This window comes from Mastacembelus armatus, chromosome 5 (assembly GCF_900324485.2).
Source record: "Mastacembelus armatus chromosome 5, fMasArm1.2, whole genome shotgun sequence".
NCBI classification, from domain to species: Eukaryota; Metazoa; Chordata; class Actinopteri; order Synbranchiformes; family Mastacembelidae; genus Mastacembelus; species Mastacembelus armatus.
The window spans coordinates 10,414,837-10,699,717 of record NC_046637.1 but is presented as its reverse complement, the minus strand read 5'-3'; the positions used below and the strand labels follow the sequence as shown (position 1 = coordinate 10,699,717).

The 284,881-nt window shown below is 39.6% G+C and overlaps 9 protein-coding genes across 18 annotated transcripts; 5 read left to right on the top strand and 4 right to left on the bottom strand.

Moving 5' to 3' along the window:
- Window positions 1–3,385: 3,385 nt before the first annotated feature.
- pax7a (paired box 7a) lies at window positions 3,386–48,110 on the top strand. 2 transcript variants are annotated; one of them, XM_026307844.1, is made up of 9 exons: window positions 3,386–3,694; window positions 4,894–5,129; window positions 5,827–5,956; window positions 6,388–6,516; window positions 24,513–24,712; window positions 32,124–32,289; window positions 32,697–32,893; window positions 44,030–44,279; window positions 45,488–48,110. In XM_026307844.1, exons 1-9 carry the CDS (start codon window positions 3,610–3,612, stop codon window positions 45,601–45,603), a joined length of 1,509 nt encoding a protein of 502 aa, XP_026163629.1. In that variant the 5' UTR covers window positions 3,386–3,609; the 3' UTR covers window positions 45,604–48,110. The 2 variants fall into 2 exon arrangements, with proteins under 2 accessions (XP_026163629.1, XP_026163628.1); XM_026307843.1 differs by having other exon boundaries at window positions 5,827–5,971.
- Window positions 48,111–73,998: 25,888 nt separating this feature from the next.
- park7 (parkinson protein 7) lies at window positions 73,999–79,382 on the top strand. Its single transcript, XM_026305822.2, has 6 exons — window positions 73,999–74,192; window positions 74,698–74,799; window positions 75,683–75,742; window positions 76,578–76,647; window positions 78,385–78,471; window positions 78,854–79,382. The coding sequence occupies exons 1-6, from the start codon at window positions 74,103–74,105 to the stop codon at window positions 79,012–79,014; spliced, it is 570 nt and encodes a 189-aa protein (XP_026161607.1). The 5' UTR covers window positions 73,999–74,102; the 3' UTR covers window positions 79,015–79,382.
- Window positions 79,383–79,621: 239 nt separating this feature from the next.
- Window positions 79,622–153,870, top strand: kcnab2a (potassium voltage-gated channel subfamily A regulatory beta subunit 2a). Of its 5 annotated transcripts, none has more exons than XM_026305836.2 (16): window positions 79,622–79,718; window positions 107,302–107,472; window positions 109,024–109,065; window positions 138,512–138,555; window positions 138,840–138,877; window positions 139,156–139,235; window positions 142,305–142,349; window positions 142,866–142,910; window positions 143,137–143,180; window positions 143,466–143,552; window positions 144,709–144,794; window positions 145,063–145,183; window positions 145,534–145,628; window positions 146,919–147,039; window positions 148,890–148,978; window positions 150,339–153,870. In XM_026305836.2, the coding sequence occupies exons 2-16, from the start codon at window positions 107,396–107,398 to the stop codon at window positions 150,426–150,428; spliced, it is 1,104 nt and encodes a 367-aa protein (XP_026161621.1). In that variant the 5' UTR covers window positions 79,622–79,718; window positions 107,302–107,395; the 3' UTR covers window positions 150,429–153,870. The 5 variants fall into 5 exon arrangements, with proteins under 5 accessions (XP_026161621.1, XP_026161624.1, XP_026161622.1 ...); XM_026305837.2 differs by lacking the exon at window positions 79,622–79,718 and adding an exon at window positions 89,457–89,727; XM_026305838.2 differs by lacking the exon at window positions 79,622–79,718 and adding an exon at window positions 106,832–106,854.
- Window positions 153,871–153,895: 25 nt separating this feature from the next.
- On the bottom strand, window positions 153,896–203,739 carry megf6b (multiple EGF-like-domains 6b). 2 transcript variants are annotated; one of them, XM_026305832.2, is made up of 38 exons: window positions 203,561–203,739; window positions 202,042–202,176; window positions 200,984–201,093; window positions 195,257–195,361; window positions 178,466–178,588; window positions 172,095–172,217; window positions 170,076–170,201; window positions 169,183–169,305; window positions 168,702–168,824; window positions 168,460–168,597; window positions 167,878–168,000; window positions 167,627–167,749; window positions 167,044–167,214; window positions 165,490–165,621; window positions 165,251–165,379; window positions 165,019–165,147; window positions 164,162–164,296; window positions 163,615–163,749; window positions 163,383–163,508; window positions 163,156–163,287; window positions 162,755–162,883; window positions 162,505–162,636; window positions 161,789–161,917; window positions 161,542–161,670; window positions 161,014–161,142; window positions 160,800–160,928; window positions 159,205–159,333; window positions 158,920–159,048; window positions 158,066–158,194; window positions 157,740–157,871; window positions 157,496–157,624; window positions 157,279–157,407; window positions 156,844–156,972; window positions 156,578–156,706; window positions 155,765–155,893; window positions 155,526–155,654; window positions 155,130–155,258; window positions 153,896–154,826 (listed from the first exon to the last, which is right to left on the bottom strand). In XM_026305832.2, exons 1-38 carry the CDS (start codon window positions 203,650–203,652, stop codon window positions 154,762–154,764), a joined length of 4,797 nt encoding a protein of 1,598 aa, XP_026161617.1. In that variant the 5' UTR covers window positions 203,653–203,739; the 3' UTR covers window positions 153,896–154,761. The 2 variants fall into 2 exon arrangements, with proteins under 2 accessions (XP_026161617.1, XP_026161619.1); XM_026305834.2 differs by lacking the exons at window positions 178,466–178,588; window positions 195,257–195,361; window positions 200,984–201,093; window positions 202,042–202,176; window positions 203,561–203,739 and adding an exon at window positions 174,961–175,273.
- A 2,162-nt stretch (window positions 203,740–205,901) lies between these two features.
- akr7a3 (aldo-keto reductase family 7, member A3 (aflatoxin aldehyde reductase)) lies at window positions 205,902–209,391 on the top strand. The gene is made up of 7 exons (XM_026307764.2): window positions 205,902–206,277; window positions 206,963–207,150; window positions 207,338–207,442; window positions 207,745–207,841; window positions 208,309–208,408; window positions 208,539–208,668; window positions 209,045–209,391. The coding sequence occupies exons 1-7, from the start codon at window positions 205,983–205,985 to the stop codon at window positions 209,204–209,206; spliced, it is 1,077 nt and encodes a 358-aa protein (XP_026163549.1). The 5' UTR covers window positions 205,902–205,982; the 3' UTR covers window positions 209,207–209,391.
- Window positions 209,392–209,504: 113 nt separating this feature from the next.
- Window positions 209,505–211,908, bottom strand: mrto4 (MRT4 homolog, ribosome maturation factor). The gene is made up of 8 exons (XM_026307765.1): window positions 211,790–211,908; window positions 211,332–211,390; window positions 211,109–211,212; window positions 210,657–210,738; window positions 210,500–210,567; window positions 210,262–210,413; window positions 210,073–210,149; window positions 209,505–209,976 (listed from the first exon to the last, which is right to left on the bottom strand). Exons 1-8 carry the CDS (start codon window positions 211,815–211,817, stop codon window positions 209,827–209,829), a joined length of 720 nt encoding a protein of 239 aa, XP_026163550.1. The 5' UTR covers window positions 211,818–211,908; the 3' UTR covers window positions 209,505–209,826.
- Window positions 211,909–212,997: 1,089 nt separating this feature from the next.
- Window positions 212,998–235,214, top strand: iffo2b (intermediate filament family orphan 2b). Of its 2 annotated transcripts, none has more exons than XM_026307762.2 (8): window positions 212,998–214,056; window positions 226,124–226,184; window positions 227,946–228,041; window positions 229,767–229,937; window positions 230,484–230,632; window positions 231,329–231,530; window positions 231,676–231,774; window positions 231,897–235,214. In XM_026307762.2, exons 1-8 carry the CDS (start codon window positions 213,572–213,574, stop codon window positions 232,122–232,124), a joined length of 1,491 nt encoding a protein of 496 aa, XP_026163547.1. In that variant the 5' UTR covers window positions 212,998–213,571; the 3' UTR covers window positions 232,125–235,214. The 2 variants fall into 2 exon arrangements, with proteins under 2 accessions (XP_026163547.1, XP_026163548.1); XM_026307763.2 differs by having other exon boundaries at window positions 213,001–214,056; window positions 231,359–231,530.
- LOC113130834 (telomeric repeat binding factor 2, interacting protein) lies at window positions 217,341–243,677 on the bottom strand. Of its 2 annotated transcripts, XR_003295734.2 has the most exons (14): window positions 243,589–243,677; window positions 242,560–242,797; window positions 242,168–242,310; window positions 241,763–241,977; window positions 240,927–241,049; window positions 239,557–240,181; window positions 239,344–239,447; window positions 238,663–239,268; window positions 236,727–236,898; window positions 228,292–228,480; window positions 227,903–228,029; window positions 226,104–226,175; window positions 217,634–217,793; window positions 217,341–217,417 (listed from the first exon to the last, which is right to left on the bottom strand). XR_003295734.2 is itself a non-coding variant. In XM_026307761.2 (9 exons), exons 1-9 carry the CDS (start codon window positions 243,605–243,607, stop codon window positions 236,677–236,679), a joined length of 2,295 nt encoding a protein of 764 aa, XP_026163546.2. In that variant the 5' UTR covers window positions 243,608–243,677; the 3' UTR covers window positions 236,334–236,676. The 2 variants fall into 2 exon arrangements, 1 of the variants encoding a protein (XP_026163546.2); XM_026307761.2 differs by lacking the exons at window positions 217,341–217,417; window positions 217,634–217,793; window positions 226,104–226,175; window positions 227,903–228,029; window positions 228,292–228,480 and having other exon boundaries at window positions 236,334–236,898.
- A 6,246-nt stretch (window positions 243,678–249,923) lies between these two features.
- On the bottom strand, window positions 249,924–279,659 carry pparg (peroxisome proliferator-activated receptor gamma). 2 transcript variants are annotated; one of them, XM_026305844.1, is made up of 9 exons: window positions 279,539–279,659; window positions 263,782–264,078; window positions 263,322–263,491; window positions 260,479–260,617; window positions 255,761–255,960; window positions 252,979–253,096; window positions 252,669–252,862; window positions 252,271–252,514; window positions 249,924–251,339 (listed from the first exon to the last, which is right to left on the bottom strand). In XM_026305844.1, exons 1-9 carry the CDS (start codon window positions 279,588–279,590, stop codon window positions 251,092–251,094), a joined length of 1,662 nt encoding a protein of 553 aa, XP_026161629.1. In that variant the 5' UTR covers window positions 279,591–279,659; the 3' UTR covers window positions 249,924–251,091. The 2 variants fall into 2 exon arrangements, with proteins under 2 accessions (XP_026161629.1, XP_026161630.1); XM_026305845.1 differs by having other exon boundaries at window positions 251,092–251,339; window positions 263,322–263,488.
- Window positions 279,660–284,881: the final 5,222 nt, after the last annotated feature.

The following is a 284,881-nucleotide window of genomic DNA, read 5'->3' as shown; positions in this document are numbered from 1 at the left end:
CAATCAAATTAAATTTACGAATTTCTTTTTACAGTTCATGCCAGTATAGGTCGGAAAACTGCAGGAGTATTTGTCTGAACATTTACTGTGTTACTCTGTGTGTTTAGGGTCTAAACTGTGTAATAGACATGTATAATGATTTTAACTCTTGTATGTATCTTGATATCCCTCCTTTTCATTCAGGACCAAAAAAAAAATGCCAGGTATTCCTGTTTTATTTTGCAGTTTGACAGACATCGTTCGAACAGCGAAGTGACTGTTGGAGAATCTACTGTACTGCAAAAATTAAAAACAACACCATCTAAATATGTTTTGAGCACTATTTATGAAAGACAATCAGTGTTGTTTGGTTGAATTCAACACCCCATCCTCACCTTGTGGAAGATAAAACAACTCCTCAAATTTATATAAAAATAATGTTTTTATGCGCTTAATGCTTGTACTTCTCGCCTTTGTTCAGCTCCGAGAAAGATAAAGCCTAAATTGGCGATGCCTCTCATCAAAGGTGTTTTCTCTCTTATGCTCCTTTATGTGAATAGCTAAACATTGTGTATAGTGAAAATACATGTAGATAGGACAAGGAAAAAAAGTGTGCACCTACCAGCAAGAAAGAAACTTTGGTAATTTCCGTAACACAAATAATGAGAGGCTATGTAGGAAAGTGTTTGAAGAGCAGCCCTGATCAAGATAAGATTGGAGACAATATCATGGGAGAGAGGATGTGTTTTTCTGTCTGCTGCAGCTGAGAGGAAACTTAAGTGACAGGGTTACTTATACGAATATATGAGCTGGGTACTAAGCCTGAACCCTGCAGAAATAAGCAGAATAAATGGAGTTTAAGGTGTGACGAGGGTGATTGTGATTCAGGTGCCAGGTGTGGTCAGTGCAAACCCAATATGAATTCATGATTCATTCATGATTAGGTCTTCAAAACTGTTGTGTGTGGCACCATGAAGTGCACAGATAGGTGACCAGTGGGGATTTTGTGCCCTTTCAAACATATATCTACTCATAGAAAAAGTGGCACTATAGTCGCCCACTAGTGGACATGGTGCCACCATCTTTACAGCAGCTTCTTCCCCCAACAAAAACCTTAAAAAACAGACTAACTACAAGCTCTTCAGTGTTATATTCATTCTTTGTTACCAGCTGTCTAATTTTACCTTATAAACTGAGTAATAAATGATGAAAACTTTTGTATGGTGGCTGAACAGCCTTTTTTCTTACAGTTTCTTACTATAAATTTAACAGGACATTGTAGTTTTAAATTATTCCAGACTGTCTGGCCTCAAATATGTCATTTACAACAAGAAAAAAATGCTGCCATTGTTGAGGTTTTAGTTTTGTTGTTTTTTCTACTGTTTGTATTCATTCAGCCCTAAAGTTTTTATTTGGTTGTTGTAAAACAGTTCCAATTGTTTTCTCATCCTGGATGCCTGTTTGAGAAAGTTTTATATTTGAGGAATGTATAGAACTTTTTATTATATAACAAATGTAGAATTAGAAATCACTAAAACCAAACAAAAACAAATCAGTAGAGGTATAAATTTCAGGTCACCTACTTGTGAGAAAACACCTGTATTTTTATGTTTGTTAATTTTACAAACTAAACATCTCACTTAAATTCAATATAACATGTTAATGATGCAAATCCCCCTTCACACTCTAAACTATTTTCTTTTGGGTATAATTGTCAGCAGCTGCATAGCAAATCAACGCCAGGCTAATGATGATTAGAATAACAGAGGCCAGACCTGGTGCTGGTGAACCAGTGATATTTGCAGGGATACGGGATTATTAGCTTTATTTGCGTGTCTGTGTGAATTCAAAAAACATACCTGTTGTATCTTCAGAGTGAAAGAGAGAAGCAGAAAGGTGGAATATTTATAAAAGAATCTGTTTTCCACAAGAATCATTTGCTATTGTTTGGATTTCACATGATTGATGCTTGACTTAATCCAGTGCTCTTTGCGCCTTCCCAGGAGGGTGAGGCGGTCTCTTTGTGCTTTTCTGTCCCATGTGAAGCAAACCAAAGCGGGAGAGTGAGGGTCATAGCTATTCGGCAGGGTACCAGATCCTTCCCACCGGCACATCTGCATGTGAAATCGCCATTTCACCCCTCCACACTCCCTAATTGTTGCTAAAATTATTTGTGAAATTGCCTTCCACCAGGAGTGTTTTCCACGGCAATTGTCACACAATTTTATATGCACGGTGGGCCCACAGAGTTGACACATGCACCTCTTCTTTTCTGCCATATGTGCTCTTTTTATTGGAGTTTAACAGTTGCGCATTATTTTTCAGCAATTACCTTTAAGCAATTACTCTTGTGCGTACTTTAGGGCAAGCCAACCTGTTGTCATCAATAGCGGGTCGATGCGAGTGTTGTAATTACCACAAAAGCTATAGGAGCGATTTAGATGTTCATGCTGCGCGCATTTACTTAATTAAAAGGTTAACAAGCCAGAAGCATCTTATAGTCTAACCTCCGCTAAGCACGGCTGCTTTAGCGCACTGTTGTCCACCCATCACACATTTCTCACACTGCACTGAGTACTGAGTTTTGTTTTTTGTTTTTTTGTTGTTTTTTTTTTGGTGATGGGGGGGGCCGAATTTTTTAATTTTTTGTATTTATTTATTCATTCATTTTTGTTGCTTTAGACTGGTTTTAGTTAATAAATTCTGATATTTTGCCAAATATAATATTTAAATCGGAATAAAGTAATAAATATGTTTTATGTTTCCAATTAATATTATAACAAAATTATTTCAGTTTAAACTTGTAGCTTTTCTGTCATTATATATAGCCTGAATATGTATATATATATGTGTGTGTGTGTGTGTGTATATATATATATATATATATATAGCTTTTTTTATTTCTCGAGTTTTCTTATCGAAAGAAAGAAGGCAAGAATGGCAGCATCATTTTAAAGGCATTAATACTCCACAGGTTTAAACAGATGACTGTCACTGAAGCAGACACATTTTGAAAAGACGGGATTTAAAATAACATTTAGCGATAATAACATTTTGAACTGGTTTTGGTGTATGGGGTCTCATGAAGGAGGCAGCCGTGAATTAAAAGTGGAATGTGTTGATCTGATTGGTCGCTCGGCTCCTGGCTAAACCCACTCTCTTTCATCCATAAAAGAAAGGCCAGGGAGCCTATGGGAGCGCTCGGCTGTCTCCTCCTACGACATGCACGAAAGTTGGCCACTTAAACTACTTCCAACCAGCCAGTAGACATTATACTGAACCCAAACTACACCAAGGGGAAAGAATAACAGCGATTTTTCCCCAACTCAGACACGCAACTTCAAGTGCAGCTTCACCATTTTGCAGATTTCCCTGTTTTAAGGGATTTTTTTGTCGTTGCTGTCGCTATATGTTTTATTTTGGCACATTGATCGAACCAGAGGAGAGCATCACTTTTATTTTTCCCCTGAGGAAGAAGGGCTTGTCCGGTTTCTTCCTGGGATTGGGATTTGACAGCAATAGAGCATCGTCTTTGAGCATTTTGAAAACATTCCGGGTTTTGACTTGGACTTCGTGAGAGTAGCAGGTTCGTGCAGAGTCCGGTTTGGTGTTTGTCTCGGTAGCTGTGGGATGGCTACTTTACCAGGAACAGTGCCTCGGATGGTGCGCCCTGCGCCAGGCCAGAACTACCCCCGTACCGGCTTCCCTCTGGAAGGTAAGAAAAATGACAACATGTGTTCGGTCCGGTCCTGTGACAAAACTCATCAGGACTCCACTCTTGATAGAGCACAGTTTGTTACCGGCGACACGGTGGGTGGACAAATAGCCAGGACCTCCAGTCAACGGTGATTAAAGTTTACAGCCTGAATCAAAACTGAATTCTAGTTTTAGAAAAGCGACAGTTCGTGATTTGAAAATCAGTCCCTGGTATTTTAAGAACAATACCTTACTCTCGTTTTTTGTCTTTCATCGCGATGCTATGATTGTTTTCTATAAATTTACATCTTCACTCTGCAGGCGTTTGTAATTGGGCATAGTTTATACAGATTCTGTCCCAGTAAATTCTGTTTATTATGGAGTGTCTGCAGAACATTAAATATGTGCCTGTTTTATATTTGAATGCATTAATCTCCAAGGTGTTAATAATAATAATAGTAGACCTATAAATGTCTGTATTTAAATGTATCCTTATTGCTACATAGACAATCGAGCAGCAATTTTTCTTCCTAACAATTAAAATGGCAAACAAATAAAATGGTTTCAGTAAAAAACAAAAAATTACCGGTCCACCTTCTATTATTACCCAAAAATCAATCTAATTGGTAATTTTTTTTTTTTTCGTTCATGCCCACCACTCAAATCTCACGAACATATGGGCGGAAAAAAGGATCACTATTTGCATGCATTTATGGAAACAGTTTTCCCATTACACCCAGTTCGTGCTCAAGTACTCTGGACTGAAATGTACAAAAACCACGTAGCTCGCAAGTAACTCCAGCTCTGGGATTTGTTCAAGTGTCCTGCTGCTGGAAATGGCAATAATACACACAGCAAAGAGATGGCTCAAAGGATCACATCAATATTTGTACAGCATGACTAGGAATAATCAAGGTGGGACGTGTCACCCTCTTTAGTGTCTCTTGAATGTGAAATTGGATCCTAAAGTGGCCTCGGATACATCCTGTCAGCCAGACTCGCGCTGGATGAATTTGGCACGATGCTCTCTTGAAAATGTATAATATGATGATGTGCGTAAACTGCGTCCCATTAAAAGCCCATAACACAACAAACATGCCATTATTTGACTTCACGTATGGCTAAATTGTGGTTACATCGACCTTGATGAGCATTTTAAACCTGTAGAGACCAGGATGTTGTGTTGTTTATGTTAGTTTTTTGTTTGTTGTGGTGCAGTATCCACCCCTCTGGGCCAGGGGAGAGTGAACCAGCTTGGCGGAGTGTTCATCAATGGGAGGCCACTGCCAAATCACATCCGACACAAGATTGTGGAGATGGCCCACCACGGCATCCGACCCTGCGTAATCTCGCGACAACTGCGTGTTTCTCATGGTTGTGTCTCCAAGATCCTGTGCCGGTACCAAGAAACCGGATCGATCCGTCCGGGGGCCATAGGAGGCAGCAAGCCCAGGGTGAGTGGGGGCCCATGAAGGACAAGCGTCACGAGGCGCACGACACCTGAATGAGCCCACATGTAGTGTTGTGATCATAACAGCTCTATGGAGTGTAGTGATCAAGAAAAAAATAGGCCTCCTCAGTTTGGAGGTCTTTGCGTGTCTATATAATAATAATAATGCCAATAACAACAATAATAATAATGTGACTCTTCCAATAAATGTGGTCTAATTACGTAAACTTTAAATTACATTCCAACCGAGCTGTAACATCCTCTCTAGAGTCCCAAACTTTATACCTGATTTTTTTTTATTTTTCTTACATTTTGCATAAATATTTATATAAGCGATTAAAAATAATTCTGAAAATGTTTCAAGCTAAAATGATCATTTATAGGATCTTAGTGCGTTGGGGAATAACTGGTTGTACATAATATAATACCAAATATTGGGCAGATGTCTGTTTTTTATCTTTTACAGTAAATTTATCACATTGTGTTATTTTATTGCACAGTTTAAGACTAGTGTTAAATATTCCGTTTAGACAGCTCATCAAATTTTTTATTTATTGTCTCTAAAGTCACAAGTCATTCCCATAAAAGTCATACCAATTATATATATATACTGTTCGTATTTGTATCTTACATCTTTTTTCTCTTAATTAAAACTGTCTGAAATTTCTTCTCTCTTCACGTTCACACTTTCAAACTTAAAGCAGGTGGCAACTCCTGACGTGGAGAAGCGGATCGAGGAGTACAAGAGAGAAAACCCGGGTATGTTCAGCTGGGAGATCCGGGATAAGCTGCTGAAGGACGGGGTGTGCGACAGAAGCACAGTTCCTTCAGGTGAGGCTTCATCTGGTAAGCTGCACTTTTTTTTCTTATTACGAGCGAACACTGCAGCATCACTTCTGAATGAACTACACTCTGAATCCAACATGTTTTAAGCCCCTGTTACTGATAACAAAATAAGTGTTTCAGTGTGGCAGGAAGCACAACTACAACTGTTTAACACAGAAAAAAAAATCACCGTTGGCAAAATGTCCCTTTAGTGCTCAGCAGTGAATTCATATTACTGTATTTCTAGTGCAACTTTTTCTCCTTTAATATATAGTTTGATTTTAAAAATTTTCTCAACGCAGCTGCTTCATGGAAAAAACTTTTCCTCTGCCATTTTTGTATGGTATCCTTCTAAAAAAAAACTGCATGATAGGATTATTATGGTTCTTTTATGGGTTTTAGGGCTAATCACCCATTTACCTTTTTGTTGCCATTAGTGAGCTCCATCAGCCGCGTTTTGAGGGCCCGATTTGGCAAAAAAGATGACGAGGATGACTGTGATAAGAAGGATGAAGATGGAGAAAAGAAAACAAAGCATAGCATCGATGGCATCCTCGGTGATAAATGTAAGTTAACAGCAGAAAGTAAATGGCCCATTTGCATATGTCTGAAATAACTTATTATTATTGTAGAGTAAATGCAGGAAGCAAATGTTTTAAATACATCACTACTTCACGTCCTCTTGGGAAATTGTCCCACATCCGAGCTGCAGCTAAACGCAGAGAATTTATTCCTGCTTTTAAGTCCGAGCCAGCAGTTGTTCATTCACTCAATTATTTATGAGAGTCTTGGCAGAAGGTATTTAACTGCAGAAAATTAATTTGTGTAGCGAATTCCTCCTCGTCCATTCACTCATTTAACGACCTCTAAACGACAGCTGACAGTTGACCCATTTCACAATCGATGTCAGTTCACTGACATTTCACCACTTGTCAGTTAAAGTGGAAATCAATGTTCAGATTATTATTTGCTCTGTTAGAGGAGGGGGAACTAAAAGACTAATGCAGGAATTTGCCGTAAGGGTCTATCAATGTTACTTTTTAATGACGTAAAATTGTATTGGTGTGTCACGTGTTTTTCTTGTTTGACATATTAAAATATTTCAATATGAGTAGACTAATATTAGGCGTGAAAAATTATAAACAAAATAACATCACCAGTAATTAGACTCAAAATTAAGAATTTTTTATTATTTTAAATGTCTTATAGAAGTAAAATTTGGTAGGCTATTTTAACACAAAACAAATTTTAGTGTCATATTTTAGTCATTTATAGTGTCACTGTTTGTGGTGGTCATGGGGAGTGAGAAATGCACAGACTTCAAACGATTTAAAGGATGGTCCTTTTGATGATTAAACGTGTGAATGAGGTTCAGATAAGAGTCCAAAGAGCCCTTTTTTCGTCAAAAAAAAAAACAGAAAAAAAAATTCAAACTTGAAGATGAACTTCACGTGCAAAATCTCCCCTCCCTCCATTGACGCTTTTCTAAAGTGAGGAGTCTGAGGTACAAAAGCAAATCCTGGAAAGCTGGGCAGCTAAAAGGAGAATATGGGCTCGTCCATTCTCATTCAAAAACCGGGTAAAAGAGAGAGAAAAACTTTGGACAAAGGGCAAGAGGGGACATAAAAGGAGATGAATTATTCAGTACGCCCCGCTGGTAGATAGTTTTGTAATTTTATATAATGGCCCGTTGGAGAAGAATCAGTTGATAGCGTGAAAACGGTCTTTTTTTCTGTCACACCACGCATTAATGTTACGAGAAAAAATGGCACCGTTTTGTTGCAAATATCAGCAGTGTCCATATAGATGGTTTGTAAACCTTGCTGCATATAAATGTCGAGCATTTTCACGGAGAGTCTTCTCGTTACGCACAACACAGGCGCGTAAAACCGAGGACACGTTTGCTGGATGATTTGACAGCTTGACACCTTAAGTGCTAACTATATAAGCATTGAATTATTATTTATTTTGTATACTGTTGGTTCAAAATATCCATATAATGTTCCTGCTGCTGTTTTCTTTCTTAGCGCTTGCTTGTGTTTAAAATTGGGGCTGAATCACGCTGCTATAAAAAGAGACGCACCCTCTGCGTAATGCAGTTTAGACTACCGGCATCCGGATGGCATTTAATAATGTTAATACTTATTAGAGTAAGCGCTGGAAACGACGGTTGCTGAATAGGTGGCTGTGTTCGTGCCGGGTGTAATAGCTCGCAGGCATGGTAAGAAATGTATTTATCCCCAATCAGCCCCTCACTCTCCGAGTTTGAAGCACAGCCCTTATGTGGAGAGGGGTTTTAAAGCAGATTAAATAGAGCCTTTTATTTCTTTTCACTTTCATCTCAGAGCGAAGCTCACAGTGGCTCGCCCTGGGCACAAAATTCATGAGATTTTTTTTTTTCGTTTACTTATCCAGATTTGAAGACGTTATTTATTTATCTATTTGTTTATTAAGTCTGTGTATTTGATTTTCTCAGAGGTTACATCACGGATTTATCCAAGCTCTAATCTATCTTTATTAAACGTGTATTTAAACTGCTAACCATATTACAGGCTTGTACATTTTATTTTGCTCTATGTTATTTCTCAGAAGGATGCAGTGGAAAGTAAACCAACCAAATCTCAATGTATGCCATGAAAGCAGCTCCACCTTTTCACGCTGCTATATTGGTCTTTCTATAAATAATTTCTAATTGGCTGTATGGTGATCACCGACCGGGGAGCCTGTTTTGTGCAGAAACAAGTTTCAAATCTAAAATGCGCAGTTTAGTGGTGATGTACAAATGTTAAATTCTTCGGGAACATTTAATAACGTGCAAGAAATGGGGGGTGGTGGAGGGGGTGCACTACAACTGTGCAAACTTGGCAAAGCTTTTGTTTTGCGCCACACCGGTCAGAGAGGGAAGGTGAATCAGCTGTCCAGCGTCCATCTGCCACACTGATCCATCCGACCTGACCGTCAGATGAGATGGAGACAGGCGATGGACACTCCAGCAAATCGCAGGATTACCTGAGCTCCTCAGTGTAATTAAACAGATGCCAGATGGGATTCTTTCTGAACATCGCGGAGGGAAAGTGACAGAGTAGCGGAGAGGTGTGAGGAAGTCAGGCAACCTCAACATCCAGATTAAGGCTGTGTAGGGGGGTGGGGGGCTGCTGCTATCTTCAGTGAAATGTCATTGGTAATGCAACGATTATAAGGTGCAAATTGTGACCCACTTTCAAACATATTTAGAGAAAATTATTGTATCTAGATTTTTTTTTTATCCTTGTTTAATTTTGACCTGTAAGGTACCTATAAAGGTTTGACATTTTACGTCATAATGTCAATCATTACGCCAAAATGAGCCTTTCAGGTTTCATACAGCCTACAGAAACAAAGAAACACGTTATTAACGATAAACTGGGCCTACAGTGGGGAAAAGTGTGAAAAGATGCCCCCTCCGTGCTTTTTTCCGCGAGACAAACACAGATGCGCGCGCACTCACGCACGGACACACACACACACACTCTCACACACATTTCCGCACAGTCTCTAAGTGTATGGTAATATAATGTAGCTATATTTCGGGTCTAAAGCCGTGCTGAATGAGAAGGACAGGGGAATGAAGTGAGAGACCACTTCAAACAAATCCATCTGGAACAGTGTGTGAGAGAGATTCAGTGAAAGTATGGGGAAGTTATTTAGCTATTAATAACGTTTTTTCCTCAGGCATTGAGAGTGACTCCATCTGCACTTTCTCGCAGCTATTTGGCTGGGTGGAAATTGAGGGAGACCCAAATGTTGGGCAGAGATAACATACCCATCATAGCCCAGACCCTGCGCTGTGCTTCACTGCATTAAACTCGGATTAACCTCCCCTGTCCCCGCAGCCACTCAAGCCACTTTTCACTGGAATTTACATCGGTAGGCCTATATTTCTTATAAAGGGGGCAGGAGCTGAAAGACAGGACATGATCGATAATAATAACAACAACAACAACAACAGCCATAATAATAATAATAATAATAACATAATTAGTAAAGTTAGTAATAGCCCTCGCCCATTTTTCAGATTTAGGGCTCTACCTTTAACTCAACTGTCAGCTACTAAACCAAAAAAAAAAAAAAAAAAAAAAAAAAAAAAACAGAATTGCAATAACAGCCTACAGAGACAGTAAATAGTATCACCTTAAATGGCTAATAGACATTTACACATTCAAATAATAATTCAAATATGGCTAGTTTATTTACGGTTTAGCAAAACAGTTTTGTTTACATTAGACCTCATGTTTATTTGCTACAGGTGAGAGCTGCCTATCTGTCATTTTTCGCTTATGGTTATAATGAACATTTAAGGGACGATTTATGCTGATCTTATAGCCCACTCGGTGACATTAAATGTTAATAATAACACGTAGCTAAATCCAGCTAGCTTAAATTGCAGCTAGCTTAGTTCTTCCGTACAGTAATGCCGTTGCTTAGTAACGACAAGCTGCAGCGGGGCTAAAATGATGTGAAAATTTTCATCTGTAGTTCGGTTAATGGGATAAAACTGTACTTTTTGTTCACACTTACCTCTGAATTGAAGGTTTTCTCTTTTCTTCTGTTTTTTTTCAAATAGTAATAATAATCTCCACCAAAATACTTTGGTGATCATTTTTATTCATTTTATTTTTGTATTTTTTAACAAATTCGGAGTAGCCTACATTAACATCATGTAAAGCTAGCTAGTTTAAACTGCAGTTACCTTAGCAACATACATCGGCTGTGCATGTGTTGCTTAGTAACGACTAGCAGCCTAAAATGGTGTGACGAATTTTCATCTTAATTTAAGAAATGGGCTAAAACCTCTGGATTGTGTTCAGTTAAGAATACTGTTTTTTCTGTTTGTTTGTTTTTTTTTTTTAATTAGTTTTGTTAATTAATAACTGGCTTAAGATGCAAAATATTTCCAAAACTGTACTTTCTCTGAATGTAAGGATTTCCATTAGATAATTTTAAAAATTCAACCTGTATTTTTGAAATTCAAAAATTATGTTGTGATTTGCTGTGACCACGATATTTGACAGCAAGGGCTATAACCAGTGTAACAAATTAGCCTGTTGGTTCCAGCAAGGTAACATGAGAAACCATGCAACATAATAATATGAAAGCCATTGCTTATAAGTAATGAGTAATGCATCAATTTTAAGGAGAGCAGTTTAAGCTTGTAGGCCTACCAAACTGTAGAGACATTTCAGTGTGAGGAGCTTTAAGTGTCAACAGTATTAGGCTAAATAAAAAAAAAAATGGCGTAGGGTTAAATTCATTCTGTGCTGGCATTTGACTTTGATCACATCAGAAATATTCATGGAAGCACAAACACAGGCTCTTCCACCATTATCCAGGCTGACAGTGATACCTCTCAAGGCTGTCTATTAATTAAAGTGGCGCTTACCATGTGGGACGACTCCCTATCTGAGCACAAAAATGGTTTTTCCATCTCTTGTGGGGCTCTTGAAAAGGGGCAATCTTTCCTCTCCAGCTTCTTGTGGGAAATTTAAAAGTGTACAGAGGAAGACATGGGGATTTCTAGCTCATTTATAAAGACGAGTTTATAATCCTTTCCTGCTTAATAACTTAAAAGGATTCAATTTCTCCCCTCATTTATGGGGTTATGATCAAACATTGTTAGGCGCTGATAGTAGCATTTCAAGGTTAACATTTCCTGCTCGAAAATATCAGAATATAAGCTGTAAACCCATAGGTGCCCTTTGTTTAGTCTGCAAATTTCCCCACAAATGCTGATAGGCCCATTTTAGATGTTGTTACTAATAATGTGATAGAATGAAGAAACTGAGGAAGACCAAGTTGATAAGATTCCTCTATGCCACTGAGCATTTTAAAATGATATGATATTTAATTATAGCATATAATTTCACCATCGAGAATTAAATTCAGTAGGCTTATGCAGACTCTGAGGATTGAATGTCTAGTTGGGGGTCTTAACCATACGGGACAAATTAAAGAGGAAGCGTTGCCCTCCAGGTATCCTGTCACAACAGTAGGGTGCTTCAATGTGTCTCTCATTTCTGTCTGTGTTTTATTCTGCCAATTTTCACTACGGGGCCCTGGGATCCTGCGCTGTGCCTGCAGGGCTGTGGTCCAAAATAAATAGAAAATCTCAATTTTTCATCTTCCTTCTTTCCTCAAGTTTGACTTCCCCAGTCTCTGTCATTCTTTCTCTCTCACACAAACATAATATTTTCACATGTGCATCACACATTCATGACAACAGGTGGGGGTATTAGAAACAAAACCTCATAGTGTTAGGTAGCTGAATTATGTGTGACTTTAGTTTTATTTGTAATACAGTTTCTTCTTGGTGCAATTGATCTTAAAAGGCTGTAGGTTTTAAGTTAGAATAACAAAAAAAAAAAAATTATTTCCACAGATTTTATAGCCTAATCATAAAAGAAATTAATTCTGTGGTATTTCAGGTTATTTTGAAGTAGCTACATTTTGTTGAAATATAGGTTCATATTTTAAAAATGCAATTTTTAGTGCTGAGAGATATTTCAAGGAACATTACTTATTTTATTTGAAAATCAATTCCTAAATTTTTTTTTGTATATAATTTAATCTTAATGCTCATGTATTCTTATTCTTACTCTTATTCTTATGTTAGAGTTATCAGCCGAATGACATGGCCTCAAACATTTACATTTCCACTTTAGGCGTCTAATATATTGCCCAAATTGCCTGCGCTTTGTCAGCAGTTATGTTTAATTGGCTGGAAGAAGATGAATGAGGCTGACAGGAATCAGCTGTCCAGAGATTCCCCTGTGAGTCTGACTCGGAAATCATAACCTGACCAGCTTTTCCTCCTCTGAAACCAGCTCGTTGAACTTGTCACATCTAATTAGGGTGTTAAAACGCACCAAGAGCATCGGTGGGAAACAGTAGGTGGTTGGTCCGGGGCAGCCAATAAAGCCTTTTTGGGTCAGATGGTAGAGGGGTGCAGTGGGGTGAGGGGATGCGCCGCCTGGTTGGATGGTGATGTTGCTGAATTGGACCGCTGCGGGCTTTTATTTCTAAGCAGGCTTTTTTCCGCTATTACTTCAATTATGGCCATCCAGCAGGCTAAACAGGCCAGCCTGCATGGACTGTAGCCTTGTTTTAATTAGGTATGAAATTAATTAGAGCAGACATCTATTAAAGACTTTTAAGTTTGGCTCATTTTTTTTTTCAGAGTTTAAAGGTATAACAGTGGATTAATGGCTTACAGCCAAAATTATATTTTATTGCATCCCGTCATTTCCTTGCTCCCTGTTTAACAGGTGTCAGGCAACCTTTGACCGAATAGGAAACTAATATTTTCATATTAATTTTGTTCTAATTTTCCAGCTGTATTTTAATTGAAAATATGCAAACATTTTAAATATAAATCTAAACATTTTTGTCATACAGAGTATAAATGTCATTTTACTGTAATAAGGGTTTCAGTAATTTAAAAATACTCTCTCTCTCCATCTCTTTCTCCCTATATATACGAAAGAAATTTTATAACTCACTGTGCTGCTTGAGTTAGCCTGTAACCAATGTGAAAAAACAATTGTCTTCAATTCACTTTTTAAGAGGCCACATTTTTTTTTATTGAAAACTTTTCTTGTATTAGTACAAAAAAGCCCTGTGATGTCTGACAGCCTACTCTCACCATTGTTAGATCAACAGCCACTAGAAAAGGACGAGAGAAAAAGGAGGGAGGAGAAAAGGTCTTTCTGTTATTTTCTGTCTTGAGACTTGCTGCATAGACTATTCAGGCAAGTTGATGAACTCCTCCAAAAAGTTTATTAAGGGGCTGAAAACAATAAGAACTAAAGCCTTTGGGTGCCTGGGCAGACAGTTTATAAACTAGCTGCTATTGTGCCTCAAAGGCAGATGCATGAATACTTTTGAATAGGGGCCTTCAAACTGACACGATCAGGCTGGACAGCAGCAGTTTTAAAGGGAGAGATCTCTGGCTTTTTTGCATTAATGTACATCTGCAAAAGAAGGGGGGCCTGAGCTGGGCACTGTTATGGCTTGCTGCTTTTCCCTTGGGTTTTATGTGCATATACAAAAATGTTAAAGGACATATCTATATATATATATCTATATCTATATATATTTATTATATAAAGACAGCATATACAATTGGAATTTTTTATGTTTCATGTATTCTCAAAGAACATAGGTCGCTTTCAAGAAAACTCTAGAAAGTCTGTTCTGTGAATCATCTTAAAAGCATATGGTCTAATGCGCTTCATCATATTTTTTCTTGCTACTAATTCTATATTTTGAGTGTGGAAATTGAACAAGCTGTTATGTGGAGCCCTAGTGCACGGTGTGAAAATTGGTCATTCCTATTTATGTTGTATTTCAAATTGTATTTCAAAAAAGATTTCAAATATTCCTGATCATTTATGCATGCAGAGCAAAGCAGAAATCTGTTGTTTGCTTTGCCAACGTGGGTTCACTGTTGATATATTTTTTTTGAATGGGCACAGTGGTTACGCACACTCAAGAAGATACATTATTCCCCTCCTTTTCAGTAAACAATAGACTGTCACTCTTTATCCCTCTTCCTCTGTCCCTCCCTCTCTAGCTTTCTCTTTTAGCCCTCTCAGTCTCTGGCTCTGTGCCTCACAACATCAGAGGGAGTCCAGTGATTTGTGACCCCAGCAACCCACACTTAATCTCGCTAAAGAGGGGGAGCATCCAGTTTGCAGCTTGGCGGGCCCCAAATAGACCAAGGCTGCTCTGGCAGGTGTCAACATTAGCAAACAATTGGTCCCCAGTCCCATGCCCCATACCCCAGTGTGACACTGAACCTAAACTATTTGAGGCGCTCTGAAAGGAGCCACATAATAGGGAATGTGGAGGGGTGGAGAAGTGGGGGAGGACAAGGGAGAGATTACACTCTCAGACAGCTATTAGCAGGGATGAGGCTTTTCTAAACAAACAAACAAAAAAAAGGACGATCAATATTGTTTTAGTTTACCAAGTGGAGCCATCATTGTGGCTTTGGAGTATTTATTTTCTGCTCCATTGTTTTTCTCGACTTCTCAAATGTCTGTGGGCCGTATTGGCAATCCAATTTAGTTTGGAGGGGGTCCCTGGGAGGCCTATTTCTTCCCGGGCAGTTGTGTGTTTGCACTTACGCTGGCCAGTTCATTCATAGATTTAGTGTTGTAATGAATCCTGATTGGTGAGTATTACCTTAGATAGGGAACAATGACTGGGCTGTCCAGAGGGAAAACTACACTCAGGGATGACAGAGCTCTGCTTAGCCTTGTGGGATTGCAGTCCCTCTCCTTTATTAGACAGGAGTGTGTTAGCAAAGAGAGCAGAGGGAAAAGGAAGAGAATGAGTTGACATGTGGACTGCTCTCGAGTGGGTATATGTCTTGACAAGAGGGCAAATGTTTTTTAAAGGCCATTTATTTATCTCTCACTGCTGATTCCTAGCCATGCCACAAGGAACGACAAGTGTTCTCAGCAGGGGAGATTAGTTTTAAAGGTTTTAATGGAAAAACCTATAGTATTTGGTATTGAACGGAAATCTCCTTTAATTGCTTTGAGATGTCCTTTTGGGGTCTTTTCTCCTTGCCTGGCCCCCTGAAAAAAAAAAAACAACAGCAAAAAAAAAAAAAAACAGCTCAATTCATGTAACACTCACTAAAACAAACTTGCTGCTGCAGTCCTGCTCCATACATCATTAAAGAAGCTGCCGTCATTTCGGGCAATAAATGTAAGTGTAACTGACTTCATGACCTCTACAGACAATGGCACCTGTTGTCAGAAAGCAGCAATAAAATGTAAACAAGCAATAAAATGATTCTATGAGGACATCACACAACATAGAAAACAAGTCCCAAACATAGACTGATCCGGTTGTTTATTTCTCCTACAGTTATCCACATAAAGACTGGAAAAACGTGGGCAAAAGGTTTACAGATTTTAATTTAAATTTAATGGGTTTTTTTCAGCTATCTTAATTATGATGGTGATTGGTTATAATTTAATCAGTTGAAAATGTCATCTTAAAGTTAGTAACCAAATTCAGTCTTTCAGTGCTTCCATTACAAAAGTCTCTTTGAGATAAATTGCATTTTGTTATAGATTATTCTCCGTAGTTTACATTAGAATACACTATATTGTGTATTTGAGTCACCTGCCCGTCTAAAATAATCTTAAGAAAATTTTAAGATGAGCAGTGATAATAGGCAGACATTTGTCTTGGTGATTAAGCTATTGTTATTCTGCCGAACAATAAAATTGAAGGATGACAAAAAGCAGTATACAGTGCATCAGGACATCTCAAGCTTTATTATGTCCATGTTAAATTGAGCAATGGATGAGCGGGTCAGAGCCACATAATTTATTGAAAGAAATGTAGTTTCCTCCAATTCGCTTTGCCAGCTAGGGTTGTCAAACTCTGACAGCTGGCACAGATCGGGACAGTGTGTTGCATTATGACCATCCACTGGTTACCATGGAGCTGCATTAGAAAAGACAAAAAGCATTTCTGGCTAATTTTATTACAATGCAGGAATAGCCCACATAATGTGCAACAGTAATTACTTTTAGCACAGTGCACCCGTGCTCTCCCTCAGTGATGAATGAGAAACATTGACCATGGTCTGCTAGTTTAAAAATCGCCATTAGCCTATGCTACTTAAGGCCAGAACATTTCACATTTTATGCTCTTGATCTGCTTCACCATTGAAATATTCATTTGTTTTAATTGTGCGTGTTTTTTCATAGACACAAAGACAATAAACATGTTCCCTAAGTGTTGCAAATCAGAAATGTGTTTTTTCCCACCAAGTTAAAATGTGAAAGCAGTTGTCCAAACAGTGGGGTGGAGCTCCTGTCCTAGCCGACAAAATAACAACTTCAAATGTTGTCCCCTATTTTCAACTAATGGGCTTATTTCTGCATCGTCAGTCATTCTCTCCTTGGGGAATATGTAGTCTCAGTATAAAAAGCTTTGCTACTGTGCCATATTACAACCCCTCAATATGGAGGGATCTCAGAAATGAATGCCAAGCACTATAATGATGTGCCCAGAAAAAAAAGAAGTTTTAACAGAAATTATATATTACATTTTTGAATACAAAAAGACTATCTGGTGACAGTTTACTTACAATCCACTAAATGCCAGTGGACCACAATAGAGTATTATACAATAACATTTTCAAAAATTCCTGATTGATATTATTTCACACAGCACATGGAGATTATGGATGCATTTTTCTGACGTTGAAAAAATGACTATAATCTTTGTATTTTTTCCAGTTACAGAGATTAATCGAATCTGCAGCAATAAAGTAATATTCAAATGTATAAATCAGCAGCGACAATGCCATTATAGCACAAAAAACTGTCAATTGTGAATATAGTATATATATATATATATATATATATATATATATATATATATAATTATACCCACCTTACTTTTACCGCCCATTAATTGAAAAATTCTATATTTTTTTTTTTTTTAGCTTTGATCACATCCTGAGTTTTTATTAAAGTTTCCACCATTCTTCACAACTCTTCTTTCCTTCCTAGTGTCCTCTATATCACTCAAACTTTTCCACAATATTTGCTGCAAAGCCTTGTCCAGAAAATTAGGAAACTTCCCTTGGGCACAAAAAAATGTCCGCTGTGCATTCCTATAGTGTGCCCAGTAATCTCTCTTTGGCTTTGTTGAGAAAATGATTTGTTCCTCCAGGAGACCTCGGCTCACAGCCCTGAGACGTTACTGTTTGATTTCCTGCATAGGTTTTTAGAGCTTTTTGCTGGGGGACCATGGCTCTGACTCCAGTGCCATTTGGCAGAGAACCCCACGGGCTCCTTTTTACTTTCTTGTGCTCTCTGTTAATTTCATTACTTTCACTATGACCTCAATTATCAAAGACCCGAGTTCAGGCGGTGACATTCTGCCTGACAGAAAGAAACCTGGTGTAAAGCTCAGTCTTAGTGGGGAAGTGAGAATTGGCAGCAGCCTTCCTAACAAGGTTCAGATTTTTTATCTTCTGTTTATGGGTCTGTGTAGCTCCTCTGTAATCTTGCTTTGTTCAAGAAACCGCCATAGTAGAAAAGGATATGATAATTTAGCAAGTAAATTCATGTATGTTTGTAAAAAGTTAGATTTTGCATTAGGTAAACGATGTTTGTTGACATTGTTGCACTTGTTGAAACTTCAAAAAAGTCTTTAAAACAAAAATCTATCAAAACACTGTAAAATGACAGTATTTGCAGTATGTGAAATAGACTTTATCTTAGGGTCAAAAGCAAACAGTCACATTGTCCCAATATCCTAGTTTTAGTCAGTAGTATATTAAAGGAAAAGAATCCCTCCCTTTGAGCCCTTTACACTTTCACACTCAGGCAGCGCACAGGCATGGGGAGTCAATATGTCAGCGTTTATGGATGCCCTGTGGAGCTGCACAGGGCTGTCAGGCCCCTATTCATGCTCTAATGGCCCCCTGAGGAGCTCGTCTCTCTGGGCTGAAAAGGCTGGGAGGCCCAGTGGACGCCCTGTTGTTGAAGGTGAGCGTGCGCTCTCATGGACGCGCCGCGCCTTCATCCATATGACAAGAGCCATAAAAGAGCATCGTTCTTGCTGCTTCTCCCTCTCTGTGTTCTGTGCTTTCTGTTGTGTCCCTCCCCCTCCTGTCTCTCCCAGTTTCTCCCCACCTCAAACAGAGAAAAGGGGGCTAATTGTTTGTTGTGAGAGCCAAAGATTATATAGCCTCCCATCTTTCTTTTTCCCTTGCCTTTTTCTCCTCTTTTCCAAGCTCCCTACTCCTTTTCTAAAGAAAGTGATTCTGTCTAAGAGACAAGGGAAGAAAAGTTTTGGAATTTATCTGAGGAATGTTGATGTAAAAGAGCCTAAAACTCTTGACTGCCACGCTGAGAGGTTGTGTTTGGTAGCAAAAGCAAGGCGACCTTTTCTTCTTTCATCAAGTAGCAGCTGATTTTGTTTCAAGTTTTTAAGGGTATTCCTTTTGTTGAAAAGTGTCTTTTAAAACTGTAATTGCTGCACAAATTGTGCAAAGCTTTAGAGCTTTTTTCTCATTTGTTCTATCTCAGCGGATGCATTCTGGGATAAGTGCCCTCAGCCACCAACTATAACCCAGTAATTGACATGATAGGCATGAGACAAAGCTGAATCAAATGACATCTGTCCATAAAGGTGAGCTGAGAATGATTTTATTATAGATAGGTGGATTTTTAATATCCTTATGTATAGTTACACATTTCATTCAGATTCAATTTCAGCTAAATGTCAAATTATGGCCCATAGAAGGTCACTGACAACCATAGGAAAATGATTATGCATTTTTGGATGTTATCAAAATGGGTTAACTTAAGAGTTAATAGTTACCTTGATTTTGCTGCATATATATTCTTTTTATAAATAGTTTGGTATGTTTGTCTGGGTATTTTAATCTAAAATATACAGATAAATTGCAACCATGCTGAGACTACTCACTTTCAAAGTTTTGTTTTTGTTTGTCACTAGTAGGGAGATAACTACAGGAAAAGATTATTCATAGAGAATTTGTCTTTAAACCATTCTGGTTATCACCGTCGTCTATCGTGTATTCACATAAGGTTCCTATCTCAGATACATCCTTTGGTAAAAGCCTTGAATCACATGGCTCCTTTAACTTGGCAACCCCTTTGGGATGAACAGGCAAGTGCATTAAGAAGAGATGCCGCACCATTCTCAGAAAAATGCAAATTGGGAAGTTGTTAGTTATTTGATGTTGCTGCACGATCCCCCCCGCCCCCGAAACATCCCTCCACTCCAGTGTTGGTGGTTGAATCACATGCAGTCCTGGGGACAGGCAGGGCTGTTTATATGCAGGCCTGGAGCAGCAAAGACAGCACAGAGACAGATGCATGTCAGAGATAGCAGATCCCATCTCAGGCAGATGCCTCTTATCACAGGCCTGTTTGCATAATTAGGCCTTTTGATATTCACCCCCTCTGACTGACAAAAAGTATAATTGCAGTATCAACTACGACAAAAGGTAGGCACAAAATAAACAAGTCAACATAAATAGGGTGAAAAGATGCGGTGTTATTTTTGTCCTGTGGGAAAAAAAAGAGGGAGGAAAAAACACCATTTTTAACTAAATCTGCTGTCAGTCACAGTCAACTGGTGTGACTCGGTGCTCAGAGGCTGGTCCTGTGAATGCCTGCAAAACACAGAGCGTGAGGCCTGATTGTAATTATGCTGGAACTAATATGCTTTTCAAAATGAGCCATTATGAGCTAATGCTGCACTGCCAAAGCCCTGTCTGTTTTTGTCCCTCTGTCTTGGATAGTTTGCAAAGGTATGGCTGATATTGAGGCCATGGGTTATGATATCACAGAGCCTGAGCAGGATGAGCACGACTTTATTCAAGCTAATACTGCTCGCAGGTGAGTTAGAGATGAGGGATGGAGCACCTAGTACCTGCACCACTGCAAAGGTATGATATTTCTAATAGGGAAGTTTTGGATTTCTGGTTATTATTAAAGTCATTTAATTAGTTTCATATACAAAAAGGGAATAATTCCTTTTTACGTAATCATTTGGTCTGGGTGTATATTTTATATCATTTTATATTCTGTTAATATACTAAGCAAAATATGCGATGGTCTATACCTTTTATGATTTATTTACCCACTTTTGTGTTTACTTTTATTTGAGGCTGATACAGCCTTTTATTAGTATGTATTTTTGTTATAATTCGTATAAAGATATGAACATGAAAGGGGATAAAAGTTTTACAGAACACAACAGATTTTTCTTTATGCCAGTGATAGTGATGTCTTATGATTGCTTACTTTAGGGCCCTTGTTGTTGTTCTTTATCATTTCAAACTCCCTCAGTATTTGATGTCCTGACTTTGTGTTTTCAACAACATGGTAGACATGAAATTTATTGATATCGGTTGTATCATAAAGCTATAACCTTACAAATCACTTGGTTAATTGCCAGTATTAAATGCACAGCTGTCGGTTCAGTCAGCATTACCTTATCATCTCCGGGGTAAAGGTGGAGGAACTGAGAAGTCCGAGGGGTTGGAAGGAGAAGAGAAGGAGAGCTGGATGAGTCAATGGGGAGGGGGGTCAGTATGAGGATGGGTTATAGGAAACAGCATGATGAGGATCCCATCTGCTTGTAGTCTGAGGAGTCTGTCTGCAAGGTCAGCTATAGAGCATCAGGGGACAGAACAGGCTTTAAACCTCACAGTAACTATTAACTGGCAGCTCAAGTCCATCAAGAGCAAGAATTCTGCTTTATCTTAAAGATCTTGTCAGAATTAGAGTGTCATTAAACCAGGAGAGGCAGTTTACATTTGCAATTTAGGGGATTGTTTTTTAGCATGAGTTCGCACTCATTCATTTAATAATAGTAAATTATTTTTTATTTTGTGCAAACATATTAATAGCATTGCATGGTAAAGGTTTGTAAGTTTAACAACAAAAAGACCAATCAAAGCATGATGTCACTTTGTGATCTTAACAGTATTTAGTATTTGATACTAAATGATAGGATGAGTAATAAATAATAAGATGAAATGGCAAAATAACCACTTAGACTATTTGAAAATTATTTTGAACTAATTGTGAATTATGATAAAAAAAAACACACACACATCAAGAACAAAACAAAAAATATATTGTCTCTTCAAGTTTGAGAAGGGAATTTTAAAGTTGTAACTTCATGGATATCCGACTGCATAATTGTTGTATAATTGTTAATATAAAAAAATATGTATGTTGATTTTTCCTACACTAACTGTAAATCTGTAGTACAAGGATTAGTGTGGATATTTAGTGTGTACTAACTATCACTGTGTGAATTAGTGTCAGCCATCTTTATGGTTATCACATTTGGATTAAAGATTGATGATTGATCCTGTGTTGAAACCATTTAGGTTAAGGTAGCTTTTGTTTAAACAATAACCAGTGTTATTTTTAGTCTTCATCAAGCACTTACCTAGACAAAACAACATATAAACCTCATTAATTCCTATTTATAATGAGTGCAATTTTAAATCAATATTGCAGCAAAACCTCAGAGGCCCCCTGGAGGAGAGTACATGGCAGTAATCATGCCCACTGGATGGCACATAATTAGAGTCTAATTGGAGGATAAGTAATGAGACAAGGCATGAGTGGTTTATCAATATCCCCTGAACCTTTGAATGGAAATTACAGCAGTCATATTATACTAAGGTCTAATCAGAGTGTACCTTTTTACGAGGAGCAAACCATTAAGTAATGACCTCAACAGCCCTGCAGGGATTTTGTTTGCTCAGTCTTATTTTGTCTGCAATTGTTAATGCTGGCAGATGTGTGACAGAAAAAAAAAGAGACATGAAATTTAGATTTTAAAGTTTTTTTGTTTGTTTTAGGCTGAACATTTGTTGCTTTCTATCTTCGTACCAGGTTGTGCGTACTAATACATTCAGACTGTCTTCTAAATCATTTTCTACTCCTTGGAAATAATCTTCATTTATTTTAACACCACTGTGTATAAATCAGAAATCAGTGCCTGGTTCTCTTATATTAACATAGAGAGTAGTCATGTGTTTTTTGATGTTTTCTTCAACTCACCAAATGTAGTCAGCATATAGATGAGTTTTACATCCAACCCCAATCTCAGTTGGCCCCCATGCAGCGTGTGCCATTTCCAATTTTCCCTTACTCAGTACAGGCAAGGATGTTGACCTTGTGTTTCTGGTTCATGTACAAGAGCAGATGCATTGGCTCTGTAGGACTTAGGCAATAGAACTGTCTAGGTGTATCAGTCATTAGCTTGATTGCATGATGAACGTGGCACAGATTGCCACAATGGTTTCCTCGCAAAAGAGTCTGCAAAGACATCTCAAACAAAGGGGGGGAAAGAAAATTATTTGAAGAGGAGAAGACTTTGGTGTCTTTCTCCAAGCCCCATGAGCATGAGTCCACCATGGCCCCCACGTCTCCCGGTAGGACACAAAGGTGACTTTGGAAAGTGATCTGCACACTGCTGGGCTGGTCTTAAGTGTCGTCATGGCAAGTTACTGGGCAAATGGATATACGCATCCTCATGAAAACCAACAAAGGGATATGTGGTGTATGTACATATTCAACTTTGTATGTTCAAGGGTGTTCTGCAGCAGAGTGAGCCTGTGCTTCAAGAATCAATCTTTATTAAAAAGGATAAGACTGAAGAATTGATTTAATGAATGCGGCCTCATGTCCTGCAGCCACATGTAATCCGCAGAGAATCATTGAGCATGAGCTCAGGGGGACAAAAAATCTTCGTAGAAGACTCATGGAGTGGCCTGTAATGATAGTCTCCATATAATCCCATAATTCCTTGTTTAATTAAACTCTGGCGCTGGCCTTGAGACTCCGCCAGCTCTGTTGCTCTTTTGTTCTCACAGTTGTTATTTAGAGGCTAGGTTTGAGTATTCTTTTGTCCACTTCAAAGATTTGACTGGAGTGAAATATAAACCATGACCAGAGGTATAAAATGTCTCCTATAAGATGGCAGGAACTCACTCAGGTGAGCATTATAGTTTTCATTTGAGTCGAATGGCAAAGGGCCTCTGTCAGAAGCAGCAATCTCTTCATACCCCCTCTTCTTCAATATCTCCCTTTATTTTCCCTCTCCCACACTTTCTGGACTGGGCATGATGCAATCCAACTAGGCCTGGAGCAACACTGGCACATCATGCTGCCTTGTCAGTGTCTCAATGAGGAAATTATGAAAATATGAATTTTATGACATGAAATGAAAAGGGCCATGTAGTTTGAATAGACATGCAGAGGAGGTGAAAATGATGCAATTTTCTAAATTCAGTTATAATGGTAATGTGCAATGGTAATGCGTATTTGCTGTCAAAAATTTCCCTGTCGGCCTGGATTGTACAGCTTTGTGCTGTATCTATATTCCTCGAGCAAAAATTCAGCTTAGTTGAATGCTTAAAAAGTAATGTAAAATATGTTCTAATTCATTTAATGACAGCAGATGGAAACACATGGGACTGAATGGTTTTGGTGTGATATTGTGTTCTATTTTATACACTCTGGCTGTGCTGTGGATGAGCAGTGTGCCCTGGGCCAATGAGAGAGAAAAGCAGGGTGAGGAGCAGCAAGGTGGCCTGTGCAGATTAACCCCTCTCCCCACCAACACCCCCGCTCCCCTTTTACCCTCTGCCTTCAGAGCCTCTGGGGCCCCTCTCAGAGGCAGGATTGTGTATCAGGGCCTCTTCTATATTAAATAAATATCCACAGATTAAGATAATATTCTCACAGTTGTATATTGAGAGAGGAGTAGCTGTCATATGAATCCTCAGTGTTGCCAGGCCTCCTCTCTTGAGCAAAGCTCCAAAAAAACAGTTAACGCTGTTAGAGTTATTTTATTATCAGTTTTCATTCACATAGGATGCTATTTTCAACAACACCCCTCAGTTAATTATCACAAAGACTCCTTAAATAGTTTTCGTTTCACAATCACACATAGATGGCCCACTGTCTCTTTCTTCTCACCTCAGGTAACCGCACAGATGATGGTTCAGATGTAGATTCGGAGCCTGACTTGCCCTTGAAGAGGAAGCAGAGGCGCAGTCGCACCACTTTCACCGCGGAGCAACTGGAAGAGCTGGAGAAGGCTTTTGAAAGGACACATTACCCAGACATCTACACCAGAGAGGAGTTGGCTCAGAGGACAAAACTCACAGAGGCGAGAGTACAGGTCAGTCATATCGAGTACCGTACCAGTCCACACATTGTTCTGTAGTAAGACTGCATGAAAACATGTTTCCTCACTTATCTCTCATGGTATGTTGCCACAGAGAAAGTTTTTTGCTTAGTGTGTTTATGTTTTAAGAAAATCCATGCCTAATAAATCTGAAGGACAATGACAGGATTTCACGTTTAAAAAATTAAACAGCTACGTGTTTTTCCAGAGGCGATGAGCCCATTATTCTAGATAACTGGCAGAACACGCTCTCAACTGTTTTTATTTGGATTATGTTTTGGTGGAAAGGAGCTCCAATCAAAGCGGTTCTCAGTGAGATAGAGTAACCAGGAAATCTCATGACGGAATATCTCAAATTTTACATCTGCTTGACTAGATACCACTACAAGAAACTGGGAGAAAATATTAATTTGTTAATAGTTTCTTTATTTGGATGCACCAATCCTTAAACCACATTAATGTGCTGCAGTTGCTCAGTCCTGAGAATTATGGAGACAAATATCTAATGCAATGTACAGTCTTTCTTGGAGGCTCACACTCTGTTACACTTTGTGCAGGCCTCACAGTGCTCTGCATGAACAACAAACATCATGATTCCCCAAACACTTCTTATTAGGTTCAACACCTGACCAGATTCATGCAAACATATTAAAGGTGTTCCTTGTGAAGATTATAATATTGCTCTTCATTCACCCATGGAAATTATGTATTCATATGTCAAGAAGATTTTGCCCTTTACATTGTATTACATGGTGCATGTAACAGGGTTTGCTACTTGCTGTTAGCCTTCATGTTCGAGTGTTTTGACAGTGATACTCCCCATTTTCACACCTCAGACCCTGGAACCTGTCGAAGAGTCTGGGTGCCCTACGGATGTATGCACACTTGAAGGAAGATATGTACAGTAGAGTTATAGCAGCAGCTGTTCTTCCAAAGACTGAGAAAGGGAAGAAAAAAAAGAGAAAAAAGAAAGAGAATGCATTCCTGATGGATTTCTCATTTCGGCCTTTGGCCAGGATCTCATCCCATCACTTTCAACCTCGCCGCTGCTTGTAAAACTCTCCACATATCACACAGGGTTCCTCATCCTCTCTGGGGACCCTGTGCCCCGACAACAACATTAATCAATCAACCAGTAGTAAAAAAGAAAGAAAAGGTCTGGGGCACCCCTCTCTTCTTACCAGAGTCATTCACACTCTCTCTGAACCCCCCTAACTCCTCACCGCATGCTAACTGTTCATCACACTACAAACATGCAGTTGGGGTAACTGATTCCACACATGTCTTTGTCCATCTTGAAACCCCCCAACACGCACGGATGTCCTATATGTCTGAGTGTTTAATGCTTCACTCAAGGGAGAAGAAATTTATCTCATGGCTGTTATAAGGCAATATATTAGTTTTTTTGTGTATGTAAGAGGTGAAAAAATTTAAAGCTACATGAATAATTTTGATGGAAAGGCTATCACATTCTGATAATATTAGTTTAGAAAGTAATCAAAATTTTGCATTTTGTAGACTGGGTTCCAAAAGTCCCAATATTGTTGATTTTAGCCCCACAGCACAAACTTTTTTTCTTTTTTTTTTTTTTTTGCTTAAATTTTAGCTTGTAGTAAATGCCATGTACTAATGCATCATTTCAATGCAAATCAGAGTTATCATCCAGAACAGTAACACCTCAGGTTTGAAAGAAAAATCCATGCCAGTATTACCACATGTGTATTTATGGAGACTGACAAAAATATCCAAACATGAAAGCAAGAGAAGACTGAAAACAGAGTGACTTCAGTCGCGTTGCTGTAAGATAATAGACTTAAATATGTCATGTGAAAACTTGAGGAATGGCTATAATTTGTTAATGCTGTTTTCCCCGTAATCTAATTCTTAAAGGCTTTGAACATCTCAAAAGGTCAACTCAGACTTAATTTTGTTTACAGCAAAAGGGGCTCTCTTAGCCAAAGTAAATAATGCTCAAGGTTGTGCTGCATTTTGGTGGGCATGTATGGAGGACAATATGGGTCTTTTTAATGATTCTTATAGTTTTGTGATAGCATTTCCCCAAATTCATGTTTTTCAAGTGGTTAAACAGACGCTTAATGACCGCTGAAAAAAAAAAACCAAACAGTTCAATACCTTTTCGTGAACATCAGGACCGTAAAGACAAATTTAATGTGGAATAATTTTCTTTAAATGTGAATTTGCTGGTGTGAGCATGTGTTTGTGTTGTTTGTATCACAGTGTTGTGTAAATGTCCACCAGCTGGGCTTTCACATACTGTAGGTGTCCAAATGGCCCATCACAGGGCAGGAGAGAGGAGACCCTTTGGCCTGAGAGCAAAGCTTCTCCAGCACAGCTGCAATGACGCATCTTCCAGATGTTGTTCAGAGACTAACTGGGGTGCTAGAGAGGTCTCACAGACCCATATTTTAACTCGAACTTCTGTCTGTGGTCATGGTTCAGTGTTATCCATTTGTCATTAAACATGGTGATAATGTGGAGAGCGGTTTCTCAGGTCGGGTGTGAAGGTAAACTATGTGTGCTGTGTAAACATGGCTGGACTGGCACTCCACCTGCCCAAAGCCATGTTGTAAATTAAACTGCATGATTCTTGTGAAAGTGACAAGTGTTTGGCTTAGCACTGACTCACAGCCTAAACTCATAAACAGAGCTAACTCCCTTGCGTCTGCCCTCGCCTGCCATTTTAAGACCCTTTCACCATCCATCTTTATCAGCCCCACTGCCCCTTTCAGCAGAGCTACCAGCGCTCCTTCACCACCACGAGCCTCACAATGGTTTTATCACCCCAACTGACAAACTGTGGGATATGATCCATATCTCTCAGCAATTAGTTCCAGACTGTCTCTGTGGGAGTGGATACTGCCAAGTCTACCTTCAGTATGCGCTCCGCTCGTGCAGTGTGCGCTGCCACTTTCTATCTGATAACCCCTCAGTTCTAACAGGAGTAGGCGGCAAAGCCATTCCATGAGCTATTAGAGAAGAGACCATCATTTGTGTCCTTCCCTCTGAGGAGCTGACCAGGTGGGGTTAGCACAGAGGAGGGTGTGTGCAGGCAATGGGCTGCAGGCTGCTGTAAATCAGCACTCACAGATGAAGCAAATTACATTCTCCCCTATTTAGACTGAAGTTTTTAAGAGACTGACTCCTGAGTTTTGGCTGAGGCTCATCATCCCAGCATGCTGCCTCTGGCTCGCTTTACCAAATCTGTCACATAGATCCTCTTTCATTACCAATAAACATTCTGCATGTAGCTATTATAGTTAGCAGAATCTAATAAGCTATAAGCATCGCTTTTTTTACGAAGCGTGCAAATCAATTTGGTAAAAAGTTTCTCTATTTATCTGTGGCTCGCACTGGCCTGTTAATGCAGGGAATGAACACAGAAAGAAGACTAGTACAGCCGAATTCCAGCTCCTGCTGATGCTTTTAAACAAGATTTCAACATAGCAAGTGAAAATATAATCCCAGAGGGAGGTATCAAGAGGTAATATACAGTTTCCTGATTGTTGTAGTATCAGTTGAGTACAGTGGCAAGAGAGAAAATCACAATGGAGCTGAGTGGTAACAACCAAACCCAACAGGCAACTGTATTCCCGCCAGTATGGGTTTATGTTTCATAAAGGAATAAATAGGATTTGTGTAGATTGCAGGGGAGAAATTGTTGCAATGCATCAGTGTGAATGTTCTAACACTTTTCTTATTATTAGAATTTAAATGACTTTGGTACAGTGCTTCTGTACTCCTGATACTTATCAAGCTAATCCTACTCTCCTCTCAAATTCACACTCCTAGCTACTTTAATTAGCATAGTGCCAGTCTGGAAGGCAAGCAGGGAGGGAATCAGAGAGAGAGGGGAAAGAAGAGGGGAAGGAGAGAGGAGGAGGAGGTGAGCGGGTATTGCGTGGTATGAGACAGAAGAGGATTTGTATGTTGAGGCTGGTTGCATCACCCCTCTGTGTTTTTGTGGATATGAAGTCAGCAGCACATTTTGTTTTGTCATTATCTCGGCTCTTGGTATTCATCTACCAAATGTTGCAAATTGGCTCCTGAAAGGCATCACATATTCAGTACTTGTCTTTGACAAAATAATTCATGGAGGATTGTCTGAAATATGAGTGATCCTATTTAAGAGAAATAACACAGGGAGGTTTTTACTGCAGTGCAGTGTCACACGTTCACAATATTTGGAGTGGGTATTATCACCGATCAGCAATAAGAAATTGCAAAATGCCTCTAGATCACTGGGAATCGTTGCTTTTGGCTGAGGCCAAATTTAAAGGCAGTGAAGCCAAACTTGAACTTGAGACTGAATGTTGTAGTTGCAGGTTTGTTATCCAATTGCAGGTTTGAAGTTTGCATGTAAATCTTCTCCTGGTCGTGCTTTTGAACAGACTTTAACGTTTGTTCTCCTCCAACTATGTCTTGCTCCAAGCTTTTGCTTCACAAACAGAGCTAAGCCGGACTTCAGCAAGACGGGTTACTACATTTCTTTTCGCTCCCAAAACTTTCTACAATGATTCAAAAATGCGGTGCAGACTTGCCCAAGCACACTGGATACAGGAAAATCTTTTAGTCCATGAAAACAAAAGTGTAGTGAGCCGCATGAATTCAGCTGCACACTTGTAGGTAGATAGAGGAGACGTGGAGGAGCACTGCAGCTCTCTGTACTGCAGAGAATTAAACCGGATTGGGGAAGAGCAGAGGAGAATCTGTGGTCCAAGGTGACTTTGTGATCAGGTTCCAGAGCGCAGCCTCAAATCCTCAGCTTCAGGCTGTGTGTTAGTCTGTGTCAGAGCAGACGTGTGTATGTATAACTGTATGTTTGTAATGTATGCATGTGTGTGATAGCATATATGGGCTCTTGTGCACGTTTATCCCAGTCTGTGCTGAGAACCTGATGATTGCTGAAGAAAGTCATTCTGTTGTGTGATGCGTGCGTCTCTCTTGTTGCTTGTGTTAGCGTGGACGCAGCACATCCACTGTTTGGGCACAAATAAATTTGCAACCTGTTCAATGCCAGCTCTGCCAATTCCTACAAATTATGAGAATAGATCTGAGTTTTCGTGGCAGCTGAAATGATTGTGATCAGACAACCATGTGTCTTAGAAATTGTTTAAATACTAATAATTTAAAACAGTAATACTGGCGGAATTATTTTTTTGGTATAAATGTAAAAAGCAAACATTGTTTACCACATCTGTCAAGCCACAAAATGACTCGAATCCATATCAGCCAAATGTTTACTAACATTTTATTCAATCTGTCTTCCCCACAGTATCTTGGTTTATAGTGAAAAAACAGTGGCCTGAAGCACAAAACACTATATATTTGCCTAATTTAATCAAAACCAGTTTTCCTGGGCTTCATTTGCATCGATGGATTTCAAGATGTAGTCCCGGGTTTTAAGTTTCAAAGTCGTGTCCAAGTCTCTTGTTAACAACTTTTATGTAGGAAAGTGTAATGACGCTGAACATGATTCACATTTCCTCACAAAAAGTAATATTATTTTTGTTATAAAAAAATATGTTTGCTAAATGAATATCTAACATTGCAGAGTAGCTACAGATGTGCATATGCAGTGGCCATATTTAATAAAGTGAGAAGTTGGATATTTCAGAAAAGTAAGCTGAAAATGCACTGCTAAAAAAAGGAAAATGGTTCAAAAAAAAAAAAAAAGTAACTTCAGCGTTTAAATGTTTTGTGTCTGCCATGATGAAATACCTCCTTCCTAAGCTTGGATAACAAAAGGGGAAGGAAGTCAAAGTGAACATAAAAGAAGGGCTGGGTGAGTGGATGAGGTCGGAGGTGAAGTGGCACTGTGGGGTGGGGTGACGGGGAGTGTGTGGAAGGAAGGGGTGTACCCGCAGTGCCCCCTCCCCTGAACCAGGCAGCTGTTTGTCTGGCCCAGTAGGAGCTTAGTTCAGACCTTGGCCCACGCTCCACTACATCCCAATAGCAGAAATTTCACTGGAGCCACACACCACATTTGTTTTGGAATAGCTGATTAAGGGATTCAAACTGAGTCTGTAGAGGGGATCGGACTTGAAATTAAGATTTCCTGTTGGTTTTCCAGTTGCATAATTGAGGTTTACCTAAGACAGTCATTGCCTGTTGCATCCCATTTTCTTTCTAGTTATCACTCATGTCGACACTGAGCTACAAGCGAAAAAAGAAATCACTGGAGGCAGTGACTGTGTGAGAAAGGAACCTCATTCAAATTAAGATCTCCGTTGGGCTGAGATCCCTTGTAGGCCTATAGGAGTTTATATGTATGTTTGTGTGTACAAAAAGAGGTAGCACCCAAAAAGCTGTGAGTATATTGCTAAGTCTCCTTGAAAGTGTCCCTCTTTAAGACCTGTTTAAAAGGGACGCCCCCTCTTTGTGTCCACTGTTCTCTGTGGCGTATGGAGGGGCCTTTGTCCCCCTCTTTCATGTGCTCTCACAATGGCCTGGACCGTTTGAAACACAACAGTAGATGAACTGCGCTGACAGTGTATTAAACTCTGATGAATTGCCTGTGCGAGGCATAGATCAATGTCCTTCAACCCCTAGCACACAGTGAGGCCTGGGCCTTGTCTTGGTTAAATGGAACAGGTTGCTGGCTCTTTTCAAAAGGGACTGATTATATTCATGTTTTGTTGAAGCAGGAGTCTTTTTAAAATGTGTAAATCTTTGCTGTTCAAAAGAGTCCTATTTTTTCCCCCCTCTTTCATTCAGGGAATTGACATTGTGTGCTTTGGTGCTGCGCGTTTTGTGAGCATTTTGCTATTCGCTGCCTTAGAACACTGTGTCTTGACTCTAAAGTTAAAACTCCTTTTTTCTTATTTGCAAAGCTTTAAAGACAACCCCACTGAAAAAGCACAGTAGTAGGATACTAGTTTCTCTGCATGTCCAGAGAAGTGGCGATCTCACTCAAAGCATCTAATAGCTTCACAAACATACTTGAAGTGTGTGATGTGGAGACTCCAGGTCTACCTCTGACCTTTAAATGACTTCTTCCCTTTAAAGGGGGCTTAGGGCAGCCTGTTTACACAGATCACAGCTTCAGCCACTTAAGAACAACAGGGACAGACCACTGAGCCTCTGTGGCAGCTCCCACAGGGACTGCTGACTCTCAGCTACCACCAGCACCAACACTCACACTAACAGGCAGATTAATCACAGTTGGCAGGAGCCAGCACACTCTGCAGAAAGTCTATATCAAGTGCTCACCGCACAAGCAGAAATTGCATTTTAGTGAATGCAAGATAAAACAAAAGCCACCTGTAGCCTGCAGGAGTTGAAAATTCAACAGTGAAAATGATTAAATACAGAGTTTGAACTGTGCTTTTTTTTTTTTTTTTTTTTTGACATTGTGTGTTTTATAAGACTTTTATTTCTTCTGTAGGTGTGGTTCAGCAACAGACGAGCCCGGTGGCGTAAACAGGCCGGGGCCAATCAGCTTGCGGCCTTCAACCACCTGCTTCCTGGAGGATTCCCACCCACGGGGATGCCAACCTTACCAACATATCAGCTGCCAGAGTCGAGCTACCCCAGCACCACTCTTTCACAGGGTAAGATTGACACTTCTGCTCCAAAAATATTTCCATCCAAAACCTACACTGTGCAGTCGACATTTAATCTAATTTTGGTAAAGATTGCATTAGTGCTCTTTATTTGTGGTATGCAGTCCATATTTTATGTTCATGATAATCACATTATAAATAACATATGAACCATGTGCTGCATATAAGAACCATGCAGCAAGTAGTTATCTTAACAATCACATCTTTGTCACAGTGGGCAGAAACAGGCCTTTTCTTGTTTGTTAATGTTGTCTGAAGATGTGTATATTAGGTAAAGAATTTGCAGCAAAGATCTTTAATGTATGACTTATGACTTACTGAGTTTACAATTTGAGGATTTTACTTGAGGATTTCTGTTAAGGAATATTCTCTTTTCTCTTTTTTTTTTCTGTCAGATGGCAGCAGTACATTGCACAGACCCCAGCCATTGCCTCCATCCTCCATGCACCAGGGAGGTCTGAGTGCTGACAGCAGCTCTGCCTATGGCCTCTCATCCAATCGCCACAGCTTCTCCAGCTACTCTGATACTTTCATGAGCCCTTCAGCATCCAGCAACCACATGAACCCCGTTGGCAATGGGCTGTCCCCGCAGGTCAGTCCAGCAAGATTTACCTCAATATGCCACATATGCAAGTGTACATAGTGTTCCCAATATAGGTTGTATTAACTCTATTCCATTTTCCTTCTGTTCTCTTCCTCTCACTGTTCAGAATATGTAATTTGACTGAAATTAAAATTCAGAAACAGCATGTTCAGCAAAATAACTGCCAGTGTGGGCTTTTATGTTCATCTTCCAAAGCCCTGGATTTATTTTAGCTACTCTAAATTGCTACATTTGTAAAACAATTGGATTAACATCAACAAATTAAAATTCATCTTGATAGTACCACAAGTACTCAAGCTGCTCCAAACAGCTTTTTTTTTTTTTTTCGACTTTCCTGGGACATCTAAATCCTGCACAGCACACTGAGAACACATGCAGATGAAATAATTAGCTAAAGCTTATAAATGTAGACTCATAATCTTCTTCACGTAATTGTCTGCAGCTGGAAGGCTCCAGTGCTATGTGTGATATTCTTCTTCTTCTCTGCTGCATGTTTTTACAGCAGCTCAATTTGCAGAGTGACAGGGGCACTGTGCTCTCCACATTTGAGGCTTTGGAGTCGATTTATCCTGCTGGCCACTTCACCTGCTCTCGCACACTCATTCTTAGGTTTCTAGGTTTACAAATTACACTTTAAATCTATGCAAAGTACAAAATGTCTACACCTCGCTGGCATGAAAAACAGAATTTCTTCATGTAGAGTACTGTACATGTCATCTGGTTTGTTTCCTTTTCTGAAAACACCTCCATTAATGAGCGTTTAAATGGGTTGAGCTTAAAGGAGCACAGAATGAAAAATGATTTGTATTGATGCAAATCGTGTGTACGGAGTGAATTATGCACAATTACCCATCAATACTGGCCAGTCTTGCCCACCCTCACCAACAAGATGTGGTTAACAGGCAGAAAATAAGATTGAGATGGTGTGTAAAGAGTTGAAAATGAATTTCAATGCTGCATTTGTCCACAATTACCCCGTCGTTCACACATGTTTTATTGGGAGTTTTTTTTTTTTTTTTCTTCAAATATTTCTCAAAGCAGATTGGAAACATTCTTGGTATTACTCTCTTTCTTCAGAGAAGAAAGAATTAAGGATTTTGTGACAAAAAAGAGATTTTCTCTCCTGCTGGAGCGACGGAGGATAACATGGAGGCTCACAGCATGTTTGATTGTTAATCGTGGCACAGGGGCTTTAACTGCTAATGCTCTCACTGCAAACCTGCAGAAAAACACCAGGAACATGGAGTCATTTTTTCATTAATGGCTCTCTCTAATACTGGCATGGGGTACACTGTCGCTTTCTCTCCCTCTCTTCACAGGCATTGAAGAATGTGCTGGGATATTAAACATTTCCTGTCATAGTGAGGATTAGGACAGAAGCCTTTGGGCAACTGTACAGCATGGATTCTCAATATTCAATTACTCTATCAAGTGGGTTTGATGAAAGTCTTTGTAAAAAACCCACTGAATTGGAACTGAATTGCAGTTTATTTGTTTTTTCTATTCATTTATGTATTTTGAAGTTTTGTTTTTTGGGGGGGGGGGGGCATATGTGCATACGGTGTGGACGTTTTGGTATGTCACACCATGTTTGCACTGCACAGAATTGAAATGTATTGAATGCATGCAGAATGCTGTGTGGCATTCCTATCAGTCTCTCAGCATGGAGATGAATGTCCCCACTGACAGCAGAATCAGAGTTCCCTCTGTGGTGCAGCGTCCTGCTGGGCTGGTCAGACACTATCTCTCTCTCCTTCTCTCTCTCTCCCTCTCTTACCTCACAAACACAGAGCACAACACAGAAAACCCACACAATAAACATTAAGTTTACCTTTGCCTATCAGAGCTTGTTCTGTTTTTGCTTGGTGTTCAATAAATTAAATAAGCAAATTTTCCTCAAATCAACACACATTCAACACCTCACAGTTTATTTTTCATGATGTACAGCATGTTTTCCCTCACCTCTTTTCCCTTTCCTGTAATGGAAAAAAGCAGCACAAAGAGACTCTCTATCGAAATGGAAATGAGAATTTGATATTGTAAGTTACAGACAGCATCTGTTTGCTGGAGATATGCTTGTGCATTGGTATATGTGAGCTATTTCTTCAAGTGTCTGGCATTGATGGCCTAGCGGTTGCTGTAAAGATTGACAAAAATTCTCTGATTCCCAGTAAATGGGCTGCGGTGGCGAGGTGCCAAGACTGTAATGGAATCCTGCAGCGTTCAGCAGTCCCGACAGGAGCTTGCGTCCATCCCAATCCCATAACCTATCCCGACAGCACACATTTTCCCATTACAGGCAGTGGAAAAGCCATCCACACTCAAACTGGTTGCTGTCATTGTGGGATATACGATGTGTTTGGCTGGTTGAGGGAGGCAGTATATTAGAGGTGGTGAGAGTGAAGCTGTGCATGGCTGGACAAAGGGTATGAAACCAGAAGTGTGTTTTGTTGTTGGTCTTGTTTCATTTAGTGGCACAGCAGGTGTTGGAAGGAAGGAAAGGCAAGGGCACGGAGGAAGGGCATGTCAGTATTTTTCAGCCATCTTTACCTGACGATTTAAGCTTATGGCTGCCTTGGTGTTTGTCATTTTTTTATGCATGTATTTCAGTTCAAAAAGGCATTTGTCCTGACTTATTAAATGGTCATCATGATGCTTCAAAATTGAATTTTGCCTACTAGACAACAAATAAACAATATTTGCTTTGGTCAGACAGCTTTCTTTTAACTGAGGAGGTCATGCCAACACACCGTCTTCTTTTAAGAATTTCATATATTTTCAACAAAACTCAATAATATGAAATTCAAAAGAGCCTTTTAGATACTTTTCAAATGTTTCTTTGAAGCAGTGTTTATGGGCATTGCGTTTGTGGGGAGACATTTGGGCTGAAGTCCTCACTATTGCATGACAGGGACACCTGCTGGGAGAGGAAAGAAAACAACTGCACTGCACTGGAGTGCCAAAGCCATGCAAGAGGAGCTCAGTGGCAGAGCTTGGATTTCACTCTTCAGAGAAATATAGGCATCAGGGAATAAAAAAAAAAAAAAAAGAAAACATTTCTCTCGCATGGCAAAAGTGGGAAATGCACCATTGAATGCATCCAGTGATGTAGATGATGGGGACAGTTGGAAGTCAGTGAACTCTGGTGGCTTGGCGGCTACAGATTTTATTGCTGTTTTGATGAAGGAAGTTTGCAAAGTTTTGTAAGGAACTTTTTTTTCTGTTTTGCAGTTTTGTGAAGAGTGTTGTGTGTTTTGGAATGACAAGGATGTGTGTGTGTATCTGAGGAGGGCCTTTGGGCTGTGTGAGTGGGCCGGGCCTCCACATACACACACATACACACATGTACACGGGATCAGAGGCAGAGCGGCTCTCACCCCTGCCTCCCTTTGATCTGTGTCCCCAGGCCTGCCTGCCCGCGCGGCGCTGCACCGTACCACGCACGCTGACACCATGCTCACCAGCGACTCCCCACAACTGTCTGAGAGAGATAAGCCAGGGGAGACTCCAAACTGTGCTGCTGCTCTTCCATTAGCTAGCGCAGACGCTTCTTTTAAAAACGGGATGAATTATTTTTAAGAAGCAAGCTATGCTGTTGCCAAAAAAAAAAAAAAAAAAAAAAAAAAATGGAGGGGAAAATGTACGGAACAATCTGGAGCTCTGGCTTCATTCCGCCTTCCTCCCTGACTTCTAACAAGCCATTCTGCACCTGAATACCAATGAGAGGGGGAGATTCATGTAGTCCCCCACATTATTAAAACTTGGGCATTAAGCCTCTCACCGGGCACTGTGTCAGCTGGCAGGCTCCACTGACAACAAATCAAAGGGGATGAGCACATAGCCTGCATTCATAGCTCAGCCACTCGCAGAGCAAGAGGGGGAATACATACTGGTTAATTAGAACTCCCATTAAAACAAATAGTGTTTCAATTTGGCAAGTATAAAAAAAGATGCAAGAGGCTTTCAGAAAAAAAAAGACCTGCAGTTGGCAGCTGCCAAGAAAATCCAGGGACTGTAAATCATATCCACTGGCTATACTGTTTCTGCACAGATTATTAGTGTTTGCTGTTGTTTTGCAACACTTTTGAACTCTGAGCAAATATTCTTTGCCTGTGACACCAGAAATGTACCTCTGCTGCACATGGTGAGTGTTGTGTTGCTCTGACCTCGTCTGCTGTATGATCATGCGTATTGAGTTGTGTCTGTACATTACTGTTATATCTGCATGGAGTACCCAAGTATTTATGAGCCTTTATGACACTATGCAGAACCAGAGTGTCTCACGTGGTCATTGCACACGAGGCCTATTTGCAAGTAGCTGAGACAGTTCACTAGTCATCTTTATATCTGAGCCATTTGTTGCTCACTCCATCTTTTAGGTCTCTCAAGCACCCAAGTGAAGCCATTTTCCTTGTCATTCCAAAATATTTTTGGTTGGGGCTTTGTGCATTCATAGTCTATTTTTCACCTACCAACCTTCCTTCACTCAATTTGGCTTTTTGTCATCCCATGATGCCTTGCCAATAGTGCTTTGCTCTCTCTCTCTCTTTTTTCAGTCTCTGTCTCTCTCTCTCCCCACCTTACTCTCTTGCTCCAACACTCTCCCCTGGAGAGGCAGCTCTTCTCCCTACGCCCAGATGAAAGGCTATGGCGGACAATAAAAATGCTATTTAAATGCAAGGGTGTTTGTGTGCGGGTGAGAGATATTTCCTGCTGAAAGTGAGCTGCTGCATCCTGATAAATAGTAAATATAAGGGAATGTGATTTACATTTATCTTGCAGAGGCAGCCAATATGAATTTCAGTAAATCCTAGAAGATGGGGATTTAAGGAGGAAAATGACTGAGACTGATTCACATGCTGTGTGTCCCACGCAGTTGAAATGCCTATAAGGTGTAGAGTGGTACTGCTTTTATTAAAGTATAGGCACAGACATCGATCCTATCTAAAATGCCTATTACACACAGGCATACACTGTGTCACATGCTCATCTACAGAGATTTCCTTCCTCATGGATGCACAATTTGAAGGTGACTTGAAATAGTAGTAGTAATAATACAACTAATAATAAATAATTAATATCAACCTCCTGGGATAGCAGGCTGCTGGGCAGGTGAACTGTTCCTCTGGCTTTGTGGGGTATGCTCTGGGTGACCTTTGTCTTCAGGGTCAAGTGTCAGGGTGCAGAGGGTGAAGGGATGGGCTATGGCAGAAGTAGGGCTGGTTTGGTGTGGACCTGCCCTGGTTCAGTATTTGGTCTAGCCGCATGTGGTTCCTGTTAGTTCCAGATGCCACTCTGACAGGTGCACAGCTGTGATTAATACTCTCTCTGACTTTTTCTCTCACCCACGTTTGTCTCATTGTGTAACTACTTCCTTGTGTCTCTTCCTGCATGTCCCTCATTAGTTTTTTTACTCTCTCTATGTAACGTTTCATTCATTGTGGACTCCCTGCCTGTGTACTGTTTGCAAAGTTGATCTAACGCTCACAGTTTTTTTTAGCCTTTTTTTTTTAAACAGGAGTATATTTGACAGCATGCTTCAATGCATGTGTCTCTTTTCCTTCTGTGTCTTCTTCCTCTTGACAATAAGATGAGAATATGGGATGTGGTTGGGTCCTCAGCTGGTTGTCTCATGCAGCAGCTCTCCCCACTCAGTCTCCAGCTGAGAGCTATTTCACTATTTATTTACATGTAATTATGGCTATGAGGTGCCGATATTAACACTGTCAAGAACAATTTGACCTGACATTTTTCACTAGACCTTGCCCCTGCTGTTTTTAGCAAACAACCCCCACCTCACCCCTCCTCCTCCTCCTTGTCCTCCTCTTATTGCTCCTTTTTTTTCTCCTTCACTCCCTCAATCCGCCTCGCTTTCCTCCTGGAGCTGCTCCCTCTCTCACACACACACACACACAGGCTCTGTCTTGCTAAAACCATTCTCCTGGAATCAGAAAATCTGCCGTTTAATTTAGAAGAGGCGTTGGTGCAAGGTGCGGAGAGTTGAATCTGTGTGTGTGTGTGTGTGTGTGTGTGTGTGTGTGTGTGTGTGTGTGTGTGTGTGTGTGTGTGTGTGTGTGTGTGTGAGTGCGCGTGTGTGCATGTGTGCGTGTGTGTACGCTTTGAAGGGGCCTCTCTTGTTCCCAATGGCTGAATCCATCCCATTGTTACTCAAGCATATCACTAGCAGAGAATAGAGCATTGCTCCCCACACGTTCTCCAATTGCAGCCCAATAGACGACATATTAACCTCTGCTTAGTGCAGAGCCAAGTTTATAGCTTATGCTGTGGGATGTTTAGGAGGGAGGGGAGCCTTCCTCCAGTTTGAACAGCTGTTCTTTCCAAGCTAAGGCTCACATGAGTGAAATTGGGCTGGTGTGCTTTTAGCTTGGTGAAAATGAGTAAAGGGGGAGAGGAGAGATGGGGCAGCCCTCAAATAAAAATGAATTTTATTCCAGTTCCACTTGTTTTAACTTCCTTTGTATGCACGAACAACTTCATGGAGCACAGGGAGAAGGCACAGGATGGCTAACATGTTGTGAGGAGTGACAGCTTGTTCCAGTGCCCGCTAATCGTCCTCATCTGTGCCTGACTTGTCAATGCCCAGATCCTGTCAGTGCCAATCAGCCACTTAATTGAACACAATTAGTACCCCACCCCAACCCCCTGTACGCACACATTCTTCAAAGGCCCATTTCGCTCCCTCCAGCATTAACCCCCCCCCCATCCTTCCTCCCATTCTACCTCTCATTCTGTTTCTGTCTCTTCATCCTATGGTGCTGGTGGAAGACACTTTTCAGTTTTTATTAATGTGCCGCAGCCAATTAACACAGTGGCATGCAGGCCAGAGCCCATCATCTGCTGCCTGCCACCATCCCGGCTGTCTGCTGAGGCCCCTCGCCACCCCTCACGCAACCTCCACCGTGACCAAAACGCTTTAATTCAATTTATGCAATCACTGTTATTTTTAAATAGTCATTTTGTCTGCTCAGATGAGGGGCCTTACTGCCCGCTGGGCTGGCCCTCTCATGTGAAGCATGGGGGAAGGGTGGGAGCAGGAGTCAACTGACTTTGGGGTTGGTGGGGGGGATCCCTGATATTTTCATTTGTTAAATGCTTCCTTCATTTTTGTTTTGTTTCAGGTGATTAGGCGTTTGATACTGATGTTCTGAGGCAATCAAAATGTTTTTATTTAATAAGTTCTTTAGTTATCTAAGAAAATTTGCTCTTCATACACACGATTTTAGGAGTCTGTATCAAACATTTTAGCTGTTCTCAAAGTCAGACTGTTTTGAGTCACTGGATCTGTGCGACTCCTGGGTCACAGAATGAAACACTATTCTCTTCCTGTAATCGTGCCCTCAGGACTGGCCTTCAAATATTGATCTGAAATTCAGTGTCATCACTGTGGATCTTTAATCATTCTTTGCTGAAGCGAGTATCAGCCAGGCAGATCTGCTAAGGTGCAAGATGCTATTCTGCACCACTCAGATAACTTACAGACATTTGGAGTGCTCATTTTTCCCTGTCTGCCCTGGTGACCTCTGCCAAACTTAAAGGTACATCTTGGGGGCATTTTGATTCGGGCAGAACGGGGAGCTATCGGTGACAGAGGAACTAATCCAGTCTTGCGCAGATTAAGAGTATTTGTGGAGTGGGGTGTGTTGGCGCTGGCGCTGGGAATGGAACAGAAGGGGTTCCTATCAGCTCTCCAGGCAGGCTAGCCCTCAGGCCAGTGCAGTCCTACAGGAGTCTTTGTATTTCCCAAAGCCTCCACTTTCCTCTTACTCACCCTGTATCACTTTCTCTTCTCTCTTCTGTCCCCGTTGCCCCTTATTCTATAGCCTATCATATTTACACAGCGCCGTTTCCTCTCTTTATACTTGTGAGTTTGTGTTGGTTTAATTGAATGCACAACTGCCCTGTCACTGTATTGTCATGAGGTGCTTGAACTTGGACTAAAAGTTGCAACACAATTTTCATCAGTATTGCAGTCAGAGATTTGAGACACAGTAAGTCCATATTGCTAAATATAAAACAACAAGCAAATTTCAATATTGTACAGCATATTAGAATCAAATGGTTAAAGTGCAATAACACAAAACTTTCAATATAAAGGAGTTGTTTTGCAGGAGTGCTACATTCTTTTTCTTAACTGACTTTTTCCCCTTTTGTTTTTATTTTACCCACAGTATTTCTGTCAGCTCTATCTCTGTCACATTGTTTTATTTTGGAAAGAAATCCAACAAAGAACAACTCGTCAAACATTCACACAGACAAAAAAAAAAAAATGTAATTTGTCTGTTGAAGAAATTAGGGAGGTATGAAAGAGCCTCTTTTTGTGTCTCAAGTGCACTATTTATTTATCTGAAAGGATGCACATTGTATCAATTTACACTTCCCCATTCACTTCGCCACACCCTGGAGGGCTCAGAAGTTGAGAGAATTAATTACTTTTTTATTATTATTTATAAAGTAATCTATCTGAAGGGAGGGAGCAGAAAAAGGAGAAGGAGAGAGTGAGAGAGGGGGGGGGGGGGGTTGAGAGAGGCAGGGAACGCCCTGGAGCATTGTCCTTTAAACTAGGTCCTGGCTCGCATTATCTCCCAAACCAGCACTCACACAACGTCAAACAACAAACGAACTCTGCGCTGCTGAGGACTCTGTATGCAGGGAAACGAGAGGGAGGTGGGGGGGTGGTAGGAGAGGGAGGGATGCAGTGAGGGATGGAGAAAAAAGTCTTCTTTGCAAGAATATGTTAGAAAAATAATGTGGTTACGATTTCTTTTCTCTGCTCTAAACATACCTATATGTAATGTCATTTGTGTGTATATTGAGATATAATGTCAAATTTGACCCAAGTCAGTCCAAAAACAAATCTTCATAATGTCAGATCATGTATATTTTACTTTTTAAAAAAACATTTTTTTTTGCCTTTTCTGAGAGTAAACATGCTGGCTAGGAGTTTAAAAAGGATTTTGAATCAAAGCCACCTGCAGGAATATTATACTTTATGCCAGTAATTAATATCTATAACCTTTTGTTTTACATAGTGTATAGAAACAGATCCAGCTACAAATGTTTTTTACAAACTTTTGTGACAAAATATTATTTAACACTTGAATGTGAACTGAAAGAACTTTATGGGGACATGAAAGTACCAAAGCCCTGTAATGAAAACATGATATATATGGTTGAAGAATTCATAAGACACTTTCGAGTTGTGTTGAGAGGCTGAATTGACTCTGACGGCTCACCTCTAGCTGCACCTTTATCAAATTGGGTGAATGGTTTGGATGAGGCCACATTGATTTTTAGTGAGCGGTGTGGACACCAAGTACAGCTGACGCACAGCTAACAAAAACCTTATTACTCTAGAAAAGCTTACCTTTTCCCCTCTAGAAAAACTTAAATCATTAAAACAGAATGCTCTTTTTTTGGGGAAGGATGGCTGAAGGATAAATACATCCTCACAGATGACGTTTGTCAGACTCTTTAAGTATTTGACCCATCTTAATTCTCTAAAATAGCAAAACTGCGCAATGTCAATGATAAGAAGTCATTTTCTTTTTAAGAACTTTTATGACCATGAATAATAATCCAGCCAATTGTTAGCTATTCCACTTCATAAGGAAGCGATGCAATCAAGCTTCAATTAATCAATGACTAAAATGGACTTATGCCCTCCAGCTGTCTCTCTCCGGACACTTAATAGGCTCCCCCCTTCACTTTCAGCCATCACAAACCATCAGAACATATACTCCTCTCATCTTCCTCAGTGTGTGCAGCTCAGTTCCATATGGGAGGGAGCATCACATGTGTCTAGCATGAAGAGGGCCATGAATCTCCCTCTTATGGATACATGTCACATGCTTTGTTCACAGATGTGGAGGGGACGATGGAGGATTCCATACTGATAGAATTAACATGTGGAAATGACTAACCAGCCATTATGCTTCTGTTGTGCTTCGTGTTTCCTGGGAGGCCTTTTTTAAAAAATATGATTAATTTGCAGAATATGGTGAATTTTCCCTCTGTGGGATATTCCTGGCTTTGTGCATTATTTGTGGACTGCTTGGCTAGACCCCGCATTGCCTCTATGGTTGTGCCGTATGTGTGTGTGCATGCATGCAAATATATGTCTGCGTGCGTATCACCCTGGTGTAACCACCTCCACGATGGGCTAATTGGTTTAGCAGCAGCTGGGGCCAAAGGCCAGTGCAGCATAGCAAAACTCAACATGAACCTGATGTTGAAAGGAAGACTTCCCTGCTATAGGAGGGACAGTTTCCTTTTTACCAGCCCGTCCTGCTCTCTCTCTCACACACATACACTCTACTTTCCCTTTTTCATTTAAAGAAACCAGCAGCATAAGAAAACAAAATTCTTCACAGTGTTCTGGGCCTCTGTGCTTCCGACCGGAGTAGCAGTAGAGGTAATCTCTTCCATTTTAACATATTTTGAGACCTTCTTCTGACGAATGTCACATGCTATTACATTAATCTGGAATATTGAATTGGAAGCTTTTATGCACTATGAATAATATACACACTGTAATGTTCAGACGAGTCCCAACCTGCAGTATCAGCAGGCCCCTCTGTAAGGTTTGTGGAGCCTACTTTGTGTGGGGATCTGAGGGGATCATTTACCAGTTCCAACACCATTACTATTCATGAGATGGGTAGGCTAGGGGCGAGGGATTAGGGACTCCCTTGGTGCTTGTTGTGCTGTAGGCTCTGGCTCAGGCCTCAGGGTCCAGGACAGGAGCTGTCTGGCACAAATGGTGGGTTTATTATCACCCTGGGACCCTTCTGTCCCACAGCAGAACACTTACTGGCAGTGTCAGCTAATGGAAACAGTGTCTCTTGTTCCCTTTCTCCTTTTTTTAACCTCATCACCCTCCTTGTATCCTTTCCCCTCCTTTTTTTAAAAAAATTGGGAGGAAGTTTTTCCCTGTCCCTATTTCAAAGTTGAAATGGTGTATTTCTATTGGCATCTTTACCGTGACATGCTAGGATGGCACTATATTTTCAGGAAAAAAGTACTTTCCCTCAACTCTGTCAATCCTTTGATCCTCAATTTTCCAAATTTCTAACATCCTCCATTTCCCCCTCCCCCCTCCCCCAGGTGATGAGCATCCTGAGTAACCCCAGCGCTGTACCCTCCCAGCCCCAGCACGACTTTTCCATTTCCCCCCTGCACAGCAGCCTGGAGAGCTCTAACCCCATCTCAGCCAGCTGCAGCCAGCGCTCTGACACCATCAAGAGTGTGGACAGCCTGGCTTCCTCCCAGTCATACTGTCCCCCCACCTACAGCGCCACCAGCTACAGCGTGGACCCAGTCACCGCAGGCTACCAGTACAGCCAGTACAGCCAGAGTAAGTAAAACCTGCACATTTATATAAAGTGTGTGTATATTTGGTTTTTGCTGAATATTTTTTCTTGTTGCGTGTCCAGTGAGAGTGGGTCATATGATTGTATCCTCCTCTTAAGCTAACAAAATTTAAAAAGCCTATGAAGTGATGCCCAACTCCCAAGCAAGAGAACCTCCTGACCTTTGCACCTTGGTTGGTGGAGGCAGACACGTGCTCTTGATAAAGGAGCCCCCCCCCCCCACACCCTCCGACCCACCCAAAAACACACACACACTACCACAAACACCACCACCACCAACATCCTCCCAGAGAGCTGCCTTAGTCACACCCCACTCCACTTGGATGGGAAAGAGGAGAGGGCCACTTCAAAGAACGGCACACCCTGAGGGGCCACAGTGTCCTTTTGCCCACCTCTCTCTCTCCCTCTTTCTTTCGTTTCCTTCACACACACACATACACACACCCTCAGGCCAGGAAAGAGTTTGCTTTATTAGATTAGCATAATTGACTGATGCTGTCACAGCCATTCATAAGAGGTAAAATGAAGCACACTTCCCCAACAGGCGAGCCAGCGCCAGCTAGCCGACATTTGTTTGTGTTTATATGCAGGTTCTAGTAGTGATCTCCTATATTGTGAATCTGCTGGTTTTTGTTTTTGTGTTGTGGCGCGTGGATGCATATGAGCGCTTGCCGATCTGTCAGGTTTTGTGTGTGCGCACCAGTGTTTTGTCAGCAGCAAGAAACTGATGGCAGTGCGGATGTGAGCTGATGTGAGGTTAATTAAGATGGTGATTGAGCACAGTAGATGGGTAATGAATGGAGGAGAGAGGAGAGAGCTGCTGTCTGAGGATGAAAATGATCGGCCATGTGGAGTGTGGAGGGCATGAAATCAGAGATGCCAAGTGTAATGAAGACTGGCACATAGAACACACATGGGGACCCGTCTGAGTGACAGCATGGAGACTTTTACCAGGATGCACATGCTCCGTGCCAACAGCGTGCCAACCTCAGACAAGGGACAGGGGAGGGGTTTTTTTTATCTTTCTTTCTCTATGAATTGTTTTTCATTTGAGTCACTCGCTTCTGCCACAACTTATTTCAGCCTTAATCAGAAAAATAAAATGAGAGTGAATAGGACATATGTCTCAGGAATCTACCACCTGTCTGATGTGTGTGTGTTTTTTTTTTTCTGTGTTTCTGTTTCTGTGTAGCTGCAGTAGATTACCTGGCTAAGAACGTGAGCTTGTCCACCCAGAGGAGGATGAAACTTGGAGACCACTCTGCCGTGCTGGGACTGCTGCAAGTGGAGACGGGACAGGCCTACTAACGCCCTGTGGACGCACCCTGGACTTCTCTTCTCACCCTCTGCCACCTTCTTCCATGCTTCATCAAGTCTGGACTCCAACTCCAGCTCGCCTCTCTGCTGCTCACTCTGCAGCCCGGCCATGACATCAGCGCACAGACACGCTGCCTCGCTGTGTACCACAGAATGTGACGCTTGCAGGTGTGACAATGCTCTTCTGGGAATGGATCTGAGCTTTTCACACCAATATTAACCACCAGGCGGCTCTGTAGCCTTCTTTCACAATCACTGGGCCTCTCTTTTTGCTCCTTGTACTCCTACCCCTTGTCCAAACTTTGGTTTGTTTGGCTTAGAGGGCCAAACAGAAGCCCAGGCAACCTAAGAACGGTTGGACACCTTGGCCCAGGTTTCTCTTTGTCGTGGCTGCAGTCCAGCACATTTAGAGCCATCAACACGATGTACTTTGACCTTGCTGTTCATAGTAGTTAAAAAGCCACTATCATTAGAGTGACTCTTATTCTTGTTCTTTTTTGATATTGTTAAGATTATTGTTGCTGTTTTATGATTATGGTTAATGTGATTTATGTTGTTCTATGATTCCATTCATATCTCTTTTCTCTGTTAGCTGTAAGTGTGTAAAACACAGCGGATGACTGAGACACTTCGGGAGTGAGTGCCTGTTGCGTGTGCATGTTTGCGTGTCGGCAGTCACACAAGAGAGGATGATTGTTTTTCAAGCTGCTGCTCCTCTGCCTGTTCCCTGAGCTCTAATGTTCGTGAGCGGTTTGACCTTCCCACTTTCATATTCATCTTGACATTCCTAAAGAACTTGGCCACTCTGTGGGAAGTCTGGCTGGATGGATTCTGCAGGGAATTTAAGCAGCATTTTGGCGGCCAATAGCTTTCCACTTCTAACCTCCATCCCATCCTTAGCCACAGTCCACTGGGAGATGGGCATTGTTTTCAAAAACAGGATTGGGGAAATTAATGTATTTTGTTCAGAAATATGGACCTTGCCAAGGAGGGCTAACTCAATTCCCCTGTCTGCTCCTCCCAAATCTCATCTGCCAGGGAATCCTGTGTGACTTAAACAGTGTAATGGAGATTAAATCACACTAATATAATGTCAAAGCTAATTCACAGTGACCCTTCCCATTACTAGGTAATGATTCTGTTTTTTATCGAGTAATTAGCAGATTTTGTAAATGCACCTTCAGCCGGTCTCCATTTTCAGACTAAATAAGCATTCCTTCAAAACATTCCTCAGTCTCCATTTACAACTATACCATAGGCATTCCAGCGCTTTCTGTTATGAGATTAAAAAGTACACAAGCTGTGCCATTCACATGCTCTGGAAAATCATATAATCCAGTCAGTCGTGAAAGAGCACAGGTAACACCACTGATTGGCCCCCTCTCTGTTTTGGACTGGAACGCTCTCTAATCCTCCGCTTTGACATACTCACTGAAATGTACAAAATGAAGAAAAAAAGTTTAAAGAATAGTGAATATGAGACATTTGTATAGCACTCATAGTTTGATACGATCCAGGACCAGCTGTTCCATTGAGATGTGTGTGATTTTTTTCTTCTTCTTCATTGGCATCAGTGTGATATTGATAATGTACACGGAATCGTTAACTTTATCTCAAGACAGAATTTGGTCCTTAGTTACCTTTAAAAACTGAAAACTGTACAGTACAGTAGCACGAGCAGACTGTGTATTGTTTGTTTATAAAGAGTATGTTTTATACTAAAACAAAACTATGTTGAGTGGTAGGGAAGCAAGGGATCTGTGGAAGTAAATGTTTGATTTGAGTTTCCTTTATTTGTTGGTTTTGTTTTAATTGTATTTAATTGGTTTACCCGTTTGACCAAAAGTTTTATTTCTGTTTTGGGCCCAGGTAAGAATGAATTTGTATAAATTAGTAAAATATAAATTCCATTAAAATGTTACCATTAAGATTGTAAAAAAAAGAGGACTGAGCTCAATGGAAAGTGAAAGCTTGATGACAGACTATGTGGACCACAGGGCCACTGTATATTTAAAAAAGGTGGCTGGATGAAGCATCTTTACAAGTCAGAGCATTTGGGGGGTATTTAACCTGATCTTACAGACTGATTATTAACACAGACTAGACTGGACCATGGACCCTACACACCCGAACTCCTGAGCCTTCGGTGTGGGATTCTGCCAATGGTTCAGTGTGATGTTAACGAAGCTGGTGAAGACAAGTCTCTCTGCTCTGGGAACCTGAATTGAGTCATGTTTGATTTGTGGACCAATAAACCTTCAGGAGAAGAAGTAAACGCTGACTCCGCACTGAATCTCAGCAGCTCTGACTGCTCTGCTTAGATGCCTCACCCGTGTATATTTTAAAAAGGAAGAATTTTAGAATCGTCTTTAGTGTATCAAAACCATTTCTAACACTTGCGTCAATAAACATTTGGATATTTAAGGCATACAACTCTTTATCCCCCACCCGTCTGTTTGACCCTTAACCTGTTTAGTTGCTTTCTGACATCTGTGCTTTGCTTTACTCCTTTTTCCGTTCCGCATGTGTGTATATTATCATGGTATAATTTATTCTGCTGTATGAAGTATTAGAGTAGTGGGAAACTTGTATTGGTATTTACTACCTTCAGCCTGTTGGTGTGTTTACTGTAACACTGGCGTAACTGTTATCAATTAAAGATCCAAAACTGATTTCTCTCATTTGTCTCGTTTTTACTGTGTTGGCTTTTTTTGCATGTTTTTAGCACATTTCGCCGAGATCTTTACCGTGCTACTATGTATGTGTGTAAGGTAAGGTTCATAAATAACTGTCTTAATTGATTGTTCATTTCATTCGCTGAGCAAAAATGCCTGATATTCTTTCTTTACAATTTCTCAGATGTGAGAATTTACTGGTTTTCATTGTTTTAAATCAATCTGATCACACATCACCTTAGGATGTGGAAAACTGTGATGGGCATTTTTTTAAAATTAATAGAGTAAAGATTTATTTAATGATCCAAACAAACAGAAGATGGATTAATAATGAAAATAATCTGTGCATATATTTTGTGCACTAGCATGTGCATGCACTAAGTAAATGCACATTATCTGTGAATGTGTGTGTCCTCTAGGTATGGTCAAGTGCATCAGTGGAAACGGAGAGCCACTAGTGACCGTTCAGTGCTGGTGTTGTGATTGATGACTGGGAGCTCAGACATACCAGACTCAGAGAGCGTGTCCCCTTGCAGCTGTGGGAAGTCATTCATTCTGCATGTTGACCAGCAGCGCTCTCCTCTCGCGCTACCGGTGGAAGAATGTTGTCTGCAAACCTCTGTGGTATGGTATGAATGCAAGCGAAATAACCAGTGTGGTCGAAAAGTTTTGTATTACATGTGAGATTACTAGAGCTCATTCAGTTTTTTTTTTTTTTACCATCAGCACTGCTGGAGGTATGTCAAACATGCTCATTCAGTCCTGACTGATTTTAAACACACTTTAAACATGTTGGATATGTCTTCAGTCACTACAGCTATAAAACCTCCAAACATAAATATGTGTAAACTAGTAAAGATAGCAAATTATGCTATCTTAGCAAATCAACCAGGTTGTGCTGTAAGATGTATTTACATTTTATATACAACAAAATAATAACCAACACTTTACTGTTCATTTGCAATTTAATGGAAGAAATTAAAGGCATCACTAATCACAATTACCAACATCGCTGACAACAAATTGTATTTGGAGATGAATTTGATGCTGGATAGAGTAGGTACTGATCTGAATAAACTTCTATTTAGGCTGTGATATCATGAGGTGACTATTTATATTTCATACTTTATTAAATATTTGAGAGATTTGAACGGCTCAGTGAGTATAAATAGATGCAGAATATTTAGTATTCCCTTTAGATTTGCAGATTCATATCATCTACAAACTGCAGTGTTATCACTACATTATATCATCAAGGCTCAGTTCAAATAGATGCAAATGGGAATTTGAATTCTAAGTGTCTAATTAAGAAACACACAGAGAAAGCAGTGTTTATGGGTTCTGGAGAAGCATGTCAATGAGACAGGAATAGGGTCAATTACTAAATCAATTCCAAGGTATATTTTCTATATGAGTTCACCCTGAGAAGATCTTCTCAGCATATTTAATATGTATTGTTAGGTGGCTCTTTGCCTGCTCTGTGTCATCCCTCATATATTCCCCTAAAAGTTTATGTTCTGGTTGTCCAGATTAGACCTTGGCATGTGCTACGGTTGTCCCCTTTTCTCCAGCTTGTCTCCTGAGGTGCCGGCCCTGGAGTTTTGTCTCTCTACGGTCTGCTGTCACTCACACTGGACGAGGTAGCAGCTCAGGCAGTGGTGTGTGGGAGAGCTATGTGACACTTCGCTCATCTCCTCCTTTGATCCCCTAATTGATTGACTACAGGAGCAGGGGATAAACAGAGCCCACAAGAGCCGATTCCGCTCGCCTCTCTGGAGTGGTTTAGATAAAGTGCAGAGGCCCAAGCTCTCCGTTCCTCCTCTCCCCTCTCTATATGGACATGTGGCCATTGAAGGTGTGGCTGTGCCACGGTAGCTTAGCTGTGGGCTGTGTCCTCAGGCCTGGGGCTTGCGTACTGCTCCTGTGCATAAATGTCTGGCTGTAATGGGTTTGTTTAGATCACAGGGATGGAAATGAAACTCCTGAGCCTTGCTGTAGAGACCAGGAGGCCCTATCGCTCAGGAGGCAGCGATAGAGAAGTCACAGCCTCAGCCTGGTCATACTTACTTTCAGACTGAGCCATGGAATGGAGACTCTGATTCAGATCTAATTTACGACCAGGCTCCTCAACCTGACCAGGCTGTGATAGAAAAAAAAAAACTGCTGCTGAAGAGTCAGGAAAGCCATGAAGAAGAAAGTAGAGGGCCTTCAGTTGTTGAAAAATAGGCCAAACTGTCTCCTTTTTAAATAAAACATATGTTTGAAAACATGACTTTATGATGATTTATACCAGATATGATAATTATATTCTAATTTTACAAATCTGTCCAGAGAAAGAGAGTTCAGAGCCGTGTGCAGGTATGCTAAGAAATGATTAAGAGATGCTCTGGGGGTCTTGGTTTTATTCTTCGAGCTTATGTGTCACAGGAAGTAAAAAGCTCCCAGCTGTCGCCATGAAAGCACTTACAGTATAATAATCCTCCAAATCCTGTAATTATGCCAGCATACGCCGTGTACCTGAGCCTCAGCTTTGTGCTCGTCACCTCAAGGATCCCACTGACACAGACACACAGCTTGGTGTGCATATATCTTCTTCCCAACTATGTATTTTGCATAGGGAGAAAATCTTATTTTCGGAACATTTTAGGTGTTTTTAATTTCACGCCTTCCCCTCTCAGGTATTATAGACAGATAATCTGTCATGTATAAGTAAAAAGCAGGAGATCAAATTGGGTATGTATTGTCGTAGCTGATTTCCCAGAAACTATGTTCCAGTTGTTAACTCTTTTGACTATATTGTATTAGTTTGTTTAGGTTATAAGTCATAACTGTCTAATATTGCAAATACATGCGCTCATATATATGCAGAAATACACATACAAACTAATGCACTAAAACTAAAGCAGTTTTAAAAAAAAAAAAAAAAAACCTGAGAAGAAAATAGTCCAAGTAAAGTTGTAAATCTAAGAAATCGGAGTGAGATAAAAATCACTGTGAAGCCAAGCTTGATTTACATTTAAAATCTGAGCTGTGCTCTCAAACTAATTAATATTAATAACAAAAATGGAAATGAGTGCAGTGGCGGCCCTCAGTGAAGAACAAGCTGGGTGCATTCAGTCAGGAGATTCATATATAAGCTCTTTCTCAGGAGAAGTGGGCTCTAAACAGGCGTGACGGCAGGGCATAGACCGCCATACACAGAGACAATTTTTCTAGATAATAGCCTATCACGCAGGATACAATTTAAATTAAAAAATGCAATTTTCACCTTGAAATGAACAAATGATTACAATTTCTATACAAATTAAGGCATCCAGGCTGTGCCTCAGTACTGTGCCAAGGCCATGAAACCTGACATAATTACCATGAAATACATTTTCAAATATTTGTATTTTGTCCATCGCTTTAAAACATGCCACTCTGCCTTCTGTGGGTTTGTGATCTCACCTTCTGGGGGAAATACATAAAAAAGAGCGAAAATCATCAGAGATGAAAAAGCTCTTCAACAGGAGAGATAAAAATGTGGAAAAAAAACAACCTCCCATACACACAGTAAATCAGCGCAGCTCAGCACAGCAGCCCCCCGAGCTATCTCTAAAAGCCAAATTACTGCTCCTTATCTACAGAATCATATCTACTAGTTATCTGCTCCTGAGATAGACTCCTCTCTCTCTCTTGTGCCTTGTGCTCATCGCCAGAAATGCTATTTATTTGTGATTACAGACACCCTTTGAATAAAAGATGTTTGCGTTTGAGATCCAAAGTTTTGGCAGATTCTGAACTCCTCAGATTCTTCAGAGAGAAGAGTATTGAAGGCAGAACACCTTATTTGGGCAGGGTTGCTAGGGGTGGTCTGCTGCAGAGACAGGGATGAAAGTGTAGCCGATGGGAAATATGAGACAAGACCTCAAACTTCTCTGACGTTTCATATCACATATGCTTTCGGAGGGGATTCATACTGAGATGAAGTGTCAAATTGACTTTAAATGCAGAACCTTATGTTTGAAACACACAGAGACAGGAGTTCCCGCATGTATTTAGAAAGCTGCAAAGTTTGGAGTTTTGGAGTTTCTATACTCAGACATATAAATGCCCTTAGCTGAAAGGCAAAATATGTACATAGCACATAATGTTGCAAGTAATTAATGTATTTTTAAATTGTCAGCTAGCAATATGATTAGGAAGGCAATGGTGTGTAAACAAATAAATATCTCCAAATATTGAATGTGACCTGGATTAATTAAATGGTGACAAATCTTCCTTGTAATATTAAAATTCATGTGCATCAATAATTTCTCTTTACACTTCACTTTTGCCCATCCATCTGATATGCCCACTTATCCCTAAGGATCCGGTAGCTGGATACTGTACCAGCTGGCAGTGCGTAATAGGTGGGGTGCACTCTGGACAGATCCCCAGTCTATCACTGCACTTTAGAGACAGCCAACCATTCATACTCACATTAACACTTAGCAATTTAGAGGAATCAGTTATCCTAACCAGCATGTCCTTGGACTGTGGGAGGAACTGAGAGTACCCAGAGTAAACCCACAAAGGCACGCAGAGGTCATGCGTCTTCTTGTGAGGCAATGCTTAAATCTTAACACTCTTATGTTTTGCTTTAAAATTTCTTTCCAAAGGAATGTCACTATCTTTAATAACTTCCAGTGTCAAGAAAACGGCTCTTAATCAAAATACTGAAAACCAACACCCATCTGACAGATCCTTTAACACAATTTGTGGGAAACAGCTTTTTAGGAGTCAGTGTTCTAATGGATGACTTGTTAAATGCCCTCTTTCTTCTTCCATTTCTAATCGTCGCTGTATTTCCCCCCCATCTGTTGAAGTCCCTCAGCCAGAGAGGCACACATCAGATTTCAATAGTTGACCTCTTAATGCTGAGGTCAGTGCTGCACCGGCAGCGATTTCACACTCAAGATGAAAGGGAAATGAACACTGAGGATGCTGGGGGGTGACATGGGGCCCTGACCACACCAGCTATTGCCGCACTAACCGCTTCACTGCACTAGGCTGGGATCTGAGATGAGCTAAGGAGGAGGTGGTAGGATTGAAGTTTGCCACCTGTATAACAACGCTTAAAGTCACCACTGTAAGCGACGCACTATGATATGTACTGATTGGGTTTTCAGTTATGTTGAAACCCATTAGTGACATACAACTTTGCAATCAGCTACTACAATCTGCTTCTGTTGCACTAATGATTTATGTTGCAGCAGCTTTGTCAGGTAACTCTACCAGGCAGGTCTGAAAGCGCTGAGCTCCCATGTGACTCCACCAAGGCTCCTGCTGTCACTGCCAGTACAAGCTACTGAACCCTGACAGATTTTTCTTCTCCACCAATGAGCCTGGACCATCTTTAAAAGTCTCCTGATGCTTACTGTCAGACTCCTGGCCTGCCTGCCCAGTTACAACAGCTCGTTACTGGTGCATTTCTCAGAGGCCATTATTGAATGAACACTGAGACAAGGCTAGCAGTGAATGGACAGTTTGGTTACACCGCCGAGAGGCTTGAGCTCCTCAGAGTAATGTACCGCTTAAGTACCTGTCAGCTTTATAAAGGAGGGAGTAGACTGTGTAAATGTGTGTGTAAATAGAGTGTCAGATCAGGACCCCAGGGAGCGGAGGTGGGGAGTGTGAACGTGTGCGTGTGTGTATGCTCTTTTGTTCACTGATGCATATGTGAGTGCATGTGTGTATGTGTGTGTGTGTGTGTGTGTTAGTGTCTGTGCATGTGAGTGTCACAATAATGATCATTTAACCCTCCTCAGCATTCCCCAGGGTTTCACATTCCTCTCTGGACTTCATGAGGCTCCAGGCTCTCTCTCTCTCTCTCTCTCTCTATCTTGCGCACTTGCTCTCTCTCTCTCTCTCTCTGCACCTCCTCTGTCTGCTCCTCACGGCTGGGCACAGTTGGGAAGCAGCTCCTTATTCATTCATGAGAGAAGCACCGGATAAATAAAAAGGTTCATTATGGTGGTAAAGTGTTACTAATGACATGTACCTGCCACTGAGCACCTCCGAAAATCTAATGTGACACACTAGAATGGAAAATCTATTCTCCCGCATCAAGGCCTCCAATGGTGCTAGCACATACTCTATGGAAATTTCTCTCCGCTTGCCCTCCAATTGTGTCTCTCTAAAACCAATATTTACAATCCCATAGCCATTATGTCCTACTACGCCCTCTGCGCCTGCTGTTGCGACCTCCATATTAGCTGAAAATTGGACTTTGCAAACTTAGCAGGGGAGAAGAGACTCTTCTCAGAGATGAGAGGGGGCAGCACCAGGGAACTCAGCGTGAGGCCTTCAGTGCCTCTCAACTCCCTGCTGCCCCAACCTTATAAACTCACAACGCCGACCAAACGCCAAACAAAAATACAGAAAATTTCACAGTAGAGCGTTCCATCATTCAGTCTCTCCAATACAGTCAAATGCATAGTCTTTTATTACCTAATGCAAAATAAACTGACTATTTAAGGTGTTTGAGATACGACTCTTTTACCACTAAAGTGTCACTTGCGCAGGTACCTTCTGCCACTGGATGTAGGATATGCAAATAAGCATATATATATGCAATTGGCTGATAAATATGGCCAAACACACGCAAAACTTTTTAAACAGGGACTTGATGAAGAAACTTCTGTAAATCCCACAGTAATGGTGCTTAATGTGTTTAATCAAATATTTTAGACACTACATAAAAAGTACCCAAAATAACATTATCTCATAATTTTCATGGTTGACTAGACATGCAAAGTAAACTAGGTTTCTGCTGACCAACCTACAACTACCCTAATACAAATTTATTGTAGCTGATTGGATGTCAGTTATTTTGTTTGAAAATTTGATTTTGATTTGATCTGATGTTTTGTTCTTACAAATTTAATGTTTTTGATGTTATATAAAAGGATCTCCAAAATGTTTCATGTGAAATGTAAAATGATTCACGTACAGGAAAAAACAAGATAAAACCATTAGTGATGCAGTTTCAGACAACAAAGGCTATTTTTTACTCATGTGAACAAAATGACAAAGATCCTCAAAGCTTCCTCCTCCTGAGACCTCTATGTGATAAAAACAGTAGTGATGAACAGTAATGACAATAATGTTGAACAATATTAATTTTAATTTAAAAAGAAAAAAAAGAATGATCTGACCACAACTTCTCATAAATCAGAAAATATAACCAGTCCTCAGGAAGTGTCGGAGAGCTGTGGGTTTCTCCTGAAGCCAGCTGTGGTTGTTGTCCTCCCTCCCGAAGTAAAAGACTCACTGCATCTTTAAGAGCTCAGTATCTAATTGAATCATGGCTTCCATCAGTATCTCAGCAGAGTCTTAAATGACTGTTTGCTCGACATGTCTGCCCATTTCCACTGATTAATTCATATGAAGCCAAACGAAATGTTCTGCCTTGTTTGTCATGTTACGTCCAAGCCCTGTAGAATGTTTATAGTCTGCAGAAAATAAGACTGCAATGTAAAAAAAAAACACAACTCAGTCCTTAATATCCTTTGAGAATTATATTTAGATTGCAGGTAAATTAGCAGAGTAATACATTTTCTTTCCTAAAAATAATGATCAGTTTTTATGTTTTTCCAAAAGAAAGAAGGTAAAATCTAAGACCAAACGTTTTCCAAAGCAGGACATATTTAACAAATTCACAAATTTGGCTGTGTTGGCACATCCACAACTGGATGTGAAAGCAATACAACAACAAGCAGAGTAAAACAAAAATTCTGACAGTGTGTGGCTAGGCCATGATCATTTTTACCACAGATTTACCACAGATTCAATAGGCTGTGCTTGTGTTACTGCGCTTAGTAAGAAAACTCAAGAAAGAAATTTAAAGATCATTAGTCTTATTGTATGTGTTAAATACTCAATGGTGTTGTTATAGCACAACCCTTGTGACAGCCACTGTAATTATCTCTCCTCCCAATGCTTCCCAAGGGCCTGATAAACCACATTAGCCACTCTAGCCGGGCAGATCATTCAGAATTATTTGAGGGGACTCCTCCTCTCAGCATCCCTCCACCATCCCACCAAAGTAGCTACAGCCAGGATTGGACACAGCTGTAAATATTCAAATATGATGATTTCATTATGATGTGTCCTCACTGCATGAAATCTGAGCATATTGGAATTAGTATTTGTTTTTACTGTAGTTGTGGTAAATTTCAAACCCAAGACAGACTCGTCATTTACGCCTTCATATTGTAAATATTTGAATTAAGGCCTGATTGAGCACACATTCTTTGCACAGTGTCTCTTTGAAAAGCCAGCTCAGTTCCTTATTCAGCAACCTGTTCAGTCACTGATTGACTTTCCCCTCAGCACCCCTCCAGCATATGAAGGTACAGAGCTTAAACCTGTTACTGTCAGCTTCTCACCTGGATCATAAGAACTCCTGCTCTGAGCATGCAAACCAATATCCTCCTATTCTTTGCTCAGCCGCCCAGGATTCACAGCAATAGCTTTTCACAAAGACCAGGGCAGAGCACGCTCCGTGTTATCTTATTGAGTTACCTGTAGCTAAGCTCTGAGCGAGCACACACAATAGCAGCCAGTTAATGACAGCACAGGGCCTAACCCCTCGTCCCCGGCCTTTCCCTGAGCCTCATTTCCGCGCGGCGGCTGCCATTTCACAGCTGTTAGCTACAGACTCTCTTTGTCATGATTAAGGACAAATTAATAGATGCCTCCTGGTAATCAGCTTTCATTAGTGCTGTCAAACCGTCAGTGGCGTTTGCTCACTGCACTGGACATAGGATGATCACCTCCCAGCTGAAAGACACTACAGCAGGCTGCATGTGGCTGTGGTACTGCCTCTCAGCTGCTGTATTTGTGTGCTTGGTGTGGCTAAAGTGTGGGTAACCAGTGCATTAGCACGCTCCTTCGTGGCACAAGTGCTTGTAGTTGGTGCATTAACAGTGCGCCGTGTGGAGCTGCAAGATGGAGGTCATCGTGGGAATGACATAAAGAGTAGTCTTTCTGCTGGGTGTAATTGGCCCCAGCATGCTGAAAATGGACTGTGAAATGTAAGGGGGGGTCAAATAATTGATTTTCCCCCGAATGCAGAATCCAGGGCAGGGCTGTTTAGTGAGTAATTTACAAGAGCAGTTCAGCCCAGGCTGACTGGCATATCTGTTGAAAGTTCCCAGGGGCACGGGAAAAGATAACACACACCTGAGACCCTGGAGCAGATGGACAGCAGTCACTGAGCTACTCAGAGGGCAGAGAGGATTCACATCAAACTTACTACCACACATCTATGCAGATACACACACACACACTCAAAAGATGATGGACACAGGCTATTGTATGTTGAAATAGCCTCTCTCCTCTCATTCTGCCCATCTCCCTTTCTCCGTCTGTCCATCTCTCCCTCTCTCTCTCTCTCTCTCTCTCTCTCTCTCTCTGCAGCATTTCTGGAATTGATGAAATAAACTCATCAGACTTCCAGCAAGTTTGGCATTGTACGAGAGAGCTGAAGTCATTTCAGTATGTAGATTTCAGACTTAAACCCATAACCGTGTTGCGTGGTGCATGACCACCCCCACCTGCTGGAGAGAGAAGGCTGGGGTGTGCATGATGGGATAGGGATGTCTGTAAGACAGGATATAGCTTGGCCCTCTATGTTTAGTTATTTTTCCTCCACTACTGCCTAAGGCAATTAAGACAATAGTCTTATGTCAGATAGCATAATCTGGTGACAAAATGGCATTTTATTTACTGTGCCAAAATTGGACTCAAATACATGTGTAAGCTAATTGAGAAGAACCAGCTGCTTAGCCATCTCCAGGGGTAAAATTGGTTTCGTCTTTGATTTGGAGAATTTCTTGTTAACTAAAATGATGAGTGACGATTGTCAAGATCCATGATCTATGTAATTCATATTTATGGATAACACAATGATTAGCTATTGTTGTATTGTACCAGAAAGTCATTGCTGTCAAAAATGTAGATGAGCCACCTAGAGCTTGTATATTGTGCTCAACACAACAAGACATTTGTATGGTGCACAGACAGTGCACTTCAATTTTCCTAAGCATCTTGGTAAATTGCACCAAACAATTTTCAAGATCAATTCCAGCATCAAAAACAATGCACACAAATCCCATTTCTTCAACCCATATTGTGTTGGAGAGAGCCCCTGTGTTTGCATGAAGGTAATTACAGTGGGATTTGATGTTGTGGTGTGCCCAGAATTCTCCAGCTTTAGATCAGACTCAGGGTGCTCCACCCCATTAATACTCCATATGGGGAACCCAGCTGTGATCAGAATTGGAAGAGCGGGAGGGGAAATCGATTTCATTTGCAGGATTATTGATGTAACCGAGATGCCGTTTGTATGAAACATAAAGTCTCATTTCAGAGGTTATGGATAAAACTGGATTGAGGGGCTGGTTGTTTGTTTTATTCAATGAAACATTACAGAAAACAGAGAAGTCAATATACACACTGCTGTACGTTCTCACCCGCATTGCACCACATTAAAGCTTTGAAAGAAGTTTCTTTTTTTTCAATTCTATATATATAGAGAGAAATAATATAGAATATGTTAGAAATAATTGGGGCAAAAGAATTTTAATAGGAGAAGTCAGTCACGTTTACAGAATAAAAATGATTTATTGCATTGTAGGAGGTAAAACAGACGGTTCAAAGCAACACATAATATTGGCAGTGAGAACTGACCTGGCATTCAGCCTTTGTCACCCTTTGCCAAACTTCCCACTCCACCTGTTCTCTACATTTTTTAGGAGGCTTTATAAGTCAGGCTGATGTGCTGGCGAGGTGATCAACCATACATTAAAAACAGTATCAGACTTTCCCAGGGTTTGGACGGCCAAACAGCTGGATCTTTCAACTGAATCCGTCCCTCTCTCCCTCTATTCCTCATTCTTTTCTCCCTCTTCTGTGCCCAGTGGAGTTCCCACACGTGTAACAGCAGCAGTTGGAGGGATGGTAAGCCAGATGGGAAGGTTTCTTTCACATCAATTCCTCTGATGACAACAGGGTTCAAGGCAAAGTAAAAAAAAAAAAAAAAAAAAGACATGCTGCCTCTTAAAACACAAATATTTAATACAATTACTACTCGAATATGATCATATGTGCTGTAAGTAAGTTGTTGTAAAGTTCAAGTTTTTCCATCAAATAGAAAATTTTTGGTACTGGTCATGAGCTAGGATCATCGGTTAATTAAGGGATGGAGCCATTTGCAGGCAGTCCTCAGCCCGCCGAATTACTGCCGCTGTTTAGAGCAGATGTTGTGGGTGTTCTAGAGTCACTGAAGGGCAGTGTAAAAGCAAGCTTACATATGTTCATGTCACTATATCGTTACTACTAGAAGAGGAAGTTATGTCATCAGGCCAGCTGGCTCTAATATGTGCTGCAGCATTGTGTGAAAAATATAGAGCAAGGGTGGAGCCAAAACTCAAATTTGGCAGGGGTACTTGCAATATTTCTTGCTTTGGCTTCCCGAGCTTCAGACACATAAAACAGAGTTTAACTTGTGTGTAATTTTACACTAAAAACGCAATCCTGGACACATATGGTCTCCCTGTCAATCCTTTCCTGCACAGCGTTGTTTTCAGTGACAATAATTATGCGTTTTAAGATTTGAGATATAACCTTGTTGCAGATGATAAAGGAAATTGCAGAATCAGAGGGTCTTTTTGATAGTGAGAACAGTGTGCCGAATGAAAAAAGAGAACATGCCATTTTAAAGCGGCATGTCTGTGAGGGGCCGGTGTTTTGATATGGGCCTTTGTGGAGTGAGGGAAAGTGGGCCCCTGTCTGGGAGAAAAGGTTGAAGCTCTGTTATGGAGCTTAGGTCTCCATCTATCCTAATAAAAAACACTTAAGCCAAACAGCCCCCTCTTGCGATCCCTCTGCCTGATCCCAGGAGCTACCTGCAGGTCCTCCACAGAGTGCATTTAATAATGGTCTCCAGCCCAAGCGATGGGCAGTCGTATACTCATGCTGCAGGGTTGAGTCTAAGCTTGGAGCAGTAGCACAGTATTCTAGGAAGGCCGGTGTTCGTCATAATGTCAGAAAGGGTCTTGTGAGGGTTCCTGCAGCATCTGTTGCATAAATTAAATAAAGGCTATAGTGTTTTCAATATTGATAATCTTTGGCATTTTTTTTCAGACTTTGTTCAATTTTGCAATACTTTACCATTTTATGTTTATTTTCCCTCTCTTTGTTCTTTTACACCCAGGCTTTTTTAAGACGCTATTCTTTGATGGTGTTTATAGAAGCAGTTTGAAGTGGTTTCTCATTGGCACCTTAATCCTTGTTTCTCTTCCACACAGACCTTGATGTGAATGAGCGGGAGTGTAATGAAATACTTGTGCTTTCGACGATGTTAAACCAGAATAAAAAGTGGCATTTTTTATTTGTTTTGCCTCGTGTTTGATTCTTGGTAATGCAGACAATCAACAGGGTAGAGGAGTTAAGTGTATTATACATTACTGAGAGGGAGCCACCTCGCTCTTGGAGCTCATCCTGATGCTGCTGCTGCCACTTTGGGTTATGTGAGGAGTAAAGTACTTTAGCAGAGACCGTGGAGCTGCTCCACAGCACTCCTTTGCATATCAAATAAACAGCAGGGCATGATGGCGGTGCCAAAGCAGACAACTACGTTATATGTACATGATGGTGCACATGCATATGTCTGTAAAGGTGCCATTGAAGTCTATTGAATAGCTCCAATGACACAGACTGTGCTGACATAGTGTCTGAGACTGAAGTGGTTTGTATGCGGCGTCCTGAGATGATATATATGACACTTCTTATTTGAAGCACCACAGGTAAATATGGTAATTAAAACAAACCCATTCACTGAGAATATAACTGAAAATTTTACACACAGGCGATTTCATATTAACATTGACACTGTACATAATCATTTGCACTGTTTTCGTGTTTTTAAATTACGTTGCGTTGATAAATAGATGCATTTGAATGCTGTATGCTTTCATTTACAGTATAAAAAAAAAGATAAGGATTTTCATGCTAAAATCCCATGTTTATAGTCCCCTTTTCTGTGTCCTCAATCCGCAAGGTGATGATCCATGACTCTTATTTTCATAACAAAGTGTTCCAGGGTCCAGCAAACAAACTGTTGTATGGATGTACTATTGATTTCACATTCACACGTCTGGACTTAAAGAGACTATGGGATTGCCCATGAATCCCAAATCTGTGTGCTACTCACTGTCTGTCAAGTTGACATCCACTCTCTTCTGTAAACTGGCAAGATTATTCACTCAACAGGATCTCTCCCCCTTTCATCCTGCAAACTACAGGCCAATCCGGCCGCTGACAGCCAAGTGATAGCATACAGATGGAAATGAAGGCGAGGGGGGGGGAATGGTGCTGTTTGTCAAACACTGGAGAAAGCTTCTGGGTTCAGGGAGTAGACTGCAAAACTAAACTGGGTCCCCTGAGTCTGACTTCATTCACTGTGAGGTTTTAACACCCAAATTCTTGTACTTTACACAGTTATCATACATGTTGTACGTAGGCTAAACTTAAAACTCAATATGGCTTGATTACAGCGAGATATATATGTTGTATAGCCATCAAAATGACTGCAGAAATCTGACTTTTTACCACACGCTTGTTGTAAAACAGCACAATGCCCCTCAGGTTCCATGAACTACCATTAAACACATGCAGATGTGAAACACTTTGCTATATGCAATCATAGAGTATAATGTTACAGTGCCAGTGGCTTTTGGCACTGCTGATGTATGCACAAGAATTTATTTTCTCCCTCAAATGCACTTCAATAGGTCTATTTAAAAAAAAAACCTACTCTGAGCAGAAGAAGGACACAAGGACAGGAATAAGTCTAGCTCGGAGATGTCGTTCATGCAAGTTTTTTTGTGAAAGTATATTATGTACATCCACTATTATATCAATCGTACAACAGTATAACTGGTCTTAAAAATGTTATGAGCAACATGTGCTGTGAAATGTGTTTCCTTCTCCTTGGGCAACAGATACTAGGCATTCTTCCCTGTAGTCCACAAAGCAATACAAAGAATGCATTCTGTCCATTCAATCGAAATGTAGGTCTCTGCTTGCAGATGATCATTGTGGTCTCTGGATATTAATTCAGTCACTGGAATGAAACCCATTTGAGTCCCTTTCAAGATAATGCAAATAAATATCAGTCCTGATATTTTCATAGCGTCCCTCTCTACACTCCCTTATCAGCAAACAGAGCATTTCTCTCTTTCTTAAGGGTCGAATGAAAGGTCTCTCTTTTCTTGAGAATCAAGGCATGGGAGAAGCCTGGTCCAGGACTGATTCATGTCGCACACACTGGTGGGATGTTATGCATGGATAATTGATTGTCGAAGCAGCATGGCCACTGTTGGATCTTGATGGTGCTGCCGAAATGTCACCTTACTGATGTTACAGTGGCGCCGATATTAAAAAGGCTGGTCTCAAAGGCTTCCATCCGAGCACACTCCTCTCCCACTGTGTCTGGGAGAGACAGCGCTGTTTGTCAGGCTTCTATTTCAGAGAGACAGATCTTGCATTAGCAACCTTATCTGCACAGGACAGTGCACCCACTTCCAGAAGTGTATTGAACAATTCCAATCATAGGAATATATCACTCTGCTTTTAAAGTGGAAATCAAAAGTGTGGGAACAGTGTGAAAAAAAAACAGACATAATTGAGATTGCATAGGATTTATTTATAGGTAGTTTGTCTCCTCCAAAACCCGGAAAAATTACACTCCAAGCTGCAAATATCCCCTTCGACAACAATAAAGAAGCCATCATTTTTTTTAGGAATGTTTTCATACCAGTTCGAAGAAGTTTTAAAGGAAAATTGTTTGCAAATGTCTCAGACATTAAGCCAGATAATGCAGTATGCATTTATATAAAAAGTAAGGGATTAAGTGAGCGGAATCCGGTTAATTTCAGAGTTAGGATAGTGTACCGAAAGCTGAGCAGGGACTGGTAAACTGTGTTAATCTATAAAGGCTTATGCAGGTAAAAATAGACTACACCTGCATGCCTTTTTACCTTCATAATACTTTCCAGAGGGGGACTATTGAGCATCCATTTCTATTACCACAAAATGGAAAAAGGCTATTTTACCATCAGTTTTCAGAGTGGCTTTGGTACATTGTTCAAAGAATGAAGCATGCAGCTGCCTGAGCATTCAGGGGCCTGAGAATTTGAATTTCTTGCCAAATTTGTTTTACTGTGATCGTGCTAAATTGCGAATATTATAAATATTATAAATATATAAAACTGTTCTAATTAAGATGACCTCATAAACCAGATTTTTTTTTTTTTTAAAGACATGTCAGTTTTGCTGTTCTGAGCTATTTTTGCCAAAAATGTGAGTTCCTGAGCAAATATAGTTTAGGTTTTGAAATAATATTACAATATTTTGGTTTAATACTGGATCCCTATTGTGTATCTTCTGTTAAAGGATAGCCCTTTCTTTATTCTACTACTCTGACATGCTGAAACCATTTAGAACTCTGGGTTTCCCTCATAATCAAGTGTGAATGAACATGTAAACTTAGCCAAGTATTAACAGATCTTGGCCTTTCTTCCACACACAGCAGTTCATGCTGCTGTGTGAATCCTGGTTGGCGTGACAGAGGTAAAAGGCAAACAGCTTGAGAAGTGAAGAGGACCCAAAACAGACAAGCAGGAACAGACCATACTCTTGGGCAGAGGGCTGCAGCTGAAAAAGGAGAAAGCAGCATTAATAGCCACCATATGTCTGCATATTCTGGGGTCTCCAGCGTAAATTTCATTACCCAACACACAAAATGGACCATCTAAAAGACGTGTGTAACGTGGCCTGAGACAGCTACCGTGTGAAAAGCGGGCCGTTATGTGTGAGAGCCATGGCCTGATCCGTCACGCTGGGGTTTTTAAGGAAAAACGGGGGTAGCAGCTGTTTGGTTCACCTGTCCTGTCCTGTACACGGCTCTCCATCAAACCAGCGGCTACTGTCCTCACAGGCCTGCACCCACAGACATGTTCCTCCACAGTAATCTCAGATGTAACACTCATATCTAACATGACAGCATTTACAAGACCACAGCCCCTCTGTTTTGTACAATTTTGTACTTGTACAATTATATGGTGTTCCATTTGTATAAGCACACTGGTTATAGTCAGAGCGATATCCATAAACAGTGTATGGCCTTTAGTCTGCCTGTGCTGTCTATGAAACCATATTTTTCCACTGGATGGTGACTAGGATAAATCAGTAAAGGTACTGTCCCGCTCTTGTTGTAGACCATCTGGTTGCTGTGTAGGCTAAAACACATGATCATGGGTTTATTGATGGCGATTCTTGAGTGCCTGTTATTCAAAGAGTTGGAACTTTTTGTCTGAGTTCACTGTGGGAAAGCCTTTACCAAAAAATATGCACAGAGTGAGTATATGATTGAATTAAATTTAACTGTTTGCACATATGTTCCCTTGTTTAAGGAGGAAAGTTACTACAGCACTGCTTAAGCCCTGGATTATCTGTCTGCGTCCTCTGCCTCTTTAGCATCAACATGAATTCACCCACTCAGGGTCTATCACACATCCACAGAGCTCCCTGAGTGAGCACGGACCTCAGGGAAGCCCAACCGGGAGGGGGGGAGACCTCGACAGAGCTGAGAAGAGTTGAGCAGGGTTGTGGATGAGCCCATGGGTATGGCCCTCTCACTCTCTGGCAACCACTTTGTTAGGCACACAACACTAATCCTCCTTGTGTCTTTATTGCCCTCTGTGTAGAGGAGCAGACCGGGGCTGGGGCTGGGGGGTAGCACCGCTGCAGGGCCAGTATCATCAGCATTCCTGTTTGAAGATAGGCCATGCTGTACAGCATTAAGGCATCTAATAGACGCAAGCTGAGAGCTAAACAGACTGATCCTCATTGAGACAGAGATGCAGAATAAAGAAAAAGGAGAGTCACTTTTGCCCCCCACCCCCACCCTTCCGTAAAATTGTATGGGTGGGGGCATAATTTGAGGATAGGCAGATTATTGCAACCAGAAATGACTGTGAGGCAATTCTGGTTCATGTTGTAACACATACTCAATAATCTAAACAACACATTAATGTGCTGCTTTAATTTGTAATACTGCCTCTGTGGTTGAAAACAATTTGTCATGCACTGGATTTGCGGGAATCTCATTTTGGATAAAGCATTTAACACAAATTGTTTAATGAATGTTGAGACATACACCCAAATGTATCTTTGTTTGGTTTATCTGTTTAGTTAGCCATATATTATATACTGTACACCTGAAAACTTGATTTTAAAAAGGACTGATTGGCCTTTGTTGCAGCCTAAATAAGTCCAGGTTTGTTTTGCATTACTTTGTTTTTATTATTTGCAGAAATTATTGTTGAAAACATTCCCACACAGCTGGCCTTGCTTTTGAACTATCTTCCACTCACTCAGTGAACTCACTCAGTTGGCGCCATCTTGTGTCTGTATGGCACTGCCGACACGTGCATAAAATTCAATGTCACCTTTTCTCACAGATCTCTTCACTGTCCTCCAGCTGTCACCTGAGCTCTTGGCAGCATAAGGTAATAGCATCAAGATGCAATGAAGATTATATGCTTGTCATTCATTCCATGCACTCAGTGGCTTAGAATGTGTGAAACAGGCAGAAGATAAAGCCTGTGCACAGATGGGAAGATAAAATGCTCCTAAATAGTCTTTTTTTTTTTTTGACTGTAGCAATGCAAGCCCCGAATGCTGCCATTAGATCACTTGGAAGAGTAACCGGTGAGCAAAGGTTTGGATAGAATGAGATGAAATGTAGCAATGAAGAAAAAATAGAAAGAAAAACATCTGAAATTTTTAATCTCTCCCTGTAGAAGCAAATTTTCTGTAACCACTTTGAATTTTGTGGCACTCTTCCTTACTGGGGATCTGAAACAGGGTTTGCAGCCGTATATCTCAACTGAACAGAGCTTCTGCTTGTAAGCTACATCCATATTAACAGTTTATTTCCATGTTTACACCGTTTCATATTCTTTGCAATAGTAACAGGATTACTTTGTGACAAACGGTAATTTGTGGAATTCCCTCATTTCAGTTTGAGGATTTTCTTTTTCCTCTGTCCCCGTCTTAGAAAAAAAAATGTTTCTGTATTCTCGTCTCCCCGGAGGTTTGATTCCAGAAGCCCTTCAGGTTTTCGAACAGACCTCTGTGAAGGGCCAGATAAAGCAGAGCAAGGCCTGGTGCAGGCAATAGGGAACACGAGAGAAATAATAATACGCAAAGGAATCAACTGATGAGCACAATGTTACTTCACAGACCAATCTCACATACAATAACCAGTGGAACATACACTTATATATATAAATATATATATATATATATATATATATACATATAAGCTGTCACTGTTGAATGAATAGATCAGCAATGTGAAAAATAATGGGCTATTAAAAATTGTGATGAGCATTTTTTTCACATTTGTAACATTTTGTGTATTAAATCAATACTAATAGGCAGCATGGTGGCTTGATGGTTAGCACTGTTGCCTCACAGCAAGAATGTTCCTGGTTCGAAACCTGGCAGGGGCCCTTCTGTGTGGAGTTTGGATGTTCTCCCTGTACTTGTATATGCATTGTACTGTTGGTTTTGCAGTACAAACTGTCTGATCGTTGGATTTCTGACGCTCTTTCTCTGTTCTCATGTTTCCAGATTCTTTTTTATAGCTTCTTCCTGTTTATTTTCACAGATTAATGAAAACCTAATAGTAAGTAAGTAGTAAGGGCAGTAGTATTGGTATAGTACTTCCACTAATACAGTAGAGTCCAATACTACTAAAGTTTATTATAGAATATTATCATAATTTTAGTTTATATTCAGCACATGCTATAAAGGTTGATCTGTCATTATATATATATTTACACATTATTTTGTCTAGTTCTAGTTCTAGTATAGAATATACTTTAAATCTACTATGCAAAGAGGAATTAAACTGGTTGGAAGTAGAGTTTTTCATGATCACATTCTTCTTTTCTTCTACCTGTTGCAGACGTCTTCAGTAGTGCTGGTGTAGAGGCCTCTGGCTCCACTAGCTTTTCTCTGAGCTGCTGGAGGAAATCAGAAAACTGGCAGAAAACCCAGATTAGCACATTTTACTATGACTGTTTTATCCTGAAAGTACATACACTGTATTTTCTCTGTATAAAGAACTATTTTTGTTATTTACATATGCATTTCCAGTGATACTTCATCTTCTGATGTTTTTTCCACACTTTATCAAAAAACACACATAAATAATAATAACTTCAAACAATTTGCTTTGTGGACTGATGCAGTATTTTCATCTAGAGTATTACACTGAATGTGTTTTAATTCACTCACTCAAAAGAGGACATTCACCCTGGTCCACCCTGGACAGATCAGCAGCCTATCACAGGGCTGACACACAGAGACACACACTCACATTCACACCTACACCAACCAACCTAACCTGTGGAGAGAATGGCTGGATCTTCCACTGTGACAATATAATTTGTATTTCGATGCACATAAGAATCCACATTGGATGACAAAATGTGCAGCAAATGTAAAAAAAAAAGACCAACTTAATTTTCCTTCTCCCTTTCTTCTTATCTTCTTCTTCTTCTTGTGTTATAATGGTGGTTGACAACCAGAAAAATAGGTAGATTACTTTTTCCTTCTGTGCTTTATTTTCCGTTTTCTTTTTCTGTTCTGTTAATGGCGGTTTGCAAACCAGCAAGGGTGCGTTTACCGCCACCCACTAAGATGGAAAATGGACATAGACTGGTTCCAAGGAAACCTTATTTATTTTCTTCTAAACCTTCGAATTTATTTATTTATTTATTTTGCTGACAGGCTAATTAACACCAGAAATGGAAATGAAAAAGGCTAGTCATAAAACACTGAGCCAATCAGCACCCACGGGCCACACGCAATGGGTGGGGCCTTCAATCACTGCCTCTTAAATTGTGAGCGGCAGGTACTCAGGTGTTTGCCACAGAAACACACAGCCCTCTAAAGATGCGGCATAACCACACCTGAACATTTTCTCCCTTGTCAGTCCAAACACGTTGGTTTGGAGCCAGGTGAAGAAGGAACAGGGTCTTTTTAAGGTGCAAGTACAGTGGTGAATAGCAAGTACATCTCGAGCCTGGCTTCCTTGAAACTGAAGAACCTGGCCTCGAACAGGCACTTGCTCTTTAACACCACCATGCCTCTGCTTGTGTCTGATGGCCTACAGGGGGAGCAGTTTAGTTGCTAACCATCAGTCCACTATTTTCTGGCACTGGTGTTGACAGATTGGGGTTGCCCAAAGCAGGAGTTACTATGTTGTAATGTTAATAGTTTTGTTGTTGATCATCACCACCCAAATTCTGATAGAAATCTAATGTTGGTTGTACTTTTGGGTTCTGTGTCTGGGTTGTCTCTCTGCCAAGCTTCACCATCAAGTAGAAACCTGAGGCCTGGTGATGTCAAACTTTGTGTTTTGCTTCTGGTCCTCTGAGGAGGCCTCCCAGCAGGGGATCTTATCCCACCCCTGTAAAGCTTTCTGTTACTGACACTGGGATACATCGGCAGTTTAAGACGTGACAGTCGATCGACACAGTACCAACCAGGACTGTGCTGTTGTTGAGGCAGCAGCAGCAGCATGACAGAGACAGTCTATTCAGACAACTGGACAGAGGCTGTTGGACACTCAGTTTGGGTGTGTGCAAGTTTAATTTTCCATCTGGTGATAATGACAGCAATGGCTCTGAAGAGCTGATTAGTGTCAAATGTACAGGTTGACACAGTGTTGAAGTGTCAGCGTTAACATCAGTGTTGATGTTAGTGAGTCCAGTAATGCTATTTCCAGCAGTTGAGCTGAGACAAATTAGGATCAAACCGGTTTTATCCACAGAGAAGATGAATAAGACATCAGGTCACTGGAAGTTTAGTTGTTGCTGCAGAATGAGATAGGACAAAACACAGGATGTATGTAGACTCCTAGAGCTGTTTGCCATGGTTGTGCAGTTTCCAAGACCAGACAAGGATCCGTTTGGTTTTGTGAATTAGCTGACTGTGGTGAGCTGCTATGGTCCTGCTCAGGCAGAAAGCTGATGGTGATATGTTTTAGGGAAAAACTGGATATAGAGGAAGCTTCACCTGCCCCACATTAGTATAATGTAGAGCAGGTGGCATTAGTCAGTTGTGCTGTTGAACAGTGAGGGGAGGTAGGTGAAGAGGGTAGCCCTCACTACACTCATGTCTCACTTCCACTCCTGTGTTAGAGCTGCATTTTAAGCCATGGAAACAAGAACTAGTCATAATTTCCTGTTATGAACACTTAGTTTGACTTGGTTGTTTTTGTTGAAGCTTCAGGACAGGTTTGTGGAGTCTGCTGTTTTCAAACGCTTCACTAGTGTCAAAGAAAATGAAGCCTTTGAGGAAAAGTGAGCAGCATGGATGGTAGCAGATTGATCAAGTTGTTCTAGCTACTCACTGCAGTCTTTCTTGGCTTTGTCTCTGGCCAGCATCGGACGGACAGACAGAAGGGTGAGGGGGGGCCTTGTGTGGCCTCAAGATGTTTGCTTTTATACAGGTCAGGGCTGCCCTGAGCCCATAGCTGAAAACTGACAGTTAGGTCTTGAAGCTGCTGTCCGATGTTAGCATCCCTGACTATGGTCACGCATTTGCTGTACTCAACTGGTAGCAAGTCTAAACAACAGGTTGTGTTCCTGTAGAACTGCCCCCATCCTCCTCATGACCCAAAGGCAGGACTAGATTTGCTAAGCAGGGTGCTAGGGTGAAAATAAAACATCTAACTATCCTTTGTTTGAAAAGTTGCAGTACATCCCCAAACCATATGGAGATGGAGGCTGAAGCAGGTTCCCTTATTGCCAGAGAAAACATGTGACTCTCTGACCAGATACGTCCTGGATATGGCTGAAGATGGACAACGGTGGACCAAACCTTCCTGTCATCTCTGGATCTATTGACCCACTGTGTTCAGGTATATCATCCACTTCTGTTAAACCTTCACTTTGTATTAATCATGATTATTGCCTGATTGACTTTCTGCTTTGTCCAATTTTAAAGAAATTTGAGGGGGCAAGGCTGTCACCAAGTCCTTCCCTCCACCTTCATCTCCAGGCCTCCCCTCAGAACTGTTCTAGCTTGTGTAAAGCTAGGCAGGCCTGTTGAACTCTCTGACATGTTTGTTGTGGGAACACAGGCTGTATGTTTGTATGAAAATTGTGGAGGTGCCAGGGAAATGTTGATATGATCAGACTTTGATTCTCCAAAGCAGGAGTTATTTTATGCTGTAATTGTCAGAGTAGTTGCCCTGTTGTTGATCACAACCTAAATTTAACTACAAATATATAATGTTGGTTGTACTTCAGGGTTCAGTCTCTGGGTTGTCTGTGCCAAGTTTCACTCCCAAAGAGAAACTCGAAGCCTGCTGAGGCCCATCTTTGTTTCATTTGCGGACCTGTGGGGAGGCCTCCCAGCAGGGGATCTTATCCCACCCCTGTAAAGTGTTGCGTCTCTCTCTTTCATATGTACGTGTCGATGAAGTACCAACCAGGACTGTGTTTCTGTTGGGGGCAGCAGGCCTGAACACTTGGTTTGGGTATGTTAGTTTAATTTTCAGTCAGTGGTGATGATAGCAATGGCTCCTAAGAACTGAACCCCCCCCCCGGCTCACATTTCTGTCTCAGACTCATAAATTCTTATTTACTGCTTTTCAACAGTTGTTTTGTGGTAAATTCAGTGGCTTTAAGAAACAAAAATACTTTAATCCCTTGTTGGAAATTTTATTAGCATGCTCCTTACAATACCATATAAACTATAGTAAAAAGGAAGAATAAAATTACAATACAAAAAAAAACAACCTTTTAAATTACAAAAAATATGCTATGCTGATATTTAAAGCTGGAAACTATGAAATCATGAACCAAGGTGAAATACGTTTTGTTTTGTTTTGTTTTTTGTTAAATGAGCTAGTTTATCAGCTTTTCTTTTTAATAGTCATGTGTGTATACGTCAATTATGCAGAAAGAGAGTCACCAGTGTCTCTTTCAAAAATGTAGTTTCTCAGAAAACGTGGGAGTCATTATGTTACTGAAATGTTAAGTTCTGGTAAATTTACTGTTAAAACAAACGTATTTGGAATTAAATTTCTGCTGTTTAACTTTACCTGTAAACAAGTACCTGTATTTTCTGTGGGCACAATCAACTCAAAACTAACCTGGTAATTTACTTTGCTAGGATGAAACTTTTGGATTTTTTTTTAAATCTCTGGTAATCCAGCATCTTTACTATCTTGACCTTTCCTTAGCTTGATGTTGCACAAGTATGATAAATGGCTTGTGGACTATTTTTAACTGTATATTAGCATGTGCTGATGATGGCAACAAGATGGTTTTTGTAGGACTGTTAAAATAAACTCCAGTGCTTATGTATCCTAATGAAGAAACATGTTACTGTGTGCAACACTAAGACTGTTTTGTGTTTTCAATAGTATTTTGAAAACTAAAATCTACAGCACAGGGAAATAAGCAGTATTAGCCATGGGCTACCTGACAGTACTTCTTAGTAAGGTAATTTTGTGGCTGGTTTTGGACTTTTTATTGGATTTGTTGACTGTATAAATATACAGAAATCTGCTTTATTGACCTGTGATGGCTTTTATGTTCCAGGTGTTTTCATTCATTCTGTCTTATATAAAAATTCAGCTTGTGATGAGAAAATAAATCCCAGTGCAAGCAATTATATAATTGCATTTGTTAGTTAGTTGGATTGTTTGAGTGACATCGTCATCCTTGCTACTGTGTCACGATTCACTTTAACATTTCATCAGTGTGAACATGCACTTTAAGATTACATACTAAAAGGAATTAGTAAGGTTCATAAGTGAATTAATATATGCAAATTAGTGCGAGTGCCACTGTGTGTCTGGTTTAGTTGATCCCCAGCTGCATATGTTGGTTTGTGTTGCCTTTTGGATTCACTCACAGGCACGCAATAGACAACCTGCTGCCAGCACCCCCTACGCTTTTGTCTAATCTGCCATTTCACTGGGCTCTAGTTTGTCGTACAAATATAAAAGTGAATCTCAGCCCCAGAATGCACAGAGGCACATTAACTGGGATGGGTGCCTGCACACTAAAGCCCCAGACAACTCTGGGATTTACACTGGAATATGTTTTCCTAACTGTCTTAAGAGTTTGGTACAGAAGTTCTCAGAAAGCACATGAAAAACTTTGATGATGGTGACCTGCTGTTGTGTTTAAAAACAAACAAAATCTTTCATTACTTTAGCTCTTATTCATTCTAGTACTAAGACTGGGATTAGGTAACATTGTTGATGGACTCAAAAAACATTTGTGAAGTTGTCTCCAGAATGTCAAATGACATTTATTCTTTGGAGATAGTATTTAATAGTGTTTAATATAGACTTCTTTTTCAAGCTTCTTTCTACACCCTTTGCTGAATCTTTAGTTAATGCTACCACCTACTGGAATAAATACTGTACTGCCTACTATTATGGACCATAATAAGAGCCATGGATTTATGCCTGCTTGCATCTGAACAATCGCTGCTTGGAAAACTGTTACTGACATGAGAACAATTTCAGGAGTATACCACACAATAATGGCAATTTTATTAGCTTTTAAATATATGTTTAATAACAGTAGCATTTAACTACTTATTGGTCTGTCTGTATATTTCAGGTGTGGATTCTTTATCAGTGTGCATGTACAGTATATTGACCTTTCATATTTTATAACATTTATAGTTATAAATGTTATAAATGTCCCTTGCTTAGGGCTTCAAAATGAACATTGTAAATTGGGTTTAATAAAAGTAACTGACATAGACTGCCATGGAGAACTTTATTTTTTAATAATTCTTATTAACACTAGTATGCAACACCCTCTAATGGAAACAGTCCAAATTTTCTCTTGTTTTTATATGCAGCTGTCTGAATGTAGTATTTGTGACTTTGAGGGAAGAGTGCCTACTGTATACAAATGGTTAACCACCCTGAAAGATGGTACTGCCTCAAGGGGTGGCAAAATAAACTCTCACAGGTCATAAGATTAACATAAGAGAAAACACAGAGCAAAGATATTTCATGTCACCATCACAATTTGTTTATTTTTAAAACCTTTCTCCAATTGTGGCATAAAATATATTCACTTATGCAACTAAATTATTTCAATTATTCCAGCAAGGAAAATATACTTTATGGCGAGCTTTGCACAGCCGCTGGATTCTCTGTGATGTGTCAGGTAAACAAATATAACAAGGGGATAAAACAACATTGTTTTACAAACATACCTCTACACACATGTTGAAAATTATTGTTTTGATTAAAAGAAAACACCACATAGAACAGAATTCTTACTACAAGCTAATGCAGTTTCAAATAAAATGAACAGCTTACATTATATTGTATAATAATTCCGCTGTCAGTAAAGCAACCATGCAGTTAAATGATCACTATGAGGGCTTTTTGCTGTTGCTCAGTCCAAGAATATCTTCTTTGCATTTGTTTTGCCTTCTGTTTGTGCAAATCATAACTAAACAATAAACCTTTGGTGTTGGCACTAATGTGCAGGGCTGCAGTAGGATATATAGCACCCTATTTAAAAAGGAGGTAAAAGGGCTCGGTCTGGCAACCCTGTTCCTGTCAAAATCTCATTGCTGAGTTTGCCAGTTCCTGCGTGTTAAGTTGCACACTGACGTTAGCGTCGCTGCTTTTGCTAAAAGTTCAGCTGCAGACCGAACATGGCAGGAAAGAGGGCACTAGTAATCCTGTCCAAAGGTGCAGAAGAGATGGAAACGGTTATTCCCGTGGACATCATGCGCAGGGCTGGGGTTAGTAGCTCGGCGGACGTGCTGAACATGTTAGCAGCTAGCTCGCTAATGCATACACCAACACGGGTTAGCCTGCTAGCCTGAATAAAAAGTAGTCACCTCAGTTCATGATTTCATTTTAGCGTTTTATTGCTCTGGAGAGTTTTGTTAGGACGTACGGGCACTGCGAAAATCACGGAAATAGGCGCGGAGCAAGAAGCAGTACTAGCAACGAACTAATGTTAAGTGAACCTGCTAATTTTGCCGAGCTACTTGATCATTCACAGGTTAGATTTGCTTGAGTAGAGCTTTTTGCTGCTTTATAGTTTACTGTTGGTGCACTCACAGCCTTTACAGTGAGTGCAGACAGAGGCCGGAGTTAAATGTCAAAGTCCACCGTCATTGAAGCCCTCCGCCATTTGATAGGTTTCAAAATAAAAGTCCCCATAAGCCAAATACAGACAGGATGCCATGCTGTGCAGATATGCTAATGCTGTGCTTTTATATTTACTACCCAAATCTGTAGATTGCAGTCACGGTTGCAGGACTGACGGGCAAGGAGCCAGTCCAGTGCAGCCGAAACGTCGTGATCTGTCCAGATGCTAGCCTGGAGGATGCCAGCAAACAGGTTGGGCTCTGCAACCAATGTATAGTTGTATCCAAAAGATTGGGTCCTATTTTTATAGATCTTTGAAGTGAAAAGTAGTAAAAACTTCTGCACCAAACAGAAACTGAAAACAAACGCTACTGCACTGTTACTGATTTTATTTTATGGACCTAAAAATGTAAAAACAAAATTGGTTGTAATTCTGGCATGTGCACAGGTTTAGGTATGCCAGTGATACAGGAGATCCTCTATCTCTACTGCCATTAGGCTCTACAACACCATAACCAACGTCACACTGACTATTCTGTCTACTAACTTACTTAGTAACCACAAGATTAGCTGAATTTCCTTTCGAGGATGAATAATGTTTATCTTGTATTATTTATTATCTTAGTTTGGGCACCCTATTAAGTAAATACTTGATAACCCATACGTACCACAGTGGGGTTGTATAGTAGCCAGTGACACAAGACGCATTCCTGCACATTGCTAAATATCATGCAAAAATTAATAAAGAACTGCTTTATGAAACAGACCAAAGCTTTTGGATGCCCCTTACAGTCCCCAGACTTTAATTATATTGAAAGTCTGTGGGTGGATCTTAAACGTGCTATGCATGCAAGATACCCTAAACTATCTCAGAACTAAAGTGATCTGCAAGGAGGGTAGTTGAAAAATCCCCAATTAAGGACATTAAAATATAAAAATTTGCAATTTTCCATGTCACTGTACCTACAAACACTGTAAATATGCGTTTAAATGATGTGTAAAAGCCAGACTAAAGATTTTAAACCAGGTTAAGCATGCTGTTGATTTATTGTATGTGTAGGTTCAGTTTGATAAGACAAGTGATGGTTGGTGTTGATCAATGTCAAACATTCATCTATGATGGTCTGTCTCCCAGGGCCCTTATGATGTGGTGCTTCTGCCAGGAGGTATGCCAGGGGCCCAGAATCTAGCTGAGGTAAGAAATACTCATGAGGCATATAAATAGAGCCATCTCTTCACGTATTGCTTTGCTGGGGTTTTAAGACTAACTAGACCAGTGGTTCTCAAACATTCTTAGACACAATTCTCCTTTTAAAAGCAGATAAAATATCACAGCCACAACCCCAAAAAGAAGAAAATAATGTGAATGTGGAAAAAAAGTGCCTCAGTTGTAGAAATTGCTAATTTCATGAAAAATAGTCACTTAATAGCTTAGTCATTTGACAGACAAATAATTTACAACAACATTTTGCTGGTTACAATTTCTTAAATGTGAGGATTTGATGTGTTTCTTAACTGTGTTAGTGTTTTATTGGAAAATGTATATGGATACTAGAAATCAGTTAAATACAAATAAAGATACAATTTTGATTAAAATTCCAAACTTATATGTAGATTATTTATATTTGCCATGTGAAGATCTGTTTAAGTGAATAACTTAAATTGAATAAACTATTATAGATCAGAGTGATAAAGAGAGATAGAGAGAAGACATCACTTTGCTGTCTGGATGTAAATGTAAATCATAGCCTGACTACCATGAAAGTGTGGTTCTTTATATTGACATGTTCTCTATTATTCTTTATCACCCGTGTTCTTAAGTGTTGGCATAGAGTATTGTGTGCCCACTTTTTTTTAGTGTTTATTGAATGAGTCTGTGGTATTATTGAAATAGTGATTATGATGAGTTATCATGTGTTAAAACATTGCCAGTGTGTACTAATGGTTATAGCATAGTCAGCACTTACACTGTGTAATCACATGGTCTGTAAATGACTCATAGTGCATCTGGTTTCCATGCTCTCTTGCAGTCGCCTGCTGTGAAGGAGGTGCTGAAGGATCAAGATAGCAGAAAAGGCCTGATTGCAGCCATCTGTGCAGGTACAGTTTGTGAAAACAAACCGTCATAATTATACAGGATCAAATCTATCACTAATAGTGATACCTATCTGTGAAGTAAATTAAATCAAATTTTAAATGTGACATGATCTTAGGTTTGACCATCATATGGTTGCTTTTAATCAAATAGATGTAAACTACCCAGTTACAAGGTGCAATTTAGTCTGTTGTGTGCAGTTTAAATGGCACCTTCACTGAACAACTGTTCACACATATTTTTCATATCAAATCAAACCAGTTTGACAATTTACTGAAATAAATGAATACTATGTGCTTTGCTGCAATGTGACCCACAAATATTTTAACTAGAAACAGCACTAAAGGTATGATATTACTGTGCTAAACATAGCAAGCTAATGTTGGGTCAGTATATGGAATTTGGATTTGGTCATGACTGGAATTAATGATATTGGATAGAAATACTGCACAGTCTTTATATGTATATGGCGGTGGCTGCGGGGGATTTTCTAGACACACACTAGATGTGCCCGTCAAAATAGTTTATCACACACCTATCCATATTTTAGCAAACATGTTTCATTAAAGTATGGTCCTTTTGACACCCCTTTTCATTTGAAATGAAAGGGTAAGGGTTTGATTAATAAATGTCCTTGGGTGAACTCCCGTGCACTGACATTTTATTTGACTGATTCTGTATGTAGTGAAAGGACACTGGAAGGACGTTTTTTAATAGGAGCAAGGAACAATGCAGCAAAGTGAATTGAAGGGTGTCCTATAAAATGACTGAAGTTCTCAGAGGAATTTTCAGTTTAATGAACCTGCCAGCAAGAGGGCTAGATGCAAGTGTTACAAGTCTGACTCAACTTGAAAATTATGTTGTTTCGGCTCAAATGAGACTTGATTGTAAATTAGAACACAATGTTAAAATGAAAAGAAAATATCAAGATTATTTACCTGTTACTTTTCTTTTTGAGCGTTTTGTTACATACATTTATTAATTTTTATGATTCATCCTCAGAAAGATAGTGATCATTGTCCTTTGCTCCACATCTGCCTCGCTGTCTGCCTTGACCTTCTGACTTCTCAGAAGGTCTCTCTCTCTCTCTCTCTCTCTCTCTCTCCCCCCCAGCCTCGTGTCCTTTGGGTTGGGACTAGCTGTAACAAGAATAGCTTGGCTTCAACTGGCAGTCTTCTGTTCTGCCAGGGGAAATTGTAATCTTTAGACTGCATGGGAAGGCAGCCAAGGAGCATAATCAATAACTTTCTATTTATTAACAGTTTTTGGATGAGTTCACTGCAGTGCTAGGACATTTCCAAAGTTAATGCAGCAGCAGTCAGTGTGTTCAGCTCCTCCTTTTTTTTTCCTCTCTTCTTCTTCAATGTGGTGCAGAGTCTTTGGAGAGAGGCTGAAACTGTATACTCTGTGTGTATTAATAGAAACAATGGTGCAGGACAGGACACCATTAGGGCATAGTGTTGTCATCAGATATTTTCTATTTATGTCATTCATTTATAATGCTATCTGCAGTATTTAAAGTCAATTGTAAAATTTTGCTTTTATTTAACTGTATGATTTTCATATTATGCCTTTAAAGGAGTGATTTCAGGATATAGTATTAGACTGCATTTGACTACTCTGTTTTCTGAACTGCTTAACAATGAAACTCGGACTGACACCATCCACAGAACATGTTCTTGAATGTCACTTTCTAAGGGAAAGCTGTTAAATGAACCTTAAACAACTCTGCCCTTCTGCAGGTCCCACTGCTCTACTGGCACATGGCATTGGCTACGGCAGTACAGTCACAACACACCCTGCCATGAAGGAGAAGATGATGGCTGGAGGTAAAAAGCAAGTTAATGCAAACAAAAGGGTAGAAAATGTATTGACGTGTACACTTAGTGCTTTTAATATTTGCCACTGTAACTCACAACAGAGGGAATTGTAATTATTTGAAAGGGGCAGCAGATGGCGCTGGATTAGCTCTATCTTGCCTACAGAAAATCATGTCACTATGCTGCAGAGGGTAGCACACCACTCAGAGGTGAAAACGGATGCAGGAATTTGATAGAACATACTAGAAATGGGTCTTTAGAAAGGGTGATAGATTATCTGTGTGAGTGCTTACAGTATAGGGTGGTCTCTAACTTGTCTGGCTTTCAGCCTGTAGTTTGAAACTCAGGTATTGTGATTATCCTTATGGTATTGCTCTTTGTCTTTTTTTAGACCACTATAAATATTCAGAGGCTCGAGTACAGAAGGATGGACATTACATCACCAGCCGTGGGCCAGGAACCAGTTTCGAGTTTGCCCTGACGATTGTAGAGGAACTTATGGGGGCTGAGGTTGCTGCTCAAGTCAAGGCTCCTCTTATTATGAAAGACTGAGTGCATCTCTGTACACTTACACCCTGCAAGCAGCACTGTCCGCTATACAAATCTGGATCTACTGAGACAGCTAATGCAATGTGGCTGGCACGAAGAGTCACAGTCACTAGTGACAAATCATTTTCCCCAAGGAACATAAGGATGTTTCTGTTCTGACAGATTATTGTCTTTCACTGTCTAACTTGGCAATTAAAGGCATCCTTGTGCTATCTGAAACTGACATGCAATATGGATAATCGCTGCACAGGCTTTAGAAATGAGATGACATTGATTTAGTTTCATTGTAGTTTTTTTTGACAAATTGTTTGCTCATCATCTTGACAGCTTTCATTGTTTCCCTTATTAAAACCCTGTTGTGATGAATCTGATGAATTTGTTTGTCTTAGTCTGGTGTATAAATACTAGAGGTCAGCATGATTTGTGTTTCGCAAGTCTGTAGAGGTAGTTGATATCTAAATATAGGCTGCATAATGTAATGTATTGTGAGCATTACTTAGAACGCGGGAAAGCGAATCCGAATAGATTGGCAGGTGGCCTGGCCAATGAGAAGCCTCTGTCTGGCTGCAGTTGTATTGTAATTGACCAATAGTAGCCCTTCCGCACCCAAGAAGGGCAGGGCTTCGGGGTACCGCGTGGTAGTTGTGTCAGGGCAACAAAATCCAGAGGGTCTTCAGTCAAAAAGGAAGAGACGGATTTCGGCCAAGGTAAGACGAACTGTTGTGTGTGAAACCTACGCTTTTATCACTTCTGAAAGGTAGTTCATAGTGTTTAAAGTTAAGGTATCTTCCTGTCTGCTAATTAATGTTGGAAAATACAATTTACGCAACGTTAATCACGGCAAGTAGTGATTAACGTTGCGTAAATTGACACGACGTGTTATTGTTACCATCAGTTAGGGGCACGGCAGTAACACGGACAAGAGGAGCGTCGTTAAAACGCTGGGTTTTCCTAACTATTAATCTGTCTGTTAGCTTTGATTAGCTAGCTAAGTGCTGAGTGGTGAGCTTCAAGTTCGCCGCAAGCCGTGGCATAATGTGCTGACATCGGAGTATCGTTAGCCTGAGGTAACGTTCACTAACTAAGGTTCACAAATCAGACGTGTGGTTAGCCTGAGTACACACAAACAAACACGCGACCAATAGTGAAATCGGACGGACGTCGTTATCATTAAGAGCTCGTTCTGCAGATGTGACCCGACATAGAGACGCCAGTTCCAGAAGCTCCCCGTCCTCAGCAGCAGCCGCAGTCAGACTGTGCTTGTCTGTAGCTAACACAGTGCGGCAGAGGCCAGGTTAATTTGCCCATCAGTCCGAGACGGCACCGTGACAACGAGAAAAGGCGCCGTCAAACATGTGCAATAATCTGAAAAAGATCCAAACAAACGTGACCACTACAAATAATATATAATTTCACACATAATCTCGTGTTTAAGGTCACGTTGATATGAGTAACAGCTGTCATTATTACAATTAGCTACTCGTCTTCATAAAGATATTCACAGCTCTTGTTAATTTGAGATCGTACCTAACCCTGTCTGCATGAAGCAGCATTTCACACCATGATCTGGCTTAATCTCACAGTGATATCCTCATTGACATCAGGCCTGTCAAGATTATGCTCATCATTTTCGCTTGAGCACTTAATGCCTCTGGCTCTTCCTGTGTTATCACCACCTCTTTCAGTTTACATAGACAGGAAATGCAAGGCAAGTTCTTTTCTGGTAGGCTGCATTTTCATTTGCTGGGAAACTGCCTCTTAGTCATTCTTAGTAAAGCCAGCAGAACCACAACTAGTCAGGGGTCATTCGAATATTGTGGGAGGGCAACTCAAGTTGTACAACTAAACAAAAGTAAGCCAAAAAACACTGCAAGGCTCTATTCCCATTAAAGTGCATCAAGAGAACATTGTTTATTGTTAAAATCACATCATATCAAAATCCAAATAATCAAAATCAAGTGTGCACCTGTGTATGATTATTACTTCTGGGTACACTGCAAATAGGTTCAGGCTAGTTGTTTGCCCTTATGACAGTCTTCAGCAGTTTTAGTTGGGCAATGCCTGTCATGTTAAGGTCACATCACAGCATTTTGTGCCTGAGCTAGTATGTTTTTTAAATAAAGATTACATTTTGCCACTCCCTGGAAGACAAAAATCATTGCTTAAATCATGTCTTGGTGACAGTTGTGTAGCACAGTCTCATTAATGCTGTGTTTTTCAGTTGGATATTTCTGGAACGTTAACATTTTGCGCTGTTGCACATAACATGTTATGAATTATTCTGCTTGAGCAGCTGTACAGTAAAGAGCTTGAGGCTTGACTCCCTATTTCTGGATGGGGCAGAAGAGGGAGGGTTAGGGGGAGGAGGGTGAGGCTGAAGTCACTGAGACTGAGTCATTGGTTTAGCTAATGATGCAATTAGAGAGCTGCACTTTGCATCTCCTGATTAGATACACTACTTGCATTGGCCTGGAGAGCCTGGAGTGAAGGCTGAATTTGCTTGCCTGAGTTGCTTCAAACAGATACATTTAGAAGATAGACAATTTGGAAACAATTGGGATTTTGCCAAACATCACTCTTTTTTGTTTCATCAGAAACTAATTGATGGATTTGGCCACTGGGATTATTCAGATTAGGCTGTAAATTTTGCAAGATTAAGTCTCACTCTTATTGAGTTGTCCATATTGCTCTTGTAGTTTATATTTCCATAAACAAAATGGGCCTTCAGAGTTACGTTTTCATGTTTTGGTATGTATGTGACCGTACACCTTCTCATTATGTGCAATGACTTTATTAGTAATCGATTGTTGTCCAGACATGACAAATATACATTAAAGTTATCTGCATTTGTATTTTGTCAAGTACAAAGTACAGAAGTGTGTATAAAAATAGAATTGCAAACCAAACAGGAAGAATATTACCTTAATCAGCTTGTCTGTCTTATTGAATATGGTATTTGTTTCCTGTGTGTTTTTAGAGGTGAGCAAATACGGAGACAAGTGCAGATGCTCTGTAGTCCCCTGGTGACATGCTAGTTGTGCCGCACAGCTGTTTGATGTAGCTCAACATTCCTTCACTCCTGAAATATTTGGCAGTCACATCATTCATACAGTGCTCTCAAGAACCTTGGTGCTGCACGTATGGATATGTTTTATTAACCTTTATGAAAATGTTTGAGGACCGAGATGAACACAAGACATTTCTCTTCCATATCTTTACTAGATCAGGAGCTGATTCTGTGGCTTATTGTTTTATACGAGAAGTTACAGACTAATTCCTCAGACCCTGTGATTTTGTTTACTTTATGCCAGCCATTTGTTTTGTTCTCTTTGTGTGATAATCCCTGTGAGACCATGCAGAGGCTGAAGTACTAAAAGCCTAATATCCTTCCCCTCAAAAATACTGACTTCAATATAGACTGAAACAATAATCCTCTAGGTGTAAACTGTTGTATGTGGAGTAATGATAATTTGCAAACAACTTTTGTTCTCCTAATTTTGCGATTATTGGCAAAATTATTATTCGTAGAGTTAAACAACTGTGCTCTACCTGTTTAGACTAATTAGTTGGGAATAAGCCATCAGTCTTTTTCAAAACATTAAACCTTCTCTGGTAACTTCATGACACTGCTGAAATCACTGTGGTACCAAAAATCCAGTAGCTCAAAAAGTAGTTGTCGCCAAACCCACACACCAGCAGCAAAATATGCTCAATATGCTTTATCTGTAAATCCCTCGACTAAATTACAGTACTTGCTTAAACTGCTTATGTGCATACCTTAATGAACTAATGTGGGTCTCCATTAAAATGAGTAAAGCCAATCAAACTAAATGTTTTCAAAAGAAAATAGAACTTTCCTCACAACTTACTGACTTGGTTGTTTTATTGTCCCTGTGAGAAATGTAAAATGCAGGCAAAGAAAGAGTTTTTCTTTTAATTAATTAGTTCCTCTGTTAAAACTGATGTTTTCTGTTAGTGTAATTGAAATTCTGTCTTCTGTTAATACAGCACATTGGGCTACAATTAGTGAAGTATCTGAACTGAATTGGAAATGAACTGAATCAGACTTTATATAGCTGATAGTGAGCCATTAAAAATGCCCTGATCTGCGCCAATAACTGTCCAGCAGATTGCCATTTTATTAGCATTGATTCTTTCTGTACACCCGATGACCTTGAGCAGGCAAAGTTGAGTGTAGAGAAAGGATGGATGTTACTGTTCCTTGATGTGAAATGCAATTTTTGTAAATTTGCAGTCACTGTTTGGAGTCTCAATGTTCTTGCAATTGCAACAGGATGATATGGGTTAACATTAATGGGCTGTTTGTTTCTTAAACTGTCCAGCTGGTACTGCAAACACTCAAGCATCTGGCAAGATCACAAGAGACTCACCCTTTACCTTATGCAGCTGTCTGGTAAAGCTCCAGAGTGTCACATCCAGGTTAACAGGCTTACCTCACTATGAACACACAGCACACAGCTGATCATCACATCATTAAATATAAACATTGTTTTTGAGGGTGTTCATGGATGTCGGTGGGTGTGTGTTGGCTCACAGTTGTACAATGATATTATTTCATCTGTATCGTAAAAAGCAGCCTTAACTGTTTAAGATGTATTAGTGTTTGGAGGAATGAATAGAGTTCATCTGGTTTCCCTTGAACTCCCAGAAACTCTTAAGAAGTCGTTATAATTTGGAGAACCCTTGGTCTGGCCCCATCAGGCTGTCTTGCAGACACATTGCTATGCTTGGTGTCATGACTGGAGAAGAGCAAGTTGTTTAGCTGTAGTCTGGCTGGAAGAAGTAGTTGGAGATGCTGTGAGAGAGTGAGGCCAGGGACAGTGGTGCGCAACAGTGAAGCTGTGGCTTTCCCTTCAGGCTCTGGACAAAACATACTATAAACACACAAGGTGTGTTTTTTTTTTTGTTTGTTTTTTTTTTAATCAATTTTGTTGAAAATATAAAAACAACCAGGTCTGTCTCATTTTCATTATTACGTACTATGCCACACATCATTTTCAAATTACTGTTTTCTTGGATCTTCTTCTTTTCCTTTCGGCTGCTCCCTTCAGGGGTCGCCACAGCGAATCATCTGCCTCCGTTTAACCCTATCCTCTATCCTCCTCACCCACACCAACTATCCTCATGTGCTCCTTCACTACATCCAATAACCTCCCCTTTGGTCTTCCTCTAGACCTCCTTCCTGGCAGCTCTAACCTCAGCATAACTTTTCCCAATGTATTCACTGTCCCTCCTCTGAACTTGTCCAAACCATCTCAATCTGGCTTCCCTGGCTTTTTCTCCAAAACATCTAACATGAGCTATCCCTCTGATATACTCATTCCTGATCCTATCCATCCTCATCACTCCCAGTGAGAACCTCAACATCTTCAGCTCTGTCTCCTGTCTTTTTCTCAGTGCCACTGTGTCTAAACCATACAACATTGCTGGTCTCACCACTGTCTTGTACACCTTTCCTTTCATTCTTGCTGACTCTTTTGTCACACATCACACCTCAGCAGACACTTTCCTCCATCCGTTCCAACCTGTTTGCACACGTCTCTTCACTCTCCATTGCAAACCTCCACCTCTCGAGATTTTCCTCCACCTGCTCCCTGCTCTCACTACAGATGACAATGTCATCTGCAAACATCATGATCCACGGAGATTCCTGTCTAACCACACCTATCAGCCTGTCCATCACCACAGCAAACGAGAAGGGGCTCAAAGCCGATCCTTGGTCACCCCTACAGCACACCTTACCACTGTCTTACAGCTCTCATACATGTCCTGCACCACTCGAACATACTTCTCTGCCGCTCCAGACTTCCTCATACAAAACCACAGCTCCTCTCTCGGTACCCTGTCATACTCTTTTTCCAAATTTACAAAGACACAATGCAGCTCCTTCTGGCCTTATGCTTTCCTTTTTCCAGATGACACACCAAGTACCCTTCCTACCTGTCTCCCTGATCACTTTAGCTGTAGCTGTCCAGTCTTCTGGAAGAACCTCCTGACCTCCCAGAGCCTGTTTCAGCTCCTCTGTGAAAGCCACACGACACTCTTCCTTTTTCAACTTCCACCACTTGGTCCTCTGCTCTGCCCTTGTCCTCTTCTTCTTCCTCACCACCAGAGTCATCCTACACACCACCATCCTACGCTGCCTGGCTACACTCTCCCGAACCACTACTTTGAAGTCACTGATCTCTTACAGGTTGTAACGTCTGCACAAGGTGTAATCAACTTGTGTGCTTCTGCCTTCACTCTTATATGTCACCCTGTGCTCCTCCCTTTTCTGGAAAGAATGCATGCAAGGACGTACACTGTTGGTGAAATGGCCGAAGTCTAACAGCAAAGAGTGGGAAATAATCAACACAGAATTAAGCCTTATCCTACGTAGCATCAAAGGATCAGCCAAGAAGAAGCTAGAGAAAATGGGCGACCTTATCTACAGCTACGGAATGGAGAAATGTGGAGCGAGGGAGCAAGTAGGAAAGACATGCTTTCCGCCCCCAGAGTCCCATTGGCTGCAAGGAATTCTAGAAAAAAACTTTTAAAAGATAGGCGAAGGCTAAGAAAGTATTGGAGAAAAGTGGCAGTAGAAGAAAAGGAAGGCATTAACTTCCTTCAAGAGGACCTAAAGTCTCTCAAAACTCCGCAGAGCAGAAAGCCTATGGATACACCGTAAGAAGAAAGAAAAAACCAGAACCAATTTCTATAAAGACCCTTTTAAGCTTGTGAAAGGCATATTCGAGTAGAGTGGATCCCTGAAAACATCAAAAGACCAGGTCGAAGAGCATCTGAGAACTATACATACTGATGAGAAAAAAGATGAACCAGTCGTTGTGCCCACTTGACATCCCTCCAATATCACCACCACATCAGTTTGATATCAGCCCTCCTAAGCTGAGCGAAGTGAAGCAGGTAGTGAAAAAGGCGAGATCGGCATCTGCAACAGGCCCTAACGGCGTACCGTATAGTGTCTACAAGAACGCTCCAGATGTTTTGAAAAACATGAAAGTGGCATGGAATAAGCAAATCATCCCAAAAGCCTGCCGAAGAGCGGGAGGGGTGTTCATCCCAAAAGAAAAGAATTCATCCACAATTGAACAGTGCCGTCAGATAAATCTTTTAAACATTGAAGGCAAGATTTTTTTTCAGTGTGTTGGTACAACTGACACGGTATTTAAAACAAAACCACTTCATTGATACATCAATCGAAAAGGCTTGCATTGCAGGCTTCTAGGGATGCCTTGAACATAACAGCATCATTTGGCATCAAATTCAGACTGCAAAGAAAGAAAGGAAAGATCTTCATGTCTTGTTCCTAGATTTGGCCAATGCCTACGGCTCAGTTCCTCATTCATTTCTGTGGGCTGCCTTTGATTTTGTCCAGGTGCTGTAATCACAAATGTAGTGAAACAATACTTCCAGGATCTACAGTTTTGCCTTACAACATCTGGCTTCACTACAAGTTGGCAACTGCTGGAGGTAGGCATTATGGCAGGATGCACCATGTCCCCATTAGCCTTTACAATGACAATGGAGATCATTATCAGAGCTTCAAAATGGGTTGTGGGAGGAGAACAACTGACAACAATCCGAGGATGCAGTCATTTGAACAGCGGCCCCCTCGGGTGGTAGCAGGAAGGAAGTTGATTCCATCAGAAGCTGTTCAGAGTGCAAAGTCTGCGCTTCATTTCAGAGATGTGGTTGGACAAGTACAGCATGGAAGGGCAGGGTTCGGACTCATCCCAAAAACTTCTCTGTGGCACAAAGCAACATCAGCACAGAAGAGAGACAGCTAGTGGTAGAACAGGAGACAGGAGGCATGCCAAAGCCGTTTCAATGGCCAAGCAGAGGAGATGGACCAACTGGGAGGGCCTGGAGAAGAAAAGACATCTGGCAGATGGAGGGAGCGCGGCTGAGTTTTGTCATCAGAGCCACATACGACCTGTTACCCTCCCGCCAAAATCTGAAAGAGTGGTATGGAGAAGATCCCGCCTGTCCCCTGTGTCAAGCACCTGTATCCCTAAGGCATATTCTATCAGGGTGCGCTACAAGTCTCACCCCAGGGCGCTAAACTTGGCGGCATAACCAAGTACTTAGGGAGCTGGGATCAATACTGGAACATAAGCGAACCACCACAAACAACCTTCCACAAGTGTTGGCAGGACAGGTCAACTTCACAAATTTCGTACCAGCTAGCCAACATCAAGAGCATTGTACAACACCTAAGGATGCAAGCATCCTGCAGTCAGCGCGAGATTGGAAATTGGAAATGGACTTTGGTAAGAAGCTTGTGTTTCCCACAAAAATAGTGGCTACAACACTCCGGCCAGACATGGTCCTGTGGTCTCCAACGACAAAGCTAGTATATGTTGTGGAATTAACAGTACCATGGGAAGAGGGAGTTTAAGAGGCTTATGATCGGAAAAAGACAAAATATTCCGGCCTGGCAGCTAAAGTATCCCAAAATGGCTGGAAGACCAACATCTTCCCAGTAGAGGTGGGATGCAGGGGATTTTGTAGCAACATCTTCCACCAGTTTGCTGTGAAAAATAGGGGTGAAGTGTCGCTCTCTCCAAAAGGCCATTTTGATCCAGAGCCAGTTACTGCTGAAAAAAGCAGTAACTGCTGAAAAAAGCAGTAACTGGCAGTAACTCAGGGAGAAGTACATGCAGAACCCATCAGGGAGATGGAGGTGGGTGCACCTGGGACGCTGTGTACACCGCTGAGCCTTCTGGAGACATAGTGGGCTTCAATCAATGAAACATCGATGAAGGAGGGTGCCCACCTTATGACCCCAATGACATTAACCTTACCCTCCTTTAACCGCTCCACACCAACTGCTAATATCAAGAGTTTCCTTCTAAAGGGATTGAAACATTTTGTCCTATTAGCTTTACAACACTCCTGCCCTTCCTCTTCTCTCTTTGCCTACGAACACTCCTTCCTCCTCTCCTTCCTCGACCAACAGTAGTTAAATTTCCACTGGCACCATGTAGGTCAACGGCACCCTGTAGGCCAACAGGACCAGTGGCGGTCGTTGTTAACCCGGGGCGCGACTGATCCGGTGTGGAAGTCATATTTGTGATTCGCATGCTTGATTTGGCTTAGATTTTACGTCGGATGCCCTTCCTGACACAACCCTCTGCATTTACCCGGACTTGGGACTGGCACATGAAGACACTGTCTTGTGCCCACTTGTGGTTGCATTAAATTACTGTTTTCTTGGATGGCTATGTCTAATTAGGAAAGTTCAGACATCTTCTAATGTCTTGAAAAATGTAAATAGTTATGCACCTTTGTTCACTCACCTCATTCTTAACTCATCTAACACTACACACTAGTCAAAAGCACATGGTAATAGTTTGACTGGCATTCACTGAGCCCAACTACCTGCTCAGCCACCTCTTCAGGTACCTGATGCCCAGAGCATTGAAAAACAACTTTATATAGATGTGGAACTCCATGCATACATTGTATTCAACTCTAACTAACACTGAGGCCAACAATGGTAGCTAGTACTAACAATGACACAGATGCTAAACAGAACTTACACTTTTTTTTTACCTCTCTCCCTTCCTCTCATTTCCCATCTTTTATTTTCATTACCTTTTTTAGTTAGGTTGTCTTTTTCATAAATGTTGTTTAAACATCTATAACATTAAGTGAACTTTTCATCCCTGCTTTAGGAGTGCGGTGGTTACATAGCACATTGATTTGTGCTAGCATTACTTGCAAATACTAAGAGCAAGGTGATGTCAGTTTTAGAGAAAGAGGAGCATTTTTTTTTTTTTGTGAAGATAGAAATGGGTTAGCAGATGTCATGATGATTATATTAGGTCTCAAGCATTCCCACTGAAGTGCACACTATATCCAGGAGAATGAAATCGCAAGCTAATGTGTGTGCATTGGATTCGATGTAGTACATATTATGTATCAAGTTACCCATTTTTGTTGGGAGTTTCAGTAAGTAAAATGAGAACTTGATCCTGCTCTGAATGAAGGTGTATGTGCACAGATGATTTGGCATACTGCTATTGATCGGATGTTTTTGCAGAGAGCTTGGTGCCACCATATAACCCCACTTCTCTTGGTGCTATAGCCAGCTTCCTGTACCATATTTTCTTGCTATGCAACCAGTCAACTTTCAGTGAGTCTCAGTCTAAACCTTGGTACAGAGCAGGAGCATCTTGTCATTGAATTTAAAATAACAAACACACACTTTGCTTTTTTTTTCTACCCCCTTCTTCTCTTTCACCATTTACTGTTCACTCTGATTCACGGAATACATGCTTACTCGAATGCTGACAGTGCAAAGGGAGGTGTGTGTGTATAGAGGAAAGAGGGAGGGGCATTTCCTTTAATACATATGCTCAGCTGAGTGACTCTCCAAGCTCACACATTTATTCTGTCTCTTCTCTCTGCCTCTTTCTTTCTTTCTCACCCTGTGTGGCTGTCTCTGCTCTCTGTCTTGTCACCTCTTTTTGTCTTTCTTATGTCAGGCATACATGCTCATCTCACTCAGGCATATAAGCTTGGTCACACAGGATCTCGCACTCACCAGTCTTGTATCAGTTCACATCCCTCTCCCTCTGTTTTCCTGCTCAATCTCTTGGATTTTGGCTGGTGCACTTCCATCATAGCTACTGTATTCTGCATTTACTCCCCGGTTTTGCTCACTGCGTCAGGAATCAGCAGCAGACTGAGGTGGGTGTTTTAAGAGCATCATCGCTAGGTCTGAGGCTACACGTCTTTGCCATCTCTTTCTCACCCCTCTCTCTTCCTGCTGTGCTTCTCATGCGCTCGGTCATTGAGAGCCAGGATGAGCATGTTTGTGTATTCTTACAGGGGAGCAATGCTGTACTTTTTGCATGCAACAACATTTAACATTGTCACACACTATGCTAGCAAGGTAGCACATATACCTCTCCAGATCTCTCTGACTGACTCTGTGCTGTCAGTGCATTTGAGAGTGCCGCTGTTGCCGCTGCTGCATTGAAAACCTTCTTTGCATACCTTATTATACTGACATGTATTTAGCTCCCTCTCCTGTCTCTAGTCCATTACTCTCATTTATTTGAAGGACTGTTATGTTTTATGCATGCTCTGTCCTTTCAAATTCTGGCCATGCAGTAGGATTTATGAAAAACCTTAAAATAGATGAAAGACATGAATGCAGGCTCTCACAAAAATAGACATGCACACTCGTGCATTTGCACAGGAGGTTCGATTCTGTTTCACCTTACCTGCCCTAGTGCTGTTGCTGCTGCAGTTCCAGCTGTTGCAGTAGCCACAGCCAACAACACCCTGAAGCAACGCTTTAACTGTTCTATGTTGTGATGTGTGTGCCTGAGAGGTTGTGACCGTCATCTGTGCCTGGTCAACCGTGTTGCCATGTCATTTAAAAGTGTGTTAGCATGTGGGTGTTCATGCTGAATCTGATTGTTGTGGGCCAGTGTGTGTGTGTGTGTGTGTGTGTGTGTGTGTGTGTGTGTGTGTCCTAGTCTTTGTCTATGTGTGCATGTACACTTGTATACAGTCTGTGTGCTTGTCTGCTCATGGGCTCTGGTCCAAGAAGAAAGCGCAGGAGAGGCAGGCTGCAGGGGTTCAGTTTGGTGCAGTAAGCTGTTGAATGCTCTGTAATAAGCAGAAAAAAAAAGCAGATTCACGTGTCGGTGTGTCCTTTCACTGGGCTGGTGTATCTATATTACAGAAAAGCAGGTGTGTGTTTTTTTTTCCTAAAATGTCAGCAATGAATGTGTCCTTGTGTTGCTTAACTCCATACAAATTGAGATGTCATACTAATCCCTGATTTGTGTTTTTACCAGATTGTCTTACAATGAGACAGATGACAAAACAAAAACAAGGTTTCTCATTGTGTTTGCACATATCTTGCATGTAAGGCAAGGGAGCAGGCAAGTCCAACAAACAATTCTCTTTAATACTTCAAACAAAATTCTTTCAGAGAAATGTTAGTTTGTGATACTCCATGACAACAGAAAGGGCTGATGAATCTGAAATTTGCAGAAGTGCGTTTGGTAGATGTCATTACTACTTGCAGTGCTAGAAAAAAAGGATGTTTATGGGGCCAGGAAGCCAGTAAAGAATTGTTCGTACTAAGTTGTGCATAAAGGAGAAAGTTGCACACAAAATTGTGTTTCTGTAAACTCTTGTTGAAGTCAAATCATATCTAAAAGTTTTTTTTTTTTTTTTGGTTGATTGTTCTGAACCTGCTGGTATGAAAGTGGACCTCCAAAACATTTTTAAGCCCTAAGCAATTACTTTTTTAATAATCAATTCATCTGTCAGTTACTTCTTTGATTTTTTTTTTTTTTGTAAATATTTAAACATATTCCCTTCAACAATACTTTTGCTTTACGGTATTATTAAATAGATCAATGCAGTGGTACATATTTATCCTAATTCTTTGCTCTTCATGTGCGAATTTGCAGGTACAGTGTATTGTCAGATCAGGACTTGGAAACAACCATACAATGTAGTGTGGCTTATCATATTGTTTATGATTGTCTGTTTGCACATTTCCTTTGTTTACAGATAGATTCTTAAACAAGCACATTTTTATTCTATATATTTATTCATAAGCATATGCATGTGGGGAGTGTTGGAATTGTGTTGCAGGTTAAAAAAAAAGAAAAAAAGAAAGCGGACCTTGTTTGAGTGAGAACTGTGGTTGTTGGTTACTGACCACAGTAAAAAAAAACGGGAACCAGCCTTGTACTCAATGTGAATGTGTGCACCTCCACTACCCACATTAATGTTCCTATGTATAAAATTAGCCTCATTGGGTAGCTTGTAAAGGGTGGTTATTCATTTCCTACAATGTGAAACGCTGCCAACTTAGCTGCAGTTGAATCCCCTTTGTCTAGAAGCTGCAGTTTTCTGTATAAGAGTTGCAACTGAGTGCTGGGGTAAGTTATAATAAATGTAGCCACTTAATACATGACAAGAGTGATACATTTCTGAAATATTGATAATATGAATCTAGATATTTAGCCTGCATTCTATCAGTATCATATCATATTATTGTGGCATACTTTTCTGATTCAGTGGCTCCACTGTGTAGCCCCTGCTTTAGTGTTGACAGTGTTTTTCTTTAATTTTGCAATTATGCAAATAAATACAAAAGAGATCCTTTGTAATAAGACCGCTCTAGAGTTGTTTTAAGGGCACTATAGACAGAGCTGGACTCCTTCCTTGTTGATACCAACCAGCATGTCTGCAGCACAACACTATACTATAACACAATATTCATTCACATTTGGCAAGCTGCAACTTGAAGCTTATTAAATTATAAATGATTGATCGCTCATTAGCATTGTTGCACATTGATTTTGTGATGTTGTGTGTGTCTAGTCCATACTGTTGTCCACAAATAAGAATTTGAAATAGTTTGCACATAAGGTCACTTTATGCACATTTAAAGTTACTTAGTAATCATTATGCAGGCACTGTAGACGGCTATGTTGGTTAAAGTAGACGTGTATGTGTTTCATCAGTTAAATGACTGAAGTGACTGAAATGCATTTAACATCATCTCATCTCTTGCACTAATGTAGGTCCTGACTCTTCCATTTTTACCAGCTTAGTCTGGTGGATGCTCCAGTGGGGGTGTTTCCTAAACTGAGCTCAGTAATCATTCTGCAGTTGAGATTTAGCAGCCTGTCTAGCTTCATTAGCCCTGTTTTGGAGCTCCCAAGGGTTATTACACTCACACATACACCACACACACACACACACACACCACACACACACACACTCGCAGGAACTCAGCGAATTTATCACACATTTGTTTAGCAGGTGTGTTTTCCTCGACTTTAGCTCCCATACTTAAATGTTTATGCTTGAGCAGATAGAAGATTCTAATTAGTGTTGATCAGGACTGAACTTAGCTAAAAGTTTCACCCACCATACCATGATTTGAAAGAGTGCATGTGGGTTTTTAACTGTTTTAATTGTGTAAACCATTATTTAAGTGTTATTATATAGAATATTAAAGGTCCTGAAAAAAAAACAACATTTTCTCAGTCTGGAACCTTTGGGTAGTGTCTCTTTAAAATACTCTCTGCATGTTAGTATCTGAGATGGCCTAAGACAGTTTTGTAGAGTGGACACCACTTTATCATTTCACTGTTGCCAAAGCTCAACGAAAGATTGTCTTTTTTTCTTGTATATAGACAGCAGCAGACAGTCCTTTTTACATTAAGGATCTGGCTACTTGCATTAGTCTGTTTTCAGACAAATAAATAGCAGCTGATTTTAGCAGCAAGTATTGTTTTCATGATGGATTAATCTGCTGATTATTTTCTTGATTAAATGATTAGTCATTTAGTCTATAAATTGGACACAGTGACAGCTTCAGATGTCTTGTTTGTCTGACCAAGAGTCAAAAACCTACAGTATGACTGTTGTCCTTAGTGTCTCAGATAAGACAGACAGATGTGTATGTTAGCTTTAGTTGTGGTGGATCACTCTGAGTGCTTTTAATGTAATTATATGCCTTGTAAAGCACTTTGAATTGTGTAGTGTATGAAAGGTGCTATACAAATAAATTTGCCTTTGCCTTTAATGAGATTACTAAGAAGATGGGCTCTCGGGTTTGTCAGTTGGTCATTCCCATGAGATCTAACAATCTACCAGAGGAGACTTGACTTTCCATCAGGGTGAAATTTGCCTCGTGAGATTTTATTATCCTAGTATTGTGATATTGTCTTTTCAGTAGGGCTGGCAATTGATTAAAATATTTAATTGCATGATTATCATGAGTTGACTTGTGATTAATCGCACTTATCTGTTCTAAATGTACCTTAAATTAATACTTTTCAAGTTTTAAATACTCTAATCAACATGGGCATAGACAAACATGGATGCTTTATGCAAATGTATGTTTATTATTAGTGATTAATGTTTTGTAAATAAATTTACTGTTCAGAAGACCATTTCTGTTTGCTGCTGCACTCTTTACTGTCCATGGCTGCATTTTCGTTTTCTCCTAGTACGGGCTAGGCCACGGTTCAAACAGGAAATGCATGCTGCATTAATCGCAGGCTAATAAAATCAGTGCTGTTAGAATGAATTTGCGTTAACACGTTAATTTTGACAGCTCTACTTTTCAGTCAGTTGTTGGACCATTATGTCGGGGTTTAAACAGCTGATGATTTCATCTAAGCTTCTCTTAAGGTTGTCTTGAGGTGTTTTCAATGGGCAGTGACTATTGGGAATAAATCAGAAAAATGCCCCAGAATATTATCCAATGCTGGATAATGTGTTGGTTGGCTTATAAAGAGCTTAATTTGTAGCCTAAACTGTGTTTAGTGCTGGTGCACAAAGCCCACAAATCCCATAGCATTAAAAAAAGCTATTGGATGATGAAAATTGGTCCTTTGACATCCTGGATAGGATTGGGCAAAATATAATGTCATATAATGTTTATAACTGTTTTTGAATGTTGAACATAAAACTAAATTCAACTGCCAGTCCCCATGTGCAATAGCCAGTCTTTGAGGTATAACATATTGATCCATTGTGTGATAGTTATAAAATGCATTGTTGCTGTTGCTTTCGCTTTTTTGAGGTACATGTATCATGTTGGTTGCAAGGTGTTGATTCAAAACTGAGTTCTAGAATAGAAATGAAACCTTAATTGATTTTATAGTATTTAGTCCTAAAATCATTACACCTATTGAGTTTCACATTAAAAGCTATTCGGTGTAGTTTTCTTGTAAACAGAAAAGTTGCATTTGCTTTTAGTGCAATGCACCATTTTGTGGGTATCACGGAGGTTTAGCAAAAATGTAACACGTGCTTACATTGTTTTTGGTTCTCTCTCAATTTTGTTCCCCTACACATCACCATACCTCACTACCTCACAGCCTAGAAAGTTTTCATAACTGGAGTAAATTTTTTTTTTTTTTTTTTTTTTAACACAGCACTGAAACATGCAAATGTAAAATGTATTACAGTTGCTGTCAAACATTTTATTTGTGATGAATTGCACAAAAGACAACTGTCACTTGATGACAGTCTAAAAAGAGGCATCACTCATTAGATATGCTGTGTAACGTAGTGCCTCTGATCTTTTTCTCTGAAAGGTTTTAATTCTTAAGAGAGTATCAGTTTCTTCTGAAGTTGGATGAAACTTTCCACCTGCGCAAACATCCATGTAATTTTTGGCTTCATAAGAAACTCTTTCCCATCCAACTAAGGAAGAGTGACCTGTCTGCATGTTCCCCCCTTCTGAGAACTGACCACAATCATTGATGGTCCTAAATAGCACACACTTTCACACATACAAGCTACTTTTAGGTCAGTGTTGCTGTCACTGGTGCTGTTGAGACTGCCCCCACCTGCGCGTTTCTCTGATGAGCCTGATCTTACACAGATTTAGTATGATCATTGTGATTTATGGTGCCAAGTTTGGTTTATTCAGGGCTTCATAGTAACGTTTGTGCGTGTCAGACGTGCAATTGACAAACCCCACACCCCATTAATCATGATACATTGCAACTGTGTGGACAGCCAATGTGAATTACAGCAGCAGTACTGCAGGTGTGAATAACAGTTTAACACTGACTGTTGTAGGTGACGTGTGTATGACTTATGGGACATCATGCTGTTCATTGCTGCTGACCTACTGGGTTATGTCTGTGCAGTATATGCTGCAAATACAGCATTAGAGGTTCTTTAGAACTGTCAATCCTAAGCATCGGCCTTATGTTGAATATTTTCTGCTACTACCATGACATGATGCAAATCTTCACCACTATATTACACTCACTTGAACAACTCACTTTGGTTTTGTTCAATTTTATGTGATTTGTGTGTGTGACAGTGTTCTGTGTGTGTGTGTTCTGGTATTTGGGACATCAGGGGAAGTGTTAACAGAACAGATGCCTTGAATGGTGTCACTGCCTCTTCGCTTTCCTGTATGTATGTCCCTCTCCTAGACAGGATAAGACTGTTCAGCTCCAGGGTCCTCTAGTTGTACACGTTGCCTGTGAGCTGGGCCAGCTACTGACTAAAAAATGCTATGGTCTGTCTCCATTAGGTACTCCCAAAAGAGTAAATGTTTCAGGAAAATTGTTTAAGAGGAATCTGAGTTTGTTTAATTCTGCTCATACACAGCAGGGATGACATGAGCAGACACAAATCTTAAGTAATGAGTTCAAGGGCAAGTTAGTAAAGCTGCATTATTGATATAAATGAATTTTAGAAACAAATTGAAACCCTCTAATTGTCTGTCCTGATTTTCATCTGTGCTGCAGTAAGAACAGAAGGCCTGACCTGACACAAAGCTCTTGAACAGAAGAAGTGTATATTGATGAAAAGAGAAGTGCAGAGAAAAACAGCTCAAAATACTTGCTAGTAGGCATATTTGCTTGTTAGTACTGGTTGAATGTACCCGTTAGAAGATCAGAGTGGACTGTGTACTAGATTTTCATTTCAGTATCTTTTTCTATAGATAATAGGTAGGGCTGTATGATAATGTAATGTTATTTTTTTTGTAATTTTATCTTCATACTGTGACAGAATCTACTTTTGGAAGATCTTAAAAGTTTTGACAGTTATCTGTCAAATGAACAAACCCAGGATCTTAGTAGATTACAAAACAATGTGAAAGAGGGGCTGTTTCCATTTGGTTTGACTTTTGAGTTCCTGTATTATGTCTTAAAGTTTTTGGATCATTGTGTGTTTTTCCGATGCAAGTAAACACAGCTGAATATTGTGGCTACTGATAGAGTAAATTGTAAATTTAACTAATGAAGTTGTCCAATGCACTCATCCACTTTCACAATGACACAAAAACTGAGTTAGGGGATTTGAATCAGGAATTTGGAATTTTAATATAATTTATTTGGGAAACCTTGCTTGTATTGCATACTAGACTCATCTTGGCCCCTAGAACAGTTTGTGTCATGGATTCATTAAGGTGCTGGAAACACTTTTTACTCTCTGTCTGACTTGTATGTGTCATAGCTGCCACTGCTTTTGTTGCGGCACATTGACATAGCAAATCACCTCCTCCCAAAGCTGTGATTTAGGGACTGTTGGCACATTTGGTGTAAAGTGAAGTCTCTGCCAGGTTTAGAAAACATTGTCCTGGAGTAGACGATATACCTTTGAATGTTTATGTAAGCAGTGGCATTCAGACAATGCTCATTTGATACTAAGGAAATTCTAGTTCTTGCCAAAAATATATGCTCCCCATACCAGCGCGGGCTGATGACACAGACACAATGGATAGGCCGATGCCAAATTATGTTTCCGTTATCACCTTGTCACACCACAACCTGGAAACTGTTGGTTGAGTTTTTCCACTCTGGTCAGCTAGACCTTAGTGGTGATGCGTTCTTTATAGCACTGTATTCTTCTACTATCATTCTCTTACTACTAAGTGGTGTTGACTATCTTAAAGGTTTGGTATTGTTTTACTTTATTTCTTTGAATCCACCTTTTAGAAACAACTTTGAAGCAGGACACAATACAAATTTTTCATTTTTGAATGGTATACTGTTGAACTTGTCAGAAAACAGGTGTCTGTAAGGTAAGATATTTTTGCATTTGTTCAGGCAGTGTTTGTCTCATCACAATTTGTGCTGCCATTTCTCTTTGCAAATAGAAACAGTATTATGAAATAAAAATGTCTAAGTTCTTAGAATGCAGCTGGGATTGAAAATATCCATCCATCCATTATCTATACCCGCTTATTCCTAACAAGGGTCACAGGGATCTGCTGGAGTCTATCCCAGCTCTCTTTGGGTTAAGGCAGGGGTACACCCTGAAGGTCACTAGTCCATCACAGGGCCACACAAAGACAAACAACCACACACACTCACATTCAATCCTATGGGCAATTTAGAGTCACCCACCAATCAACATTACATGTTTTTGGACTGCGGGAGGAACCTGGAGTAAATCCACGCAAGGACAGGGAGAACATACAAACTCCACACAGAAAGGTCCCTGACAGGTTGCGACCCCGGTCAGGTGCTAACCACTCAGCCACTGTGCAGCCCTGGTTGCAAATATTTTATATTTATATTTTAATTTAAAATTTTTCATAAAACCCTAATGCAGTCATCTTAAATCTCCTGATTAAGAATGGTCATAATTTGAATACCTGAGAAGAGATAATAGAATAATAACGACTGACCCAAAGCAGTCGTACACATTCAATGTTGCAGTGGTGCTGCTAGCAGTACTTCACATCTTCACAGTCCTACACATTGCCTGCTGTTAGTCTCACAGTTTATCAAGGTTAATGTAATAGTACAGATGATATGTTAATTCATGTAACACCTGGACACATTGCACTGACACATAGGATCAAAACAAGTGCTTTAGCTTAATACACATAGAATCCCCCTCTTCTTACAGTGTAGCTGCTGTTGCTTCAGGGACAAAGGAATCAGTCAGTAAACAAAGGCTTGAACTTCTGCAATGATTGTCTGTGACACAGACTGTGGGCAGGCCAACAGCATATAAGTGGACATGAATAAGCAGCGTGGTGTTAACACCTTATGCTTTGGGAAACCCGGTGCTATTCACATGCAAGCAGTGTGGGTCTGTGCATGAAGTCTCATATAATGTGCATGTGTTTGTACAGAAAAAGAAAGATGAAGATAGACCATTGGGTTTAATCTTCCTTCTGTCATCTAGAAACTCAAAGTGCTTCTATGGTAAAGCATGGTTAGATGGATACATTAGCGATTGTGTGGGCGGTTGACATAGCCATCACTTTGTCCTATTTTCAATGGAAGGCTTGGTGTGTTTTATATGCTTGCTGCACTGCAGCTCATGTGTTGGTGCTCAGGTTCTGTTTGAATTAAATTACCAGCTTGTAGCAAAAACAAGCTACTAACCAGCTGTTTGAGGTCCTGGAGTTGTATAGAATAGCACTTATTCTGTCATATTACATGTTTAGTAACTTTAACTAATTAGTTGCAGGTCCCTCTGGAGTCACTAAGAAAAGTAAATGACGTTTATACTCTAGAGACACTATAAGGAGCAGTGTTGTGTTATAAAATATCAGCTGCTTAATTCTCCTGAGCTAGTGTGTGTATTTGTAGACTTACTCTGCAAACTCATCCATGAATTACCATATTTTTCCAGGCTACATGGCCTATATGTAATCTTCGAAATATATGTACTATATGTGGTACTGGCATCACATTTCTAAGTACACTGACACTGGAAAATGCTGGAATGGCCGTTAACTGAATGGAGGACATAAATTTAAGATGTGCACTAACACCAGTGTTTTAATTTACCTGCAAACAAAACGTATTAATGTAATCAATACACAGGAAACTGCTTGTTGTTACAAATGTGTGTGCACTTCGTCACATGTACAGTATGTTCTTTGTGTGACTGAGCGTATTGGTCATCCTTGTCAACATTACCACATTGAGTGGGCAAAGTAGCATGGACTGTGTGAGTGAAGAGTGGGTGAGTGGGTGGTAATACTGTACAGTATGTGTAATTGTCACAATGCTTCAAATGTAATACTGTAGTACTTGCAACAATGGTTTCCTGCCATTGCATGTTGTGATCAGACTCAGCCTCCTAGAGACAAACCATCTAATTTAAACTGAAACTGAACTGTAAACTAGCTGTCATCACAGTTAAGGGGAACCATACTAACACCATGGTGGGACTTGAAATGAAATGTATGAAAGTACATTTGCAGCAGTATAAAAAATAAAAGTAAGTGCAAAATAATGCCATGAAAACATGACCTCGTTCTCCCCCTTTCTTTGAGTTCTTCAGTGACCTCATACTGATTGGAAGGACAAACAGAAATAGGAAAAGGATGTTGTCTTTCAGGTCATGTCGTTCCAAAACCATCATTGGTTGCTTTGGGTAAAGGTGTCAAAAGGTTTGCAATAATTTTTTACAAATTATCTGTAGGTGAACAACATCAGGGAGAAAACTGCTGCATGGTACTGCTGTTTTGCAGCACTGGGCTGACCTGGACCAGCCTGCTCTCTAGCCACTTCTTAGCACAATGTCTAGTCAACTGCAATTTTCTGTTCTGCTCTCTCCTCCTCCTTTCAGATATTTTTTTTCCTCTTTTTTTTCTTCTGCTCTTCAGAATCTATGTGGTTGGTTGCTAGTTTCCGCAGGCTGTTGCTCCTGGGGCCACTCGGAGTCTGTTCAAAGAGCCGCCAGCCACTTGCTGCATTTGCGCCAGATTTCATTAGGAACTCTGGACCATACTCTCAATGTTTTCCCTGTTAGTTAGAAACGGCATCCGTCAGAGTGGCATGGTAACACCCTGAGGGAGAAGACTGAGTTCTGTGTGGCTGGAAAATGGAATACTAGAGGTATGAAGGGCAAGGGGTGCATGGGAAGACATGATGAGGATGCATAAAAACCCTTATGAATTATTGAACAATCTAGTCAAATGAGTGAAATTGTATAAATAGAAAACCAGCAGCAGAATCTGAGTATTGAGTCTCCCTCATATTATGCTGCAATGGCTCTCTGCCATCCGTGTGGACTCCAAGGGGTTCTTAGCTGACAACACATAAGCTAAATCCAGCTGATAAGTTAAATACCACCACTGGCTATAATGTCTATGTTCATGATTATTACTGCATCAGCCCAGTAACCTCCCTGACAAGCATACTCCCTTCCCTCAGACAATGAGCTGGTCGACTCATCCTTCTTTTTTTTTTGTTTGTTTGTTTATGCAAGCTGTTACAATGAAGCATTTTACAAAATTTACCCTTTCGTCTTCCAGAGGTCCAATTTCCAGCCAGACTTAGTCAAATTCCACAGTTCCACAAAAAGTCCGCAAATCTTTCTACCACTGGCTTTTCCTTTTTACTCCATTCAAAAATATGCACAGAACACCATGTATTCTCATGTTTTTACAACAAAAGTGACAACAGTCATTCACTACCTTCTCTAGTCTTCTGCACGCCATGTTGGATTAACGCTAGGTTTGTTTGTTGATCTTGGTCTCACTGTTGCTTTGTTTGCGTCATATCCTTTTTCTGTGATTGGTTAATTCCTCGTCCATTGGCCCACCTCCAGGAATTCAATCTCAACCCATGAGATTCCAGACTAATTCTTTGTATAGAACAGAAAAAGAATTAGTCTGGCTGGCCAGGCTACAGATATGTATCCACAGAATGTAAACACTAAACTTGGTGGTTAAGCACTAAATTGCCTTTTTGGTCTGTGTTTTTTGTAAAACACTGCTGCCAAGTAAATTTTGCTCATATACATGTGATGGTATATGTCCTCCTCTTTGGCCGCTTTGCATTGTCATTCCCATGTTGCTTGAAATCCCACAATGCCTTGCAAAGCAATTCTCTCATGTCCCATTGAAAATAAATGGGGACCAATTTCATATCATGTCCCTCAGCACTCACTGGGCATTTACCTTTAGATGTACGCATTACCTCTGCTGCTCTGTGCCCTCTGAGCTTTCTGCTCACCTATGCAGAACTAAATATTGAACTCTTGTGTACAGCCTGCTCATGCCCATGTGTCATTACATGTGCAGTGATGCAGGTAGCACTGATATGTAGAACAAAGGATGAAACGGGGAATGCTTTGAATGGTGCAAAGAGCCCAGTGGACTGAGCATAGAAGAGAAAAGTATTGATATTCCTACATTTCTAACTGACTGCTTACAGTTGTGATTTAAACAGTTGTTTGAACCTGCCAAGGACACACAATACATTTGAACATATTGGTACTTCAAAGGGCTTGTAGGGTGTGGTCTGAAAGCACAGCCTCTCTAGGTTAACAGGTTTTAGCACTTGGTAAAAAGCCTAAAGCTCTTCAATCTTTGTCCATTTTCTTTGGACAATTGCAATTCCAAATGTGCAGAGGGAGAGCTGGGCTGGACCCAGAAGAAGAGAAAAGATGGTTTCATATTTCCACTGCAGTGTGCTGCTCAGGGCTTCTGGTTCACCGCAGCATGTTCTCTCTCTGCAGTGCCAGCAAACACATCATTTCAGCTACAGTGGCCCAAGTTAGCTATGGTTTGTTTTTCCAGATGGTCTTTAAACCCAAGTATCTTTAGATTTTAGATTTAGACTTTTCTTTAGATTTTCTTTTTTTTAGCACTGTTTTAATGTTCAAAGTCAGCACTAATGCGTAAAGGAAATGTTGAGCAATGACGTAGAGAAGTGAGTACTGATTCATCTTCATACTGTCAGTGCGACAGGGAACCTGAGCCTATTCATCTCATGCAGTATAATAACCAGGGGGTGGGAGATACCAGACTTGGGGATTGATTGTTTTTGTCTTATTTATATGCTGAGGCTCTGATCAAAGGAAAAATCATGTTTTGCCCTTCTTTTTTTTTTTTTTTTAAGGGAGACTGGAGTCAGAATTAACTAATGTGGCTTTATTTTACAGTATTTTATGTTTTAAAATCCAGGTCATTTTCTGACACTGAAATCGTGTTATAGGGTAACTGTAAATTTAATATTTGCAAAAATATTGAATGACTATTGCTGAAAACAAATGTCAACCACAGGTGTCATGTAATTAAAATCCTCAGTGTATAACAATTTACATTGAACCATTGCAACTGAACTCTAATCTATGTAGGGCAGCTGATGATGGGCAGGGCTTTAAGTTTTACCGTAACATGTTTTAAACATCAGCAGCTGTCCTAGACTTCAGCGATTCCTGCCAGCAGAGCTCTCAGTTCTGCTTTTAACTTCTTTTAAATGAGGGAGGAGGGTTTGTATTGGATGTTTGCTGTATAAATAGGCTATTTATGCAAATTGCTGTTAGCTTTTTTTTCTCTGTTGGCAGCCAGTGACCTGCACTGTTTGTAATCAAGGGCTCTCCACGGCTTAAAAGTGAAGAGGACATTTCTAAAACTGTTTGTCTGATGATGACAGTAAAGATGAAGTAAAGACAAGATACTGTCATGCATCCTTTGATGAATGCCACAGATAAAGAAGAGGAGATTCTGCCTGAATCCTCTTTGTAGCCTCATGAAGAAAAATGTTAGGTTAGCTTTTCTCTCTCTCTGCCTGACTGAACTCCCATGTAGGATATCCCCGGCAGTTCTTGTCTGTTTGCCTGTCTCCCTCTTCCGCAGCCATCTGCTCAGATCCGTGTGTGTTTTCCGCAGCTGCCAACATACTACACAAACACCGTACTGTGCTTTCCAGGCCAACACTGCCTGCCTGCCTGCCTGCCTGCCTTGCTCACGTAAGCCCTGTCTCAAGAGGGAATTCACTCAGGCTGGGTGTAGGTGGATTTATGGATACAGAGCATGAAGAGCAACCTTTTCTGACTCAGTTTTGCATTTTGTTTGGAGGCCAGTGAATTGCATGAGACCAGCTTAATAGAAGCTATGGAGATGCATTTTGGTCATGACTTCTTAACCTCGTCTGGTATAATATGGTGCCATCTCATATATTTCTCCAGTCTTTCCTCTCTACTACTACTGTCCAGAAATAATGCGATATGTCCATACTGTACATTACTGTATATTGTGTATTATTAATACTGTAAATTATGAACTAGATTTACAAAACCAATCAGCAACATATTTGGTCCAACATACCAAATAAAGCTGATTCTTATTCGGATCAGTGTTTGACATTTGATTCCTAAAACAAACAAAAGACACAAAAGATTTTTTGATGCAGATGTATATTTATTTATAACATGAACAAACATTTTTTCTTAAAGATTCTTTAAGGTTGTTTTCACACCTAATAGTCCAGTAGACCTGCTTCCTTTCCGGACCAAGCTGCAACATTTGTTTCATTTTCAGCTAGTCTGAGTTTGCTTTTACATTCCATTTTGCCAAATGAACTGTCCTTTTTGAATAACGTATTCCCCTTCTTGCCTGTGATAGCGCTGCACCAAGAATTATTGAAGAAGAAGATAATCCAAACAATGAACATGAAAACTCGCCCATCTATAGGTCAACCTTTTACACGCATGCTTGTTTAGGTTTTGTTAACCCACAGTACCCTGCGTTGTAGTCCACCTCCGGCTTAGGGTCACTTGAATCGAGCCGAGACATATGTTTTTAGGCGGATCACAGTTCATTTCTTTGATCTGCACCAGAGTTCAATTGCGCATTTACACCTCCCCAAAATGAAACGGACTTTCTGAGAAAATGAACTAGAATTCGATTAAAACAGACCAAACAGGGCTGGTCTGAATGCACCTTAAATGAACTTCAGGGCTTCAAAGCTGTTCTTCTGAGTCTGAGCAGGCAGACGTTTTAACATTAATTACTGCAGAATCAACCCACACTATGAAATGAAAGAATGCTGTCATCTGATTATCCTACTTAGAAATTAGCCATACACTTCACAAGCTTTAGCGTATTTTTGTACTAATATGAAATCTAAATACTTTATGTGTACCACAGGCAGAAATAGGATACAAAGTGCAGCTATTGTATTTTTTTTTTATTTGGACAAATAAAATAAACAGTCCACATTCCCGTGTGGCGTATTGCAGTGAAACAATTTGAAATGAAATGTAAACATACAGCTCTTGCTTCAGGTCGTATTCATATGAACAATAACACTACATCAAAAACGCAAGGGGCTGCGTTGGTGTGGGTGTGTTGCTGCTTGCTATGGGGTACCGGTGAGGTAGGGAAATCCATTTCAGGAAATCCATTTTTAAGGCTCATCAGGTACCCAGATACAGATTGACTGACAAAAAGTCATTTGTGTTTGGAACATTTTTTATTAAAATAAGATGCCTCAATATTTTCAGGAGATAGTAGACTGATTATTTTGTATTCCTGAATTTAAAAAACTGTGGTTCTGCTGAATTTTTTTTTTTTAATGTATTTTTCTGTGTTGGATCAAAAGTTTTAGATCAAAATCCAATTGGTTGGACACAGAAGTGAAACAGGATAGTGGTACTCAACTCCTTTCTCTCCCCACTTTTCTTTGTACTTCCTCTCTTTCACTCTCTGTCTGCAGTTTTAATCTGTAAAGTGCACCTTGGTCCATTAGTGCAGTAAATCTGAGCCCTCTAACTTGAGCCAGGACGAATCTGTAGTGTACCGCATTGCTGCAGTCAGCAGCAGCAGCATCCTCTCAAACTGTAGCTCAGTACAGGCATCCCTGTGAGACTGGTGCATTGCTCTACAGCGTGCTACAGTGGGTGATCAGGTGTATGTGAAGTTTTTTTTTTTTTTGTGCAGTATCTAAATAGGTTGAAACAGCTGATAAGCTACTATATTTAAGCACAGAAAGGACAAAGTAAGCACTAGAGCCTTGAGGGCCTCATGTGGTGGTTTTTCTATATTATATAACCATGCACTAATTAGACCTGTCAGATTACACTTCACTGTCCACTTCAGCTGCTCTTCACTGTTAACCAATCAGGAATGGTATTTGGGGAAAAAAGGCTATATATATATATTTTGCCAGTATGTTTCAATATCAGCCTAAATATGCTAAATCCTACTAGGAACAAACACCACCCCCCAGCCAAACCACCGTGTCCTATGATCCACATCAATGGCATATGATACTTGGCTACTTTGCAGTGCTATGTACACTAGTGGGTCCGCTGCTGTGCCTTTTTAGCTATAAGGGCAGTGTCATCATCATCACATGATACCAGGGATGACCAATGTTCCATCATGGCATGATTGAAATGAATAGGCAGGGAGTGTTAAATGAGTCCTTGGGAACATGGGACGCCCTTTGCTGTCTGGGAAATTGATGGGAGGAGAAAGTCACCTTCATGTTATCATTACTGTCTTTAAGAAGCCATGACTCACGTGAGTGCAGTCAATGGTGAAATAGGATTGCATGGGCAGCTCAGCTCACAGCTTGGTCAGGGTGACATACATGATTGCCTCTGTTGATTTTCTCATTTTATCAATTACAATACACGGGGCTAAAATACCAGCACCAGGCCATATTGTTGACTTGAATTGTTTTGATGAGGTATTTTAAATTTCTGTCAAATGCATCTTTGTATACCTAATCACCAGTCCAGCCCTCATCAATGCCTTGGCTCTCTTGCAGTAGCCCTCTCTACAGAAGTGGCCTGCTTCTTAGGCAGACATTTTGAATTGCTCATAGAGTCAAGTCTAAGCTGTAAACAGTGGGTTGGCCATGCCTTGGCCAAACACATATGTCCAATATGACACCCGTAGGCTGATTGGGTAGAATCAAGATCTATTTTTGTGTTGGTGTTTGCAGCTTGTTGTCTAGCTGGCTTTTTAGACTCTTTTTTTTTTTTCTTTTTTAGTGCTGTGATGTCTTTTAGTGCTTACCTTCTCTCTCATTAGATAGTGCATTCATAGATGGGAAACTTCTAACTCAGAGCTCTGGGTAACTATAGCTGTCATTGGTCTAGTGATTTATTCATGCACCTCATGTCTGCAGAATGAGGACACTATTCCATCTAGTGGTGGAAGTATGTAGCAGTCCTATGAAAAAAGGAGCTAAAATGTCAAACATACTCATTCCTTTTTTCCTACATATGTTTTCAAGTTTTTGTTGTCTTTAGAAAAATAAAAGTTCCAAATTACCACAAAAATGAGTCATCTCATCAACTATTCTGCCTCTGAAATGTTCGTGGCAGGGGACAGTTGTTGCAGTTTACTGCTGCATCCTACAATACACTTGCACTAGCCTTTGTTTTGAGGAGTCTTGACATCCACTTTGCTTTAAGACCAAGTGACTGCTGATCAACAGGGCGGCAGGTTACATCATTCTAGGCAGGGTCATTATTGAGCCCTCCCACGCCAGCCTGGCCGCTGCTGTAGGAGGTTTGGTGCGCCATTGCTTAATTGCACTCTCATGCTTCTGACCTTGTCTGGGACATGTTGATCACTGTTAGGTATGCTTGATGTTTTCAGTGGCATTGTTTCTACAGTCGCCAGAAGTCAGATGAATTTGTAGTTAGTTAATGGGCAAAACAACATTTTATGGCCTTACTTTCACCTTTCTGTTCTGTCTGCTTTATACAGTCTATTTCTGATTTACAATGTGTTGCTGATGAAAATTAATAGGTTAAAACTTATGTGACAACAATTCTACCCGGTGATGTGAGTTCTTAAGTGCTGTCTTGATGGATCACATTCTTAGGATGGTCATAACAACTGAATTTGGCACTTCATTTTATTTGTGTGGGACAAAATGGCACTAGTTTTGATACCTAATCAGACTTTTTTGTTTCTTGTAAGATCAGCTGAGAACGGTGTTTAATCAGCTGAGTAGAAGCAGGAATAAAATCTAACACTGATTGACAGATTGTACTCTCTTGCTGTCTTTCTGTCCTTTCTAGAGACTCAGATCAGTGATTGCCCTGTGTACCCTGTGGTCCCAATTGAAGAACACCGTCCCTGGCAGGCTGGCCACACCCCCTCCCTCCTGCCTCCATGTATCCTGAATCTACCACAGACTCCCCTGCTCGCCTCTCCCTTCGACAGACTGGCTCACCCGGCATGATCTACAGGTGATTTGATAGATATGCATTGTATGCACAGGAACATTTTTGTTCATTTGCATTTATGCTCATATACCAGTGATGCACATAATCAATGCAGAGCAGAAACTTAGGTGTGTTCACAGTGTTGTTGTTTAGAATATTACTTAAAGTAAGTAATATTAAGCTTAATAGTAAGCCGAGAAGTACGCATCTTTGTTTCATGCCTACATGTTGCTATCATGTGCATAGTGATTCATTTTTATTCCTGTTACCTGCTTAATCCTAATATTCATCTAATCTTTACATTACTTTAACCCTAATAACACAAGCGATGTCTCTTCACACTGTAGTGTGAACAAATTATTGGCAAGTAGACTAGCTGTACCTTCATGATAAACTTGGACATTGGTTCGCTAAATTGTGACAAATGCATGCTTGGTGCAGACATATCACATTTTTAGATTTCACTTCCCTCATTCAGTGCATTTATTTAGTGGAAACGGCACCATAGACAACTACTGCTAATTTGTTCTTGCTCTCTCATGTTTCACCAGCATGTGGCGCCAGCAACTCATCATCTTGTATTATTGAAAAGCAGCTGTTCTCAAGTAACTTTATGGCTGTGTTTCACATTTCCCCCCATTGCAGTGAGAGGTGGTGCAGTGGCTCTTGGATATAGTTCAGTTTTAAAATATTTTATTAGAGCAATTGGACAATCATTAGACCTATCGATTATAGACCTGAGTAATGTGACAACAAAAGGATTTTGATTTGCATTGATGAAAAATGTATGACATAAAAATGTAATAAAGTAGCCATTATCAGCACATTCAGAATTTCCCCTATACTACCATTACATTCACTGTTGTTTCACAATTTTTCATGCAAGTAACTCCAAAAGGTCTGTAACCAGAGGCTTCCTGATGCTTTTTAACAGATACAAGAGTATTTCACGTTAAGTTGTATAAGAAAGCAAATACAACAAGCCTAAACCAGTAGGAGAGGCAGGTTGAAGGTGAACTGTAATCAAGTGCTCTTTTGGAATCTCTTTATAATACAGTGTGATAGAAATTTGATTACCATCTGTCAGGAAAGGGATTAGTTTTTTTGGTGTACAGAAAATACACAATCCTGCAATGAATATCTAAATTGTAAGTATCTAAAAAAATTGTATATATGCCTTTTACCTAGACTTTTCCTAGTAACTTGTTATGAGGATAAATCTTGTATTCAGAGTGGACACGCTGAGATCAGGTAGCTGGGTTTAATTTAGAGGTAGGTGTGTACGTCGGTTTAGGAAGTGAGAAAATTGGATGGTAAGAACTGTTTTTATTATTTTTAAAACCTGAAGCTTTCAACTGATGCAAATAGCCATAACAATTTTACTGTGTTGTCTTCAGACTTGCACACATAACAGTGATGTCTTTTTCTTCTTCCTACTTTACTCTTCCACATAACAGTCACTATCCTTTGTCACCTTAATGTCTGCACCTTCATTTTTTGACACTACTAACTTCTTCCCTTTCTGGCCTTGATTAATCAAAGCTTTCATTTCTCCTCCTTTCCCGTTATCTTCAGCGCTCGTTATGGGAGCCCCAAACGGCAGCTGCAGTTCTACAGGTACCTGTCTGTCTTCGTATCTGCTGATCACTTTTGTCATCACAAAGCAGTTTCTTTATGTATATACTGTATGTTTCTGTGTATATTCAATTCAATTTTATTTGTATAGCGCCAAATCACAATACAAATCATCTCAAGGCACTTTACAAAAACTAAAACTAAAAACCCAACAAATCCCTTATGAGCAAGCACTTGGCGACAGTGGAGAGGAAAAAACTCAGTGCACCGATGGTCCTCGGGCAGTCTAGGCCTATAGCAGCATAACTAAGGGATGGTTCAGGGTTGCCTGAAGCCAGCCCTTAGTTATGCTGCTATAGGCCTATATGCACTTTTATATGTGGGTAGTATTTCTTTTTTGTACTTTGTGTGTCATGTGCTCATAATTTTTGTTTAATTTTATTTATTGTAACCTTGTTGTAGAGAATTGCTACTCTGTCATTTAAAACTATACGTCCATTAGTGAATGTCTGCAGCATAGATAACACTTATCTACTGTTTAGCTGGCAATGCACTATCCAGCTTAAACCTGATAGGGGTGATGATGGATTTTGTTGCAAGGTTGCTCACAAAACCTCTGAATCAACAATAACAGATTCAAATATTCTCTTTTTTGCCCTTTTCAGCAATAACACTTAGGATACACATTGTCTTGCTAATATGCAACTAAGAAAGTTTTTACTCATTTGTAGACCTTTTTTTGTATTTGATCAAGCAGACAGTAGTTTCCTTTACTGTCATATCTACATTAAACTGCTCAGTCTTTCTGCTGCTTTAGAATAGGATCATGTTTTATGGTCTCATATTAAGCTTTATTCTGCTGATTCGGTTATAAAAAGCCCTGACTATGTCGATGTGCTTATAAATGAGCTCACTATCGGATTTTTATCTTGGTGCTTTGCACTTTTCTGTCCGTTTAAAGTGCAAACTGCCCCACTAGCTGCTCCCCTGGCCTGCATGAGGAGGATCGATTATGCCTCCTTTTTCTCTGTATCACTCTGATGAAGAGATTCTAGGCAGGGGATTGTTATTCTTTTCAGTCATCTCATCATTGTAAGACACAAATTTTGATGACACATCCATGATGACCAACATGCCCTTTATTGGCGTGCAAATGAATGCTGAAAGTTGAGATCCTAGTATGATGGAATCTAAGTACGGCTTAAACAGTTCAAGTGCAGCGATAAACCTTAAATGGTGTACAAAGCAACCCGGTAAACTCCCAGCTGTAAAAACTTGATTTCAGCATTAGGCTGTATAATGACACAAATTTAGATTAAAGTTAGTTATTGTACTAAAGTGGTATCAATTTATGGAGGTTGTGCAGATTTTGAATGCTTATGAAGGTTTTAGAAATGAAACGAATTGTACTTTCATGCTTGTCCATGGGATGATCTCCTCTGTATAACTAATAGTGCCAATACACTGGGTTATTCAGCTGCTTGACAGTTCTGTATTTAGTCATTATTATGTGACACAGTCTGATTCTGACCTTGACCTGAACACAGGGCTACTAAGATGCTGAAAGCGTGTGTAACTAAAGTGGTTTAGTTACTTGAAGTTTAATGGCTTGAACCTGCTTGGTGCTTTGTCGTTTTTCTGCATGTATATGTCTGTTTGCTTGACACTGTGTGTGTGTTTCATGCGCACAAACTTTCAGGCCTTCATTATTGTCCAGCTCTTAGTATTCTTTCCTGTGGAACAACAATCAGAGGCTTTTAGTGCAAAAGCTTTGGTGAATAATTCAGGGCTGATATTATTTGCTGCGGTTAGCAGAAACAAGACAGGCTGCTAAATGACATAAATGGATTTCTTCCATGAGATCTCACAGGGAGGGGAGGAGGAGAGGTGTTGGTTGTGGTGATAGAGTATAGTCCAAGTGGTGAGGGGAGGGAAGGGATGCACTCTCTTATTCACTAATTGGTTTAGACATTTCCTAGTAAGACACTCCCAGTTTGGGTGGACCTGCTTCATCACTGTCTGCAGTGTGTGTTTATAAGAGCAGACTGGACCCCACAAGCTCGCTCATGAGCCGACCCCAAAGAAATCGGGTGAGTTTCAGGAAAGATTAGCACTCCTGACCACATCAGGAGTGTGTTTGTTTGCGTGCATGTTTTGTGTGTGTGTGTGTGTGTGTGTGTGTGTGGTTGGCAGAGAGATGAGGAATGTGTGTGTGGGTGTGTGGATGCATGCTGCCTCGCTTGAAGTCTCCTCCTTTATTTATGACTTCTGTCTCTATGCGAGGAAGCCAGCTGTTTGGGAGAACTTGACAATGAGATTTTAATTAATAGGGATTTAGGAGAATCCCAAGTAATAATGTCATAAGGGCATTGATGGTTTTCGACAATGTTTTTATTCTGTATTAGAATTTTGAATAGATATTCTTGGTATTATTTTCACTTTTTTAAACTCTATTTACCACAAGATGTGCTAGAATTAACGTTATTTTATCAGTACTTCAAAATCTTAGTTTTAAATGGAAGTTGCTTCCCAGTGTTCAGGAAGCTTTGAGAACCACTTTGTACAGAGGCTGTTGAAGTGTTGTGTTTAGCAGATTTGAATGAAACAGTATTGCTTATGCCAGGTTTAAAACCAGCTGTAAACTATCTTTTCCTTATACTCGGGTGGTTACAATGAAGAGCTTGTGCATAACATCACCTTAAATAATTTCAGATAGATCTGTTACGGCAAGGCAGAAAGGCTTCATGACAACCTATGTTAATATTTAATGAATAATTTGGGTATAAACTAATAATTTTAAAATCTTGAACACCGGCTATTCTGAAATATAGTTTTAGCATGTTTGGTTTTCATCAGTTCATTTTTCTGAACAAATACCTTTTTGGATTTTTTTTTTCATGCAAAATGTATACTTTTATGCATATCAGTTACATTTTTCTGCAGGTCAGAATATTATGTGTTAACAATGTATTTATATAAAATGCTTTTCTTCTACGAACGAAGATGCTTTGTGGTCAGTGATTACTTGTGCATTTTGCATCAAGGTGCTTTCTGGTAGTGATGATGGAATGACACGGTGATGCCCTCTGTTGATTAAATCCTGTACAACAGTCAATTTCAATAGAGGCATTATAGAAGAGCTGAATAAATAAAAGTAAAAATAAGTGTGTATGTTTTGTACTGCACTAGAAGTCAACCATAGACTTTGCATTTTGGAAAAACTTACTAATAGATTGTGTCTCAATAGGAAATCTGTCCACTTCTGCCCAAAAACAGCACACTAGATTCACTTTCCTCTTGGTCATCTTTTAACATCTTACAGTTCGACTGCTCTGCTAATCCTCTTTGCCTGAAAACCAACCACAACTGCACATTTCCATCTACATCCATATGTAATACATTTTAACTAAGATTAAACAAAGATTAAAGTGTGTGTGTGCGTGTGCGTGTGCGTGTGTGTGTGTGTGTGTGTGTGTGTGTGTCCCCTCCTCTCTTTGGGTCCTGGTGGGCTGGGCCGGTGCTCGGTGGTTCCCTTATGGGTTGGTGCAGTGCAGGCCGTGGTGCTCATGCCTTCCTTCTGTCTTCCCGCCTCCCTTTGCCTTGTTGTTTTGGCCAGGCTGGTTATACTTTGCACACTTCTCTGCATCACAGACCAGCTGGGATATTTATGAAATGGAAACATCATTAGAAAAAATGGAAAAACAAAGCAGACGGACAGATACAAGAATAGGGTAAGTGTGGTTAGTGTGTGGTGGCCAGGGGTGAAGAGTGCCCTGGGTAGTTTGAGTGGGCAGATGATACTGGGACTCCATGCTCTGCAGCATCTCTCCCTGATGTCCCATGGGTGGGTACTGACTTATGCCTTGGCTATGGAAGGATCCAAGGTAGCCTTGGATAACAATTTTATTATTACTATTGTTAATCTTATTTATTTTTATTACTACTATATCTGTACTACTATATCTTTATTTCTACAAGCTTTAATTTGCTTATATGCTTATAGATTGATAGATACTTTATTCATCCGACATTGGGGGAAATTCATATTGTCCTGCAGCTCTTATATTTACTTTAACATAGAAATTTCACTATAAAATATAATAAACAGATAAAGGCACCCAGTCAATAACATTTAACATAAATAGCATATCATTATGTCCACTCCCACACCCCAGATGCACTTGTGCAAACACACACATACACACACACAGGAATAATCAAAATCGATTTGTTTTTTGTTTATCTGTTTGTTTGGCTTCTTATTGTATTTGGATTTGTTATATGTAAATGGTCATATCTGTTGTTTGCATAATAAAAAATAAGATAAGAAAACCTTTATTTGTCCCACAATGGGGAAATTGCATTGTTGCAACAGTAAAGTACTAATATGTATATAACAGAAGACAAAAGGCTTCATGGTTAAAACAGATGTTTTTCTAAAAGCAAAAGGACAACTTGACAAGCTCTCTGACAAGAAATTTTGGTCAGCCTTACATTAGTCTTTACATATAATGCAGTTGTTGTAGGATTCTTTTGGTGCTTGTGTCTTTTTGTGGAACAGTCTCAAGTTATATTGCAAACTACTCTGAGAAGATGTGTCTCTTGGTTATCAGAAGTCAGCAGTGAGAGCAAGAATGGTGTCCCCCCCTGTTGCTTTGTGCATGTTTGAATGTTTCCCCTTTACAGATAGCATGTTCCCTCTTTGGTCCTGCTCCTTAATCACCAGCAAGTTACCTGAATGCTCCCTATCAGTGTAACCCTGCCATTGTGTACCTGTCAGGGGAGGGTGGTGCTGGGCTGTGTTGTGCGACTCCGATTACACGATGCATGGCCGTGTGCTGCCCCATGCAGGAGAGCTGTTTTTTTTTATGGGAGCGGATACTATTTAAGGAGGTATCTGTGCCCTGCTGGCTCTTTTCTCCATCTGTGTCCCTACCTTATTCTTCACTGCACGGGTCGCATCAGCATTAAGAGGAAGAGAATAAGGGGTGGGGGCATGTTTGCGGGAGGGTATGCTGGTGGACCCCAGGGTCCTTCCAGCAGACACAAGTCCAGTTACTGTCCTCCTGAAAACCTGCAGATCCCCAAACCGGCAGCGCCAGGTAGTGGTGTTCGGAAGAGCAGCAGCAGTGGCAGCGGCAAGATGCTGTCTATGTCATACAGCGAAAGCATCCGGAGCGGAATCAACCGCTACCACTCAGACCAGGGGCTAAATCAGCCACCGGCCAGACCAACTGACCAGGGTGAGCTGCAGAGACTCCGGGAACAGAGAGTCGCCGCTCAGATTAAGAATATGGAAGACTTCCTGAAGATGAATGGCTTGGCCCTGGAGGAGTGTGTGTCCTATCAGACAGGCATGAAGTACAGGTAAGAGAGGGGCAAAGCTTAACAGGGACTCAGATACTCTGGCGAACCAGACATGGATGGTTGCTGAAAGGCAGCAGGTGAGAGAAGATTTGTAGGTGAAGGTGGAGGTTCAGGTCTGTGCATTCGTATAGTTTTTTTGGGGTTTTTTTTTTTTTGTATTGGTCTCAGAAGTCACTGTTTTGTACCTTTTGGGTTTTATTCAGAAAACTTCTATCATAGGAAATATAGGGAATAGATCAGCAGTTTATTTGCCTTTAGTCTGTTACTATCAGTGCAGTATTGCTGTGTCCTCTGATCATGCTGCGCTCTGCAAAGGTACTGGGGCTCAGGTTTTATTTTAATCATCTAGGTCGGTGGCATATTTGCCCAACTTCATGGGAAGGACAGATTGCTCCTTAAGGGCTTATCTGCCCCCTATAAAATCTCAGACTTTTCTTTTCCCCTTGATCATGAAGATAGTCTCTCTTCTCTGACTGTGCTTTACTACTAGTTGTGTCCTCTGAATGCCAACATAAATAAGTGTGCTGTTGATGTTGATAATATGCATATAAGAACATTAGATAGGACATTGTATTTGATTTTGGCTGTCACAAATTTGTAAGATGTTTAAAGATTGATTTCTAAATCTGACAATTTTCTGAGCTTGTTCTAGCTGTAGAAATAATTAACTCTGAATGCCTTCTAAACCAGAGAAATCTTCATATTTGTTGATTTTAGATGTTTCAACTTCATGGATTCGGTGTTCCTTTATGGGCTCAGAAAATTCTCCCACTTTAAATTCAAAATTCAACATCTCATCTCTCAAGCTGATAACAAAACAGTTTTTTTTATTGGAGAGTATTGGAAAGACATACATCCACTGTCATACACAGAATATTGTATTTAAAATATCTATGCCAAAATACTTATTCAATTCAATTCAATTCAATTTTATTTGTATAGCGCCAAATCACAATACAAATCATCTCAAGGCACTTTACAAAAACTAAAACTAAAAACCCAACAATTCCCTTATGAGCAAGCACTTGGCGACAGTGGAGAGGAAAAAACTCCCTTTAACGGAAGAAAAAAACCTCCAGCAGAACCGGGCTCAGTTTGGGCGGCCATCTGCCTCGACCGGTTGGGGTGAGTGGATAGAGCAGAGAGAAAAGAACAGCAACAATAAACAACAAATAGACACTGCAAGTTGGTGGGGCCAGTAACTGCACATCAGCGATAAACAGCTCCAGGACCAGGGACACCTGCAGAAGGTACAGAGAGAGAGAGAGAGAGAGGGAGGGAGAGAGCACAAACTAGGGGAGAGAGAGAGCACAAGGTTAGTAACATTCAATGGTGGAATATACATGAAGTGGGAGAGAAGGGGGTTAGGGTAGGGGAGCTCAGTGCACCGATGGTCCTCGGGCAGTCTAGGCCTATAGCAGCATAACTAACTAAGGGATGGTTCAGGGTTGCCTGAAGCCAGCCCTAACTATATGCTTTGTCAAAGAGGAAGGTTTTAAGTCTAGCCTTAAAAGTACAGAGAGTGTCTGCCTCCTGAACCCAGGCTGAGAGCTGGTTCCACAGGAGAGGAGCTTGATAGCTAAAGGCTCTGCCTCCCATTCTGCTTTTGAGAACTCTGGGAACCACAAGTAGGCCTGCACTCTGAGAGCGAAGTGGTCTATTGGGATAATATGGTACTATGAGGTCTTTAAGGTATGAAGGAGCTTGATTATGAAGGGATTTGTATGTGAGAAGAAGGATTTTAAATTCTATTCTATATTTTACAGGGAGCCAATGAAGAGAAGCCAATATAGGAGAAATATGATCTCTCTTGCTAGTTCCTGTCAGGACTCTGGCTGCGGCATTCTGGATTAATTGGAGGCTTTTTATTAAGATATTAGGACATCCAGATAGTAATGAGTTACAGTAATCTAGCCTTGAGGAAACAAATGCATGGACTAGTTTTTCTGCATCATTTTGAGACAGGATGTTCCTAATTTTGGAAATGTTGCGCAGGTGAAAGAATGCAGTTCTAGAAATTTGTTTTATGTGGGAGTTAAAGGACATGTCCTGGTCAAAAATAACTCCAAGGTTTTTTACAGTAGTGCTGGAGGCCAGGGCTATGCCATCTAGAGTAGCTATAATTTTAGAAAAGTTATTTCTGAGATTTTTAGGCCCAAATATAATGACTTCTGTTTTCTCCGAGTTTAAAAGTAAAAAGTTACTGGTCATCCAAGCCTTTATGTCAGTTAGACAGGCTTGAAGTCTGGTTAACTGGTTTGTGTTAACAGGTTTAATAGATAGATATAACTGAGTGTCATCCGCATAGCAGTGGTAATTAATAGAGTGCTTCCTAATGATATATCCTAAAGGAAGCATGTACAGGGTGAACAGAATCGGTCCTAGCACAGAACCTTGTGGAACTCCATAACTAACTTTTGCTCGTGTGGAAGGTTCATCATGGACATGAACAAACTGGAATCTGTCCGATAAATAGGATTGGAACCACTTTAACGCTGTTCCTCTGATACCAATCACATGCTCCAGTCTCTGTAATAAGATGTTGTGGTCAATGGTGTCGAATGCTGCACTAAGGTCTAGGAGGACAAGTATCGAAACAAGTCCATTATCTGAGGCTAAGAGAAGATCGTTGGTAACTTTCAACAGTGCTGTTTCTGTACTATGATGTGCTCTAAATCCTGATTGGAAATCTTCAAATAGTTCATTCCTGTATAATTAAACATACTTTGAATTTGTTGCTAAACCAATTTGTTTCATAAGTTTCTAAACTTAGCTTATCTACTATCAAGAAATCATGAAATACACCACCAATGCAGTGCAAGAGATAAAAGTTGAAACATTAACTTGTTGTATCTGTGCTCTATCAGTCTATCAGTGTATCTTTATCAGCCCAATGATAGAAAATGAAACTACCTGTTTTTGGACAGTCCTGTTCAAAGGGTTGAGCCAGTGCATCAGGCTTAGCAGCTGTTGTGCTAATAAGGCCTGTTAAGTTGATGTTGTTGTTGTTGTTGTCATAGATAGCTTTCATAACATGCAGGCACGGCTGCTGTTGTTTTTGACTGAGACCAGTGACTAGAACACAGATACAGTTGGCAGCTGTTACCGTGACTTGAGTGACTGATTTTTAGTGCCGTCTGCAGGCAGTGGTGTATGTCGCAGCTGCTGGCATCTTACCTTGCCTGTCGTTACCTCTGTAGTGTGTAAAGCTCAGTCAGTGGACCACAATGGGCTCGGGTGCAGCTTTGTTGAGCATGCATGTTGAAAGGGAGTTTAGTATTACAAGGAGCATGTGTGCTGCTTTGCTTATGAACATCATAAAGCCTCGTAAAGTAACAAGAAATGCTGGTTACACATTATTGACACTAACGTTTGTTTTTAATTTTTTATTTTTTTATAAGAATCATTTTATTTTGTTCTGTCTAGTGAATCTGTTAATAAATGTAAATGTGATTTATAACTTCATAGAGTCTTAGCTGTATAACAAAGGAAATCTTGCCAGGATCAGATGTTTCTTGTATTGTGATCTCGTTCAAATCTGTAATTAGTGCTGTAACTGGGTCAGCAAGTACATGTCACCTCTGACTCAAGCTCATCTTTATTTCAGGTGTGTGGTCAGGAAGCCGGGTCAGCATTGCTAAGCTTGTAACCAGTCTTTGCAGTAACTTCATCTTTTCCAACAAAGAAAGCTAAAAATGTTTTACTATAGTTTCTTTTTTTTTTTACTCTACTACTTACTCAGTGCTCTGTACACAAACTAGCGAACATTTTTTTCAGAAAATATCCAGACAGGTCTTCTTCATGGAGTGAAATACTGAGTGCTGTTAGCAAAGCTATTATTTTAAACCACCAGAAAAACATGACATTTGTATTTATTTATTTAATTATTCCTCTCTAAATAAACATAATTGACTATTTCAATTATGATGATGTAATTGAATATATCAGTAAGATATAGTAAATGGTCTTTCTTCTAATGCTTGCATACTGATCAGTGTGAATCAATAGTAGAAACTTAGTTGATCCTTATCTTAAAAAGATTCTGTTTCCTGATTATCAGGGTTTTAAAGTTGTAAATATTGTGCACTTTAAGAAAAAGGATTACACTATTTCCGTTGATATGCACAAAATAAACCACTCAGACCTACATTGGAAAACCTTTCCTGGTGTTCATATAGTCTGACTGAAAGAGGCAGTTTGAGTTCAGTAAGGTCAGACGTGTAGCCTAGTGTCTCCTATTATTTGGAGGATGGTGGTTGGAATATAGATTTCTTGAATGATTGAACACTAATGGACATAGAGATGACTTCCTCTTAAGCGTTCCTAAGTTATGTTGGGCTATAACTGTTACTTAATGTACCATAAACCACTGATTGCAAGAAGCTTTGATGTGCAGGTAGACAAAAATCTTTTTCTCAGTCTGTAATAAAATTTACCTTAAAGTTTAAATAACCTTTTGCATACTCTTTGTTAGAATGCTACTTTAGACAGAACACTGTTTAAATACATACAATAATCACTCTGTGGCCACTAGGGGGAGGAAAAAACATATAGACAAGCCTAGAAACCATATATGCACAAAACCATTTAACAAGCGAATTATAGACTATTTACCATAGACCATTTGAAGCTGACATGAAGGAACATTGGCAAGTTTTTGTATATTTTATCACCTCCTGGTAAATATAGGGCCCACAGAAATTGAATCAACAGTTTGAATAATGATGTGCAAAATATTAATCATTAAAATCATAAGATCTTACATTGGACTACTATAAATTTGAATAGACATTTTTACTGTTTTTTGACATCTTATGGACATGATGATTAATCAGTTAATGAAAAAATGGTCTATAACCTGATGAAAACAGATTTTAGATTTTGCAACGTTAGTATTCAGTCACATTGCATGAAACAGAGAGAAACTGAAAATCTTCATGGTGGAGAAGCTGTACTTCTTAAGGGATCTTCGATTTATTGATTGACTAATCATAAGACTTTTAATGCTATACACATGGACAGAAAATGCTATACACATGGACAGAAATTCTAAAATTTGCAAATTTTGTGAAACAGACGTTTCTGCTCGATCAAGGCTGGATGTTCTGTAAAGCTGTAGAATGTTTGAGTTCTCTGATGTGTAATGGGTTTACATTCAGAACTGGAGCTCCCTGTGAGTACTTCTTTGGTAATAACAGTTGATCTCCACTAGGTGGTGCAGGGGTTCCACTTATATTGGCTAATTTACCTAAATATATAATGGCTCCCCCTGCACTCACTGCTATAATGTATTCACTGAACACTGTGTCCATCACTATTAGCACTCCTTCACTGTTGAACACTGTTTTAATAATCACCAGTTTCTGTTGAACTTTACCTGACATTTAATCTGAAGGAAGAAATGACAAAACCTGTCTAAAATATTGTGTCACAAGGTTGTAACATGGAGGGCTGTTTGTTACTTTCTTTTTCTTTTACTCTCATTGCTTCTGCTTCAAAGCTCATTCATGCATGCATTCTTAATGTCCCAACATGTCAGTTTCACCTTTACACAGACTGATTTACTGCACACAAACAAACCTTTCGTTGAGGGCATCTGCACTGAGCCAATCTAAACTGTTGTTAGATATTTTTTCTATATCTCAGCAGCAGTGCAGCATGTGTGTGAGCCTGGGCAACTGAGATGTTTTCCTTCAGGCAATCCCCTACTCAAGAGCTATATTTAGCAACAGATTCATATCCACAGAACTAGCTGGATGCAGCTGAATGGGCTGCAGCCTAACTTGTTCATATACTATTTTACATCAAGCCCACTGCCTCACATTCTTGCTACTTTGAGTAGTATTTTGAGAGCTGCAGAAGTGCCTGTCCTTTATCTTTGTCACAGGAGGGAGAGATGGTATTTGGAGTGGTATAGAGTTGGGTTCCACTGGTGCCCTCTCCAGTTCCTGTTTGAGCTATCTGTGGCTGGTCTAGTCCGACAGCTTGTCAAAATGTTCTAGTCAGTGTGGGCACAAGAGTTGGGAATGTCATAGATTATGCAATTGTATTTTGTTCTGGTTGTTGTGTTTCGAGATGTGCCTCTTAAATATGGTTTCTCAACAAGATGTCCTCATGATCACATGTATGGATTAGTATATCATCTTGGGAACTGAATTTACTATGTGTATGTATTTCCACTTTGGATTATGCCATCACTGGCCACTACCATCCTGATTTCAAATTTTTCCATCTTCTTATTTTTAGTTTTTACTTTGTCTGATTTATTCACACAGCTTTAAATTTTATAGTAAGGGCAAAACCTTATTATACATGTACTGTAGACATAGTTAGCTACTTTTATTTGAAAAGATCCAAGTAAATTGTAGAGAAATTAGCATTTTAATAAACATCCTTCTCTTGATGCAATTTATATGGTTATAACTAATATCACAATATGTTGGATGGTTGTTCAAATCGTGATTAAATCCAGGATAATCATGTTATATTGCTTATTCAGTGTAGCAATTATTTCTCTTTTCACAATTTCATTGGAAGACCACCAGTCTTCTCCTCCTCATACTGGATGCTTGCTGGAAGCATTGTGTAGGAACATGCTGTTTTTAATTAAACATCACAAATCATGCTTTACACATATGGTAACTTCCATCCCTTTCTGCCATGACCATGTGTTTTTATTTAGTTGACGTCTTAGAAGTGTCTGTGTGTATGTAAATGTGTGGAGTCTTCAGGGGGCTTGTTGTGTACTGAGTATGAATACCAGTAGTGACAGGAGGTAGGAGGCCCTCTACACTGTCCCCAGCCTTTTAGACACTTAGGCTTTAAAACTGTGCTGTTGTCGCTTCGCATCCTTTGAAAGTTGTTACTTAACAACATTCAGCGCATCCTTCCTAAACTGTCGAGTTCCATCTCTGAATAAATTGTGAAGCTTTGTTTGTTTAAAAAAATCTCCTAAGGCCATGTGTATTGCTTTCCTTCTCTTGCACTCATTGAACACCAGAATATGCTGCACCAAAGTCTGTCAGAAATCCTGAATTATTATTAATAATTATTATTAATAATTCAGGATTTCTGAGACCAATACAGGATTTAATTAATTTTTCTTTTACAAAGCCATGGTTTTATTCCCTGTAAAAAAAAAAAAAAAAAAAAAAAAAAAAAGTTGTTTTCGGAGCCATGGATTTTTAAGAACAGCACAGCTCTAGAAATTTTCATAAAATGGCTTTTACATTTCAACCAGACTGATCAGACAAACCAGTAATTGTATAAGTAGCTAACTATTGTATATAATGTAATAGAAATTTCCAGGAGAATTTGAAAAAAAAAAAAAAAAGTCAAAGGATAAAAAAAATGGATCAAAGTAGATAAAAAGTAATCATTAAGAATAGTCATTAGATATTTAATTCTTTTTGAAAGCTTTGTTTACATCAGTGTTTACATTGGAAACAAAAATACTGTTTTAAGTCTATCTTTAATTACAGACAAACATTTCATTTAAAAAAAAAAATTAAAATATGCTATTTAGTATGGAAAAGACAATGTAAAAGCAGATGTAATGTTTTTGTTTTCTGAAGGGCCAACAGATAGCGGTTTTTGTTCAGGAACAATCATCAAAAGTTCTGTTACTTTAAAAGGCTTCACACACATAGGGCACTGCAGTATGTTGTAAGAATGTTGTTATTGGTGTTAATATTATTAGACTTGCCTCAACATGTTTTTCTTATTTGTAGATAAAGAATGTCCTAAGGTGAGATGTTTACTGAGCAAATAACATGTTGTAAAGGTAATCAGAACAGAACAGGTCCCTGAACAGTGTGAACAGTGTGTCACATTTGATTTCAGAAGCTGTTAAACTTAAATCCCCAGTTGTAACAAAAAATTCAGTTACACAAGTTGGAAGAGAGGCAATCCAGCCCACTCTCCTCATTCTGTACAAAAAAAAAAATGTTGATCAGTTTTTGTCAAAGGCACATTCAAGATCAATATAATAATATTGTTAATTAGCAGCCTGGAATAGAATATAATGTGACCTTGAGAGTATTTTCAATAACGTATAGCTTCATCGGATGACAATTACTCAATTGTAAATCTTTTTCAATAGATTTCAGAGTTGTTCTAGTACTTCTTTCTCTAGATTTGTGAAATCATGAATTGTCTAGACATTAGTTGGGTTTGTTTTCAAGAGTTGGGGTTCTAGGCCGGGTCCCTTGATTAGTATTTAAACAGAGAATGCATGGGCTCAGAGAGCATGACGTTACATCCCTCCTTTGAAGTGCCTGCAGAAGAAACAATTTCTGCCTAGCAACACTCTCTGTATGAACATTCCCTAAGGTCTGACAAATTCTCAGAGGCAGGTGGTAGCATCTTCTGTTGAACAGGACAGATTATTCTGTTCCCTCCACTCACTCACTCTTCAGTTTACTGAGTGTGCTCCCTGGAACTGTGTAGCTCAGCCCTATTTGGTTTAAGTATACTTGTATTTACATAAGCTGTGATGCTGAAATCCCTAGATGGTTGTTAGATTTCTGCTGTATTGTAATGGTCAACATGTTTGCTTAAACTTGTGCTGTTGATTTACCTTATCAAATACTGTATCAGAAGCACAAAATGTAGTTTCAAAGTTGTGGCTAATTGGTGTATATTACCATATATGAAATTTATTAGAATAGACGGATAAATATCTAACAGGTGTAGTGAATAGCATTGATTGTCTCATTGCAGTGGCACCTTTCAGAGACTGTGGTATATTAGGCAGCAACTGAACAGTCAGTTCTTAAAGTGTTTGAAGCTTGAAGCTTGAAAAATGGTGAAGTAGAAGCATATGAGCAACTTTGACAAAGGCTGAATTGTGTTGGCTAGATGACTGGGTCAGTGAATCTCCAATCATCAAGACTCTGGTGGTGTTGTCAGTATGCAGTGCTCAGTTCCGACCTAAGGTGCTTTAAGGAAGAGAACAGGTGAACGGGCAACAGGGTCATGACCACCCAAGGCTTTTTAAAGCGTGTGAAGAGCCAAGGCTAGATTATCCGTTCTAGTCACGCGGAAGAGCTACAGTATGAAAGATTGCTGAAAAACATAATGCCAGCTATAATAGACAGGTATAAGAACATATCTGATGCATCACGACATGCTGTGTGGTCGCAGCCTGGTCAAACTGCCCACGCTGACCACTGTTCCCTTCGGAAAGTACCTACACTGGGCACATGAATGTCACAACTGAACCATGGAGCAGTGATCATCTAAGGAGTCCTTTCTTTTCCACCATAGCCAGGTACATATTCATTATTTACCTGGGAAACATATGGCAGCAAGAAGTATCGCAGGAAGAAGGCAATCTAGTGGAGGCAGGTAGGGAAATTTGGGATATTACTTGGACACATATCACCTACCTAAACATTGTTGCAGACTAAGTATACGCCTTCATGGCAATGGTATACACCTTTGGCAGTAGCCTTTGTCAGCAGAAGAATGCACCCTGCCATACTGCAGATGATCAGGAATTGTTTGAGAAATGTGCATAGAGTTCAGAGCTCTTTTAGCAGCCGTAGTGGGACTTTACACAATATTAGGAAAGTGTAACCATTGCAAATATGCATAGTATAGCCATAATTCTTCTACATGTAAAAACATTTTTTAAAACCTAGCGTGTTTATCTAAAGGTAGAAGACAGTGTTTCAATTCATATTACGTAAGAAGGGGCTTTCCCTGTCCGCTATTTTGTGATTGTCTCAGCTCTTCTGCTCTGCTAGATGTGTCAGCGAGGACAGCTGCAATGATAACTCCTCCTGAGCCCTACTGTCTGCAGGGGAATCTGTCATGTTCACTGGAGAATTAAAAATTGCACGCAGCACTGACTGCTCACAGATGTGACCTGTGTCTCTCGTCAGTCTTCTGTTTCCACAGGAATCCCCATAATAACTAAAATAGTATTTAGCCTTTACTAAACCTGATTTTCTACACATGTACTTGTGTGACAGCTGAATGAAACCTCCAATAACTCTTTGTTATAGTTATTATTCAGATCAGCTATGAGTACAGTTGTAGTTGATTAAAGTACAGAAATTAAACAAAATCCTGATGCTAACAGAACCTGTAAGCAGTAATGTAGATATTTTGTTAAGTAGATAGAGTATTTCTATTTCATTGAAATTAACCTTCATGACAGTGATGAAAGTCAGCCATTAGGAATGTTTAGACACAGCCTTAGGATGCATTAGGTTGTTAGAAAAGCATTACCACATCTGTCAATCAACACTGTCAGTCTCTGTCCTCACATCACTTCCCATTAACTCTTAAGTCCTTTCACCCACTCGCTCACATACATGCACTCCTCTGCCTCCCCACCACCCATAACAGGGGTGCTATCCTTTCACTTAGCTACTTAAGTCATTACCATTATTAAGTTACAACTAGGCATGCATTGCACCGATAATCACAGCCCACCATAAATGACATTATGTCTGATGCCATTTGATTTTTTTTTTTTTTTTTAAGTTAAAAGGAAGAGCTGTACAGATACCAAGACTGAATTAGAGTGAGATAAAAGACCTGTACTATCTGTGACTTAATCTTCATGAGTCTTAAGTTATTCAGGGTTGTTCTAGGTTGTTGTTTGCATAATCTATAAGAATCCTGCTTAATTGCAGTTTTAAAATAAATTCTTTTTAAAGATCACTCTGTCTCCACTACTTTAGACAGACAATGCTTGCTATACTAGTTTGGGCATATTTGGACTTACACCCTGCAGTAACTCTGGATGGCAGCTTTTGTGCCTGTCTCAGCTCAGTGTAGATATTGCCTCAGAGAATAAATAAGACATTCATTGTGATGGCAACAATTTTTGTCCTCTCTGTCATTACCTAAGGGCACTTTTTGTATTTTGTCTGAGCTCACTGCGTAGAATTGATTCAGAGAACTTATGTCTATTTTTAGAGCCAAAGCATTGTAGCAAAGAATCACTGCTCAATACAAGGCCCTACTGTATCTTGGTGATACGGTAGTTTATAACCCTCAATATTTGCCCTCCTATCTTTGCTACTGTCTTCCTTAGTTGCAATATGTTGTCTGTAGTTTGAGAGGTCAGTGTCTGAGCTGGAAATCCTAAAAACAGGACGATTGCCTGAGGCTTCATTATGGCACATTATGGCATCATTTATTTCCCAAAACTTCTTCCCAATCAACTATGAGCAGTACTAAACCAGTAATTTTAGTTTAGTATGTGTGTGTTCTGGAGCTTTATGCACAGTAAGTCATATAGGACTGTCAGTAAGCAGGATACATTTCCACAGATTATTTTTACAGCTTTTTGTTTGAATCTGCGGTGCACTGGTTGGATTACACGGTGGATTTGAATCTCAGTACCGTTGCACTCAAGTCTTTTGTTTTTCTTCTCCATCTGCACACTCCTAACAAAGTAGGCTTTTGTTGGTACCGTTAAATTTTACTCTGCTGTAGTCGTGACCAGTGAATCACATATTTGGGTATATATCTACAATTACATATATCTTCAGCTCCTCCTTTCCCGAAGGAAGTGCAGGGTGCTATCGGTGCTCTGCATTCACTCACAGTGATTGAGTGTCTGAGAGGGATTTAAACAGCTCAGTAGATTTTTGGATAGTCACAAATCAGGCACTTAATCAAAGCAAGGAGACAAAGGCTATGGCACAAGAGGGGCATTGTGATAATACGGGGAGTGGGGGAAGATGGATTTCTTTTCCTTACACTGAGATTTCTTCACCACTGCTATGAAACAACCAGTTTCTTGAGTCCAGCACTAACAATGGGAGTTGATAGGATTTGCTTTTAAGGTGTTATTTAATTGTTTCCCTCTGTACTGATACAAACATTACTTCTTATCGTAAGAGAACACCCATGCATTCGCACGAGCACATACTAAAATCACACTGCTGTGCACATACGCAACGTAATATTGTAAATTAACAATTTTACAGCTGTACTTTCGCACATTATGTAAAGATTATAGAGTTTTAGATGAATTGGTAACACAAAGCAATATTCACTTAATAATAGTATAAAAAATAGTGAAGAGTCATGACAGGTCAGGAGACAGCATGTCCTTTTCAATACACTTCATATGTCAAAACTTCAACAATGGCATAAACACAGAGGTAGTTTATGGAGCATAAGTGCCACACGGATGAAACTTGTTCGTTTCATCCATGTCGTGATTGCACAGCAGAGAGATTTTAAAGGGTTCACTAATCATTTTTTTACTCTGCAGCAGTAGTTGTACACCTTTTAAAATGTTTGACAGGCATGCTCACAGTAATGCCTACTAAGGTGATTTTTTTTTTCAAGAGAACCATACATGTCATCACGCAGTGATAAGGTGTCAGTCATCTTTAATGATCATCTCTTCTGTTTATCTGGTCTTTTGGTCCTTTTCTTGTTTTCCACATATAGTCAAAGAGAATGAAACACTTGCTGTCAATCTGAAGACAGTTGGCAGATTTGCCTGTTGTGAATTATTAAATCATACTAAGTGTGACAGGCATGGTTTATTGGATTGAGCATATTTGTTGCTCACTCTGTTGGCATATTTTTGTTGCAGTTTATAGCTCTTGGTATGTTTATTAATTACAAGGCGTTGGTGCATTTGATGTTCTGTAATTTTTTTTTTTTAGACATTTTTGTAGTACTATTAAAATGAGTAAAGATTACGAGTAAAGAATATTGAGTGCTGCAGTGTTGTTTGAATCGGGGGTAAATAAAAAATGGTTCTTCTATTGATTAATTTAAGCAGTGGTTTACGAGTCTGTCTGCTTGTATTGATTACTGTATCTTGTATTTCACACCAGTAAATAAATGGGTAATTTTTCAGATAAATCAGTGGTCAACAACTGACTTACGTAGCATGCTAATAGCAAGAAATCAGACATTACATAGCTTTAGTGGACATGAAAAGTCCCAACAATATGCTGGATACATTTTAATAATGCTAATACTTGGATATTTTTAGGTGTGCCTTAGGCTGGGTTTTGGTGACATGTTTCCATATGTAACTGGGGCTGCTGAATTTTTTGCAGGGTTGTTAGGTTGGCTTAGCATGGATCACAAGACTGACACTGTATCTGTGCAGCCTGGGTCCCTGTCCCTGGCCTCTCCCACTTGTCATTACCTTTCCCCTGCCATGACCCTAGAGCATTGAACAGTGGCTACAAATTTTCATGGCACTGGTGGTGAGTGTGTGGACTATACGCCTGCGGTGGAGATGCCAGTTCAGACTTTGGCTGTCATGCTCAACTGCTTTGTCAAAATGAGCAGACAGAGGCTGCAGAGGGAATAGCATCAGCTGTGAAATTATTGTCCAGCACCTTGTCCCCAAGTACAGGACATAAATATGCAAAAGTGACAATAATTCCTTGATCTTGCCTATAGTGCATCTTTTTCCACATGTGCTAGTTAAATTGATGCAACTAGCCTTTACATCCCATTATGGTTGGTATTAGTGCATCCCTTTTAAGCAACTTACTCTGTGGGAGCAGTAAAAAGGCTGTATTAAGGTTGGCGTGTCTGCTGTCTGTACATGCTGTGAAATTGAAATCAGATTTCAGTTGAATTAACCCACCCTTCCCCTCAAGTTGCTATGTAAGTCCAGGAGACCAAAAGGTCATAGCTCCAAGAATAGGGCTGTCAATTAGCAACAGTCTGTTTGCTGGATTCCTTTGATGGAGGTTACTTCTTCAACTGCTTTACTATACATGCCTGCTCCTGATGGCATCTCTTTTAATTATCTCCTTGGCACACTAGCTGATGCACTAAGATAAACAGCAGTATTATATTACTGGGAGCATGTGTTCCATCTACTGTCTGTTCAATCTACAGCCACTGTTGTGTTGTGTCCAATTACTGGTGTGGTATTTACTTTCAACCACCAACCATTATTACATTTTTACTATTTACTCTGACACTGTACTTACTGAGCTTCTTTGAGAAGGCTCTCATTGTTCAACAGATTGATTTCTAATAACCAATAAATTGAGCTTTATCTTGTAGAATTGTATAAGACTTAGTTTGACAAATGTGCAGAGTTAAAGCAATTTTTAATCTCTTAATCACAAATTTAATTTCAGGACAAGGCTATAAAAACAAACACAGAATGTTGGATACCTGTATGTCTGTGACGTGTGTGTGCTTTTGACATATATTGTCACAGATAAAGTTACATAATGAATATTACATGGGCAGTTGAACAGACCCACGTGAGAGCCACCTTTTCTGGGGCCATAGGCTATTGCAAAGTCCTGACCAGTGAGCACTGTAGCTTTGTCCTTTTCTCCTGACAAAATAAACTATATTAAGCCACACTGCAGGGCAACAGATGGGCAAAGAACACAACAAATGCACTACCCTTTTCTTTAGAGAGCTACTGTAAACACAAAAGATTTGAATGCCTTGTTCCTTCACGCTGCTGTAGCTCTCTGAATATTCCTCCTCATAGCTTCTCTTCATATCCCTCCCACCACATTCCCTCCTCCTCTCTCTCTCTCCTCCCATCTCCTGCTTGTGTGCACCATGCCGCTTTATGCTGAGCACAAGGCATACCGATGTAAGTTTAATCCAGGCAACGGTTAGAGCTGGAAAGTGAATATGAGATTGCCCTTTTGCTAACGTGCAGTAGTATTCAGTACAATACTCAGCAGTCAGCGCAACTGTCGAGACGGATTCAGAGGGGGAGATGAAAACCTCCTGGAACTGTGTGTCGTGTTTTACTCTCTTCATCTCTTTGTGTGGATTTGTGCGTTTTCACTCTTAAAGCTTGGCATCAAGAGGTGTTATCTCTAGCACCGAGCTTAGCTTTAAAAGGAAATTGCAAGACTCTAAATCTGCCTTTCAGGCTCTGTCGAGCCTCTGATTAATAGATAAAGTGAGAGCAGAACACACTGATGAATCAAGGAAGAACTTGAAGAGGGAAATTCATACAAGCTTGGCTTTTGAGGACTTTTTTTTTTTGTGAAGATTTTGATTTTTCTTTTACTCATTGCGTTGTACTGGAACAGCGTCTTGTGTCATGAGGAACATGCAGTGATTGCAAATTTGTTTTCATATTAGTTGACACCGATGCTGTTCTGCTGTGCTTGGATTTGGATTTCTTTCTTTAAGAAGATTTTTTTCTTCACTTGACCATCAGTACTTCAGTGTTGAATGAATACATTCTGATTTGCCCTCACACCGCTCTGCCCTTCTCATTTGTTAAATTGAACATTTTGAGCTGGTCAGGTGCTTTGGTGACTGAGCTGTGATTTCTAACAGAGACACTGTGATGGTGGATTCAGAGTAGATCAGAGCTGCAGACTGAACTGTCTCTTCAGAGAATCCTTAGGATTTCTATGTCTGGGAGTTTGTCTTACCTGATTTAGCTGGAGGACAGTTTAATTGGACAATCAGACAGTTGGTCAAAAGCCAGGATGCAGGTTTCACTAGTGTGCACAGACCATCGTGGGGGGGTGAGCCGCACCACAGAAGACCGACTAAACCGACAGAATGCAAACAGCCCTAACACAGGCACCCGCAGCAAGTTCAGAGCAGTGGCAATGGTGGCCCGCAGTCTTGGACAACTCTCTGTGCAGAGTGTGCCTTCCTCCAGTGAGCAAAGCATGAAGACTGGCATGAAGTATAGGTGGGTCATGTACAGTAGAAACTGTTAACTGCTCTAAATTTGGCCGTAAAATGTTCCTACATTATGTATCTAGAGCCATCTTAAACTGGAAGACGTGCCAAGTTTATATTAACCTTTGTCATCATATCTTCCTGTCCAAAAGGCTAAATCCCATTTGTATAAAACTGATGACAGTAACTAATTAATTAATTGAACATCCCTAAACTAAATCTGTTAATCACATGGGATCTCAAAGGAGAGATTTATCAATTTTAATTTTAATGAATCTTTTTACTTAAGTGGTAAGAGGTTGTCACGTAATTTGAATTTAATGAGGACACTGACTCCTAATGTGTTCTGTGCGAAGGTGACAGAAACAACTATAGGAAGCTGCTTTTGTTTAGCTTGAAAAGCAGAATTCATTAGCTTTTTATCAGACTAATCTTAGCGCTGCAGTCAGTTTTTTGAACACACAACAAATATTTCCAGACTAGTTGTACTCCTATCACTGAATCAAAAGCTATTTAAGTCAGCTGGCTTGGTTTGGCATATCAAAGAACGTGCAGTGACATGCAGTGAAAACACACTTTGTATAATGATAGCTTTTAGCCCACAGCATTGTATGTTGACATGATGTTGCATTGAATATTTAGTCCAGCTCTTCACTTAGTTGATTACTGTTCCATTGTAGTATTTACAGTTTTTATTATATGGTGGATAAAAGATTTTGTAATGTCTTTAAGGGGAGTTATTTTGCCAGTATGTGAATAGAAATCCCGAGGGGCTATGTTTTGCTGGTCAAAGCCATATTAATGTATAAGCAGAGGTTGGTATGCAGAAAAGTATTTGTAACAAAATGCAAATGAAGTAATCAAATTATACAGGCTTTTACACAAGGGGTGAGAATGGAACAGAAGAACAACTATGAAGTGGAATATCTTTAAAAGCATATTGAGGTGCTGAGGGTAGAGACATAGATAGAAAATAGTAGCGGCAAATTAAGAAATGGTAGGTAGGACCAGGGAGAAAATGAATTCTTTCTAGCTGTACTGACATTATGGTCTGTAGCAAGCTGGCCGTTTATGCAATCTGTCTGTTTTGCATTACAAAGTTCATTCATTCTGTCAGTAGTTATTTTGTGGTAATGACCTTCTCTCCGCATATTCTCCTTCATGATACTCAACTCCTCACTAAAGACAGTTATTTGATATAAAATATTAATTTAAAAGAGCGAGTAAAAACTTAAATCCAATTTGTTATATGTTAATATTATATCCATAATACTATGGATATAATATTGGATATAGATAATATGATGTCTATGTTTTTAGCCTTGGTTTGAGTAGCAGTGTTCCCAAAGTGGGCTATCTTTTTTTTTTTTTTTTTCAAATGTGTTGCTGCTGGTTGTGCTAGAAAATGAATATAATTCAGCTGTTTTTTGGAACATAACATACAAATATTTGTTTCTGTAGTAGTATCAAGAATGCATTAGAAACATCATGAGGCTAATGGAGAGACTTATTGTCTGCAAGCACATTTCTTGTGTATTTTAACTTTTTACCATAACATTATAATGTCCAGTGCTTTGATTGATATTTATAAAATAATATTTCATGAAATAGTCCAGCAAGTGGTCAATGACTTGATTTTTGATAAAACAGCTAATATTTTAATCAACTGTTTATCTTTTCAATAATCAAACCTGAAGAATAACCATGGCCAGGTGATGCTTGGTCTTTAAAATAATTGGAGTTGTTGGAATGGTGATCATTAACAGAGAAATAAATGCTGGGAGTTAATTTAAGGAATAACGTTACACGTCTGAAGGCACACCCCAGTCTTTGCCTCTGATTTGTTAGAGGCCGCTTTGCCCTGGTACACTGTCATTATTGAGGCTAATGATATTGAATGAGTAAAATCATTTTCCGCTTGGGGGGCCAGCAGCTGTTTGTGTTCTTAGCTTCCACAGTATAGTCCAAAGTACATATTGGGCTTTGTGTTTGTGAACTGGGCATATGTGTTATGTAAACTGAAGGTAATGCAACATGAGGCGCAAAGGTTCATGCACTGGATACAATGTAAAATTTGTGGTTTTGAAGGGATGGGATAAAAGGCAAAGGAAAGAGATAGAAAGGGAGAGCCCTAAGGTTAATGCCGGTGAAGGCATTATGCCCAAAAGGAAGTACAGTGGGCTGGAGTGATCTGTGCTCATGTCACTGTGTATCTTTCTGCCTCTTAGAGTTGAAGATTGCAAGTCCTTTAACTTGGCCATGTACTTTTCGTTTCTTCTTTCAGCAAAGATGTTTTTTTTCCTGTTATTGCGGTTAGTGGTTTTAGAACTGCTTCCCTGAAAGAATGTGGTTAAAGGTGTCTTATTCACCCAACAAAGCATTCTATTATCTACGATGCTGTTCTCTTGAATGGCAGCCTTGAGCTTGAATCCGGGCTATCAGTCTACATGTATGGGCAAGGATGCAGCTTAGGTTATAAGTGACCTTCCCTTCAAGGCCCATCAAGCCAGCAAAGCAATCATGTTTTCTAAGTACAGTGCGATTGTGGCATCCTTAGTGGGCTGCTTCACCACAGATTGAGCCATTTTGTAATGTGATAATGGGTCTGGTTAAAATTATCAAGCTCAGCTGCGATAGCCCACACCATCTCCAAAAAAATGCTTAAATAACTTCAGTTAGCACTAAATTAGTGATGACACAAAATGGATTATGATTATGTTAAGTAGTCTTAGAATATCTGGAAAACTGAGCAGGCAGTGCAGGTGAGGAGACAATCCCATAGCAGCCTGCTTTTCTCAGTCCAGCATCAACTCTTCTTTCAATCAGCCAATCCCAGGGAGGCTTAACAGCTACGGTTATTTGCTTAGATGCAGGGCATAAACTGCTGAAAAGTAATACTGAGGTGAATAGGTTGGAACACATATCACTTTTCAGTTGCAGCATGCTTTTGCTTTGTGCAGGCTAAATTTAAGAGCTTACTATAATCCAGTGGACAGCAGCTGTGTTTGAGAGATACTTTTTTTTTTTTTTTTCTCGGTCAAAGCACAGGATTGTGTGTTTTTTGTTTTTGTTTTTTTTTGACACAATATGCATCAGTATCGTTTGCTGCAGTGGCCATGTAAATTAGAGCTGACTCACCTCCTCCCCTGGTGTAAATCTACAAGTAACTCAGTTTAGCCTTGACTGTCAGTAGGATTCCTCACATTTCTGGAGGTCCTCTTGTGGTTGTAAAGTTAACAGTGAATCACAGCCACTGTAAATAGCTACTGGCAGTGTTGTGTATGTGGATGGCATTTACATCCTACCACTGTGTTGTTTGAAGTTGTGACTTATCTCTGTGACAGAAAAAAGAGATCCTCCAGCATTGTCTTAGTGTAGTGCACCTTGAAGTTAGCTGATGTAACAGATGGCAGGAATTACAGAGAAAAGAATGTGAGGAGACCAAAGATTTGCAAAAGAAACTTAGAAATTGAGGTTCCCTGTTTTGCTGATAGCTGTGATTACAAAATGAGAACCGATTGATCGATGGTGCTATGAAATATTTTCTCTTTAGGAAAAAAGAAGTATTTTCAGTATTTGTAGCACAAATGCAAAAGCAAGCATTACTCAGGCTTGGGTGACAAAAGCTGTGGGTGTAAGATTTGGGGCGTTGTGAGTGTGGGTGCATGCTGGGACGTTTTCCTGCATTCTGAGGGCTCTCTTCATGAGGGAGCCAGCTTTCCACAGCCTGCACCTCCCCCTTAAAATATGAATCATAAATAGACAGCGGTAGTTGAACAGAACACACATATATATCGGTACAATTTGGCCACTGTGATGTAAATACTAAGACTCATCGGCAGCACAGATTTCAGGCTACAGTAGCCACTTAGGTACCATCTTAAATGTGCACAGAACATTTGCCATCTGTTTGCTCTGGGCTTGTGGAGAAAAATTGCCAAACGGTGGGATGGTTAGCTTATTGACGTAGGCTTGTGTTTCACTGTATGCACTGACATTATGTCTGTGTTGGTGTATAGCAGAGCGAATGAGATTGGGGGTTGTTGTGGAATATTTTGCCTTTGTGTCTATAAGCATATCTGCATGTGAGACACACAACACACTTGTGTTATGTTGATGGAGAAAATGAAGGCAGCTGCTCTTTCTTTGCCTCACTGACAGAATTTAGTGTGCGTGTGTCTGAGGCACCACTCATTTTTCTCTGCATGTTTTTTTAAATGCTCTAGATTTGGCTGAAATTATAATTATTCTGTTGTTCACTACTAAGAAGATACAAACCCTTCATTCATTTGGTATACATCTTGTAGTCATTTAGTGTACACTGTTTCAGACACTTGATGTGGACGAATTTCATTTCATTTCCCCACTGTGATTCTGAGTACAGTAAGGAAATGGGTTTCAATTTATAAATGTGTGCTAGCTCAGTAGGCTTGTTTTGCCAATGAAATTAGTTTTTAGTTTTCTCGGTGCATGTGAACCAATAGGGAAAACCCCAAATACCCCACAGCATCGCGTTTAGTCGTGTGTATTATCATTATTTAACCTCAGCATTTTTTTAATTAGGCAGATGGCATCAAGTTGCTTTGAATTGATACAGTGCTCAGTGCACTCCTCTTTTTATCAGCAAGACAATCTGAGCCTTTTATGTCAATACCTCTTATTCCTTTATTTGTTATTAGAGCTGCACCAAACCCTTATTTCATTATCAATTATTCTATTATTTTTCCATTGACTGATGAATTGTTTGCTTCCTTTTGTTCCAATTTTCAGACAAGTTCAGGATTATAAAATGCATTCGGTCTGTTGCCATTATTGGTGAATGTACTCATGAGTAGTAACCAGTATCCTTTGGCTATGGTTCTCAATTTAAAAACATGCCTTGATGTTAGAGCTCAGCTCAGTGTGGCTTTGAAATACTGTGTAAGAGCCACTGCAAAGACTTAGATTCCCCCATAGGTTCAAATAAGTTTCCCCCTAACTCCTTCCCAGCATATAGCAGATTTTCCTTCCCTGTGGGTACTGGCAGATTTATCCCCAGACAAGAGTCTCTGAAAATGCTTGTTAGAAGAAAAACAAATTCAGCCTCAGGAAACTCTCTGAGCTGACAATCTGGGTATACATAAAAGAAGTCTTAAAGTGCCTTCTGGCTTTTGTATGTATCAGGTTGTTTCCATATTTCAAATAAAATCACATTTGACATGTTCTGCAGCTGCTGTCAAACATGACACTGCAAGCAAATCCCCATACATCGTGTATAATTGAGAATGTGTTCATTTAATGGCTTTAGAGAGAGAGGACTTATCTTGCTAATTATAAGAAAATCAGAAATGACAGACACTTCCTCAAATAGAAACAAGACTGAAGGTATTTTTTTTAAAGGGTCTTTAAAAATTAAATTTATTAAATTAAGAAAAATTAAAGGTATTGTATAGCTCTGATATGCTGAGACGTGAACTTAAAAGAAGAGTTTGAGACTTTGAGAAATGCATTTATGTAATTTCTTGTGGCAAGGAAGGAACTATATCACCTGGTTGACAGAGATTAGAAAAATGATTGAAGTGGGTAGTCTTCTCATCTAACTGTCTGCATGAAAATGGATTAGCATAGTTCCCCAAATGTGAAATGTTAAACAATAAACTCAAAAGTCCTTGTCCAATCAAATCTCAGCCCTGCAATTTCATCTCACCACTTTATCTGAAACAAGAATTGAGTCTTTCTGTTTTGAGTTGCTGAATGAGATTTCAAGTTTAATATCAATAACATGAGTGCTGAGGTAAATAGGCTAAACAGGGATAATGACTTTCAAGCAGAGCTGAATGATTTACTTAGGCATTGTGTCGAGCTAAGCTAAGTATAAATTGACCTGTGTGTAAACAAGACCCAAATATATCTGCAAAGTCACCCTTGAATAAATCAACATAACAAAATAAAAAAGCTTTGCCTTATTCCCCTTGGACTTTGTGGTGATTGGAACGCAGATGTTAACAGAAACCTGAGGGACAGGTTACCTTGTATTTCAAAAATAAGCAGACTGGATGTAGTTTGGTAACTGCATGTTCTGTTCACTGGATCCCATCTGGCTTTTGTCCGTGTGGGTTCAGCGGTGTTACTGTCCTGTTCTGTACCTCCTTCATTATTGAGGAGAGTGTGAGAGGGATAACCGTACTGTTGACTGCTTCATGTCTGCTGAGGCTCATCAGGAACCTGAGCCTGGCCTGTTTAGTGGCCCTGACAGAGGGTCATTGCATCAACACACAATGCAGTACTGAAGGTCAGTCTAGTAAAATATTGAGCACAACAGTGTGTTGAAAGGGGATGTCCTTACAATGGGAACAATGGGAAGGGCAGAGCTGTGTATTCTGATGTCCTTGTTACTTATTTTTAGCTTTGGGAAAGTGCTTAAAAGCGCTCGTACTGCATGTGCAGCATTCATGGTTAAAACATGCTTATGCAACACTAACACAGTAAGCTTCACTTTCTGATGAGTCTTAACACCCTGATGGAAATGGTGCAGCTCAAGAAGCATATTTATGTGGTTGTTCCTTGTTTATCTAATTAGACAGGTTTACTCATTTATTGGTGCATAGCATGCACTGTATTAACACTATAAACAATTTAATCACATTTGGTTCTTAAAGCTGCCCAGCCAAAGTGCACAGCTTGAAACATACTATCAATGTACTGTGCAATAGCACAACCCAGGCAGATTCTTTAGTATTTACAAAAAGATGCAGTCAAGCAGAATTTTGTGCAAAGATATTTGTACTACCATTAGACAGATATCTTAGTCCATCTTTGTAAACACTCAATTCCGTCAGTAAGCTGCTTTTGATTTCAGTTATCTGTGTTTGTGAGGCCGAGCAGCAGTCCCCTGAAGGGATTTTTTACACATGCAATTAAGAGACAGTTAATTGTAGATCAGCTCCAGTGGTTTGCCAGAGGGGACTTGTGTTAACCTTGTCACTGCAGGGCAGCATAGTCCAACTAGTTTCTCTTGTCACTTTGTCTTCTTGCCTATGACTGTGTAGGGTCCTATACATGACGTCATCAGGCTCTCAGATATAAACAGTAACACGATTACAGACCTCGCTGACCAAATCAGATCTTTTTAATGAGGCTCCTAATATAAAATACGCTTATCAAAAATGCTGTACTTGCGAAATAGAGAACATAAACTGGGTATGATTTTGCTATTTCTCATTACTGCTTGAGTTCACAGAAACCTAGCTCAGAAAATGGTTGAGTTTTGCTGTGATATGCTGTTTTGAAATATCCTGAGTTACAAAATCATGCACATTCACAGTGGTTTAGTCGAAGAAGAGTGGAACTGATGATGATGATGTAACATTTAACTCGATTAACTCCTTTACTTTAGGAAATAAAGCTTTTTTTTTTTTTTTGTTCAGTGTTCTTGATCTTGGTGTTTAGACCAGTGTTTTGTTAGTAAGTGCAGCAATTCTGCAGTCTTTTGACTTTACAAATCCTCTTCACACACATTCAATCCCAATCACACATGCAGTCACACGCATGGTGTATGCACACACAACACACCTGTTCTGTCTTTGTCTCTATTTGTTTTCATTTCACAGCTGTGTTTCTATACAGGCAGTCTTATAAAAAAAAAAAAAAAAGATATTAGACATCCTCCCACATGCTCACTTTGACTCCTGCACATGTTACATCATCTCTGATGCCACATTTCTTTTTTTCTTTTTACAATGCCAGCTTGTCTTCTGAAGGAGGTTGACCAAAAGTAGCACACTTTAATAATTTCTGAGATAAAAGGTATCTAAAGAAATATAACCATCAAGGTCTAAAGTTACACTGGATCCCTTTTCAAAAAATGAAACAGATTAGTTGTTTTAGTGATTACAACTAATTTGTATGATGATGATATATTTTAACCAGAAAACATTCGCACCTTAGAAGATTGCACAAAAGGTTCAAAAGCCAAACCAAAGCTGTGATTGTCGGTAGAGTGGTCTATCTGGTCTGTGATGTGCTCAGAGATGCCAGCTTTAGAAGCAAGTTATGGTGAATAGTCAAACTTCTGTGTTACTGGTGGGGATTTTTGTTGGATGTCGCCTGAGGGATCCTGGTGTGCTGTATGAAATTTTAGTGGATGTCATGGTGGGCCTACTTAAGACCCACTTCCTCTCTCTGACTCTGACACATCTGCACACATACGCACACAGTATACATGCACACAAATTCTCATTGTCAAGTGTTACTGTCCTTCTGTACCCATCCATTCTACATGTCAGTAATGGCTTCAAATTCATCCAAAACCCTCAGCTTCCATGACTGTAAGCTCCCTCTTCAGTAAAACATTAAGAATAGACTCATATACAGAAGACTGATGGGGTTATTTATCAATCAAAGAAAGTAAAAAATGATGGTTACAGTCCTTCTCTAATGGTCATACCCACCTGTGCATAACGTATCACACATTACTGCCACCTCAGTAATGCAATTCTTTCTGTTTTGACAGAAACCTTGGGAAGTCGGGCCTGCGGGTTTCCTGCCTTGGATTAGGTAAGAGTCTCTTGGATCATAAGACAGAAATTTGCTGAACCCCAAAGACTCTGTATAACATATTTTTAGGGGCAAGTATTAACTCCACAGTCCTTTATCTTTAGATAAGAATAGTGGAAAAAAAAAAACGTCAGTAGCAACTCAGCAGAAGTTATAAAATACATCTTGTTTTACACTATGTGCAGTAGCACTTGTGCAGAACATATTGCATAGTGTGCATATGCACACATATGTGTGTTTGTGTATTTATACTGTGACCCTCACCTCCCTGTCATTCTCTGTAGGAACATGGGTGACGTTTGGAGGACAGATAACAGATGAGGTGAGAGCAGATGGATTTATCATCTCCCATCAGTTAGAGTTAGGGAATGGAAACCCTCTATATGATCTGGCATATGCTGGATTCCTCAGGAAGCCTATTTTTACATATAGTCATAACACAGTGCCAGAGAGAGTCAACAGCCAGAGGATAAACAGTTCATAGGAAGGCAAAGCCGTAAAGACCTTTTTTAGTATTGTGAAAAAAGTTTTAATAATTGAAAGGCCCTGACACATCACATCAGCCCCCTCTCTGTTCCTTCTCCCCTGCTCTCTCAACAGATGGCAGAGCAGCTGATGACTCTGGCCTATGAAAATGGCATCAATCTGTTTGACACAGCGGAGGTCTATGCTGCTGGGAAGTGAGTATATATTGTGCCACAGGTCACTCCTCAGTGAGCAGTAACAGCAAATATTATGCAAACATTTGGCAGATTACAAAGTCACAAGGTACAGGTTATAGATTAGTTACTATGCTTGCATGTTGTCAGGTGTGAGCCTGATCCTCAGTGGTAAGCAGCTGTTCAGGGCATTATACAAAAACTAAATGCTACATTGCTATGTCCAGGACTCAAGCTGTCACTGTCTTGTGTGTTTATTTAACCCTACAGGCATCTAGCCATGCAAATAGTTTCAGTTTAATGTGCAGAGGCTTTTGAGGACAACAACCCTGTGTAAAGGCAAATGAAATTTTGTTCAAACTATTTGAAACATTGAAAATGATACGTCTGTGTAACGTATAAGCACCTGCATTTTCAATTTGGAAAAATTTGGATTTTGCAAAAATAGTCAACAGTTTAATTTAGACTGTTGTGCTAGCAAAAAGTAGGTTCAGCATCACAGGAGATTGTCTCTGTCCTTGGATGTAAACCTGTCCTATTCATCAATACTCTGTTATGCTTTCTGTAACATTCATGAGGGTTTAAGCCTTGGGTTAAATGTACAGGGCAGCTGGTAATATTTTTCACCTGAGAACACAGCACTGTAGTGTCTTGTTGCTGTATGATGGTTTGAATTCCGGTGTGGATTAATCTGGCTTTGTAGTAACTTGGGTGCTTTGAAATAATCTGAGGGATTATCCTTTGCAAACAGTATCTCTGATTAACAGCAGCAAGCCCTGTTTTTTTTTTTTTTTTTTTTTTTTTTTTTTTGGCTTCCAAGAATATTCTAGTTTTGCCATTATCCTTCAGGAGATGTATGAGAGTACTAGTGTTGCACAAAAGAGAAAAAAAAAAGCATGCAGCTGTTTTCATTCCGTTTTTTTCCTAATTTCTCATCGAATGTCTCAGTAGCCCGTCTGCTACGTATTGTCATTGTTCTGGGAAGCTTTCAACCGTCAGTTTGCCTTGTTGTTTTCGCCAGAAAAATCAGGCACAAAGTTGATCTTTATGTCACAGAAGCCTTACTTATACTGACTTTGATCATTGTACTACCACAACACAAACCACAGGAAGGACAAATTGGTTCGACACGTGTGTATGTTTGTGACGGCTCAGCATGTGCTGCACAGGTGTTAATCCTGACAGCTTCCACTGAAAAGCACTGCAGAGGAGCTTATATTACACACATACCGTATGCAACGTAGAACAAATCACACAATTTGCACATCACAATAAAGAAAGCTTTGATGTAAAGTCCTTGCCTTGCTGCGATTCCTTCATCAGTCAGACTTGGAATGTGAAGCGGTGCGGGTGGTTGTAATCGACTGTCAACCGCCTGCTTGATTCTGTGTGCAGACACGGGCAGATAAAAAAGGATGTGCTCACACTCCTCACCCTGCTCATACACAGCCATTGGCATGTTTGTTCTGGCTTAGCCCTACAAACCACAGAGACAGTCCCCAAACAAGCGTTCAACAGAAATATTGAGATTCATAAGTAGCATATCCATCTCAATATGCAAGCTACTGTTGCGCCAAAATACAAATAAATATGTGTAATTGCACAAATAAAGATGCTGTGCTTAGCCCATGTAGCGCTTGTTATCACCCATCACATATGGCATCAAAGCATTTTAAAGTCTACAAGTAATTGGCAGAACAGAATTTCCATCTTTATCTTCCTTCAGGCTTAAACATTTTGCACTAGATGCTTAATAACTGCAAGTTATTGTGTGAGACCAGTGACAAATCAGTAGCATAATTACAGAGAAACCTGAAGGTAATAACATATTATGAAATCCATGAATAATGCAGCGATATGCTATTGCTGGTGCCATAAGTCATAACATTGATTCGGCAATGGGCCTAATTAATGGCTGGATGAAGAAAGTCACCCAGCTCAAGGCACACTGTACTTTATAGTTAGGTCGTTTCAAATTACTCACATTTCAGAAGGGCAACACACAGAACGCTCTGTGGGTGTTTGCCAGAGACACGCAGACACACATTATTGCTCTCACAGGAATAGTAGGGCCGTCGTTGTTTATAAAGGTGTAAGTCCAAGCTGGCAGGTGGTGGTAGTGCCACACCTACTGTACTCATGCTGCTAGTTGGATCGACAGACTGTACCAGACCAAATACACAGAAGCAGGGCCAAATACGTTTTTTGGTGAAGTTATAGGTATAATTGAAGTTACCTTTTTAATAAGTTATAATATTTTGTATATCAGGTTATTTATTTTATTCATCTTTTTGTAACATGATCCTTAGAAATAAAACATACAGATAAACAAAAGAAAGATAAATACCTAGTAGCAGTCCCAGTAGCCAACCTTCGTACGGGCATAATAGTCTGACAGTCTAATCTCATTGTTACAACCATTAGACTGTGTCGTCACTCAGGGTGTATCAACACAGACACACTGCAACTTCAAGGAGCACTAAAGCACTGACACAGGAGAGATGAATTATGAACCTTGTAGTCCTTCTAGTTAAATACACACCTTGACAGCAAAACATCATTTATTTGAAGAAAGTTGGATGATTTAAAGCCATCAGATAGGAAGAAAGGGTTATTGATTAGAACAGCTCTCCCTATTGATCCATGCACCCAAAACAAATTTTAGTTGTTGCTGTGTTTTACTTCTCAGAAATGCCCAAATATGAGATAAATATAAATTTGGAAAAATGTCTTATGAGGAGGTGTCTCATTATTTGTCAGCATGAGAGGACTGGAGAGACATCCTGCTTGACAGGTTTCTGTCCAGCCCTAATGAGCCCCATGTTGAACGTAATGTCACTCATTACCACCCCTGTGGCTGCTAATAAGTGACACAGTGGTGGCTCCACTGCACAGCTGGGTCCAGGCGCCGTACACTGTGACCTGGCAGCTAATTCATTCTCACCAGCTCCAAACAGGTGCTCTTTCCAGTCAAAGATCTCTTATGCGTTATGTGTTGGACTGTTTAATTTAGGGCTTGAAATTATCATTCAGCAAGTCAGGCATAAATACTCTTTATTTGATCAAGCCTTCTCTCCTTCTGCTTTCCAGGGCAGAGGTGGTACTGGGAAATATCATAAAGAAGAAAGGATGGAGGTATGAGACACACTTTCATTGAATTTTGTGTTTTTTAATTTCCGTCCCAGCCAGCCTCCCTAATCTTGTATCATCTCCAGGCTGTGTGTTGTGAACTGGAACAGATAGGTAGAGAAATGAAAGATTAATGCAGGCAACCGTGCCTTGACTACACTCCTGTGTCCCTCCTCAAAGAAGCTGAATAATGGATGAACGTCTAGTGCTATGTGTTCTGTTTTGTCAGGCCTTGATTGGCATTTGTAGAACTATGTCAGGGTGTACGACTACACCACTCATTCACTGGTGCTGCCTGAGTTCTGGCACAGTCGCACTTGTTGTGGGATGTGGGTGAGTGCGATATGAGGGAATAAGGTAGAAATGCATAATTACCGCACTGCTTCCAAACGTTCATCATAGATGTTCATAGATAGAGTACATATTATATACTTGTATCAGCCTAAGAGATCACCACCTTTACCACATCATAACTCTCCATGTTTGTTGTGTTTTATGACGGTGCTCGTTTTTCATTTTCAGACGTTCAAGTCTGGTGATAACGACAAAGATCTTCTGGGGTGGAAAGTAAGTGTCATTTCTCATGAATGAGAAACGATCCTTCCGTATAATTTTTCTGTAATTGTGCGATGCTCCTGCTTAATGAGTTCATGCGTTATTCAAACTAATCTGTTGTCAGGTACTGCCAAGAAAGCCAAAAGTTTTATTAGGTCATATTTCATATTTACATCATTATTTTATTTTATTTTAAATGCTTTTTTATAATGCAAGGTCCAATTTAAATTTTTTGTAGAGCGGAAACAGAAAGAGGTTTATCCCGAAAACACATTATAGAAGGTAAGGCAAATTGTTGGATTAAATGCTGACACTGCAGCAAGAAAATACTTCCTAATTAGTTGTGTTGGCTTAAGGAAATCAAGACTGCATTTTAATAATTGACATACTAGAGTATTATTAAAGTTGCCAAGAAAACTTTTTTGTAGAATAACCCTATAAAAATGAATTGTTTGGGAAATCTGGGCAATGATTATGTTGCTGTTTGTACTGTAGTTTCAGATTGTATGAATAACTTCGCACAAGAAAGATTCACTGTTTCTTATTAACGGTAGTGATTATTTCTAGGTTTAAAAGCATCTCTAGAAAGACTGCAGTTAGACTATGTGGATGTGGTTTTTGCGAACAGACCGGACCCTAATACACCTATGGAAGGTAATGCAGCTTTTGACTCTACTTGACTTATTGCCTTTAATTATCACCTACTTTTTTTTTTCTTACCCTGTCACATCCTCTAAACCATGTTGTCCTTATGTTTTGGCATATTGCACATTTTAAAAAAAATGCATCTCTTTTCTGTCTCTATGACTACTGCAAAATGAAGACTCCTGTAACTAAAATGTCTATTTTTAAATGCTGCATGTTGTCCTGGTGCTTCCACCTCCACAGTAAGAATGAGGATAGATACTAATGCTGGAGACCTTTAAATGGCACAGTGCTAAATGTGTGTGGGCTCAGCTGGCCACACAGTATCCATATGCTCCTCTCCGGGTTAGACTTTGGTCAGAGGTCATCTTCCTGCCTTCATTTTGATGCTTCACCGGCTCGGGCTGTTTCACAATACTTCAGTGTCGTGTTAGTCAGAAGTAGCAGGTGTTGTTTGATGCAAAAGTTGAGGCGAATCTTTTGCTCATCTGCCCTTTAAAGATTGCACACAGTAGCACACATCAGCAGCTCTGAGTCCATGTCTTCAAGTCTACAGTTGTTAAACCATCTGGTATATTTTATTCTGGAAACAGCTAAATCGCAGATTACAGAGTAAAAAGGAGGTGAACCGCTGTTCTCAGTTTACAGAGAAACCCCCTTAGCCCAAGCACCCACTAGTTGACAGAAGGGCTGTTTTGTTATTTCAAGAGACTTCTCAGAAGCAACACATCTGCAAGGTGAAATAGATGGATGGGTAGAAGATGGCCCACCCATTTTATTGCACCTTGATTGTTATCAAATATGCTTGTGGATAGAGGTCAACCAACGAAAAGACGGAAATTACAGTCTGGTGGTGTGAGATTTCACCCACCATTGCACAGGGTCAGATGTGGCTGTAAAATGAAATGGTCTGACATATAATCTGATGGTTTTAAATGAACTATGTAGTGATGTGTTGACAGAATGAAATGAGATTCATCTCTGTGTAACATTCAGTCTAGCACGGTCAGCAAAAAACACCCTAATCCTTGACATATTTTTCATTTTATAGATCCAAGCATGGCTTTTAAATCTCATCATTCTGAATTACAGAATCAGCTTTTCCACCTCCCTTCTGAATGCCCAGTCCATTTGGAACATGTTTTTTTTGTGTTCCTGCTTTCAGAAACAGTCAGAGCAATGACCCATGTGATAAATCAAGGCATGGCCATGTACTGGGGAACATCCCGCTGGAGCCCAATGGAAATAATGGTGAGACTTAGTTTATCTGGATAGATGCAAATTAATATTAATTATCAACACAGAAGCAGTTTTTCCTTCCTTCCAAAAGATTGCTCTTAATTTCTGGCAGTTTCTGCAAGGCGCACTAGCACAGATGCTGAAATCAAAAATGGTCAAATGTATAAATGTAAACTTGATTAAACCCTAATCCAGGGGTTGTGGAAAATCTGCGATAGCCATGTAGCACTGTACTGTACAGCAAATGAGCCCGATCCGGTTTATTTTGTGTTCTCTTTAGGAAGCGTACTCTGTGGCACGACAGTTCAACCAGATCCCTCCCATCTGTGAGCAGGCTGAGTACCACATGTTCCAGAGAGAGAAGGTGGAGGTGCAACTACCTGAGCTCTTCCACAAAATAGGTGAGCAGTGATGGCCTCCTGTGGCTTCTTTAACGTACAGTAGGGCTATAGGAGCTACGTGAATGCTGATTGCATTTTATACTGTTTTTATTTGTGAATATTTTTGCCCTTTGTGGTGCAATGACACACAAGCCTGGAGACAAGCTAGGTTTGCAACCACAGATTTGATGCAACTGAACATCATATGTCCCTATTAGTATTTTTTATTTTGTAGGGCTTGTCAGGAGATCATCACATTTTTTTCACATGTGGACAGATAAAATCTGTCACTGGCCACACTCTGAGATCTCTGAGCTTGTATAAGCTATTGTTTCTTAGCGATTTTGATGAGCCAGTGTTTTTATTCTCAGGTGTGGGGGCCATGACGTGGTCGCCCCTGGCCTGCGGGATCATCTCAGGGAAATACGACGGCAGAGTGCCTCCGTACTCGCGGGCCTCTCTGAAGGTAGACAGACCCCCGCTTGCTCTTTTCTGTCCATAGCCCACTTTGATCATCTGTGCTGGTGTCACTGTTGTGTGTTTCCTCATTGGTTGCTGGTGGTTTATTGTGTTGTTTGTGTGTTTCAGATTCTGTAACATCTCTACACATCACGTGTACCTGTGTGTTTTCAGTGCCATGTTAACACCATGCACTGTGTGTTTCATTGCAAGCAGTGCTGTTGACACTCTTTTCCAGCCAGTGTCAGCTTGATGCACGAGCACACACAATATGTGCGCACAAAAATACATCCACATAGAAAACAGTGCAGCATGTTTGCATGCTAACATGCTGTTTGTTTATAATTAGAGATAGTAACACATTTTAAACTGAAGCTAAATAATTGAATTGGTGATTAAGCATGAAGCAGTTCAGTGCGTTTTTCCAGGCACCTCATGTGACCTAGAATAATAGTTTGAAAAATATTTGTTTAGCTCTAAGCATAAAGGACAAAACAGGCATATTAACTGAACATTAATGAGGAGAAGAGGCACATTTCATGATTTAATTCAGTGAGCACTCAAAACCCCAGTGGAATATTTGTCTTTAAAGTGACAGATGAACTGCAGCAACATTGTCTGATCAGCAGCTACACACTGTACATCCAATCTAATTACATTTATGTTAATTAAAACAAGAGGAACATAACAGGAAGTTTTGAGTCTCAGAAAACTGAACCGATACATTACACGCGACCCAATGCAGTGATGATGTGCCTTCGTGGTGGAGTGGCATGTTGTGTATCTGTGGATTGTGTGTCAGTGATTGTCAATTAGGCCCACCGTAGTTCATCAAAGTAGCTGTCCATGGTGTTTGGTATCTTTTGCCAGCTTGTGTTCAGTGTTGCCTGTGGATGTTTGTGGTATTTTGGCTTTATGACGCAGTGATCATTGTTACTGGTTCATGTCTACTACTAATAGCATTATGGTGTTGTTCCTGACACTTGATATTTTAAGGTTCTAATATTGAGAAAATAAAAATTTCTTATTTAGCTGAAAGCTAACAGATACTGTATCATTTTAAAAAGGTAAAATAACAGCACAGAAGTTGTGTAATGTTTCTAAATGTATCATTTTATAATGAACAGAAAATTTAGCTTTTTAGTAACTGTAGCTGCAGCTATGTTTGCCTGGCTATAGTGTAGTCAGCAGGAGACAGAGTCACGTGTTTAAAAACAGGCCCTGGTGACACAGGAGCTGCGGCGCAGCGCTGTGAGCAGGGCTGTGTTTTTGAGCAGGTGTGCTGTGTTTTCGACAGGGTTACCAGTGGTTGAAGGACAAGATCTTGAGCGAGGAGGGCCGACGTCAGCAGGCGAAGTTGAAAGAGCTGCAGGCAATCGCGGAGCGGCTGGGCTGCACTCTGCCCCAACTCGCCATCGGTACGCAGATACACTCTGCCGCTCTCTCTCTTTCTGTCTGTCTGTCCGTCCCTCTGCCTCAGATGGGCTGAGGTCAGGGCTGCTCTCGCAGCTGTCTGGTTTGACTGTGTTATGTTGTCCTGCATGTGTCTGTGTTGTAACTACTATAGTCTTATAGAAATTAATTAATAAAAAGAGAAAGTGAAATTGAGAATTAGAAAATAAAGGCAAATGGTGGATGTTAATGGGAGATAAACCCATCTATATGATCGATCACCTCTTGGTATCCAATAAGAATAACATTAATTGAATATACGATATTTTCTCTGTCCCTTCAGTACATCATAGCAGTGATGTTGTGAATGTCATCACATAGTATGCAAATATGTTTGCAGTATGTGTTTGACATACATTTTTAATATTTTGGTGTTAACATGTTTCTAACAGTTTGCAATGTCAGCATTAAAATAGCTTCTGTGACAGAAATCCAGAGAATGACCAATATCGATCCACTGCTGGGCAGGAAAGTGAGAATGTGCAAAGTCCAAAGATGCACACTCCTGCGAGGGCTTTTAAAGCTTCAGACTTGAGGGACACAGCGAGTAAATCTGGGACTGTGGCTCCTATCGGAACACAGATCACAGCAGATGTTTTATCCTCGCAGTAATGCACTGTCATAGATTAGGTTTCACGGCCCATTAGTGGACACCCTCATCTCTTCCAATTACTATAAATCCTTCCAGCGCTCCCGAAGGCAGCACAGGAGATTTATGTTTCCCATGTAGTCCTCTACATCACTGTGGCACTCTAGTATTGAATAAAAACTATGTAAGACAGACTCCTTCCTGCCTTTGGCTAGATAGTGAGTCCCAGTGCTACTGGAGCAGGTGGTAAATTCAGGAATCAGATGTGGGTGTGGTGTGGGAGAATAAAGTTAACGGATGTTGTGGGTATCCCAGTGGCCCGACAAAAGCTCTACTTTTGCATCTGTTGTCTTCTTTGGCTGTTTTTTCTCATGCTGGTTGAAGATTTGTCTAGAATCATAATCCCACTGTTTTTATAGCACAGTAATCCATCTCTCTATGTATAATCTGCTTACAAGTGTATTGTCATGAATTGCAAAAGCATATAATTGTTACATAATATGACTCAATTATAACACACCCAACAGAGATGGAGCTTTTTGTCTTATATCAACAGTGTATACAGAAGCTAAAAGTGGCAATGAAATGCTGTCTACATGTTGATTCATAAGTAGAAATATCACTAATCGATTAGTAAAATGTTTCTAGCTCAGCTATTTATGTATCTTACAGAAAGTGAGTCTGTAACTTTTTTCAAGCATAAATATCCAATAGTTCATTTCCTTAATTGTAACTCCGGCAGATTTGGGGTTTTGGATCATTTCTGACACTTCACTGACAAAACATAGAAGCGACTAATCAAGAAAATCATCAGATTAATCAATATTGAAAATAATTATACTTACTACGTATATGCTGTCAGTGTATATGCAGGTTACACCTTTATACTTAATTATTTTGAATGTAGGACTTGGATATGTAGTGGCATGTTGTGATGTGATAGTGTTAAACACTGTGAAGGATCTGAATTTTACACTTTTATACTGGGTTTTTGTATGAATGTTAGCAGCAAGCTATGCTTTGGACAAGAATGCTGCAGTGGCTTTCTGGTTTTATCAGGATTGTTGGGTTGCAAAAGGAAATGTTGTTAAGCAGGTTAAAAGAAAATCGAACTGGTGTGTGGTTGGAGAGTGTTGTGCAGCACTTGTGTTTGAATCAGAGTGTGTGTGTGTGTGTGTGCCTAAAGCCATGGTGAGGGCATCATTGCTGTTCACTGCTCTCCTGCAGCATGGTGCCTACGGAACGAGGGGGTGAGCTCTGTCCTTTTAGGGGCGTCCAACACTGACCAGCTGATGGAGAACATAGGAGCGATACAGGTAAGGCCACAACTTGAGTATATGTCTGCATATGTAAGTGTGTATGTTGGCCGCAGAGCAAATCAGTGGCTTCATTTGTGAAAATGTGGCCTGACCTGTTGGATCAGGCTCATCTTGGTGGTGTCTCACAGTCTGTAACAGCAGCCTCCTCTCCTGAGTACAGCGCAGCCTCCTGGGCAGTTTGCTGCAGCATGCTTCGGTGCTTTACTGCACCAAGTTAATAAGGTCAGCGGAGTATGAGTTGCCGGGGGGACTGGAAACAAGCTCATGATCACTACTTCTGTCTGATAAGACACACTTTTTTTAATGGGGTTTTCAGCTCGGTGGGGTTTTATGTCCTTTTCTCACATTTGACCTGCATTAAAGAGCATTCCTGCTCTGCTCTATTCCGATGCTTTGTGTGTGTGTCTGTCTGTAGGCACATGAATATATTAGACGTGTGTACACTATACGTTTCTTTTCCCTCAACACATTTGATATTTCGGGTTTTGAAATGCTATGCTCACATTTCCCAAGGGCTCTCAGGAATTATATACATCACAGACCCTGAAATACTTTTGAAAAGAAAGTCCACATCCAATTTCTACTTTTTCGTGTGGTCCAGTATTTAATGTCCACACCACTGTGGAAAGAAAATCAGAGAATAAATGTATTTTTGTTTTCTGCATGGGAGTAATTTTCATTTAATTACATCATGGGGGAAAAAAAAAAGCATTTTAACTTTATCATTTAGATTCCTAAAGGAATTAACAGAAAAAAATACACATTTGTTTCTTTTTGTTCTTTCTTTTGCATTATTAAATGTTTTATATGCAATATATACAGACACTTTAAAATAATTTTAATCTTTAAGCACTTCAAGTATTAATGTTACACAGTATATGCAGTTGAACTGAATACTTCGATTTTCAGACACTATACTTCTACTGCACTAGATCGTATTAAAGTGCATAACTTCAACTACCAAATGGTTTTATTAAAAAAAAAAAAGATTCATGGCTGTAGATTAAACATAGTATTTTGACATTGCAGTTACTATTTCAAGGGTAAAGAAGTAAAGCATATGAAGATGTACTACCTAAAGGAAAGCAAAATAGTTTATGAAACACAAAACAAGTAACAATTTAATGTAGTTTAATACTTCCCACAAGTATTTTTTTATATATACTATCTGAAACTTTTTACACAAAATGCAGCACCAATTTTGTGGTCTCAACTCAACTCCTTCAGCACATTCTAGAGGTTTGGATGTGAAACTGCAGATTTCTGAGCATTTCCTCCAGAGAATTGCTAATCAATAACTGAAAAAAAAACAGTTAGAAAGAACATAGCCACTGATTGTGTCTTTTTCCTATTACAGGTTCTTCCAAAGTTGTCGTCATCAATCACTCACGAGGTGGACAGCATCCTGGGGAACAAGCCGTACAGTAAAAAGGACTACCGTTCCTAACACGCGGCACAGCCCCGCTCGGCAGGGCTGCACCCAGGCTGCAGCCGCAGCGCCCCACCTTTGCCTGATCCTCTGTTTGCTTGAGCTTTTACTGAGTGAGACCCTGGCGCATGAGTCTGGCCACACCAAGGCCACCCAGGGCATCTCATTTAGACTTACAGGGATAATATAAGAAAAGGGGGAAAAAATACAGTCACCTCCCCAGGAAAGGAAGGAATTGACAGAAAGACAAAATGGAAGAGATGTTAGGGATATGCGCTCATACTGAAATCAGTTATACATTTAATTCAGCTGAACATATTTTAAAGTCGTATAGAAAAATACCTTTTTAAAAAATAAGCACACGCTTGCTTGGCAGCCAGTTTATGTTTTTTGTTTGTTTTTGTTTTGTTTTTTTTCTATAACTGAATGCAACTAAGAGAAAGATTAAGTTTGTACTGTATGAATATACAAGAACCACTCTGTTGCACATGTACCATAGCCATGCATTTGTTCCTTGGATGTTTACAAATGTGCGTACTGTATAGGTCCGTCAAGGTTTCTCTGAAAGTTGTTTATGTTGTCGACATTATCAGTGTACGAGCCTTCTCGTGGGCTTTAACAATCAGCACTTTAGTACTGTTAGTATAGGTGTTGGAGGGAAGAGGATGGGTATTGCAGTAGTCTTATCTCACAGCCACTGCACTATTAGAATCACATTGACTCTTGATAATTCCCTTTCCTCATCCCCTGTGTCTTCACTGGCAGTGCATTTGTCCAGCCTGATGCTCCGACACTCCCGCTGTCTGAGCGTGATGATGAAGTCCTGAATTCGTCAGGACTGAAAGGACAATCCACCTCCATCCTGACCAGCGAACTGTCTGCGGTGACAAGTCAGGAGTGTAGGCCGATATGTCCAGGTAACTGCCCCTGAAGAGGTTAGCTGCTTATTCATCCCTATGGGCAGGAACTGCAGTCGTGTTATACGTAATGAAGTATCCTGCTCGCTGGCTCCACATGTCATGGAATCCTGTCCTTGATCAAATTGAGTTCACATATTTTGCCTTATTTACAGTTGCATCAGACTGTGCTGTGGGCTGTAGCATGGACGAACAGCTTGGCAGCTGTCCTCTTTAGGCCAACTGGTCTCACAAGTCCCCAGTATTTATGGTAACGTTGCCTGGTGGAAGTGCTATTAGCTGGGAAGAAGATGTGGTGACTGAGTGACAGCAGCTCAGGGAACAGAGCAGGTGGTTTTTAGTTGTGTGTTGGCTTGCTCATGGTCAGGAGGTTGTATTTACTCGTGTCTTTGTTTCATGTGTGGACACTGGGGAGGGCCAGTGACATTTTAACGTGATTTGAGCCAAAGATCATGTTCTTCATCTCTCACAAGCTCTTTGATGTGTTTGACTCTCACTTTCTGCAAGGCATGTGCTGTCGAGCTTTGTTATCTATCTATGGTATGGACTTTAATCCATATATCCATGCTGTTATGCTGTTAAAAATATGTCTTTCATATATAGAATGCATAGTACAGCTAAATGCTTTAGGATCAGTAAGGTTTGTTTCAGGCGACATACAACTCAATTACTGCAGAGTTCGATGTCGCCCTGTATCAGTCTTTCTCCTTTGGGCGCACTCTTACTGTGACTAAAGCACAAGTGGATAGCATGTGATACATCCTCAAAGCATGGACCCTCTTCACCCAGCCTACAGTACCTATGGGACAAGCAAGGTGATGCTAATCTGCTTATTAACATGTGCAGATAAGAAAACTTTACTAACTGCTCATGAACTTTTGATTCTTAGCAAAATAAATAAATATCATGTTGGTGCAAATGATATGAATGAGATGTAGGCACTTCTCGGTTAAAGTGGAGGCGATAATCAAAGTGACCGTCGCTCTGTGGGATTTGTGCAGATGATGTTTACAGACTATGAGGTGGTTTTTAATAACAGCAAAGTGAGTTCATGTCTCTGCTGTTAAACCCGTTTGTGTGTATGGGGAGGTCGGACAACTAAACAAATCCCTTGCTTTAGCTTGTTGTATTAGTTGACTCCTGTATATGTTTGATTTGCTGTGTTGTATGTCTGAGTGAACAAAACTGGCGCAAGCCGATGCTGTTTTCTAAGAAGAAAAAAAAAAAAAAGATGATCAAAGCACATTTAGTGCATTAATCTGTGGAGTTCCTGTGTCTTAATATTTGTATCTGCAGGTAGTGGAGAGAAGTTAAAGGCTTAAAGGCAAAGGTCATTATTTTGGGGAAATAAGCTTTACCACTACTGCCTGTATTAAGATATGAAGCTGAAATTATCACCAGGGGCTAACTTAGTTTAGCTCAGACTGGAAAAGTAGGAAACAAGAAGTCTGATTATGTCCTTAAGTAACAAAATCCACCTACCAGCACCTGTGAGGCTCACTAAATCTAAGTTATATCTCATTAGTTTAATTCATACAAGTACAAAAGCAACAGTTTGCCATGTTATGAGAATGTTATCTAACCAATAGCATCCCAGTTGCCAGGAAACCAACAGGGACGCCAGGACGTTACCAATAATGTAGGAAAACATTATTTTACTGGGGACAACAGACTATACACTTTGGGGGTTGTGCAGATTAGTCAAAGGCAGCATAATGTGTTCGAGTTTATAGGTGCTGGTAGGCAAGTTGTGTTACCTGAAACTGGTGTCAGTCTACTCATTTCCCTGTTTCCAGTCTTTGTGCTAAGATGACTTAGCTGACTGCTGGCTCTGACTTCATATTTAATAGGGTGGAAATTAAAGTGGTTTCGTTCTTGGCAAGAAAGCATATTTCCAAAAACTTTGACCTTTTCCTTTAAATCACTTTGCTGTGCATTTTGTTTGATCATCAGTGTTATTTCACGCTGTGCTGACCTGCCCAATAAAAGGTCTTGTGCTGTCGAACAGGTTAACGCACAATGTAGAAATAACTTAATGTTTTAGGGCTGGAGTATTTCTCTGGTGCCCTCACCTGTGTAGGAGAAATTCATGCTTTAAGTGGCCCTAGTTTCATCATACTTGCTGTTCTAACATATTGACTCTAGTGCAGATATGAAACCAGATCCACAGACTGATAGAGCTTATTTTACAGAAGGTTCCAGGTTATACAGAGAATATATTTTTATGTTTTAGCCTTTAATGAAGTAGAGAGAATTAAAAAGGACTGTTTTTATTTTTTTCATCATGCTGCATTTTTCCTATCAGTATTGTATCAATTGTAAGACAAAAAGAAGCATTTTTTTGTGTATGCATTATAAGGACTGAATTCACTCTGAAGATGACATAGTGAAAGCCTGGTATCTCCTGTACATAGTTTGACCTTTGTATATATTTCTGGTTGTGATCACCTCTGCCTTTTCTTTTCTTTTTTTTTTTTTTCTGTTGCAAGCATTGCTTTCTGCACTGTGCTTGAAATTTAGACAGGATGTACAGCTGAAATAATGATAAATCAAGAATGGTAAACAAACCTTAATGAGTCTGTCTTTATTGCCATGTAAAACTTCATTCTGGGTTCACTGGATTTCGATTTGGCAGAGCTGCAAAGTATATTTTATCCAGTGGAAAACAAAGGTACATTTTTAACTTGCAGTAAAGTCAAATGCCATACAACTGTGAAATATAAATATTAAGCAATTTATACACAAAATCAATCCAAAGGAAAGTATTTAGACACGAATGCCAGCTGTGTCATCTCGAGTGATGTATACTGAAATGTAAAATTCCAGCTGTTCATCACAAAGAATTTGCTTTTCTGTGATATAACATAAAGCATTTGAAATACAGTAAAGCACCATTGGATTGAGGATAGTACTTGATCATTTACAACTTAATAGTACTATAAAGTAATTAAATGTCATTGCCTCAGTGCCAGGTTTTATTAAAACTAGCAACATTACCCTTTTTCTTATAAAATTAGCTTATTTTATATACAATACCTGCCAAAACGTATTTACAAAATACCAAAAAGTGCAGTAAATACAACCACAGTCTCCTGACACTGTACTCTGTGTATGTAGTTTCTGAAAGTAACTCATCCTGAAGTTTAAAGGTGTTTTTGTTTTTTTGTTTTTTACAGTGACATTCAACTTTGACCACGAGAAATACTATCAGTGACAGTTCAGGTTGACTGTTCAAATGATGCTTTGGCATGCAAAAAAAAAAAAATATATATATATATATATATATATCCAGCTCAGGTGCAAACATGGAGTTGCAGCATTTATCACAGTCTATTTCCATGAGTCTCCTGCTATTACAAACTGTCACACACTTTCACTCACTTGACTCAGCTTCAGTGATCTGTCCCAGTTTCAGCTGGAGTGAGATGGAGCTGCTATAATGAGTTGTCATGTTGTGAGTCTCCTCGGCTGTTGCCGTAGGTGAGGAGTGGAGGTCCACCTGAGGGGAAACACACAAAGAGCTGAAAGTCCAGCTCAGCAAACACACAGCATTCATAATCAATCAAAACAATGAGGGAAGCAGAGAGAAAGTGCAGCCTCTGCATTTCTGCCCAAACACAGACGGTAAGTGAATGCTGTCAGCACACAAACTAGCCACTCTTATTTCACAAGTCAGCAAAAATGTCACTTTGCTCTGACTTAAGTCAGCAGAGCTCATCACCTGCTGTTCATGTGGACATAATGATGAAGTAAGATAACTCATGAGACAGCAGTGATGCACATGAGTTAGTCATTACTGTACCTTCCTGACAGAAAAGGCCTATCCAGCTGTTGAGGCAGCTGCAGCGGCCATTGCGTTGGTTGCATTGTGCTCCGTTCTCACACTTGCAGGTCTCAGCGCAGTCTGGCCCGTAGTGATTTGCTCTGCAGTCTGACACAAAACAGAGTTGCATCAAATTACAGAGTGGTGGATATACACATGTACTTTTTGCAATGAAGGTCTTTAGATGTTTGATGATACATAATCCACCACTGCATACAGATGCCCAGATTCTAAAAAGATGTTTTAAATTTTTATTTTTTTTTTTCACAATTGTTAGAGTTGAACACTGTTTTAATTTGGATGGACTTACGTACACTGAAACTCACAATAGTCTGCAGTTTGCTTCTCAGAGTTAGAGAAAGGATCGAGCCTTACCAATGTCGCATCTTGGACCAGTCTTCCCTGAAGTACAGAGACATCTTCCTGTCACAGGGTCACATGAAGGATCGTCTTCACAGTCACACATCTTAGCACAGCCCGGACCATAGGTTCCCTGCTCACACACTGAGGGACAGTCGATGAAAATAAACAGCTTTTTAGTAAAAGGATAAATTAGACATCAATTTGCATAATCCTGTTGTTTTAGTGGGGTAACCCGCAGTGCTCTGACTGACCTCTGTGGCAGCGGACTCCATGGTATCCTGGGGGACATATACAGTGGCCTGACACAGGGTGACAGGAGGCTCCGTTCATACAGTCACACTGCAACTGGCAGAGTGGGCCGTGGAGTCCAGGAGGACAGGCTGAGGACGAGGGGTTCAAGGGACAAGGTTTAAAGTCAACCTTTACGGTTTAGTGTTCTGACTGGATTAATAAAACACAGAGTTCCAACACTGACATTTAGAAATTCAGCATCTAAGTTCAGCATTCAAGTTGACCCAAAACAGAATACTGTAATTTTTTTGATAATTATTTGGCAGTTATTAATTAAAAATGTATTTTAATGTATTGATGGGAACATTCGACACCTGGGCTGGTTATCAAACCTCAATACTTTTTAGTACAATGCAATAAAATAATACCAACTTGAACCTTATTTTGAAAAAAAGTTTTGTGCAACTGCTTGTGTTTGAAAAAGGAAAGTGGAGCCTCTTTCATTAAATAAAATTGTAGTAGTAGGAACATTTTTAAATGATGCTCAATTGTAATAGAGATGATAACTGTCTTTAGCCTTCTTGTGTATTTCTGTATCAGGACAGTACTACCTTTATTTAAGATTCATGCTGGAAACATTCTATATAGTTGACAAATGACATAAAAAGACCAAAACCTACAAGCTACAATGTGTTTAACTGTCTCAGTACTTTCAGACTGACTTACCCTTTCTGGGTACTCCTGCTGAATTCTTGAATCCTGACAGCTCATAGATGTATATTCTTTATGTGTGTGTGTATGTGTGTGTGCGCGTGTATTTGTTCAGTTCTCACCGTGTTCACACAGATGTCCATAGTAGCCTGGACCACACTGACACGTCCCTGTCACTCTGTCACAAGTGCTGTTATTTTGACAGTTACATTTCAGCTGACAGTTAGCACCAAATCTGCCTGCAGGACATTCTGGGGAAATAAAACAAAAAGATAAAAAAATCATGACTATATGTCACTATATTTTGACTGAACAGGCTACAGGAAATCATATAATGCACCAAATAAGCATGGATGCGGATCTAAAAGCGTGTGTGTGAGTTAAAGACCTTCGTCGCAGTGTGCGCCGGTCCAGCCGAGACCACAGGTACAGTTTCCGCTTACAGAGTCGCACATGCCTCCATTACTGCAGTTACAACGTTGGACACAGTCTGCCCCAAAACAGCCAGTAGGGCAGCCTGAGGCCAAACACTCAGATTAAACCAAAGAAAACAGGTTCTAAACTGGTATGTGAATATAGAAGCTACATTATCAACACAGTTGAAAAAGAAAAAACAAATACAAGAGGACAAAGAATAAGAATATTCTTACTGCTGTCTACACACACTTCTTTTTACATTTAGAAGTGCAGTCAGAAGAACAGTGTAGACATGGATATTGTCTCATCAAAATCTGGTTCTTTGTCTCAGGGCCAAGAAGTCATGGACAAAACTCTGATGGCATCATTGCGCCACTATATTGTATCAAGAGCACTGAAAGCTCACCATGTGCACAGTCCTCTCCTCTTCGTCCTGGGATGCACACACACCGGCCAGTGACCGGGTCATTCTGGGCTCCGTCTCCACACAGTGCCACCTGAGCACAGTCGACTCCGTAACGCCGAGATGGACACGCTGTTGCCATGGAGACACACAGGAGATCCTTGTCACACCGTACTGTACTACCCAGGACATTCATTCACCAAAGTCTGAACAGACTCACTGATGTTGCAGCTTGCTCCGATAAATCCTGCTGGACATTCACAGGCTCCAGTGGAAGGAACACACTTTCCTCCATTTTCACACTTGCACTCTCTTTCACAGTTAAGACCATAAAGACCCTCTCCACACACTAGACAGAGAAACAACAAACAACAGTTACTGGTGTGATGAAATGACAGAGTTGAAATGGGTGTTACTTTCTCCTTTGCTGTAACATACGTGTATAAATATGGTTTTCTACGTACCCTGGTCGCATTTAGGACCATGAAAACCTGGGGCGCAGTAACATGAACCAGACACCGGGTGGCAGAGTTGGTTTGTCTCTGAGCACTGGCAGACCTGGTTGCAGTTCTGCCCAAATGTTCCTGGAAGGCAAGCTGATAGAGAGTGCATACAGAATCATGCAGTGTTTTAAGAGATTTTCTTGCACTCTGATGCACCAGAAACTCTAAATGGGTTTCATCATTGCATTAAAGAGTTTATATTGCCAAAGAAGCAGAAGAAGAAGAAACTTTTTGAAATGGTCTGAGCAGTGGACTTAGTAGAAAAAGGTGAATCCTGCAGCACTCACTCTGTTCGCAGCCATTGCCAGTGAATCCAGGAGGACAGCCGCACTCTCCAGAGATGTGGTGGCAGGATGTGCCCTGAGCACAGCTGCAGCGCTGCATGCAACCCTTCCCGTATGTACCGGGCAAACATGCTGTAAAAAAAAAAAAAAAACACAAATAGCACTGTACATCAGATGTTTACAACTTCAAGTCAAATTATTTCATTTTGCACATTACATTTAATCCCTAACAGCCCACCAGCGACATCAATTTTTTTTAAAAAGCAGCTAATTTTTTCACTTCCCATATCAATCCTAGCTACAGATGTTGAACAGTGCAATTATATAGCTGTTATATTTAGTTTTAGCTTTTGTCTTTCTTTTGCTCTTTTTTAGTTCATAAAAAAATCTTTGATAAAATGTATATTTGAATATCCTTTTGTTTTTATACAGCTCAAATTGCTAATTTACCTTAGAGCATTGTACAATCTGAAGAAAACACAACCTTTACCGATAGAACCACAATCGGAATAAAGTCTACAAAAAGCCTTTAACAGGGTGACAAAAGAGAGAAAGCCCAAGTTGAATAACAGAGACATGATTGCTAAAGATAATGTATGTAAACCACAGGATTTGAAAGCAGCAGTAATAAAACTGCAATATGGAAACAAAACAATAATAGTATTAAATAAATACAGGTAGGTCTATAACATGTAATGTTAAGTAAATAAGTACAATATGTTTCAGGAAATGTTTTCTTTAATACTGCTCAGGCATTTCAATATTTTAAGAGTTATATTTTTAAAATACAATACTGACAACCTCTGTCCACCAGGGGTTGCAGGAGTACCACAGTTTTTTTAGCTGCAAGTTTGTACCTTTGTCACAGAGTTTTCCTCTCCACCCTGGAGGACACTGGCACTCTCCACTGACGTGGTGACATGAAGCCCCACGAACACACTGACATCTTTGCTCACAGCCAGGACCAAACAGTCCTGGTTGACATGCTGAGCAGAGAAAGGCGTAAATTGAAGGTTAGAATTAACAAAGGAATGTGGTATTGGCCTGTCCCGTGGTTTCCACAGTGCAGCAGTTCCCATGACAAAGTTTCAGTAGGTTCATCAGTTCTGTGTGAGTTATAAAGCCAAGACATACTGGCTCACCTTTCTCACAGTGCTGTCCAATCCAGCCATCGCTGCAGCTGCACCGTCCAGTCTGTTTGTTACACTGGCTGCCGTTCTCACATTCGCACTGCTGCTGGCAGTCCACCCCGAACCGGCCTGCCACACACTCTGCGTAAAGGTACAACAGCATAATGGGAAAACACATATGACACCGAAACCTGCTCGGACATGTTTCTGCTGAGAACTGCAACATGTTATTTTACCCACTAATTTATAGTTGGACTGAGTAAAGTGTTGGCAGTCAGTGGTAGCAACCGTAGAGTTAAGAGGGTAAAGACGCTCCAGCTACAGGATTAAAGGTTTCCTGAGCATGAGCAGGGGGCTGAGTCTGGCAACAGGGAAAGGTTGTAACAGAGAGAATAGTGAGTGATGTAGAGCACAGAGGGAGAACAAGCTGTGAAGTCATGGGTGGGTCGAAGGAGACTTTTACAGAGCAGACTCGTCTGAAGCACAACTCTGCCAGCAAATAACCCAACTTCAGGCATAAACAAATGAGCTAAGGAAGCAAATTAAACTCAGACTGATATATTTCCACAGTACAGCACAGTAAAACAACCACAGGCCACTGTTGTAAATGTTTACTTCAGGGCTCAGGTAATGTTATTCTTTTGCATATCTTTCCAGACTAAGTCACACAATTATGGCTTTACAGTGTCAAAAGTCATTTAACTGGATGGCTTTGAATAAGATTAGTTAATTTTAATGTGTAATTTAGAGGTGAGTGATATGACTGTAAGTTTATATCAACATAAAATCAGATTTGTACTGAGTTGTACATTATGTTTTGCGTGGTTTACAAACAGATTTAACCTTGTAGTGGAATCATCATTTGCAAGTTTCCTTGAGAGAACTTTTATTTTTAAGGTTCATGTCCAATACTACTCAATAATGTGCCAACACCAAAGGAGCTGCTGCTCTGACAACATACTGCTCATGCTACACCATAAGGGAACAGATGAGGAAAAACCTTTTTGGGACAAAACCAGATGCTGCACATAGAGAGTGGAAAGATACAGTTTTAAATAGTAAATCTGGTATTGTACCAGCTTAATTCCTATTTTTGTAGTTTTATCTATCGTTAATTTTGGTAATAACACTACACTCACCCAGTTAACTGCTGGGGTCAGGGAATATTGAGAAACTGATTTTAAAAAAAAAAAACAAGTCTGATGGGTCACTAAATATCAGTAGTCAGATGTTTGAACAAACTGCAGATTAGGCACAGCCTCTTGGTTTACAGACTGTCTTCCTGATTCAGTTCAACTGCAATTCTGTTGCAGTTGCACATCAGGGTACATTACATTTGCTTGTACATCCCAGAAAAGAAAGTTTAGATTAAATTAGCTGCCAATTTACCAGTTTGATCATCTCCTCTTTCTTGACCCAATTGTCTTTGAGGTAGCAATGTTGGTGTTCCCAGATCAGTATACTTTGTGTTTATAAATGACAGCCAAAAGTTAAAAAATTGGACCCAAGTTGTAATGAAACCAAATTTTCCTTTGAATGATCCATCTGACTGTGGTTTTGTGGTAACTCATATGGAGACTCTTACTCACAGCATCTCTGAGTCTTACCCAATTCACAGGCTGTGCCTGTCCATCCACTGGCACATGTACATCTTCCACTGGTCTTGTTACAGGTGGCTCCGTTCTGACACAAGCAGTGCTGCTGACAGTCTGCTCCGTAAAAGCCTGAAGGACATTCTGGGAAAAACACCCAAACAAAACCAGCTTGTGACCTCTTAGTTACCTGTTGGACAGGGTTACTCTGTGTCATGTGTAAACTCACCTTCAGTGCAGTTGGGCCCAGTCCAGCCCGGCATGCACACACACTGCCCAGTGGCCGGGTGGCAGATGCCACTGTTACGGCAGCTACAGGTTTGGTTACATCCTTCCCCATAGAAGCCGTTCGGGCATGCTGCCAAGATAGGGACAAACAGTACTTTACCTCTACGTGAACTCTGCTGATCAAAAAGTGGAAATTCCAGTGTCTGGTAAGTGATACAGGCCATAGCATGGGGATCATCAAGTCACTGCTTTCTCATGTGTGACTGGGCTGGGTTTTCCCAAATAACTCTGAAGCAAAGTGTATGTGTGTGTGTGTGTGTGTGTATGTGTGTGTGTGTGTGTGTGTGTGTGTGTGCGCGCGTGTGTGCGTGTGTGCGTGTGTGTGTGAGTGGTGGTCAGAGTTACAAAGATGTCCGTTCTTCAGCGCTGCTCCTCTCAAACGAACTATCTCTTGAGTTTTTCCAACAACATTAGAGTGATATAAGCATCTGTCAACTTAATAACTTGCTGAGATGTAGCGGTCACTCACTTAGGTTGCAGAATGGACCAATCCAGCCAGCAGGACAGGAACACACCCCACTGATGTGGTCACAGATCCCTCCATTTAAACACAAACATTTCTCCTGGCAGTCCAGTCCATAGAAGCCTTGAGGACATGCTAAAACACAAAGGTGTCAAGACTACAGTACCTGTTACTAGAATGTGTAAAAATAATATAGTACTAATTATTACAAAATAATACTGATTAATTTTAGCTTAGTAGGAGCTTTTCTCACGCTTTTCACAGAATGTTCCAGTCCATCCCACCTGGCACGTACAAGCTCCACTCACATGGTCACACAACGCTTTGTTGTCACACTGACAGCGATGACGACAACCGAGACCGAACATACCTGCTGGGCACTCTGCAGGAGTACCAAACACAATTAAAACCAGTGATTTGCACATTCAAAACAGAGTGACCATGCGAGGTCAGGTATCACTATAAAATGGGATAAAGACATGGTTGAAGTTGAAATTTCATTCCTTTCATTCCTCCTAACTGTCCTTTGGTGGCTTTAACATCTACATTTTGATGGCAGGGAAACCATCTTTTCAGAAAGATGAAGTGAAACAGCTGAAAACTCATGAATAACAACTGACTGGACCAGATGAGACTATTTATCATCAAAGGCATAGTTTTAAAATCCAATATGTGTGTTGAATATTTGAAACGAATACATATAAATCACAACAAAAAATCTGATGGTAATCAGGTACCAAACTGCCTTATTTAGACAGATTTACTAGTTACTAGATTTTGAAATTTTTACTTTAGTGCCACCTGCAGATTCAAGAATGACATTCTGCAGCATGGCAGCAGTATAGACTTATGGGAAAGCAACAACTACACCCAATTTCATCCACATTTTCTATTTCCTACAAACACCAAAATATATTTAAAAAAAATTACATCCAGTCCTTAAAGCCAGAAAAAGAAAAATCAACATACTCTGATGGCAGTGTGCTCCAGTGTAACCAGCTTCACAGTTACACTGGCCTGTCACTGCATCACAGCTACCGTCCCCATTTCTACAGTCGCAGGTTTCTGCACAGTCTGCTCCCCAGTGTCCTGCATCACACACTGCAATGCAAACATCACATTTGAGTGTAACACCCATTAAAAGCATCTTTTCCTGTCAGATATAAGATCTCACTTTATTCTGTTCACTTCAGAAGCTGATGTTTTTCAGTACTGTTACCTTTCCTGCAGTTGTATCCAGTCCAGCCAGGAGTGCAGGTACACTGCCCACTCACTGGGTCACAGCGAGCATTATTCTCACATACACATTTCATCTGGCATCCTTGGCCAAAACGTCCACTGGGGCATGCTGCACAAGAAAAACATTGAAAACATCAAGGCTTATGTGCCATAAGAAACTCTACCAGACTGCATAAAAACATGCCAAGTTTCTGTACTGTGTAGACATCGAGTGGTTGAAAGTGAATTATATTTCTTCTTCCCAGAGAATGCTGAAGGACTTTAGCCAGTGATGTCGGAGAAAATCTACTGCTCTGTCTTCTAGCATGTTGCTCTATTTCTTGTCCAAAATACACCAATGCACGATTTAAATGTTCCACAATGCACGCTGCAGATACTCACAGTTTTGGCAGAGTCCTCCCATGAATCCTGAAGGACAGTTACATGAGCCATTGTGTTTATCACAAATGCCACCATTCTCACAAGCAGGGCAGGTTTCTGTGCAGCCTGGACCCCAGAAACCTTCCAGGCACACTGTAAAAGTTTTGACATCAACATTTTTATCATTGTTAGCGAGTTGCGTGTGGTTATTTTTCACTCAAGGTGTTAAAAATTGTATTTGCACTCACAGGTCTCGCAGTGCTTTCCTGATGTCCCTGCTGGACATCTGCATTTTCCTGTAACTTTGTCACACGCAGCGCCGGTGCAGTTACAAGGGTGGACGCAGCCTGATCCAAACCATCCCTCTAGACACTCTGAAACAGGGCACACAACGGGGTAGGGGGTTTGTCTCAGTACAAGAGCCTCAAAATAGAAAACATAAGTCTCAAAGTAAAGCATGTCCTCTGTAGGGCCACGTACCTTGATCACAGTTCTCCCCATGATGGCCAGGAGGACACTTGCGCTGGCATTGTCCAGTAATGTGGTCGCATGCGACTCCTGGTGGGCAGGTGCACTTCTTCTCACAGCCGGCTCCATAAGTACCTGGGTTGCATTCTAGTGAGAGTAGAGGGCAAATCACTTATTAACCATATTGACATTATAAAATAACCTTTTTTAATTTGAGCATCATTGTGCATAGTGATGTATGTGCAGAATTTGGCACTAGAAGTGTGTTTTCAAACTAATCTCTAGAAGAAAAGAAGTTTCTCCATGCTCAAGCTTAATCTCAGTTTAACACCTTGATGTAAGGCAACATTTAATGACCTTACTTCTAGTTAAAAAGCCACTCATGACCTGGTATGCACCTTACACAGGGGTGGAGTGGAAATTTTAAAACTGTGCTACACATACATTCACAATGGTCTTTCATAGGTGCAGGAGACATAATGAATCCAATAAAATGTTGCATTTTGTATCAGAAGACACTATGTAAGAAAGATATTCTTAGTATTATCATTTTATTAACCTTCCTTGCAGGTGTTACCCTGGTAACCAGGTTTGCAGACACAGGTGCCATAGCGACGGTGACACTCCAGCGTGTTCTGTTGGACACAGCGACACTCCTCAGAGCAGCCTGGACCGAAGGTCCACTTTGGACAAGCTGAAGGAGAAGACGAAAAGACCATGAGATGCAGAAAACTGAGGACAGATCATTTCTCAACAGAAGTCTAATCAAGAACTCTGCACCAAGAGAAATAAGACATGACACAAAGACAGTGGTGGAATGTAACTACTGTTTGTTCATTTACTGTGCTTACTGTAACTACAAATTTCAGGTACTTGTACTTTACTTGAGTTTTATTGTAATACATGTTCATGCTTCTACTCTCTTACACTCGAAAGTATTTAAAATCTAAAGCAACTCCTATAGCAGTGTAACATTAAGTAGCTAGTTACTTTACAAATAAATTCTTTTATATACAAATCATTATTAAATACTTATTTGTTAAAAAATGAATTATCTAACAGAGAGAATGCAACTGAAACTATCAGCTAAATACTAACCAGTTGATTTAATGATTGATTGAATCATTAAATGATTGATTGAATCATTAAATCAACTGGTTAGTATTTAGCTGATAGTTTACTTCATAAATTGTATCAATTAAAATGTTTCATGTGGAAACGTCTATAGTGTCACATTAGGATTTGAGTCCAGGCTTACAGAAATAAAAGATGTGAACAGTATTTCAAGTTTTTTTATTCCATATGGAAAAAGTGCTAAAACTGGAATAGAAGATTCACAGTGATTTTAAAAACTGCAGTTTCTGAAGGGAGAGCTCAAGGCTGAGGGTCTGGTGATGTTAGGACAACGGGACTTACGGAGGTGGCAGAAGCGTCCATAGAGTCCAGGATCACACAGACAGGCTCCATAGGTTCGGTGGCACCGGCCATTATTCGCACAATTACACTTCTTATTGCACTGCTTTCCATAAAAGCCCTTTGGACATCCTGTATGGAAAAAGGCTTACTGTAAACTGCCTCTGAGATGGTCAGAGCTCAGAAAGGTGTTTTCACAAAGATTTAAGGAACAACTTCTTTTTGTATAACTCACCATCCTGGCACAAATCTCCACTAACTCCAGGTGGACATCTGCAGCTCCCAGTGACAGGATCACAACTTGCACCATTTTTACACTTACATTGGAAGGAGCAGTTTTTACCAAAATAGCCATCAGAACATGCTGTGGGATTGAAAAGTAAAAAGGATCTATCACTGCTAAACTCTCATGACTAACTGTACAAACTGACACAGCAGTAGACTAGTGGCCATGTGTATTGAAGAAGTCCTCACTCTGGTTACAGATGATGCCTGTCCATCCATCAGGGCAATCGCAGCCATTTTTCCACAGATTACAGTTTCCTCCGTTAGAACAGTCATCACATGTCAAACTGCAGTCGTTCCCAAAGGTGTCATCCAAGCACACTGGAAACAACCGAAGGATAAATGAGGCAGAGTTAATCACACACCACACATCTGGAGCTACAACACATTTATCTGCAAAGAACTAGCTGAAGCAAACATGCATCAAAATTTGATGCTTTTTCTTTTTTTTTTTTTTTTTTAGTTGTCTGTCAACCAAACAAAAGCAATCTTACAAACATTATTCAAGAAAGCAATCAGCAGATTAGCTGATAATGAAAAGAATCATCAGCTACAATCCTGTATACAGGTATGATTTTTAAAAAAAAAAAAGTTTTCATTTTGCCTTTGTTTGATAGTTATAGGGATGTGACATTTATCAAAGGTTGTGGCCACACTGCAATTATGTGGTATGTGTCTTAATCATTAGGGTGTGAGTGGGACCAAAACACTGTCTGTTTAAATATATGTGTGGGTTCAAGTTGGTGCTCAGGTGATACTCTTCCCAACTTTTAGTTAAGTAATATTAAATGGAAAAAGGCAAAGGCAAATTTATTTGTATAGCACCATTCATACACTACGCAATCCAAAGTGCTTTACAAGGCATGTAATTACATTAAAAGTATGGAAAAGAGCATCTAAAAACAAAGACATTTAACATAAAATATATTTAAATCAAATAAAGTAAATTAAAATAAGATGTAAAAGCACATTAAGAAAACAAGGATGAACAATTACTTGAAGGCAGCAGTAAACAAATACCACAAGTGAGGAGCATAGTAACTGGATGCTGCTTCACTTTGTTTGGTTCTGGTTCTGGGAACACACAGTAGACCTGTCCCAGATGACCTGAGGGGTCTGGAAACCTCATAGGGAACTAATACATCTTGAATATATTTTGGTCCACAACCATGTAGTGCTTTATAAACTAGCAATAACATTTTAAAATCTATCCTTTGACAAACAGGAAGCCAGTGTAGTGATCTGAGAACTGGTGTGATATGGTCCAGTTTCCTGGTGTTTGTAAGGACTCTGGCAGCAGCATTCTGGATTAGCTGCAGCTTCCTGATTGACTTTTTGCTAAGACCTGTAAACAAACCATCAAAATAATCTAACCTACTGAAGATAAATGCATGAACAAGTTTTTCTGCATCTTGTTTAGGCAGAAAACTACTGCTGTCGTGTGAGGTTCGTCAGGATTGAGCAACACAAAACAGAGCCTTTGACTTTCTGCTTCAGACCTTAACCAGCTGTTGGTAGGTATAAGTTTCAGCATTCCTGCCAGAGAGGCTGTGGTGTTACAGTACGCACCGACATTCTGGGAGTGTGAGGCACAGCAATTAACCCCCACCGTGCAGTCTATCCCTGCCTACAGTCAACAGGTCTGTCAGACAGCTTTACCTCCTGGGAGCCACGCTCAGGTAATCAGATACAGGTGCCTCTTAATGATAATGAGCGCTTTAATGGATCTGGGGGCAAACTCACCGAATTTCTCTGCCAGGTTACTCTCAGCCCTCAGCTCCCCCTCGTCGTCCTCATAATCATCATAGCGCTCCAGGGGTTGGCTGTAGTCCTGCAACAGAGTGATCTGGGGGCCAACGAGAGGCAGCTCGATGGTCCCTCCACTAGACAGAGCCTCAACTGCATCCTCAAGTGCTGCAGGGAGCGACAGGAAAAAAGTAGATTACACAAACTGCAAAAAAAAATACATATTCTTAAAGTCTAAACTTTGATATGAGTGAAAACATTTAAAATGTTCTTATATTTTGTCTCCAAGTGCCCTTTCAAGATGATAGAATAATAAGTTGTAGACAATAAACAAAATCCGACAACAAACTATACTATGCTAACATAAGGGTAAACTGAAACAGAGCATGAAAGCTTTCTATCCTATTTCTATCCCATTTTCCAGAATGGGCAGCAGATGTATGAGACCCAGACTGAATAAATTGGTAAGACAGGATGTTCTTTGCAGTACAGCAGCAACAGTTTGGCAGATATTCCACTGGCATGTGTCTGGTGTGACTCCCACTCGCCCACTCTCTTTATTCTCAGTGCTGATACTCACGGATGCAGGATTGCCGATCTTCGTCCAGACGGAAACCCCGTCGGCAGAAACACTGAAAGGAACCGGCACTGTTCTGGCATGTGTGATCACAACCACCATTAGCAGCCAGACACTCATCTACATCTACGCAACACAAACACAACACAGAGTCAATTCCTATTCCTTCCGCAAGAGGTGAAATCGAAAAAGTTATTTAACTCAATGCTGCTCAAAAGTGTAAGTGCCGTCCACTTTGACAGAATTAAACATACCATCACAGCTACATCCGTCTGAATTGAGCCTGTATCCTGCTGAGCAGTAGCATTCATAACCCCTGGGGTAGTTGGTGCAGTCCTGTTCGCAGCAGGAGCTCTGCTCTCCACACTCATCAACATCTGCCGACGACAACAGGGAGGAAAACAACAATTATGATTCAACTCTAGCCATGTGCTTCCCTGCTCCCTGAGAGAAACGCAAATTGCACAGTTTAAACAGCCAATTAAGTTTAACCAGAGGATAATTATAGAGAGCAGTGAGATTATTTTTCTTTAGATTTCTTTCAGATTTCAGTAGAAATTAACTCCTCTTTTATAAAGACATATCCTGACCAAAAGGGCATTTGGACATCACAGATTGATTTTTGTCAATAATTCCTTTTGCACACCTGTACAGTACACTGCAACTGGCTTTTACTAATTTAGAAACTAAAAATTGAACCAACCTTTTTAACCCAACACTAGTAATGAAGCATACTAATTCAACAAGGCATTTCTGTGAAGTCTCATTTGTGCCAATAAATTACAAAAGTATGAAATATATCTTGTTGCAGTTGTGAGTGTCGTACGGTCTCTTACCAAGACAGGTTTTAAGGTCATCATCTAGCCTGTAACCATGGTTACACGAGCAGACAGGCCCACTGGTTGAATGCTGACAGTGGTGAGAACAGCCGCCATTGTTGTTCTCACAGCTGTTCACAATCTCCATCTCAATTCCTGTCACAAGTTCACAATGAGATCAGACTGTGGTACCCTAAATATCTTACACCAAACTCAATATATGTGTGTAATAAAATTGCGATGAAAGGGTTTAAACTGACTGTAACACTGTTTTCCATCAGATCCCAGCTCATAGGCAGCGTTACAAACACATGCGTAAGAGCCCAAAGTGTTGTGGCAGCCATGTGCACAGTTGGCCTCTTCTGTTTCACACTCATCAATATCTGTGAAAAATTTGTTTTAAAAAAAACTGTATTGTGAAGAGAAATCCATCTGGTCAGCACAGGTTCATTTACATCTGACACTGCTCCACATGTGCTTCTCACAAAACAAATCGACTTCTGCATCTGAAAATCATCTTTCACAGTTTAGACCTGGTGATGGTTGAAAATGGGAATAGAATGACTGGCTGGCAAATTCACATCTATTATATATTTCTGTCTACTTTTTTTGTGTTTCTGACTGTTTTCTCTCTAATTCATTTTGACTTTTTCTAGATTGGATTTGAAAACAGAGAAAAAAAAAATTACAACAGTGGAAGCTTAGTAGCTTTGTCATAGAGTCTATGTCTGCAGAAAATACCTTCACAGGTTTTCCCGTCTTCAGCCAGGATGTAACCAACTTTACAATCACACTGAGCCTTGCCACCATTAACCCGACACTCGTGCATGCAGCCTCCATTACGATCTGCACAGGGATTCTGCACTGTAACACAAGAAGCACACATTCATAAATATGGTGTCAGTCAAGCAGGGAATGGTTCTCGCACAAAAAGAATAAAACTGTAAAAACTAAACTACATCTTAATGCAGAACATGTGGAAAACTTTTATACCACACTGCACCTCCACACTGTCTTTTTAATGTTTTCTCTACGTACTTTGTGTGTGTCTGTGTGCGCGCGTGCGTGTGTGCATGTGTGTGTGCGCGCGCGCGCGCACGTTTGGACTTGCGTAGGCCTGTCTGGGATGAGACAGATCTGCAAAAATTACAAAAATTAGAGGAAACTATTCACAGCCAACAATCATAATGTATAATCACATAAAAGACAATAATTAAAATTACATCTACATATAATGTCCCACCCACAAAGAACCACAATCAACTGCATGGCCTCCAAGATCAAATCATTAAAAAGGAGAACATCAGAATAATAATTTAACAACAAAAAACGACAAGAAAGACAAGTTATGTGAGTCACTCCAATTTTGTGTCACATCCCAGGAATGACAGTTAATCCTGTAGCAGCACAGACATCCTATCAGAGAGGCCAACTGGCAGCATATGCAGGCAACATGTTTGCAATGTTCAGACCAAATCTACAGAATCACACCTTCCTATTCTACTAAAAAAAAAACTCAGCTTTATTGGAACTCTTTCCTCAGTCACCCATCTATTTGTTATTCCTCTTTCCTATAATGTGTTGCTGTGTATTTAGTGGAGCCTAAACGCTAGATTTGGAACATGGGCACTTACATTTACAATGCTTGCCATCCTCTGCCAGTATGTAATTTGGCTTGCAGCGACAGCGGAAATGAGCAGCAGACTGTTGCACACAGTAGTGTTCACATCCCCCGTTGCTGATGGCACACGAATGGATAGCTAAAAAGACAAAAAAGGAAAAACTGAGTTACCAAACGCCGGAGGCAGCAGAATGAGAAAAATCTGTCATCTTTACAACAAAAGATCAATTTCCAAATGTCCAAACTGTAGCTTCATATTTGCCTTTCTGACATTTCCTTTGACTGCAGTGTCAAATTTTCTGGAATCTTTCACAGAGAGGTCATGAACACTATGCTCAAAGAACAACTCAGAGAACTGCTGTGCTCTGAGCCATGAAAGATCCATCACCGTGAAACGGCCAAAAATCACAGAGATTTCTATGGCGTGGACTCTGTGGTGGACAACACTGATGAGACTGAGGGCAGAGCCAGCTCAATCATCCTCCCTGTCTGTGTTTCCATTACTTGTAGAAACAGATGAAACCCTGGTAGATGCCTGCACTTCATGTCTTCAGAGAAAACAGGTAGAGACTGAACAGCCCACAATTCTCAAAGATGTTTTTTCATACTAGAAGGCTGGAGTCAAGACCCATCCATCACAAGTGCATGTCAAACCACAGAGTGCTTTCCAGCTCAAATATTATGCAGCCACACACAAAGTGTGTGGGATACATCTGACCTTGACTTGCATATTAAGAGCTGGATAAGACAAGCAGAGCAGAGATTGAACTGATTTGAAGACATCTGCAGTTCTTTTTCTCCTCATGACTCTGTGCTGATCGGTATGTACTGTCCTTTATCCAGTGCTTATGTGGTCGTGCATTCTGGTGCACAGCGCAAGCTTCAAAAAAAGATCTTTTTATTCCATCCTGTGCAGAGCAAGTTTTCAGTGATTTGTGATTTGTGAACATGGACACAGTTGTAGCTTGCCCATGCTAAGTTTTAACAGTTGTCAGCAGACAGATACGTATCCTCACAGATTAGTGTCACCTGGGAGTCAGTCCACATGTGTACTGTGATTATTACTGTGGTCAGTCATGTCTTCATGAAACAGCTGTCACACGAGAACCTCTAAGGGAAAGCTGGGTCCCAGCTACAGTTTCTACTCTATAAGATAATGAAACAACTTTAAGCTTTATGAAGCCAAGAAACTCAGAATGGCTTCAACTCCAAATGTCAAACAGGATCGTCTGTATACATTCCTGGTTGCAGAAAGAAGTGCCAGGTTTATACTTTTTTCTCTATCAGCTATGGCTGAAAACTCAAAGCTAATGCACCTGTAATGACAAAAAGAAAGTAAATACTGCAGGGGTCAAGGCTGATAGGAGAACACACAGATTTAAGGACCGCAAACTTATTTGAGTGTTTCAATATCACATAAAAAATGTAAAGGAGGGAAAAAGCGCAGTCATATCTAAAATATACAATGTAATTTTATTCCTGTCTAGACCCAAAGAACATATTCACAGAAGACAAATGTGTTTCACACTCTACCAAAGAAATTGGGAGTTTCATCTATAATTAATAAAAAACTGTTAGTTGTAGCCAGAGTGCAAACCTTTTCCAGGGCATATTGGTTGAAGCTGAGTTGCTCACAAAGACTACAAGATATCCATTGAACGGGTTTTAAAAAATGCACTGTACTCAATGTGGCTTTACCAGCAAATGTTATTTGAATCATCTTACAATAGGGCTTTTTCTGCGAATCAAAGGGGTCGTCTGCTGCAACATTATGAATGTGGTTTAAATGATTAAGTGCTCTAGTCAGAAAGCATATGTGGCTATATTTGAATGATATAATGACCACAAGTAATATTCACAGTAAAGGCTTTCAAACTGTGCAGTCACCCAGTCCTCCAATAACAGTGTTTCATTGTTTATTGTGAGTACTGAAAATGAGGTTGCAGTACAAAGCTCCTTTAAAGGCTCTCTTCCATATTGGATTAACTAAAATAAAATGTAAACATTGTAATAAAGCTGTAATGTTCCTTACGAATACAGGTCCGGCCATCCACATGCAGACGGGAGCCCGGGTGGCATTCACAGTGGTAGGAGCCTCTGGTGTTGATACATCTGTGCTGGCAGCCTCCATTATGGACCTGGCACTCATCAATATCTGTCGGAAATAAGGGACAAAAGAGAAAGACAGAAGCAAGCAGAAGGAGAGATATAGGAAAGAAATTAGTGCAATTTGCCTAAATCCTCTCATTATGAGGAAAAATGTACACAAGAAAAAAAAGCCAGGATGAGGAGGAATTTAACCGTACATTTTAAGACAAAGAAAAAAGAAGATGATGGATGAGAAGGAAAAGTATTTTACAAGTGCACAGTCCTCAACCAAACAAATTCCCCATGTGGTAACAACTACTGAACATTTAAAATCAAATTTAAATTCCTTTGCTTCTTGTTAAAAGAGTGCTGCAAACATATGGAAACTTAAATCAGAGGATGCAAAACATACACTCTTCTCAGTTGAGTGTTGAGATTATAAATAAGATAAGGGGCTATTTTCCATCTGAGAAAGTAGTGGTGACCAAAACATGACCACGTCACTGTCAGCAGATTTCAAATGGAACGAGGTGTGATGCTAAACACTTATTTTAGAGGTCAAAGACTCATAAATTGTTTTCTGAGACCCCCAGTGATGTCTAAGCTGATTTATGAATCCCTGCTCTGTTCGGACTTTTGTTAACAACCTGTCCACTGCAATCACTATCAGGCCAATTAGGACATAAAGTCAAACCCACCTCACGTCCAGGCCAGAGGAATGTTACCAATTTGTTTCAGTGTACCTAAAACTACTGGAACAGTCATGGAGTCATTTGCTGACTTAAACAAGTTATGTGACAAATTAAGAAGGTGTGCAAACGGCTTTTGGCTCCTGTCTCATGTTTGGACAACTCTAACACATCATAAAGGACTATTAGTCAGTTAAATGTCCAGTTGAGAAAATGTGTTCAGTACATACCTGACTCCAGGCAGTTGTTTTCAGCAGGAAACTATTTCAAGAGGATGAATATCTTTGAAAAAATCTGGGTTTATAAACTAGATGAATAATATTGTTTATTCAATGAGACTTCTACTTGTCTTTAACCATCTTAATTTATTTTGTGTTGTTAAGACTGTAGAAAAGCTTGACCCATTGACTGCCACATATTTTGTCTCTGGGCAGTGTGTTGTAAATAATGACAGTTCAGTCAGTTCAGTTTAGTTGTTTATTTAGACTCTATGGTCTACAGCTTCATATCTATTTGGCTTGTTTTGCCTCTACTTGCTTTATTGATTTGATTAGTTTGTATTGATTTTTTTTTTTTTTGTGGATTTAAATAATGAACAGAGAACAACAGGTTTTTTAGGTGGTGATTTTCTAACCAGCTGTACATACTGTATAACACTGATATATCATCACATTTTAAGTTGAAATGGAAAAAAGCAAAGAGTTGCTTATTTACACATTCAGCAGATACACAGCAACATTAGCATGTGTTTGGCTTTGCATTTCTGAAAGACGGGTACGGTGAAATTATGTGGGTTCATCACTAGAAACAACCCCATTCACATCACACATAATCACGTCATTCATTGTTTACATAGAAGTAACAGCTTTAAGGTAGCACTTTCCTGGCCAATAATTAAATATGAATCTTTAAGTCTTTGCAACGGGGACACAATCTGGCCTCTACAGTACTTCAGTCACTTACAAGACCTGAAAATCTAAACTGTTATTATTATATTTGAAACACTGATTCTACTCTTCAGAATCAAAGAATGAGAGAATTAGGGTAAGGACTAAAAACAGAGTATGAGCGTAAAGGAACTAAAATTTGCTTGCTAATGTTTCCAGTAAACCCTGCCTAAAACAGCTGAGTTACAGAAATATCCTCCGGCTGAACCCATCTACAGCCAGTAATATCCCACATCATCTTCAAATATAGTGTTTGAGTTAGAAAAGGGCTTCTAAATGTTTCCTTTCCTTTGTCTGTCTGCTGCCAAATTTCAGCTTCACTTTATCCAGGAAAACTGGCAGGAGCCCTCATTTTGTTTTTCCATCCATGCTGCATGGCGTTCTTTGGTTTAGTTTTTCATGAAATGAGCCCATGTTGCGGAGTGGCTGTTCTTCTGTCAGCTACAGCAAATAGTCAGGGCATCCTCTCCAGCCTGGTTTCTACTTCCAGAACATGATACCCCCCAAGACTCCGAGCCAAAGCCACAGCAGAAGGCACCATAATTCTCTGCCTGCAGCCACCTACAGCATAGTGTTGACTTTAAGGGAAACTATTTTGGTCAATTAGTTTATTATGCACAGAAGATAACTTATATCTAAATAATCTATTTATCCTATTTTTATACTATTTATAAAAGTATGACAAATGTATATCAGCAGATCAGAGCGATTATTAGCAATATCATAATAATAAATCCAAAATACTTTATCGTGTGCATTCATCCATGAACACTGCACTCATGTCAACCATGAAAAGAAATATTTAGTCATAATACAGTAATATTAGCATAATGTTTTGAGAGCCTATATGATGTTCACCCGTTTTTGATTCATAGCTCATGTTTTCATGTGCTCTCATGGCTGTTGATAATATATAATATCTGGATATATATGGTATCTTGTGAAATTTGCTTATGTTCTAAAAAAAATTTTAAAAAAACATTTATATGGCAGCATTTTCTTCTTTGCTGAAAACTTTTATTGTGAAATAAAATGACACCTTTCTCTCTTTAGAGTTCCCAGTTAAATAAATAGATTTTTAAAACTATTCTTGTTGAAGATGAACTCTGAATGCAGCAATAAGACACTCTTACCACTGCTTCAGCTGCTCTTTGTCCATGAAATCATCACTTACCTGCAGTCAGGTAGCCGATGTTGTAGCCATGGTATCCGTGGTAACAGTGTGGCCTATAGCAAATCCTTCTATAGTAACTCTGTGGATAGTTTGCAGCAGATGTCAGAAACACCGTTGCTCCAATTAATACCGGGAAGCAAAACCACCATCCTGACGACAAAGCCATGACTGGATTATAAAGTTTCCCCAAGTATTCAAATTAAGAGTTTAACCTCTACTGCAAAAGCCAAAATGATCTACACATTTTAGTCATTAACTAACTAGAGTGTTAACTATTAAAACTAATTACAATGAGTAAAGAGTCCTGTTCAGATGTAACATGGGAACTATTTTTTATTCACTCTGCCTCCTGACTTTTCTGTCTCCCTCCCTCCATGTCCCTCTCTCTTCCACCCTCCCATTAAGATCCTCCTCTCCCTCCCCTCTTTGCCTTTGTCCCCACACTCCACTCTCACCAGGCCTAAACCCTCTTACAACAGTACATCCAGCCCTCCAGGAACTACACCTTAAACAATTCTGCATTTTCTTTACCAAAAAGATTAATTTCTTTATCGCTGTGATTTATTACATTCTTTTCCAGTATTGTGTGATAAAAAGTTTGAATTTATGACTGCACATCTTTCAGGTGTTGGAGAACAAAGAATGGGAGCAGAAGGGATGTGCTATCTCTGTTTTTCTTTTGATATTCACATGTATTAGAAAAATCTGCCACCAAAGGAAAGCCAAACATCTGAGAAAGGAATGAGCCTTGCAGTGAAATTGTCTATTCAGGAGCTAAGCACTGTGCTTTCTCATCTATTGCCAAAACATCCACACAAACACAGGAGCAGGACCACGACAGCACTTCGGAGCTTTTAAAGCACAAAGCATATTCATGGTCAGCATGGCCTCCCTGACCTGAACACAAATGACCCAGCAGGCAGTGACTGTGAGGTTCAGTTTTTATGAGTTTTCCTCTTGATAATGCAGCCTTAGCACTTTTTTATTTCTCTACAGTACTGTCATTGTATCAGACCACAACCATCTGTGTTGTATTCAGGCTCAGACAGTCCAGAAGAAGCTGATTCAGATCCTTCTTGTGACGCCACAGAGCAAACTATTCACAACTAAATAAAATGCGTACATATACAGACATCAGACATCGTGTGAACAATGATGCCAGCCAGGTGAGGACAAAAAGCAGCCTTCTCAGTATGGAAGACAGATGACAGGCTCAGAGCCATAACTGTAAAATACTTCACCAGAGATCCGACTAAAATATCAGAAGAGAAACAGGCAATACAGACGTGTTTTTCTTCAAAATTTTTTCAATACAGGAACTGTCCTGCTCTCAGGGTTCCGAGTATCTAATACCTGTTGATTTTGGAAAACGTCCTCACTTTTATGACAGGTGGTGAGCGCTGGCAGACCATCGCTCCCACCTTCACGGTCGTGTGCGTCTGAGCTGTAAAGTTCATTTGGTATAATGGCTAAAATTTTGACACTGTGCTCAGCATGACAGCAGTTAATGTTGGCCTGTCCTACACTGATCAGTGCCATTTGTATCAACACTGCTTATTCATGCCAAAACAAATAGGAAACTCTCCACAAGGGACCGTTACAAAGGATTGTGATCTGTCTTTTTATTTATTTTTTTTGTCCTGAAACAAAAGAAGTATTTTTTCGTTTCTCCTTTATGCCAGCAGTATCGGCATATTAACATCCTGCAACAGGCGTCTTCCATTTAAAAAATATTGCATGTTGCCAAGGACAGTAATTCCCTAAATTATTAATGTGGTTGTGTACAGTCCAACTCTCCAGAATCATTTATTCTTAACAGCTAAAGGAATAGCTGTCGTCTCCCATCCAGATTCATATGGGCTTTGCGCTCCAGCTCTCCAGCTTCAGGCAGCCAGGAAGACGAAGAGCTGATGACTTTCTGCAGATGCAGTGCCACACAAGCAATGTCAACTTAAAAAAACACAACATCCATCCATCCATCTGTTTAACGTCTGCCAATTACAGACAGTTTGGAAATTATTGCTACAGGTAGCTGTCATCCTCCAACATGCACCAGTGGCAGAGTATAGACAACTATGAAATCCAGCTGTGACAACGTTCTCATCAGCTCTCCTAATATCCATGACCAAGATCAGATCTCACTGGTTCCACCAACAGACAGCAGAGCACTCCATAGTCTCCTCTAGGTTTGGCTGCAGCACAGACGAATCATTATCTAGGAATCTGATTAAACCAGTCACTCGCAGATATTCCCTAATCAGAAACATCAAAACTATGATGGAGCAAAATGAAATCTCATGGGAACATTTTGGGAAGGAGTTCAGTTTTGGTGGTTCACAGACAACAGGCTTCATGATAAACTGGCTAGATGCAGCAGTCTGTCTCAATAAAACTGCAAAAGTTAAAAGTTAAAAACATCTGAGCCTGTTTCATTTGAGTTAAACTGATCTGGTTTTGATGCTCACTGCCACAAATACAGATACATTCACTGTCACAAATCCAAATGAAAAAAAATGAAAATTTGCAACCTTAAGCAGAAGAACACAAAACAAAAGACCAAAACATTCTGTCAGTGTTAGCAATGTCAAGGACATAAGAAGACACAAATAATATTTTGGCTATTTTTCCAAGTAATATTTCAGTGGTCTGACAATATTACAGAAATGACAATTTGAGCTTTTGGATTATTATTATATTTAAAAATCATAGGAAATTTGAGAGGATTTGATAACCTGAAGTTGTATCACACAGGGGCACTGTATTTATAAAGTATTACAGTTCAAGAAAGCAAGTGAGACATATTCTTCAATACTTTCTAAACCAACAATTTGATATTGTTTTTTATTTTAAACCTAGTTACCTAGTTACTCTAAAAAATACAGCCAATGTAGGACCAGGTCGGTCTGAGCAGTACAGATAGACTAATACATGGTTTTAATGCCAACAGACTGGATTACTATAATACTCTCATGTAAACAATTGATTCAGAACTCTATAACCTGAGTGCTGACTGGCACCAGAAGGAAAGGACATGTTACACCTGTTTGCCTGTCAGTTTCTGTATTGATTTTAAACTTATTTTACTTGTTTCTAAAACACTTCATGCACTTGAACTGGCCGTGTATGCTTATATTGTTGAAATTGTTGATATTTGTAAACACAAAATTAAAACCAACCTCATTTTTTTGTATTCATGTTTTTAAATGTTCTTTTCTTGTCCCATTGATTTCTGTACAATTTCTTATGTTATCTATTTTGGTGTAATTTTATTTCTTTTTAAATTATTATACTTTCTCAACATTTCTTAATGCATGATTACCACATGCTTGTAAAGCATTAGCATATATGTGAACTACACTAACCTCAACAAAAGGTGGTAAATATTATCCATTATATAACTGTTTTTTGATATCACTTAAGTGATCTTCACATGTAAAATTCCTGGAGAGCCCTCTTACATTAATGAATGGTCCAGCTCAACAACCAATTACAAAAGAATACTCACCTTGACATGTTTTGCCATCTTCATTCAGTTTCAGTCCAGGAGGACACCTGCAGTAAAAACTACCAATGGTATTACAGCAGTGTGCCTCGCAGCCTCCATTGGTCTCCTCGCATTCATTCACATCTGATGGGGTGAAAAAGGGACAAAATTAATCATTCAATCACTACAACCAAAGAAAAATTAAAAAAAAAAAAATCAAAGCAGGAGGAAAAATAGGCCATTTATGGTAAAAACATCCATCCATCCATTATCTATACCCGCTTATTCCTTAACCAGGATCACGGGGATCTGCTGGAGCCTATCCAAGCTCTATTTCAGGTGGAAGGCAGGAGTACACCCTGGGCAGGTATGGTAAAAACAATCAAACATATTTACAAGGTTTAGCGTTTTAAAACTGCATTGAACTTTCTTTGAGCAGTAGAGATTAAGAAAGAATGTGTCTTCCTTTTGATGCCAGTGTTATTAGTTTTTCCATGAATAAAATTGGATCTAACTTTTAAAAGTGTGGAAAGTGCTCAAGTGCCTGGAAATTCACGAGAATTACTGCAGGAAACTGTGTGCAGCGTTTCCATTCTTAAATATTCCTCCTTAGTATCAACCTCAAGGAAAATAGAGGAAAATACATAAGATATCCAAAACAGAATAAAAATATATTAAGTGATAAATTGAGTCGGACATAAGGAAAAATGCAGCAGTAATATGCTGTCCTCATTGCCTCTACCATATCAACATGAAACACGACAACATTTGTCAGTCATACAGAACTTCCAAAGCACTCCTCCAAGAAATCACAGATTTTCTGTTTCATTTCTATCCGCTAAATATGCTGCCCAAACTGTCATCAACTAAACCAGATCAAATCTTTCCCTCCAGTTCCCAAACTACACATAATGACTCGGGTCAGAGAGACGTGCTGACAGTTTAGCATATACCAACATTTGAGCTGCAGAGATTCTGAGCAATGAGCAGATATTGAAATTGAAAATGAAGGGAATAAAGCATTGTTCAGTTTGACACTGCAGCTTCAGCACACAGATGCACATTGCATGCATTAACATTAAATTTTGTTCACATGGGAATTTGTCAGGAGAAATTATGCTCACTGCAGAGTTTGAGACTTGATGACACTGGGCGCTTTCATTTGCCATGCCAGTAGAAAGAATCTTGGACTGAAAACTGAAAGTCATGGAGAAAATTAGGAGGGAGAATTTATTTGGTACTAATCAGCTTGCAAAATTTCCCTATGTCCATAAAGGTGGAGAGTTGCAATGCCTTGTGTGAATGCGAAAGAAAATAGCTATATATAGCATTTTCTCCCTCCTAGCAAATTTTAATACATTGTGATGCCGGTGCTTAACCAGCCATTTAAACAATTTCCCTCTCAGTTTTCAGCATCTGGAAATGTTCACACCAGAAACACTGCACTCTTTCTAATGCCAAGTGTTAAAAACTCATAAAACCTGAATAGCATACAATATGAAATATTTCATGAAATGTTTCCTTCAATAGGTTTAATTATACTATGAAACATAATTCCTGATCAATGTATTATTCAACTGCTTATAGGACTGGATAAACTACAGTTAGACATCCAATTTGGAATGCTCACCAATTTTTATTTGGGCACTGGATCACAAGAACAGGATTTATTGAGTCTGGGTCCTAGGGTGAGAGAGAGTCTCTTACTTTTAATACAGTTCATTTAACTTAAAAAAAAAAAAAAAAAAAAAAAAAGTGTCATAGCAGCAGATTTGACAAAACCCATGGTCACTGAACAGAACGTAAGCTGAAATCAAAAGCAGGATTAAAGAACCTGAGAGATCATGTGGTGAAATCTGGACCGTTTGTTTTGACTGTGTTGGGATGTCTACTCCACCCCAGACCCCTGAGGCCACACACCTGTGGCAGCATGACTGTGTCATGTTCGTCATTTTGGTTTTTCAGGCCAATAAGCAAGAATGTTGAGCTGGGTCGTGATTCCAAAATGTAAAAGACAAAACAGTGTTTACATTGGGTTAATAATGTGTCATGTTTATTCAGAATGGAATTTAACTTTATTTTCCCATCAGGTATTAAGTTTAAAATTAGTCCAAAATCATGTATAGTCAAGAAATTCTTTGTGGAAAAACCACAAACAGGCCATAAACCTTTGTCATGTGCTTTGTCATTTAACTAGGTTGTTTGTATTGCATATTAAAGTATATTATCTAAAATACTTTGTTTCTACGCTACAATGAAGACCACATTGGGAATCAATAAATAGTTCTAAACCTCTGCCACAAAACAAACAATGAGATGAACGAGATTACTCTTATTGTAACACTGCCACATAAGAATATTTTCATATTCTAATCACTCTCTTTTTGTGCTGCAATTTCAAAACAGAAACATTCCCAGTCATAAAAGTAATTTTTCCTAAATGTTAAACTTAATGACCTCTTAAGACATGAGACTGGGGGTTGGAGCAGTGGCTAAACCCTCACCTGGCTCCAGGGGGCAGCAGTGAGATCGTTAATCTTGCATTACACAGAAGTGGCAGCAGAATTATAAGACACATCTAAGGGTGCAAAACAAGATACGCAGCCTCCTCAAAAGAAGAGAATAGTTTCAAGATTAACCCGTTTCTGTGAACTCTGACCTGAGCCCTGTGGGGGGTCAGTGTGCACGCTTTCTAAAAAGAGATCAAATGCCTGGAGCAAAGTGTGTCTGGAGCCCAAATTTATACCCCAGGTCAGGGTCAAAGGCCAAGTTGCAGGGTCAAACCCCTAAAGGAGAACCACACATGAACGTTTCACCATGTGGTCGATGTTCAGATAAATAATATATGTGCCAAATACCCCCCCTGGAATCTCACAAACCAGCCATAGATCCCACCCAGCCCAAAAATCCACCGTTCACAAAAATCAGAGGATTACATCACAAAAAAATATCAATGACAGTGAGAATGTCGACTGAAAACACACTATAATGCAAACATCCTTTCCAAATTGTAATCTAACCGTAACTAATGCCTAGTTTCATTTTCCATTACTATAATCTGTCAATTTGTATATATATTAATTTATAAATTATAGGAACAGTTGAATATTATAGTCAGGTATTAAATGACAAGATATATCAGCAGATATATATCAGTCGGTACGTTATATGACACTACAGCCAGCAGCCACTCAGTTTAGCTTACTTCTGCTATCTTGCCCCTGTCAAGACAGTCAAATCCACTATTTCCCAAAATACTGAAATATTCCTTGAACCTTTTCGGCAATAACAATCTAAAGTGGCATCTTAGATGTTTTGGGAAATGAACAATCAAAATATGTACCTATTATTATAAAACTAATCTTTTTGATTTAATTTGAATGAAATCAATTAGAATTAGTTTATTAACTAACATAATTTTCAGCACTAGACACTTGTAATGTAGTTTTTGTTGATTAGCAGAGAAACACTGTCCTGAACATCTACTGCTCAGGATGTCTTGTACTTACTCAACTGCTCAACACTTACTGAACAGCTCAACAGGTTTTTGGAGAAAACTTGGTAAGTGTGACTCCCTGATGTACTGTATGTATGAAGGTAAAGTTTCTGTGCCTTGTTCTATGCAGATAAAATCTCAGCTACATTGTTCTCACAGCCAAATTGCTTAATGATGTTGTGTCTGCTGCTAAGCCGGTCAAGAAAACAAAAATGGGTAAAAATGTGTACATTCCTGTAGTGGACTCTCTGTTCCAAAGCAACCAGGTGAAGAATGAAAAATAGAAAGTGTCACTAAAACTTCTGATTGTGTTTCTGAAAGTTCAGCTGCACCAAAGCTCTGGGTTTACATTCTTTTGCTTTATTGTGTGACTTCCTGTGATAAGGACGATCGCCACTGCTCTCCTGAGATCGAGGCCAACGTCTCGGCAGACCATGAGGGACTGAGCCAATGAAAACCACAAGACCCCTGATATTATCTCGGGAGTCATGGGCTGGAAAATTGCAGCATTCATCGAGAATTTTGAGAGGGGCGGGGGAGCTGATCTAAAAGCCTGCTGGTGAAATAAAGTCCTTTGCTAGTGTTCATTTTTGGTTGCATTCACTGCAGCCTTCACAGCTGCTTCCATTTACCAGGTGCTATAAAGACAGGGACTAGCTAGAAGCTCCATGACACATATTTGAGTCAGAGGTTTCATTCAGCCTACACATGTGGCAGCTGATGAAACACACAACTTCTCGTCTGACATCCAGCTAACTGTATATGAAGTGGAACTGACAATTTATTTCACACACTTTTACAAGAAACACATCCTCACCTTTGACCTGCTGTATAACTGACCCTTAAAATGTTTATTGTAGAGATGTTTCCAGGCAGCACCACATGGTTGCATTGCAGAAGCTCAAGTGAATAAGATGAACTGGTAACAACATGCTTGCCCAAGCTTCCAAAAGATATCATAAAAGTTATTTTATGGACACCATAACTCAGTGGATTTCACATTAATATTCAGCTGCTAGAGACAAATATCATGAAAATCTCAAATATAGCTTGAAATCTTTCTTCCAAGCATTACCTCTGCCTTTCTGGTCATTGTGTAAGTACCCTCTTTATTTATAATGCTTTTCTGTCAGAGTACTGTGTGCTGTGCAATTTTGACAGGTGGGCAAGAGCAAAGATCAAGACATTGGCTCACATTCATGGCAGATGAAATAAGATGAGGCGCATGAACTTTTGAGTCTTTGTCAAGTCCAAATGAATAAGTAAAAATACACCCCCTTTATCAGGAGGCAAAAAAAAAAATACATTCACTTTATCAGGAGGCAAATCTTTTCTATGATATATAAAACAAGACACAGAAAACTGCATGTTTTTGCATTACTTTCCTCTGTAAGGACTCAGATCAAGTTCAACATTGCCCCCTGCTGTTCTCCAGCTACATATAGCCCAGATGTGCAGTTGTATGTATAAGCTGATACTGTGCTTCAGCTCTGCTCTCATTTATTACATAGCTTGAAGTCAGCTGCCACAGTACAATCATTCAAAGTCAAAGAAGACCTATTACATATTACATGTTTCTGGTAAAACATCTTTCACTCCGGTTCATCACACTGACTTACAGCACAAAACTGTGTGTCCGAGTCCTATGTGGTGCATTCTCAGTGCCAGCTTTGGATATAGTTTCTTTTCAAAGCCCTGTAATTGTGGCCAGTGTAGCAGCTGAGTTGTTGTTAAGTGGCACTATCATCCGGACATGGTGTAGCTTTCCTGGGACCACAGAAGTTAAAAAATGTCCCCTTTAATGATACAGGACTAACCACACACAGAAGTCTGTAATGTGTGTCCCCAGATGTTTATGATGTGCCATTCACAAACCTCTAACTTTCATTAATCTCTTTTTGAGCAAAAAGAGTAAAAATAGTTTTTAAAAGATGCTTAAAATTACCTACAAACCACACATCTCTCATCGGTGAATGAGAAAAAGTGTAAAGTGCTGCTGTGCCTCCACTCCAAAATAAACTCAAACTGACTAAAAATACTCTGTCTTTTCCCTTTATCTATAAAGTCATCATGAGACCTTGCAATCTTTAATATAAAAATCATTAGTCAGTTAATTTAACAGGTAAGTAATCACCAATTATTTTCAGTAATCAACAAATTAATGTCATTTGCAAGCAAAAATACCACACATTTGATGGTTCCAAGTTCTTGAATGGGTTAATGAATTGCTTTTACAAGGCTTACATCAAAGCACATTGGATATTTGGGGTGAATAGTTCTGATGTTGCATAGATGTAATGATGAATCAGTTATTCAATAAAATAATCTGCATATTAATCAATCAACTAATTAGTAGTTCCAGCCCTATAGTCAGAAAATCATATTTTCCTGAAAGATGTGCCATCCCTTTGACAGAAATCGTGGTGGCTCTTTTCTTCAATTAAAGATTTCTCATGCAAAAATGCAGATGAGCAGACTAAACTTGCTGCTTATCTGCTTATTTAAACAGCTGTATTTTGTTTTCATTCAGCTCTTCTCCTAAAGGCATGTGTTGACAAGAAATCACAGACAAGCGGCAGATTGTTGTGCTGAGAGAAGCACTAAAGGCTGTCTGACTCAATCAATCAAATGACTCAGTTGCCTCTGTAATTATTAACCTGACCACTGAGCCTTACGTTTTATTATTTGTAAGTGTTATGGGAATTATGTATGACATCAAAGACACTAAAAGTTTGTTTAGTGAACTGCTCTACTGTCCTAAATGCCTATAATCCCCATTTTGATGATCCACTTCACTGCACTGCAAGGTGAGCTTGCAAGTGCAAGTGCATACATGTGCACACATTTGAGTGTGTCTGAGTGTGCAGGTACTCCTGTATGTACTCCTGTATTATAGGATACCCCATTCCACCTCCAACTGCCACTCACTCCTGTAAGCTTTTATCTTTTTCACTATTTCACTACAGATGACTGTGACAAGTCACTCATTCACTTGCAGACTATGAGGTGAAATCGCCACAATAACGATCACAAGGCCACCAGCACACACTGATATTTTCAGCAAATTAGAAAAGGTGTCTGGCAAAGCCATAATGTTCATCCTTTAGAAATCAGTGAATAACCAAAGGTCTCTGTCTTCGACCGCTCCTTTTTGCTGTCAGTAGAAGTTATAGAAAACACAGAAAAAAGTAGGCCAGCCACATGAACGTATGCATGTATCCAAAACAATACTTTATGATCTACACAGAAGAACAGGAGGAAAAAAAAAACCTCACTGACCTCCTGAGGGGATTGACCATTGACCCTTTGCGTGTGCTCTCTGTGCTCTACCTGTTAGGACCTGTCTTTCCCAACTCTGACCCAGGAGTTTTGAATGCTTGGGAAAACACATGGAGGCCAGCAGGAATCCAAAAATTACTTGTTGGGGTTTCCAACCTGTCTCTCTCTTGGTCACACATGTGAGATATGCTGCAGCAGTATGCACAGGCCTTAGCAGATGGAATGTTGCCTAAAGCCATTTACCTACAGGGCAAAAAGGTACATGACAGACTGTCATGCTCAAGGTGTACGGGAGAAATAAACACTGAGCATGATTACTGCTTCTCATGCTCAGGTGTGTCAGACTTGTTCAAGGCTAAAAGGAACAGCAGCCAAACACAGTAACCTCCCGCCAAGTACAGTAAACTATGAAACATGCTTTTTAAATTGCTTTAGTATTTTGGTGCCCAGCATGGCAGTAAGGTGGGTGGAGTGATGCAACAAGACTGAAGTTTCAGGCAGACAAATGTATTTGTATTTTTCTAAGCCTAGACTGATTTTGTGAGAGCACTGGAGAGTACTGATTTCAAGACCATCGCCATTAGCTTCTGAACCTTCCACCACCCCGTTCTCCTATTTTTCCTGATATAATTTTGTTATTATTGGTTTAACTATGGTTTATTATTCATGTATGTATTTATTATGGATTGAGGTTAAAATAGGTTTTCTCAGCAGTATCCTTGCTGCTGCCTGTTTGAGTTATTTGAGAGGCCCCTCAAAGAGCAGAGCTTTTTCTGCCAATCTCTGCCTGAAATTCAAGTTTAATGTGACTATAGGGAGGAATCCAGTTAGTACTGAGATAAAAATCGGCTACCCAAAGTGTAGGGAGTAATACGTTTTAAAGTCCAGCCTGATTTAAAAAAATAAAAAATAAAAAAAACCCAAATCTGACATGAGTTTTCTGACCCTGTCTCACTGCATTTCTTTCAGATGAGCGTCTGCTTTTAACACATGAAACATCAGTAGGATGTTGACTGTGCACTGAAAAAGAAAGCACACTCTGGTTAATGTTTCAAGGCTAAGTGACTTCCATATGGAGTTACTACACATCAGAGGAGATAACTTTGTGAAAGCAAAAGATTAGTCGCAGGTTTGGTGGAGTGGGATACAGACAGAACTGATAAGGACCAACAAAGGCAGCAATGGTAGAAGATATAGATGTTTCAGCAAAGTAACAGGTAGCAGAGACAGAGATTCAGGATACTATTGGCAGATGAGGGGATCAGTCCACACTGATTACTTCTCTAATTGTATTTTGCAAACTCTTGTCACTGCTAATTTACAAAAACTTGATGCACTTCCCCCTAGCATGACCAGGAGCAACCTTTCATCAGGAATGCTGTAAAGAGCCTAATGAGGGTGGGAGCCCAGACTCAGCACAATTAAGGGAGATTAGGGTGCTGTGCTGGATGCAATGACAGGTAGGTGGGCAAGGATATACCCCACCCTCTAACTGCAATTCTCTTCCTCTCATTAGAGATGCCTTTCCTGACTTCAGACACAGGGCTGCTCTCTTTCTCTCTCCCATGGTAAAGACTGAACATTTCACAATATTTCAGGATCCATTCAAAAACCTTCTGCACGACAAAATGAAAAATCTCTTCCTTACAGTGTCACTGCAATGGAAATGGGGGTTAGTGCTAAAAGGATTATTAAATTAGCTGATTTAGTCAGCCAACAGAAAATTAATCAACACATCTATTGTAGCTTCACAGTATTTCTTAACTTGCCGTTTGTTCCTTCGCTCACTGCTCTCAGAAGAGAAGTATAAAACTGGTGTGAAGACAGTGTAGCCTATTGCACATGCACCAAAAAAAACAAACAAAAAAAACTGAGGGATCCCATTGCTACAAAAATAGCTCAATAATGCCACTAGTGGTAAAAACTAACTTTAAATTATAACAGTCACAGATAAAGTGACAAATGTGAGGATTTGCAACTTTTCTCCTTCATACCATTATAAAATTCATACAACACTGTAACCTTGGGTTTGAAACTGCAGTTTAAATAAGCATCAGAGGAGTTCAGGACACAGTAGGTGTAGTATGTGTGAGGATAAAAAACATTTGCTAGGAGCGTCTTAAGTTTTCTCAGTAGTGCCTACATCTCCATGGCTTCGTTCAGTTCAGCTGCTCTGGAAGTCACGCTATGCTGGATACTAACAATACCCCAAAGAAGAGGATTAAACCTTTAGACAGCAAATAACAGAAAACATGTCAGTGACTCTATGAATGGTCCCTTTAAACTCCAATTTGCACCTGACGAGAGAAATTGTGTTTTAAGTCTATATAAAAAAAAAGTAATTTAAATTTCAAATGATTTCAATAGGAACACCTGCCCTTGTTCACTGTTCCAACATCTCTTTACACTTTTTAAACTTCTTTACATTTGTGTTTTTAAATACTTGGCACCCAAGATATTATAATTCTCTCAAAATTAAAAAAGCAGACTTCAGTCTGTTCACAGTCATTACAGCTGCAGCCTGTTAAACCCATCAGATGAGAAGACAGAAGCCCTGAGAATGAGTTAAACTGCTTGTAATCTTTATAGACATTTACAATCCCATTATCAGCTATTTGAGTTATACAACTACTTCTGTTCCACTTACAAAATGCTGTAAAACACAAAAACAGCAGACAAAACAAATGTGGCGGTACAAGAATTATTTAAACTGAACATGCTGATGCCCAACACCTCTCGACCTCTCAGTGGCCACACCAGTCAGGAGTGACAAACGGCTGCAGCTGGGCATCTCACAGCTTTACAGTCGCATTGCTTCACAGCGGTTCATGCTCATATTTAGCTCTGGCTAGCTGTTCGAAATGAAACATAATCATGTGAATTATGAATAAGCGTTAAAATCTTTCAACCCAGCCAACACTTTACAGTTATAATGTAGTTATAATGTTTGAGAAAATAGGGAAAAAACTGGGATATTCCCGGAATCCTCTCTATGATGAAGCAGCCAAAGGTGAAAACTGATTTGCACTGCTCACAGCTACTTTGTAATCAAATTGTTTTACCAAAGCATATCAAATAGTCAAAACCATGTTATTATAGCTGTCATTCTGTATTACTGCATATACCACCTCTTTGTCCTCCCAACGAATGTGCTTTCTTACAACACACCAAAAACAAGGCCTACTTTCACTGGTTTAGTCGAAGAATGCCTGATAAAATGATCAGCCACAGTGGAAAATCATCACAATGGCATCATGTACTGCATTAACGCTGAAGCAAGGAAACTATCATATCTCCAGCCTTGAGGATCACTGCATGCACGTGTCTTTCATTTAGAGGCACTTTTTCTCCTGAGTACTCTGTTAGCTGAGTATGGAGGCTCCTCAAATGTTTGTCTTGATCCTAAGTAAAAACCGTTTGATGGAATTCAGAGTTCAGGGATTTATTTTTATAGGGGGGAGGATCCCAAGGCCAACATACTGAAAGCAACTCTCTCATTACATTTCCCAAACATGAAGGGACCAGATACATTATATATTTAGCCAGAGAAAAAGAAACATCAAAAAAAAAAAGTTTCCTCACCAATCAATTGACATCCACACTTGTGTCATTCCCAGGGCAGGCAGCATGTGTGAAATGCTTTGAACATACGGTAAAGTGATGTTCTCTTTTATAACATGACCACAAGTGGTCCTGCACTCCTGCAGTGTCCACTGCAGTGATGCCAGTGTTTACTCCATGATTTCAAATAGATGCCACATAGAGTCCCGCCAAGGACATGCAGCCCCCCCATGTCAATCAGTTGAATTAAGCAGACTAATATATTAATAACAGTATAATGGGTGCTAAATAAATGAGAAACATCACAGCATGGCTTTGTGGCAAATACAAAATACATTCAGCAACACCTATAAACCTCTGACTGATTTTCCACTAACGTGATAACTGGGATTTGACATCTGGGAGGCATCAGCCACCCACATTTTGATCACATTTGGCATTAATATGCTAAAGTGGTTACCATGAGGAAGCAGGAATAAACCTTGCATGCATAAGCGACATATTTGTGAGCTGAAAAGAGATGCAACAGAACTAGTTAGAGAACTCCCCTCATGACTTGTTTTAAGACAATTCATTATGTCTACATGTGTGAGGTGAGAGAAGGGGTGACAACAAGGCAGGTTACAACAGGCCACTGGCATCTTAGTCCAAGGGAAGATGACTATTCTAAGTAATTGCAGAGTATGACAGCTATTAGGAGGAACAAAAAAAGACAGCAAAGAGCAACATCTGAAATCAACCTTGCCAACTACAGCTATTCACACCAACTCATCCCTGTCTCAAGATAAATTGAATCCTATACTTTCCATACACAAAACTTTCTGCAAAGCTGTTCAACACAAGGAACAAAGACAGTAAGAGACAGACACAGCAATAAAAAAGTTATACACAAGCTGTCTTATATTACTAGATTAAGTGCTTAAAATAAAACAAGAGCAGATAGTCAAAAAGCCAAGTGTCACATTCTTTTGAACCACAACTCAATGATAAGAGATTTTTTTTTTAAATTTTAATTAAAAAGCTGCAGGTGATGCACATCACACTACAGAATGCTCATGGAACCATTTTCTACATTTAGTCTCTCAGCCACATGACCTGACTCAAGTCTGTGTAGATCAGTGGTTCTGAACAGCTCGACAACTGTCCTTTAACGAAACAACAATTCGAACTACAGCTCCACCATTGTTGTCATGACCTTGCAGCCATGCTATCAAGCATCCAACTTTACAACGCAGCTCCAGGACAGAACTAAAATCACCAGTATATTACTGAGAAACACCTGTCAGACAATTAAGAGCAAATTTTGTCAATTTTTATCTCTAACCTTGATTACGACAGTTCTTCATGTATTTGTAATTATGCAGTGATGTGACAAGTAGATCCTTTACTTAAGTGTTTATGTAACTGTAACAAATACATCCTATATTCACAATTTACTCTAGTAAAAATTTCACTTCCAAGACAAAAAAGATTCCACTTACGTTACATTATTACTGAAGCTTTAAGCATTCAATGTAGATGATCTAACTACTATATATACTGTTGGAAACTAATCTTTAACAATGTATTATATTTTATTAAGTCATTGATATGTTTTGTAAGTTAACTCAATTTAAGGACCTGCTCAAAAAAAAAAAAAAAAAAAGGAAATAGTATAATACCAAGTCAGTTAAACTTCAGGAATTTCAATCTGTACGTTTCAGAAGCACAAGTGAGTGTGAATCTGTTTTACCTGCTTTGGTGCAAATAAAGTAACAACAGGCACAATGGAGAGGAAAAGCAAGTTTTGTTTTGCTAGGGCCGTTGTAACTAGTGGTAGCATGAGGGAGTACCTGCAGCTCAGTCAGTTTGCTCAGTTACTCCACGATGGCCCATTCATACATGCAGTCACAAGACAGTTTGCTGTCGCCCCTAGCACAGTCTCAAGAGATTGGAGGAGATACCAGGAGATCAGCAATTACACAAGGAGAGTTGGACAGGGCAGCAGAAGGGCAATAACCCAGAAGCAGGGACTCTAGTACTACATCCTCTGTTATGGCCTGTTCTGACAGCCCAGCGTCATGTCGGTCAACTGAGAACACCAGAATTGGCAGGTCTGCAACTAGTGCCCCATTCTTTTCGAGATAGGTGCAGGTTCACAGTAAGCACATGTGACAGGTGTGAAAGAGTCTGATGATGCCAACTTGAATGTTCTGCTGCCTGTAACATCACTGAGCATGACTGGTTTGGTGGTGGGTCAGTGACGGTCTGAAGAGGCATATCCTGGAGGACTGCACAGACCTTGATGTCAGAACCAACGGTACCGCGACTGCTGTGAGGTACCAGGATAAAATCCTCCAGGTGCTCACCGGTGCCCTGATCCAGGTCTGGGAGAAGATCCCCCAGGATATAATCTGTGGACTCATCAGGAGCAGCCCAGATGTTGTTGGGAGTGCATACAGACAGAGGCTGCACATTAGTTGCACAAATGGTTGTATAATTTATACAAAGAAGCTTTATTTGATCCAGTCAGAATCTTGAAAATGCATGTATGATATGTCTGATTATCACTGTATCATTATAATTTGCAACAGCTGAAAAAAAATCAAAGTTTGAAATGCCTGAGAAAGCATGTCTTGGAGTCTGCTTTGAAGCAAACATTTCAGAATAATGATAATGATGACAGCCATCAGTAGAAAGTCTGTAGTGAGTGATGTCTTGAACAAGCTGGTCCTCCTGGCATTGCTATGACCTCAAACCCTGCCAAGACATGAGCTTATGGTTCAGAAACTAACCAAAAAATTGAGCAGAGAACAAGCTCTCACTGAAACATTTCACAGTAAGATTCTGACAAATTTAGTCAGCAATAGTCCCAATAAACACATCAAGTATCAAGTTACGTCTATTGGGAAAAATGCTCCCTCTAAAATTAAGGATTTAATTTTGGTATCACCGACTCCTTATATTTGTCAAACATCAGCTCTTATAAATTCCATCAGTTTTATGTTTTTTTTTTTTACAAAACTTTTAGTTTAGGTTTTACATTAGAAAAGGATAAGATATTTCAAGATTCTTGAACTAAGAGAAAGTTTCACCTTACAAGAAGTGTCTGCCTGCCTTTCTGTTGGGGCTGTGGCTGAGCCCAGATGTCAGCTGGTATGAAGACATCTGTCCTGCCAGAGGTCTAAAAGCCCTGTAAGCTGTTTATCCCAGAGGATACCACTTGTCTGCTGATGACAGGCTTGAAACTAAGCACATGAGGCACCAAGTGACTAAATCCCACTGGATAGGCAAGACTGAGTTTTAAAAGGAATTTATAGCAAAAACACACAAACTATCACAATGTTATAGGTATTTATAGTTTCACAAAAGAGTTGCCAGACCTGTTTTAAGTTCCATCTATTAAGTGCTAAATCCAAATGTAACATTAAAAATGCAGTTTTTTTTTTCTTTAAACTCTGGAAACCTGGTCTCAGATCCTAATTATTACTCTGGGACAAATGATGAAAGCCGAAGTTTAACAATATGCGCCATCAGGATTGTGTGGGTCTTTTTTGATCACATTTAACCCAAAATGTCATTTTGGTTCAAAAGTTGCTACATGACACTGCCTTTCTTTAACCAAGCTCTGCTTCAGACAAAACACTGAAAATTTCTCATTAAAAAAAGTGACAGAAAAAGTGCAGTGGATTCCTTCCATCACAGATAATGACTGAGAGCAGTTTTTGGGACCTTAAATCATAACAGTAATTTACATAACTACAATGAATGACTCTCAGAAGCCTCCATCAGGCATGGTAAATGGTGCAACCATTAAATGTGCTTAGATACAATGCTGCTAAAAAGCAAAGCAGATGACAGCCTCAGACAACTATTGAGAGCTGGGCACTAATTGGCCCCTATGAACAACATAAACACACACACCAATTATTATACACAAACATGAACAAACCACATCAAAAGTGCTTTGAGGGGATATCACCACACGCGAGTGCAGAGGAATGCTGCTGAGAACAGTCAAAGGTGATTCAACAAAGAGTGAATTTTTGAGTGAAGTGATGTCTGCACTGATATCCAAGAGTGGCTATAGCTCAGTCTGACTGAAAGCAAAACTGGAAGGGATGGCGACTTTAATGGGATGTGTAGAAAGTTGACTGAGTATCATCTTTTTAGCCCAGTATCTAAAAGATGGCTAAGCAATGACGATGATTAAAAAAAATAAAATAAAAAATAATTACACTTCAAATTTCCTTTCTTAAATTGGCTTTAGTGGCAATTTTCTGTGGCACTGCAGTGATGTAAATTGTGTACAGTGTGTTGAGGATAATGAAAACATGAGTTAGATTAAGGCAACAGGCCAAAATACATAGTCTAACAATAAGGTTTTCAATACTACAAGTGTTGGTCTTTCAAAACTGCTTCCCCTCTGTACGCACTTTGCAAGACAGTGAATTTTGTGCCAGAAAGCCTACTCAAACACAATAGGTGGCAGACAATGTTTTTATAGCCATTATTTATGTTCTGTTTGATAATGTACAATGAGAGCATAAATAAAATGTTAAGATGTGGAATTGGATGAGCAAAACTGGGTTTAGACAGCGCTGTTTAAATTCTAGAGCCAGAAGTGCAGAGAAGACAAGTGTTTTCAATGATAAGATTGAATTATTTATTTTAGAGCTGATAAAAATGGACTCTCTTCTAATAAATGTGTCACAGATGTTCATATTCTGGTATGCTGGAATCAGGAATCCTACACAGAAACAATGAATAAAATCTTACAGTACAGATATTTTTAACTTCCCCTTCAATTTTCAAATACCGATGGGCCATATTGACATATTTAAGGGACTACCCAGACCAACTAACCTTCCCTCTCTTCCCTTTATTGTGTGATCTCTCATTTCTTTTCTTTTGGTGTAACAAGTATTAAGACACATTTTACAATTTCTGTAGATGGTGCTGGAAGATCTTACTGCACTAAAATATCCATTTTATATTTTATAGTAATCAAACAGAGCTCCTGTTACAGTTTAGAGAAAAGCAAACCACAAGTGTTGATCATTAAGTTAAATGAAAATTCTCATGATTTAGGTCTAGAAGAGGTCAGGTTCCTAACATTGCTTCTTATAGCCAGGAGTGAAGGATGAGGGACATCATACGAAATTGGACCTCAGCTCACCACTCCATACAGTAATACATCATTATGTGTCAGGGGAAAATGCAGCATTGCTCTGATCACACTGACTGATGAGCTGCCATTGTGAAGATTCATGGAGGTCAGGCATCCTATTACACAACACACAGTACACATTGTTTAAATACGTCATTTTTTCCACTGAGAATACAGAATAGGCCTTGGATATTTATCTACTATACTTGTAACTATGTTATAGACTTATGTTTAGATAAACATACACTGTCATTTTTTGCAACACTTATCACCAAACATTGTATTCAACAGATGGATTCAATCTTCTCAAAGGCTCCCATTAAGCCCATCAAGTCCTGGTTGCATAGGTACTCAATAGCCTTAAGCTGTGCTCAGCAGCACCTCATACAGCATGTGAGTTCTTGGATCCTCTGTCCTTATGATTAAGTCTTTCATTCAAGCATGCAGTAATCATAAGTAAGCCAGCCCAGCTTACCTAAAACAGGGAGCTCATATGGAGAGACCATCAGAGCTGGATTTCCCCAAGACTTGATTATGTCTTTATAAAACTGTGTTTTGGTGAAGAACTAGATAAGCTAGAGATAAGCTGGGAGATACTGGATGCTAGCCAGAGGGCACAAAGTCAGGTCAGCCATCCCCACAATTTGGACTTGACTTATACAACAATGCCTGTAGCATAGTTTGAGGGAGACATAGATGATTCTGCTAAAAATGTGACACCAAGAAGAATTTCCTGTCGTGTGGTGTTATCAGAAAAACAACAGAATCTTCCACTGTTTTACTTCAGCAGCTCAAAATCAACAATAGAATTGCTGATAAAATACTTGGGTTGCTGGTACAGAAGCCAACTGCTGATGTGACAAGATTCCCATTCACTGGAAGCAAAAAGGCAATCACTCGAACAGAGGTCAGTAGCAACACTTGGAGAGCTGAATGAAATGGGTCAGAATTGCAGGCTCCAGCAAAGAGCCAAAAAGGTGTTTTTAATCAAATGGTAAGCTGCTATCAGTTTCAATCAGTCCGTGAAGAGTTTTCATGATTCCTACTTTTACGATGGCTTTTTTTCCAACCACAAATTGCATCTACTGACAATGATAGAAAGTGGACATGTGTAAAATGCAGAGAATTGCTTATTAACCTTAATTTATACAAATTGCATGCAACAGCAACAGCCCTTTAATAAAAACAAAAGCTAGAGGATAAGAATTGGCTATTACTGAAAAGTGGCAGGGAAATAAAACAGAAGGGTAAAAAGACTTCAACTGAAAACAAAATCATAAGAAAAGAAAAGAGTAGGCAATGGAACAGCGAGTGCATTTCTACTCACCATACTGGCAGCTGGGTCCATTGAACCCTGCAGGGCAGTCACAAAGCTGGGTGGATCCCTCCCGACACTGGCCCCCATTGAAGCACACACCGTAGCTACACACCGCTGCACAAGTCCAGATGGGATAGTAATAGACAAAAAAAAAAAATTGGTGAGTGAAGAAGAGACACCTGGCTGTCACCATAAGATGTCAGCATTTGCAGTTTCAAACACTGACCTCTTTCTATCAAAGGCTTATCATCAGCCTGTTAAATCCTGACTAAAGAGCAACTGTGATTCTCTTTCATTCACACTAACCAATGTAAGAAGAATCCACCACTTGGCTTTCTCTGAGCAGAGGAGTTTGGCCAAATGAAAGAAATTTCTCAACTTTAAGTATATATATTTTTTACACAGTCACTGTTTAACATGGGTGGCAGCAATAGCCTGTATGATTTAAGGTAAAGTTGTTGCAATCCCACACTGGTCGACAGAAAATGACTGGGATTCACTAAATAAACTTTTGGTCACTGCCACAGGTAATGATCATACAGATGTGCCCGAGTGAGTCATGATGTAAAATCAGAGAGCTACAGGGCGAGTGTTGCAGCCAGCAGCCCTGCATCCATAAACCCCTGAAACCCGAACTGCTCTCCTTCAAATCTGTGAAATTCAAAGAATCCAGGATGTGTAAACAGTGAGAGCTCTGGACATGTGGATCCACCTCAGAGGTGAACAGTCACATTCCCTACACTGTATGCTTATCTCAAGTGTGTTGAGGCTAATATTCCGGTGAAGTACGACACAGCTGCTGAAGCCTGTTGTTTGCACTCTCCTTAGCAGAGTACAGTGCTTAGTGATGACAGGACTAGAGGATTGATGTCTATTATTGCTCTTACTGACTGGCAACATGTTCACACTGGGAAGGGAAAAAAACATGGTCAAGCTAATCACAAGGGGAATTTCAACTCCAATCCTTACCTCATGATATTGTGGAGACATCTTCTGAAAGCTAGTTTCACTAAGCATCTTATGCCAGATATGCATTTTTCTGCATATATAATCCAACCAGAGGCAGCATGACCAATCTAATGCCCTTTACTGGGCCATATACACACATTATACCGTACAAAACACAGAAATCAGAACAAATCTCACCCTCTTGCTTTTTCACACAGACACCAAAACAAATATTGGAGGTACAGTAAATACTGTAAAATACATCCATGTTGTGCGCAGTACTTAATAATCTAGCATTTTGCCCAAATAGTGAAGAGACAGAAATCCTACTCCAACAGAAAGACCACCTCACCACCACTAATCAGCTCATGTTGACTTCCACAAGACTGCGTGGCTACAGAAGCTATGATACACTGTATTTCTTCAGCATACACTAACAACATAACAATCCCCACTCCTGTGATTATCTAATGTGAAGGAATTTTGATGTGGTGAAAGCAACAGATGACAGATGAGCAGGAAAAAAAAGCAATACTCTGGTGGTGAGTTTAAACAACAGTTTCAACTAGATCCAAATTCTTCAGGACAATGATATTACATGTTGCTGTGAGATCAACTTAACGAGATGCTCAGATATTGTGCCAAAATCCCTTTAAATATATTGAAACACCAGCAACAAACTAAAAGGTCAGATGTCTCGCAGAGTCACTTCAGGCTAAGCGACAACAAGGGGAATGTACATTCCCTCTTGTGAGATGTGAGACAGGATTGTTGGCAGCTAACCAGGACATTTTTGGGCTGCCCCCATCCTGTGCCCCTTACGCCGTTTAATCTTTTCTGAAATAATGCCTTAATGTGGCATGCAGCGTGGCACAAAACTCACTCTCATCTGTCGCAGCGAATGCCTCAACTCTATTACAAAGACACCTTCTAAGAGGATTAGCAGTTTCCACAAAAATAAGACACAGACAGAGCAGGGGTCAGCAACTCGCGCCAAGAAACTGAAAATCAGTAAGCAGGTGTCACACTTAGAGCTTCTGAAGGGAATGACCACATCATTACAGAGGCAGCCCTGTGTTGTTTAGGCTCCATCTATCTGCTCAACCCCCAGGAGTGCAAGCCAGGGGGAGGCCACATTTAGACACAAAGGCCTGCGCTCAGGGCACCGTTTGATGCCACTACTGGTATAGGTGGAGCCGAGCACTGTATTTTGAGACAAATCGTGTTTTGCTATGCAGAGGAATGTGTCATTTCAAAGAGTTTTTGTGAAAACCAGGACAAGCTATGTCAGATGATCTTTGACAGGTTTCTTCTAAAGACTTTAAATGCCATTTGAGCTAGACACTAAGTTAGTTTGATAAAGCAGCCACAATACTGCAAAGCAAAAATGTCTTAGTGTGAAAGAACTGTGAACTGTCTGGGCATTTTCCTTCATTCTACATCCAGTAATATGTATAATTAAACACTAAGAATATATATTTTCATTATTTTATAGAAGGGGGAAAGGAATACTGACATTGGATCACATCACATGAAAAATCATGTATATACACACATATACACCAAACTTAAATATACTCAAAATCAAAAGGGCATATAGATTTATTTCCAACAGGAATTAATTGCCATAGCACTAAAAGCACTTTTTACTTTCCACCATATTATCTTTACCAGGACACCACCTCTGCTGCACAATACTCATTAGCGCACAAAGCAGTCAGACAGACCAAACAATCTAAATTATACCACTGTTTTAACATATAACACATTGTCAAGTCTTGGTTCATTTTCGTCTATTTCTCTTTATACATGTGGGTCCATTTGTTTTCAGCTATGCATGATAGCATCCCCATGACTGCTGACATAGTTGTTATTTTCCATGACACACATACACACACTAAAAGACCACCCATGGATAGACAGAGGACCATTTCCTCTTTTCTGCCTACTGGGCCTATTTCACATGTAACTACCTTTACCAGCCTGGTCCCACAATAAAAGGAGGCCACTTCCTATTCAGCAGTTAGGGAGGACAACAACCTGGAGGAGTCATTGTGCCTGCTCTTCAACTCTTGTCACAAAGCTGATTGTCATCGATTGACATAACTGCTGGATGCCTCTCTTGCCTGACCCAGTCCTTTCTCACACCTCCTTTCTGAGGTAAAAAGTTTAACTCACTGATTGAGCTGTTCTTTAACATTTAAGTGGAGGAAGTCGCCATCACAAAGTCAAGAACTCTTCAGCTTCAGGAGAACCAGATGGTCACTAACCTAACTGGAGCCTTTACAAACTCACACAAAAGTCACCCAAATTGCACTTTTGGGGGGGGGGGGGTCTGGTGTTTCAAACTGGATTGTATTTACACAAGGACCCTGACTAAATTTCTGCTCATAATTAGTTACAATAGACTGTAGTGAACAAACCTTGATTAGGTGTTAAGATTTTAAATGAGAGAACATTTTTTCACGCTTGTCTGACATTTTATAAACCAAACAAGTCATTGATCAGAAGTATTTTACAGAATAACTAATAATGAAATTAATAATTTGTTGCATTTCGACCAAAGTTACCACTTTGATTGTTCTTAGTACAATAATTCTGACAAGCACCAGAACTTGAAAAACAAAAATTCGCAAATTACTCAAGAACTACGAGTAGATGCAACTGCGGCAATGGAAAACTTGGAAAAGCTTATAATTAGATGAGACTGGGCTGAAACATAAAGATTTGGAAAACAAGAGGCAGAGGGTCAAAACAGAGTAAAATGTGAAAAGAACCAGACGTTTGCTGTGCTGTGGTATATCCTTCCTCTAAATATGTAACTAATTATGGTAAGCAAAGAATGTTGGAAAGAAACATCTCCATCCACAAACTACAAAACCGTGTGAGGGACATCAACATCTGCACAGTGGTTGAATGAGGAGGATGAGAAGAAACACAGGTGAACTAAAGTAGAGGCAACTACTTAACTTAACAGCCACTGTGGGTGTTGTATCTACAACATGATTAGACCATCCATTCCGCTCAACTGGCTCACAATACTCACAGGTCATTAGCCTAAATGCATTTCATTGACATTTTATTAGGGAACACACACAGAGATAAAGAGAAAAGATAGACAACACAAGCCAAAAAGAAACCTCCAAAGTGTCACACACTAAATCACTATCTCAACACAAAGCATTCTCATCTTTCCCTCATTTGGGGTTCTTTAGAGGATTTGCTAAAGCTGTACATTTTGCAAAGCTGATTATGTCTTTTTGGATGTTGGAGTTACTGTTGAAAACAGCTCCACAGATTGTGATGTGCTGACTGAGGTACAGTGCGGACAGAGCATAGGAAAGTGCACAGGAGTGGGAGGGGGGATTGTGGTGTGAGCTTCCTTTTATCCCAGTTCAATGGCTCAGAGAAAAGGGTGATTAGTTTGTCCCATCTCAAAGTGCTGCCATGTCTATGGTTACAGAGATAAAAGCCTTGCCTCTTGTCGAAGAGAGCAGCCATTGTCACACAAAAAGAGAAACAAAATCCCCCCATCTACTAAAGTGAGGGGTGACTCTGGGCAGTCCTGAGGAATGCCTCTTTAAGACATGTCAGTGTTTTAAAACAAACCAGACTCACTGGAGAGAAGACAGTGTAATACTTCCTTGTATAATCTAATACTATAACCTTCTGCCTGAAAACAAAGGGTTCTTTGAATACAGCATAGATGCTATAATAAGACACTGATGACAGGCACATCCAGGAGATCTTCTCCCACTCCCCAAACCAGCCACTTCCCATTTGAGGGCTATCCCACAGAGTATATGCTTGGACTCAGGGTGTGAGGGCTAGGCATAGAAGTGTAACAGTAAGGACAAACCTTTTACAGGAAGACTTTTCCTTTGTGTAAGGTATGCAGACTATGCGATCTGGATCACTGGCTGTAAAATCCTATCAAAGAAGGCTTCTTGGTCTCAGCAGTGTGAAGCTCAGCTTACCCACAAGGAGATGAGCTGCCGGCAGCTCCAGTATTGCCAGCCGTTGAACTTGTCCATACATGGACCCACGAATCAGAGTTACAGTGGGGTGATTTAATTTTTTTTTTCTTTGTTCTTTTCTGAAAACCAGCCGATGAACTCTCCACCACCATTTCTGTCTTGTGATTGGCTGGGGTACATACATGTACTACACAGGCTTCAATAATTATCTTCTGCCCATCAATGCCCTGTCACGCCTCTGAAGAGTACCATGACTGAGCAGCATGAGGGAATACCTCATTTTCAGTTGTACTGTGCACTCTAAAGCATTTATCTAATGAAGCAGATGCTAAGTTCCACAGAGGTCTGTCTTAAACTACAGGCGGCTTACTCAGACTGTCATTGTTATTTCCTGAGTGCAGAACAAGATGCTACAACACTAATCCAATGTGAGAACAAACGTCAACAACTGAATACTTTCAACACAGGAAACTCATTTCCCACTGTCCACATCTAAACCTTGTGGGATTGTTGTAACAACACAAGTGCTGCAGATATGGCACTGACTGATAACATCTGCTGAGAAGTCTGGATGGGTAAAGTACCTCTTGACCTTTTGACCTTTCTTTAAAACTCTTTTATTCACAGGTCTGTGCCCATGTTGAGGTGACATATGACCCATCCTTTCCCCTGCTGAGTCAGGAAAAGACATATTGCCTTTCAGTAAACACAGCAACCTGCATATTCTGTTTTAAGCACAAATGTACAATAACATTTTAAAAACTCATTTTCCTTATTTCATGGTATAGAAAATCAAAATTAGCATACTTACGATACAGACAACCTGCTTCCCCATTAAGTTGAGACCATCCTGGGCAACACTTGTACACAGTCTGATAATCTTGTCTGTAGACTTGTCTGTATGCTGTGTAGTATGCTGTCCTGTTAACATAAAAAAAAAAAAACGTATAAAATAAAAATCAATGAAGCGTTACAAGGGTTGAGAAAATGCAGGAGCATTCAAATGAAAAATGGTAGCATGCGAACACACACATACACAGTACGTAAGGATTACCTGATTTAATGTTTCCACATGTACTTCTTAATGTGTCATGTGGTTGAATACTGACAGGTTAGGAAAAACAAACTTGTTCCTCTCATCAAACGGCTCTATGAGATATAATGCTCAGCAAACATTTCCCAGATTTTAAGGCACTTTTTTTTTTTCCCAAGTGTGGGACTTGCAGACAACTTCAGACAGTGCCTATCCCTGTATTTTAGGACACCACTCACTGCTTCACAGTCATTATACATTGTGGAAACGTATTTCATTTACAGCAAGTAATTGTGGCCTTGGCTGCCTTCAAAGCAGTCTTTGACTTCGCAACACAATAAATAACCCTGAGAAACCAAGCGTGAGCAACAGTAAGAAGCTCCTGGAACTGACTCAGAGACAGGCTAAGATGTAAGCATTAGAATCTCCTTCAAAGGAATGTTAGCTGCAGAGACGTCTGTGTGTTGAGTAGATGGTAACCCCCGTGCAGTGGGGCTACACCTTACACTCAACTCTATGACATCTTCAAAGATATGATTATAGGACAAGAGCGTGGAAGATGAAGAGGGAAGAGATCAGGCAGCTAGATCTCACCTTCTTTGATATTGCTAGGAAATTGAGTTTTATAAAGGATCATGGCCTTTCTGATAAAACTTTTGCATGACTCATTTAGACTACAAACCCCTTCATTAATGCTTTTCCTCTAGCCAGAGCTTAACCAGCAAAGTGCAGCAACCCCTGCAGGGGAAGTTGGGAGTGTCTGTAAGAACTGATTCAGAGGTTGTGACTAGAGAAAAGGAGGTGCAGACAGACTGAAAATGAGATGCATTACTCACCTCCTCTCGTATTCCATACACCATGACTGTCCGACACAGCCTTGCTTCCACACTTTAACCATGCGTGTGAAGGCCTGCACACACGGTTGCCTCTGGGCGACCAGCGTCACCTCCCTCTCAATGCACACATTGGGCCTGGAATGAAAACAGTTGTAAAAATACTTAATGTGTCATAATGTTTTGCTCACCTACAGATGGTAGCAGGGCAGTTTATGAGCACTGCGTGAAATGTTGAAGCAAAGAGAAGGACAAAGCATGGATAAGGCACTTTCTACTTGTTAAAAATGTAATGCCTGCAAGGGAACTGCCTGTGTTGAGGTGTAAGGCTGCTTATGATGTCTGGGTTCTGTAAAGTCTTAAGGGGAATTCCTCATTGCACCTCTCAAAACACAAGATACTATCTGTAGTTCATTTTAAACTCAATATTCAGATGAAATGTGTTACCACAAAGTGTTTTAAGGGTATGCCATTTTTTATTTTTTAGTTATAAGCATAAAATAAATGAAAAAAAAATCAAAATGTTTGGCCTTTAAGCCAGTTTGTTGGGTAACAAAAGTATCTGAAATAAAATCTCTGTAATTATTTAATACTAATATGCAAAATATTTACAAAATGACAAAGTATGACAATTTTCCAGATCATTCACTTGAAGCTGTTATATTTTTCTCTAGAATTTCAGTCAATTCACAAGACTCCATTTCAGCAGAAAGAGGAGATCATTAACATTTGTATGATGCACAACATTTCTGGGTGAAAACCCAGAAATGTTGTGCATCATACAAAGTCTTTCTGGGTCAACATGCGGCACAGTGTACAATTTCAATTATCAATACAATCAGTCAATACAATTTCAAAACATAACTCCATAGGTAACTCTCCAAGGATAAACAGCATAGAAATCAATAGGACTCTTAAGACAACATCCAGCTGCTAATCTCATAAACAATGGTAATCCCCCCCCCACACACACACAAAATTGCATATGCAAGACCATATTATAAATGGCAATCAACAACACATAAACTCTTCTCATATAATTCAGGCTCATTATTTATTATTTGGCGGTTTGTAATAACTTTTACAATTAACTAGCTAGTCTCTTTGAGGGGCTTAAAGCCACTTACTGACTCAGTAAGGAATGCACCGTCCACATGGAGCTATTATATCAATATATAAATTACAGTTATACCATGCAATGAAGTTGTCGATGAAGACCAAGAGAGTGCACAATATCAGACTGAATGTCCCTGCATTAACAAAATGAATCTGTCACCCAGCTGTGATACCTTTGAAACTAGAGGAAATGTTTTTGATTTCTGCCTTTGTTTACAATACAATGTATGTGTAGATAAACCAGCATGTCTCTCCTGCTCCAAACTCAAAAGAAAACCTGAAGCTGTAAAAGCATTTTCAGGAAAGATGAAGAGTAAACATTATCCCAGCAGAATCTGTGCTCTAACCAAATACAAACAAGTTAAATATTCTATAATCAACACAGCAAAGGAAAGAGGTTACTCACATATAAGGTTGAAGATTGTTGGAGATGTCATAACGCAATGCAGGAGCCTCTTTAATGAATATTAGGAAAAAAGAAAAAAATACACTAATCATTTTTCTCTTCTTCGATTGCACTATGGTTTTAAAACGTGTCAGTTTCTCGCAAACTCAATCATGAGTCTAATTCAGATATTTCCCAACAAAAATAATATAAGTAAACAAGCAAACTAAAAAAAAAAAATCCTAAGAAACTTAAAAGACGCGTGGAGAGTCTTCAGTGTGGAGACGACCAAACACCATCCAAAAATGACACAGCCATCACATGCGGTGCAGATTCTGACGCGCTCCGCTGGTGTGAGAGACAAGACTCCACAGTGCAGCTCACCTTCGCTTCGTCACTGCAGATGTTGGACTGACGGCCAAACACTCTGGAGGCTGAGCGCTTTCTGTCCCCCCCTGCTGACTCGGTAATAGCGGGGGTTTTGTAGGAGGTAGGGGGGCGATGATTATTCAAAGCTTCGGCAGCTTCTGAAAAACCCGCAGACACCCTGCAAATGCACTCCAAAACATCTTTTCTCCTAGTCATAAGCTCGGAAATCTGCATCAAACTTATCTTTTGGTCGGATTTAGTGCGCTCTCCTGATGCCACTGTGCACAAGTGCAAGGATGCTTCGATGGAGACGTGCGTAAATGTGCGCCACTTACTGTGTTTCATATGACGCGACAAAACACAAACCGCTCACGGTAAGCATGTGGCCATTTGGGAAAACTGAGTGATATACTGTCGCCTGAGGAGCGCGAGAGGATGTTTGGAGTTGACGCAGGGGATGAGTGGGTGTGAGGCATCTAGGGGTCGCTCTGCAGGGCAAACAGCTGATGGTGCGGTCAAAGGGTCAGCCGCAAGGACCGACTACTGGTGCTCTCCAAACAATGCTTTCATTGCCCACATGTGTGTTCATGACCCCAAAAAGTCTTGGGTCACCTCTGTCTGTGCAGCCTCTGAGGAAACCAGCTATGCAGCATGTTGTTTAAATTAGATCATTGGCTTTCAGACATATCAGAGAAGATCAACACCCTAAAACACCTATATGCATGGCTGGGTTAGGCAGTTTTGGAAGCAGAGAGTCAAAACTCTGCTGTGGGAAGAGACCAAAAAGAATGATGAAATTTTGCTTTACGCTGACTGTAATACATCAAATGTAGAATGAAAATAAATCCTTCTGTAAAACAGGTTCTCACAGTTGCCCAGTAATGCAGCTGATATTTTACTTCACTAATGCAAAATGACAATCACTTTTGAGATTAACCAGTTTACTTGCAGTGAACCTGCTATTTTAATAGATATCTTGGGCAGTTGTACACTTTACCTGGTTAGTAATGAAGACCTGCACCACATCAGGCTCAGCTCATCTCAATTCAATTGTATAGCACCAAATCACAATATAATCATCTCAATGAACTTTGTGTAGAAACCCAACAAACCCCTTGGTTCTTCAACAACTGTTGCCAGTAACACTATCAAATACTGACTAGCATTGTCTTTAAATGGCAAATATTTCGTAACACCTCACCAAATAGTTTAAGTTGCTTACATTTCATTATTGGTGACTGCAACCACAGAAGCCCCTAAGGTTGACTTGCCCTTGCTCAATGATATGCCCTACTAAAGCACAACAGATACTGAAGAAAAAAAATAAACAGATGGAGGCTCCTGTATTTTCCCCAATACAATCTTGAGATAGAGACATAGGGACTGTGTCAATATCGAGATTTAATACCTTTAAATGTAACAATGGTTACGTGCTATATATCCTTAATTAAATGGAAATTAGTTTATCTCAAACTAAGCTAACCTCTTACAGGGTAGTAATGCAGTTTAGACATATTTCTGGTTTCTCAGACCCTGTGTAAAATTTGCTGAGAGAACTCATGTCTGACAAAGTGTAATAATAATATTGACCTGGGGTTATCCCAGCCCAGGAAGACCATATCACAAAAATGTAATATGCATAGTTAAAACAATCTATATACTTCAGTTCAAATAAATAAAATGTACTTTCACTCACCATACTGTATTTAGAATTTACATCTACTGTATAACCCTGAGCACCTCATTGTAAACTAGACGGTGGCTCGGTGACACCTTGTGGCTAAAAATAAGAATTACACACCCTCCATATGACTAGGTATGACAAGTGCCCTAAAATGATGCAATAAAGATACTTGAATAAATATTAACTTTCGTGTTTAAAATAACAGGAGGTTGTCAGAGAAAACGACCTTTGCACTGTCTCGCCTTGTGCCAAGCAAATAACCCAAGCGGCCAGTTAATTGTATACTACTTGTTCGCTTTTAAACCGAAGAATATATTTTACGACGCTCCCTAACCACCACTTCCAACACAACCTTTGCCCTTCGTCGTAAGCTCGCTGCTGTACAATATCATGCAGTGGCTTCTGGGAGGAAGACTGTGCACACTAAGACAGAGACATTTTATCATAGACGTGCTTGTACTTTTACCGACGTTTACAGCTCGTCGAGACATGTCGTCGTCCGGAGCTCCACGACCCGTGTCCCTGCTGGGAACCATGGCGTTTGGTGGACGAGCAGACGCCGAGCAGAGCCTGGAGATGTTGAAGGCTTTCCTGGACAGAGGACACAACCAGGTGGACACAGCCTTCATGTATACGGATGGAAAGTCAGAGGAGATCATAGGGACCATGAATCTTCCTAAAACAGGTAGATATTTCCCAAAATGCCAGCTTCTCCAAGTGAACCAAACAACTGGTACCTCCTGATTGGTACCAGCTTGGAATTATGGGTACCAAAAATGGGCCAGTCCTCTTCCCACCAGCAACAAGGTTAATTACACTAAACACATCTCATTATTCTCATGGGTTTACATCTATTTACATGGATCAATATTGTAGATCGATATTGAAAGTATCACAATAAAAAAGTAAATATAAATATCAGAATTATAAAATAATATGTTTGGGTTTGGGTGATTGTGGAGGCCAGGTCATCTGACACAACACACTATCCTTCTGGGTCAAACAATCCTTACATCGAGGGCTGTTTTTAGGTCATTGACCTGAAAAACAAATGATGGCCCCCAGTATTCACAAACAGGATGGGATGGTGAGCCACTGCAAAATATTGTGGTAGCCATGCTCTTTTAAGTCTTTGAACTCTGAATAAAGCAGCAACAGTGTCACAAGCAAAGCACAGCACATCACAAAACACCACAAACAAGTTGATTATTATTGTACTCTTAAACCTGTTGTTACAGAAATTTGGACTGATGTGTGGTCAAAGCCACATTCATAATACCACAATGCCTGATAGTCAAAAACCATGTTATCAAATCCCCACCAACAGAAATGTACTGATAACTAATGTACTTCTAATTTCTCTGTGACAGTAAGCATAGCTACCAAGGCCAACCCCTGGGATGGGAAGACACTGAAGCCAGAAAGTGTGCGCTCCCAGCTGGCAACCTCTCTTCAGAGGCTGCGGACTGACTGCGTGGATCTCTTCTACCTCCATGCCCCTGATCACCAAAACCCCATCCAGGATACTCTTAGGGCCTGCAATGAACTCCACAAAGCGGTTAAGAGACTTCATTGTCTGTTTCTACATATGCTGCAATCTATGGGTTTAAACTTTAAACCTTTCCTCTGACACACCAAAAAAATGCATGTATAAATTACAGCTGTCATGTTCAGATATTGTCTGGTTATTTGACAATATTTCATTAAAGTGATGTATGACTCCATGTTAACATATCACCCTTCAGGGAAAATTCAAAGAGTTGGGCCTGTCAAACTATGCGTCATGGGAAGTTGCTGAAATTGTGTGCATCTCCCGACACAACAACTGGATTGTTCCCACTGTTTATCAGGTATTCTGCCACTTTTTAAAACAACCTTTTTGTTTTCTTGTCATCTTGGAATAAATATAAATATTTATTGATGTTACATCCGTCCATATGACTAGGTATGTTTTAGGAAAAAAAGTGCAATTACACTGCCAGGACTGGCAGTAGTGTTTGTCAAGCAAATACATCACAGCATGGAGAAACCCTTAAGTTTTTTCCAACTCACTGCAATCTTTGATTGTTTCTTCTTTGCTTTAACATAGTTCCACCTGATTTTTTTGACTGTTGTTCCCACTCCTAACTTACACTCTTTCAACCTTTCACAGGGGATGTATAATGCCACGACAAGACAGGTTGAGACAGAGTTGCTGCCATGTTTGAGATACTATGGAATGAAATTCTATGCATATAATCCCTTAGCAGGTACATTATCAGAATCATTTGCACAATACAACTGCAAAGATATTATATAAAGATATTATTTTTTAGGTTTCTTGTACACTTAATTTCTTATGTATTTTCTTATTTTGTCTATCTGGTACATTTTGCACACTTGCTATGTAGATTTTTTAGTATATGTGTAGTATATATTGTGTTCTCATGTACTTGTAAATACTTTACTATATTTTAATTTTATTTTGTATTCTTGCATTGTATGCTGTCTATACCTTGCAGCTGCCACAAAGGAATTTCCCAATTGGAATCAACAAAGTACATCTATCTGCATCTTGCTGCCACCGTTTGAATTGTTGCGGTCAAAGAGGGACATTTAACAAAATTTGAAAGTGTGGATGAATAACGTTGTAAATCCTTCAATGTCATTAAGTGACAGTACCGAGTACGTTAGTATAATCCCACATAACATGAATTCTGGCATTATTTCTGTGCAGGTGGCCTTCTGACAGGAAAGTACCATTATGAAGACAAAGATCGTTCTCAACCTGCAGGACGATTCTTTGGTAGCAGCTGGGCCACAACATACAGGGACAGGTAAACCAGCAGCGGTTTGTTTTTTCCAGTGAAGATGCTGTGGCAGGTTAGATATTTATACATGTCTGCAGTTAATGCATTTATCTGTTGATAAAGCACAGAAAAGTAACACTGACTGTACTCTTGCAAGATACTGGAAACAAAGTCACTTCCAGGCCATAGATGTGGTTCTCAAAGCCTTGGAGACAGCGTATGGTTCAGAAAAACCCACCCTTACTTCGGCTGCTATGCGCTGGATGTACCACCACTCCCAACTGAAGGTACCTATTGTGCAAAGATAGTTGCAGTAATATGGGTCTATGTTCAGAGTTTTTAGCTTATGAGAATTTGAATTTAAACCTATGAGGAGAGGACAGTACGCTATGGTACAATGGACATTTTGTATTTTTATTTATATATTGGACAAAGATTGATGCTTTTCAGTTTGATAAACTGAGGCAGAATTTTAAAGCAGTTGCCAACACTGATTTAAAATAACATGATTTAACCATGCACTACTGTCTTTACATACCTCTTTACTCTGTTATGGTTGTAAATTAAAACGAAGATATTTCTTGTAATGTATCCTCAATAAAACCACATTGTGGTTTGATAGCATTGTTTTTCCTCTGACAACTGCATCATCTGCACTTACAGGGTGATCTTGGAGATGGAGTCATCATTGGCATGTCAAGCATGGCGCAGCTTCAACAGAACCTGGCTGCTTCAGAGGAGGGTCCTCTTGATGAGACAGTGGTCGAGGCCTTTAATGAAGCCTGGAATCTCGTAGCCCATGAATGTCCAAACTACTTCAGATAAAGTCCCTTTTTAAAACATTTTTTATGAGCCAAAATCTTCATCGCAGTCCGATCAAACATTTTCAGGTGCTTACAGAATCTATTAATGGTCCGTTTCCCTCAGTTGCCTGCTTTTAGTTTTTTACTGAAATTGCTCTATTGCTCTAATTTTCTTATAGGTCAATTAAAAACCAGCATTTGTTAATATCCAGGAGCACTTTTTTGTTAATCTAAAAATGAAAATGTCATATTTAGAAAAATAGTTACCTTTTCAGGAGTATGACTTACTTAGACATTCACAATAAAAATAAAGACATATCACATTAACAAAATGTTTTTCTTAAAAATAAAATGCATCGTTTGGGTTGGGTTAACATATGGCAGGTACTTGTACATGTTCTGGCAGAATGGAAAACTACTGTCATGCAATTATGATGACAAATCTTGATAAAACAAGTGTTTACTGAACAAATCAGCCCAAGCTAAAACTCAAGTTGAAGAAATTTTAGGTGAGAAATGACTCCAGTGGCAGCACAGTCAGTGAAGATGAATGGTTTCAACATCAATATCCCTCTGATGTCAAAGATGGACAAAAAGTGACTTGTAAAAAGAGATGTGCACAAGCCCGTCCTTGTGGAGGTTTCACTCTACATCTTCTTCATCATCATCATCATCTTCATCATGCTGAATAGACTGTTCCTCACCAGCAAAGTTTTCAAACTCACATGTTTCTGAGTTCCACATACATTTGATCTGCACTTTGAATTCTGCCATCTCGATACCAAAGAGTTTCTGTGAACAGGAAGGAGCCGATTTTAATGGTCACCTACAACAAAGTACTGCATGTCTCAGGCAACATATTTTCAAGTGAAACATGCAAGAACTCACCAGAATACGAGCCTGCTCAGGAGTTAGCACGTCTCCATCTTTACAGACTTCATAGTCCTTCAACAGTGTTACCACTCCTAATAGAAAGACATGTCAATGTTATATCCAACTAAAATGAAAAAAAAAAAAAGACTGTAAAGGTGACTGGTAATTTCTCTCTTCTTTGCACTACAACATTTTTTATCTTGCCTTTTTTGAGAGCAGTGGGGAGTCCTAATTGCCTCAACTGTGGCTCCATTGAGTGAGGAAACTGTTCCAGTGGTCCCTCATCCAGGGTTACGTCCATCTGTGCTTGATTGCCTGCCCGTGCATAGTCCATGTCTTTGAAATTGCTAAAATACCTATCAGTACAGTAGATTATTTAAAAAATGTAACAATGTATGACTTATCACTGCAATCATGGTCTGTGAACTGAGCCCTTACTTACTCTTGAACCTCATCCCTTGTTTTATTTGTGAATAGTACACCCACTTCTCCTCGCAGATATTTGCTTACCTGCATATTTTCAGAAACAACAAAAGAGTCAAATATTTGAATTACAGCAATGTTTTCACCTTCTCATCACTCTTTTGGATCTCATCTACCTTGTGCAAATTGTCTTTGTACTCATCTGTTTCACCTTTACCCAAGGCAATCATCATGACTTTATTTTTGCCAAAGAAGAATCTGTGGAGGGGAGACGAGTCCAATTTAAAGGTTTCATATGACACCTCTTGACATCTTTCAATCAGTTATGAACTGATGAACCAACTCAAACGGTTACCGTAATAGAAGCAGTAGGTAAGACATCCTAACTTTTAGTCTGCAGTTTAGGTCAGGCAATCTTCAGCTCCCATAAAACTTAGTGGCATTTTAAAAATCAGACCCTCGCCACATCTTTCAAACTCCATGCCCTAAATTAAAAGTTACAAGCTCTCTGATACAGATTTGTAGTTTCTAATGACTTTAGAGTAACCTCTCAGACTTAAATCAGATCTCTCCCGTGCACATTAAGACATTATGTTTTCACACACTGAAATGAAATAAGTGCCAGTACCTGCTGTGCTTCCATGCTGTCCTGATGTCTTTCAGCTTGTTATTCCTCATATTGGCCACAGAGAAAATGAACAGGTGTCTGTAGGTATCCACACATTTCCGTAACTAAAAACAAAAAAGAAACAGGAGGAGAATTTACTATGAAACATCTCAACAGCTTCATTTAACACTGGTAAGCATATAACAAATATAATCTGAGAAGAGACCAGAGAAGAACCACTCACCTCTTCTATTAACTTCTGTTTTAACTCCAGTCCTTTTTTGGCTGTTTTCGTTAATGAAACTATGGGGAGATCATGTGAAAATCAGTCAGTTTGCTCTAAATGCTGTCTTTCAGCCATGCCTCTTTAATCTCTGTGTGAAACCCATTATTTGAGTTTGTGATACTTTTTATTATGTGTATCTCTAAATTATTCTAATTAGATTTATCCCAAACAACGACACAGGACACCCACATTACAATTCTCAGAAAAGCAAAATACTATTTTAAAAACAAATACGTTTGAGGTTTTGTGAAAGAGAAGCTAACTTCAGCATTGAACGTGTCTCAGCGCCAGCGTAACATCCCGCAGGAGAAGAAACTAAACTTAGCTTGTTTCTACGAACAATCCTTCCATCCAAGCAACCGGTTAAAATGTGAATATGTCCGTACAAAAAAAAACATGGACTGATATTTGCTTACTTTTCTTGTCCCTCTTTGATTTCGGCATGGTTTCCCCTCACGATGCTAGAGCAGAAGGCGCACATGTGATGTAAAAGGGCCCCAAATGTTTCTGTTTGTTGAAGCTGACCGTGTGCTGCCTGAACAAAAATAAAATGACGAGAAATTTTTTATTTTATTTATAGTTAGTAAAATATAGCTGGTCGGTGTTGCTGATAGGCCCTAAATAAATATTGGCATCACTCGAGTTGAAAGCCGTGATAAGTTAGTTGGCGTTATTCCTAATAACGAATTAAGGTTACTCTAAAATGTCTTTTTTATGTATAGCCTGCCAAATATGACTAAAACTGCCTAAAATATAGTGACATGATTAAGTTGCATACGACGGGACAATTTCAGCTATTATTGTAATAAACACTCTTTTGGATTATATGTTTTTCACACTGTGCATCTACTAATTCATTTAGGCCTATGTGTAGTAGCCTATACCAAGGTGGCTGCATTTCTCTGTGAACTAAGAGATTATGAACCTGTTGGCAACAACTACTGAGTAGGCAACACTATGCCAGTTGGCACTAAGGCCAAGAAACAAGTTGACAAATTTCTGATAGATCCATGTATAGAATATTCAAGGGCCCCTTATGTAAGTGGGGCTCCCTTTCAGTTTTGATTCTAGATAGCCTGCACATTTCTAATGAAAATTAGAAAACTACAAATTCATTTAAATGTCTATACAAAAGCTTGGTTCGTGGTTGTGGATTGATGAACTTAAAAAGGTATTTACAATACCTCACCAATCCTACAATGTACTAGACCAACATGTAGGATATATGCACAAAAAAAAATCCACTGTAGCAAAATCCTTATGTATAAGGCATACAGTGGCATACAGTAAATCTGAACCTTAAACATTTGACTGCTACTGTAAATATACTATGAAATGATATAAATGTAATATATACTGTAATATATGACACAGTACAGCTATAGTTTATATGTACAGTTTAGGTTGTATAGCCAACAAGAGTCCTTGTGCTCAGGGCTTGTCTGTGACGTTTCATTTTGAGAGACTGTTCATTTAACGTTTAACGTGACGGGCTTAAACTTGATGTGTAAAGCAAAATTAAATGATATGTCACTGAAGTCATAGTCTAGTTTTTCCTATCAATCAGGCTGCTGTTTGCTGTGTATGGGTGTGAGAGAGGGAGGGAAGGAGGAGGAGCTGATGTGGGTGATAGTGCCGAGTTTAGCACTTTGCAACATGATCCGTGCGCACCACGGAGAGGCCGGCTCTGCGGTGCTGCATCCTGCCGTCCCACCACACCACATGGAGACTGGGTAGAACCACGGTAAAACAGGGAATGACTAAGAAAGAAGGTGGACTGCTTTCCTCTGACGGCTGCCTATATGAACCCGCAGAGCATCCGAAACGAGGACAAACACAAGAGATGAGGGTGACGGGAGGTAATCCTGGTGCTTATTGCGGTCTGCGTCAAACCCTTCGTTCCTCCAGGAGATGATGCCCTCGGTGCCTCCTTAAAGGACTTTTGGGGTTTCTCTGCTGCAGGGGTCCATGTTAGAATCTCGGGGTAAACATCCAGCAGGGACAGTGATGATCAGCCCATCTCCAGCCTTTCAGCCACTGTAAGCAGCATCTGCATTGCAAGGAGAAACTTGGGGAGTGGGATTGTGAAGGAAAATGCAGAGATAAAAAAAAAAAAAACAACAGTTGTTTTTTTTTTTTTTTGTTGTTGTTGTTGCATCCGAAACAAGACAGAGCTGTAGTTGGATTACCGTGGGTTTATGTTTACCAACATGAACTCGTTTTTCTCCGATACGCCACCCGGTGCGGTCTGCAACGTCCCCACCGGTTCGGGCGCGGTGACCAGCGCCCTGCGAAATGACCTGGGCTGCAACATCCATGTGCTGAAAACGCTCAATCTGCGATTCCGCTGCTTCCTCGCTAAAGTCCACGAACTAGAGAGGAGAAACAAACTGCTGGAGAACCAGCTGCAGCAAGCTCTGCAGAGATCGAAGTATCGCCACCTTTACACCCGCGAAGTTGCCGTGCAGACAGACGGTCCCGAGTCGCGACTGCCGGGCACCATCTGGAGCTTCACCCACATCCGGAGGCAAGGGGAGCGGGTTGAGACCCTCCACGGACCGGGGGTGACGTGGACGCATCCGGACGGAGTTGGTGTCCAGATAGACACCATCACCCCAGAGCTGAGGGCACTGTATAACGTGTTGGCCAAAGTCAAGAGGGAGAGGGACGAGTACAGGAGAAAGTGAGTAAAAAGTGCACCTGACTGTCCTGATGTGGACGCATGTGCCTGTTGATGTATGTGACAGTTTCACCACATTTAAAAACATAACTAATAGATATATATATATATAATCCATTTCGATTTATTAAATATTAATAGTAGCAAAGAATTAAATGATGATTCATCAAGGATTGCAGCTATGGGCCCCCCTTTTCTATTCAGTCATTTTTATCCAACTGGAAATCTTTAGGCCTATATCTTCCAAAGAGAGAAGAAAAAAAGGATAATGTTGATAATGGTTCTACCTTGGATTATCTCAGACATACTTATATTCTTTGCAGTGATTTTTTCCCCCATATTCTTGTAATAGATTGTCCAGTCTTTAAACAGAAATGCCAGCTTTTTGAATATGATGAAATGTGATGAATATGATATGAATCAGTGTGAATTGAACATATTTGGGGTTTGGACATTTGGTTGGACAATACATGAGATTTGAAGATGATGGTTATAAACCAAATTATCAATCAGTCGAGAAAATGCTCAGCACCTCAGTCATGAAATTGCAGATTTGATCAGTTCTTAGAAATGATCTCACTGTTTCTCACTGAAACTGTTTTTGATCTACCATGACTTTACCACTTATTTTCTCCTCATGTGAGTGTGAGCCATGTCACTGTCAACAGATGCTGTACCCTCGCGGTAGCATTTAACATGAAGCATGTCAGAGGTGCTCTACATTTACATAACACAAAGACATAAAGTGAGCTGATCCTTGTTCCCACACCATTTCTAGGGGAAATGTCTTTGCATGGGCTCATTCTCCACCAATTGTACTACTTCTCTAGTTATATTAATTGCATTTCCACAAGGACCAGCGTCCCCGGCTGACCTACGTCACTGCTGGCCGGCTTGGCTGGCTACTGGAGGGAGACATGCCAAGCAGCCGCCTGCTTCTGTTTGCCTTCATGATTCAAGCAGAGAAGCATTTTAACAGGCCTCTGTCTGCTCGGTGAGGTCAGCTATGACGAATGCTGACTTCCCTGTGAGTGCACTGACTCAGTGACACAGAATGTGTGTGTGTGTGCTCCCACTCCTGTGGGAAAGTGGATATCCTGTCCAGTCATTCCCTGTAACACCAGTATATCCTTTTTTGTGCATTTCTGATTGAAAAAATGAAAAGCAGTTACTGGGAAAGAATCCAAATTAAAAACTGCTGTGGCTGAAGTCAGAAATTTGCCTTTTAGTAGAAACGGTGGGTCTTGACTTAAGTTATCTAAACATCCATCTCAGTTGAGTTTTAAGAAGTGTTTTAGTTAGCACAATATATCCACTTACTCTATGTGCACAGTTATAAATGTATATTATGGCTCCAATTGCTGTGGAGCCGCTGGTATGCGAAAAGAAGATGATTGCTAACCACTTATTCATTTTGCATACACTTATGGACACTGCAGATTCCCAGGGTCAAACATGTTCACTGTTGTGTTTTTACATGGAAAGAGCTGTAGGCAAAGACACACTCCCAGCTCCTTTTTATTGGCCAATAATCACTGTAATCAATCTCTTTCCCTGCCTCTCTCTTTCCTTCTCTGCTCTGAGCTCAATAATTGCATCACCGCTGAGTTCGCTGCTCAGTTGTTTTCTCTCTGTCTCCCAGTCTAAATCCTCTTTACTGGTCACGTTTGAGCATTCACTTCCTGAGCCCCATTCGGCCATGCCTTTTCAATTCTGTATGTTCTCTTTGTGTTCAGCCATTCCTTCGTCCTTCACTCCACCACCCCCACAGCTCCTCCACCCCTCCGCTTCTGTGTGTGCCATGCAGAATGCTTTGTGAGACATCCTCATCCCCCCACCCAATCCTCCCTTGCCGCTGCTCCCACTCCTTCTTGGTGATTTATGAAAGCTTTACAAGTGTGGACACACACAAAGAGATGGAGATGGAGATGGTCCATTTCTGATTGGGCCTCTTGCATTCATACTAAGAAGTAGCCTACATAGTTGTTTACTTTGTGACGTTTCATAGTACGTCTCCCTCTGATCAGGAGACTGCGTGTTGTGTCATACATTGTTGTTTGTAATACAGTGGCTTATGAAGTTGTATTGTTAACATGAGTTCAGAAGAGTGCTTGAATACATGAAACAGCACCAGTATAATAGAAAAAGTATCTGACAGGATTATACTACAATATAGGTCTACAAATGAAGGCCAGATTGGTGAATGCGTTCCCAGGAAGAATCTCACGTTATCTAAGAAATGCGGGAGGCTGATAAGCTTTTAAGTTTTAAGTTAGAATAACCTTCTTTACCATTTGACATAACCTTAATTTATTTTCTATGAAAAATTATCTATATAGTTACTATCTCTGTCTCTCACACACAGACATACTGGACTCATTAACAAAAAAAACATGCATGGGAGCAGACTTCATAACTCAGGCAGCCAGCGTACATGCACATCCGCTTAGTGCCACACTGTCTGGACGTTCAGGTTATATACGTCTCACACTGACAAACAAGCTTTGCAAAGACGATGTGTAAGGTCAGTGCCACTGCCCTCATTCATGCTGGGTTTTTTTTTATCTTGCATCAGTGTGAAATGTATCACTTGAGGGTCAATGATTCTTTACCAGTAATTGCCACCAGTGTGCAATAACGCTTAAACAGCTGGAGACGCACTGATGAACATTTTTGACATCCAGGAAAACACTTTATGTTAATTAAGACAAACTGAGTCCAGTTACCTACCTTTATCTGGCTAAGAAGGAAAAGCAAACATTTGTTTAAAATTTACATGTTATGGTACGGAGATATTGCAACCAGCTTAACCATTATCCAGGTTACTGCACAGACAGACTGATAGAGACTAAGATACAGCAGGTATACTTGTGTTAATATGCTAATATTGTTTCCAAGATAAGGATGCTTGATTTTCAAAGAACACAACTGATAAAACTGCAGTTTAGATTAATTCATGTGTGATGGCGCTGTAGGAAGCAGCTATCAGGATGATTGCATAAACAGAAAGAGAATTGTGGAGAGCAGGATAATTTACACTAATAAACCATTTTTTATGTTCAATGCTTACTGCGGTGGTTTAGATGTGCATTAGTGGCGAAGGGCGCATCGGCTACAAACTGTGCTCCCCTTGGGTCATTTCTGATTGGTTGTTTATTCCATGACTCAGTAGAGGCCAAACAACTGTTCTGCTGGATCAGAATGGGGGGTGATACAGGACGTATAGTGAACCAGAACTGACCCTGAGCCTCCTGGGCATGTTCTTCCTGCATGAATAATTCACTTACCACTGAATTTAGCTGTGTGTAGATCAGCACAATGAGAATTCAGTGAAGATACTTTTCTGAGGCTTTGATCTTGCTTTCTCTAATTAAAAGAGGGGAAAGGCAGAGTTGAGCACCTTATTTGAAGGTAGGGTTCAGGCTTGTTGTGGTAAAGAACTAACAAATTACAGAGTGAAGCAAACTTCAGATTTTAAGGCTGCATTGTGCTTCACATATTTCCACTTGAAGAGCAACTGCACTGAGCAAGTGCTGCACTGATGACCTCTTCAGCCTCTGTGTCTGTCTTTGCTACTGACCTGCCCTGCGTATAATCCAGGCTGACTATTCAGGACAAGGATTTTCTCTAAGCCGTCACCTAGCACCGAGGCTTCAACCTCCAGCTAGCCCTGCACCACATCCTGGCACGCAGCCGCTGCACTCAACCGGGGGCCTCTCGAAGTGGAAGACTTCCTGCTGCTGAGTGTGAGAGACAGAAAGAAAGCTCAGTTCACTGAAACCTCTACAGATTAGAGTCTAATCATCTTCATTACTCAGACAAAGTATTATTATTTTTTAAATATTGTCACTGTTACAAACCTGGATTGTTTCCAATCTAAACAATAAAGGACACTGCTCATTCTTCATAGACCTCTCCACTATTACTATGACATATTATTTCATGTGTATTGAGTGAGACCTACAAACTGTCATGCTACCGTAAATATTCAGTGGAGCAGTGGATCCCAATCTAGATGTCAGGACACCCAAAGGCTCACAAGATAAATCTGTGTGGCCTTGAGATGATTAATAAATCAGACAAGAAGAAACATGCTCATATTTGTAACAAACGCTTTTTATGGATTTTCCCATATGAATTCTCTTCTTCTTTTTGTGTAATATTGAATAATTTTACCTCTTTAGGTATATAAAGCCCAAAATGCAATTTAAAGTTTGCTAGAAACTACAGTACTAAGCTGATTTAGGAAATTACTTTTTCATTTACGTGCTTAAAAACTGATATTATATATTAATGTTTTTAAGCTTTACATCTTCATTAGGAACCAATAATACAAAAAAAGAGTAATAGTGGCATTTTCATTTATAGAATGAACATAGTTGTTCATGAATTCAGAACATTATTAGTAGAAAAAGCCAATAATTATGGTAACGTCTGTGAAAAAGCTGAAAATGTGGACTCTTAGTATTGATCAAATATTGTCGTGCCTTTGTTCTCTCAGAGCTTGTGTCTGGAACTGCTGCTGTGCTGTGCTGCTGTGCTGTGCAGCTGTGCTTGATTATTCATGGCTATCGATACAACTGAGAGCAGTGGCGCATTGCCATATTTAAAAGTGCAGGAATGCACCTGTCTTTCATAGGAACTGACTACCTGGGGAGAATGTACAGGATGTTTGGATAGGGGATTGTTTTGGAAAAGTACACCACAGTAGTGACCCAAAGCAAAGCAGGAGACATATAGCTTGTTAAATCAGTTATATGTTACTGCTAAGTCTGTGACTGTTATTCTTAATCCTCATTTACCACTCAATACATTTAACAAGTGTATTTTCCTTTCTGTTCAGGCTTGCTATGTTTAAAAAGCTATTATACCTTTTCTGAAGGCTTGGATGCGCTGACGCAGCTTGCTGACTTAAGAACCACTGTATTTCAAAAACGGATTATTCCAGAGGAAACGTTCGTTTGCTTAGCACCATAAAAAACAGACACACATAGCGATTTGGGCAATATATCATGTTGCACATGTGCCAGATAGGAACATGGGGTGTGAGAGTCTTGACAGGGTTATTCAATCTGCCTTCATGCCCCTGCATGCTTGACCTTAGACCAGATGTGTCACTCCCCTGAGCTCACCAGAACTCTTAATGTATTGAGAGATACGAGTGCATTATCTTCCTGTGGCATCCTTTTCATTGTGGCTTTTGTAGCAGCAAAAAAATGGTCATCAAGTTAAAGACACAATCTGTGGTCATCTAAATGTAAACAAAAATATATACCGCCAACACAGGCTGGAGACTGCGTTTACATCCAAAATGATTCTGACAGGTCTTCTACTACAAGTTACTTTTCTGCATACTTTTTTAGCAGTAGGTTACTTTTTATAAATACAGATTTTCAAAAAGAAACACAGAGAATTCATATATTTCACCAAAAATGTATGTTAATACCTGTCACTTATATGGTATTTTATGATTTGCATTGTTAATTTGACTCACACATAATGCATCTTTAATTTTTGTTATTTCAGTTTAGAGTCGTCTTGGGTCATCATTACTGGGGATGCCATCAGCTCATTGGCTTGTAATAATACTGCTCATCAGGGGTCTTACACTCAAATTACCCAGGATGGTGCTTCAACACTCAGCGGAAAAATAATGTGAGTTAGAATTAGTCATCTATTAATACCAGGGTTGGGGGTTTGATTCCTGGCCTTGAGCAAGGCAACAAACCCTCAGTGTTAGGTCGTCACCTTTCACGATAGTGTTAGGAAGCTCTCCTGTGGGCTGGATCTCTTCCACAGAAGTGTAGTTTCAGTAGTTGCTGTGATTAATTCAAACATATTTGTGGTCAAGAAACCAGATTTCCTCTGAAAAGAGCTGTTGCAGTTTAACAGTAACTCCTGGGGTTTGTTCTACAGGTGTGTGTACCCAGAGGATAAACAAGATATTTGTCTACCGGTGATGTCTCATGGCACTATTATGTCTCACGTAATCTGACTGTACACACCCTGGCCTGTGTGGATTTGTGCCAGAAGTGAACATCTTTATCTTCTTTTCTTCCTTACTGGGACTACCACTGCAGCTCCGCCCTAACATGGCCCGGGCATGCAGGTCGCTGTTTGTGCTCTTATTGTTATGCACATACAAGGAATCTCCTAAATCCATGTCAGCTGTCAAGCAGAAATCCAACTCAAAGACCCCAATTAGAGGATTGTTAGGAAAGCTGCTAGCTGTCTTTAGTGAAGCGTTTTTACAAATTTTGTCTTAACTTTTTTTGTGCAGTTAAGTGTCATTTTTGTATTTTAAATAAACAGCCTTGGGTCCGGAGTTATCAGGATGACTATAATGTGCACTGCAATAATAACAGTACAGCAGGGTGTTTTGTAGGATGTGGGGTGGGGTCAGTTTACATTGTGGGATTTTAGATGAAGGCTGCAGACAAAACTGATTTTCTGTCACAAGGTTCTGTCACTCACTGCTGCAGGATGCACGGGCTAATGAATCAAATATACTTGTTAAAGTAGCTTAACTGTTCGTTGGATTAGCAAAATCAAAATAAAGAAGGAAAATTTTATATAAGGAGTCAGTAAAAGTCTGTGCAATAAAATGATTCTTTCCAGGTGCTTATCAGTAACTCTTTAGTTGGAAAGAAACTCTTGACAGAAACTCTTTTGTCTTTTTGCCAGCTAAGTTATTTAACTGTCAGTCATTACCAGCATTTACAAACTATTAAATTTGGGGGGTTTTTACGTTGCCAATACCTTTGCATGTTGCAACAAAGAATAACAGTTTGAAGAGTTGTTGCCATTCTAAACAGTTACATAAACTCCTCTGAAAGCAATTATTCATTTTCAAGGTGATCTTAGGTTATAGCTATGAGTTGGAAACAACTAGTAATTACATGTGAACACCTGTGTGTTTGTTGACCCCCCTTCACGACAGATTACAGCATCCCTCAGGCCAGTGAAAACAGGGATTGGGTAGAATTGGGAGTTGCACAGAAATTAAGCTCACACCCTAATGGAAAAGTGAGTGTGGCAACATTGTTGGGTTGGGTCAGGATGGAAGATTAGACATGTTACAACATTGGCTCCTAATTATCTGTCAGTTCTTCATCAGTATGAAGGGAGGATTCACTAGTGATGTACCAAACCCTCTATTCAGACAGATACTTTGATCAAAGATAATTAATCCGTTAATAATCTTACCTTACCGGGAACATGACTTATATCCAGGCTATATACATTTTTTTTTTAATGTTGCCCTGTTGCTCTGCCCAAACTTGCTCCGCCGAGCTCCTTCAGTGTCGAAATGCATGAAAAAGTTGTTCCTCTAAGCAAGGACTTACAGTAGATTCATGAAAATCCCTTGACACAAACAAAGCTTAATAGAGGCTTTATCTCTGTTTGAGTGCTTAAAAACATGCTGCTGTTTGCAAGAACTTAAGTAAGAGGCAGCAGTCTGGTATAAGACACAGAACAATCATCAATCTCAAATATTACCCCAGTGATGTCATTGGGCATGCAAGACAAACAAGGCAGCAGAAGAGACAAATGGAAAAAAAACAAAACAAAAAAACATTATCATAATAAAAACAGGTATAAGTTTGTATGTGCCAGCAGATTACCAGTTATTAGTTGAATAACCACTAGGAATGTTTTTCTTTCGAACCTCACAAAATTGTCTATGTCCTCCCTGAAGGAACAATGTCATAAAAAGAAAATGCTCAGTGGACGATATCTAACAACTTTCAAAGTCTTTAGATAATGAGGAGCTTTGCAGACTGATAAAGAGAAAGGAAGATGCAGTCTGAATTATGTTTCTTAGGACGGCTGATGTTTCTTTGGTCACTGTAGTCATATTTCACAAGCTCTAGGTCTTAAGTTCAGCTTAAAGCAGCCTTGTTCTGCAGATTTAACACATTAGGTTCTTAGGAAAAGACATGGTAATACCTTAATTCTACACTTAAAAAAACAGTTCTCAACACAAAACATAAATACACAGAATAAAGACTTGACAAGATTCCTGTGTAGGTTGCAACATGAGGGCCTACAGTATATGCAGAAATAAATATATAAATATATAAAATGTCTGGGTGTGGAGGGCTATATTCAACACTGGCCATGGCTGTGGAACATAAAGGAATCACTGTGCACAGTTTACGTGACCGACTGAGCCATGAATCAATCTGCATGTCCCTCAGATGCAGGTCAGTGGCATCATTTCCATGCACAGGGCATGAGGAAATAGAGCGATGGAGGACAAACGTCTGTGTGGCTGTTATGGATATGCATTAAGGTCATGGAGAAAACTGAGGTTAGATGGAGCCGAGAAATGAAATGAGATTCAACCTTGGCGTGTCGTCTCATCAGCAGAGACCCCTGAGCAGCCAAAGGGTGGGCTCCTGAGCTGCTTTACCCACTGGTGTGATCAATTTCACACTGCTGCATCATTAGCATGACACATGTCTCTGTGGAGTCTGGGGCTGGAGGCTGTAGACTACAGACAATCACGACATTCGGTCATTAAATTATGTTTTTGTAGAAGAGCAAACAATCTTTTTCTAAACTTGCAGCATTTTAATCCCATGGATAAAAGAAGAGTTTTTATTTATTTATTTACAGTATTGCATGCTAGGTAACCTTCATACATTAGGTCAATATATTGGCCTGGGGGTAAATTATACTGAGCACCACGGAAACTAGGCAATATCCATGGAATTAAGGTGGAAATTAATAAAACAAATGAATTGAGGAGATGTAATAGAAGGGCTGTCTAACTGTTTGACTTTAAGGGTTAATCTGCTTTAATACATTGGATCAGTTTTTGAGCTTGTAATTTGATGTCTGGTTACCAAGGAATTCACCTTACTAATAAACACTTTCTAATACATCATAAAGTTTAAACAGGGTGTTGTCTGACTCAAAACTTTTATTTGCTATGAGCAACAGAGACTTCATGGAATGATCCATAACCACACCTCAAAGTTTTCCCTTTGCTCCTTGTGGTGTTTACTGCCTGTTGCATAACAGCGTATTTATCAAACCGTAAGACAGTTGGAATTTAAGCATCAGATAAACATTTGATTCTTAAATTAATTATAAATCATTTAATCTTCACCTCCAAGATTTAATCTGTCATCATTTAGATTCTGGCAGAGATATCGCACCCCTTAAGATTAAACCATTATAGGTGTTATAAAACTGTCACCATGAGCACGATCATAAAAAGAATCAAGCACGAGAACGTCAGCGCATCAGATTTTGGATTTTGATCCAGTGCAGATTGCTCTGTGTCCTCAGGCACATTGATGGGAACTCACGTGCAAGAATAACTCCCAGACATACCACACAAGGCAGGGAGTGTTAGTTGGAAAGGGCCTCAGGAATGCTATTGTTCAACAGACGAAAATGGTATGAGAAAATGTCAAAGACACTTCAAGTTGCACTGCAATTTCTGGAAATCACTGTTGAAAACAAATCACAAAATGTGTAGTCGTGATCTGCGTGCACAATTCTCTCTTTTTTCTTTAATTTCATTTGAATAATCGTACTGGAGTTTTACAGTAGCTGAGGATGCAATACTGATTTAAGAAAACAACTTATGTTCATTATTAGATTGGATTGGATGAAATGTTACTAAAATGCAAACTCATGTAATAACTCCAAAACCAGATTATTCAGTTTCTAAAAGGCTTTTCATTTTCTCTTTGAAAACCTTTTTTCTTTCTTAGATGAATTTTGGTTGTCTCCCCCCAAAAATGAAAAAGAATCCAGTAATAAATAAATCATTTGATTTTTTTTTTTTTGGTTGCAATTTCAGTTGTACTAAAGTCTGTACTAACACGTTACCCCAGTTTTGGATTTTTTAAAGTGAGATTGCAGAGGAAATGTCTGCTGGTAAACAGATGTCTGTGAGTTGACACAGGCTCTGACCCTCCTGCTGTCTTTGTCCTTGTAAGGAGACTCTGGGTGTGTTCATTTGACTGAGTCACACCAAAGGTTCAGGAGAAACAGATCCACAGCTATGGCAGAGAAGCCAGAAAGAATACCTTTACCATAGTGTCATCTTTGTTTGGATAAGCTGTTTTTATCTGCATGCTTGACTAGAGTCAGTGGTTTACCGTTTGACTTTTATGGATTGCTGAGCTCTAACTGCTCCGAATAATGTGGAAGTGGTTGCTGCTCCTTTGATAAGTGACATAAATAGTTCTGATGTATTGTCAACACAGAGAGGCCAGCCCTCCACAATTAAGTCGATTTAATCATGTCGACCAGTTGTCACCCTCAGTACTGAAGAACAGGTTGTAGTGACCGTTCAGGATGTGACAACACACGTGATGCAGATGCAAGGTGATTTGTGTCTGCAGAAGATGTAATGCAGTTGTGAACTCCGGTGACCTCAGCCGGAGTCCTGCGGCAGACAGGCGGAGTGTTGTGGACACAGCAAAGCAGCATTGCCAGCATTTTTAAACCAAAGGTTCAATCGCAGTGTGAGCTGGCACGCCCTACCAAGGGATACTTCTCTCTAATTAGACAGTGTACATTCAGTGAGTCCTGAATGGAAACAAGCTAAGGTTTGTTGAGAAAGTGAATCTCAAGTGAGGCGTGTTTTGATACCAAAGTGATGTCTGGCTGTGTTTGCGTATCTCCATGGTAAAGGCAGGGAGTAAGCTAATGTCCTAGAATTTACCAGTCCTCTTCAGCTTTCTCCCCTCCAGAAAACATATATGGTTAGTCATGCGTTACTTAACACCCAGACACTCTGTCTCACACGCACACGCACGCACACACACACACACACACACACACACACACACACAAAAACTTCCCTCTGTTTTTATCCTCCACTGTCACCATCCATGTGGCCTGCAGTGGGGCTCATCATCACATGAGCACATGAGTGTATGACACTGTGCAGTTAGTTCCTATTCCTGAATGAGATCCTTGTCCATTCTGAACCTCATACTGTCTTTTAGGAAGCATCCGTGACTCAGCACGCCTTTAGCCTCTTCTCCCAGGGTGTGTGTGTATTTGGAGCATAGTGAACTAACTGATGCAGCACAGTGATGTTCTGTGTCTTCTGTGCAATGCATGCTGCAAGCCAATTAAAAAGACTCCTTTATATTTATACATATATGGTGCAGAGGAGTGATTTGACCCATCACCAGAGCAGAGACTTGAGTTTCTAATCATAGTTTGCAGACAGTTGCGGGGGGTTGTGGGCTCTGTATTTTGGCTCTGTATTTTTAGCCACACTAGCGGTTCTAAGAATGATAATGTTGCTTGGTCATTTGGTCCACTTTGTTGGGCCAGGCTGAAACATCACAACTGCACTGATTGACATTAAATTTGGCACAATTTGTTTGTGAGCCCTTATCTTTTTATCTAGCAGCATTTTCAGGTCATAAACCAAGATGGTCAACTTGGTAAACATATATTATCATATTTGCATTATCACTGTAAGCAAGTTAGCATGCCAATGTTAGCATTTAGCTTCAAGGTTTAATGTGTGACATTGATCTATTTGCAGGAATGGAATATAATATTCAGAAATATATTGTCATTAGTGTGTAATCAGAAAATATTTGCACACACTCTAATTGTTTCTCCTAATGGTTTTGAACTTTAGCTCTGGCTCTGTTTGATGAATAGAATCATTTGCTTTGAAGAGCTGCCAGTTAAATCCTGTAAATTGACTCCCCATTCCTGAGACTTCTTGACGAATGAAGCAGTTAGCACGAAGGAATTCAGTTTGCAGCACGGATGTGCCACCCTTTTGGGTGTGTAAACACTCAAATGTCAATCAATGGTTCAAAAACTCTTCGTGAGAAATGTTATGTTTGGAGAAGGATGGAACTCCATTCTTCTTTAGAGTATTCTATTGAGGGGTTGTAAAGATGACTGTACAAAGGAGGAAGCAGACAAAGAGTGAAAATGGGGGGTGGGTGTGAACCCGCACCATCAAGGGCATTTGTAATCAGAGATGGGAGTATTATGTACAGTCTGTCTAATAGCCCTGAGGGGACCAGGTCTGGCACTAACTGACCTACCTCTGTTGTCTGTGTTGCAGATGGGAGGAGGAGCTGTTCAAACGACAGCAGCTGGAGTCCACGGTGGAATCCCTGCAGCAGGTTAGGAAACATAAACAATAAAATATACCCCACTAACATAATCATAAATTGAAGTCTTGCCAAGCTTCTTTTACCACATGCAGAGAAGGAGCACAGATGAAATTCGAGGGTAACACTGTGTATACATACAATTACATACATTACATTACAATTACAACAGCCACTACAGCACATGCATACACGTTTCTAACTCAGCGCTTTGTGGCATTTCATGCAGACCTTGACCAGAAGCAGCTACTGTACAGCCAGGAAGATGTGTGTCAGATTAGAAAAAACATTACAAGCCCATCAAAAGGAGCATAATGCTATTATACTTTTGTTCAGAGCAGGCAGAAGGAGGACATAGATGTAGAGGCAAAATTAATTTAAAGTGACACACCTTGGGGCTAAAATCACAACACGTACGCCACCCCGGCTGGTGTTAGTACCTCATCTGGTCTGCATTCTTCCCTCTCTCTGCTTTTGCTCAAATCGATTGGCGACAGCATGCATGTTTGTCTTGGATTCTGGGTCAGCAAAACCTCAGTTAGAGAGGTGGAGTGCAATACCTTGGGGGCTTTTACCTTTTAGTGCACACATGCAGATGTTGCTGTGTATGGGAGAGCCAGATATCTGCTCAGCGATAGTAAATTCATTCCAACCAGTCATTTAGTGTTTAGGGCTCAGAGCTAGAGGCCTGTTATATTTGACTTTATACACAAGCAAAAACTGGGCTGTTTTCTAGCTAAATACAACAGTCATTCATTTAGTGGGAAATTATGGGAGTAGTGCAATTTTCCTAAGAAAAAGTGTTCTTCTTAAAAGGGTCAGAAGACTTAATAATAAGTCACTGTGTATAGGTCCAGATGTGGGGCTTGGAAGTGAATGTCACATTTTGAAACAGATGTTAGCAATTGAGTGTTTTAAGTTTTAAATTTCTGTAAACTAGATAAGTATATTTCACATTTTGAAAGCAGAGTTAAAATGAGTAGTTATTTACTTATCTTTCTATTTACATTGGAAGAGCTCAGTTGGTGATAAGCAGGCTTTGATACCTTTAGACAGAGACAGGCTACCTGTTTCACCTTGTTTCCAGTTGTTGTGCTAAGCTAACCATTACTCTTGCTTTATATTTACTGTCCAAGCATTAGAGTGGTATCGATCTTCTCAGGTAACTCTCACCAAGAAATCTAATCTAAACTCTGCCTTTAAGTTTCAGTTATTGGAACTAAGTTCACCAGGTTAAGAAAATATGTTTAAACGGTTGCTTATTAAAAGGTCCAGTTATAAAACATGTGTATTGCTTAATACTTCTAGCAAAGACCTACATTTGTGTCATGTAAATATGGAAATTAAAACAGACAGTGACTTCTCGGTACTGAGCTAAATGCGCTACTGTAAACCAGTATCATATCGTATAAGTTTTATATGCTTCAATGAGCCTCATCTGAATGTAACCTGGACAAGTCTTTTATCTCCAGGACCTGTAGCTACATTTAAATCCAATCATATTTACATCTTCAACTTATCAGGCAGCCGGTGTCTTTTATAATGTTATGATGAGAAATTATTTGTTTATAGCCCTGACTTTTATTTATCTTTACCTTCTGACTTTATTATACAATTACAGTTTGTGTGCAGCATTTTAGAAGTAATTGTTAAAGGTTAATAAAATTTCAGTAAGCAGTGTTTACATGGTTAAAATAAATTCCACTAACCTTATTAGGATCTTTATTTACCCGTATGTGTCTTAAATTCTTGACATTCCTGCTGTTCACTCAGAGCGCCCAGGAGGCGTCAGAGATCCGGGATGAGCTGAACGAGAAGGTGGACAGACTGAAGGCTGAACTTGTGGTCTTCAAGAGCCTGATGAGTGACGTAAGTATATATTCAGTAAGTCCTTATGTAAGACAACTACACCCATTAGAGTGCATTCAGAAAGTATTTACCCCATAATGACAAAGTTAAAACAGAATTTTAGCAATGTCTAAATTGATTAAAAAGGAAAAACTGAAATATCACATTTACATAAGTATTCAGACCCTTTTCTCCATACTTAGTTGAGGCACCTTTGGCAGCAATTACAGCCTCAGGTCTCTTTGGGTATGACGCAACAAGCTTTGCACACCTGGATTGAGGGTTTTCTGCCATTCTTTGCGAATCCTCTCAAGTTCGGTCAGGTTGGATGGGGACCATCGGTGCACAGCCATTTTCAGGTTTCTCCAGAGATGTGCAACAGGATTCCAGTCAGGGCTCTGGCTCGGTCACGCTAAGGCGTTCACGGAGCTGTCCCAAGGCCACTTCTGTGTTGTCTTGGCTGTGTGTAGATTAAGAAAGGGGAAAAATGAATTTAACCAATTGTAGCATCAGGTTGCAACATAACAAAATTTAATAAAGTGAAGGGGGTCTTAATACTTTCTGAATCTATATAAAGAGAGATGGGTTAACTCCCGCACTTCAAAAAAAAAAAAAAATCATGTAGTGCTCACGGTTGTTTCCTGCACATTCTTCAGCATTTTTCTGGAAAGCGCTGTCATTCATACAGGTTTGAATAATAACACTAAACACACACCCTTCCTTCCTTCATTATTTGGATTCAGGAAAACTATATAATGTCAGAAAGCCCCCCAGATGAGCATACCACTGAAAATAACTCAAATAGCTGCTGCAGATCAAGAACACTTCCTGTAGCCTGTATTGTTCCCTGGCACGTCTGCTCTAGTGTGATATACAGTCGTAATATACTGCAGTGGGCATAGTCACAGCTTGTGCTTGTTCAGGGATAAACATAGTCAGATGATGTTTTTGGAAAACTTTGTTGTTTATCCTGCCTATCTTCATTTTGGTATATGCACATTGTAGCTTTTTCATGTTATTTTCTGTGCTTAACTCCATCCTGATGTGCAAATCCAGAGACGGGTAAGTGATGTAGAAGTAGTGGATCTCCTACAATGTGTAGATTCATTAAAATGATGTAATCTAGTAGTGGTAGCTATAAAAGACAAACTACATTAACAGTTTTCACAGATAGTAGTAGTACTCCTGGTGTTGATTAAGCTCACCTTTGTGCAAAGGCGCAGGACAGAAAATAATCTTTATTTTGCTGCCGAAAATATGTGCACATGCACCAAGATCACACAGGGCAAGGAAATAAGAAGATGGTCTCACTAAAAAGTCACAAGCTGTCTGTAGCAAACTTCAGCAAACTGAAAAATGACTCTTCGTGGCAGTTTCAGCCAACAGGGGGTGCTGCAGCAACCACCTTCCTGCACCTTTGCCTCTGTGTATAAAATCAGTCAACTGCCCTCTGAAATAAAAGCTATTTAAAAATGTAAAAAATGTGAAATTTAAACATTTAGCTGCTTCTCTTAGTGGATATCAACTTCAGGATTAAATGTTCAGTAGAAAGGCGCTGATATGGAGATAAATAACCAACACTACTTAACTGAAAGATCAAATATGACCATAAAACAATGAGCTGATGTCAGTCAACTTAAACTTTACACCTCCCACAGTGAATCAGGTCACATACTGTACTTTACACGGTTGAAGACACTGTTTGGATTGCATATGTCACTCTAAAATCAATGCATCCCCATGCAGCAAATGACAGACCTGGACACCAAGATTCAAGAGAAAGCCAGGCGGGTGGACATGGACATCTGCAGGCGGATTGATATCACAGCCAAACTGTGCGATGTGGCTCAGCAACGCAATTCAGAGGACATGTCAAAGATGTTCAACATCAGTCCTGCCAGATCGCTCCCAGAGAAGGTGGGTGTCCATCCATCTGCTGTTTATCAAAGGAGCTAACAGGAATCGCAGAAATATTATGAATTCTTTTGAGAAGGAAGCAGCCAGCACCAAATTTTTTCATCAACTGGTCATGCAAATATGTCTGTCTGCAAATATGTTCAAGACATATAAACACAGACATCCACAATACTTACAGCAATGAGTCTTGCATACAGTATGCATGTACACACACATACACACACAGTGAAATGCTAATGAGGTAACTTCACCCCATACAGGGTTATCATATTGTGTTGGCATTGCTGGCCAAAGCCCCAGTATAATTCTTCTGTGAATCCTGATGGCTTCTCTTATACATCATGTATTCTTATATGTTTCTGCCTTAAATGAAACTGTTATATTTACATTATTTATTACTATTTAAACTTAGATCTTTACTTATCTGTACTTGTATGTGTCTGTTAAGCAACATATACAACTACACATCAAAGATCATGACTTGCCATCAGGCTCACCTGAGGTCTTTAGTGTTTCTCTGTTAATGTTTCTCTGTGGGTCGTGCAGGGTGCTATGGCCTGCTGCAAGAAAAAAGAACGCAAAGCGGTGTCTGATGAGGAGACCTCAGAGATGGATGCCGAGCCTAGCCCTTCAGAAGAGGAGGTCCCTGGGTCGCTTAACATCACGGACGAAATGAAACGCATGCTCAACCAGCTGTAAGCGACATCTCTCTCTTTTTCTCTCTCTCTCTCTCACGCACATTCATTCTTTTGTTTCTATCTGTGTGAGGACAATCACTGACACAATGCATTCCCTTACCCTAACCTAAACCTAATTCTAACCTAAACCCTAAAACCAAGTGTTAACCCTCAAACAGGAGTCTGAAAGAGTGACGCCTGGAAAAAATGTCCTCTCCAATAGAATTATGCTCAAAATGTTCTTTACAAACATAGAAGTACAAGTACACACACACACACACCCACACACACACCAGAACCAGGTGGCCTCTCCCTTTAAATGAACTTGACTCTACTTTGTAGTTGCACCATATGACCACAGTAGTTTCCTGCCTTGTCTCTTGATATAATGGCTCTATGTATTCCTTCAGCTCCCTCTAGTGTGTGTACCGAGTGTTGCACGTAACATACTTGGCTTTAAGCCACAGTGCTTATTTTTTGAATGCTCTTACTTTTTTCGCTTTCACATATGGGTGTTTGGGATTATTTATTAATCACTAATCTTATTTATTAATCACTAATCTTTAAAATACTAAAATAGTTTTAAAAATCTTTTCCTTTCCATCCTTTCATCTTCATAAGCACGTCTTTCTCTTTGCTGAATATGGTGGCTGTTATACTTGTCCTTCCTCTCCTACCTTCCTCTTTTTTGTTTTCTGTCCTTGTTCTGCACAGAAATTGTTCAGATAACTCCTTTGTTGCCAGGCGTGAGACGTTTGAGATCGATGACGACTGTGACAGTCTGACGTGGGAGGAAAATGAAGAGACTCTGTTGCTGTGGGAGGACTTCACAAACTACAACGTTCCGTTCACCATCACTGGAACGGCCTGCGCAACCAGCGGCACCTGTGATGGCAATGCTGAAGCTGCTGATCCAGTGAGTCCTGGCTACATTTATGGTCTTTCATGCAGTGTATGATTTTCAAACCTATACAAGTCAAGAGTGGAGATCATTGCTAAGGGTGCTGTGTAAGACATCTCCTCATGCATGATGAATGAGGCCTCTGTCTGTGCTCTCTAAGGACTCCCAGGATGGAAGTCTTGGCAGCCTCATTGATGAAACGGAGTCGCTATTTAAGACCAGAGAGCAGGAGTACCAGGAGACCATTGGCCAAATCGAGGTAGACAACGTGTGTGTGTGTGTGTGCGCGCGCGTCATATTATTTTAAGATATTATCTAGTAGAGTATTTCACAATTTTCGTGGAGTCAATTACACATTCCCTTTTTTTTGTCTTCTATCAGATGGAACTGGCCACAGCGAAGAGTGACATGAATCGGCATCTGCATGAGTACATGGAGATGTGCAGCATGAAGAGAGGCCTAGATGTGCAGATGGAGACCTGTCGGCGCATGATTAAAGGTGGCAGAAACTCTCCCTCTTTCAGCTCTGCGGCCAGCAGCGACTCAGGGAACACAGATGAGATCCAGGATGAAATTTCGGACAAGGACGCAGAGACCGAAGTTAGTTGATGGCTGCATAATTGGGTTTTGTGCCATCTCGTCCAGACAACCCCTTATTATCACAGGGGTTAAATCTGTATAGAGCTCCACTGTGCTAGAGGTGGACCAACCTAAATCTGGGCCTGTTTAGACCTGTTAAAGTTCTGATGGTCACGCTCACTGAAGCAGATCCAGAACTGGTGCTTTTATACTATTTCTGTTGTTTAGAAAGTGGTGATGGGGACTCTCTGCTTCACAAACACAAAAGGGTGTATATAGGGTCCGAGCTGTGCTCTCTTCCTCGCTGCTGCCTCGCTGGATTCTTGTCCAGAGCTTCACATCATTTTTTGGGAGAGAAAAAATTCTCAAAAGTTTTAAACTGGCTGAGAAGTGTTTTCTACAAATTCTTACCCTTTTAATGTCCTTTTTTTCTAAAGGAATTGAAAATAGTACATATTGTGCTTCTTGTTTGGTGAACAACTAATGACATTTTAATATTCACTCATATTCATTTTAGAAAAGTGTCAGTTCCCCTTGGAATAATTGGAATACTTTTTGTTTTTGTGTCATTTACGTTATTTGCAAATCAAATTAAATGACTGGGGGTTTAGTGATCTTCTGCCAAGAAGACAAAACAAGAAGTGGAGACAAATGGTGTTGGAGTTCTGGTGGTTTCTGAGGGAACTCTGTAGGGTTGCCAAAGTTGACAGAGGAAAGGAGCACAGCCTTTTGATGCATCAGTGCACTACTGAAGTTCTATGCAATTTAGCTGGCCTTACTTTTAGACTGGCTTTCACCCTTCCTTGTTTCTCTTTACACCAATACAATTAGCCTTTTAAGCAAAGCAGGTGTTTTCTATGTATTATGAGAACTATTTTGTGTGTTTGAATGTGAAATCTCAAATCTTAATATGAGACATTTGTTTGTTTGTTTTTTTCATGTACATCAACAGTAACAAATGGAACAGCGCCCCCTAAACAAAGGACTAATATTGTCATTCATTGCAACAATCATCCACATTAGTCAGATGCTACGTGCTACTGAAACAGGCAGTACATTGTTGTGATTCAGATGTATTTACTGGTGAAATGTTCTCATCTTGCGCAGTGTGTTTTTTTGCACACCAAAACATATCCTCTTAAATAGTTAAAAAGCATTATTTTTTTATATAGGAAATCAAACAAGTCTCTGAAACTTCCTATGAAAAACCAAAGGACACATTTTTGAAATGTTTCTTCATTCACAGTCATAATTCTTAGTTTGTGGAAAAACGACTTCTTTTGCGTATCATCATTATATATTGTGGCCTAAGTAGCTGCAGACTATTTCCTGCTGTCCTGCAGGGGACTCTGTTCCACACAGGTTGAACGTCTTGCTTTGTCTCTTTTGAATCTGAAAGTGTAAGACTGTATATAGAGGGCTGTAGGCATGTGATCGTATACTCCTGAGGCCTTTTTGTTCAATTAGTGTTTTGAACCCGTTTGAGATGTCTCACAATTTTGCTTTTCAGTGCTTGCACTGAATTAGCATTAAAACAGACTTGACGCATGGGGAAGAGAAGTGATCCTTTTAATCACCTCTTGGTATTATAATGTATGTACAGTTTTGCTGGATCAAAGATTAAGTGCTACTTCTATATTGAAGTTTTACAGAAGCAGAATGTTAAAATATAGGCCTTTTGTTATTTCAGCATGTTTGTGTGGAGAAAAAGAGCTATGGGTCTTTTTTTTTTTTTTATATATATATATAACATATTTTCAACTAAATAGCTGCAATGCAGACTGTGCGCTACGTTTTTATTCAAAACAGTGTCTATCCTAATCATTATTCCATTGTTTTTGTGGCAGAAAGTGAATTTTTCAGTGTGTTTTTAATCATCCTGTGTTAACTAAAAGTGTGTTAATGTTGCCATGTCCAGCTGTTATTAATTTCTGCAGGAATATTAAAACTTATTCCAGAGGTTTTTGGTCATTTATTGACCAAATGAGATGTTCCATAAAAAGCTAATTGATTGTATCAGACAAGATTTAGGACCACTGTAACTCACAAAAGCTTCATATCCTTTTATGTTTGAGAAGATGTAAAACCAGCTGAATAAGTAAAAGAGCCATTTTTTTATTGGTACTGTACTTTGTAGCAACTACATCAAAAACATTATTTATTGACTGTATGGCTGTAACATCTAGAAAAAGCAGGTCTGATAACACAATACCCTGTCTTTCACATCACAGAGACCATCACACTAACCAGCCAACCAAAGCAAGTGACTACACTAAGATATGACAAAGATGTAAATCCTACTAACTCTGGATAGCCTCAGTGTTTGTTCAAGCCTACCACAGATGTGTTAGTTTGCAGACTTTTGTGTTATTAGGAAAATGCTCCCCCCCCCCCAAAATCAGTAATTCTTGCAAACGACTCTTCATTTCTGTTCTACCATTCACTGAAGCAGGTTAAATTCCAAAATACTGTAGCAATCCTCCTTGTTGAATGTAACTTGGTTTGAGGCATCCTCTGAAGACTTTACACGTAAAAGCTGAGCAAAAAAAAAAAAAAAAAAAAAAAAAAAGTAGCGTTTTAAATCCAGGGATACATGGAGTGCTGTTACTTAATAGGGACCTTGACATGTTTTGCTGTACTAAAAGGGTTCTTACCTGGCCAACATACACTCTGTGAGCTTGATGTATGTCAGTTAGATTCTGATGGATATGAGTGTTTCATACTAAAAAGGGTTTTATATGAGTGGTTTTTATCAGTGTAGCACTGGGATTATATAGTTGTGTTTAGTTTTATTTGTTCCCTGGCATAGCTATTTGCCATTCAATGTTATTATCACCTTTTCATTTCACACACGTGATGGGGAGATAAAAGGTGCAGCAATACTTGTGGCCATATTTGGATAAAATCTACTGAACTGTATTGGATACTGGTGTTTGTGTTTCATTTGCATCACAGGTGCCATCCTGTTGATCCTTTTTAAGTGGTTGATTTATCTTTAATTTAACTGCCTTTCCTTTTTGGTCAAACTATTGATACAATGTATTCATGTGGGTCTGGGGCAGAGTATGTATTAAAATGGATATTGGGGTAAAATGAAATAAAATGGTGGATTGGATAAAAGCTATGACTAATTTGCTTCTTTTATTTAAGGTTTCTCCATCCATCCATTATCTATACCCGCTTATTCCTGAACCAGGGTCACGGGGATCTGCTGGAGCCTATCCCAGCTCTCTTTCAGGTGGAAGGCAGGGGTACACCCCGGACAGGTCACCAGTCCATCACAGAGCCACATATAGACACACAGAGACAAACAACCACACACACTCACACGCACTCCTATGGGAAATTTTAGAATCACAAATCAACCTAACATACACGTTTTTGGATTGCGGGAGGAAACCGGAGTACCCGGAGTAAACCCACGCAAGCATGAGGAGAACATGAAAACTCCACCCAGAAAGGCCAGGTGGCAGACTTAAGGTTTTTCCATTTAATAAATTCTATTATAATGTAAAGCATCAACTCCATGTTTTCAGAAAGTGGTTTTTGGTTTTGTAGTCATAGTTACATTACATTCTGTAATATCAACATTCAATGCCACTAGACCTTTAAAGTAAACCATACATGCATAGTTTTTTTTAGTTTTACAAAACACATTACTGTACAAAGTATGGGTCTTTTATATTGCAGCTGTAAAAAGGCCATTAATGTATGGGTGTGATACTTGGATAGGGTAATTACCACCAGTACTGATATGGACAGCAAATCTAACTTCTGCCTAGTTCATTATAATGGCACCAATTTTATACATGTTATACAGATTAGTACTCAGCTTAAGAAAGCAGTTGTCTAAAGCAGTTGGGAGGGAGCTCAACAAATAAAATCCTGTCAGTTAATGTCACTGTTTATTTGCATTATGGGAAATGTAGGATCCACTGATTTAAGCTTAAACTCAGCCTCTGCGTGGCCACAGCCAGCCAGCCATACACACACACACAAATCTGAGTGTTTTACCTTCATTTGAAAAAAGGTAGCCAGAAAATGTGTACAAAAAATGTAAAGACGTGGTTACAGAAAAACCAATTTAGCATATTTTGACCCATTTTTTTCTCAATTTTTAAAAAATCTGAATCCACTAAAGGAACTCCTATTACATATTATATATAATGTTGAATTGGCTTTTCACCACTCTAATGTAATCGGTTAATAAATATATAAAACTACATACCTAAAAAAATATTTAAAGGCATAAGATCATTTATTTGGAAATTTAATGAAAGCAAACATCAAATACATTAAAAAAAGATAAAATGACACATTATTTTAATGTTAAAATTCATAGAATAGGCACAGTGACCTCTGAGACAATCTGTTAAGAAATTTAATAGCTTAAATTTCCTAATTTTTAAATATCAAATTTTGTCAGTGTAAGCCATCATCATCAGTTTTTATCTTGGAGAAACTGGAGATGCCAACAAAGAAACAGACAGCAGACATTTATGAAAGAACTTCAACTATAACAAATACAAGCTAACTGGCCTGCTGATTGAGTAGGCTCCATCACATATCCACATCTATGCTTTTATCCTTCTGCCTCAAGAAACAGTATTCTTTTGGCAAAGCCCACCTCACCGTATTTGTCCTGCAGCTGCTGACGGATAGCAGGATCAGCTGAGAGCAAAAGATCATCATCACTACGTTTCCAAAATGGTCCAGAAATAGAGGAGGGATTCAAAAGCAGTTTCTGCGCTGCACAGAAGTCTCCACTGGTCTTCAACAGGGCTTTGGTCACACTAATTAAGTCCTAGAAGATAAACAATCAAGTTAGGGTCTTAGGTTAGAAATGAATCAAAACAAACAGATGGACAGAGAAATAATGTAACCATTTGTATTTTTCCTTCTTTTATCTCAGCAGCGTCACTCCAAGATACCTATCTCAAAGAGAGCGCCTGGCAACCCTGCGGAGGAAACTGTATCTGAGATCTTGTCCTTTTGGTCACGACCTAAAGCTCATGACCATCGGCGAGATTAGGAACGTAGACTGACAGGTAAATTAAGAGCTTCGCCTTACAGCTCAGCTCTCGTTGTACAGAGACTGGACAGCCCTTAGGAGAGGGACCCGGACCCCATACTCCCAGAGCACTTCCCACAAGATGCCACAAGGGACATGGTTGAATGTCTTCTCCAAGTCCACAAAGCACATGTGAACAGGTTGGGCAAACTCCCTTAATCCCTTAAGCACACTGGAGAGGGTATAGAGCTGGTCCAGCAATCCACAACTGTTACAAAAACCGCATTGTTCCTCCTGGATCCAAGGTTCTACCATCGGCCAGATTCTCCTCTCCAGCACCCTGGCATAGACTTTCCCAGGGAGGCTGTGGAGTGTGATTCTCCTCTAGTTGGAACATACACTCCGGTCCCCCTTCTTAAAAAGAGGGACCATCACCCCAGTCTGCCAGTCCAAAGGCACTGTCCCCGACTGCGACTCAATATGTTGCAGAGGCTTGTTAGCCATGACGGCCCAGCAACATCCAGAGACCTAAGATACTCAGGGTGGATCTCATCCGCCCCCGGTGCCTTGCCACCGAGGAGCTTATGAACTACCTCAGTGACTTCAGCCTAGGTGATGGACGGATCAGCCTCCAAGTAAAAACAGTGAGGGCAGAGCACTGCTTCCATTCGGACTCCATGTCCCCAACCCCCCTAAGGATCTAGTTGGCACACCTGAAGGTGGGATTTGAAGACCTCTTTGACAAAGGGTTCGGCCAAACATTCACAACAGACCCTTACAATATATTTAGGCCTGCCAAGTCAGTCCAGCTTCCTCCTCCGCCAGTGGATCCCACTCAATACCAGATGGTGATCAGTTGACAGCTCAGCTCCTTTCTCCACCCAAGTGACCAAGACATACGGCTGAAGGTCAGATGACACGACCACAAAGTCGATTATCGACCTTCAGCCTAGGGTGTCCTGGTGCGATGTGCACTGGTGGACAAGCTGTGACTAGCACAGAAGTCCAACAACAGAACACCACTCGGGTTCAGATCGGGGAGGCTGTTCCTCCCAGTCATGCCCCTCTGGGGTTTCACTGTCACTGCCCATGTGAGCGTTGAAGTCCCCCAACAGAATGACGGACTCTGCAGTTGGAGCACCTTCCAGCACTAATCCCAGGGATTTCAAAAAGGTCAGGTACCCTGTATTGATGCTCAGCCTGTAGGCCGAAACAACAGTAAGGGACCTGTCCCAGAGCTCGCAAAATCTGGTAGCCCAACAGGTTATCTGATAGTCCAACGGGCAAAGTGGAGATACATTTTTGTAGCCCGACTGGAAGACACAATACCCCCGGGATGTCGGGCTAGTGATTTTGCAAGTCCTGTGTCCTCGACCTGAAGGCACATTGAAGCATCCCTTTCATTTACCAGGAAAAAACTCCAACATCTGGCGGCTGAGCTGGGGAACTATAAGCAAGCCTACACCAGCCCACTACACAATTTGCAATGCACCGGTCCCATGAAGTTTCACTCAAAATGCAAAAACAAATATGAATCTGCTCCACATAAACACTCACCTTGTTTGTCTGGTTCATCAACTCACTGATTCGCTGCTTGTCCTCTTCTAACTGGGTCTTAGTCAGTGAAAATGCAGCATCTTCATTCACAGCTGGTTGTGACCGACCTGCTGTGCTGTCCCTGACAGGGGACTCTGAGTCTTTTTCCTGAGATTCACTGTTGAATATGAACATGTGGGCCCTGGAGGCTACATGGCCTGCTGCACTTTTAACAATGACAGACTGAGAATCTTTTTCTTGAGATTCACTGTTGAATATGAATATGTGGGGCTTGGAGGCTACATGGCCTGCTGCACTGACACCAACAACAGACTGAGAGTCATCTTCCTGCGATTCACTGTTGAATATGAACAGGTGGGCTCGAGAGGCTACTTGGGCAGCCTCATCAGCCTCATCAGGACAGGCATTCTCTAGTACATGCTTGCTGGTGGAAGCCTGGGCCTCTTGAACATCTGTCTGGAGGCTGGGTCCAGGTTCAGGGTTGGTTTGTGCGGATGAAGGGTCTGCAGCTGTGTCTGGAGGTACCAGGGAGTTTTCTGATGATGTGGGTTGCATCGTTCCTGTTTCAGTTGTGTTTGGGGGAACTGCAGCTTCATCTTCACCAGACTAGAAGACAGAAACATAACAGTTTTGAGGTCTATTATTAGTTTAGAAGTGCATTGTTGTGTCATGGAGCTGTACCTCACTTTCATCTTCAAACTCCTTTGTAGCCATCTCCAGAATCCCCAGCTTTTTTTGTTCTTTTTTCTTCTCTCCTTTCTGTGGCAATGAATTGGATGTTTCATCTGATAACACACAAAGGAGAGAGAGAAGACGAGTTCATGAATTCTGTCACTCAACATCATATGTGATTAGTTACTGCCCAAAAGATTGTAACCACAAGGAACGACAAACCTGCTTGTGGTGTTTCAGAGACAGCAGTCTTTTCACTCTCCTTTAGTGGACTCTCTGCTGCCTCTCTCTGTGCCCTGGCTCTTTTAGATGGTGGCTGGTCTATTGTTCTGTCGTTTTGAAGAGTAGACTTCACAGTTAATTTTGCTCTCCTCAAGGGCTGGGGTGATGATGGTTTCTCAGCAGTGGCTAATGACGATCTGTGTTTTTTCCCATAAGGTTCAGGCGATGATTGTGCCACCTGCTCGAGCTGCCTGCGAGTTATCCGACGCTGGGCTGTGTTATCCAGCTTGGGGGAAGCCTTCTGCTTTGTTGGAGTAGTAGTGTTGGGCAGGGACTGGAGAGAGTCCTCTGGCATGCTTTCGTTTTGTGGAGAGATGATGGTTTGCACTTCTACTGTTTCTGGCTCTGCGCTCTCAGCTGGAATGGGACTGACATCTGTGTGTGGATCTAAACAAGACCCCTCAGTTTGGGGGGATTTAGATGTTTCAGTTTCTGCTGTTTTTGCTTGTGCACTTTCACCTGTTTGAATTTCAGTCTGTGGGTTCACAGGTTGCACTTCTTGGACAGAACTGAATGGTTGAGCTTCTGTATTTTCTGACGTGTTTTGAGTTGGCTGGGTATATTTCTGTGGAAACAACACACCAGTTCTGCTCAGTTCATTCAAGTTTGTTATTAAATCACATACCAACATTAAATTATCAGTTACAGTACCTATAGAAAAGTGAACCCTTTCACTCACAAAAGACGCAATCTTCTCTCAATGGGAAGCATGTAACATTCACTATTCTTCATTCCATATTTAATCAAATAGATATACTCCTTTTGAGTTTCGATATTTGATTTAACACAGCAAAAATGCTGTGTATTTAACACAATATTTAAGGAAATCTCTGCAATCGAGCACTTTTAATGCATCTTAAAGACTTCTCTTGTTAAGCAAACTGCTCCAGCTCTCCAGGTTTGATAAGTGTATCTCCCAACTGCAAGTTTGATCAAGATTCATAGCAGGCCACTTAAAATTGCCCAATGTTTTCTTTTCATCCATTTTTGGTGTATTTAGATGTGTGTTGAGCCATGACCTGCAACTGAGATAGAGCTTTTTGAATATGGGCAGTATGTCTCTCGCCAGAATGCCTCAATAATCTTCTTATTCATGGCACCCTGTGCCAGATGTGGCAGAGCAACCACATACCTCCTCCTTCATCTTTTCTTCTGTTTCTCAGTTTGCATGCATGACAAAAAAAGCTTTTAATATCAGCACTTTCCAAGAAGAATGGAACATTTTACTAAGACCTAAGGGTATCACACTTTTAACCACATCTGCATATAACATACTTCAACTGTAATGTTTACAATGAGTTGATTCCTACCTGTCTTAGGTCAGTTTCCGTTGCATGCGTTTGAAGAGGGTCTGCTGATGGTGAATGTAGAGAGGGTACAGCATCCTCTTCACACGAAGTAATCTGAATGTCTGCGTCTTGGTTTCCTTCTTCCTATAAACAAACAGAAACAGATAAAAGGCTTCAGTCTTCCTGTACATTTAAGGTGTGACTACAAGTAGACTCTAGGTACGCCTAGGCTTAGCTTGTACTTAAATAGAAAAAAAAAACATACAAAAAAGGTTTGTTGCAATATATGCCTACACATTATTGTGATCTTTTTTTTCATAATTTCACTGTAGGGATATTCTGACATCTTGACAGACCCCATCTCAAACACAGAGAAAACCAAAATGACATGAAGAAGACATGTTCTAAAAATGCTTTTTAACATGAATTTAACTGCTAATGACAGCCTTGTTTTCTGATATGATTTGTTCATGTTGATTGTTGGTAAATGTGAGGGTTGCACTATAGTGAAAGGTCCTGTTAGGTCGCCCCAGCACATCTGTTGATCCGCATGATTGGTTTGGCACAAGCTTTACATCGAATGCCCTTCTGACGCAACCCTCTCATTTACTCAACCGACACTAAGATCACACTGGCTTGTGCAACCTCAGTGGCCGAGCCTAACGGCCCCTGGATTTCCAAGGCAATTGGCTATCTAAGTACTAGCCAGGACCTTGTGAGATCATATACTTACATCATACTCACAGGACGGTGCAGCCTATTGTACTTCTAATACATATTCTGGAAAAAAAAACTTAGATACTAGATACTTAGAAATAGATGACAAAACCCCTGGAAACACCTGCCAGGTAAATTACCATGGAGTCCTCCTCTGATGTTTTCACCTTCTCAATTTCAGACTGTCTCTTAGCCAGTCGTGCCCTATAACGATATTTCATCGACTGCCAGCTGTGACTGGTCACATGTTGCTTCTCCATCTCTTGCCAAAGCCGGTTTCCTCCAATCTCTTTCAGGTGCTTGCTGACATAACTCAGAATGGCAGCATCCTCTTCAGAGGTAAAGGCAACCCTGCCTAATAAAAAGTTGTTAAATAAAAACACACATATTTCTAATATACATGATATAAGTAATGCAAAAAGCAGTGCACACATTGTGGTTAAAACTGATTTTAACAGTTTTTTATATTAATTTAGGGTGTTACCAAGTCTGTGCATAAAAATGTCAATGCAGACAAAATCAAATCAGGTGTTATCATATCATACCTCCAAGTCCAGGTGAGCCCTCTTTACTGCTGTTAAGTCTAGCAGAATGTCTTGGAACGACTTCAGGAATTAACCTGTAGTCCTCTAAATTCAGCTGTTCACCCTTCTCAATGCAGTCATGAATGTACTGGATGGACACATACCTGAGGAGAAATTAGACAACAGCTTAATTTTTGTGCTTTTAACCTTTTCAGTTACTGGCACAATAACAACTAATTCTAAATTAAATGATCTGGCTGATTACAAACATATCAGTGCTTTAATTGACGGTGTTAAACTATTTATCTATTATTTAGAGATTTAGAGAAAGGAGGCACAAACATTCTTCTGCTCATTTCTATCAATGATAAGGTGAAGTTAGCCACACGTAACCATCCCAGTCCAGCACCTACCAGTGAGCAGTAGTTTCAGCAATAGAGCCTCTTTCCTTGGGGTCAATCAGAAGGTGTGCTCCTGGCTGCTGGATGTTACACAACAGGCCTCCCCCAGCAGTGATGAGTGGCTGGAGCTTGCGTTTGATGGGCCCCGGTCGCAGAAAGAAAGACATGGGCTCACCATCCACGGTCATGAAAAGAACTGGGGAGATGTCGTATTTGGCCACATCCTGCTGTTTGGACGGCATGTTTGTATCTCGCAAGACAAAATCAGAGAGTAGAGAGTGTTGACTAATATTACAGGTGGTCAAATGTCTCTTATATTTGACTAAATATCTCTGGGTTTGAACAGCTGCTTGGGAAAAAAAACAAACTGAAATTTAAAAACATCGCCTTGGGTATTTTGTACTTTCCTATAAGTAATGAATTGCAGCTCTTTATTTAGTTGCCATTTATCAGCCAGATACATCTGAAAGTAATTCAATCAAATACACCATCACTGCAATAAATCAGAAAAACTTCACACTGTACCTGTTTGAACTAGCCATTTTTGCAGGATGTAGTTTGTGATTGTTATTGCGTTGGTCTAAGAGGTATTTTTAATAGTGTGTGTCTTATTTCTAATAGTGTAGACACGGGAGACTAATGGTGGCACTAGCAAAAACCTTTACACACCCTGTCATGTCCGGTCTTTAGGGTTTATTTTTGCTTTGACGGCTTAGAAGCAGTAACGTTATAGGTTTGGTGAGTTTACCATGTTAACTAAGCTAACGTTAATCTCCACCTTAATAACAGTAGTCATTATTATTATTGGGATATGCCGTGATGTCCCAAGGAGAGGAGAGATACAGGAGAGATACAAACTGTAACGTTACCGTTTTATCCTCCTTTTCTCTCGGGGAAATGAAGCTAATGTGGTTAGCACCTTTAGCTTCAACGCAGCTCGACTGATGGACAACTTTTAGAGAAAGCTATAGATTTATTAGCTCATATTATGAAAGCATAAAACAATGCTTAGATCATACAATGAACTTAAAACTTACAAACAGTTTGGACGGTGAATCATACGTGACCTTTCCCGCCGCGAAAAAAACAACAAAAACAAAACAAAGTTCACTTCCGGGTACTTGTCTTCTTCGGCGACTTGCATCATGTTAATGTGGCATTGCTGCCCTCTTCTGTTTGCAGCTATAATGTCCTGCATTTTGTTTCGATTATAAAGATAGCATTCAAAAATGAGAAGAAGAGGACGTTTCCCTGCATTCTGCTTTGACTTGTTGGTAATAAACTGCTGTGACATTTGTTAAATGAAAATAAATCACTCTATATTTGCGTATTTCCACCCCAAGCATCAGATTCTAAAAGTGACCTGGTAAATAAATGGTAAATAAATGAAATACAATAAAGGAATGAATAAATGTACCTTTAAAAAATGAATATAGTTGCAATAAATCAATAAATCCATTAATAAATAATGTGTTCTTATTTATTTATTTTTTGTTATATCTCCCCTTTCTGTATTGTGAGATGTCAAAATGTCTTATGTGAAGGCCTATTGTTTTAGATGATCGATCAGATGTTTTAAAATAAAATTCTCCAATTTTAGTAGTTCTTTTGAATTGTCCTAAACTGGCGAATTTGCACCAACAACTAATTCATTCATGGACTTCACTGTGTCCTCTCTGACTGCTTTATGGAGGCTGTGGTGGAGAGATGCACACAGAAAAAGGTAGAGGCCATCCCAGAATACACTGATCTTCACTTTCACAACATCCTGATGGAGCAGAGAAGCAGCTGCAGTGGACAACTCACCTCACTGTGCTGCAGGACTGAATGATACTGGAGATTCTTCATCTCCACTGCCATCAACACCTTAGCCAATGGCAGACGGCAACTGACAACTGACTACTCTTAATACTGACCTACGGATTAACTACAAGTCTACCTGAATTTCCCCTTGGGTATGAATCCTTGGGCATAAATGAAGTTTATCTTATCTTATCTTATCTTATCTTATCTTATCTTATCTTATCTTATCTTATCTTATCTTATCTTATCTTATCTTATGTTCGGCACGTGTATTTTTTTATATAAACCAAATTAAATATACATCAACTATGGTAAAAACTAAAAACAGCAATAATCAAAAGACACATTTAAAATTTAGTTATTTTTTGAGCAGTGTAAATACTATATTGGTCAGGACCACACAGTCAGAGAGCTAGTGATTCTTATGTGCTCACAGAACAATACACAAACTAACAACCCTTCTATATAAACAACCCAACTGAGCTGTGAACATGGTTCAACAGAGAAAAATTATATATTTGGAACTGAACACATAAACACTGACCATCCAGTGGGAATAATCATTTCTGATTAGTTGCTGGTCCACCCAGAAATGCATGGAATGGAAATGGAAACTACTGCACTGATTTCAGTACCTCATGATGAAATGCACAGGGGTTACATGAAGTTAAACCCCATGTGCACAGTCACAAGCTGTAGCAGGTGACGAGTTTTCAACATCATTTCTGATGACTAAGTGCAGAGACTGCATTTGTTTTTTTTTACAAACAAAAACAAGATATTGCTGACATTTACAAACTTACATTTCCTCCTATATCAGCAGATTAGTGAAAGCAACTAAAAATCAATTACACTTTTTTGTAATGTCATCTTGTTGTACATGCAATGTATATAAATAAAGATTTTTGTTTTCTTGAGTTCACAGAATTTTTTTTATGTAACTAAAAGCTTGACAACAAAGCAATAAAAATGATCAATAGCATTTTACTGCTGATTTTCATTTTGAACAGCATTACCGACTATTGTTGTTACTATTTTAAAATACAGCTTCAACTCTACAAATCCTTCAGCCTGTTAAGCCAGGAGGCCAAGGGAAGGAATTGGGCTGGCCTGTTTATTATATCACATCGCAGGCCTTGCCTCCCCCAAACTCATGACAGCTAATTATTGTTGTTGGCCTCTGTAGTTCCTCTGCCTCTTCAGCTCAAGCAGCTGAAACAATACAACATTCAGTGAGGTATTGCACCTCCTCCAAATCAATGCATGTTTGTGGACAATCTGTAATAATTAGACCGAATATTCCCTCTTACAAGCTGATAATGATCAATCCCTGACTCAAACTTCTGCCCTGAAATAATTCAGTCACTCCTGAGACATCATGAATATAAAGAGCTGAGCTGCAATGTTAATAGGCTACCGGTTATTTTTCTTCCTTAGGAAAAGAAACTGAACAGAGGATGTGTGGCCAGGTCACTACAGCGTAACACAGTTTGCTTTGGGTTGGCTCTGGTTGAAGAGAACTTTGCTTGCAGCCTGCAGAGGGAGACATTGAACTGCTTAACTGAACATCAGGGTTTTCAATCACTCGGGTCCTGAAGAACTGATTGATGTTTTTAATGTAGCTGAAATAAACTGTATTGTAATCTGGAAAAAAAAAAAAAATCGCCACGATGCACTTTTTGAGCCATCAGTATGCATAAAAACCTAACTTCCTTAATCTTCGGCTGCTGCACCGTAGACATTGCCTTGATCTTCTCTGAGGCTCTGAGGACTGACTCTGGGTCATCAACTGAAGCTTCTGAGGGAGAAAGATCAAGACTCCAGTGCAAGTGTTGTGTTGCCTTGTCACCGGCATGCTGTGATCCTCACTGTGGATGTGCGGCGAGGGCAAAAAAAAAAGCATCTGTGCTATAGATTAAATTGACCCAGGTCACATTGAACCACTGTAAGGGCTCAGTTTCATTCTAGCCATAAAAAAAACTACTGAAAAATAACCAAACAAACCAATAGAACTAGATGGTACACTAGTTAATTTCTATTTCATTACAAAACAGTAAAGAATCAATTTAAGCATAAAAATTGATAGTTAAAAGCTTGAGCTGGAAAAATCCATGACATGACTGTGCACTGGAGGTTTTTCACATTCAAGGAGGCCACAGGGTAACACATTAATACACTGGAGAAACTTAATATCTTATCTGGCCTGGAGGAGCTGGAAAGTGTTGCTAGGGAGTGGGATGTCTGGGTTACCTTGCTGAACCTGCTGCCACTGTGATCCCACTCTGAAAATATATGTAATATGTATATATATATATATATATATATATACACACACGCATAGCAGATGCGGTCCCTGTGACCCTAACGGAGGGATATATAACTTTCTTTTAAACATGGAGCTGAAGCAAGGAGACTGTTATCTTAACTTAGCATATACAGGCTACTGGAAACAGGGGGAAAACCCTTAGCCTAGCAGCACCTCAAAAACTCATTACATTAACATTTCTTTAGTCCATGCAAAAACCAGAGGGTGGGCGAATTTTGTCATCGTCTGACAGACCAAGGTTAGTGCTCTTCCCCTGTCTCCAGTCCTTTTGGTACACTAAGTTAACCATTGCCTGACAGCACAGTAGTTTAATATCTAGTGTAACTTTACAGACAAAAAAAGTTTTATTTTTTTTCTCAAAGAAACCAATTTTTAATGAAATTGGAAGACGTTGAGTTTTACAGACACATGCTCATCTGGAAATTCTGCCTGTGCGTGTTTTCTTTAAACCTAGTCTTCTGCTCACATTCTATATATCAAGAAAACATAATTTTTTTAAAAAATAAAATACTGTGCCTGCAATTTGGAATAAATATTGAGAGACTAAAAATGTCAGTCAGGAATGGTGTACAGTATGTTCATTTGCAATGTCCTCATATGAGTCATATGACAAAACCGCTTAAACCAAGTCACATGTCATCACATTGCGATAACTTTCCACTCAGGCTTTTAATGGTGTTAAAAGGACGGTGAATGAATGAATCACTTTGAAAAAACTCCATCTGTTGGATGCACACTGTTTGAAAAATGTTTGTGGGCAGAACCGCAGCAGGGTGTTTGAAATCACGAGAACATTTCTACATTAATGCAACTGAATATTCTTGTTTGGCTTTATCAAATAATAAATCCAATCCAGTTAACTGGAAACGTCGAGTAATTTTCACTTTATTTTCATCTACAGTCCCTGTGCTCAGCTGTAGAGAGAATCCCTAAGATAAAAGGTAAAGATCCCTGTTTTACTACATTAGAGAACTCTAATAAATATCTCACAACAGGAATAGGAACTTGCTTTTTCTGTGCTCAACTTGTTTCTATAACTATTTTTTTTTTTTTTTGGTGCTCACAAGAACAAAAAGTACCTTAATATAAATTCCTGATGTGTTTTTTATGTAAACAACAGATTAAACAGAGATATTTGTTCGTTTTGCAGTGGCAGGTGTATCACTTCAGGCCCATACAAGGACACATAAACACATATCAGGTATCACACACTGACGGGAGTAAAATTCCTGTGTGATACTAAAACAAAAGAGAATAAAAAAACAAAGCTGCCGTTTCTTAAGAAAAACAAAACTTCCGCTATCTCTGGACTCGGCTCTGTGTGGACAGACAGCAGCAGAAATACTTTCTGAAAATTATTTGGCAGATCAGCTCAAGGATCTTGGCAAGGTTCGGTCAGTAGAGACCGGCCATAACAAAGTAAGGATATGCTGACTCAACATAAAGAGCAAATTTAATTACCATCATCATCAACCATCGAAGAGGACCATCCGGCCTGAAGCCAGAAACCCCCACCATCATCTGCCAATTCAAAAGGCTTATTTTTAGGGGCCAAACTTCTCCTTCACTCTGCAACTTTCTCACGTCCTCGCAGCGATTCTCCCAGCACTTATACCTCACTTTCTCATTCTCTCATCTCTTTTGCTGTCAAGTGGTGGAGGAAGAACTCTGATTATTTACTTAAGTATAAGTAGCAATACAGAGTAAAAATATAGTTTTAAGTGTAAGTTTCAAAAAGTATTACAAGCAAAATTTACTTGAAGTATAAAAAGTATAATAGTCAAGTCAATAGTCTATAATACTGTACATGTACATGTACCTGAAATTTGCACTTATGTATACTACTTGTTACCATTCATCCATTCTGGTCCCCACAGTAAGCCACTCTCCAACCTTTACTACTGACCTCCTCACTGTCCTACTAATACTACCAGATACTTACATCTAAGGAGGGACAACCACAGCAATTCCATTGTGGAATTGGATAAATACACAAGACCTATGGAACTTATGTTGCAGAGTGCAGGCAAGTCTACAGGGTCACCATCATAACCCCAAATTTTTGCTTAGAGGCAAACAAATATATATAATAAAATAGAATATATAACTAACTATATACTAACTGTATAAAATACCTGATGACATGTTCCTGATGAATTGAAAAAAGAGCTGAAGTGGGTTTAATTTTTCATTTTTAGTCCTGTGTAGCACAGTGTCAGAAAGGGCATGGCCATAAATTTGTAAAGAAGCATAACTGATGCTTTAAAGCGTCTCTACTCATTTTTGTATTATCACCAGATCAGATGTGTCTTCTTCGACGGGGTGCTAGTAAAAAACCTACAGAATTTATTAGCCCAACTCTGGAGCTCACGTCCACTCCACAGAGTGTAGCTTCTTAGAGCGCAGTGTTTCAGTTTTTCACCTCAGCTTTGTTTCGGCTCAGACCCACTGCACTCACAGTGTTTTCTCAAGTAGGCAGCTATTTTTAGTTGAAAAACTTTCAAAACTCACTCTTCACTACAGGCAGACAGGTCAAGTTACTGACTAACTGGTTAAAAACATTTATAAACATTTATTCCAGCATTTGGTCAACAGTAAAATTAAGCTAAAAAGGAGAGTGAATATTAATTAAATGCATCGGGTGGACAGAAACACAATTCCAAACGTATGATAAAAGTACTTTACTGAGAGTAACAAGAAAAGCATCTACTGTGAGTGAGAGTTTATGCCTACTGCACGAGTTGGCAAACAACCAGATGACAGGAATGTTCTGTAAATGAAAATTAGGTTGCCGTATGTCGAGGTGACCTGATGCTTCGGTGGGCTAATGTGTGATATCCTAAGTTAGACTCTGACCTTGTTCTTGCACGCTATCCAGGCTCTATCCTATTTTTTCAGGTCTTCTAAAAAATTGAACTGCCTTAAAAAAAAAGAACAAAAGGTGATGCCCCTTTAAAAAAATCACCATGTCCAAAAAAATCCCCACACAGAATACATAAATAAATAAATAAAAGCATTCCCCTGATAGCTGATCAAATTTGTGTCCACAGACTTTGCTCTTCTGGCACAGTTCAGCAGAGTTCAGATGTTGCAATCGTTCCAACAGGGTGTGTATGTGTTTGTTAAGAGACACTGAAGGCAGCTGATGTAATGACTGTAAAACAGATTTCCAAGAGTTTGGGTAACTGGAATGTTTTCAAAGAAGACAATGTCAATATACAAATACACTCACATGACAAGAGGCAGATTTAAAATAAAAACTTAAAAAATATTTTATTTACAACAAAATTCTTCTTTTCCCTTATCGGTGTTAACCCAGTCCCTTTGTCTGAGCAACATGTGATTGTTCAAACACAGTAGGCACTTTACATAGAAACAAAATAAATTCATAGTAAAAATTATAACACAATGGTTTTTCAGATTTGAACTAAAACAACAAGGGACAACAAGTCAGTTGTGCTTGACAGACAATTCCATCCATACAAAATAGCAAAAACAGTAAATATATATTATACTTTATGTACGTATAATATATAATGTTTCATTCACACAAAAAATCAAGCATCAAATCTCTGTGGCACAATATGGCATATACAGTTTCATTTTTCAACAAAGAGCAGACATCACTGTGATAATGTGCTTTTTGTTGGTTTCTCACAGCTTCTGCAGGTGAACTAGTCTAAAATATGCTACAGGCAATAATCTGATTTCTGTCTTTGGATAAAGCTGATTAACAGGAGATAGCACCTCCACCCTGATGCCAAAACAAAAAATGATTGTGCATTGTTTTATGTGTGTGAGCGTGAGCATTCATGCCTTTGTGCATGTTCACAGAGGAATTGAAGCATGTACAGACTGCTGCTGCCTATGACGCTTGTAACGCAACAGGTAGATAAGTGGAACATGAACACATACCTTACTGTGACACGGTGTACAATATTCACAGTGGTACATTTCTTCCTAAGGCACTTAAAGCAGGCTGTGCAAAGACAATTCTATTCTTGTGCTTGACTATAAAAAAGTCCCCAGCCTTTCAGTTAGTCATAGACGCTCATCCTGATTGATGCAATAGGTCGTAGTTTTGTATTTAAGTTGGCAGCCGACTCATAACAAAATGTCCAGACTCAGCACTGGCTAAATGACTGTGCACCACAAGTTATTCACATGTTGCTGTCCAGACAAGACTCAGAACACTCAGATTCTGTCTTTCAATCCTTGATTTCTTGTTTCATGTTCTTCCCCAACTTTTTCTCAATTTCAGTCAGTCAGTCAGCCTGTCTGCCTGCCTACCTCCTTTTTTCAACAAGTCACCAGCACAAAGTGCTTAATCTCAACTCATGATTTTAAAAATAAAATCTTTTCTCTTTGATTTTTCTTCATTCTATTCTCTACTTGTAATTTTCTCAAGCTGAAGTCTAATACAAGTCCTTCATGATCTCCTGCAGCAGTGGGTGCAAGCACAAATCCGCCTCGGTCTTCTTCAGCAGCTGCATTAGGTGGACGTGGTCGGTGACAATCTGACGCAGATCGGTCATCTTCTGGAGCAGTTTGGCGAACAGCTGCAGAGAGTCTGGGTGGTTTAACTTCAACTGCAGCTCCAGTGAATGAAGCACCGTCTCCTGAAGCTGCTCAATAGGCTTCACATTCAGAAGGCCTGGACGGTCTGAATGGGTTACAGAGGGGCAATAAAACAGAGGGTCATAAAAAAAAGAAACACAGAAGAGAGACAAAAAGGCATACTCAGAATTGAATGGAAATAAGAGGTACTGCAGTGTTTACAAAAGTCACTTTGTCTTCATTTCAAGCTATATTCTAATCATTTCAGTTAATAATTTACTTAAATGTCTGATTTTAACCCTGACCAGGTTCAAGGCCAAACTTTTATCAAGTAGCCACATACAGATTGCAGTTACACAGGTATCAAATTTTATACCATTTGTCTCCAAGAGATGTAATATGTAGTCATTTGGTCATCCTGATGCCTCCTCTTCTAAACCCATTTCTTTTCAATATTAATTATCAATAATGGAAAAAATGTAAATCTAAACAGGTTGAGTGAGTCTGTCACAAAGTCTGTCACATTGTCTGCGAAACCTCACCTGCTTTTCTTTTCATTCATGTTGTAATGACTCAGTGTGTCTACAAAAGCCCACTTCAGCTGTTATTGCATCATATGACATGATGCAGTTACTGTTCATTACTCCTGTATGAAACTGATTTATTCACCTGAGGTCTGCTCCACTTTCTTTCTATAATATCTCACTCCAGCAAAGAGCAAAATAAATAGGTCAGGGCTGGTCTTATGTGTATAATACAGCAGCCACATTACAACACTTAATATTCACAGTCAACTAAGCTGTTCTGAAGCTACATTTCTACCAGTAAATACTCATGAAATCTTTTGCTCTGCACAATGTAAGATATTTCAAATAAAAAACAATCTGCACGGGAAACCTCACCCGGCCCGGACACGGAAAGGATTGACAGATTGATAGATTGATATGTACTAAGCTGTTTCTCAGAAAAAGTCACACCTAACCATCTCCACGCTGTGAAAGCAACAACACATCCTATTGAAAATAAAAACTACTCACCCCCACTGAGGATAATGACAGCCAGAAACAGTGCCATGTCACTGTCATCCAGCTCCAGGGTGTTGAATTTAACAGAGAACTCAAACTTTGGTTCCATCATTTGACAGAAAGGTTTCCTGAGACTCTTTAGGAATTCTCGTGTCATAAAGATCTGTCCGTAGGAGATTAGGGTCCCGTCCTTGTTCATTAGAGGTGCCATCATGATGATCAAGACCTCTATCACCCCATACTTCAGCAAAGTTACCTGGGAAAAAGACAAATATCTGATGTTACTTAGAGCTTCAGGTATGATTGCTAATTTGTACTGGCTATCCGAGTGATATATGTCAAAAATCATAAATGTCATAATTTAATATCAAAATGAATACATGAGCAAGTGAGATATCCTTGTAGGTCACCTGATCATTTAGATCCAGGTCAATGAATCCGGGGATACTCTTGGCAAACTCCGTCACTTCTCTCACTGCTTCAGCTGAGCGTGACTGACAGCTTTGAAAGAATCGTAGCTCCACAGTATTGGTTGGCCCTTGTCCACTGATGGCCGTTAATCCCAAAACGCCACAGCCTAGTCCTGGGTGAACTCCTGTGACACCTGAAATCCAAATAAATATGCATGTAAAAAACAAACAAACCAAAACGCCACACCATGTATGAAAACGGCAAGAACACAAATCAGCTTATTTATTGGTGACTTAGGCTCCTACTGACCTCCATGTCCGGCTGTCAGGGTCGAGGTCTGCTGCTGGTGCTCCTGTATGGGCAGCTGCCGGCAATTAATAAATTGCTCTCCTTCAACTAAAGACTTCATGTCGTGGATGACAAAAGGCTGGAGGTAGAGAAGAAAGAAAATGAAGGAGAATGTTTTAGTAGGACAAGTAGGAAATAGGAAAGAAAAGGCAGAGGTGAGTTGGAGAAAGCAAAAGGAACATAAAGGGGGGTGGGGGTGGACAGTGTCAGCTTATAGGTCTTGTGAGGATACATGAGTACAGATGTAATCACAAACCCTGTACTTTCTACTTTGTTCATGGCTCATTCATCACCTGTAAAAGCAAACACTACACATCTCATATGTCAAATTGGCAAAGTAAATGCATTTTAAGTGCAGGCTGGAGCAGACAAAAACACCATTTGCAGGTAAATGAAGCTTAACTGAGTTAAAGTCGGGCTTACTGTTTGCTAAACACTGGCAAAAACATGCACTGGCCTGAAGGAGGAATTGTACCTTTCATACACTTAAATCAACCTTTTTCATAGTGGCAAAATGAATAATGATACTGTACTGGGAATTACAGTACTGATTCTTATGGTAGAATGACTTGTTTTTTACTTTGACAAAATGATCATTCCACAGAAACATCACAGTATTTTCTTTTTTCATTGCAATTTCTGAAGGTAACTTTTGTAACTTTTGTTTATGGAACTAAAGTGAAAAACTGGTTATACATAAGCTCACATCAAGGACCTACATATTAAGAAATGTAAATATTCTAGAGGTTTGCTGTGTTTACTAAATAACCAAGGACTCCATCAAAAAACAACTTCTGATTAAGTACCATTTGGATGCTACAACTGTGGTGAACAGTCATAACAAGCTGATGAAAGATTCTGAGCAGCCTTGAACTCATTACTTAACAGAGAGAAGCAACAGGAAGGGAAAAACTCTGGTGCTGCTTGTACAGCTGTTCCTCATTTATAGAGACAATAATAACAACTATAATAGTAATTGCTACTGAGATTAAGAGCTGCAATTTGATGCATTTAAGAAAATGCAAAAAACTTTTGAAGTGCTTGATTCGTGTACCTACAAGAATCTACTGATTCTGGCCATTTGTCATAATTCATTGACTCATTTAGTAATGAAATAGGTTTATCTGATGAGTTGTCAACACATATTGAATATAATGACAGTATCATCTAGTACAGTACTACCACTTTATCCATCCATAAAAGAGAAACTTGCTTGATCACCATTAGACAAACAACAATGCTAAAAGCAAAAGCCATAAGGCACAAATATACATATTCCAAGACATAATCCAGGGATGGCCTTCAAACTCCAGTATAATCTGTACTTATGCGTCAATAATATGAATCCCATCATATATTGTATATAAACATCTGAAAGAGCCATTTTAGATAATGTCTTTTACATTATTGCTTAAGTAGGTAGTCCTGTTGAATGCAGGACTTTTACTTGTAATGCAGTAATCCTGGTACTGCTACTTTTGTTACTTTTGTTGCTCCACCACTGATGCTAACTTGGCCAACACCTCTCTATAAAAGAGGTTAGTGGAAGCTTTGCATTTATCTTTTCAGATCTTACTGTATGTATATATATATTTATAGATATGTATTTGGTTAAATTATTTCTAAACATAAGCCTTTGACCAGACTATTGTGTCAGTCATTTAAAGATGATAAGTCATCACAACAAATGCACTGTGGATCATTACAGACTATTCAATACAGTTTTATAGTCTGCCAGTTGTTACTAAACTGATGTGGATTTTCTGATGAAGACTGTTTTGAAACTGAGATTCAATATCTGAAAACCCTTTGGACAAAAACATAGAAATAGATGACATCTCACATTTTTATGCTTTCGGCCAACACACAATCTAACAGTCCACTTCTATAAATTACCAAATGTCTTAATAAATTAACTTGAATGGCCACGTTGAAGCCATTACTCTATGGCAGACTGCAGAGAAGCTACCTCATCCAGTTTCTTAGCTTGACCAGTGTAATCTGAGATATTTTCTAACCAAGAACCAAGACATGTTAAACCAGTCAAGCCACTTTACCTGCTAGAGCAGCAATAATAGCCCAGGAAAACCTCATCCAAGTTATACAGAGCAATAATATGAAGACAATGCAGGCAAAAAAAACCAAAACAAAACATGTTAACACATGTTTGAACTACTTTAAATTACTACTACTTTAAAATTATAAACTTCTGTAATCTCCTTCAGGTCAAACTTACATATTAGTTACCACTGTTTTCCCAGAGTAGCTGCTCAGCTGTGTCATTCAAAACTTATGAGAGAAAATGGGATAATTCTGTAAGCCCCTGATGTAAAGCTTATGTAAGACTTTTCACTGTCAGAGCTTTTTTACATAGAATGATTTTAAGTACAATGAGATGAGAAATGTGCAAATTTTTGCTCAGCCTGTTTTATATCCAAATTACTCTGGTCATGGAACGATGAGGATAAACAGTACTGTAAATGTTGATAATAGGGCTGATGTCTACCTGAAATCCAAAGTTAAATGAAGGTAAAGGCATAATGAAATATCTTATGTAAAGAATTCAGGAATATAATGTATAACAGATAGAGTTTGCATGTAACCATCACTAAAAAGGACAATGTTTCTTTGGCCTTCACTCTAAAATCACCTTTTAACAATATTTCTTTGACTTTTGTAGGCGAGATGCAGTTATGCCATTATGTATACAAATAAATAAAAGTACTAATCCGGCACTGTTTACCACGTTGTCTCCGGTCTTCCCAGAGAGGATGGCCCTGGCCTTGGCCTTGGTGAGGGGGAAGTATTTCAGATAGGCTTCATACAGATGCCGAGCCAGAGCCCTCAGATCTGCTGCCTCCGGGTGCATATGCTCCATGTCAGATGAGAACTCAGCCAGCAGCTTCTCCTTCTCTGCTTGGGGCATACGGCCAAAACGAATGGCTGGGAAAGGAAACACATAAAAAACATTAGAACACAAACAGATAAACATACACACAGGTTGGCAGGCAGACACATAATAGCATAGAGAAAGAACATGAAACGCAAGAACAGCCATTCAGACTGACACAACATTGCACATGCCAATTAGAGAACTACACAAAAGACATGAAGCCTACAGTCCATTCACTATAAATCTGTAAGACTTTTCTTAGTTTCAAAGTAAATGACAAGCTACATATTCATTAATGAGCACAAAAACTACCATTAAACTTCCAAATCACCTTAAGAGGAAAAAATAGTTTCATTTGTTATTTTACTATGTTAAGTTCTTTTAAAATGTAAGCCCTCAATTCGATTTGGGGCCATTCAGGTGTATTTTCCATATGTGAAACTTGCACTAGGAGCAAGAACAGGCATACATATTTGGGTATCAGTTTGCAACATGATCATATTAACAGACAGCAGTGAAAGCTAAGAGCAGTGGACAGTTTTTTTATTCGACTACAAATGTTTAATTTCTAGATCATGCAGAACCACATCGCTGGAAAAATTTACCATCTCAAATCTGTGCAGTATTACCCTTTTTATTCTCAGAACACCTGCAATCCAGTGTTACAGTTATGTTACAAGTACATTTATAAACTCTTTATTGTATCCTCAGTTGTGCTGTCATTATTGAGTAACTTTCATAACTACTACTACTACTGTTAATGAATCATGGTTACTAAGCTGGAGCTACTCTTTCTCTTAAGGAGCTATGACTGCTGCACACATTTCCAATATTTTCACAGTGAGTGATGAATCAAATTGTCCAAAAAATGACCTATTATTAACAGCAAACAAACACCTTATTACTAAATACAGAAGCCAAAAAGCTGAAAAAATAATGGCACTGAAACATGATGCAGTTGAAATAGGTGAAATGCTTTTAGATGTTGCTCAAGAATACTTTTGGGACTCATTTTTCTTTAGTAATGTTTTCAACATCTCAGAGTTTGGTAACAACCCTTTCAGCTGCCCAGATTTTAGCACATTAATAATAATTTTGAAATTCAAACATGACAAATTTGACTGGTTTACTCCAAGAAAGATTTCTGAATTTTAAGAGCTTGTTCCTATGGACACAGCAAAGCCAAACAGTGACTGCTCTGGCAACTTTTTTAAATAATTAACACAGCCCACACCATCTGTCAGAAAAAGGGAAAATCCACTGACAACACAACAAATATTCCTCATACAGTTTTATGAGACGGGTCTCCTGAAGCAATTACGGAATTATGATTCTTAAATATTTATGTTTTTCTAATGTTAGTGAGGGATTCACCTGCAAAACCTGAGAAAAATATACCATACATTGTAAAACAATGTCTTTTACCTCCTCCAATTTCCACCTGTTGCTTCAGGTAATATTACAGTGTGCGTTTACAAATACATGTACCCAACAAAGAAGCCAGATCTGATTTCCAACATGAGTTGCTATTTGTACAAGAATATCTATCTATCTATCTATCTATCTATCTATCTATCTATCTATCTATCTATCTATCTATCTATCTATCTATCTATCTATCTATTCGTATATTTGGCTAAGTTATCTTAGTTTTGTCTAACATGTTCTTATGCTGGCTAAATATGTGTTTTCATAATTTGACACATTTTATTGCTGTACAATGCATTTACTTTTTCTGTTAATCTTCTATGATCACGAAAACAGGCACAGCATTCTCAAAAATGTTTTCATAAGTAGTTGTATTTCTTTGGATGAAAGAAATTTCTTGACAAAGGTATAAGTGTAATCTAGATGCTATGGTGAAACATGGAGAAATTTGATGCTAAGTGGTGAAATGGCTAAACCCTTCTTTTTCTGCTTGTGGAAGTCATTAATTATCCCTCCATTCAAGCCTGTGCTCTGCCGTTATTGTGTGTCTATGTGATTGTGTAATGCTGGCTATGTGATGAATGCACACCTTAAGCAAATGAACACAAACTATGGTGGTCATAACTGGGCAACAAGCCCACAGCGGTGACACAGCATGTTCGAGAAATAAGTTGAGTTCTGTGTACTCTAAAATGTCAATCATTGATAAATAAAACCCACACAGGGCAGATTTTCAAAGCCCAGACTACACCATATTGAGATATAAGGGGAGGTGGCGGTAGGGAGAGAGACAAAGTTGGCAGGAGAGGAGAAACACAATAATTAGTAGATAACAATGTAAATATGTTGCTGAGCTTTAAGGCCTCAGTTCTCAGTCAAGTTTGAAAAGATTCTGACTAACTAGAAAAAGGCAGACTTCTCTGAGAACAATGTTTGGTATGCTGACTTTTGCTGAAAGACAGCACCTCAGTGCACAGAGCCTTAAAGCCTCCAATCATCGCACTCCAATTGCACTGGAGGTTGTAGTATTTAGATGTATATAACCCAACATGTATTTCAGCTAGAATGGGATCTGATCCCAGTGCATCTTAACCCAGACAGACACTGTATGGATTAAACTCACTTTTTTGGTCACCCATGACTCATTTCAGACTCAGATGCATTTCTGCCAGGTTGGTCATTTCACATGCAGTTTGAGGGGAGTCATGATACCTGATTAATTGCCGCAATCTGGTTCTTGGACGTTTGTTTGGACACAAGAAACATCTCTTCTTAAACTGTAGTCATTCTGGATTTCACTCCCCATGTGTTTAACTGAGAAGCAGAGACAAAAATTTGCTTCTAAATGAAACATCATGAGGCTTGGTAGTGTCCAGTCATTTTGATTTGAGAGTTTTGCAGCTGACAAATTTAATTTGCCAGACTGTACAAATTTACACAGTCAGCTGGTAAAAACTGTGATGTACTAGCTAAAAATTATTTTGACTGATGTTAATGGCTTCTTTATCATGTCACTGACCTATCTGCCAGATCATTTCAGTGCTGTTGGGAATTCAGTGTTGGACAAAAGACAAATGTGACTGGGCTATAAGTTGTGTGAAGTAAGGTCACCAAGTAGACATATCAAAGGAGTGAAAACTGTAAGTTGTCCCACCCAAATAGGTGCAACAAAACTAACAGGACAGTCAGGGAACTCTCAATCAAGCATGGCCTGTAGACGCCTACACAGTGCATGCTGAAACTCACCTGGGGAGGTGGAGTCAGTATTTAATATGAAAAAGGCTACAGCAGTCCAGTTGATGTGCTCCAGTAATCAACAAAGCCTAACAAAACAATGCCATTATAAAGGGCAAAGAAGTTATTGCAGTACTGGATATTGTGAAGTTGCTGTCTGAGAGTTTTTACCTTGTGACTAATTCCACTTAATTCAACCCAGAGGGTAGAAAGAGAAGGGCAGAAGTGAGGGAGTGCAGATGGCAAATATTCCATCCCCTCCCTCCATCCATCCATTATTCATACCCGCTTATTTCTAATTAGGGTCACAGGGATCTGCTGGAGCCTATCCCAGCCCTCTTTGGGTGAAAGACAGGGGTACAGCCTGGACAGGTCACCAGTCCATCACAGATGGTAAAATTAAAATAAAATAAATAGATTAATATAGTATGTCATTTACATATTTGTTGTCAGTAAATGTAAGTTGTCACCTGTATTTACAGGTATCAAAAATCTAAACAGGAATGACAGTAGAAGTACCAGTAAACTGCATTTGCACTAACACCAGAACTGATCGGCTCATGGGTGGCAATACAATGGTACAACATACAGGTACAACACAAAGTTGCCCATAAACATCAGTGTTGTACAAACATACTGTGCACAATAATTATAAATCTTGTGAAATTAATTCAGCAATTCACAACTTTTAACACATTTAGATGGTAGCAAAGGTTGGAATCTAGTTCTAAATTTTTTGGATTATTAATCTGTATTTTTGTTGGTACACAAAAAAAAACTCCAGCATGACAGTAGTAAGTACTGGAGAGTTTTACCAAACATTTGAACACAGTTACTGCTATTTTTTCCTTGATTCTACAAGCATAAGCGCTGTGAAGCCTAATATAGACAACTTACAAGTCAAGTAGAAATTAAAAGCTTGGGGCAGAGGGCTTAAAGTCAGCCTTCAAGCATAATTTAATCTCTAAACTGTATTTTTGAAGGGGCAGGTACATTCACACCACGCGTGATGGGAACTGAAACATGACCCAAGGGTTACAATAAAGGGCCAAGACCACAGAAGAAGCAACAACATACAAGGCAGTGGTGTACATTGCTGCATACAATACCACCACACCTCAAAGACCAAATTGGAAGCAGTGTGGTGAAGCTGTATCTGCTGTTCTCAGAGGGCATCACAGGCAGAGGAGTTGTTCTGCAAGGAGGCATTTCCTGTGCCACAATTTCAAAGAAGAACCAATCTTTCTACAAGCATTTGCCAGCCTATTTACAGTCAGCATATATTGGAGGCGTGTAATACTCTCTGAAGAACTGGCATGAAAACAAAAGCACATACATCATATACAGTATACTATAATTGTATACTTGACTGTTCTGAAAGGTGTGTGGCGGTTTCACAATCTTACCGTTATGTGACATGCCAACATTGAGGCACTTCTGGAACCGACAGTATTGGCATTTGTTGCGGGACTTCTTGTGAATGCGACAGTGAAGATCACAGTGATCATAGACTAACTTTAACCTGATTGTGCGTCTGAAGAAACCCTATGAAAAAGAAAGAGACAGGGAGAAACTTCAAATATTGTCATAATAGGTATTTGTTCTACTCTGTCTTTTCTAATAACTAGTTAATGATTTGTACCACAGCAGCACAGGAGACATGCATTTTCTTGTTAGTCTTATATCAGGCATATAAGATAATAAAAGCATAATTAGACATACATGAAAAAGTCTTGTAAAGAATTTTGTGGTAAATGTATGTATTGTATGTGGCTTGTAAATACATCTACTTTTCATCATCTGATTCAAGTTACTATTTGTCAAAACAGGACAAAGTGTTTAATGACTTATAGATGCAGATTAGATACCTGGTTCTCTCTAATCTGTGAGGAAGTCAATCATACTATTCACAAGTGGATTTAAAAGCTGATTTGTGTTTCAGGGTGGATTTGTACTTTGATGTTTTCAACCTTAGGACCAACGGAGCCATAACACTATGCTTATCTCAGTTACTAAGTATGCACCTATAGTCAAACTCCCGAACACGTGCTCCTAAACATAGTCATAGGCTTTCTGATGAATGTTGTACTATGCCTACATTGACTATGAAAGCTAATGTTATAGACACACAAAAAAGCCAAGATCTGTAAGTTCTAAGAGAGGAACTATTTAAGCTGCAATGAAAAAAAGAACATCCACATCTGGACACTTGTGGCTGGAGGCCAGTGCGTTTGGTATGTGCATTCCTACAATCCACAGATGTTCCCTTTTTTATCATAGGTTATTTAAAGAAGTACGTAGGAAGTTAAAGAGGGCCAAGCCTCCACCTCAATAAAGAATGTTTTCTGTTTTTAAACAATTAAGTGTTTGCCTCCTTGGCTGACCTGCTCTTCTGGTGAATCTCCCCTGAGACTATAGCAGAACAATGACTACTGTACCTTACCTTCATTCAGCCTCAGAAGGTACAGTATGATTTAGACCAAGTGGACAGAAAAACAGAAACCATTGTACATTGTAGTGGATCCAACACAGCAACCTTGGCAGTGTCACAGGCGCTGAATGATCTCTGGTGATGTTCCTAGTTAGCGGTTATGTCGTAGCAGCAATTTACTATAATGACTATATTTTCATTTTCTTTGGATTTACATTATATTTACAACACCAGGAGAGTGTATAAAATAAACACAGTAGATACAAAATACCCTAAAGTGCTCTTGCAGGAAAATATCACCCAGTACAGTTGAGTAGATCATTTATGTGGCTCCATTTTTAATTTAGAGCTACTTAATTGTAATAGTTTCCTATAATAGTCAGAAATTAATACATTAAAATAATAAGACTGTCTTGTAGGATGTATGTTTTTATATGGTATATATATGGTAGATGTCTTTTTATTCATTTTATTAAAAAAATAATCAAATTTACCACATTCTAATGTGTGTTGGTGACAGACAGATGTATACCGATTTGCGTAGAATCATTTCAGACCTAGGAAAACTTCTTAGAAACAAACATAAAAATACATACGAAGTTCTTAAATTCCATCTCATAGGTCTCTAGAGGACAATGTTACAATTTATAGCTCACCTTCTTATAATGTCTGATTTTTTTCAAAGAAAATGGAAATATGTGCGAAACCTCCCCCACACTCTATTAGTTATTTATACTCTATACAGACAGACAAACAGAGAGAGAGTTTTAAGTGGCTGGGTGCATGTGTGTAGAAACATAAGCGTTTGTTGAGCCCTCGCAAAGTGGAAAATGTATGGGGCTTGTGGTTAGAGTGACAGACATCAAAAAGATGAAAAATGCACCTTTCTCTCCATGCATTATAGAATTTTTTACTCCACCAACAAGTTTCGCCTAAAAGTGACACATGGTGACAGAAAAAGGAAGACTGGCAGAGAAACAAAACTGCAATTCGTGGTACAAATTGTTACACCCATTACCATTTCCTGACATGAGTCTAGAGTGGTATGACTGTCAATTTCGTTTTTTTTATCTTGAGTATTACATTTAGAGATCAACAATCTTGTATTCTCTACTGCTGTGCATTGTTATTTAGGGATAATATGTTTTTCTAAGATGCTTGGAAGGCTGATAATTCCTTAATTAAGATAAGAAAAAACATTACAACACTAGGTGGGAAAAGAACCTGTAAGGCAGAAGGCTTCGTAGCAAGGCATGCTGGATCTGAAACATCAGCTTATGTAATACAGTCTGTGTTACCATCAAGGTGCTCCTGCCCTTTTCCAAGTATGTTTTCTTGCCTACTGTTTTGGATTATAAAGACATGCTGTGCAACTGAGCACAACTCCCTACAGTTTGAGAATGCTGGCCAAGAGAAAAAATATATTCTGTCAGAAAAACCCTCTCCAAAATAGCAGAGGTAACACATCTTTGGGTTTAAATGTTGACAGCAGTTTGTGTTATGTGCAATGACTAGTAAAGCTGAGACAATTCATTTACTTGTCAATCAACAGAAAATGTGCCTGCAACTGTTAATCACTTGTTCAAGTAAACAGCCAATATAAATTAAGTCTAGCACTTAAGTGATGTGATTTCCTTTTTTCATGTCAAGTCATCTTGATTAAATGGGAAAATGATTTGCATATTTATAATTAAAGTAACTGTTTGTTGCAGCTTTGCACTAGTGTATTCCAGTGTTTTAAACTCTGCCTATGTGCTCTTCCCCAGTTTGCTTTTACATCTAAGTTTCATCTTTACTCATGATATCTTTCTGTCTTACCTTACAGCCCTCACACGCATGAACACCATAGTGAAACCCAGAGGCTTTGTCCCCACACACACGGCACTCAATGTTGAGCGCTGCTGTTGTTGTATCATCCTGGAGCTTGGAGAACCCAGGACTCTCAGAGTGCTGTGGGGGCGACTCTGGCTCCAGCTTGATTAAATCTGCTAGAAGAAACAACATCATCCAGGTAGGACAGGCAATAACTTGGTTAAAACTGGTTTCTTCAACGGTGCATCCACTAATCTCTATTCTGGTGATTTCAGCACAAATCAATCTCTTGACCAATTTTCCCCTTAATGTCGTACAGCTGAGGCTCACATTTTTTATGCAAGGACATGAGCTACCTAACCCAAGATGCAATTCAGGATCTATGTCCCAAATTTTGTTAGTAAGGAGAAAAAAAGACTAGATAATGTGTTAGCTCTTGTAAGACCATCAAACAGGTTGGACTTACTGTGCATGTTGGGTTCCGTCCTGTAGCCATGCAAATTTGTGTAGTCCATATTGGTCAGGTGTTCTTCACTCTGTGGTGGACTGGGGTCATAGGCCACACCAGTGGAAGAGATAGAGGATACAAGAGAGGGAGACAAGGAGGAATGGACAGAGGAAGAGGAGATGGAAGCATAGTCTAATGTGGACAAGTGCTTCATGTCGAGGGAGTGGGAGCTGTCGTCCAGCTCTGACAGGTCCACGGCACTCAAACTAAATCCGACAGGCCAGGCTAGGAGCTGCTGGGTATCCACCATGTCTGCTGTGGAGAGACATGAAGCAGTGACGCATTAACTGATGCAACGTGGTTTGTTGGTTGTATGTGGCCTTGTTAAAAGAAAGCAACAGAAGTGCTAGAGAGAGTGGAGGAAGAGGAAAAGTTGGAAAGACAGAAAGAGAAAAGAGTTTCAAATAAAAGAGTAGAGAAAATGAGAAAAGGAGAATGAATGATAAAAATATACAAACGCAGAATTGTACATAGTGTAAATGATTAAATATGTCACTTCAAAAAAGTCTAAAAACAACAATGTGTGCACAGACACATTCCCGTACAAACACCATGATGAGTACCACCAGCTAGCTCGTTCCTGCAGTCTGTTATCTAGTAAACAGGGAGGCAGACTGTGTCACAGGGAGTACAAGGCGAACTCTGGCACTAAGGAACGTCTCTTCTGCCCAAAACACTGTATTCCTCTGTTGCTGTTTGGGTGACTTGCTGTATGATTGCCCAACCAAAGGACACAGAAAGCAGGACTGTTTGAGCCTCAGTCTATCTGAGGCCAAGGATGCAACATTCTAACTTTTGGAGTGGAACAAACTTGAAGTTCAGAGTGCCGAAATGTGTTTCTGATTGGTAATAAAGAACTGGGTTAGCACTAAACTGCAGTAACATTGTGCAATCCAGGGCCCTTTTCAACCTTTATTCAGTTAGCATTATTAAAAGATACAGAAATTTATTCCACACAGCTCTCTCTTAATATTCAGCTCTGTGTTGATACATATGAATGAAGGCTCATCAGTCATTCCACTCAACTCAAATGGTCAGACATTGGAGGAGAGAAGTCAGCCGAGAGGGTCAAAGTCCAGTCATCGAGGTTACTATAGTCTACATGAAAGCAAACCACATACAAGGCTATATAATCAAGGTTAAGTTTGTACAAGGTTGTGAGGTAATACAGGAGCTGGCAGAATATGTTGTTTTTTATGATGTATTTAATTGTTAATGTGGCTTTTCTCAACTGCAAGTTTCTTAAAACTGTTTTAATTTGTTTTATATAACCCAAACCAACAACGAGTGTCGTCTTCCAGGCCCTGTGGTATTAATGTCTAAACTAATTTATTCTTAGTGAAGAAAAATTAAAAAAAAAAAGTTACAAATATATATTAAAAATAGTCTACACGCTTTCTTTAAACAGCAAAGCAAAATTTTTCTTAAAATTAATTTAAATATTTGTTGTGGACAATTTTCAGCTGTGAATTAATTAGTGAAGATTTCTGGGGCAGACTGAAGAATTTTTAACTGATCAGTATTGGCTTTACTGATGCCATAAACAGAGACTATTGTTTGATGTGGGTACAATGTCTTCAGTGTGGAAAAATTTTAAATTAGAAAACCTAAACTGTCCAGTAGCCAGTTGTAATGCCTGCATGCAAGCATTTCATAAGGAGTTAGTAAATTAGTAACATTTAATACTATTAAGTTGATACGACACCCTAAAAAAAAACAAAAAAACAAAAAAAAAAACAACACTAAAGAATACAGTAAGTTCACTCATCACATTTTACTATAATGTGACACTAAGCAGAATTTGATTTGTATTTGTTGTTAATGTGAATGTTAATGTTATGTGCTATTACACACTTAATAAGTTTATCTTATCTTATGTTATCTTACTTAGAGGTGGGACTGTGATTACATTACTCATTTTGAGTGTTCAACTTTTCTTATTACAATGCTGGACTAAGTGGAAATGAGCTATTTAAGATATATTTATTTACTTGGTCATTTTGTTAAAAAGCAAACAAAAACCAATGCTCCACTAAGTGGTACAATGGTCAGCATTGTTGCCTCATAGAAATAAGGTTCTTGGTACAAATCCCATTCGAACCTGCGGTCTTTCTGTGTGGAGTTTGTATGTTCTCCCTGTGTCCAAACACACGTAGATTGGGCTTAGGTTGACTGGTGATTCTAAATGTTTCCTAGGTGTGAATTTGAGTGTTTGTCAGACCTGTGATAAAGTGGTGATCTGTCCAAGAGGTACCCTCCATCTCATTCAATGCCAGGTGAGACTGGCAGGCAATTCTTTCTTAAAGCATTAACAGAGCTATTCAATTGACAATTTGATTGAGTTCACTGACTGTAATGTATTTGAAATGTGCACTGCGCAAATTTGTCATCTAATAAAACACAAATCTCAGTAGATACTCAATATCGGCTCAGGATCAGGGGTAAAAAAAACCTTGAGTCCCTAGAATTAATAAACATTTCATAGTTATTATTATGTAGATCAGCTGGATTTTGTGCATGTGATTGACCAAAGTAAGTTATAGCAAGTAAGTTATATACTTTATAATGAAGTATCATATAAGTGTGGCTTATTGGTGTTTTTAAATTGTTTTTGACAAACAATGTATATGGCACAAAGAAATAAGCCATATAAGGTTTTGTATACACAGATAACATCTGTTAGTAGGATGACTTCATTACTGGTCTTTTCATGGGGTTCACTGATAGTGAGAAAAATGTAGAACATCAATTGACCTATCCTTTAAAACAATAGAATTTGTGCTCTATTTAAATAAAAGAAAATCTTGTCATGAGACATTTACAGCCAAGCATCTTTCTAAATATCAATAATGGAAACTACTGTATTTAGTTTTTCCACACTTTTTCTTTTTTTTTAAGAAGGAGAAAGCCATGCTTGAATTCTGACCTTGACTTACACTAAGAAAGGAAAAACACAGGCTATCAACAGTTTATAAATAATCAATGGAATAAAAGATCTGTGCAATAAAATACATGTTTAGCCAAACAACCTTTTGTAACAAATACCAAATCTCAAAATAAACCTCCTCTAATCAACACTGAATGTGTTGATGTTACGAAGAATGCAATGAATTATGAAACAGGACAAAGCTAAAATAGCAATACTCAGATGGCACAGTAGCACCAGGTATAAAAATGGCTTGAAATTGCTCCAAATTACTTGCCAAAACATCCCAGCGGAACAAACATCCTCCCCTCTCAACTGCTTATTGTTTCCTTTTTACGTGATTGGAATGTGGCAGTGAAAATCTGTGGGGGATCTACTTAAAATTCACATCGACTGTGATATTGTTTCAGGACAAGAGAGACAAACTGTGTTTGTGTGTATGTGTCCACAGGCTGTAGTTTCCACCACCTTGGAAGCTGCTGCAGGGGAAAATGCTGACTATTAATAACCAGAGAAACCTGGTTATTTTTCCATTTGTTGGCTGGTTGCCAGCCAATCCAAACCTAAAATAGATGGTGCAATGGAGCCACTTGTGTCCTGGTTGGCATCAAATCATATGGAAACAGAAATCTAGTGGGACAAAAAGCTCTAGAGATGAAGAATAAGAGAGATAAAGCAAGTGGGGTGACAGAGATCAAGTCCCTAAACCACTTCAAGAAATCAAACTGTTCTCTAGAGGCTTTAAGAAAACCCCTTATCTTAGGAAATTCATGCTTTGTACTCAACACAACTTGTAAAGAAAAAAAAAGGAAGACAGCTGCAGCCTGGCAGTTAAACCAAGGTGCTTAAATCATGTCGTAATCAAAGGTGAAAACAAGTTTGTACTGTAACTTCTCTCCTGAGAGTGTTCATGTAAATGCTATAACACAAAATCTACTGAATTTAACATGTTTGTATCTTTTAAACAACCTGTCAGACCCAATTAAATGTGACAGATGATTACTATGGTTTATGGAGTATTTATTGTGTTTACTAAGTTGTGTTTGTGTGTGTCTATGAGAGTATGTTGGTGTGAGCACATGCGTGACAGTTGTGTTGGTGTCTCATAGGAGCTATCAAATTTCTACATGTCAGAACTTGTCTCCCCGGTAGAGTACACTGTGTAGGAGTATTTTCTATCAGCTATTGCCTCAGTCATGACATAATGACAAAAGGCCAACGGCAAATTGCCAGGCAGGTCTGGCAAGCTACTGTAACTGTAAGAGTGGATGTGACATACAGCAAAAGGTTATGAACAACAGTACAAGATGACACAAAAGTTGGATTATTAAATAAAATATTGATACCACAACTTTAAGACTGGTAAGGATGCTGTTTTCACAGCCTGAAAGTAGGAGCGTGGAAAAGGCGTGAAACAAAGTGGCCAAACAGAAATGTGAAATCTTTCCTACAGGTATAAAGTTGCAAAACAAATAAAATGATTTTAACACTCATATTTCCTCACAACAGCAACAATTTGCTTCAGTCCAAAAAGACTGAAGCAAAGGTTGGGGATCAGATTACCACAGAGAAAGTGGCTGAGGTGCTTTACATAGCTTTAAAAGTGGAGTTTTATTGAACTGAATTTGTTAATTATCAGGTTATATTCAAAAAGTCCAAGGAATGAAACACACAGCACTTACACAACAAAACAAAAATACTAAAAAAATGCAAAGAAAATCATTGTACATCATTATCACTCTTTCCGAGGCTGTAGACTCAATCTTGCACTTCTTCTTTTCCTTTCGGCTGCTCCCTTCAGGGGTCGCCACAGCGAATCACCTGCCTCCATTCAACCCTATCCTCTGTATCCTCCTCACCCACACCAACTATCCTCATGTCCTCCTTCACTACATCCAAGAACCTCCTCTTTGGTCTTCCTCTAGTCCTCCTTCCTGGCAGCTCTAACCTCAGCATCCTTTTCCCAATGTATTCACTGTCCCTCCTCTGAACATGTCCAAACCATCTCAATCTGGCTTCCCTGGCTTTTTCTCCAAAACATCTAACATGAGCTGTCCCTCTGATGTACTCATTCCTGATCCTATCCATCCTCATCACTCCCAAAGAGAACCTTAACATCTTCAGCTCTGCTACCTCCAGCTCTGCCTCCTGTCTTTTTCTCAGTGCCACTGTCTCTAAACCAGACAACATTGCTGGTCTCACCACTGTCTTGTACACCTTTCCTTTCATTCTTGCTGACACTCTTTTGTCACACATCACACCTGACACTTTCCTACAACCCTTTCCAACCTGCTTGCACACGTCTCTTCACTTCTTTTCCACACTCTTCTACTACACTCATAAAAAGCAATGGTCGCTTCAGAGTCAGGCAAAAAAATGTGCAAAGTGAGGAGTCCTTTAGGGTTCAACAGAAGTCAACACAGAAGGTAGAAGGTAGAAGGTACAAAAGGTAGAACCGGACCCACTGCATTCAGGTGCGTCAATGCTTATCTGCTATGTTAAAAAAAAAATTATGCTTCCTTTCTGAGGGTATGAACTCAAAGCAGACAGCCACTTAATCAAAAACAATGCTAGAAGCATAGTTTGAGATTCGAATGTATTTTGCTAAAAATTAATTGAGCTGCTACATACGAACTGTAAATTGGGTACAATACATACAAAAGAAAACAACATATTGTTGATGGCCTGTGAACACAACAGGTTTCTCATACATCATAACTGTGAAGTAAACCAGGAGAATGACTACAAATGCTAAATTTAGCTCAGTCACTTGACAAGTGCTCTTGTTGCTGCTTTTTTAACATCTTGAAGACAAAATGACATGTTAGAGAGTACTTCCCCCACTACACTAGGCATTTTATTTGCACAGTAAGTCACTTATAATATCCCTTTTGATATATGAATGTGTTACACACACATAGACAGAGGGAGAAAGTTAGTGCTCAGAGCTTTGTGACTTCCACACCTCTTCATGTAAAATAGCATGTGGTTCAGTGTCACAGTCTAAAACAAAGACATGCCCACCTGCATGTGTGCTTCACGGTCCCCATAATTTCTTTGAAAAACTGAAGTGTGCTTGATGTTTACCTAGTTAGCCCTGCATGGGGAAACTGGTGGGACACTGCTGAATTTACTAAATGAGATTGTGCTTCAGATTGTGATTGTGCGCTTCAGTGTCACACACCCAAAAAAAAAAAAAAATGTGTAAGCGCCATATATAAAGTGTATATAAAGTGTAAGCGCTAAAAAGCTGCTATCCTGCTTCACTCTTCAGGAAATTGGCACATTTTTTTATTTTGGTGGTGTGAAGCCACTATGGGCAGAATTATCTGTAAGGGCCTTCCCCCTATGCACCTGCATGATCAAACAGACAACTAATGGAAAACCAAGAGTATCTAAAGTTCCAGCCAGAGGTCTGGACTGCCCTCTCCACAGAAACAACAGTCTTTTGTGTCTGAAAACCCACTTGCTCTGTTGGTACTGAATTTACTCATGAAACTTCAAAGCTCGACACAGTGGGAGGTTAGCAACCACAATCTCTGTCTGCTTAGCTGAGCTCTGAGTAAAACAGCACCCAGACAACTTCTCTCAGATTTCTATTAGATTTTTCATCTAATTTGTGTTTCCACTCCCAGAGCAATGAAAGTAGAGCACTGACAAACAGGTCAATCTGAGGTCAGATGGAAATAAATAAAATATAATTTTCTGCATTTTGATAGTTATGACATATAGCCATCTATATATTTTAGAAACATGCCCACACAAATTCAAATTATTTTATAGTTGAGTCTATTCTTTAATCCTAAAATATGTCTAAATTTCATATCATATTTCATATAACTTAAACATTTCTTTATTCAAAAGAAGATATTTTGTATGCCTTTACACACACACGCACACACAAACACAATATAAAAAACTTATAAGGTGTAAAAATGTCTGAAGACTATGGAGCTGCCTCACATGACCTAGTTACAGATATTATATTTTTGCTCATACATCTCTTTTGGGTGAAAAGAGAAAATCTTTGAACTGCAGGTTTTTGAACTCATTAGTCCTACCAAATATCACATACACAAAATCATGCACACAAATCCAAGCCAGTTTATGACATGACTGTCTGACAGAAAGCACACTGCATATCAAACAGAACTGATAGACCTATAGTATCTCACTGATAAAACACTGACTCTTAATTGACTTAAAATGGAAATCAACTCACCACACAGATTTTTCACTGTAGCTTTTTGACATAATAAAGCTTGTAATTAAAATTAAAATTAATAGAATGGTCTTTGCATTCACTAGAGCTCACCACAGCTTACACATTGATTTAACGATCAGCAACACACACACCAACACACACATACAGAGGACAGGACTGTCCACTCACCGTTTCTCCTGTTTAAATTCAAAGAGTGTTCAGTGTCAGCTCACTGACCAGCGAAGTGACAGTGGCAGTGACAAGACAAGACAATGTGTGTGTGTGGTCATGTTTTTCCTCAGGAAGTGATGACCAATAGAAAGGGAACTATGCACACACACATTTTCTCTCTCTGGTAGAGTCTGGGCTCAGCAGAAGTTCAGACAGCTAACTATCATGTGGTCTTAGTGTGTGTATGTGTGCACATGTGTCTGTGTTTAAGTGTATATCTTACAGGTATTTTCTATTTTTGTGTGTATCTTTTTGAGAAACTGTACAGTAACTTGTGTATGTCTGCCCATGTGTTTAATTGTGTTTATTGTATATGTGTGTGTGTTCTTCTATATGTGTGCTGTAGTGGGTGTGTGCTGTTTATGTGTGTGTGAGGTGGCAGACATCAGATGCAGATGATTTCCTGTTGCTTCACTCTGACAGGCGACCTCATCATGCTTCTCTGGTTGCACTTCTTCCCTCCACTCAGTCACTCAGTGTCGATGTGACAGTGGTAACACACTCATTTCTGCCTCTTCATGCAATACCAACACAAACAAGTCTGCTCAATCTCTGATTTAATTACAACAAAAAAAAAAAAACATAATGTTTACTTCTAACCAAAAAAATAAGAGCTCATTGCTCATAAACTTGAGCCTTTATTTTTCTGAATATATTTGATGGCCGGCAGATTTCAACAGTGTCAAACGTTTTCATTCACATAAGGTGCTAACAACATAGTACAACCTGTGTATACTGTAAATCACAACATAGGAATGATGGGTAAGATATGTCCAATTATGACATCTCATTACATATATATATATATATATATATATATAAAACCTCATAAAACAATCAATATGAAACACAAGCGATTCTCAAACAAAACAATTATCAAGAGCATGGAATGGAAGAGTCAGTGAAGCTGAATATTCAGAGACTCTAAGCTTGTCGGTTACAATCAATCATTCACTCTGTTATTTTGCCCAAAAAGTCAAAGTTGGACAGGGAAGAGTCAAGTGGTCTCACAGTAGCTGAACAGTAGCTTTCACTACCCCACTCGCCTTACCACTATTGTGCACGGAGACAAAGAAAATCTTCCAGGAATGCAAAACCAGTTAGAAAGAATGTGGAATTGTGTGTCTTCCAAGAAGGAAAGTAAGCAGTTCTTTGAAAGATGTAAAGATGTTTAGATGAGGTGACTCATATTTGCAAAAAGATGTGGTTATATCATTTGCACCTGTTCATACACCACATCTTGTTTTGTGCACATTTCAATGCCATCCAAATATTAACCTAAAGGTTCATGCAAAGTGGCTGCTCACAAAATTCCCAATCTATTTAACAGTGGCTGCTGTTGTGCAAGTTGAAACTGCATATGAGAAACCTCAGCTGTGTGGAAAAACTGCAAAAATGATTCATTATACCATCCATTTTTTTCCCATCATAAAGAGACGAATTTCTGTGTTTCGGTTCGGTTCAACTTGTTGAACCGAAACACAGCGCATTTTGGGTAATGTGTGTATGTGTGTGTGTGTGTGTGTGTGTGTGTGTGCCAAAACCTAATCATGCAGCAAAGCTGTTCAGTGCTGAATGATGGTTTTCTGTATTTCGTACTGAACAGAAATGTATTTGCACTCTCAGTTGTAAATTAGGCCTCTGAACTAACACTTTTGAGCTTCACCAAACAAGTGAAACCTTCACACTAAAAGCTGCATAAACAGCAGCAGGCACTGTGGTTGTTGGAAGCTCGCTGTTTACCGCCTAACCACTGTCTCCATGGGGTTGTATCGTGCTTTTTGGTGAGCCAGCGGAAATGGGGAACTAGAGCACTGAGGACTAGATCAAGCTGGGCACATACTTAAAGATTAGCTACAGTCTATGAAGACTGGACAAACCACATATATCAATTCATGTCACCATCAAAGACAGTTTGTTTGAGTCCTGGCTGAGAGAAATACATACATTGACTATCATGAATAACTGCAGCAATTTGCTTAGCTTAGCATAAAGACTGGAAATACAGAGAAACAGCTAGCATGTCCAGTGTTAAACATATACCTACTACAAACTCCAAAACTCACCAATGAATGTGAAAAATTTTATTGTGTTTAACAGAAATGTAAAGATTATACTTTTTATCTGTGTTTCAACTCCAGCTCAATAGCAAGAACTACTTTATTTCTCAAAATAGAGTTGTGACTGTACCAAAGTTAATCTAGTGGACCATAAAACAATGGCAACTCTCATACACTACAGCACACCAGCTTGACATTTTTAGAACAGTTTTCATAGGATGGACAGACTGAAAAAGACATGGTCACTCAGGCCTCTCTGGATGTAATTTTCAATATCATCAATTAAATCACATTTATAATCAGCTCAGCAGTCATACTGTGTCCCCCCAAATTAGGCTGTTCGTAGCTCCCAATAATAATGTAATGTTGCCTTTATCTTTCAGTGGTTGTGCAGAGAGGCTGACAGGAAATGAGGGAAACAGAGAAGGGTGAGACCTGCAACAAATGTTGGTAGTGGGATTCAAAGTGCCAACATCATGCACACACTGTGTTTATCTATATAGTGCACCACCATAAGCACCAGTGGCTATCAGGGTGGCCCTAAATTCTCTTTTCAATCTGTCAGTGCACATGATTGTCTAAAAATTTCATTATCCATTATGAGAAGACCGGACTTTCCAGGTTCACACACACACTGATGTTCAGGATGTGTACCACATTGCTATCAGACTCATAATGCGACTGCAATGTGAGAGGGGCCTTGCGTCACAGGACGATAGGGTGTCTTAACTCCACTAAAGAACACTCCTGGGGATTGTAAAGAACCATATCGAAACCTTTCATTCAAACAAAAATGTACATTTTAGGACACATGCTGCATTATGTGGCATATTTGCCCATTCTGGGGTTTTCAAACAGAAACATGGGCAACAATACACATGCACACACATATGCACCCACACAAGCAGTATACATACTCACATGCAAAGACAGAGTTAGAGAGTGCATCCAGTGCTGTAGCATATACTGTATCTCCGTCTATTGACTCCATATGCTGCTCTCTGGGAATCTGCAGTTTTTAACAATAAAATAAGGACATGAACTTTCCCCTAATTCCTTTAAATAGTTATGAGTTAATGGCTGATGAGTCCCTTGAGCCTTAAGAGCTTCCTCACTGGATAAGGGGAAGGAGTGGTGCATGCTGTCAAGGCCTCACAAACACACACAAACATATACATGCATCACATATGTTATGAGGACATATGTGTACCATATAAACAAAGCACAGTTAAGGCCAGTTTTTCCATTTATGAGAAGCCAACAAAGTCAAAATAATGTCGGTTATTTGTCTTTTCCACACACATTCATTTTAAATGAGGCACAAGGGTTAAAAGAGCAGAGAAAAGGGGCGAGGATGAGGATTAAAAAGACTGAGATAAACATCTGATTCTATACAATTGTCATTTATGATGATGCCACATCATAAGGGTTCATGATCACTTTATATAAGTGTGATCTCAGCTGTGGGAGTTGTGTGAGAAATCACAGTGGTGAAGATTTATAGCTAAACTTGTGTTTTGACATAGACCAGGGAGTGAAAGGAGGGCAATGCAGTAGGAAGGAGGAGGAGGAGGGGGAGAAGGAGGAGGGAGAGGTACAATGTGGAAAGGGTCATGCCCTGTTCCCCGAAGTAGAGAGGAAAAGACGGGAGTGTGCTCCCTTCAGCTGCAGTTTAGACTAGACAATAGCAAAACAACACATGACGTGCCTCTCAGTCACAGAACGTATGTGTGACGAGAAAGGTGTACGCAGAAGAAATGGATCCAGAATTGTCTGCAAAAAAGGAAGTTTAAAGGAAATGAGCAAAAGTGTCAGAGTTGGCTTAACACTTGACCGTTTGCTAACCCCCTCAGCTGAATAGTGACTTTCCAATCACAGCTAAATAGCATTAATGACGTACAGCAGCCCTGTAAAACATTAGCTTATCTGACTAACTAGCTCATTACCTATAGCAGTAAACTATAGAGTTACTTCCGAGGTTGCATTAGCATATCATTAACTACATTAGTTTGTGATACTACAGACGCATAAACAGAGCCTATTTCCACTGGGTAGTATGTCTGAAGGTTGTCCTAGATGCTGTCAGAGTTTAAGGTAATGTTAGTCACGGTCTTTGTAAGATTTGGCTAACATAATACTAATGTATCTCCGGCATGACAGCAGTGATAGCAGTATGTCTATTGAACTCCTAATAGCTTTTTCTCTTATAACATATCTAGTGAAAAAGACTGTAAAAACACAAACAAATCTAACCTATATTTTACTTGTGGCCACATTAGCAGTTATATTACAATAAAATGATTTTTTTGATTTTACATTTTTCCTTATTGTAACACTAGGATTAACTATTTCTTTACTGCTATATAAGAACAAGGCTGTTTATTTATCTGCATGTCTTCCATATGGATCATCAACAATTACAAGTGTTGATTTTTTGTGGAATCAGCTTTATTGTTTTAGCTTGATGTACCAGATCTGACAAGAGAGCGCAGGAATTTCAAAAGGTCAGTTAATGACAAACACAAATGCAACTGCAACTAAAAGAAGAGGTAAAATATTTTCCAGAAACAGGGAAAGTTGCTGACACTCTTTGTTCCCCTTTTTATTTCCATGATCTTTGGCATTTAACCATTAGCCAATTTTAAATTGAGGGGGTGGATTACATTCATGGTACATCATCCTCAGCAAGACCTGAAATGGTGATGTCTCAAGCAGTGAACCCATGGAGGAACCTTGTGCACATAAAGTCTGAGTCAGTCTTAAGTTCCCAATAGAGACCAAGGTTCTGACCTGAGGAGCTGCTGTTTGCTCCCACATCTTTCTAAAAGGGAAATTAGGACAAAGGTTGCTGGATATCCCTACTGTCTGTTGAATAATATCTATGTCAAAGTGCATTGGCAAGAAAATGTCATATTAGTGCATTTGCTAATTTATTTACAGATGCATCACTAACGCAGAATAGTCTGAAAAGGTTCTGCTCTAAAGACAAGTCGTTCTTTATTACCTGATATAATGGACCTGTGTTTGACAATATTCCTGGCATTTATTCAAGGGTAGTTTTGGTGTATTCCAAAATGTGTCCGATTTTTGTAAAATCTCTGTATCAGACTAAAGTTTATGCTAAAATCTGAGAACATGGTGGCATTGCTAAAACAAGGGCTGATGGGACAACAAATGCAAATCTCAAAGACTGTAAAACAGTTAAGCTAGATTGTCTAAATTGTCTCTTTGCAAGTGATATTGAAGGCAAATGCATCTGAAACAACACTAAAAGCCTCTAGAGGAAAAGTCTTTCTAGCACAACTACTGTAAGACCGTAGATCAAACTTGGGCCAGGCAGTCTGTAAACTTTGACGTTTACAACGGATTTTTGGTAATAATTTCACCATTTGCTTTTACTTTCTCCTCCAACTATGTCTAATTAGGAGTTTGTTAAGCACCTCTCTGATAGGCTGATTTCTCATGTTACTTGTGTGATCTGATTTCTGATAAAATTCCAGATTGCAGAAATTAGTGAGTTTAAAGTATGAAAATTGGAAAAAGCTGTAATAAATCATAATTAACGTTCAAATATATTAACAAAGATATATACAATGTCTTGCCTAATCCTCCACTTTCTATTTTCAACATTGTAATTTTCATACTTTTTTACACCCAATAGAAAATACTCTGTATATATCATAGAGCTGAAAGACAGTAATTAGTTGATCGAAAGAACATTAATCAGCAAGTCGTTCTTTCTTATTTTTCAATTTGATTGAAATGAAATAGTACAGACAGTACACCCAAGACACAAGGCATTTGGTACAGTAAATAGAGGAAGGACATTGTGGTTCTGAGATGGAATGAGGTGGAGACATAACAGATTAACTAATAGAGCTCATCTTTCTAACAACCTGCCGTGTTGCCAAAGAAATTTGGTTCTGCGACTCAAAATACTGCTGTTAAGTAGACAGAAAATAATGAAATGGTTGGCCATGAAGTTAATAATTACACCTAATTTAATAAACACTCTGATGACCTTAAGGCTAAATTGCATCAATAGAGTCTGAATGTCATCTGATAAAATGAATCAAATGTGTGTGTTTTTTAAAAATATTCACAGTGACAATGAAAAGTTATAGTAAACAAACCAGAATGTCAGCAGTGTAGAGGCAAAAGTGGTTAACTATCTGTGGGCTGTTGGTGTATTCATACAAATACAATGAGCAGCTGAACATCTACCTTCGGTACAGTGATTAGGTTTAGCACTTACAGAGGTTTTAAATATAGCTTTTTAAAGCTACTGCAAATAGTTGCTTAGAGACTGACAACTGCTCCTTCCAGTATTTTAAACTAACAAAGATTTCCATAGACCAAGAGGAATACTGGTGGAGAGGCATTTTTACAAACCTGAACTATAACCTTACTCAAACAAAGCTTTGTGTTGAAGCATGTTGTCTATAGACTGTTAAATGTGACTTTTGGGCCATGTGAAGAACAACATAAAAATACCATGCTATCTTGAGACACTCCTTTCATTTATAACAAAAGAGCAAAGTCCCACTTTGTCTCAGTGATCACACATGTACACACATGTATATATGTGTGTACATGTGTGTATATATGAACGCACAGACATATATATATATATATATATATATATATGTACACACACACACACACACGCACACACACACACACACACACACACACACACATCTCCTATTGAATTATATAACTACATAAGCTATAAATTACTTGGCTCTGTACCAAGTCAGTCAAGTCACTCAGGCAGTCAGGCTTTAACTAGCTACTTGAAATGAGAAGGTGATTTTACCACCTTGATTTTAACAATATATATGTTTTTCTGCAGCTGATTAAAATTTTCTGAGAGTTTTATTAGACATGTAATCCATTTCTGTACTAGACACAATCCTCTACAGTTGGTACATAAAAGATACAAATCTCAAGCAGTTACCAAATGGATGCAAGAAACAATTCTATATACCAAAACAGCTGTGTCCCATTGCTGTGTCATTAACAACCTAAGATGACAGTTAAGAGCATACATGTGAAAGGGATATTATGACATTCATAACTTCTCCAAAATATAGATTACTCAATGACAAATTTATCATAAGTTCTCCTACTTTAAAATAGCCATTTTCCATGGGTGATGACACTATAACCTTTAATAAACTTGAAGACCATGATATAATTCTGGTAAATACCTGATAACTTAGAGCATTTGAAAGTGATTAACATACCTATGGTTGCTTAATCATTTTGCGATTATATGCAAAAACCTAAGTATTCAACTTTGCAGAAAGTGTGTAACAGGCAACTATTTTCCATTTGCTATAGACTGATTTCCTGTCTTCCAGGCAGAAATCAGTTTTGTGATGCTAATACAGAATTCAAATAGACTTGCAGCTATATTGAATTTGACTGAAGCGTAATCTATCAAAATCAACTTTGCAAAAAGGTGTAGATTCATTATTGTGTGATGAAATACAGTGCTGTTTGCCTTAACATAATTAAATAAAGTTTGGCTAAAATATTCAGGTGTAATAGTAAAAAATCTCGAGAAAATTTATAAACACTGCAAGATATTTTTAAAATGATTTAGTGAAATTTCTGTGTGCCACAACTCCTAATTGGACTAAGGGGTACAGAGAATGAATGGATGGAAATTACTGAGGAAATTACTGGTTGTTTGGAAGGAGTCAACATATTCACAATTCTTTAAGTGTCAAAAAATTAAACATCTGAATCCAACTATTAGACCTACTAGTCTCTAGAGTAAAGTCTGAATTAAATAATTTAAAATTTTTACATTTAAATTACAATAGCAAAATAAATATTTAAGTTTTCCTGGATTGTCACACCTAAACTCACAATTGGCAGTGGCAGTCTGAGTTTGTACAGGAAACTAATAAGTTCTCTTTCCAAGTCCCATTATCATATCATAATAAAACTGTATTAGGGCATTTAACAGGTTACATCAGACTATAGGATGACAAAGCAAATCCCATAGAGAAATCAGCATTGGCTCATGAGCTTATGTAAACATTACTGCTGAGTCACGACAAAGATTTTCCAGTCAGTTCAAAAGCACACAGCTGCATGTATGTTGTAACATATCTACAAATTCCTCACATGACACAGAATATCATAATGCAGAATATACAGAATGAATATAAAGAATCTCATTTCACGCAAACCTATCCATCTAATGTAGTTACTCATGCAAATTTGGTCATTTGTTAAAAATCCAGAGAGAGTGAGACACAAACAGGTTCTTGTACTCACCTGAGAAGCTGTGACCACTCTGAAGCTGAAAATCACTGCCTGGTGTTTGCATGTCAAACTCACACTCACTGTGGCCAGCAGACACACAATGGACCAACACCTGACTGGCTGCCAGTTGTAAGTCCAGTGACCGCCCCCCCCACAGACACACACCCTGACCCCCCCCCCCCCCACCACACACACACACACACACGCACGCACGCACACACGCACACATCTGTACGCCACTGGCAGTCTGTCACACTAGTGTCCACCTTAACAATATATAAGATATTACATCTTGCAGTCTTAATGCTTCTTCAAACAAAAGTAAATGTTGACCGGGACAGGTACTTTCAAGTATTGTCAATTTCAGCTTCTCTGTTCAACAATCTTTAGTTCAAGTAATGTCTTGTTTTTCAGACAGAAGCAGACTTATTTAATATCAGACGCAGATTGTGTAAAAAGCAGATTCGGTCTTGACAGATTTAAGCAACTTTTCAAGGTGGTTTCCAGTGTTTTACCATGCTGCCACACAGCGCAGCATAGTGTGAGCCGAGCGGAAGGTGACTGACCTGATCAGGGTGTTGAAGCAGAGCAGGCAGAGTCCACTTGCTGTTTGTGGCGCTGGATCGTCTTTTCTTCGGTTGTGATTTTTTTTTCCAATTTTTGTGTGTCTGCCTTGGAAGTCTTGGCGTATCGTCGCTTTATCTCGCAGTGTCAAAGTGGTCAGGTCTGTTTGCTGCGGAGGTTTCTGGTCATGCTGCTGTTGCTGCTGTTGTGGTCGGCGTCTGCCTGCCTCTCTCTCCTCCCTCCTCTCCACACAACCGCACGGATCCTACGGATACACACAGAGGCATCAAATTACCCTTCACAGTCATGATTTACTCACTTCAACTCTTCAAAGAATTTTCTCAATAGTTTGTGTTGTACGGGAGAGACAGGTAATTACGTCGTATGTTCTTTGCTTATTGTTGAATTTTTAAATTAAAGGAAGAGTTTCGCAGTATTTCCTTTCTAGTTCAGCTAGCTAGCTAACGTTAGCTACCTAATGTTATCAAGCTGTAAGATAAAGTTAGCAAGATAAAAACGTTGGCACCTCTCTAAAAAGTGTATGAGCACCTCATGTGTGTATAACTTAATAAAAAGACCGAGAAACAGAAATAACCAAATTTACCTACCGCCACAAGAAGGTCACTAGCTAGCTAATGAGTTAATTAAGAGTTGCATAAATGTTTCGCGCCAGTCGAGAGCAGTTGCCAGGCAACCATTAAAGTAATATTAGGTAACGTTGCTGCTGCATCGTAAATGTCATTTTTACGTTTTAGTATGTTTGTACAGAGTAAACAAGCGAGATGCAACGAGTAAATCAGTGAGCTTTATATGTGCTTGAAAATGAACTTTGGTAGTTTTGGACGGAGCCAGAATAGTTGCTTCCACGTTTGCAGTCTTATCATCATATAGAGACCACAGTAAATACACATGTGAGGGTTGTATCAACCATAAGGGGTGGAAGGAGTATTTACATATGAGCAATTACAAGTCATGTATACAAACTAGATGCAAAGTAAAAGTGTGTGTTATATTATTAGTTTATTAAGTTAATACAGATGCATTTATGGAGAAAAACATTACTACTGAAGTTTGGTAAGGTGAAGCTATTTTTAAAACATTTTCTATGGCCATGTTCAGTCTATAACAAACACAGACAGTTACTAAAGTTTACGTAAATAAATGTGTATCATATTAAGCTTGTACCTAAATATTACTAATTGATTAAATCTACTTTCAGCCATCTTTGTAACTTTTCAGCAAGAAAGCAGACAAGCGTATTCCCCAAAATGTTGAGCATTTAAGACATAATGAGTAAGTAGCTGTTCTGTTGGCTGTTGGTGTTGAGTGATTGTAGAGTTACACCGTCTTAGTAAATGAGTGGACTAATAATGACTAATTACAGTCACATCACTGATATCAGTCATGTTTACCCACATGCTTTTCTTGTAAGAAATGACTGGATTCAGCTGTTGAAAGATAATAATGGAGAGACAGTTTGATAAGTTCAACTTATTTACTACTCAAGTGTATAAGTATCTATGGACTAACACTTGTTTAGTGCAGTTTGACAATTGCAGTTTGATAATTGCATTTACTAAATCGGGTTTACTAAATCTGAAACACAATTCTAATTTGAACAGGAAACCGATTTTTCGAACTTGTAATCTATTTTCCAGAGTCTGAAACGTATATTAGCCTAGCGTTGGATGCAAATAAAGATGCACAATATATAACCATTTGCCTATGGGCTGCAACTCTACAAACTTTGTTATAACAGTGAGAACCTTAGGTTAACCCCAACTTAAACCTCACTTTATTTTTAGCCCTAAACCAGACACTGAAGTCTACAGGCTTCTTTTTTACTGAAAACAGCCATGGTTCTTGTCATTTCCCCAAAGCTTTTACCATCTACTCACATCTCTTAATCTGAAGATATTAAATGTTGCAGTCTTGTAAATACCTCATTTAAAGTAGTAGTTACAAATTAAAATATGTAACATTTGATATACTCACATGATGCCTGAGATACATATATTATTAGATGTCTGCAAAAAATGGAACTGTAAACATGTTCAGACTGAAATGTGACATCAGCTGGGGGGAACTGGGAAAATGTTTAACTGATGAGTTGGTTATATTTGGTTTTAAACTTCCGGTAGAACACAAACACATGCAGCAGACAGCAAAGCAAATTCAGTCCATGAAGAAATAAATGTTCCTGTTTTTCGTCAGCATCTTTCGACCAGCCTCTGACCTTCTGTCTGATCCAGTAATGACACTAGGTGGTGGCTTGAAAAGGTTTGAATCTTTTTATGTCATCTGTGCAGGAATTTACAGACTGTAGTATTTAATTCACTACCGAGGCCTCTGTCAGTTAATGTTCTCATTTTGGTTTTTGTCTGTTATTGGTGAATGTGTCACTTTGAAAACAACACATAGATATTAATTAATTTAGTCTGTAAAACTGCACAGACTTCACCTTTTGAAATGATTCAGCTATTCTGAAAAACAACCTGAAGTTTAAAATATTTAATAAAAAATATCCTAAGAACTCCAAATTGCAGCTGAACTCAGTGTAAAAAGAAAACAAAGCGTGAAGAGATACTTGACAGTATTTATTGTCAAAAAACAAGGTGTAGTTATCTTTCCAACCTGTTTTCAATGCATTAATGCACAAAAGACGTGACAAGACATGAAACCCTGCTCTGCACGGTCTTCAGAAAGTTGCCATTTAATCTTGTGTGATTATTATTATAAAAGTAGAAACGGGTAAGTGTAGTTCCGCTGTGCAGTTTTTACTGTGCAGCAGTCAGCTTGATACTTTGATGTATCATAACTTGATGCTGTGAACTAAGACAGCTGGCACACTTTGCTTATTTACAGACCCACACACATATAATATACACACGCATGCACATTCTCTTGCAGTCTCTCAGATGCATAACAGTCCTCCCCACGCAGAGGTTCTTAGTGCTGAACTAAAAAAAAAAATGACACCCTTGAGAGTTTTGCAGTCACAAACAAAACAAAGCAATAATTTCGGATTGTTTATACAGTTGAGTCCCAGCAGACTAGAGCTGCAGTATCTGAAAATGTTAATCATCAAAGTTCTTGTGTCTTTACAAGACTCCTACACTGTCGTGACACGGTGATTATTATAAAGTGGAACTGGATTGAGCAGAGGGGAGCAAGCTGTTCAAAACTAAAGTGACATGATGATAAAAATGAAACCCTTGTAACTGGCAAAAGCAAAGGTGTTCTTCACCAGGGAATGGCCCAATCTGGGTGGATCTCTCCATCCTTAAATATATTGAATGGTAGAGCAGCAAAATCTTTGCTATTATGATGTTTGACAAGTATAATAATTGGTTATTTCACCCTACGTCCATACTCCCTCACTCTCAGGCTGGCTCCAGCAGGTTGGGATGAGCACCAAGACAAACAGACTTTAGCTAGTATGGGCTTGTTTTGGTGTGTTAGCCACCCACATCCGTGTCCCTATGAACAGTCTGATGAAGACTTTCCCACAGATCTTCACTGACTAGTTCAAGAACCAAGAGCACGTTGTGTTTCCTCTATCTTGGTTCTACATGTAATATACCAAGTGTATCTTTGAGTATTGTTTCACGTTTTCTGAGTTTGATGAGTAAATGTTTTTTGTTTATCAGATTTATGATTAAACGAATACAGGATGTTATCAAACCATTAAACCTTTAAATTCGCTATTAAAATACTTCCTATTTAAGATGTAACTTTGCTACACACACACTGTTACCCTGTTGAAACAGTAAAAGGACGTCCTGCTTGTAAATGGTGTGGTTCATGTTAAGGCTATGACATTGTTAATGGCACATACTGGAAAGGCCTTTATCCTCCCTGTTTTGTATAATTGTGACAAAAGTGTGACATTAAAGAACATGAAATCATTTTATTTAAAAAAGGGAATGGACAAAAAAAAAACTGAAAACAACTGCCAGGAGGGTGTTATTGACTAGATTTCACAGATGTGTATTTGTACATAATTGTGTGCTATGTCAAGCATCGCAGTATGGATGAGGTTATTAAGAGGGCAGTGTATTTATAGGGGTAGTGTAAAAGCTGAGCTGTATGACAACATAAAATAATTATTACGATCATCAACATAAGATCTTATCTAATGCTCTACAATATTATTAATAATAATTGAGTCTATATTGACATAGTTTTTTCTTTAAAGATTTTTTAGTAAGAATTTAGTGGGGCTATCTTATTCAACTGCTTTACACCAAACAACACAAAACATGCGTTAAACACAAAACTAAGCCCACATATTTCCAAATGTAAATATCGCCATCTGCTGGCTGATCACACGTAGTTTGACTATTGCCTTCAGAAAACAGCATATATGTATTTTTTAAATATTTGAGATTCACAGTTCCTTGAAAATGAACACTTACATTATTGTGCTGATTCTGTTTAAATCACAACTTGATGAACTTATATTCTAGTGTTTTAAATGTAATAGGTAAGACAGTAATGGATCAGTATCTGGAATGTGGCTTGTGTGTATCATGTGTACATTGAGATTTGTAATATATTACATGAATGGAACACTTTTCTTGGTATATCATGATATGTAACATCTCTAATATTGTAATTAAAGTTGTGGCATTGCAGTTTAATGAGCAAAGTGTCTCTTCAAAATCTTATGATTATATTGTCATGGACCTCACCACAGTTGGTTCAGGTATCATCTACCTGCCCTACTGATGTGTCCTTCAACACAAATTCAGAATAAGTAAAGCAATCACTGATCTCACAGTGTGAACT

What these genes read in the sequence shown, in the direction of transcription:
- pparg (XM_026305844.1), bottom strand. Translation starts at nt 279,590, where the DNA reads ATGCAAACACCAGGCAGTGATTTTCAGCTTCAGAGTGGTCACAGCTTC. An exon ending in ATGCGTGTGAGGGCTGTAAG is followed by an intron (nt 260,618 to 263,321) that starts GTAAGACAGAAA and finishes TCTTTTTCATAG; the next exon opens with GGTTTCTTCAGACGCACAAT. An exon ending in TGTTGGCATGTCACATAACG is followed by an intron (nt 255,961 to 260,478) that starts GTAAGATTGTGA and finishes TTCCTTTCCCAG; the next exon opens with CCATTCGTTTTGGCCGTATG.
- iffo2b (XM_026307762.2), top strand. Translation starts at nt 213,572, where the DNA reads ATGTTTACCAACATGAACTCGTTTTTCTCCGATACGCCACCCGGTGCG. An exon ending in CGGTGGAATCCCTGCAGCAG is followed by an intron (nt 226,185 to 227,945) that starts GTTAGGAAACAT and finishes CTGTTCACTCAG; the next exon opens with AGCGCCCAGGAGGCGTCAGA. An exon ending in TCAAGAGCCTGATGAGTGAC is followed by an intron (nt 228,042 to 229,766) that starts GTAAGTATATAT and finishes ATCCCCATGCAG; the next exon opens with CAAATGACAGACCTGGACAC.
- mrto4 (XM_026307765.1), bottom strand. Translation starts at nt 211,817, where the DNA reads ATGCCGAAATCAAAGAGGGACAAGAAAA. An exon ending in ACAAAGACAATTTGCACAAG is followed by an intron (nt 210,568 to 210,656) that starts GTAGATGAGATC and finishes GAAAATATGCAG; the next exon opens with GTAAGCAAATATCTGCGAGG. An exon ending in ACAAGGGATGAGGTTCAAGA is followed by an intron (nt 210,414 to 210,499) that starts GTAAGTAAGGGC and finishes CTGTACTGATAG; the next exon opens with GTATTTTAGCAATTTCAAAG.
- pax7a (XM_026307843.1), top strand. Translation starts at nt 3,610, where the DNA reads ATGGCTACTTTACCAGGAACAGTGCCTCGGATGGTGCGCCCTGCGCCA. An exon ending in TGGCATCCTCGGTGATAAAT is followed by an intron (nt 6,517 to 24,512) that starts GTAAGTTAACAG and finishes TTCTCACCTCAG; the next exon opens with GTAACCGCACAGATGATGGT. An exon ending in TCACAGAGGCGAGAGTACAG is followed by an intron (nt 24,713 to 32,123) that starts GTCAGTCATATC and finishes TTTCTTCTGTAG; the next exon opens with GTGTGGTTCAGCAACAGACG.
- park7 (XM_026305822.2), top strand. Translation starts at nt 74,103, where the DNA reads ATGGCAGGAAAGAGGGCACTAGTAATCCTGTCCAAAGGTGCAGAAGAG. An exon ending in TGGAGGATGCCAGCAAACAG is followed by an intron (nt 74,800 to 75,682) that starts GTTGGGCTCTGC and finishes TCTGTCTCCCAG; the next exon opens with GGCCCTTATGATGTGGTGCT. An exon ending in GGGCCCAGAATCTAGCTGAG is followed by an intron (nt 75,743 to 76,577) that starts GTAAGAAATACT and finishes GCTCTCTTGCAG; the next exon opens with TCGCCTGCTGTGAAGGAGGT.
- LOC113130834 (XM_026307761.2), bottom strand. An exon ending in GGGCTCACCTGGACTTGGAG is followed by an intron (nt 241,978 to 242,167) that starts GTATGATATGAT and finishes ACTTTTTATTAG; the next exon opens with GCAGGGTTGCCTTTACCTCT. An exon ending in CATCAGAGGAGGACTCCATG is followed by an intron (nt 241,050 to 241,762) that starts GTAATTTACCTG and finishes GTTTGTTTATAG; the next exon opens with GAAGAAGGAAACCAAGACGC.
- akr7a3 (XM_026307764.2), top strand. Translation starts at nt 205,983, where the DNA reads ATGCAGTGGCTTCTGGGAGGAAGACTGTGCACACTAAGACAGAGACAT. An exon ending in CATGAATCTTCCTAAAACAG is followed by an intron (nt 206,278 to 206,962) that starts GTAGATATTTCC and finishes TCTCTGTGACAG; the next exon opens with TAAGCATAGCTACCAAGGCC. An exon ending in GCCACAACATACAGGGACAG is followed by an intron (nt 208,409 to 208,538) that starts GTAAACCAGCAG and finishes TACTCTTGCAAG; the next exon opens with ATACTGGAAACAAAGTCACT.
- megf6b (XM_026305832.2), bottom strand. Translation starts at nt 203,652, where the DNA reads ATGATTAGTGTATTTTTTTCTTTTTTCCTAATATTCATTAAAGAGGCT. An exon ending in AGACGGGAAAACCTGTGAAG is followed by an intron (nt 168,825 to 169,182) that starts GTATTTTCTGCA and finishes AATTTTTCACAG; the next exon opens with ATATTGATGAGTGTGAAACA. An exon ending in AGGAAAGCACTGCGAGACCT is followed by an intron (nt 163,288 to 163,382) that starts GTGAGTGCAAAT and finishes AAACTTTTACAG; the next exon opens with TGTGCCTGGAAGGTTTCTGG.
- kcnab2a (XM_026305835.2), top strand. Translation starts at nt 129,819, where the DNA reads ATGCAGGTTTCACTAGTGTGCACAGACCATCGTGGGGGGGTGAGCCGC. An exon ending in GAGGTCTATGCTGCTGGGAA is followed by an intron (nt 139,236 to 142,304) that starts GTGAGTATATAT and finishes TCTGCTTTCCAG; the next exon opens with GGCAGAGGTGGTACTGGGAA. An exon ending in AAGATCTTCTGGGGTGGAAA is followed by an intron (nt 142,911 to 143,136) that starts GTAAGTGTCATT and finishes AATTTTTTGTAG; the next exon opens with AGCGGAAACAGAAAGAGGTT.